General features: G+C 42.4%; 2 protein-coding genes across 2 annotated transcripts; one reads left to right on the forward strand and one right to left on the reverse strand.

The window, feature by feature from the left end:
• Positions 1-10311: 10311 nt before the first annotated feature.
• Positions 10312-54368, forward strand: get4 (guided entry of tail-anchored proteins factor 4). The gene is made up of 9 exons (XM_073060198.1): positions 10312-10482; positions 24238-24316; positions 25245-25326; positions 32235-32384; positions 32908-33046; positions 42590-42730; positions 42823-42898; positions 47970-48042; positions 52956-54368. The coding sequence occupies exons 1-9, from the start codon at positions 10349-10351 to the stop codon at positions 53045-53047; spliced, it is 966 nt and encodes a 321-aa protein (XP_072916299.1). The 5' UTR covers positions 10312-10348; the 3' UTR covers positions 53048-54368.
• Positions 54369-62788: 8420 nt separating this feature from the next.
• On the reverse strand, positions 62789-236713 carry LOC140735308 (arf-GAP with dual PH domain-containing protein 1-like). Its single transcript, XM_073060196.1, has 11 exons — positions 236337-236713; positions 154811-154941; positions 150778-150869; positions 135796-135878; positions 88559-88671; positions 80715-80861; positions 78185-78268; positions 75919-75981; positions 72520-72591; positions 69056-69284; positions 62789-65116 (listed from the first exon to the last, which is right to left on the reverse strand). The coding sequence occupies exons 1-11, from the start codon at positions 236419-236421 to the stop codon at positions 65088-65090; spliced, it is 1128 nt and encodes a 375-aa protein (XP_072916297.1). The 5' UTR covers positions 236422-236713; the 3' UTR covers positions 62789-65087.
• Between the last annotated feature and the right edge of the window lie 327 nt (positions 236714-237040).

The following is a 237040-nucleotide window of genomic DNA, read 5'->3' on the forward strand; positions in this document are numbered from 1 at the left end:
TTCAAATGCATTTTTTTCGAGTAAATTATTCTATATACTGATTACCCTCTTGGTGAAAACATTGCCCCTCAGGTTTCTATTAAATCTTTCCCCTCTCACCTTAAACCATGCCCATTAATTATGGGGAAAAAAAATTGTATTGATCTTATTTATGTCCCTCATGATTTTATACTACTCTATTAGATCATTATCATGTGCTGTGTCGTTTGATGTGGGTGATCATAATCTTTACCATGATTGCTCTTGGCAATTTTTTTCTGCATTTTATTCCTTTGCCATATTTTAACCTCTAATTTATTAAAAATAAGTTAATTATTATATGATTCATCATTCTTTATAATTGAATGTTTTTTTGTTGCATGTTGTACCAACACACCACAGCCAGTTCCTAATACATGGAAATTAAGTTGGTCCTTGTGTTCTATCTATATTTTTTCCTCTTAAGGTTTTATTTTTCCATTTATGTCCAGCATAATCCTTTGTCATTATCTTCTGGATTAAGCTCTAAACTTAAAATCCCACAGGGATGATATTTCTAATATGAAATTTCTGGTAAATCTTAGACACTGTCATTCAGTAGTCAGGGCATTGAATATGAAGTCTTTTACAAGATGGGTGATCCCAGCCATTATCAGTACTCTTCAGAGATTGTCTGCCTGGTGAAGGCAGTGATCACCATCCACCTGCTCCCATGGTTTCGTGTGGTTGATTGGAGGGCTAAGCAAGTGTTACACCTTGTCCTTCAGTGGATTCTTAACAAGCGAGTATTTGCTGTGTTACAGCAAGAATCAATTCCTGACTTCTGAAGACAGTACAGGTACAAATTAATCCAAGACAAGTTTTCCAATGTGCTAACAAGCCTGGCCTGTGTGAGAAGATGATACTACTGGAGTGGGGTGGGGTCTCAATGGTTATCAGAATCATAGCAGTAGAGATTGAGAACAATGAGCAGGTATTGCTAATATCATGTAACCCCTTTTTACTAGGCACCTCTAGAGATGTGGCTCCTTAGTCGCTGGATGCAGTGGTAAGAAAATTGCCTTTCCCAAACTCTATGTGTAGGGTTGGGTCTCGCCAAAGCTGGACGTTGGAGTGCCCTGACTACTGTGTAAATACTGCCCCTGTGTAATTAGTCATCAGCAAAAAATAACAGATCATACACGGCATACAATTATAAAGAAAGTATATTTACAAATGTCAGCTTATCAAAGCAGTTACTAGGAAAAAGAAAGGAAAAATAATTAAAAGTGCCTATTACAGTTAACTCAGTCCAAATGTGCAAATGGAGCTAATCTTGAAACTGTGTTTAACTCCAGCACTGGATCCACAGTCTGCATGAAAGCACACATCACCTTCCAAATGCCACTCGAAATCTACCTCAAATAAACAGGCTCCCCCACAGGAGTATTGGTCCTTACTCCTTGAAGCCATTCACCTGCACAAAGCACCTTGTGCAACAAGGAAGGCATCCTCAGCCACCTTCTCCCAACTCCCACCAAAATATCCTCGACCCACACCAGTGTCCTTCACAAAAACCTTTGCCCAGCGTTCTCTGGAACCGTCTCCCAATTCCACCTTCCTGACTGGCTGACACAACATTCCTAAGTTGAACAACATAGCCCCCTTATCTTTAGCTCAAACACAAACAGGCTAAAAGCAGAGCAGAGTGCTCTTGCAGAACAGCTAAAATGAAATACCTACAGCATAGTAGTGGGGGAAAAAAAATTAACCAGGGTGTTACAATTAGGTCTACTGCCAGAGAAAGAATTGATCCCTTATGTAGAAAATGTGTACATTCCTCAGACTAACCAGAAAAACATTTATTGAGCAACTCCTGGAATTTAAGAATTGTTAGATTGATGCTACTGTAAACAGTGACCTATGATAAAGGTTTATAATAGTGATAAGAGCATTGATAGTACCTGTAAAAGATGTAAGCTGTAAAATATGCTCTAATCAAATGTCATAAAGATTAACTTTATTTGCCATCTACATTGAAACACACACTGAAATGTGTTATAAACAAAACAAAATCTGCAGATGCTGGAAATCAAAGCAATACACAAAATACTGGAGGAACTCAGTAGGTCAGGTAGCATACATGGAAAAGAGTCAACATTTCAGACCAAGACTTTATTAGTGAAATGTGTTTTCATCAAGTCAAATCAGCAAGGATTGTGTTGGACAGGTTACAAGCGTTGGCATGCTTCCATTGCCAACAAAGCATTCCCACAACCCTCTAACCCTAATCATGTGACTGGAATGTGGGAGAAAACTGGAGGAGATGCTGGAAACCCATGCAGTCACAAGGAGAAAGAAAAATAAATTGACATGAGGTACTTCATATGTGGGCTCATAAAACTCTTCTACAGCTATAATAAAAGTTACACGCTCTTGTGTCCCAAGGATACATCTGTTCTTCAAAATGATGTGATGAAACCTTTCAGAATCAGTTTTTTTATCACCGGCATGTGACGTGAAATTTGTTAACTTAGCAGCAGCAGTTCAATGCAACACATAATCCAGCTGAGAAAAAAAAATAAACAAGTAAATCAATTACATATATTGAATAGATTTTAAAATGTGCAAAAATGGAAATACTGTATTTTTTTTAAAAAGTGAGGTAGTCCATTAGATTCGATGTCCATTTAGGAATCAGATGGCAGAAGGGAAAAAGCTGTTCCTGAATCACTGAGTGTGTGCCTTCAGGCTTCTGTACCTCCTACCTGATGGTAATGGTGAGAAAAGGGCATACCCTGGGTGCTGGAGGTCGTTAACAATGGACGCTGCCTTTCTGAGACACTGCTCCCTGAAGATGTCCCAGGTACTTTTTAGGCTAGTACCCAAGATGGAGCTGACTAGATTTACAACTTTCTGAGCTTCTTTTGGTCCTGTGCAGTTGCCTCTTCATACCAGACAATGATGCAGCCTGTCAGAATGCTCTCCATGGTACAACTAGAAGTTTCTGAGTGTATTTGTTGACATGCCAAATCCCTTCAAACTCCTAATAATGTGTAGCCGCTGTCTTGCCTTCTTTATAACTACATTGATATGTTGGGACCAGGTTAGATCCTCAAAGATCTTGACACCAGGAACTTGAAGCTGCTCACTCTCTCCACCTGATCCCTCAATGAGGATTGGTATGTGTTCCTTTGTCTTACCCTTTCTGAAGTCCACAATCATTTCTTCCTTACTGACTTAGTGCCAGATTGTTGCTGAAGCACCATTCCACTAGTTGGCATATCCCACTCCTGTATGCCCTCTCGTCACCACCTGAAATTCTATGAACAGTAGTTGTATTGTCAGCAAATTTATTTGCTGATGGTATTTGAGCTATGCCAAGCCACACAGTTCATCAGGTAGTGAAGCATCGCTGCCATTCATGCTACTGGGTTTCGCTTTGTAGGAGGTAATGTCTTGCTGTCCCTACCGAAGTTGCCGTGCATCCAATGTTATCTCCAACCTCGTTTGAAATTGTCTCTGACCTTGAAATAGCCCTCTGCAAATCATACCTGCTTTTCTGGTACAGGCCTGGGTCGTCGGACTTGAATGTCACAGATCTAGCCTTCAGCAGACAATGTACCTCTTGGTTTATCCACGGCTTTTGGTTTGGGAATGTACAGTAAGTCTTTTTAGGCACGCACACATCCACACAGGTTTTAAAGAAGTCAGTAATAACTGCAGCATACTCATCCAGGTTCAAAGATGAATCCCTGAATACAGTCCAGTCCTCCAATTCAAAGCAATCCTGTAGGTGCTCCTGTGCTTCCTTTGTCCATACCCTCTCGGTCCTCGCTGCTGGTGCTGCAGTCTTCCGTCTCCAGGAGTAGAAGTACAGCCAGGTGATCAGACTTTCCAAAGTGAGGGCGTGAAATAGCATGGTAGATATTCTTGATGGTGGTGTAGCAATGGTCCAGTGTGTTGTTTCCTCTGGTATTGCAAGTGATATGTTGGTGGTGGTTGCTTAGTGATTTTTTTTCAGACTGGCCTGGTTAAAATCTCCCAAAACGATGGTGAAGTTGTTAGGGTGTGTAGTTTTATGCATATTGATCCCATTGCTCAGATCATCTAAAGCCTGCTTGACATTGGCCTGAGGTGGAATGTAAACTGCTACCAGAATGACCTCAGAGAACTCCCATGGTAGGTAAAAAGGATGACACTTTACTGCTAGATATTCCAGGTCTGGTGAGCAGAATTGGGACAGTACTGATGTATTTGTGCACCAAGAAGGGTTGATTGTATTAGTTATGGCCATAGGTCTAATGTTTCATCCAAAACACCATCTATAGAATCTTTCCCTCCCACCCCTCTCCATTCCCTAGCTTTGCAATGGAATATCCACCTGGATTTTTAAATTCATTACCTTCATGATTCTTGGCTTGCTAAGTTCTTCCAATGTGTTTTTTTTTGGTAACCATAAACCAGTGGTTGAAGGTTTGTGGAGTTGAAAACCAGGGGGCATAGATTTTGGGTGTGCAGGTAAGAATTGAATATGGTGAAGGGATGACTTTTTTACGCAGAGGGCGAGGAGTATATGGAACGAGCTGCCCAAGGAAGTGGTTGAGGCAAGTATAATAGTATCACTTAAAGAAGTATAGGATGGGTAAATGGAAGCAGTGGGGTTTGGAGAGAAATTGGCCAAAATCAGGAAATTGGGATTAGCTGGGCCAAAGAGCCAGTATCTGTGTTGTATTGCTCTATGACTCTATGTAATGTGACTTGAACCTGTAATTCTCCATGAGATGAGAGGTCACAGACACCACAACATATTAAGATTGTTTAATATAATTTCCAGTACACAAGTGTAAAGGAGAACAAAATAATTGTTACTCGAAATCTGATGCAGCACAAAAATAGACATAAAGAACACAATTAAAAAAGCAATAAATATAAATACATACGATAGCTTATATACATAGATTTTATGTCCATGAAGTGATGCTAGGCACAGGAGTGTCTGTACATAAGGTGACTGACTGGAAATGATAAAGTAGTGGTGGTGGGGAATGAGTTTAGTTATTGTGATACAGTGTGGAACAGCTTCCCAGCCCTTTGACCCACGGCATCCGGCAAAACCCGATTCAACCCCAACCTAATCCTGGTACAATTTACAATAACCAATTAACCTACCAAGCAGAATGTCTTTGGACTGTGGAAGGAAACTGGATCACCCAGAGAAAATCCATGCAGTCACGGGGAGAATGTACAAGCTCCTTATGGGCAGCAGTGGGAACTGAAACCAGTCACCTGTATTGTAAAGTGCTGTGCTCCCACTATGCTACCGTGCTGCCCCAAGTTAGTGGGTGGAGGTGGTGATCAGCCTTACTGCTTGGGGAAAGTAATTGTTTTTGAAGTTTTTATTTTGATAAATATTAGGTCTATGCTGCTTTGACTCACTGAGTTTCTCCACCAGATTGTTGATCCAGATTCCAGCATCTGCAGTCTCTTGCATCTATAGGAGGCTGAAAGGGCAGCTATGAAATTAATGTGTACCTGTATTCAGTGGCCACTTTATTAGGTACACCTGTTTTTATTAATACAAATATCTAATCAGCCAATCATGTAGTTGCAACTCAATGCATACAAGCATGCAGACGTGGTCAAGAGATTCAGACCAAATATCAGAATGGGGAAGAAACGTCATTTAACTGACTGACCGTGGAATGAATCCTGGTGGTGCAAAACACAAAAAACATCTAGTGAGCAGCAGTTCTGTGGGTGAAAATGCCATATTAATGAGAGAGGTCAGAGGAGAATGGCCAGACAGGTTCAAGGTTACAGGAAGGGAACAATAACTCAAAATAACCGTATGTTACAACAGTGGTGTGCAGAAGAGCATCTGTCACTGCACAACACATTGACACTCGAAGTGGATGGGCTACAGCAGCAGAAGACTACAAACATACTGTTGAATCCCAAGGCTGCATATTTATTTATTTAGAGATAAAGGGCAGAACAGGACCTTCCAGCACTTTGAGCCACACTGCCAGCACCCCCACCAATTTAACCATAGCCTAATCATGGGACAATTTACAATGACCAATTAACTTACTAACTGGTACGTATTTGTACTGTGGGGGGAAACTCGAGCACCCAGAGGAAACCCACCCACCATTCTAGGGGAGGACATATTGTCTGACTTGTTGAGTTCCTCCAGCATTTTAGGCGTGTCGCTCGGATTTCCAACATCTACAGATTTTCTCCTTTGTGATAGGACATATGTGTTATACATACGAGGGGTGCTTGATAAGTTTGTGGCCTAAGGTAGTAGGAGTCAATTTTAGAAAACCTAGCACATTTACTCGTCAACATAGTCCCCTCCTACATTTACACATTTAGTCCAGCAGTCGTGGAGCATACTCATCAGGGGTGATTGATAAGTTCGTGGCCTAAGGTAGAGGGAGATGTTACTACCTTCAAACTTTCTGCATAATTACTCAAATAGTTGAGCTGCATATGCACTTAACGAGAGCTGTATAACTCATCTCCTTCTACCTTAGGCCACAAACTTATCAATCAATCTGTGGACATTCTCTGGAGGTCCAAGATCTGTATGCTCCACGACTGCTGGATGCAGCTTTTTTCCTTGTGTTCATAACTTTTGTCAAGACCACTAGATGGCAGGTTATGTGACATCTCCTGCTGTGGTGCATGGGGAAGAGGCAATTCAGAAGAACAGCATTCTGTGTTGTTGAGGGCTTTAGGGTTTTAGCTTTGTGACTTATCAACCTTGGTGTGGCTAACCATCTTGTGGTCAGAGCATAGGTGCTGGGTAATATATATCATATTCTCCTGCTGGGATGACAGAGAACCAGTTAGCAAATCTGCCGCCAGTTTATCTACTTCTAGAGGCCAAAGGTAACCTGTCTTAACTTCTACCGTCAAGGCAGACAAGACTGAAAAGGTGATTGTGGACTTCAGGAAGGTTCAGGCTGATCACTCCCTAGTGCGTATCAATGGCTCCTTCATGGAGAGAGTCAGCAGAACCAAGCTTCTTGGAGTGCACATCATCAGTGATCTCACCTTTTCCTTCAACACCACGTCTTTGGTCAAGAAAGCATAGCGGCAAGATTCCCCACTCCCAGTCTAACGACATTATACCAGAGCGCCATCAACAGTGTCGTGACTAGCTGCATCACCGTCTAGAAGAAAGTGAGGTGCTGCTTCAGCTGAAAAGGCTGAAAGTTAATAAATCCCCAGGGCCAGACATATATTGAAGGGGACTTAGAGGTCTAATTATATATACAAACCCTAACATGTACTTTTCAAAAGTCATTGAAGACTGGTGAAATCTCTCAGGACTGGAAATGGGCTAATGTTGTCCCAGTATATAAGAATGGTAACTATAGACCAGTAAGCTTAACATATATTGCAGGCAAGGTAATGGAGACAATAATAAATGAGTTGGAAAAGCAGCTGATAAGAACAGGCATGCTAGCAGAGAGCCAGCATGGGTTCAGAAATCATGCTTTACTAATATGCTGGAGTTCTATGAAGAGACAGCTGAAACATATGATAACAATAGACTGGTTAATATCATTTACTTAGACTTTCAGAAGTTTTTGACAAGGTAGCTCATTTGAGATTAATAATCAAATTGCAGGAGGTAGGGATTCAGGGTAAGGTTTGTGAATGGGTGCTGAATTGACTCAAAAATAGAAAACAGTGAGTTAAGGTGAGAGGATCTTTTTAACACTTAGAAGATGTTAAAGGTGGGGTCCACAGGGATCTGTTTTGGGGCCACTGCTGTTTTTAAATTACATTAATGATTTGGATACACATAACAAATAAACTAGTAAAGTTTGCAGATGACACAAAATTAGGGGGACAAACTGTTAACATTCAGGCAGCAGAATAAATACAGTTAGATCTAAACAAAATCCAGATGTGGACAGATAAATGGCAGGTGAAATTTAATGTAAGTAAATGTAAAGTGTTACATACAGGAAGCAGAAATATTAGATATAAATATACAATGGGGGGTGGGTCTTGAGTTAGAAAGTGCACTGCATGAGAAGGATTTGGGTGTCCTGGTAGACTCATCATTATCAACATCTGGACAATGCTTAGAAGTGATTGGGAAAGCTAAAAGAATGTAGGTCTATATAGTGCACTCAGTGGAGTTCAAGTCTCAAGACATTCTCCCTAAGCTGTATAGTGCGCTTGTGAGGCCACACCTTGAGTACTGTGCACAATTTTGGTCTCCATATTTTGGAGACCGTTCAGAGAAGGGTGACGTGACTCATTCAGCTCTGCAGGGTATGAGCTGTGAAGAAAGATCGAAAGAATTCTATACTTTTTAGGCTAAGTAGACGCGGAATGGGAAGGGACATGATAGAAGTGTTCAAAGTCATTTGGGGTATAAGTAAGGTGGATGCCACCTGCTACTTCAAAATTAATTTGTCATCAAGGACATGGGGTTGAGACTGATTATTGGGAGATTTCAGACTAACATCAGGAAGCATCTTTTTATACAGTGAGTTGTGGACACATGGAACAAAATAACTACCTAGTTGAGTAGTTAAGAGAAGTACCTTAGAGCCTTCCAAACCTAAACTCGATGGTTATTTCAACACACTATGTGACTAGGAATTTGGCAAGATTTGTTGGGCCGAATGGCCTGCTTTTGGTCAAAATCTTTCTAACGTTCTAATGGATGGGAATAGCAAAGCATTTGACTGCAATGCCCTGCAACAATTATGAGGACTGCTGAGAGAGTCACTGGGGTATCTCTCCGCCACCACCCAGGACATACACCAGAAGCCCTGAGTTTACAGAGCACTCAACATTGTCCCATCCATCCCACAATCTCTTTGACCTTGTCTGGCAGAGGTATTGCAGTAACATAACAAGGACTGTTAGTCTAGGAACGAGCTTCTTGCCCCAGGCTGCGAGACTTTGAAACACCCTGCTACCACCCAGCACCAGTAATACTTCTGTATATTTAATGATATTTTGCATACGCACTTTATGTTAGCTTGTCCATCTACAGATTTTTTAATTATTCTCTGTTAATATTATTGTGTTCATATTGTTTTATGTGCTGACTGTGGTATATATACTGCGTTTGGCACTTTTGTCCCTGAGGAAGGGACAGAAGTTTTGCTTAGCAGTATACATGTGCATGGTTGCATGACAGTAAGCTCAAACTGGAACTTTACCATCACCCCGGCAGTGCATTCCACAGACCCACCTCTGATTTAAAAAAAACCTTTGACTTTCCCCTATATTTTCCTCTAAGCACTATCCATATACCACCCAACTACCTTTCAAAAATTATTCTACCCTCTTCAACCACTTCCTCTGGCAGTTCATTCTATATATTTTTATAATTTAGAGATACAGCGTGGAACAGGCCTTTCCAGCCCAACCTACTAACCAGTACGTCTTTGGACTATGGGAAGAAAACTATGTGTCAATGTAAAAACCCCTTACAGTGCCAGAATTGAACTCTAATGCCCCTACAGCCACTCTATATACATACCACCCCGTGTATAAAAGTTGCCCCTCAGGTTCCTATTTAACCTCTCCCCTCTCACCTTATACCTATGTCTCTAGTTCTTGATTCCCCAACCCTGGGAAGAACACTGTGTGCATTACCCTATTAGGGGTTCCCAACCTGGGGTCCATGGGCCCCTTGCTTAATGGTATTGGTCCATGGCATAAAAAAGGTTGGGAATCTCTGGATTATCTGTACCCTTTAAGATTTTATACACCTCTACTATGAGGTCACTACTCAGACTCCAGTGCTCGAATGACAAAATCTTTATTGCTGTTAGCAACATAACTAAATCTTTTGCAAGTTTCTACAGTGCAGAGCTTTCTGAGTGGTTGTATCATAGCCTGGTATGGTGCCTTGAATGAACAGGATTGCAAGAGGCTGCAGAGTCTTGTAAACTCAGTTCCATCATGGGCACAACCCTCACCATCACCGAGGCCATCTTCAGGAGGTTGTACCTCAGGAAGGTCTCTGCCATTGGGCAGAAGTTACAAAAGCTGGAAAGCAGCTTCTATCCTGCAGTGATCAGACCTCTGAACTGTCTCCTAGGTCAGTAAAATGAACCCTTGATCTCATAATCTACCTCGTTATAGCCTTGCACCTTATTGTATACCTGTACAATCTTTTCTCTGCAGCTATCACACTTCATTCTGTTACTGCACCGTGTAATGATTCGATCGGCAAGACAAGTCTTTCTCAGCATCTCAATACATGTGACAATAATAAACCAATTCCAATACAGGGAGGGTTTCCAATCCACGGCGCCACACCTTGTGACGCCGTAAGGTGACGTCAGCGCGGCGAGCATAAGCCGCGTGCCCCTTGACCTTTGGCTGAGCGCAGGCAGTGATGGCGGACGCGGAGCTGCCGAAGTGCTGCAGGAACCGGGGCGGCGTCCAGCGGGTGGAGTCCAAGCTCCGCGCCAGCGTGGAGAAGGGCGACTACTACGAGGCCCACCAGATGTACCGGACGCTGTTCTTTCGGTAAGGAGCTGCCATCGGCGGCTACCACACCGAGCAAACGGATCTCGGCGGCTTCCAGATCCTTCTCTCGGTCGCCAGGCCCCGCAACAACCCCCTCTGCCGGCACGCCCCCTGGCTGCTGATTAGTTCTAGTACTCGTGACACCGCCTCCACTTCATTGTGACGCCTATTTTACGATTGGCTGCTTAGTCTGTCAGTCACCACCGCTAGCTATGTAGGTGTGAGCTAGTGTAGGCAACGTGGGCCGAGCAGCCTCTTCCTGTTTCTTATTTCTTGCCTGTTGTCTTCACGTCAATCCAGAAATGGTTTGGCACCAAATTCGTGTATAAACGTTCACTTTTAAAACATTTAAAATATAAATATCCATAGTACCATTTAATTTTAAGAAAGAAAATTAACAAGGGAAAAAGTTAACATTAAAGTGGAATTGCTCCCGATTTCAGCATCTCCTGTGTCTCCATGTTGTTGCTCCTCAATGAAGTCTTTCCAAGGTATGCCTACCTTTGAGAAGTTTTGCTCCTCTCTTGGGATGGGAGTTCTCAGACCGTCTCTCACTGTCTGATATCTACTGTTCTCTGACTCTTCATGTATTAGTCATCTTCCCTCTTTCCAGCCCAGATGAAGGGCTTGGGCTTGAAAAATCAGCTGTACGTTTCTCTCCGCAGAAGCTGCTTGATTTGCTTAGTTCCTGCAACACTTTATGTGTTGCTCCAGACTCCAGTATCTACTGTCTCTTGTGTCAGCGTTGCGGGGAAATTGAGATGGGAAACTCCCCTGAAGAGTATCATGGGACAGTCTATTTTTGTCTTGATGCGGAGTTAATTAGTAAGGATTCTCAGGAGGGAAGGAATCATAATATGACATATTTATATTTTATTCAAAGAAAATACAATCTCTGACAGCGCTTCCAAACCCAGAATCTCGTAATCACCTTGAAATCAAGGGCACTAGGGCCTTTGGGAAACTGAAACCTCCTGCAGGTTCCATTAATCCTGATTTGAGAAATATATCACTGTTTCTTCATTGTTACTAGATATAAATCACTATTGCAAACTGAGTACTGTTACCAGCAGGACATCTGAGTTCTGGGCCATTTGATCTGTAATTGGACATACCACCCGGATTTCAATATGCTCTGAAGAGCGATTGCATCATATTAGTCTGTACTCAGTGCATTTTTGAAGATTGAATTATTTGACTCATTCAGGAGGTGGTTAGACAGGCTAGGAGGCTAGGACTGTTTTCCTTGAAACCGAAGGGTGACCTTATAGGGGTGCATACAGTGGTGAATACGGGTGGGAGAATCAAGAACTGGAGGGCATGCAACAAGCTGAAAGAGGAAAACTTTAGTAGGGGTGGAACTTCTTTTACACAGAAGGTGGTTAATATATGGAATGAGGTGTCATAGGAGGCATTTAAGACCTGTTTAAAAGACAGTTGGATATTTGGAATAACGTATTGAGTGAAGCTTATAAAACAGTTAAAGGTTTTAACGAGTAGCTGCTGCAAAAATGTTTCTCAGTGGCTGCAACTGTGCAAGAAGGTCAACGCATTACATCTTCCAAGGACAATTTATTAGGTCTGTGTGCAGTAAAACCATGTGTACAATCATTCCTGAAGGGCAAATGTCTTTGGTAGCAATGTCATCATACTGTAAATAAATTCTTGGAGAGTCTAGAATTAAGTAATGGATATTGCGTCAGCCATTTAGGAATGATATTAGAAAATTCTTCTTTAAGAGTTGCGAGTCTTTGGTGTTTTGTAACCCAGATCACTATAGAAACTTGATTATCAACTCAAATGATCAACCTCAATGGCCGCTTCATTAGGTACACCTGCTTATTAATACAAATACCTAATCATCCAACCATGTGGCAGGAACTCAGTGCATAAAAGCATGCGGACATGGTCAAGAGGTTCAATTGTTGTTCTGACCAAACATCAGAATGGGGTAGAAATGTGATCTAAGTGACTTTGACTGTGGATTGATTGTTGGTGCCGGACAGGGTGATCAGAAACTGCTGATCTCCTGGGATTTTCACACTAATAGTCTCTACAGCTGCAGTTCCCAACCTGGCATCTATGGACCCCTTGCTTAATGGTTTTGGTCCATGGCATAAAAAAAGGTTGGGAACCCCTGCTCTAGAGTTTGCAGAGAATGGTGTGGAAAAACAAGAAACATCCAGTGAGTGGCAGTTCTGTGGTTAAAAACACCTGGTTAATGACAAGGTCAGAGGAGAATAGCCAGACTGATTGAAGCTGACAGGAAGGGGACAGTAACTCAAACAATCATGTGTTACTACAGTGGTGTGCAGAGAAGCATCTCTGAACACATCAAACCTTGAGGTGGGTGAGCTACAACAGCAGACAACCACACCTGGTTTCACTCCTGTACTTAATAAAATTGCCTCTGATTATTTCTTTAATTCAGACATCCTGTTGGATTCTTGGCATCAAAAAAAAACAAAGGGATCTGGGGAGGTAGTGGATCTGGCACAATCCTTGTAAATGGTGAAGCAGGAATAAAGAGTAGGTCGACCTATTCTCGCTTTTATTTCTTATCACATGTTATATTTTGCAAGTAAATAGCCATTTGACTTAACCAGCCTGGATATGCTGGTGTTTGCACTCCATATGGAAACTCCCAGACTAATACTTCATCTTGCCCATTCTGCTATAGCCTTTTCTTTCATATACTCATTTGAATATGTGCTATTCTCCTTCAGTACATCTTGTCTTGTATCTGCCCTGTTCAATTGAACACCACTCTAGCATTTTCAGTATTTCAAACTTTCAGATGCCCTTTTAGAAACCCTTCTGAATGGGATTAAGCAATAACTGTGGAGTGAAAAACAGTTATTACTACTGGTGTTCGTGGTGCTGGACTGTCACGTGATGTAACATGTATTGCAGGAACTCGCTGAAAGTTCAGATGTGTGGATCTTTTCTCGTTTCACTGTAACATTGTAATGAGAACACAGTAACTGCACTTGGAGGTTAGACACTGTTTACATTAGAGGAAAAGGAGGCCATTGGAAGCTCAGTACCATCTATGGATTTACGTATGAGCAAAAAGGATAAGTGCCACACCAGTTGACAAACAGCATACTATGTGCAGATTGCTAAAGGAAGCATGGTTTCCATTTGGGATGGGATACAGAAATTTCTCCTTCATATAATCATGTGATAGTGTACTTGGTGTTCTGGGAAGAATTTATGTCAGGCAAGAATTTCACTGAACAACGTGTTCATTTCATGTTAATGAGATTGTGGTTCTTTATGGCTTTTTTCAGCTCTTTGAAAAGTGCAGCACTGTATTCTTTGTAATTTGAATCACATGACTTACTGGGTTGTGGGGTTATCTGACCCAAGGAAGAAGCTAGCCAATTTGATGATATTGGTGTCTTGTTTTTTTTAAGCAGACTTCCTACCACACATATCAGTTCATGAAATGTCAAATACTTAACTAATTTAATAGTCTGAAGCTATTAATAAGCCTTTGAACAATTAGATTTACATTAGTAATTCAGTAAATATTTTGCATACTTAACACTAACCAGAACTTCTTGGCTGCCCTTTGCAGTGCTGTGAGATGATATTTTAATCACATTTTAACATTTAAGTGCCTTGGAATTTCAGACCTCTGGATATTTCTTGCATTTTGCATCTTGTGTTTACTTTGAAGGTAGGGTGGGAACAGCATTAATATACTCAGCATTAAATCACAATATAATGACAACCCATTAAATTTTCATGGCTTGGTAAACTTTTATGAGTTGAAGAATTTGAATTGGTACCAGAGGCATTATAAAAGAATATCGAGGAACAAATTTACTGTATCATGTTTCTGTGAGAAACATCCTGTAAACATTGTTAACTGAATATTGACCTTTGTGCGAAAGAACGAAAGTTAACTGAGAAGGGATGGGGAAGTGTGGTGTATCAGTTTAGGAAATAATGGACTAGACGACTACTTCGTGAAGTCACTGAATAGAGAGTAGCAACTGTAACTCTGGGAATAAAGAAGGAATAGTGACATAATGGCTATTACAGAGACATGGTTGTCACAAGAGCAGGAATGGCTGCTGGATGTTTCAGGATTTTGATGTTTCAAACAGGAGAGGGAGCGAGGTAAAAGAGGTGGGAGAGTGACATTGCTAATCAGGGACAGTATCACAAAGGGAGGACATTGAGGAGGGATTGTCTACTGAGTCTGTGTGGGTGGAAGTCAGAAATAGCAAGGGAACAATCACTCTTGCAGGGGTTCCCAATCTTGGGTCTGTGGACACCTTGGTTAATGGTAGGGGTCCATGGGAGTACCCTATAGAATATTCTGAGGAGCAGATCACTAGGCAGGGTTGTTATCATGGGTGTCTTCTACTTTCCTAATATTGATTGATCAGAGACTGACCAGAACTCCCTGAACTTTAGCGAAACTTTGGACAAGGATAGGAACGATGGTATAATAATGTATTTATTTGTGGGAGGATGAATTGTGATGCTATTAAGCAGAATAGATGTTCTCAAATGTGAGGTCAGTGTACAATATTCAGGAACATGCTGTGGCTAATGAAGAGGATGTGGTGGAAGTTTTGAAAAATGTTAGGATAGATAAGTCCTTGGGGCTGAATGTAATATACCTAAGGTTTCTACAGGGAGTGAAGGAGGAGATTGCTGTCCCACTGATGATGATTTTTGTACCCTTACTGGTCACTGAAGTAATAACAGAAGATTGGAGGATGTTAAATATTATTCCTTTGTTAGAAAAGGTAATAGGGATAAGTCTTGGAATTGTACTCCAGTAAGTTTTACATCAATGATGGGCAAACTATTGGAGTAGATTCTTAGAGACAGGATTTACAAGCATTTGAAGAAGAGTAGTGTTATTAGGGATAGTTGGGATGGCTTTGTGAGGAGTAGGTCATGCCTCATGAGTCTGATTGACTTTTGAGGATGTGACAGAACACATCAATGAAGACAGAGTGGTGGATATGGAGATTTGGGTTTTAGTAAGGCATTTAACAGTGCTCCCCATGGTAAGTTCATTCAGAAAGTCAGGAGGCATGCGATCCGGGGAAACTTGGCTACATGGATTGGGAATTGGCTTGCCTGCATGGAAGAGGGTGGAAGTAAGTGGAACATATTCTGCCTGGAGGTACATGGCTAGTGGTACCTGTTCTTCGTATTTTTTCTAAATGACATGGATATTGAAGTGGAAAACGGTTTAGTAAGTTTGTAGATGACATGAAGGTTGGTGGTGGTGTAACCTACGACAACCTGGAAAAGTGTAAATTTATTTATTTTGGAAGGTCAAACAAAGGCATAGGACAAGGTTAATGGCAGAATTCTTAGCAGTGTGGAGAAATAGAGGGATCTTGGGGTCACTGTCCATAGATTCTTCAAGGTTGCCATGCAGGTTGGTAGTATTGTTAAGAAGGTGTATGGTGAGTTGGCCTTCATAGTTGTGGGGATCGAGATCAAAAGCTGCGAGGTAATGTTGCAACTCTACAAAGCTCTGGTTAGGTCACACTTGGAATATTATGTTAAGTTCTGGTTATCTCATTATCCAAAGGATATGGAAGCTTTAGAGAGGGTGCAGAGGAGATTTACCAGGATGTTGTCTGGATTAGCCAGCATGTCTTTTAGACCATAAGATATAGGAGCAGAATCTGGCTGTTCAGCCCATCAAGTCTGCTCCGCCATTCCATCATGGATGATCCCGGGTCCCACTCAACCCCATACACCCGCTGTCTCGCCATATCCTTTGATGCCTTGACCGATCAGGAAATGATCAGCTTCCGCCTTGAATATACCCATGGACTTGGGTCTGCCTGTGGCAGAGCATTCCACAGATTTACTACTCTCTGGCTAAAAAAAATTCCTCCATGCCTCTGTTCTAAAGGGTCACCCCTCAATTTTAGGACTGCCCTCTAGGTTTGGATATACCCACCATAGGAATATCCTCTCCACATCCATGCTATCTAGTCCTTTCTCATTCAGTAGGTTTCAATGAGATCCCCCCCCCCCCCCCACTGCATTCTTCTAAGTTCCAGTGAGTACAGGCCCAAAGCTGCCTAATGCTCCTCATATGTTAACCCTTCATTCCTAAATCATCCTTGTGAACCTCCTCTGGACTCTCCAATGACAGTGCATCCCTCTGAGATAAAGGGCTCAAAACTGTTGACAGTATAAGTGTGGCCTGACCAGCATCTTATATTTATCTCCTTGCTTTTATAATCTATTCCTCTTGAAATAAATGCCAACATTGGATTTGCCTTCTTTACCACAGGCTCAACCTTGTAACTTAACCTTTTCGGAGTCTTGCACGAGGACTTCTCCTCTGCACCTCTGTTGTTTGAACCTTCTTCCCACTATTGCTCCATTTAACAAAATGCATCATCATACATTTCCCAACACTGTATTCCATCTGCCACTTTGTTTTGCCCATTCTTCCAATGTGTCTAAGTCCTGCTACAATTGCATTGCTTCCTCAACATTACCTATCTTTGTATCATCTGCAAACTTTGCCACAAAGGTATTAATTCCATTATCTAAGTCACTGACAAACAATGTGAAAAGTAGCAGTTCCAATACTGACTCCTGAGGAACACCACTAGTCACTGGTATAGGAATAGGCCCCTTTTATTCCTACTTGCTGCCTCCTGCCTGTCAGCCATTTATCTGTCAATGCCAGTATCTTTCCTGTAACACCATAGGATTTTATCTTGGTAAACAGTCTTATGTGTGGCACCTTATCAAACGCCTTCTGAAAATTCAAGGAAATGACATCCATTGCCTCTCCTTTGATCATCCTGCTTGTTACTTCTTTGAAGAACCCTTAACCTTTTTATCAGGCAAGATTTCCATTTACAAAAACCTGTTGACTTTTGCTTATTTTATCATTAGTCTCTCAAGTACCTTGAAACCTCATCCTTAATAATAGACTCCAACACTTTCCCAATCACTGAGGTTAGGCTAACTGGCCTGTAATTTCCTTTCTTTTGCCTGCTTCCCTTCGTAAAGAGTAGACTGACATTTGCAATCTTCCAGTCCTCCAGGACCATGCCCGAAACAAGTGATTCTTGAAAAATCATGACCAATGCATCTGTCATCTCTTCAGCAACCTCTCTCAAGATTCTGTGATATAGTCCATCTGGCCAGGTGACTTATCTACCTTAAGACCTTTGAGTTTGCACTTTTTCCTTTAAAATAGCAAGGGCACTCACTCCTGCTCCCTGACACTTTCGCACCTCTGGCACACTGCTAGTGTCTTCCACAGTGAAGACAGATGCAAAATACCCATTAAATTCATCTGCCATATCTTTGTCTCCCATTACTACCTCACCACTGGTCCAATATCAACTGTCACCTCCCTTTTACTCTTTATATAACTGAAAAAGCTTCTGGTATCCTGCTTAATATTATTGGCCAGTCTGCCCTCATATTTTACTTTTTCCCTTCTTATAGCTTTTTTATTGCCTTTTGTTTGATTTTAAAAACTGTCCCCTCATTTTGCTATCTTGTATAACCTTTTTTTGGCTTTTATGCAGTCCTTAACTTCCTTTGTCAGCCACGTTTGCGCACCCCTGCCATTGAGAACTTTTTCCTCTGTGGGACAAATCTATCCTGCCTCTTGTGAACTATTCCCAGAAACTTCAGCAAACTCAGCTCTGCCATCATCCCCGCCAGTATCCTCTAATCCACCTGGGCAAGCTGCTTCTCATGCCTCTGTAATTCCTTTCATTCCATTGTGATACTGATACATGTGAGTTATGCTTCTCCCTCTCATGCAGTATGAATTCAATCATATTATGATCACTACCTCCTAAGGGTTTCTTTATTTTAAGTACCCTAATAAGATCTGGGTTATTACACAACACCCAATCTAAGATGGCCTTTCCATGAGTAGGTTCAAGCATAAGCTGCTCTAAAAAGCCAACTCATAGGCACTTAACAAATTCCCTCTCGCAATCTGACACCAATCTGATTTTCCCAATCCCCTTGCATATTGAAGTCCCCCATTACAATTGTGTCATTACCCAAAGGAAGCCTTTTCCAGCTTCCTTTGCTATCTCAACCCTACATCTTGGCGACTATTCGCAGGCCGATGTATGATTCCCATAATGGTTTTTTAGATTCAACATTCTTTGTCCCTATGTCACTTCTTTCTAAAGATATAATTCCATCTGTTACTAACAGCCACAACTTTTGAAGAAAGGTTGAGTCAGCTAGGCTTTTTCTCTTTAGAGAGGAAGAGGATGAAAGGCACTTTGATAAGGTATATAAGATGATGAGAGGCATAGCAGAGAGGACAGCCAGTGCCTTTTTCACAGGGTGCTAATGAATAATACGAGAGGACATATTTTTTGAGGTGATTGGATGAAAGTATAGTGTGTGTGTGGGGGGGGGGGGGTGGTATTAGCGATAGGTTTTTTACACAGAGATTGGTAAGTTGATCGAACGCACTGCCAGAGGAGGTGGTAGAGGCAGAGATATTAGGAACATTTAAGGGACTCTTCAATAGGCACATGGAAAAAAAGAATAACAGAAGGCTTGTAGGAGGGAACGGTTAGATTGATGTTCTAGTAGGTTAAAGGGTTGTCACAACAACATGGGCCAAAAGGCCTGTTCTGTTCTATGTTAATTTATCTCAGTTTGTGATTTGTGGAAAAAACAGTTTTCTGTCCTGCTTATTGAAATGTTAAATTCAAAAAATAACTGATGCTGAAAATCTGAATTAAATAAATAATAGCCATTTTTCAGGTCAGACATTATCAGATGCTGTCTGACCTGTTGAGCATTTTCTCTTGCTATGAGACTCCATATAAGTACAAGGATATTTATTGTGGAATATGCCATGGGATTGCTGCAATTTTATGGATAATTTTAAGACATGGGCACATGGAAGAATGTAGTAATGTTTGAGCAAAATTTCTGCCTGTGTTGGCATGTTATTTTACAACGTCACAAATTTGGCATTCATTCAATGCAGTGTTTCATTGCAAATCTTGATAGAGGGGATGCGTCCTTTTAATTACACTCATCCCTTGAGCCAAAACAATTTGACGTTTTAAATCTTATGATAAGCTTTTGTACTCCTTAAATAGGTTTAGATATGTATATATATTTTTCTAATATGAGAAGTGCCAAACTGCAATTCAAGTAAAATGAAAAATAGCTAAAATGTTGGTAATTGGACAGAAATGAAGTGTTGCACCATGCTCTTTTGTAATCATTTATTTTATTAGTTAAAATGTAAACATATAGACTATTATCTAAACAATGGCTAGAGTATTTGATGAATTATTTCCTGTGTTTATTTGGCTTAACTGTTCAGATGGTAAGGAGCACTGCTGCATTGTAGAAATGGATTCTGAGTTGACTGCCTTCCTAAGGAAAAATTAAAATCGCATGATTAATAAATACCCATTAAACCTGGTTTATGCCAATATCTCTGGTACATACTAGGCTGCTCCATGCCTCCACCTTGGATACTGTGACTACTTATCTAATACACCTTATTTTTAAAATATATTTCTGGTAATACTTTGTGTTGTATGCGAATTATGTGCACTGTGTTGTACACCTTGCTCCAGAGGAACGTTGCTTTATTTAACTGTATACATGTACACAATTGAATGACAATAAACTTGAACTTGAATTATTGAACTGTTATGAACTAATTATAATTAATGAATAATGCAAATCAATATTCATACATCAGAGTTAAAATCAAGAAGGAAATTATTGATTAATAATGGTTAATGTTGATCATAATTTCCACATTATGCACCCTGCATGTGTTTGCTGGACTGAGACATTTAAATTTGACTGTACCCATCCCTTTATTAATATTTGTTCTGTATTAATGAGAAAGGAATGCTGAAACACGTCACCACCCTTAAGAATTTTTAATGTGAATTTCTAGACAGCATTGAATTGGGTAAAAGGATGTGCAGTAATTTTAATACATGTGAATAGTATTGGAATGTTACAAGAACTAATTAAGTAATGCTGATAGTTGCCATGGTAACAGGGCTTCAAGATCCATCACGATATCCATGCACAGAAGGAAACTCAGTTTTTCATGCCTAAACCATATGGCAAAGGGGTGCAGTATTTTTAACTTCACTTTTGTTAGAAACTGTAAACGTAAGCCTATAATCAGAAACAAAAATTCTTCTCTTAATTGTAACTCATAATTATACATAGTGGAACAAGATTAAATATTCATGTTGAGCCAAATAAACTACATAGCAAATCAGTAGATTATTGTTTAAGTTGACCATTCCTCTACCTTTTACTCCATATGCTATGTATGGATTGTATATTAGCACAAATGTGTGTTTTAAAAGATGTTTGAACTTTTCAAGGTAGATTTCCTATTTAGTACATCAGTGCTATTGCTTTATATGTCATCTTCTGTTTTGTCGTAAGATTCAATTTTTTTCAGTGGTGTTCAATTCTAGCAGTGGCTAATTGACATTAAGTTCAAAAACTTCTTTTCCAAAGGTGAATTGTGTCTTGATATTTTATCATTTCAAGAGTTTGGAACAATCTATTTATATGGTTGTTTCTGTAAACCTGTTTGATTATTGGTGCCCAGGTTACAGCATGTTCTGTTTGTAATCCACACAGTTCACAAGTCAGAAATGTGATTGAGCTGAGTTCCCAGGTGGCAGAAGATGCCTGCAGCCCCACAGCATCTGGCAAATCCTTCCTGTCAGTCTCCCAAACACTCATTTGTATGTACAGGCGGTACGTATGGCAGGTGTTCGTGAGCCTGGGACAATCTGTGGTGGGAATCCTGCTGAAATTTCATGAAATATATTATTTAGGTAGGCTGTGTTTTCTGAGATAGTGATGACTAATTGGCAAAGAAAAAAATCATATGATTTAGATCACAGAAGTTGCAGTTTCTGTATGTATACTTGTTCTGGTGTTATACAGGAAGACAGTGTTGGAAAGAACTTGTACTGAGAGAGTGACTTTTTTCTGTAACTGATCCTGTACCTTCTAAATAGAACTTGGATCCTGACTGATGTGGTGGAAGTCAAAATCGAAAATTACTGTTTAATTTTCCTTTGAATAATAAATAATAGAACAGATTATGTGCTTCAAACTGCAACATAATTCATTGGCCCACATACCGATAAAATACAATAGTGTAGGCTCTTACCCTCTGTTCTGGCGACATTCTTGTCCAAGTGAGCAGGATTAAAAGTACAAACACAAAGATTAATACTCCCCCTTTGTAGGAACAAGGCTTTCATTTACGTTTCGTTTCCAGATCTTGAAACCTTTCATTTGTTTAATTATGCGCGGATTGCTTAGCCAAGCTTTAGAGTAAAATTTAATACCAACTAGATTTTACATCCTCTTCTGATTACAGTTTTAACCTTGATTCAGAGGTTGATATCTGAAGTGGTTTCTCATGAAAATTCAGATCCCATCACTCCTACTGGGGCATAGGGAGCTAGCAGCAGCTCGCTAGAGGCCTCTGTCCTGGGCCAGTCTTTCAGGTTGTCCACAGGTGTAACTTCATCATTGAAGAATCATTAAAAGAAGCTATGATAAAAGTAAAATATGATAGAAAGCATGAGCATGGCCAAGGTTTAATTCTAACTTTAATTCAACTTTGTTCTGTTAAATTTACCCTAAATGATTCACTCTGTACCTCAAACCTACAGGTGAGTTAATTTGTTCGTGCTTTCATGATCATTCTAAAAATAATTCCTCTCTCTCTCCAGATCATTTCTATTACACTCCATTCCCTGCATCTCTATTAGAATCTTCCTGTGCTCATCAAGGAGAAAGATGTCAGTAATGCTCAGCACTTCAGGAACAGAGCTTTTCTGATGGTAGTAACCTTCAGAACCAGAGTATAACGATCTGTAGTAATATGTGAGGAAAAGCGGTGTATTCAGAAAATAAAGTTGTGAGGTAGTTCATGAAGAGTTGGGTTCAGCTTACTGACAAAAATGACAGCAACTGGAATAGAAGAAAACCGTACTCAATGAAAAGACACAAAGTATTTCCATAATTGCTGTTTTGAAATATTTTGCATTATATAGTTCTGAAAGATACCACTATTAGAGGATAATACAGTTCAGTTTTTAGCCAAAGTCAGCATCAAATGTGTAACCAAGCAGATTAGAACTTGTTTTACATTTTCACCTTGTCCTGATCTCCACTTGGTACTGATCACAATTGCGTGGAATTGAATGTTTGTTGTTTCCAACTCTCAGAAATGTCATATTAAAACTGTAATTGTAAAGTTGTACTGTTAAATTGGAGTGCTATTTGAATCTATAACCAGAAACTTGTAAACATGGAAGTATTTAAAAAAAAATCTTTTCAGAACTGTACCTTACTGGCATGGCTAGCATTTTGTGCACTTTCATAAATAAACTCATTAAGCATTAGTATCTGCCTTCTTGAACTCTAGCAATCATTCTTGTGAAGCAAGTCATTTTGGTGAGATCTGGTAAGGAACAGTGATGTGTTTCTAAGTAATGGTGGTGTGTGACTTCAATTGTCCTGGATTATGTTGAGCTTCTTGATTGTTGCTTGAGCTGCATTCAAACAGGCAAGTGAGATTTATCCATCTTGTACTTTGTTTTGGTGAAAAGACTGCAGTGTTATGAGGTATGTCACCTGCAACAGAAAACCTAGCCTCTGACCTGCTCTTGTAGTCACAGTATTCATGGGTCCTCTGGGGTTTCTGCTCATTGATCCACCAAATGTTAATGTTGGAATTACTATTGCCTAGGCTGTCTCCTGTTGGAGATGGTTATTATCTGACATTTGGGGAGCTACCAGTTCATTTATGAATCTTATCCAAGACTGGCTGCATGGTCTGCTTCATTGCTGAGGAACTGTGAATGGAATTGAACATAGTGCATTCATTCACAAACATCCCGATTTCTGACTTTATATTGGAAGAACCTTTACTTATTTAGAGTTATAGTGCAGAATAGGCACTTCTGGCCCACTGAGCTATGCTGCCCAACAGCCAACATCCCTAGTCTAATTATAGGACAATTGACAATGACCAATTATCTTACTAATTGGTATGTCTTTTGACTGTGTGAGAAAGCTGAAGAACATGGAGGATACAGGCATACAAACTTACTTACAAATGAATTTTGAACGCTGTCATCCTGTGCTGTAATAGCATTGTGCTAACCACTTCACTACCGTGGGCCTCACTGTTGGTGATGTTGGCTTGGAAGAGAATGCTGATGCTGATTCAGAGAATTTGCTGGATGACTGTGGCAGTGGCTTTTTTCCCAGAGCCTTGATCAAGCGCTATCGATCACAAGGGAGCATTATTACATTCTTTTTTTCCCTGAAGTAAAGGTTAAAAGCTGGGTTGCTTTCTTTGGCATTGTGTAGAGTTAAATTAGAGTAAGTTTTTTTTCAATTACTTTTTATTTCCTGCATTAGTGAAAGTGTTAGCTCTGGTGGTGGTGTCCTGGAAAAACTTAGGAGGCCTTTACAGTTCTTGAATATTGCATAACATGATTCTTTATACTTAAAAGCACAAAATGCGGGCAGAACTCAGCAGGCCAGACAGCATCTATGGGAGGAGGTAGTGACGACGTTTCGGGCTGAAACGCGGGTTACCTCCTCCCATAGATGCTGTCTGGCCTGCTGAGTTCTGCCAGCATTTTGTATTTTTATTTATTTCCAGCATCTGCAGATTCACTTGTTTGTCTTCTTTATACTTAAGTAGTGTTTGCTGTTTTGTAGGTATATGTCCCAAAGTAAACATGCTGAAGCTAGAGAACTTATGTATTCTGGGGCATTGCTTTTCTTCAGTTACAGTCAGGTAAGCTGTTTTCAAAAATTGCATTACTTTGATGACCTTGAGTGAGAGAAATGAATGGTTTTATAAATGCTATTGTACAATAACATTTTGAGGCTAGAAATATAGATTTTTTCCCCCTTTGGCTTTGGGAATTGCTGGCTTTTTTTAAAGTTCGAAGTAAATTTATTAATCAAAGTACTTGAGTATATTTGTCACCGTATGCAATCCTGAGATTAATTTTCTTGCAGGCATTCACAGCAAATAGAAAGAACAGGATAGAATCAAAGAGAAACCACAGACAAGATAGACAACCAATGTGCAAAAAAACCCAACAAACTGTACAAACACAAAAAGAAAAAAAATAACCAATAAATATCGAGAACATGAGTTGAAAAGTCCTTGAAAGTGAGTCCCTAGGCTGTGGGAACAGTTCACTATTGGGGTGAGTGAAGTTGAGTGAAGTTATCCCCACTGGTTCAAGAGCCGATAATTAAGGGATAATAACTGTTCCTGAATCTGATGGTGTGGGTCCTGAGGCTCCTGTACTCTCTTCCTGATGGCAGCGGTGAGAAGAGAGCATGGCATGGTTGGTGGGTGTCCTTGATGATGGACAATGCTTTCCTGCAACAGATTTCTCAATGGTGGGGAGTGCTTCACCTGTGATGGTTTTTAAAGATGTCTTTTAAGATTCCAGCGAACTATTTTGCAGAAGAACATTTAGTTATCTTTGTGTTTTAGCTAATATTTATCCTTTACTCAATATTACCATAATGGATTCATTTGCTATTTTCATATTGATGTTTGGTGTGCCCTACAGAATGCATATGAGCTGCCAATAGATACAGTAGTCATTAGATAAGAAATAAACTATAAATTGCTTTGAGCATCTTGATGTTAGAGGGAAGATGACGATAAATGAAATTAATTGCTTCTTTTCTTTTTGGTACAGCTAAACAGTGCTGCTGATTTATCTATGCTAGTGTTAGAGTCATTGGAAAAATCAGAAGCTAAGGTTACAGATGATCTCTTAGGTATGTAAAGTGTTGATTATTTTTGCTGTTCCAATATTTCTGCATAGATTACTAAAGTATCATTAATGTTAATTTCATTCCAGAAAGAAATTTCTAGATTAACATCCAGTGGTCTGTACATTTGATTCTGAAACCCAAATTGGAATCCTACGTGGAATTTAAATTCAGTTAATAATTTTCAAATTAACAAAGAATGACCAGATTGTCATTAAAATCTATCTTTCACCAATATCTTTTAGGGAAGGAAATATGTTGTTCTGTCTGACTCTTAAATTCCCTCTAAAACAGCCTACCAGGCTAGACATTTGAAAGGGGATTAGGGGTGGATATCAAATGCTGGTCTTACTAGCAAAAACAAACTTAAAATCAAAAAGTCAAAAGGCTGTGTACATCCAATTTTGGAGTGTGAAATTTCCAGATTGTATTCAAACCTGAGCTAGTTCCCTGATATCCTTCTGGAAGTCTCTGTCCTTCTATCAGCTCATTCCATGTACCCACCACCAATGTGTAGAAAAAGTTTCCTCTTTTATTTTACCCCCTCTCACTTTAAATCTAGTTTTTGACTCGCCTACTCTGGGGAGGTGGGGTGGGTGGGTGGGAGACTGTGACCCTGTCTATGTTACACACTTCTGTAAGGTCACCCTTAGATTCCTGTGCTCCAGGGTAAAATGCCCCAGCCTATCCATTCTTTGCAATACAGGCAATATCCTTGTGAATCTTTTCTACACTTCTCAAGATTCAATATTGTTAATTATCAATTCTAGTACAAAATTGTGTGGGAAAATGAAATAATTGTTTCTCCAGATCAGATGCAGCCAAAGAAACACAATAAGATAAAAAATATAGTAATAAAAACCACAATAAATATAAACACATAAGATAGCTTATAAATAAGGATTGATTGTATGACTGTAAAGTGATGCTCTGTACATAAAAGTGGTTGACAGGAAAAGATAAAGTAGTGCAATACACACAAAAAGTTGGAAGAACTCAGCAGGCCAGGCAGCATCTATAGAAAAGAGCACAATCGACGTTTCAGTACTGAAACCCTTCGGCAGGACTTACTTTTCCCTAATGCCGCTTTTGGAACACAATATGTGCCAGTCCTGCAGAAGGGTTTCAGCCCGAAACGTCAACTGTGCTTTTTTCCATAGATGCCTGGCCTGCTGAGTTCCACGAGTGTTTTGTATGTGTTGCTCAGATTTCCAGCGTCTGCTGATCTTCTCTTGTTAATGATAAAGTAGTGGTGGGGTGGGCTAGTGGGTGGAGGTGTTGATTGACTTACTGGTTGGGGAAAGTAACTTTTTTCTTGAGTTGATTATCCTGGTGTGGATGCTGTGTAGCCTCCTCCCTGATGGGAGTGGGACAAACAGTCCATGAACAGGTTGGGTGGGATTCTTCATGATGTTACCAGCTCTTTTTTTGACAGTCTTCTGTATATATACAGTGGCATGCAAAAGTTTGGGCACTCCTGGTCAAAATTTCTGTTACTGTAAGTAGTTAAGTGAGTAGAAGATGAACTGATCTCCAAAAGTCATAAAGTTAAAGATGAAACATTCTTTTCAACATTTTAAGCAAGATTAGTGTATTATTTTTGTTTTGTACAGTTTTAGAGTGGGGAAAAAAAAGGAAAGGAGCACCATGCAAAAGTTTGGGCACCCCAAGAGATTTGAGCTCTCAGATAACTTTTACCAAGGTCTCAGACCTTAATTAGCTTGTTAGGGCTATGGCTTGTTCACAGTCATCATTAAGAAAGGCCAGGTGATGCAAATTACAAGGCTTTATAAATACCCTGACTCTTCAAACCTTGTCCCAACAATCAGCAGCCATGGGCTCCTCTAAGCAGTTGCCTAGCACTCTGAAAATTAAAATAAATGATGCCTACAAAGCAGGAGAAGGCTGTAAGAAGATAGCAAAGTGTCTTCAGGTAGCCATTTCCTCAGTTTGTAATGTAATTCAGAAATGGCAGTTAACAGGAACGGTGGAGGTCAAGTTGAGGTCTGGAAGACCAAGAAAACTTTCCAAGAGAACTGCTCATAGGATTGCTAGAAAGGCAAATCAATATCCTCGTTTGACTGCAAAAGACCTTCAGGAAGATTTAGCAGACTCTGGAGTGGTGGTGCACTGTTCTACTGTGCAGCACACCTGCACAAATATGACCTTCATGGAAGAGTCATCAGAAGAAAACCTTTCCTGCGTCCTCACCACAAAATTCAGCATCAGAAGTTTGCAAAGGAACATCTAAACAAGCCTGATGCATTTTGGGAACAAGTCCTGTGGACTGATGAAGTTAAAATAGAACATTTTGGCCGCAATGAGCAAAGGTATGTTTGGAGAAAAAAGGGTGCAAAATTTCATGAAAAGAACAGCTCTCCAACTGTTAAGCACGGGGGTGGATTGATCATGCTTTGGGCTTGTGTTGCAGCCAGTGGCACAGGGAACATTTCACTGGTAGAGGGAAGAATGAATTCAATTAACTACCAACAAATTCTGGAAGCAAACATCACACCGTCTGTGTAAAAAAAAAAGCTGAAGATAAAAAGAGAATGGCTTCTACAACAGGATAATGATCCTAAACACAACTCAAAATCCACAAAGAACTATCTCAAGAGGCACAAGCTGAAGGTTTTGCCATGGCCCTCACAGTCCCCCAACCTAAACATCATTGAATATCTATGGATAGACCTCAAAGGAACAGTGCATGCAAGACAGCCCAAGAATTTCACAGAACTAGAAGCCTTTTGCAAGGAAGAATGGATGAAAATCCCCCAAACAAGAAGTGACAGACTCTTAGCTGGCTACAGAAAGCGTTTACAAACTGTGATACTTGCTGAAGGGGGTGTTACTAAGTACTGACCATGCAAGGTGCCCAAACTTTTGCTTCGGGTTCTTTTCCTTTTTTGTTATTTTGAAACTGTAAAAGATGGAAATAAAAAAATAATCTTGCTTAAAATATTAAAGAAATGTGTCATCTTTAACTTTATGCCGTTTGGAAATCAGGTCATCTTTTACTTGCTTAGCTATTCACAGCAACAGAAATTTTGACCAGGGGTGCCCAAACTTTAGCATGCCACTGTATCTTTTGTGGTGGGTGGGCTGGTCCCGGTGACGAGTTTTGTAGTTCTGTCTACCTGTAGTAAAGTCTTCCTGCTCTTTCCACCTTAATGACACTCTTCCTTTAGTTTGCTGACATTACATTGAAGCTTTCCCCTGATACCTCTTTTGGAACACAATACATGCCAGTCCTGATAGATTCCTTGCAATGAATAAAATAAAACATTGGACTTTTTGACTGGTTCCTGGTAGGTTTGGGTAGGAGCATTTCTCTTGAGGTGACAAGCTCAGGAAGTAATTTAGAGGATGGTAATAAAGGTTAGTAGTTCAGTGGCTTGATCATCAATTCTTCAATGCTGAACCTAAACCTGGCTGGCTCCTTTGTAAAACAGGTTTCAGGAACTTTTTAAATTTAATTAATATTTGGATTGGACACAGTTGTGTTTAGGAAATCAACACACTGGCAAGCTGACACTCTTCCAAGGTAGTTTCTGTAAAATTTTAGCCCAGTGTGGAATTGTAGCCCTGTGAGACTTAAATCACAGCTGGTTTCATTAGAGCATGTAACATTAGCTCCCGAAGCAATGTACTAGAGCACATTTTGCTGAATCTTGGATATATTGAGCCCCTTAACTTGATGTCTGTTGCCTGCTTGTTAAAATTCTGATAGAACTTATGGACTGGAATAATTAGCTTGTTCAGACTTCATTTATTTAAAATTAAAGCAGAAAATGCTGGAAACTCAGCGGGTCAGATATCATCTGTGGAGAGAGAAATGAGTTAATCTATCAGGTTGATGTTTCATCAGCTCTCTCTCGTTCTCTCTCTCTATCTCCATGGATACTTCCACCCTACTGATTCTTTTCAACATTTTCTGTTTCTATTTAGGATTTCCAGCATCTGCAGAATTTTGCTTTTGGTATGTACTCATCAGTCGCAAAACCCAATGATTCATGAGCACGGATTTATCATTATTATAGGCCATAATACTTACTTAAATCTCCCTCTTAAATTTGATTTTTTTTAACTTGCTGTAAATATTCTAATTGGTGCCTTGTATCTTTCTGGGTGATTTTTTTCTAGACCTAAGCTTCTGGAAAAATACAAAGAATTGATCAATACAGTGATGTCGAATATCTATTTCTCTTATTTTTCATTATCCTGTGATTTCACCTCCCCCACCCAATGATTTTAATATGATTCAATGTTCAGGTAACTTGATAACTCATCTAGACCAACAATTGTCCTCTGTAGCTAACTATGAGGAGAGAAACCTCTTCTAACTCTTAGGGTTAAAAGATTTTTGAGGATGTGACTAAACACATTGATGAAGGTAGATGTAGTGTATATGGATTTCAGCAAGGCATTTGATAAGGTACCCCATGCAAGGCTTATTGAGAAAGTGAGGAGACATGGGATCCAAGGGGACATTGCTTTGTGGATCCAGAACTGGCTTGCCCACAGAAGGTAAAGAGTGGTTGTAGATGGGTCATAATCTGCATGGAGGTCGGTCACCAGTAGAGTGCTTCAGGGATCTGTTCTGGGACCCTTACTCTTCGTGATTATTATAACTGACCTGGATGAGGAAGTGGAGGGATGGGTTAGTAAGTTTGCTGATGACACAAAGGTTGGAGGTGTTGTGGATAGTGTGGAGGGCTGTCAGAGGTTATAGCAGGACATTGATAGGAAGCAAAACTGGGCTGAGAAGTGGCAGATGGAGTTCAACCCAGATAAGTGTGAAGTGGTTCATTTTGGTAGGTCAAATACTTGGCAGAAGATAGTATTAATGGTAAGACCCTTGGCAGTGTGGAGGATCAAAGGGATCTTGGGCTCCGAGTCCATAGGATACTCAAAGCAGCTGTGCAGGTTGACTCTGTGGTTAAGAAGGTGTATGGTGTATTGGCCTTCAATCATGGCGTTGAATTTAGGAGCTGAGAGGTAATGTTGCAGCTATATAGGACCCTGGTCAGACCCCACTTGGAGTACTCTGCTCAGTTCTGGTAGCCTTACTACAGGAAATGATGTGGAAGCCATAGATAGGGTGCAGAGGAGATTTACAAGGATGTTGCCTGGATTGGGGAGCATGCCTTATGAGAATAGGTTAAGTGAACTCAGCCTTTTCTCCTTGGATCGAAGGAGGATGAGAGGTGACCCGATAGAGGTGTATAAGATGATGAGAGGCATTGATCATGTGGATAGTCAGAGGCTTTTTCCCAGGGCTGAAATGGTTGCCACAAGAGGACACAGGTTTAAGGTGCTAGGGAGTAGGTACAGAGGAGATGTCAGGGGTAAGTTTTTTTTACTCAGAGAGTGATGAGTGCGTGGAATAGGCTGCTGGCAACGGTGGTGGAGGCAGATACGATAGGGTCCTTTCAGAGATTTTTAGATAGGTACATGGAACTTAGTAAAATAGAGGGCTATAGGTAAGCCTCGTAATTTCTAAGGTAAGGACATGTTCAGCACAACTTTGTGGGCCAAAGGGCCTGTATTGTGCTGTATGTTTTCTATGTTTCTATGATTCATTTTATTAAAGTATGTTTGCAGAATATAACTCTTAAGATGGTTAATGATTCTTTTGTTGACAAAATTTTTAGAATTGTACTGCTTTAGCCAAGTTAGTGTAATTATCAAAATATTGAAAAGATATATTTTTCCAGTAATCAGTACATAAATTACATTCATGATAATTCCTTTGTTCTGCTGGGTTCTCTACGCTAGCTTGCTGGATTGATAGAATTTAAAAAGCTTAGCCGTAGAAGCACTTAACTTGCAGGTTCTTATTTCTTAGTATTTTGAATTATATGTTGTTGATTCCAGTATATATTTAAAATACAGTTAAGTTGAGTATTGTTTGCAGTGGAACTAAGGTTCTGGGCAAAAGGTGGGTTGACCAAATCAATCATGATCTTATTGAATGGTGGAGCAGGTTTGACAGGCCTACTGGCTGACTCCTGCTCCCATTTCTTATATTCTTGTATCATGCAAGGATAATGAAAATGTTGCTTGCCTCTGCTGAAGTTGGAAGCAAATCTTTCTTTACATGTTTCTGTTGTGCTAAACACTTGTTTTTTGAAATGTCTAAATACTGCTAAATTATTATTGTTTTTTAAAAGCCTAAGCTTTGCAGATGGCACTAAAATCGATGGCATTGATTTACCATACTGTTACCAGGACTCAAGGCCTGATATATAGGGAGAAGCAGGTTAGGCTGGAAATTTGTATGTTAGAGCTGGGATTCCCAACCTTTTTTATGCCATGGATCGCTACCATTAACCAAGGGCTTCATGGACCCCAGGTTGGGAACTTCTGATCTAGAGTAAAGGAGTTAAATAGAGATGTATAAAATCATGAGGCATATAGATAGGGTGTTTGCACACAGTCCTAAGGAAAGGCAATCAAAATATCTAGTGCATAAGTTTAAGTTGAGAAGGGAAAGATTAAAAGGGATCTTTGCGTTAACTTTATGCAAAAGGTGGTGTGTATATGGAACAACCTGCCAGAGGAGAAGGTTGAAGCAGGTTCAATAACATTTAAAAGTTATTTGGTCAGCTTCATGGATAGGAAAGGCTAGCAGAGATATGGGCCAACCTTGTATAAATAGGACAGTTTAGATAGGTATCTTAGTTGGCATCAATGAGCTGTGCCAAACATCGTGTTTTTGTGTTCTATTACTCTGATTTACAAATGTAATTTTCTTCTCCATGTCAAAAAGATTTATTTATTCACTTGATGTGTTTTGTACAAGTACAGATATAAAATGCATTACTCTAACTATGTCTTTATTTCAGTTATCCAGCAGAATTTTCTAAAAAAAAAGCACACTGCGAAACCTGTTATCATTTTATGTTTTTCAGAAAGTCTTGGTAAACTTTTTAGTCTAATGGATCCAAACTCCCCCGAAAGAGCAGCGTTTGTATCCAGAGCATTAAAGTGGTCTAGTGGTGGTTCAGCTAAACTTGGTCACCCTAAGCTCCATCAGCTGCTAGCAGTCACACTGTGGAAAGGTACAACTAGAGTGAACAAAATCAGTAATTAAAAAAATTAATTGCTGTAGTTCGGTGTTACTCTGCTAATGGATTTGTAAATAAAATCCAAGCACTGAGGCAGCTTGCATGAAACTAGTGGAAAGGTTCTCCTCATTGGATGGGGAATTGGACTGATCTTGGGTATTTTAGAAAATTTTTGGGGTTAAATTTATTTCAGCGTTTTTGAGAATATTGCTGCTGATTTATCGTACACAACTGGTTTGGTTTCATTAAAATGCTGATATTTGAATAAATGAATAGCTGGAACGGTTGGGAAATTCTTCCCTTGTGTTTAACTTATGAAAAAAAATGTATCAGATGAATGATAAAACTGACTAATGGCTCTTTTGGGTGGGCAGGAACGTTAAAAGTTGAGTTGCTGGATTTAATGATTTGATCAGATTGTAATTGGCAAGTAGGATCAATACATCTGTGTAATTAAACAATCAATAAAACTTGCTTTGCATTATTTTGTAATTATGATTTTGCATTTGCTTTCCAGAACAAAACTACACTGAATCTCGGTATCACTTCCTACACTCAGCAGATGGGGAGGGCTGTGCAAATATGTTAGTAGAATATTCTGCATCAAAGGGCTACCGGAGTGAAGTGGACATGTTTGTGGCTCAGGCAGTCTTACAGTAAGTAAATAAGAAACGTGTATGAAAATGTTGCTTCTAATTTTGTTGCTTTAATACAGTGTTTTATTGACCCTATGTGTTTATGTTTGTAGTGTTAAGGATTCTAGCTCAATCTGACTCCTAAATTTTGATTGAATGTTTTGGGGGTGTGAGTGGTAGGGAAGGTCGCTATGTTTTGTTTTAAGTTTATACAGTACTTCTAGTCTTGGAGCACATCCTTGGTGAAATCCTGGATTTTTTAAATTCAAAGAGAAATGTGAGAGATTCTTTAGCCAGAGGGTGGTGGATATGTGGAATTCATTACCATAGATAGGTGTGGAGGCTGTCATTGGTTATATTTAAGCTGGAGGTTGATAGGTTCTTGATTAGTAAGGGCATTCAAAGGTAATGGGGAAAAAGGTAGGAGAATAAGGCCGAGAGGGAAAACAGCCTTGATGGAATGCTGGAGCAGACTTGATGGGCTGAATGGTGTAATTCTGCTTCTGTGTCTTATGGTCTTATGATTGTGCTGTTGACCAACATGAGATGTAGCCACTAAGCATTTGAAAATTCATCGGGGCAAAGGAAGAATGGATGTGGACCCATGTTGTTATGCAACCAGGGATCTTAAAGCACATGGGGATATTTTGGAATTTAATGAAAGGTTTTGCCTGAATGTGATTAGACAGATTAATACACTGAAAGTTTTTGGTGTTTCTGAGTATGTGTTTACTCTGTTATCATACATCATGTGTAACTTTTTAGTTTCGGCATTTAAAAAAATATTTCAGTAAAGAAAAATATAAGAGCAGTCGAGTGAAGCCACACCACATCTGTTTGTAGTGTTATTAGAATATAATTTATTATTACTGACTTAGATGACAATAAAATGAAGTTTATTGTTTTGTGGCAGAAGTACAGTCCAAAGATAATTTCTGTAAATTACAAAAAAATGAGCAAAACTAAAGGAATAACAATAGTTTCAATGTTCTGAAATCTGATGGTGAAAGGGTTGAAGCTGTTCTTAAAATGTTCAGTGTGGGTCTTCGGGCTCCTGACCCACGTCTCTGAGCTTTTGCCTCTACAGCATGTTATATAATGCACAGCGTCTATAAAAAGTATTCACCTCTTGGAATTTTTCATTTTTTATTGTTATACAACATTGAATCACAGTGGATTTAATTTTGCTTTTTGATACTGATCAACAGAAAAAAGACTTTGTGTTAGTGAAAACAGATCTCTACAAAGTGATCTAAATTCTTTACAAATATAAAACACAAAATAATTGCACAAGTATTCACCCCCTTTAATATAACACACCAAATCATCACTGGTGTAGCCAGTTTGTTTTAGAATTCACATAGTGAAATGGAGATCACCTGTGTACAGTCAAGGTGTTTCATTTGATTGTAGTAAAAATATACCTATATCTGGAGGGTCCAACTGCTGCTGAGTCAGTATCCTGGCAAAAACTACACCATGAAGACAAAAGGACACACCACGCAATTCCACAAAAAGGTTATTGAAAAGCCCAAGTCAGGAGATCGATATGAAAAAATTTCCAAGTCACTGAATATCCTTTGGAATACAGTAAAGTGAATCATCAAGAAATGGAAAGAATATGGCACAGCTGTAAATCTGCCTAGAGCAGGCTGTCCTCAAAAACTGAGTGACCGTGCAAGAAGGGGACTATTGAGGAAGGTCAGCAAGAGACCTACGACAACTCTGGAGGAGTTATGAGCTTCAGTGCCTGAGATGGGAGAGATAGCACGTACAACACCAGTCGCAGCTTTATGGGAGAGTGGCAAAGAGAAAGCCACTGTTGGGGGGGAAACACATGGAATCTTGGCTAGAGTTTGTCAGAAGGCAGGTGGGAAACTCTGAAGTCAGCTGGAAAAAGGTTCTGTGAAACCAAAATTGAGCTTTTTAGCCATCAGACTAAATGCGGTGTTTAGCATAAGCCAAACACCACACATCATCAAAATCATACCTTCCCTACCGTGAAGTATGGTGTTGGCTGCATCATGCAAGTAGGGAAGCTTCATTGTAGCAAGTCCTGGAAGGCTTGTGAAGGTAGAGGGTAAAACAAATGCATCAAAATACAGGGAAGTCCTGGAGGAAAACCTAGCAGTCTGTAAAAAAACTGCAACTTGGGAGAAGATACGTTTTCCAGCAAGACAATGACCCCAAGTATAAAGCCAAAGCTATACAGGAATGGCTTAAAAATAACAAAGTTAATGTCCTGGAGTGGTCAAGTTAGAGTACACACCTCAATCCAATTGAGAATTTGTGACTGGACTTGGAAAAGGGCTGTTCACTCATGATCCCATGCAATCTGACAAGAGCTTGAGCAGTTTTAGACCATAAGACCATAAGATATAGGAGCAGAAGTAGGCCATTTGGCCCATTGAGTCTGCTTCACCATTCAATCATGAGCTAATCCAATTCGTAAAGAAGAATGGGGAAAAATTGCAGTGTCCAAATGTGCAAAGTTGAAAGAGACCTATCCACACAGACTCAAGGCTGTAATTGCTGCTAAAGGTGCATCTACTAAATACTGACTTGAAGAGGGTGAATACTGATGCAATCAATTATTTTGTGTTTTACATCTGTAATTAATTTCAAAGGTTTCAAAGGTACATTTAATGTCAGAAAAATGTATACAATATACATCCTAAGTGCCTTTTCTTCGCAAACATCCATGAAAACAGAGGAGTGCCCCGAAGAATGAATGACAGTTAAATGTTAGAACCCCAAAGTCCCTCCCATGCCTAAGTGGCAGCAAGTAACGATTCCCCCCTCTCCCCACCGGCATCAGCACCCGCCACTGAGCACTCCAAGCATGAACAAAGCAACATCAAAGACTCAGACTTGCAGTACCCCAAAGACCATGCATTCACGCGGTATTCAATATACCACAGGTTCTCTCTCTCCCTAATAAGGGAAAAAGAGGTGTGTCTGTTTCACAGCGAGAGGGGAGACACAACAAACAATTCGCTGGTGCATGATGTTAAAAGTCATGATGATGTTAAAAGTCATGATGTTGCGTTGCTTTTTCCGAGCTCTGTGCCCAAAGATCTCAGGTCTTTGGGCACACAGCCAAAGGTCTTCCATTTCCCACGGCACACCAGCCCGGGACACCTACCTTCGATCCACCCGTCTTTAGAGCCCCGAGATCCTAGGCTTCCAAAGGCGAGCCGAACTCTTAGGCTGCGCCCTTGGCATGTCAGATAACGGCCAGTCGTGACACCCCAAGAGCGGATTCCTGCAAAGAGTCAAAGTCAGCGTGTAACTCCAGGTCAGGGTCTTCAAAAGAACCCTGATAGGGGAAAAACAGATATTAAAGAGGGAAATAGAGCTATTTCTGAAGATGCAAGCAAAGAAGTTGCCATTTAGCGCCATCTTGACTGAGCTCTGCCCTCTAGCTCACTTTGTAGCGATCTGTTTTCACTTTGACACGAAAGAGTCTTTTTCTGTAGATCAGTGTCAATAAAGACAAAAAATTAAATCCATTGTGATTCAATGTTGTTAAACAATAAAACATGAAAACTTCCAATGGGTGTGAATACTTCTTATAGGTACTGTATCAATAAAATGCACTTGGATTCTGGTGACAAGAGGGAAAGGGTTTTAAATTGGTCTGTAGATCAAAGGAATAATTTAATTACTGTTTCTTTTTGTTGCTTTTTGAATAGAATCCTTGTGAGAGTTGGCATGGTACCTAGTGGAGCAGAATGTGATTACTAGGCGTTTCAAATGAACAAGCTTGACAATCCTTTTTTTTTGGAAGGGACATCAAACCATGCAGTAATTAAATTTGCAAAGCCTAAAATAACTGTGGAGGCTAGAAATCTGAAATAAAAACCAAAAATGCTGGAAACACTCAACAGTACAGCGAGTATCTGTGGAAGAGAAACAATTAACATTTTGTTGGAGAGTCTTTTACCTCAGCTGTTAACTGTTTCTCCCTCTACAAATGCTGCTGACCAGCTAAGTATGCTCATGTTTTCTCTAGTGATGCTTCCTTTCTCTTGGAAGACATTTCCACAAAGTGGTGTTAAATAGGGCTATTGTATGACACCAATCCAATTATTTTGCTATGAGACTGATATGTTGGCCATGACCCTGCTTTTCTTGTGTACTCAGTGTTTTGACATACAATTAAAGAACTCTATTGATAATAATTATACAACTTTAGATACTATTGAAGGGGACAACCCACCAGGGGAGCCACAGTGACTGGGTCTTTTGCACTGAGTCTGGTGCTGTGGCACATAAGAGCAGAGAGATGAAGAGGACTGCAGGGTTGATAGAAATTCCTTGGTCAGAGGAACAGAAGTGAGTGAAGTGCTGTGGGCATGATAGAGGCACCCGGATGGTATGTTGCCTCCCTGGTGCCAGGATCAGGGATGTCTCAGATTGGGTCCATGGTATTCTCAAGGGTGAGGATGAGCAGCCAGACATATTAGCACCAATGTCATAGGTAGACAAGGTGAGGTGATCCTGAAGAGAGATTTTAGGGAGCTGGGTAGTAAGCTAAGAACTAGGACCTCCAGGTCCTCTTGTGCCACATGCCAGTGAGGGTAAGAATAGAATGATTTGGCAGGTGAATGTGTAGCTGAGGAACTGGTGCAGGGGGCAAGTGTTCAGATTTATGGATCATTGGAACGGATAACACCTGAACCCGAGGTGGTCCAATGTCCTTGCGGGCAAGTTGAATACAGTGTTCGGGGTGGGTTTAAACTAATTTGGCAGGGGGATGGGAATCGGAGTGTTAGTGCTGAAGATGAACTAGTCGGTTTGCAACACAGGAAATGTGTAGTGAGACTCCTAGGAAGAAGAGGCTGATGATGGGGCAGAATTGCAGTCAACACGATCAATTGCAATGTAAAAGGTGAACAAAATCGAAAAGGTTGAATACATGACTGAAGGTGTATTAAGACATAGACATAGAATATTAAGCATAGTACAGGCCCTTCAGCCCACAATGTTGTGCAAACCTTTTAACCTGCTCTAGGATCAACCTAGCCATTACTTCCTCCATTTTTCTATCTTCCATGTGCCCATCTATGAATTTTTTAAGTATCACTAATATATCTACCTCTACCAGCACCTGTGACAGGGCATTCCACGCACCCACCACTCTCTGTGGAAAAACCCTACCTCTGTCATCCCCCCTATATTTTCCACAATCACCTTAAATTTATGCCCCCTGGTATTAGCCATTTCCGTCCTTGGAAAAACTCTCTGGCTGTCCACTCTGGGTAGGTTGGAGGAGGTGTCCAGAGATGGGAGAGACTGCCTACAGAGAGGAGGTAGAAGAACTTGTCGCTGGTGATATTTGAATGCATGCAGTTTACGGAATAAGGTAGATGAGCTTGTAGCACAGTTACAGATGAGCATGTATGATGTTGTAGGCATCACTGAATTATGGCTGAAAGAAGATTATAGCTGGGAGCTTAATGTCCAAGGATACACATTGTAACAAAAGGGCAGGCAGGAAGGAAGAAGGGGTGGCATTGCTCTGTTGGTAAAAAAAAGATATCAAATCATTAGAAAGGAGTGACATCGGGTTGGAAAGTGTTGAATCATTGTGGATAGAGCTAAGGAACTGCAAGGATAAAAGTACCCTAATAGGAGTTGTATACTGCCCCTCAAACAGTATTATGGATGTGGTATATGAATTACAATGGGAGATAGAAAATGCATACCAAAAGGACAATGTTACAAGATTCATGGGGGATTTCAGTATGCAGGTAAATTGGGAAAATCAGGTTGGTGCTGGATTTCAAAAGGGGAGATTTCTAGAATCCCTATGAGATGGCTTCTTAGAGCAACTTGTAGTTGAGCTCACTTGGGGATTGGCTGTTTTGGAGTGGGTGTTGTGCAATGATCCAGAATTGATTAGAGAGCTTAAGGTAAAAGAACCATTAGGGGAAAATGATCATAGTATGATTGGATTCACTGTGAATTTTGAGAAGGAGAAGCTAAAGTCAGATGCATCAGTATTGCAGTGGAGTAAAGGGAATTATGGGGCTATGTGAGAGGAGTTGGCCAGAATTGATTGGGGGTAAAAAAAAACACTGGCAGTGATGATGGTAGAGCAGCAATGGCTGAAATTTCTGGAAGCAATTCAGAAGACACAAGATATATGTACATCCCAAAGAGGAAGAAATATTTTAAAGGCAAGATGATGTAACTGTGGCTAACAAGATAAGTCAAAAGCCAACATAAAAGCCAAAGAGAAGGCATATAATAGAGAAAAAATTAGTGGGATGTTAGGGGATTGGGAAACTTTCAAATACCAACAGAAGGCAACTAAAGAAAGTCATTTAGAAGGTAAAGATGGAATATGAATGTAAGCTAGCCAGTAATATTAAAAAGGATACATGGAGTGTAAAAGAGAGGTGAGATTGGATACCGGACCGCTGTAAAACAATGCTGGAGAGGTTTTACAGGTTTTTTAGAGGTTTTTAGGGAGCAAGGAAATGGCAGACAAACTGAATAAGCACTTTGCATCAGTCTTCACTGTGGAAGACACTAGCAGTATGGTGGATGCCCATGTCAAGGGGCATGAAGTGTGTGAAGTTGCCATTACTAGAAACTGAATGATCTGATGGTAGATAAATAACCTGGACCAGATGGTGTACACCCCAGAGTTTTCAAAGAATTGGCTGAAGAGATTGTGGAGGCATTAGTAATGAACTTTCAAGAATCACTAGATTCTGGAATAGTTCCAGAAGATTGGAAAATTGCAAATGTCACTGCATTCTACAAGAATTGAAAGAGACAGAAGAAGGGAAATTTTAGGCTCGTTAGTCTGACCTCAGTGGTTGGAAAGATGTTGGAGTTGATTGTTAAGGTTTTGGTTTCGGGTACTTGGAGGCAAAGAATAAAATAGGCCATAGTTTAGGGAAAATCTTGCCTGACAAATCTTTTGGGCCTTTGACAAGGTGCCACACATGAGGTTGCTTAACAAGCTAAGAGCCCATGGTATTACAGGGAGGATGCACAAAAATTGTAAAATTAGTCAGCTCCATCTTGGGTACTAGCCTCTGTAGTATCCAAGACATCTTCAAGGAGTGGTGTCTCAGAAAGGCAGCATCCATTATTAAGGACCCCCATCACCCAGGACATGCCCTCTTCTCATTGTTACAGTCAGGAAGGAGGTATAGAAGCCAGAAGGTACACACTTAGCTATTCAGGAACAACGTTTTCCCCTCTACCATCTGATTCCTAAATGGACATTGAACCCACGAGCACTACCTCACTTTAATTATTTCTGTTTTTGCACCATCTTAATTTAACTATTTAATATGCATCTATATTCTTACTATAATTTTTTTCCCTATATTATCATTGCATTGTACTGTTGCCACTAAGTTAACAAATATCACAACATATGCTGGTGATATTAAACCTGGTTCTGATTCTTAAGATTCTGGCATGGATAAAACAATGGCTTATTGGCAGGATGCTAAGAGTGGGAATAAAGGGAGCCTTTTCTGTTTGGGTGCCTGTTACTAGTCTTGTTCCACACTAGTCTGTGTTGGGACTGATTCTTTTTATGCTATATATTATTGATTTGGATGATGGAATTGATGCAAAGTTTGCTGATGATATGAAGGTAGTTGGATAGTATTGTGGAAGTAGAGAGGCTGCAGAAGGACTTGGACAGATTAGGGGAATTAACAAAGAAGTGCCAGATGGAATACAGTGTTGGGAAGTGTACTTTGGTAGAAGAAATGAAAGGGTTAACTTTTCTAGATGGAGAGAAAATACAAATAACTTGAGATGCAAAGGGACTTGGGAGGGAACTTGTGCAGGATTCCCTAAAGGCTAATTTGCAGGTTGAGTCTGTGGTGAGGAAGGCAAATGGAATATTTGCATTCATTTTAAGAGGGCTAGAATATAAAAGTAAGGATGTAATTATGAGACTTCATAAAGCACTGGTGAGGCCTCACTTGGAATATTGTGAGCAGTTTTGAGCCCCTTAGAAAGGATGTACTGAAACGGGAGAGGGTTCAAAGTCGGTTCACAAAAATGTTTACAGGATTGAACAGCTTATCATATGAAGAATGAGGGTTTACCTAATTGAAACCTATCGTTTGATGAAAGGTCTTGATAGAGTGGATGTGGAGAGGATGTTTCTTGTGGTGGGAGATTATAAGACCAGAGGACATAGCCTCAGACTAGAGGGGCGTCCTTTTAAAACTGAGATAAGAAATCTCTTTAGTCAGAGGGTGGTGAATCTGGAATTCGTTGCCACAGGCAGCTGTGGAGGCCACGTCTGTATGTATATTTAAGGCAGAAGTTGACAGAGTCTTGATTGGTCAGGGCATGAAGGGATGTGGGGAGAACAAACATAGGAGACTAGGGCTGAGAGGAAAAATGGATCAGCCATGATAAAATGGAGCAGACGATGAACCAAATGGCCTAATTCTGCTCCTATGTCATATGATATTGGTATTTAACATCTGTTTTGAAGAAATTAAATGATACGAAGTTTAAAATTTTTACTTAAGGCTTTTTAAATAGAAAGTTATCCCATTGATCCTGTTCAAAGTTCAGAAAGCTAATGATGAATACTAAGCTGAATGGTTTCTTTTTTTTTGACTCCACGAAGATGTAAATTTGACATCTCCTCTTTCAAAATGCTCATTTTATTTGTTCATGACATCATTAAAGGTTTTGAATGTAGAATGTTTTTAAAGTTAGAGTCAGAGCACTACAGCACAGAAACATGCCCTTTGGTGAACTGTTATTCTGTTTAATCCCAGTGACCTGCAACTGCACCATAGCCCTCCATACCCCATACTTATCCAAACTTCTATTAAATGTTGAAGTTCAATTCACATCAGTACTTCCGCTGGCACCTCGTTCCACACTCTCATCACCCCAAGTGAAGTTGTATTAATATTATATTTTAAAAGAAAAAACTCATGAGGTATTGTTGATTATTGCTTCCTGGATTGGAGAGCATGCCTTATGAAATTAGGTTGAATGAACTTGGACATTTTTCCTTGAAGCGATGGAGAATGAGAGGTGTATAAGATGATGAGGGGCATTGATCGTGTGGCTAGCTAGAGGCTTTTCCCAGGGCTGAAATGGCTAACATGAGGGGGCATAGTGTGGAGTGCACTGCCAGTGAAGGTGGTAGAGGCAGATACAATAGGGTCTTTTAAAAGACTCTTAGATAGGTACATGGAACTTAGAAAAATGGAGGGCTATGCGGTAGGGAAATTCTAGGCAGTTTCTAGAGTAGGTTACATGGTCGGCTCAACATCATAGGCCAGAGATCCTGTAATGTGCTGTATATTTCTATGTTCTATTAAAACATGTTTGTTTATACACTTGTTTTGAACTTTTTGATTTATTTAAAATTTTTTCCCCTTTTTCCATTAAAAAAAAATAGGTTGAATACCATTTGAATGGGGTGTGTTGCTTTGTATCCAAATGAACTCTGATAAAGCAATCCATAATGTACCCCTAAGATTTCCTTAACATTGGTACTAATTTGTTACTGCTGATTTTACAGATTTTTTAATTCCATCTTTTTTCCAGATTTCTTTGCTTAAAAAATAAAAACACTGCGTCGCTGGTCTTCACAACTTATACAGAGAAGCATCCTTCTATAGAAAAGGGGCCTCCATTTGTACAGCCTTTGTTAAACTTTATTTGGTTCTTATTACTTGCTGTTGAGGGGTAGGTATTTTCTTTATGGAAAAGAATTTGTAAGTTTGGGCAAGCTGTAAGAATTTTTAAACATATTTGTTGTACTTTATTCTTTGCTAAAGGGGGAAACTTACCGTTTTTACAGTGTTATGTGAACAGTATCAGCCATCTTTAAAGAGAGATCCAATGTACATTGAGGTAGGTAACTAACTTTTATTGGCTTCGTTTATGTTATGAGAGGTCATGGGTTTGACTGGCTTGGTAGATAAAAAGCATCCAAAGGTTGTATGTTTATTTGGATTTTCAAGAAACAAACAAGTTTTAAACAAGAGATAATTACATAAAATTGATGCTGCTAGGCAGCTCTTTGTGTCTGGACTAATCCCTTACTTGAGGGGACTAAGAGTGATGTCAATTGATGAATAACTTGAGAGTAGAACATAAAGTGGGTGCAAAAGGATAATGACATGTTATGTGAGCGAACAAGACATCAAGTTGAAACATTAACATGTACAATATCATTTTTATGTCCCCTTACAAATTACTTTTCACCTCACTGTAATTTAATAAACTTGGACTCAGTAATAATAAAGGCATTTCCAGTATATTGATTTGGTACTTCCACTTCTCTTACTCAGTTCATTGATATAAACCCATTTCTGGAAGTATTCTAGGCTTGATTTCATTGCAGTATAGAAGTATGAAAGATGATTTTACTGCCATATTAAATACTGAAGGGGCATGATTAGGTAGGTATTAGGAGGACTGACTGAAAAGTTTATAACCTGAGATTGTAAACTCAGAATCAGGGTTAACTTCACTGACATGTTTTGAAATCTGTTGTTTTGCTGGAGCTGTACAGTGTAATACCTAAAAAGTTACTATAAATTACACAAATAAATATGTTAAAAAATAAATTAAGTAAGTAGTGCTAAAAGAGAGCTAAAATAGTGAGTGTTCATGGATTGGTTCATTGTCTCTTCAGAAATCTGATGGCAGAGGGGAAGAAGCTGTACCTAAAACACTGAGTGTATGTCTTCAGGCTCCTGTACCTTTTCCTTGATGGTAGTAATAAGAGAGCATGTCTTGGGTCATTGGGGTCCTTAATGATGGATGCTGCCTTTTTGAGGCATCCATTTATGACTGAGGTTCTTCACAAGAAGGATTATACCCACTACTGCACCACACCCATCATCACCAATACTTTTATCATTTCCTGTCAGTCACTTTATGTACAGACTCTCATGTACCAAGTGTCATTTTATGTACATATAATCAATCTATGCATGTAAGCTATGTTATGTAGTGTTTTTTATTATTGTGTTCTTTATATTCATGTGTTTTTTTGCATGCTGTATCAGTTCTGAAGGAAGAATTATTCCGTTTTCCTTTACAATTGTGTACTGGAAATTGCATTAAACCATCATGAATCTTGAATAAACCTTTGTTGCCTGTACCAAAGGGCTGTGATGTTCAGTAAGGAACTTTATTTAAGCCAGGGATTGAAGATAGTGGAGTTGATATAGTAGGCCACCCGTGATCTAATTGAATAGGAAAACTGACTCAAAGGGTAGCGTGGTCCAGTTTTATATGTTCATGTGATTGTGTGTTGTTTGGACTGATGATCTTGTCTCCTTCTCAGGACTCCTTCCTTCACAAATGGAAATTTGCCTCCTGCTGCATGCCTGAAGAGAAAATCAGGCATGAAGTCCTCCTCAATGTAATGCAGGCATAGCAGTATATAATATCCTTTCATTTTTTTCCTAGCCCTTCAACACTCTATGTGATGTAGCTGCTGTTTCAGAATAAGAACATGAGAATTTTAAGTGATGGCAGCAGTTATTTGTTGATCAGAAAAATACTGCCTTTTCATAATATTGTCTTGGTCTGCTCCATCCTGAATTTTGAGAAGTTTAGAATTTCCAAGCAAATGTAGCATATCAGGAGTTGATGAGGTGGACACTTAATGTAGTTTGAATGGCCTTCCTTCAACAAGGCCTTTGCCAAGAGCCATTGAAATCCTAGGGAGATGAGTAATTTGCATTGAAAAGGGCTTTGTTTTAGGAAGCACGAGGTTTTGGAAGCCTGTGCTTGCTTGTGTTCGTGCTACAATCTTAATATTTTCTGTTTATGAACAGTCTGAATGTAAATGTATTGGTTATGATCAGTAAGTCCGCAGATGGTGTTGAGAGTGAGGAGATTAGTCTTTGGCTGCAGTATGACATTGATCAACTGGTAAGATGGGCAGAGGCACGACAGATGGAATTTAATCCTGTAAAATGAGAGGTGATGCTCTTTGGAAGAGCTAATATACAGTATTAAGAACCCTAGGAATTACTAAAAAACAGAAGGCCCTTGGTGCATAGGTCTATGAAAGCAGCAGAATATGTATGGTTAAGAAGCTGTACATACTTTGTTAGTCAGCATATGGACAATAACAGTAAGAGATTAGCGGTACAGCTATGTAGCACATTACACCACAGCTGGAGTATAATGCTTAGTTCAGTGGCCACACTGTAGATGAGATGAGTTTCAGCTACAAGGAGAGAAAATGACTGGGCTGGAGGCTTTCTGGATTTCGGTAAGCTATTGTACAAAATTATGAGTTGCATGGGTAGTAGTTAGGTAGAAACTTTCTCCCTCTGAAGAGATGTCAAGAAACATAGGTTTAAGAGATTGTGTATTTGGAATGGGTTTTGGGATGGATTGTTTTTACCCAGAGGTTGCAATTTAAAATGCACTGCCTGAGGGAGTGATAGAGGCTGACACTGTCATAATAGTGATTTAAGTGACCTGAAACACCGTGTCAGAGAAGGCTATATAGGCTGAGTGCTAGAAACTATGATTATTGTCGATGGGTACTTGATGGTCATCACAAATTCAATGGGTGAAAGAGCCGATTTTCCTGTTTCTCATCATGGAGAAAATTTGCATGCATTATGAATCATCTCGAATATATGCTGCTTTTACTTAATTTTAAATTCTAATCACTTTCCCTACTGTCACTCTGGCTCCAGACACCACCTCTCCCAGAATATTTTGAGATGCAAATGATGTGTGAAGCATAAATGGACAATGACTGTCCTTACCTTTGGCATGAGCTGTTCTGATTCTGGAATAAAGTGAGAGAAAAGAGGTTGGGTAGCATTTTCATGGGGTCTCTTGCCCTCCCTCACATTGTCCTGAATCTTTCAGAAGAAAAAGAGCTATTGAACTAAACCGCCTTTTGCCATAGGTGAAATCTGAGCTGCACCATTTCTATTTGGCATTAGGCAGTAAAGTGGTTACATTTCAAGGTCTGTTATCCCTTGCACTTTGTAATACATTGGATGTAATAGCTGTGGTGCAGCAATTAGTGCAGCTGTTTCGCAATTCCAGGTTTGATCCAACCTTGGATGTTGTCCGTGTGGAGTTTGCATGTTTTCATCATGCCTGCCTAAATCTCCTCTGGGTAATCTGGTTTTCTCCCACTTTCCGAAAACATGCTGGTAGGCTATTGCAAGTTAATGGCAAAAAGTCACAGGAGAGTTGATGAGTGTTTGAGGGCACGTCAAAATGAGGGGAGATGAATAGGGCTGATTTTTTGGAATTACTCCTTGGGATCCAGTATTGATCTAATGGACTGAATGTCCTCATGTTTTATAGGATGGAAAAAGATTTGGATTCATTCCAACTTGTTGTGCTTGTTTTAGGCTAACAGTCCTCTTAACCAAATACCACCTTTAGTGTATTTCTACTCTTCCCTCAATTATTTTGCAAGTTTTACCTCGTGCATTTGTGTTTGTAGATGTGAGAAAAGAGTGTAGAGAGGCCTTTCTTGCTTTGCAGTAAGTTGTTGTGGAATACACTAATTGAAGAAATAGTGGTAGCAGATTTAGGCATATCCATCCTCTCTGTCAAAGGAGATATTTGCAGGGCACTGGGGAAAGGCAAGAGTTTGACTGACTATCTCTTGGCTTTTTCAAAGACCCAGCTCAAACAAGATGGTCTGCATGACCTCTTAAACTGTATGCAGTTGATTGCTCTTATTTTTTGTTGCAAGCTATGTGAATTCCTATAGGTGGTAAACATGAAAATGGGGCCACAATAGAAATGGGGAAGAAACTTGAAGAGGATTAGGAAGCCCTTATTTCCTCTTTTTCCCCTTGACACATTTCAGGCTGCAACAGGAAGCAAATGCCCATTTGCGTTTGGAGGAGTCACTCCATTTGAATGAGGATATTAAGGTAGGTCAGCTTTAATACAACTTGCGCATAGCCATGCACATTTTCTGCTTTAACAATACGTGAGATTTTCAGCATAAACAGAGAAACTTTGAGTCATATTATTGTTTTAATGGTCATGAGTGGTTGTGGAAACCTGTTGGCAAGGTTTTCTGTGAATTTAGGTAATGAAATCATTATAAATCACGTAACGAGGAATTTCCTCAAAAAATACTAACTGAGAGATAAGGCCACTGATGAATCCTGCTGAGCTCTTTTATATTTGTTTACAACAATTGGAAAAGGCATTAAAATTTTTCTTTTAAGCCATTTTTTCATACTCAGTCCTTTTCTCATAATGAATTATGGTTTTGTGAACTTTGATAAATTGAGAGATACAGTAGTTCTGGTAATGTATGATTAAGCAGTGGGAATAATCAAAAACTAATGATGTAACTAACAAGTTAGCCATAAGGCCTTTTTCAGTTTTTTTTAAAGAAGAGTTTGACTAAATATCTCTTGGCTCCTTCAAAGATCCAGCTCAAACAAGATGGAACCTGAAAACAGTTGATTTCACTGCATCTTTCAGTTAAATGGAAATGCTGACAGTGTTTGTGAAAACGCAGGAAAAACACTTTTGCTTTCAAGCATAATATATTTCATTGCCAGATAACAGCAAAGAGATGGAAAAGTAAATTGGCAAAAGTTGTAAAACTGTAATTAACAGTATTATTGAGCTACTATATGGATGTACAGAGGATCCAATATGATTGTGTATTAAACTCTCACAACGTGAAGCATTTTCCATATACCCCCATGAGAAAACTTTGTAGAATCAAAATTATATTTAAAAAAGTTACATTATTTAAAAACAATTAAATTTTAACCATCTGAATAATTCAGTTTAAATTTGTGTAATCATTTTGAATTACTGAGGCACACTATTTCAGACCATGTTGCCACTATGTAGTATCTGCTTACTTACCGATTTACTAATGCTCCTTGTCGTCTTTCATCTAAGTAGATTAAGCTTTCGGATTTTGATGTTTTGCTATTTTTAATTCCAGTATCTAGACCGAATAGGTCAGATTTTCTTTGGAGTTGCACCAAGACAGACTTCCTCATATGGAGGATTATTAGGTAAGCCAATTATGGAGTTATTTATATTGTAAAGTAAGCGATTAGTTTCCTTAAGTGCTATGTAATCCTCTTGCATCTAACATAAATGTGGTATCTTCTATTCAGTTAGTTAATGTGATGTAGATAGAGCATCTAAGGCAGGGGTTTAAGTCATGTTTGCAGAGCTGTCATTAATTATACCTACAATTGGCAGCCTGTTGCAATTAAAACAAAAGGTATACTTTTATTTATGATCATTGCACTCATCAAGGCTATAGGCCTTCACTGTCAGTTTGCATTACAAGTAAACACTATCAACATCAAGCATTGTCAGGATTAGATGCAGCATGATTTGATCTGTCCTAATGAAGGGTCTTGGCCCTAAAAGTTGACTCATTATTCCTTTCCATTGATACTGCTTGAGTTGCTGAGTTCCTCTAGCATGTTGAATTTCCAGCATCTGCAGAATCTGTTATGTTTATCATTTGATTTCCATCCTCTTTCCCCAACAGTTTGTTTCAATCCTCCTGTGGTGTTGCACCAGTGAAATCCAGAACAAGGGAGTACAATGTTAAAATCAGAATCACAGCACTAGTGCTGCATTTGCTGAAACAATTAAAGATTTCAGGACCAGGTTAAATTGGATTTTGTTTGGTAACGTTGTCCCAGGATCTGAGGCAGGCCATGGAAGTGAAACAGTTAACAATTTGTGTCATTCTGACCATTCATCAGATCTTGTTCAATTTTAGACTTCTGTGGAAGTGAGGATTATAGAGAGATCAGAGCAGCAAATAGATCAGTGATGACCTCATTGAAAAGCAAGCAACTGACGCACCGCTTCTAGTGCCTTCAATATTGATAGGTGCAAGGCTGGCAGACCTACGACATATGTGCCCAAGATGGGCACGTGCGAATATTTTGTTGCCATGTGGCATGCAGTATGCAGTGCCACCCCTCAGTTGTTTAAACCCGCCCATAAGTAAAAGGTGTATATGATTATCTTCACTGTCAGGTGAAGCAACAAATGATTTTTTTTATGACCAGAGAGCAGTGAGTTGTTTTCCCAGGAAATGCCTCACTCTGGCAGGACATCATTAGATAGTTGTGCGAACATGTGACGTTGGATGATACGTTTTGAAATCCTGGTGCACACATCTGTATTTGGATTGTAAATGGTTACAATAACAATATTATTTTTAATATTTTTGCCTTTTTAACAGATTAATATTAATAGTTTTGAACATTTTCTAAAATGCTTCATTTATTTCAATTTGTCCGTTACACTTCTATTAATAGTAAAACAATGAAAACATATAAATAAGCAAATAATTTTCCCTTTAAGTCCATAATTGTTACTAATTATTAATCAATGATAATCTTTGCTCAGAATTAACATGGCATGCAAGAGATTTTTTGAAAAGATAGTCCCTAGTTTGGGCACACGTACCCTAAAATGTTCACCACCTGTGGTATGGAGTATAGGTAGCAGAGTTTTGGAGGAACTAGCGTTTTCAGGAATGTAGTGGCTGGGAGATGGGTAACGGTTACAATTAAATATTTGGTCTGGAGGGAAGGTGCCAAAAGCAGTGGAAGCTGAAAGTGAGCAGACTAGGTGGAGATATGGTCTAATTTAATTATAGCTTTGGTGAAGATGGAGGTGTTAGCCTTTGTCATTCTATGCTTAATCAGAGAAAATGTTTACAATTATATCTTGGGTAACCTTTGTGAAGAGCTGAGGCTCTGATCTCAGAATTATCACTTGAAAGATGCAGTATTTGGGAGGGAGGGGATAGAATACTACCAAAGACATTTTCCTCCATTTTCATAGCCTGGATATCTTGGATTTATGACATTGATGGTAGCGGTGTGAAGCAGCTCAGGGTTGTGTAGGTAATAGTGAATGCTTACCACATTGCACTGAGGTGACAAATCAACAATAGTTAAATTTTAATTTAAACCCATTCTGATTCATTCTGCATGCTTATTTGATCAGTAATTATACTACTCAAAGGAAGTTTGTGTTCATTAACTTTAAAAACATGCATGTTGGAGCAAATCAGCAAGATTAGTTGGGCTGATCAAGTTTCTAGAAAGTCCAGTGAACGCGTTGCACAACATGAACCTTGTAGTCCATGCATGTCAGACAGGGGTGATGTGAAGCCAGCTCTTCTGTCTCTGTTTAGTATTTTGGTGCTTGAATTTTGGCAAATGATCCCAATTCTGTGTTCTTCTGCTTAAAATAACCCGCTGCAGTTTGTACATTGCAGAAACAGTTTCTTGTGAATCTGAACAATGAAGTAGACCTTTAGTTGATCAGGGTCAACCATGCAAGCTAGTACATAAGCCATGGCAGTACATAGAACATGGAATAGTACAGCACAGTACAGGCCCTTCGGCCCACAATGTTGTGCCGACCCTTAAACCCTGCTTCTCATATATCCTCCCACCTTAAATTCCTCCATATACCTGTCTAATGGTCTCTTAAACTTCACTAGTGTATCTGCCTCCATCACAGACTCAGGCAGTGCATTCCACGCACCAACCACTATCTGAGTGAAAAACCTTCCTCTAATATCCCCCTTGAACTTCCCACCCCTTACCTTAAAGCCATGTCCTCTTGTATTGAGCAGTGGTGCCCTGGGGAAGAGGTGCTGGCTGTCCACTCTGTCTATTCCTCTTAATATCTTGTACACCTCTATCATGTCTCCTCTCATCCTCCTCCTCTCCAAAGATGTGGAGAGCAAGTTGTTGGCCATGCAGCAGGCTCCCCCTCTCCTCACAGCTGATGAATCCAAAGGAATGGCAGTGACTGATCTAGCTTGGCACCAGTGGCATTGAAGGAGTTGCCAGTCAAAGTTGAACTCTATGTAGGACTGCCTTAGAGACTCTTGCTGCAGATTTTTCCATCGAGTTTAAGCCTTCCGAATGAGTGGGTATAGCCACAAGGCCGTGGGGTTTTGAGATCAGTTTTTCTTCATGGCTGACAAGCCCCAGCTGCCCGAAATGACTGGTTTTAAGTCGCTAGTAACCATCTTTTGTCCCTTCTCCTGTCAGTATAAACTGTTCCGCTGTGCTTAGTAGCTGAGCCAGGAGCTGTAATTGGTTGTCAAAGGCTATTTGAGATACACACCATTGGGAGCATTTACTAGGTAGTAGGGGCTTATCCCCACTATTCCCCCTTAAATTGTTTAGTAAGACTAAATTAATCAGTTTAAGGATAGATGTAAAAGACAGAATTACTTCTGATAGGTGCAGACGGTTGATGGAGGCAAAAACAATTCTTTAAAATGTTGAAAGCTGTCCATAAACATAGAATTCCAACATATTTGGTTATTTTGCTGACTATCTCAAAGATATAGTATCTGTGGAATAAAGAATGATGGGTTAGTAAGCTGCTTAGTTACTACCTTGGGATGTGTAAAAAAAAAACACACATACACACACAAGTTTCAGTCAGAGCGTTGTATGAACACTGGTGCAGACTGAGCAAGTAATGTGTTATTAATTATGACAAGGTGAGTAGGCCTGGTATAGTTTTATCTCACTCTTTCTTTGACTGTCAGAAGCCAATATTTTGCTTGTACAGCTGAAATATCTTGCTAGAAACTACATGTATTTGGGCAGCATTTAAGGATACCCTTTTTTGTTTGTAGTTAGCATTCTGAGGAAGAGTATATGTGCATTGAAACATGCATTTTGAATGGTGATATGTACTTTGATAATAAATTTACTTTGAACTTTTAATTGGAGCAGAGCTGGTCATTATGACAGACTGGTGGGATGGTGTGATCACAGCAAATTTACAGGCACAGATCTCATTTCAAATTTGACTGTAGGAATTTGTACATTAAAAAGTCAAATGTAAAATGCAGTCAGATGCATGATTTTTGATTTGAGGTGAAATCTAGATTTTGAAAGCATTTAGATAGATAGATAGATACTTTATTCATCCCCATGGGGAAATTCAACTTTTTTCCAATGTCCCATACACTTGTTGTAGCAAAACTAATTACATACAATACTTAACTCAGTAAAAAATATGATATGCATCTAAATCACTATCTCAAAAAGCATTAATAATATCTTTTAAAAAGTTCTTAAGTCCTGGCGGTAGAATTGTAAAGCCTAATGGCATTGGGGAGTATTGACCTCTTCATCCTGTCTGAGGAGCATTGCATCGATAGTAACCTGTCGCTGAAACTGCTTCTCTGTCTCTGGATGGTGCTATGTAGAGGATGTTCAGAGTTATCCATAATTGACCGTAGCCTACTCAGCGCCCTTCGCTCAGCTACCGATGTTAAACTCTCCAGTACTTTGCCCACGACAGAGCCCACCTTCCTTACCAGCTTATTAAGAAGTGAGGCGTCCCTCTTCTTAATGCTTCCTCCCCAACACGCCACCACAAAGAAGAGGGCGCTCTCCACAACTGACCTATAGAACATCTTCAGCATCTCACTACAGACATTGAATGACGCCAACCTTCTAAGGAAGTACAGTCGACTCTGTGCCTTCCTGCACAAGGCATCTGTGTTGGCAGTCCAGTCTAGCTTCTCGTCTAACTGTACTCCCAGATACTTGTAGGTCTTAACCTGCTCCACACATTCTCCATTAATGATCACTGGCTCCATATGAGGCCTAGATCTCCTAAAGTCCACCACCATCTCCTTGGTCTTGGTGATATTGAGACGCAGGTAGTTTGAGTTGCACCATATCGCAAAGTCCTGTATCAGTTTCCTATACTCCTCCTCCTGTCCATTCCTGACACACCCCACTATGGCCGTGTCATCAGCGAACTTCTTTTTTAAAATTTAAAATTTTAAAATTTAGAAATTTTTAACATTTATTGAAAGAAATTGGTTGTTACCATAAATTGTAAAACATGATGAATGTTTGCTGCATTAAATCCTGTGACTATATAGTTATTTCTTTTCCAGGAAACCTTTTGAACAGCTTGATGGGTACGGGAGAGGATGATGAGGTTGATGGAGAAGGACCAGAAGATGTCAATCCTATTGATCTTGACTAAGAAGACAATTAACTTTGATATAAAGATCTGAAGACAATATTTCAGTGAGGTGTTTAAAGAACAATCTGTGTGTACCAGAAATAAAACTGCTATACTGTGGGACATTTTACATGATTGTTTCGGTGAGCATTGGCAGAGAGTGCTCTTTCTCTTTTTATGAAGGAAATGCAAATGATGTTTCCTATTTGTCTATATTGGAAATGCTGTATTATTTATGTTCAGTAGACATTTCATGGTTTAAAGAACGGTTCCATTGGCTGTGTGTTCACAGATGTAATAAGTTTTGTCTTTCTAGATTATTTTACATTAAGTTTCAAATACTTTGCAGCTTTGTACTGGGATGCTGATGCCAATGGCACTACACCTGATGGTGTCAGCTGCGTCAAACAAGATGGTCGCTTTTGTTTGATCATTGAGGCATCTCAAATTGATAAAACTAATTCTTGTTTTACGAGGCAGAATAGTTTTCAATAGGAACAAAAGTACAGCTGTAAGGATCAGCAGCACTTTTATACAAGTGGTGAACCAGTTGCACACAGATCACAAAGGATCATGCAGAAAGGTGGTCTTAACTACTTCTGAACCAATAAATCAGATTGAAGCAGATTGTCGCTACCCCTTATTTTATTTGAAATGGTAAATGTTGTGCTAGGAATTGTATCCAGGCGCTGTGAGAATATTGTAAATACTGTGTCAGAGCTGACACAGGGCTGAATCTGCATGTTGAAGATTTGCATGCTAGAAAGATACAATGATTTTTAAGCATCAAATTTCAGGTGCTAAAACTTGTTGAAAGATGTGTATAATGTTTCCATAATCAGGAACTGGAGTTTGTCACGTGGCAAAGTACCAAGATCTGATGAAATTGGATGGAGTTGGTTAACAAATTTTAGAGTAAATGTAATTTATGCTTTGCAGACCTGATAATCGTATATAATTGTCTTCTACACCAAATGCTGTCTGTAATTCTTAACCTTTGAACGCTTCATAGGCCCAGTTTGGAGACGGCGTACAAAACGACTTTCTCTATTTAAGTGATATTTCTGTTGGTAAATTGGAATGTTGTCTTTTTTTAAAAATTTCTGTATTTATCATTAAAGGAAAATAATTAGTTCCTTTGGTACAAAGTCCAGAACTTCTCCGAGCAATGAAACACTTTTAGCACGGTGAACCTCCTCACTACAGTTAAGTTTTCGAAATACTGGTGTGCAGAACACTAAGCATACCTTGGTACATTGTATGTGGAATCAGTAATATTTCTAAAAACACTATTGTATTCCACTTGTCAGATGGTAAATTTAAAATAATTTGTTTCAAAGGATGTGTGATGCATTTGTTAAATTGTTAGAGTGGTGCAGAATTAACATGCAAAAATAATTATGTTTCATTACCACTTGCCCTTTGCTAGCACAGTTGTGAAACTTGGTTGTAATGCAGCAAAGGACACTCATTTGTACATGGCACCTCTGAATGAAGTCGTGCATTCAGCAAAATTTTTCAACTCAACATTCTGATTTTGTAGCTTTGTACTTTTCCCCTCAATTGTTATTGATCCGTATTTTATTACAGATCAGTTTTGACTTTGTTTAAATGAAAAAATAGTAGCTTGTATAGTTTAGAACTGATCAGTATCTTTAAACAAGATCACAATTGCTATGTTGTAGAATATAGAATCAACAGCACCAAGTAAGCATGTCTGGACAACGTAAGTAATCATAAATTCCTATAATTACTGCCTGTTATGACACTAATCTCCATAGAATATTTTTATTACAATTATCAAAATGTATTTAATTCTGGCACAATTTCCAGACTTATTGTGCAAATATTTGCGATATATCTTTTCCATTTCATGCAATAAGGCCCCACAATGTGCTGATTGCAAGATGTATTTAAGATAAATTTATCAACAAGCAAGGCTCTCTCTATTCGAGTATAGCTTACAGAAGTACAAAGTAAGCCTTCCAACTCTGCACCTTTAGATACGCACAGAACTGTTTGTTTAGATTTTTTGTGTTCTTGTTGCTGGGTTGGACTTGAATCCATGAGCAGATGAACCAGACTGTTGATTGTACAAACGTTTGTAAATAAATGACAGTAGCAGGATGCTAAACAGCACCAAATACAATTTGCAAATAGTAATCACAAACATAAGTGTTCCTCATCTAACGAAAATATTTTTTTACTTGTAGAAATTTCCTGAGCATTGACTGATTTAAAAAGAGGGGAAAAGTGAGCAGTTTATTTATTTCCATGGACTCAGATATCTGCTACCTGACCTCCTGAGCATTTTGGTTTTCCTGCCACTGAGGTATTGTTGCTGATGCATTAGGATAAATGATGATGATCATTGGCTTATAACAAATCACAGGACTATGCCTGCACTGCCCATGTCATGTGCTAATAATTTTTCTTTGCCTTATTTGTACAAAGAGGAAACAGCTTGCAAAGTGGTATGCAAATATCTGATAGCTCAGCTTCAGTTAGCTATTTAGGCAATTTGATTTAGATTTATTTGAGAAAGGCAAGAAGATCAATCCAGAAAAGGGTATCTTCAGGGCTGTTAATGATGCCAATAATGACTACAATTTTTAGTATGACCAACAATCAGCAGATACAACTTATAGCAAAAAGAATTGTAGGTGTCTTAAATAATCTGTAAAAATCCCCTTTCCGTTTTAACAGTGGAATAGTCAAAGTGATAGTTCACTATTACTTGACTTTATTCTTTTGAATAACATCTTAGCTTTCAGAATTCTCCTCTTATATTTCTGTGATCTATTTTCTTTTCACACATTCTTCAGCTCCCTCAGTTCTAAAACAGCCCATCGATATTAAGCAGAATTTATAGTGTCCAGCAAGTGGTACAGTGAGTTAGCTTGACTTACTACATTTGAATGAAGCTCATGTTAAAATGTACTGTTGTAAGACTTATTAGAAAATAATAAAAATTACCTTGGGCAAGGTAAGTATTTGGTAAGTTTCTTCTTCTTTCTTAGTACAGTTAGAGCAGTGGGGATGGCTCCAGGGGCTGTGTTATTTTCTCCGTGTGGGATGGGGGAATTCCGGGAGGCCTCTGCACTGAGCTACAGCTTGATGACCTTCAGCATATATGTGAAACTGAGGAAGTGATTGATAGGAGCTACAGGGAGGTAGTCACCCCAAAGTTGCAGAAGCTGGATACCTGGGTGGCTGTCGGGAGAGGGAAAGGAAATGCCAAGCCTGTGCAGGGTATCCTTATGGCCATTCCCCTCAATAATAAGTATACTATTGGGGGAGGGGGTGGCAACAACCTACCAGGGTGGAGCTGTAGCGACTGGGTCTCTGGCACTGAGTCTGGTGCAATGGTTCAGAAAGGAAGAGAAGAGAAGACTGTATATGTGATAGGGCATTCCATAGAGGAGTATATGTGAGATTTTGTGGACGCAGTTGTCTCCCAAGTGTCAGGGATGTCTTGGATTGGGTGCATAGCATTCTAAAGAAGGAGGCTGAGCCACCAGAAGTCTTAGTACATATTGGCACCAATGACCTAAGTAGGAAAAGGGAAGATGTCATGAAGAGAGAATTTAAGGAGCTAGGTAGAAAGATCAAAAGCAGGACATCCAGGGTAGCAATCAACCTCTGGATTGTTGCCTATGGTATGCTTTTGTGAAGGTCATCGTGGCTATCCCTCGAGGTCGAGGATGACAGTCTTCATTCTGTTGATCTATTTATGGGTTCTCAAGTGGCTTATGAGTCCAATCTTGTCTTTGAAAATTCTTCCGCATTCAGCACAGGTAGTTCCAGATGGCAGATCGGGCTTTGGTTGTTGCTGCCTCTCTTTCCATTTCCTTCTCTTTTCTAATTCTGCACATCTGTTGGCTTCGAAAGTTGCTGTTCCTTCTCGGATGATGGCTTGCCAGAGTTTCCTGTCCTTGGCATTGGTTTCCCAGTTCTTGATGTCGATGTTACATTTCTTCATGTTGGCTTTTAAGACGTCTTTGAATCTCTGCTGTTGTCTGCCTCTTTTACTTTTGCCTTCTTTAAGCTGGGAGTAGAAGATTTGTTTCGGCAGATGATCGTCTTTCATCCGAACAACATGACCGCTCCATCTTAGTTGGTTCTTGATGACGTAGGCTTCGATGCTTGTTGTTTTTGCTTCATTTAGCACGCTGACATTGATTCTTCTATCTTCCCAGCTGATATTTAAGATGTTTCGAAGACAGCGTTGATGGAACTTTTCAAGTGCCTTCAGATGTTGTCGGTATGTTGTCCAGGTTTCTGATGCATACAGGAGCGTTGGGATTACCATTGCTTTGTACACTAACATTTTGGTGTCTGTTCGGTTGTCATGATCATGAAAGACTCTTGTTCGGAGTTGTCCAAAAGCTGTTTCAGCGCATTTAAGATGATGTTGGATCTCATCATTAAGGTTGATATTGGAGGAGAGGTGACTCCCAAGATGCGGAAAGTGTTCCACGTTTTCCCAGAGTTATTTTGCCAAGTTGAATTGATGGTTCAATCCAATTTTGAACGTCTCCGAACAAGAGTTACACCAGAACTTTGTGGACAGGTTTGACAATAGGTGCAGAAGTAGACCATTTGGCCCTTCGAGCCTGCACCGCCATTTTGAGATAATGGCTGATCAATTCCTTATCAATACCCGGTTCCTGCCTTGTCCCCATATCCCTTGATTCCCCTATCCATAAGATACCTATCTAGCTCCTTCTTGAAAGCATCCAGAGAATTGGCCTCCACTACTTTCCGAGGCAGTGCATTCCAGACCCCCACAACTCTCTGGGAGAAGAAGTTTTTCCTTAACTCTGTCCTAAATGACCTACCCCTTATTCTCAAACCATGCCCTCTGGTACTGGACTCTTCCAGCATCTGGAACATATTTCCTGCCTCTATCTTGTCCAATCCCTTAATAATCTTATATGTTTCAATCAGATCCCCTCTCAATCTCCTTAATTCCAGCATGTACAAGCCCAGTCTCTCTAACCTCTCTGCGTAAGACAGTTCAGACATCCCAGGAATTAACCTCGTGAATCTACGCTGCACTTCCTCTACAGCCAGGATGTCCTTCCTTAACCCTGGAGACCAAAACTGTACACAATACTCCAGGTGTGGTCTCACCAGGGCCCTGTACAAATGCAAGAGGATTTCCTTGCTCTTGTACTCAATTCCCTTTGTAATAAAGGCCAACATTCCATTAGCCTTCTTCACTGCCTGCTGCACTTGCTCATTCACCTTCAGTGACTGATGAACAAGGACTCCGAGATCTTTTTGTATTACTCCCTTACCCAACTCTATACCGTTCAGATAATAATCTGCCTTCCTGTTCTTACTCCCAAAGTGGATAACCTCACACTTATTCACATTAAACGTCATCTGCCAAGTATCTGCCCACTCACCCAGCCTATCCAAGTCACCCTGAATTCTCCTAACATCCTCATCACATGTCACACTGCCACCCAGCTTAGTATCATCAGCAAATTTGATGTTATTTTCTATGCCTTCATCCAAATCGTTAACATAAATGGTAAACAGCTGTGGTCCCAATACCGAGCCCTGTGGCACCCCACTAGTCACCACCTGCCATTCCGAGAGGTGGTTTAAACTAATTTGGCAGGGGCATATGAACCGAAGTGACGGAGTTGGTATACAAGCAGTTGCAGTGTGTAGTGAGACTGCCAGATAGGACAGGCAAATGATAGGGCAAAATTACAGTCAGTGGGATGAATTGTACTGTAAAAGGGTTACAAAATCAAAAAAAGGTGATGGAGAACTGAAGGTGTTATACTTGAATGCGTGCAGTACATGGAATAAGGTAGATATTGTAGCACAGAAATTGATTGGTATGCTGTTGGCATAACGGAGTCATGGTTGAAAGATTATGATGGTTGGGAGCCTTAACATCCAAGGATGTACATTGTATCAAAGGCTAGGCAGAGGACATGGTGTGGCTCTGTGCTAAAAAATGAAATCAAATCCTTAGAGGTGACATAGGATGAGAAGATGTAGAATCGTGTGTGGAGTTAAGGAAATGCATGTGTATAAAGTCCCTGATTGGAGTTATATACAAACCTCCGAACAGGTGCCAGGATGTGGGCTACAAATTACAACGGGAGATAGAAAATGCATGTCAAAAGGACAATGTTACAGTAGTCATGGGGTTTCAATATGCAGGTAGACTGGAAAAATCAGATTGGTGCTGATTTTGGATTACAGGAGAAAAATTGTAGAATGCCTACTATTTAGTTTTTTTTAGAGCAGTTTGTGGTTGAGCCCACCAGGGGATCAGCAATTCTGGGTTGGGTGTTGTGTACTTGTAAGCTTAAGATACTGAAACCCTTAAGGAGGCAATGATCATCATCCTGCAATTAGAGAGGGAGAAGCTAAAGTCAAATGTGTAAGTATTATAGTGGAGTAGTGTGGATACTAGCATGGATGGCAGCAGAGAAGTAGCGGCTGGAGTTTGTGAAAGCAATTTGGCAGGATGATACAACCGTGGCTGACAAGGTAAGTCAAAGGCAGCATATAAACAAGAGAGAGGGCATATAACAGCAAAAATCAATGGGAAGTTGATGGAGAAATTTGAAAACCAACAGAAGGCAACTTAAAATCCATGATGGAAAAGATGAAATATAATGGTAATCTAGCCAGTAATATCAGAGGATACTTAAAATGTTTTCAGCTATATTAGAAGTAAAAGAAGCCACAGTTGATGCTGAAGAGGTAGTAATAGACAGGAAATGGTGGAAAAACTGAATAAGTACTTTGCGTCAGTCTTCGCTGTGGGAGACACTAGCAATATGCCTGATTTCAAGAGTGTAAGGGGGCTGAAATGAGTGCTGTTGCTATTACTGGGGAGAAGTTTTTGGGGAAGCTGAAAGGCTTGAAGGTAGATGGCATCTGGACCAGATGGACTACACCCCAAGGTTCTGAAAAAGGTAGCTGAAGAGATTGTGGAGACATTAGTAATGATTATTCAAGAATCACTAGATTCTGGCATAGTTCTGAGGGCTAGGAAACTAACTGTCACTCCACTCTAAGAAGGGAGGGAGGCAGAAAGATGGAAATTATGGGCCAGTTAGTCTGACCTCGGTAGTTGAGAAGGTGTTGGAGACGATTGTTAAGAATGAGGTTTTGGGGAACTTGGAGGCACATAGTAAAATGGCCTAAATCTGTATAAATAACAAGCAGGATAGACAAAGGTGAATCAATAGATGTCCACTTAGATTTTCAGAAGGCCTTTCACAAAGTGCTGCACGTGAAGCTGCTTAGAAAGACAGCCCATTCTATTACAGGAACGCTATCGGGGATAGAGCACAGGCTGATTAGCAGGAGGCAGAGTAGGAACAAAGGGAGCCTTCTGATTGGCTGGCAATGACTAGTGTTCCACTGGGGGTCGGTGTTTGGACCATTTTGTTTTAGGTTGTCTGTCAATGATTTGGATGACAGAATTGATGGCTTTGTGGCTTAAGTTTGTAGATGATATGAAGATAGGTGGAGGGGCAAGTTGTATTGAGGAAGCATTGAAGTTGGAGAAGGACTTGTACAGATTAGGAGATGAGTGGTAGATGGCATATGGTGTTGGGAAGTGTATGGTTATATGCTTTGGGAGAAGGAATAAAAGCGCAGACTATTTTCTAAACAGAAAATTCGAAAATCTGAGATGCAGATGTACTTGAGAGCCCTCGTGCAGGATTCCCTAAAGGTTAGTTTGCAAGTTGAGTCAGTGGCGAGGAAGTCAAATACATTGTTACCATTCAGTTTGAGAAGACTGGCATATAAAAACAAACATAACATGCTGATGTCTTACAAGGCACTGAAGAGACCTCACTTGGTATATTGTGAGCAGTTTGGGGCCCCTTATCTAAGAAAGGCTGTGACTGACATTGGAGCAGGTTTAAAGGAGGTTCACAAAAATGACTTGAGAATGAAAGGCTTATCATATGAGGAGTGTTTGATGGCTCTGTGCCTGTACTCACTGGAATTTAGAAGAATGGGGGGGGGGGGGAAATCTGATTGAATGTTTAAAGGCCCAGATAGAATGGAAATGGAGAAGATGTTTCCTATAATGCAGGAGGAGTCTAGGACCAGAGGATGCAGCCTCAGAATAGAAAAGCCCATTTAGAAAAGAGATGAGTAATTTTTTTAGCCAGATGATTGTGTATCTGTGAAATTTATTGCCATAGGAGTCCGTGGAGGCCACATCATTGGGTGTATTTAAGGTGGGGGTTGTTATATTCTTGATTAGTTGGGTTGCCAAAGGTAACAGAAAATGCAGTAGAATGGGGTTGAGAACAAAATGGATCAGCCCTGATTAAATGGCGGAGCAGACTTGGAGCAGAATTCAACCAATGTCTTATGGGCTTATGTACTGTTGTAGGAATTACTAGAAAAAGGGAAAGTTCATCTAATTTACTGCTGACTATTGTAGCTGATAGATAATAATTACAAAGATCAATCTCAATCAGAAAGGGGATAATTAAACAATTTATCTACCTAGGAAAAGTTTTTGAACCAACTTTAAGGGGATTACAACAGACAATATCGTGGCAACTTGTCAGAAGTAACAACCAAAAGATACCTAAAGTCATAGCTCTGACCAGTGAAATCTCCCATCTTTCTCCAGGGGAAATACCAGGAAGGTATGGGAAATAATGCTCTTTTTGAGCAGGAATGTGAAGGCAAATAATGAAGCTTTTAGACATCTCACCCCTGCCATTTCTTACCTGGGAGATTGAAGCTGGCTTGAAATGGGAAATTAACTGAGCAACATTAAGGTCCTCTTATGAAGAATATGTACTAAAATATTTGTCATCTTATAGGAAAACAGTTTCAAACCATGACAGTGTTATTCATTGAATGAATGGTGATAAGTAATCATACTGAAACACGTGCTATTGGGAAGGGAGTAGCATTTGCATCAAAAAACAATCAAGGCTTGGCCAATCAATGGTAGAGTCTATGCCTTAACACTGGTGGTCCAAATATATAAAAGTAGCTCTCCATTCTGTACCCAGCCTGATATGTCTGTGGCTCTGCAATGTTATAATAAGGCACAATATGAGCTTGAGAAACAAAGACCTCATCTTCTGTCTGGTCAACCTATAGCCTTCAGGACTTGGTATCAAATTCTCAACGTATTCTCTCTGCATCAGAACTGGCCAATTCTGTGAGTTAAGCATCCGTAAATGTTGGTTCAGTGTTCTCTCTCTCCATTAACACTGAAGGGTTAATAAGGGGAGTTAGAACGCTCAATCAGATGGCTTCATCAACACCTTATCACCATGGCAATGGAGACCCATCAACCCATCAGAGATATTCCCTATCCCTAACCCAATCCCCCATCTTGTCTCCAATTTACAATTAATTTTCCCACAGTCCCAGTTCTACCGAAGGGTCTTTGACCTGAAATACCAATGCCATAACTCGTAGATGTGGTTTAACCTGCTGTCATTTCCAGCTCATTGTTTTCAGTTTATTTAGAGATACAGTATGGTAAACAGGTCCTTCTGGGCATTCGAGCCCATGCCACCCAATTACTCCTATGTGACTAATTTACCTACTAACCTGTATGTCTTTGGCATCTGAGAGGAAACTGGAGCATCCAAAGGAAACACACATGGTCATGGGCAGCATTACCAAAGGAATAGTCCTTTGAATCATAGTTTGCCTTAACTACAAGCTTTTGTTTCATGCTGAAAGCAAGAGTTAAAATTAGTGAAAAAATGTAGTTACTATAACGTCTCATTTGTGCAACAGACTTTTTTTAAATTATAAGGAATACACATACAAAGTAAAATTTTTAATAAGCATTTCATTTCAGCACTATTTTCTCCATTGTAGGTTGTGCGTTTCCATAGTCAAATGTAAATATTAAAGGAATTAACATGAATACATTTATGTTTCAAATAATCCTATCTTTTGTGTTATTGCAATGATTGGGATTTAATCTCATTCTTTACAATAACTTTCCTGTTCAAGTATTTAGCGCACTAGTTTATGCTCCTCTGCAATTAACCAGCTTACTTTTGTCAGTGTTGTAACATTAAATATCTAAAAAAAAATCCATGCTACAGGTCAATTGGGGGTGGGGAGGGGAGAATCATGGTATCTACAAAGACGAAACAAATAAAAGGAAAATTTAGCTACACAAGAGTTTAGCACATCATCACTTTAAAGAGGGAGGAAAATGTGTGAAATAATGGATTGCACCTGTCTTTAAATATATAAATTAGAATCTGAAAAGTTTACTTTAGATTTGTAATTAAGGAGAGAACAGACTTATTTCAATTAATTGACATTTACTTGATATCTATAAAGAGAAATGATCTAACAAATCCTCTGAGGCTTTCCTGAAGGCTGCTGACATCAACGAGTGCAAATTTGACATCAGCTATCTGATGACACTACTCCCAGTGACTCATGTGGAAGCAATTTTCTTATGCATCAATTGACAATATCTAATTTTCATGCCATCAGGCAGTTAAAAGGACCCCTCAACATTGGCTCATTTTCTCTTCCAAGGTTGAGAACTACATTTCAAGAGGTGTGACCATGGACCAATGCTGCTGGGGCACAAGTCAGAGCCTGATCAACCCCAGCTGGGTCGCCTGGGCCAGAGTGTATGATGTTGCCCCTAAACACCCAATGACGTGTCCCTGCACATCCTGGGATGCATCTCAGCATCACGCCAATCCTTCTACCAACGTCTTTGTATTCATGTTCAAACTCAAGCCCTGCTTGCATGTAACAACCATGTTAACTTATTATACAAGTTCTGTGAAAGAATGCTACTTCTATTTGGAACTTTAGGGATTTTTAATGATTTGGGTTGAGACTATGTCTCACCAAAAAGTACTGGTCCCACTGTTGAGGTACTAAGAATAAGCTTAGTGTAATATTTAATGCAACTGCACTGTCAAAATGGCTGCACTCAAATGAATAAAAATTAACAACTGAATTAATTACAGAAACTTATTCACAACTTAATTTTCAGATTTTCTTTACATCAATTCTAAACAAGAAATGCACACTTAAAAGATGACATTTGGAAGAATGTGAAAAGTTTTTACAATGTTTAGCAAGGTAATTATATATTACACTATAATCTGTCACAGGCTTCACAAAACACGACATATCACTAAAAGCTTTAAACTCAGCAATTTCGAGTAACTAGCATTGTACTGTACTATTTAACGGTAGTCAATGTCTCTTTGAGAACATGCCCTCTGCAAACAGCTAGACACAATTTAATTCAAGCAGTATCATTTTATGGAAGAAAGCAATACCACTGAGACATACTAGCTTTCATCAAGTTACAATATTTCATTTGCACTAACACCAGCTTTTTCTCAACAGCCTGAAGAAAATGTTTATAGAGGAGAATTTTTTTAAAAACAAGTCTTGTAGATGAATGGCCACAAATACAATTAACACAAAATCTCTTTATGGACACTGGAAGCTTGTTTTCCCCCACATAGATTGTTGGTTAAAGGTTACACAGTCCACTTTAATCTTCACTTCAAATACTCAAGTAAAATTGTTTAAAGAGCAATGCCCATTTCTTATTGGTGAATTGTGGAAAATTGACACAATGAGTAGTTACATAGACCAAGAGAATGATTTTTCTTTAAAACAGCTTTTTTATGTTGGATTTATAGTGTCTAATTGTGGCAGGAGCATTCAGGGATTAACTATTAATGATTAGAATTAGTCATGCAGAATGGTGTGTGAATTGTAGCCTGGTTTTGGGAATTCCCCAAAATTCATGCTCTTGGTTAGCGACATGCACATCACTTTCAAACTCACTTCCTGCCACAGTCCAGTTGTCTTCTGATGGACATCTCTGCCCTACCCCTCCCCACTCACTGGAAAGCATGGGGGAGGTGACTGGGGTTTGGGAGGCAAGGCTGAAGTTGGAGGGTTGGAGGGAAAGAGAGAGGAACAGACTGCTGCACAAATACCAAACAATTCATATTCTGGTCCAACCCATGAGGGCCAGGTGATGTTGCCAATGTAGTCACAGCCTCCAAAATCAAGGGTTCTCTTATGGCTTGTGCTTAAAATGTGCTTCCACTGAAAGAGAAAGAAATAAGTGTAACCACCAGTGATTCTAGAATTCCAGAGTAACACACACAAAATGCTGGAGGAACTCGGCAGAACAAGCAGTATCTCTGGACAGGAATAAATTGTCAACATTTCAGGCTATAACCCTTCATCAAGGCAGGAAGGGTAAGGGGCAGGGGAAAGAGCACAAGCTAGGTGGTGATAGGTGAAGAAGGCAGGTGGGTGTGGAAGGGGGGATGAAGTAAGAAGCTAGGAGGTGACAGGTGGAAAAGGTAAAGGGCTGAAGAAGAAAATAATGAGAAAATCTGCAGATGCTGGAAATCCAAAGGAGAACACAAAAAATGCTGGAGGCACTCAACAAGTCAGGCAGCTTCTATGGAAAAGAATAAATAGTTGAGGTTTCGGGCCGAGACCCTTCATCAGGACAGGAAAGGAAGAAGGGATCTGATAGGAGGGGAGAGTGGACCATGGGAGAAAGGGAAGGAGAAGGGACACCAGGGGGAGGTGATGGCCAGGTGAGAAGAGGTAAGTGGGGAGTCAGTGGGGAATGGAAGAAGAGGGAAGGGGGAAGAGAGAAAAGTTACTGGAAGTTAGTGAAATCAGTGTTCATGCCATTAGGTTGGAGGTTACCCAGGTGAAATGTGAGGTGTTGCTTCTCCAACAGGAACATGGCCTTGTCATGGCAGTGGAAGAGGCCAAGGACTGACATGTCAGAATGGGAATGGGGCATGGAATTAGAATGGTTGGCCACCGGGAAGTCCTGTTTATTGTGGATGGAGTGAAGGAAAAAGAAATAAAGTTACATTTGTTTTTGTAAGTCCATCTTTTGACGTTTAGTTTTTAGCTTAAATAGATCCTTTGATCTGGAAACAGGAAATGTCAAGCAGAATTACTGGGGGAAGAAGTAGCAATGAATGTTTCAGATCAGTAAACCTCCTGCAAAGTGGCACATGTTAGAGACAGAATTGGCTTAAGCAAGTGGGTGAGACTGAGACCAAGAAAGGAAGGGGCTGGTGAAAGGCTGCAGAGCAGGAGTAATCAATTCTGAATGAACAGTGATACATTCTGGAACTAGGTAGCAGGTTGACTTTAGAGTGGAACTGGACATGTTTGGGCAGCTTAATTACTCAAAACCAAAGTGTTACTCCATGCAAATAAATTACTTTCATTTCTGGTTGCTCCATTAGAGGATGGGTGTAGAAGCTTTAGAGAGAGTTCAGAGGAGATTTATCTGGATACTGACTGGATTAGAGACCATATTTTATGAGGATGGGTTGAGCGACCTAGGGCTTTTCTCTTTGGAGCAATGGAGGATGAGATGAGACTTGATGGAGGTGTACAAGATGGAAGGAGGCATACAACATTTTACATAGCCTGAAAACTGAGTGGCACTTTCTGTGTTATTTTTTGTAATATGCACATCAAATAAAAACCACAACTCACAACACAAGTAAACAATGTCTGACGGTCAAAACAACTGACAAGAACAATAACCAAAATAAAGTGTTTTGGCTAGATAGATCAGCAGCCTATTGAATGCCGATGCCATTAACAATGTGCTATGACTTCCATTCTGTGTTTATTGTTACAATTTGTAGCAGTGTTGTAACTTGAAACACTGACAATGTAAATATGTTGAAGCTCTAAAATGTTTCGAAGGTTGTGATATATTTATTATTTAGAAAAATTATGAATTATATCATTAATACATTAATTATAGGGTATTTCACAATTATATTAATGTAGATTTCAAAATAATATTAACATAATTTCAAAATTACATTAACATTATATCAAAGAAAATTCCAGCTGTGTGGCCACAAAGGCAATGTATGGAAGACCCTTACAGTCACTGCGGGGCCATGTAGCCATGCAGCTTAGAGGGAACAGTAGAGTCATACATCAAGTGGACAGGGTGGAAATGGCTAATATGAGGGGGTATAATTTCAGGGTAATTGCAGGGAAAAACAGCCATGCTCTCTTCTTCATGCAGCCATATCGATTCTATTGTATTTCTCTGTTTTATGAATGCCCACAAGAAAATGAATCTCAAGATAGTATATAGTGACATATCCACACTTCAATAATAAATTTATTTTGAACTTTGAAAGTATCAGGGCATGTCAGAGCTAAGTTTTTTTTTGCACAGAGTGGTGGGTATGTGGAGTGCTTCAGGGCTGGTGGACGAGGCAGATACATTAGGGACATTTAAGAAACTCTTAGATAGGCACATGGATGATAGAAAAATGGAGGGCTATGTATGAGCGAAGGGGTTAAAAGGTAAGCTCTATCTCTATTTAGTCAGCTCTCATCCTCTTCTGCTCCACAGAGAAAAGTCTGAGCTTCTCAACCTATCCTCACAAGACACGCTTTCTAATACAGGCAGCATCCCGGTAAATTTCCTCTGCACATCTACATCCGTCCTATAATGAGGTGAACAGAGCTGAACACAATATTTGTAGTGTGGTCCAACCAGGGTTTTATCAAGCTGCAACATTACCTTGCAGCTCTTGAACTCGATCCCCTGACCAGTTAAGGTCAGCACACTGTGCACCTTCTTAATCACCTGATCAACTTGCCCGGCAACTTTGAGGGATCTATAGAAGTGAACTTCAAGATCCCTCTGTTCCTCCGCACAGTGGTGAACCATGTCACTAACCCTGCATTCCGTGTTCAAGTTCGACTCTCCAAGGTGAATCACTTCACGATTTTATGGGTTGAACTTCATCTTCTACTTCTCAGCCCAGCTCTGCATCCTTTCATTGTCCTGTTGTAGCCTATGACAATCTTCTGTACAATTGAGGAATATTTTCTCATGTCACCTCTTACCCTAAATTGACACTCAATCCAACAATTTTTACAAAATGTTCAACCTCGTTCCAAATTCATGGCCTTCCTCTGGCATCGCCACTCTTCCCCTGCCCTGCCCTTCAACTCGCTCTCCCCACAAGTGTTTGTAGTTTCAGAGTTGACAGGGACAGGGATAGGAAAGGTTTAGAGGGCTTTGGGGCAAATGCAGGGAAATGGCATAGAATTAAAGAATTACATTTTAAGAATTTAATAAGAATTAAATGGCATTGGTCTGGACAAATGATTTGGGCCACAGGGCCTGTTTCCATCTCTATAACTCTATGACCCTTCATATCCATGCAACATTACTCCAGCTTTGGTGACTGCCCAGATGTTTAATCTCACAGATCATACCCCCTTTTCCTCCCAAAAACAATCCCTCTTTCACTCTGGGCCTTACTTCAAACCTACAGACCAGGCTGAGCTAACTAGTCCCACTATCACCTTGGTTCCATGGTGTTGAATTTTGATTGACAGCTGCCTTGTGAAGAACTGCGTTGGAACATTCCACGTGTTAAAGGCCTGACATAAATGCAAGATTATGTGGTTGGTTTGCACTTTGTGTGCGTCAGCTCAACGTCTGTGCAACACTTTGTATTTTTTATTTACTTGTTTAGACACAGCACATTCTGCCCCAACAAGACTCACCACGGAATTACACCCATGTAGCCTATTACCCCACTAACTTGGGCAGCTTTGGAATGACGGAGGGAATTGGAGCACAGATAACACAAGGGATTCAGCAGATGCTGGAAACTTTGAGCAACACACACAAAATGATGGAGGAACTCAGCAGGTCAGGCAGCATCTATGGAGAGGAATAAACAGTCGGCATTTCCTGATGAAGGGTCTTGGCCCAAACCGTTGACTGTTTATTCACCTCCATAAATGCTGCCTGCCGAGTTCCTCTAGTATTGTGTGTGTGTATATATGTTTTTGCATGTGTTTGAGAGGGTGTGTGTTTATGAGTGTGTGCATATATGTGTATGTGAGTGTGTGTGCACGCGCACACGCGTGTTGCACTGGGAGGAAGCCCACGCGGTGATGGTGAGAACATACAAACTCCTTGCAGACAGTGATAGTGCTACGTAACCGTACCTGCATACTCCTGGGGCAACATTGCCCTGTCGATAACTTTCTGAAAAGCTTCCATCCAAATTCGCCGCTCGTCTTCCGTTTCACATGCAAACAGGAACTTCCTGTCAGGGGTTACTATGGTGATTCCATATTGCCAGTGGTTTCCTTGGATGGTTGGTGGAAGACCGTCTAACACACTGTAGCTGTTCTCCTTGCTCCCAATGAACACTTCACCCCGAGCAAAGGCATCCTACAAGGCAACATGAATTGGTTTTCTTTCTCCAGCTCTTAAGTGAAGCCAAAGCCTTACTATTATCTATTTGTGTTATTATTATTATTTTGTATTTGCACAGTTTGCATTCTTTTGCACATTGGTTGTGTGTCAGTCCTTGTGTGTAGTTTTTCATTGATCCTATTACATTTCTTTGTTCTACTGCATGAAAATGGATTTCAAGTATATGGTGACATAGACACTCAGTGGCCACTTTATTAGGTGCACCTGCTTGTTAATGCAAATATCTAATCAGCCAATCATGTGGCAGCAATTCAATGCACAAAAGCATGCAGACATGGTCAAGAGGTTCAGTTGTTTTTTCAGACCAATCATCAGAATGGGGAAGAAATGCGATCTGAGTGACTGTGGAATGTTTTCTGGTGACAGATGACGTGGTTTGAGTATCTCAGAAACTGCTGATCTCCTGGGATTTTCACACACAATGGTTTCTAGAGTTTATAGTGAATGGTGTGAAAAACAAAAAAAAAACATCCATTGAGCAGCAGTTCTGTGGGTGAAAATGCCTTGTTAATGAGGGAGGTCAGAGGGGAATGGCCAGACTGGTTCAAGCTGACAGGAAGGTGACAGTAACTCAAGTAACTGTTTACAACAGTGATGTGCAGAAGAGCATCTCTGAATGCACAACACATTGAACCTTGAAGTGGATGGGCTACAGCAGCAGAAGCCCATAGGCATACATTCAATGGCCACTTAATTAGGTACAGGAGATACATACGAACACAAGAACGTAAGAAATAGGAGCAGGAGTAGGCCATCCAGCCCGTCAAGCCTGATCTGCCATTCAATAAGATCATGGCTGTTCTGGCCATGGACTCATCTCCAGCTACCTGCCTTTTCCCCATAACCCTTAATCACTCTACTATGCAAAAATCTATTCAACCTTGTCTTAAATATATTTACTAAAGTAGCCTCCACTGCTTCATTGGGCAGAGAATTCCACAGCTTCACCACTCTCTGGGAATAGCAATTCCTCCTCATCTCCATCCTAAATCTACTCCCCCGAACCTTGAGGCTATGTTCCCTAGTTCTAGTCTCACTACCAGTGGAAACAACTTTCCTGCCTCTATCTTATCTATCCCTTTCATAATTTTATATATTTCTATAAGATCTCCTCTCATTCTTCTGAATTCCAGCGAATACAGTCCCAGGTGACTCAATCTCTCCTCATAGTCTAACCCCCTCATCTCTGGAATCAAGCTGGTGAACCTCCTCTGCACTGCCTCCAAAGCCAGTATATCCTTCCTCAAGTAAGGAGACCTGAACTGCACACAGTACTCCAGTTGCTGCATAACCTCCCTGCTCTTAAATTCAATCCCCTGAGCAGTGAAGGTCAACGTCCCATTTGGCTTCTCGATGGCCTGCTGCACCTGCAAACCAACCTTTTGCACAAGCACTCCCAAGTCCCTCCGCACAGCAGCACACTGCAATTTTTTACCATTTAAATAATAATCTGCTCCTCCAATTTTCCTTCCAAAGTGGATGACCGCGCATTTACCGACATTGTACTCCGTCTGCCAGAGCCTTACTCACTCACTTAACCTATCCACATCTCTCCGCAGCTTCCCCATATCTTCTGCACAATTTGCTTTTCCACTCAGTTTAGTATCATCAGCAAACTTAGATTACAAGCGGTCCCCTCTTCCAGATCATGAATGCGTATGTGAACAGTTGTGGACCCAGCAACGACCCCTGCGGCACACCGCTCACCACTGATTGCCAACCAGAGTAACACCCATGTATCCCAACTCTCTGCTTTCTATTGTTTAACCAATCCTCTATCCATGCTAATACATCACACAACTCTGTGCATCCTTATGGATAAGAGTGTCATGTGGCACCTTATCGAATGTACATAATAAAGTGGCTACTGAGTGTACACACTTTGATAACAAATTTACTTTGAACCAAAATAAATATGACCCATAAACACAAGAAATACTGAAAATATTCAGCAATGTGCATAAAGTGCTGGAGGAACTCTGCAGGATTAGAAAAAGTGAGAAGGAAGAAGGGGGAGAAATTACCGGATATTGGAGAAAGTGGCCTCATCCATGAAGGGTTTCTGCCCGAAATGTTGAATCTTTATTCCTCTCCATAGAGGATGCTGACCTGCTGAGCTCCTCCAGCATTTTGTGTGTTACCAGGTAACATTAACTTCGGTGGCACCCACACCGAAAGATTGTTTAAAATAATTTCCAGTACACAAGTGCAAAGGAGAATGAAATAATTGTTACTCCAGATCAGATGCAGCAAAAATTGAAAACACAGTAAGATAAAGAACACAGTGAATATAAATACATAAAATAGCTGATATAGGTAGATTGATTGTATGTCCATAAAGTGCCGCTAGACACAAGTCCATAAGGTGACTGACAGGAAATGATAAAGTAGAGGTAGTCGGGGGTGTGGTGGGGTGGGTTAGTGGGTGGAAGTGTTGATCAGTTTTACTCCTTGGGGAAGTAACTGTTTTTGAGTCTAGTAATCCTGGTGCAGAAGCTGCACAGCCTCCTCCCTGATGAGAGTGGGACAAACGGTCTATGAGCAGGGTGGGTGGGATCCTGGCCCCTTTCTGAATATATGTCATTGATGCTGGGTAGGCTGGTGCCAGTGATGCATTGGGCAGTTTTGACATCCTGCCCACCACAATGCAGTTTCCGTACCATGCAATGTGATGCATCTTGTTGGGATGCTCTTCACAGTGCTTCTGTAGAAGGGTGTATGTGTTGATATGCAAAGCCCAGCTCTCTTCGGGCATTGTTGAGCTTTCTTGATGGTGTAGGATCTGTTCTGGGACCACGAGAGAACACATTCTACACAATCCAGAAGGCTGGTTTGCACTTCAAAATCCATGAAATGTGGTACGGTCACAGAGTGCTACAACACAGAAACAGGCCCTTCAGTCCATCGAGTTTGTGCTAAACTATTATTCTACCCAGTCCTAGCAAGCTGCGCCTGAACCCTAGCCCTCCATACCCCTCCTGTACACGGACTTCTCCAAGTTTCCCTTAAATGTTGAAATCGAACCTACGTCCAACGGTTCCGCTGGCAGCTCGTTCCACACTCTCCCCACCCTCTGAGTGAGACGGAAAAATGCTTTTTTTTTTTGAAGGAAGAACCAAGCACCAGGAATGCCAAAGTGAAACAGCACCCCAGGTTAACGTTATAACGCGACGTGCTTCTGCAAACTTACCAGCGGGTCTTTAAAGTACATCAGCCTCCTGTCATCTAACGTGAACCATCGTTTCTTGAAACCCTCTGTTTGCTGGGGAACAGAGAAGGAGGTTAGAACTACTGGTCTGAGTATGCATAAAAATGGAAATGCAAAGTTATTCAGAATTAGAACAGATTTATTACCATTTACACACGTTATGAAATTTGTTGTTTTGCGACAGCAGTACAAAGAATACACTATGATACACTGTAAGAGATAGGAAATATATAAATCAAATTAAATAAGGTGAGATAGTGCTCATGGGTTCATTATCCAGTCAGAACGCTGATAACGGAGGGGAAGAAGCTGTTCCTAAAATGTTGCGTGTCTTCAGGCTCCTGTACCTCCACTCTAAAGAGAAGAAGGCATGTTTTGGGTGATGGGGGTCCTTAACGATGGATTCTGCCTTTTTGAGGCATCGCTTATGAAGGTGTTCTTGATAGTGGGGAGGCTCGTGCCCATGACGAAGCTGGCCGAGTTTGCGATGCTCTGTAGCTTTTTCCAATGCTGTGCATTGGCCTCTTCACGTATGCAAACATGCTCACCACGGTGCATCTGTAGAAATTTGCTAGTTATTCTGCAGTCCCTAAAATAATTATCAACACCAGAGATTCTGCAGATGCTAGAAATCTTGAGCAGCTCACACAAAATGCTGCAGGAACTCAGCAAGTCAGGCAGCATCTATGGAGAGGAACAAACAGTCGAGGTTTCGGGCCTATCAGATGTGTGTTCCTCCAGCAGATGGGATGTTGCTTACTGAGAACCTGAACAACACTGACCACTAGGTGGAGCCAAGAGTCTGGGTGAGGGAACCAGTACCCTCGGTGCTGAGAGCCAATGATGTTGGAAAAAATATTTGTAAGAAGGTTAGATGATTTTATAACAAAACATAAAATACTCTGTGAACAGCACTATGGTTTCAGAAAAAACAGAACCAGTACAATAGCATTAATAGATTTTGTAGAAGAAATATCAAATGCTATAGAAAGAAATGAATACACAGTGGGAATATTCCTTGATCTAAAAAAAGCATTTGACACCATTGACCATAAATTATTATTAACAAAATTAGAAAGATATGGTATTAGACGGGTGGCACATGACTGGTTAAGTAGTTATTTGGAAGACAGGTATCAGTATGTACATATAAACAACTCGAATTCAAAACTTTTGAGGGTAACTTGTGGGGTTCCACAAGGTTCAGTGCTTGGTCCATTGCTGTTCATTTTGTATATAAACGATATATGTATGGTTTCTCAGACATTAAAATGTATATTATTTGCTGATGATGCAACTATATTTTGTAGTGGGGAACATCTGAAACAACTTTTGGATACAGTGGAGAAAGAACTAAAAATTATAAAGAAATGGTTTGGTACTAACAAATTATCACTGAATCTAAGTGAAACTAAATTCATAATATTTGGAAACCGTGTACCAAACCCATATAGTAAACTTAGAATAAATGATGTTGAAATTGATAAGGTATCTGCAACAAAATTTTTAGGAGTGGTAATAGATAATAAATTAAGCTGGAAACCACATACAAGTTATGTCAAAGCAAAAATGTCAAAATCTATTACAATACTGTACAAAACGCAAGATTTCTTAAATCAAGAATCTTTGTATACTTACTGTTCACTTATAGTCCCATACATGACTTACTGTGTAGAGGTATGGGGAAATACATACTAAGCAGATACAAACTCAACTTTTCTACTCCAAAAGAAAGCCATAACGAATTGTAAATAAGACAAATTATTATGAGCCAACTAATCCACTATTTATTCAACTAAACACTTTAAAATTCAGAGATTTCGTAGATTTTAAAATAATACAAATTATGTATAAAGTAAAAAATGAACAGTTACCACAAAGTATCTAAAGGTCGTTTAAAATGACAGAAAGTCAACATGATCTGAGAGGAACTTGTATATTTCAAAAACAAAGGATAAGAACAAATGTAAAAAATCATTGTATTTCAGTCAGAGGGGTGAATCTATGGAACAGTTGTAGTGAGAATTTAAAAACATGCACTACACTTGACAAGTTTAAAAAATTATTTAAAAATAATTTAATGAACAAATATAAAATACATGATTTAAAATGAATTGGAGTAATGTAAATAAATGATATTTGGAATTGGATTTTGTGATAAAGGATTATGAAATTTTTGTTTTGATGTTATGATTGACGGCAAATATCTTGTTGTATAAGTAAGAGGGGTGGGCATAATAAGCTGTAGCTTCAGCCTACACCCTTTCAGTCTGGTTTAAAGATTTTTATTATTTAATTTTGTCTTATGAAATCATCACTGAAAATGATGTTTTTGTTATGATTGAACTGACCGAAATAAATTAAATTACATAATTTCTTCGTTTCAGATTTACATACTTATCATATGACCATTGAAACAAACAGTGAAATGCATCATTTATGTTACGTTAACACCCAACACAACCTGGGGGCACCCTGCAAGTGGAACCTGTGGAACTCATTGCCACAAATGGTTGTGAAGGCCAAGACATTGAGTATATTTAACGTGGAGGTTGACAAGTTCTTGATTAATAAGGGCATCAAAGATTATGGGGAGAAGGCAGGAGAATGGGGTTGACAGGGATCATAAATCAGCCACGATGGAATGGTGAAGTAATTCTGAATGGCCTAATCCTTTTTATTTTTTTAATTTATTGAGATACGGTGTGGAACAGGCCCGTTGCCCAACAATCCCCCCAATTTAGTTCTAGTCGAATCATGGGACAAATTATAATGACCAGTTACTGCCTGTTACACCACTGGCACTTAGGGCAGCAATGAAGGCCCCCCATCTCTGGCCATCTTCTCTGTTGTGCCCCAGGTGTGGTTCAGGGTCCTCATTTCTGCCTCTACAGAATGGCACCAAGTTGCCTTTGGTCTCTCGCATTTCCTCCGCCCTCCTCGTGCTTCCAGTGAAGAGCTGTCTTGATGATGTTGGCTCCACATTGACAAATACAGTACTGTGCAAAAGTCTCAGCCACCCAGCCTATATATCTGTGCCCGAGGCTTTTGCATAGTACTGTATGTTGTGAAACTTGTTTTGCACTTGTGGTACAGTGTAATACATTAAAAAAAAATCACAAGTTACGAAAGAAATATGAAAATAATTAACTAGGGCAGAGAGTGAGAGAGTGTTCATGGACCGTTCAGAAATGCAATGGGAGGAAGCTGTTCCTAAAATGTTGAGTGAAAAAATACAGAGGCTATTTCCTGATCTGATAATTCACTGCATGGAGACATGCAAACAATAGAGGCTTCAGAAATGTATAATCTAGCTGTGTGCAAACTATTAAACATCCCAAATACATCCCAAGATACAATGGCATGGGAAGTCTCACCAACCTTTGGACCCGTTTTCTCCATATATCCTTCCTTCCCATAATTCCTGGTCAGTTTTGGCACCAGCTGAGATTAAACAAAGAAAATCAGCATTAATATTCTTCCAGGAGATGAAAGGTTGACAGATTTCTGCATCATTCCTCATGTCTTATCGTCCTTTAGTATCAAGAAGCTGCAGGAATGTGAGACTGCTGTAAAAGATCGTGTTGAAATATGAAGTTTCTTTCTCCACAGATACTGACTGACCTCCTGAGTGTTTCCAGAATTTTCTGATTTTATTTTGGATGTCCACTGTAGAGTCATAGAGCACTGCAGCACAGAAATAGACCCATTGGCCCATCCAATCCATGCTGTATCGCTAGATGTATTTTTTTCCGAACATACTACATCAGGTTACGGTTCCTTCAGCCCACAATGTTCTGCCGACCTACATACCTAACCCTTCCCTCCATTTACCTTATATCCATGTGCCTATCTAAAATTCTCTTAGGTGTCCCAATTGTATCTGTCTCTATCACCACTGCCAGCAGGGAATTCTAGACATTTTCCACTCTCTGTGTTTAAAAAAAACCCCACCCCCGACATCTCCCCTAAACTCCACACTTGGACTCTTACAAACTTATGCACCTAACTTTTGGGTATACTTAATGTGGCCATTGATAAGTACTTAACTAGTAAGGGTGTTAAAGGTTATGAGGAAAAGGCAGGAGAATGGGGTTGAGAGATACTCAGTATTTTAGTTTTAATTTCACAATTATTTGAGCTGTTTAATTTATATAATGAGGAGTAGGGTGGAGATGCATCTCTACCAAAGGAGGTGTAAGGCACTTCTTCCCTCTGTTAGCCTGCAGGTCACCCTTGGGCAAGGTGTAACACCTGCCTAGTTCTCCCCTCTGCCCTACACCGACCAGGGGCATGTGAAGCCACGAGAGCAGGTGGTGGACGGTTGTACGAGCAGCTGGTAAATATCACAAGTCCTGGTTATGTGACCACTGACAGCAGGCAGACAATTTCTGAAGAGTATTGATAATGGCTGTGGTCACCAAAATGTAAAGACACTGCCCAGAAGAAGGCAATGGCAAACCACTTCTGTAGAAAAATTTACTACAAAGATTTGCCAAGAACGATCATGGTCATGAGACCATGATCACTCACGTCATACGACACGGCAAATGAGTGGCAGAACTCAAGCTCGGCCAGTTAATTAGGTTTAACTAGTTAAGTGATGACAACACAGTAGAAAATTGGATGAGGGGAGACCTGATAGAGGCATACAAGATGATAAGCAGCATAGATCGGGTGGACAGCCAGAGTCATTTTCCCAGTGCAGAAATGACTAATATGAGAGGACATAACTTTAAGGTGATTGGAGGAAAGGATGGGGGGAATGTTAGGGGTAAGTTCTTTACACAGAGTGGTGGTGTGTAAAGAAGGGCTGCGTGAGAGGGATCTTAGAGTGTGTTTAAAGGTCGGTACAACTATATCCTAGAAAAAATTGCTGGACATCAGATGGTACGGTGAAAACTATACTAGTTTGTCTATCACAGGGGAAAACCAGATGAGGGGAAAACCAGATGAGAGGAAAGCCTTGATGTATGTATGTGTGTTGTATATATATCTATCTACATATATATATATGTATGTGTGTGTGTGTGTGTGTGTATATGTATGTGTGTATATATATATATATATATATATATATACACACACACACACTTGATGTATCAATCTGAGTTCACTGCTCTCTGCAGCTTCTGCACAATCGAATTGCTGTACCAGACCATGATGCAATCTGTCCAGATACTTTCACACCAGGAAAGCTACTGTTGGTACCCTGTCCGGCCTATGTAACTCCACACCTCAGTCCAACCCACTAATCGTGGTAGCAGTTGACTCTTCACGGCTATCGAAAGTGTCAATCAGTTGAAAGACAGTTACGACGAGAATAAATGCCAGATTTAACAAAGATCTCCACATCCTGAAGTCTCACACCACCACGTTCGAGAATGGCCACTTCCCTCCCAACCACTTGGCTCTTGAATCACTCTAATCACTATCTCATTGTAGCAGTATTTTACGACCACTTTGACACTTTTTTGTTCTGTGTATAATTTTGTGCAATTTGTTAATTTGTGCTTTTCTTGGGAATGTTGTCTTTCTGTCCCTGTGAAGCTGCTGCAAGTGAGTTTCTCATCACACTTATGCATACATGTACTTGTGCAGACGACAGTGAACTAGACTTCAGGGAATAAATTTTAAAAAAACTTACATCAGCATCACTGGCTCCTGGGAATGCCACTTGTAAGTAATGGAAGCGTGCCGCTCGGATTGCGTTGAACCAGTCAACAATCTCCTGTCAGGGAAAGAAAGCACAAGCATTTTTAGCCTCATCATAAACAAGGCAGTCAAACAAAAGACCACGAGACATATGAGTAAATTGGGCCATTCAGCCCATTGAGTCTGCTCTGCTATTCTATCATAGGTGATTTATTATCTCTCTCAACCCCTTTCTCCTGACTTCACCCCGTAATCTTTGATGCTCTGGCTAATCAAGAACCTACTAACCTCCACTTCAAATTTACCCAAATGACTGGGCTCTCACATCCGTCTGTGGCAATGGGTTCCACAGACTCACCAACTGCTGGCTGAAAAGATTCCTCTTCATCTCTGTTCTAAAGGGCCATCTCTCTATTCTGATGTTGTGCCCATCGGTCCTAGTTATCTCCAATGAGGGATTAGGATGGCACAGCACATCACTGGGACTTAACTACTGGAGTACTGAATCTACAACTCTCAAAGCCTACGGCACACATAGCATCATCGAAAACCCATCCCATTCCGGACACGGTCTGACCAATCTCCTGCCACCTGGTAGGAGATACAGAAACATCTTAGCCAAGACAGTGAGACTGATAAGCAGCTTCTTCCCGCGGGCTGTTGTACAGCTGAGTAATGCCATGCCGCAGCGTGCCTCTGGCCTTTGAACGCCATGGACTACCAAAGTCACTTGTTGCATGTATATATGGTTTTTAAAAAAATAAGCTGCACCACATGCTTTGTAGAGATCTGGTTTGCATGGATCGAATTAGCACCGCAATCTCATTGTCTCGAGCAATGGCAATAAAGTTCTATTCTACGAGGGGTGATTGATAAGTTCGTGGCCTAAGGCAGAAGGAGTCTGTTTTAGAAAACCCTAGCACATTTATTTTTCAACATAGTCCCCGCCTACATTTACACACTTAGTCCAGCGGTCGTGGAGCATACGGATCTTGGACCTCCAGAAACTGTCCACAGCAGGGGTGATTGATAAGTTTGTGGCCTAAGGTGAAAGGAGATGAGTTATACAGCTCTCGTTACAGGCACGTGCAGTTCAACTCTTTGAGGTGATTACGCAGGAAGTTTGAAGTTAATAACTCATCGGGGTCACTCACCATCCTGACTTGGAAACATAATGCCTTTCCTCCATTGTCGCTGGGTCAAAATCATGGAATTCCCTCCCTAACAGCACTGTGGGTGTAGTTACACCTCAGGGACTGCAGTGGTTCAAGAAGGCAGCTGATCGCCACCTTCTCAAGGGCAACTAGGGATGGGCCATAAATGTTGGCTTAGCTGGCGACGCCCACATCCCATAAATGAATAAATTAAAAAATAAAATAACCTATGTGCAAAGAGAAGAAGAGAAAGTGAGTTGTAGAGTCCTTGAAAGCGAGTCTGTAGGTTGTGGAGTTAGTTCTGAGTTGAGGTGAGTGAAGCTATCCACTCGGAGTCAGGAGTGTAATGGTGGTGTGGTAATGAATGTTCCTGAACTTGGCGGCTCAGAATTGCACAACTCATTTGGACCTTCAAGGTTTTGGAAAATCACAAGTCATTGCTTCAAGGTGCAGAACATTCACAGAGCCCTCAACATCGTCAAGAACCCCTCCCATCTGTCCCACAGTTTCTTTGACCTCCTACCATCAAGGCAGGAGGTATCACTGTATAAGAACAAGGACAGTTTGTCTGGGTAACAGCTTCTCTCCCTGGGCTGTGAAATGTCTGAACACCCTGTTACCTCCCAGCACACATTCTTGACAGTGCTAGTAACAGTAATACTGTCGTATTACTACACTACTGTGCCGTCTCAGATCACACAGCTAGTGGAAACAGCCAATATGAAGTTCAAGTTTACTGTATTGTCATCTGACTGTACATACATACAACCAAACAATGTTCTTCCGGATCACGGTGCTCCCACTAAACATACTCCACCCACAGAACATACAACAAATTATTACCATAAATAAGTTAATAAAATATAATTCAAAATGCATGCAATGTAAACAGCTCACTGTACAGAGATAAAGATTAGTTTTATTTTGTCACGTGCTCATTGAAACATACAGTGAAATGCATTATTTGCATCGGTGAGAGATGCACTAGCAGTAGCCCACAAATGTTGCCACACTTCCGACACCAACGAAACAACTTAAAACTTACTAACCCTAAATGTACGCCTTTGGACTGTGGGAGGAAACCGGAAACACTCACAATTATGAGGAGAACGTAAAAACTCCTCACAGATAAAGGCGGAATTGAACCCAGGTCGCTGGCGCTGTAATAGGGTTACGCTAACCGCTACGCTATCGTGCTGCCCCCGGATCTGTTTTAAAATTACACTGGACAGCAAATTTTTCTGAAGTGTTGCTTCCTCGGAAATTTTTGTGGTTATGAAAGTCCGCTTGAAGCTCAGCATAAATATAATTTCAGACCTCTTGTATCACGATTATAATTATTTTATTTGCAAAATTCCATTAGCCTACCTTTCCATCCTCGTGATAGACAAATATGTTCCTTGTGCTGTTGTCTTTTAAATATGTAATTTGCAACCCATTTGGATTCCCTATCTTTACTGGCTGGAAGGTGGCATTAATCTGTTCGAGCCTTAGAATGGCTTTTGGTTCTTTAGCCTGAAGGACAGATAAAATAAAGAAGTTAAGCACAGGTTCATGGAGCATCTAAAATCGGACACACTGGTGCTAGGGTTGAACAGACTTTCCCATATTCATAAACGCAGGAGATTCTTGCCGATGCTGGAAATCCAGAGCAACACACACAAAATGCTGGAGGAACTCAGCAGGTCAGGCAGCATCTATGGAGAGGAATAAACAGTTGCCATTTCAGACCAAGACCCTTCATTAGGACACAATGCAACAACCCTGATGAAGGGTCTCAGCCCGAAACTTTCCTAGATCCAATTATTTTTAAAATCAAACATTTGCATTCAAAAATAATGCACCACTTCTTTCCAGTTTTCATTGATAGGCCATCAAAAGTGTTTCTACCTGGATGCAGTAAAGTTCAAAGTAAATTTATTATCAAAATATGTATGTATACCGTATATTACCTTGGGACTTACTTTCTTACGGCCATTTACAGGAATTTAAAGAAATACAATGGAGTCCAAGATAAACTCAGGGCTTGGTAGGGCAGATGTTTTGCACATGACTGTGAGAAACTGCAGAGAGTTGTGGACACAGCTCAGCATATCAAGGAAACCAGCTTCCAACCCACAGACTATCCACACTTCCCACTGCAGCCAGAATAATCTGGACCTTCTACCTTCCCCCATTGGGAAAAAGGGTGTAAAAGCCAGCAAGCACGTACTACCAGGGTCAAGGACAGCTTCCTTCCTGCTGTGGTAAGACTATTGGAGCAGTTCCCTAGAATGATAAGGTGTACTCTGAGGGTTATGGATCAAACGTAGGTAAATGGGACTTATATGGGACTAGTTCAACAGACACTTTGGTTGGAATGAATGAGTTTGACCGTAAGGCATAGGAGTATTCAGCCCATCGACTCCGCTCGGTTATTCTTTGGGCCAAAGGGCCAGTTTCTGTGACTACATGCAGTATTTTTGATCCTCGTCTACAAATGAGTGCCTGGCTTCCAGGCTCAATGGCCCAGGTGGGTCCGGTTAGGGCTCGCGGGCAAATGAACTGCTTATCACAGGGAGATGCAAAAATGGAGGAGGAGGAATTTGTGTATCTTGTACATACAACAAATACAGAAATGCTTGCAGCTTGCTATTGTTTACCTTTCAGAAACAGAATTCAGCAATGAAACTGCCCAGTGCATGCAAAACAGGAGGGATTTCTACACCCACTGAGTCTGAGACAGTGGGCACAGATTCAAAATCGTCTCCAATCCTGCCTGCTTGGGAACAGCCACATAACTTTCTGCAAACTCTACTCAAGAGACGGCTTTCTGCTCGAGATAATGATCAGGTATAGAACACAGCAGCATGCTACGGCACAGAAACAGGCCCTTCGGCCCATCTAGTCTGTGCCAAACTATTATGCAGCCTAGTCCCATCCACCTGCACCTGGACCATAGCCCTCCACACCCTCCCATCCAAGTATCTATACTGTCACAGTCATACAGCACTATAGCACTGAAACAGGCCCTTTGGCCCATCTACTCAGTGCTAAACCATAATCCCGCCTAGTCCCATAAAAATGTAATGTGCCCTATTAGGAACTTGAACTTATTTATAAAGTGCATCATTTAAATCCTGGGCCTGGCTCCGGAAGAGATTCCATAGATGCTGGAAATCTTGAGCAGCACACATCCATAATGCTGGAGGAACTCAGCAGGTCTGAGACCATCCGTGGACGGAGATTAATCGTTCACACTTCTGGCCGAGATTCTTAAGAATCAGAATCAGGTTTAATATCACTGGCATACTGCATGTCGTGAATTTTATTTTGCAGCAACAGTACACTATGATACATAATACAAAACCGAGTTTCGCTGCTCTGGAACTCAGTTTCGTGCCAGCATCCACAATAGACCAACAGAATCATTGAAAGACCAACAGCCAATCTACATAAAAGGCAAATTGTGCAATTGCAAGAAAAGAAAGGAATAAGTAAATAAACATGATTTGTGGAGTCCGTAGGTTATGGAATCAGTTCAGTGTTGAGGTGAGTGAAGTTATCCACACTGATTCAGGAGACTGATGGGCGAAGGGTAATAACCTCACTGAAGATTCAATTTCCACTGAACGGCTTGTTGGACAAGCTCAAAAGGTACGTTGGGTCAAACACAGCACCATGGATCTGGAGGTGGATCACAAAGGTAAGGACCAGGTACAAACTTCAAATTTCCTTCTTGAAAGACTGCCAGTGCACCAGATGGATTTATTCTGGGTCACCGTTGCAAAACGTAGCATTTTATTCCAGATTAATCATTTGAAAATAAATTTCACAACTAAACCAAAACACAGAGGAGCAGATTCAGGCCATTCGGCCCATCGAGCCTGCTGTGCCATTCGATCATGGCTGATTTATTTTACCTTTCAACCACCATTCTCCTGCTGTCTTCCTCTTGTGTATTTAATATTTCAGTAATATTTAAGTAATATTGTAAATACATTCTTTGTTGTTTACATAATGCGTTACAGGCTGTAAGTAAAAGTACACATCATGATGCTACCAACTGCCTCTCACTTAAAGTAAAACTAAGACTGCACGAGTTATGCCCAGCTCTGTGTTTTCCTTTCTATTAGTTTTTACGTTTACAAACTTTTGCGTATAACCCACAATGCATTATGTTACCTATCAAAAACCTATCAACTTCTGCTTTAAATATACCCAAATGATTTGGCCTCCACAGACGCCTGTGGCAATGAATTCCACAGATTCACCAACCTCTGTCTTAAAAAATTCCTGCTCGCATCTCTTCTAAAGGGACTTCCTCATTCTCTGAAGCTGCACCTTCTGGTTCTGGAACTGTCCCACGACTAGAAACATCGTCTCTGTGTCCAGTCTATCCCGGCCTTTCAATGTTCACTGGGTTTCAGTGAGCTCATTGGGAGCAGGGTTTTGAACTGCTTCTCAAAACCGCTGGGACCCCGACTGCGGACTCAGGTCGCAAGTGCAGTTCCCCTTTAAGAAAAAGGAAACGAGGGAAGTGTGTTGGCCTGTGAGTGAGATTGAAACATACAGGCTTCAGACCCTCACTCTGACAGTCCTGCTGATGAACGTGCAGTCCCTGGAAAACAAAACTAAACACCGCAGAGCAAGGTTACTGCACCAGAGGGACATCAGGGACTGCGGCTTCAGGAAAGCCTGGGTATCCTCTGCCATCTCGGACACAGTGCTGCAGCTCGATGTGTTCACCATTCACCGTAGAGGCCGGTCAGCTCAGTATGATTTATAATTAACCCATCATGGAACACGGACGTGGCAGCTCTGTCGCAGCCCTGCTCACCCGACACGGAACATCCAGCAGTCAAATGCTGTCCTTTCTATTTGTCGAGGCTGTGTTCTGCCGTCATTCCGGTAGTGGTGTACGTTCTGCCTCAGCACACCATCAGGCGGGACTGGGGGAGCCCAGCGCCGTAATCAGCAGGCAGGAAACAGCTCACCCTGATGCAGGAGATTTCAACCGGACCAACCTGAAGAAGTCTCCGAATAACTACCACCCGTGGAACCAGAGGAGCCAACACACTCGGCCACTGTTACACCACCATCACTGTGCTAGCTCACGCCCGCACTTTGGAAAGTCCGATCACCTGGTTGTACTTCTACACCCGACGTACAGGCAGTGACTAAACATTGCAAGCACCAGTGGTGAGGATCAGGAAGGTATGGTCAAGGGAGGCAGAGGAGTGCTTGCCGGACTGCTTTGAGCCAGTGGACTGGACAATATTCAGGGATTCACCTTCAAATCTGATTGAATCTGTCACAGCTGTCACCAACTTCATTAAGACTTCTGTGGATGAGAGTCTGCCTTAGAGAACATACCGGTCATACCCAAACCAAAAGCCCTGGATAAACCAGGAGATTCGTAATCTGCTGAGGGCAAGATCTGTGGCATTCAAGACCGGTGATCCAGAACTATACAAGAAGTTCAGGTAAAACCTACAGAAGGCTATTTTAAGAGTGAAAAACAATTCCATATTAAGTTAGATGGAACTAGATGCACGTCAGGTTTGCAGGTTACTACTTCCTTCAAAGCGAAACCATGAATAGCTGTGATGCTTCACTCCCAGATGAGCTCAACCCCTTTTCATGCACACTTCAAAAGGGAGAGTAGAACGAGACCTGTGCGAATCCCTGCAGCGTCTGGTAACCCTGCGATCTCTGTCTCAGAGACTGACGTCAGGAAACCTTTCAAAAAGGTGAACCCTTGCAAGGTGACAGGCCCTGATAGTGTACCTGGTAGGGCTCTGAAAACCTGTGCCAACCAGCCAGTGGGGGTGTTCAAGGGCATCTTCAGTCTCTCTCCGCTGTCGTCAGAGATACCCGCTTGCTTCAAAAGGGTAACCAGCATACCAGTGGCCACGAAGAGCAGGGTGAGCTGCCGTCACATTGCACTCACATCTACTGTGATGAAGGGCTTTGAAAGGTTGGCCACGGCCAGAATCAACTCCTGCCTAAGCAAGAAACTGGACCCATTGCAATTTGCCTAACACCACAGTAGGTCTACGGTGGATGCAATCTCACCGGCTCCCCACTCCACCTTGGATCACCTGGACAATAGCATAACATACGCCAGACTGCTGTTCAGTGACTACGGCTCAGTGTTCAACACAATCATACCCTCGGTTCTAATCAACAAGCTCCAAAGCCTGGGCCTCCGTACCTCCCTCTGCAAATGAATCCCTGACTTTCTCACCGGGAGACCACAGTCTGTACGGATCAGAAATAACATCTCCTCCTCACTTATAATCAACACTGGCACGCCTCAAGGATGTGTGCTTAGCCCACAGTCCTACCCTCTCTACACCCATGACTGTGTAGCCGATGACACAACTATAGTTGGCAGTATTTCATATAACCATATAACAGTTACAGCATGGAAACAGGCCAATTCGGCCCTTCTAGTCCATGCCAATGCTTACACTCACCTAGTCCCACCAACCCGCACTCAGCCCATAACCCTCCATTCCTTTCCTATCCATATACCTATCCAATTTTACTTTAAATGACAATACCGAACCTGCCTCTACCACTTCTACTGGAAGCTCGTTCCACACAGCTACCACTCTCTGAGTAAAGAAATTCCCCCTCGTGTTACCCTTAAACTTTTGCCCCCTAACTCTCAAATCATATCCTCTTGTTTGAATCTCCCCTACTCTCAATGAAAAAAGCCTATCCACGTCAACTCTCTCTATCCCCTTCATAATTTTAAATTCCTCTATCAAGTCCCCCCTCAACCTTCTACGCTCCAAAGAATAAAGACCTGACTTGTTCAACCTTTCTCTGTAACTTAGGTGCTGAAACCCAGGTAACTTTCTAGTAAATCTCCTCTGTACTCTCTCTATTTTGTTGACATCTTTCCTATAATTCGGTGACCAGAACTGTACACAATACTCCAAATTCGGCCTTACCAATGCCTTGTACAATTTTAAAATTACATCCCAACTCCTATACTCAATGCTCTGATTTATAAAAGCCAGCATACCAAAAGCTTTCTTCACCACCCCATCCACATGAGATTCCACCTTCAGGGAACTATGCACCATTTCAGGTGGTGACGAAGAGGCGTTCAGGAGCGAGGTAGATCTGCTGGTTGAGTGGTTTTGCAGCAAAAACCTTGCACTTAGCATCAGTAAGACCAAGGAATTGCTTGTAGGCTTCAGAAAGGGGAAGTTGAGCAAACACACACCAGTCCTCATTGAGGGATCAGAAATGGAAAGGGTGAGCAGTTTCAAGTTCCTGGGTGTCAACATCTCTGAAGATCTATCCTGGGCCTAATGTATTGATGTAATTACAGTGAAGGCTAAACTTCATTAGGAGTTTGACCAGACTTGTAATGTCAGCAGATTTCTACAGATTTACGGTACAGAGCATTCTAACTAGTTGCATCACCATCTGGTATGAAGGGGCATTTGGAAAAAGCTGCAGAAAGCTGTAGACTCAGCCAGCTGCATCATAGGCACTAACCTCCCCAGCATCGAGGACATCTCAGTCCTAAAAGACGATGCCTCAAAAAGGTGACATTCATCCTTAAGGACACCATCACCCAGGACATGGCCTCTCCTCATTGCTACCGTCAAGGAGGAGGTTCAGAAGCCTGAAGACACAGGAAAAGCTTCTTCCCTCTGCCATCCAATTTCTGAATGGACAAAGAACCCATGAAAACTATCTCACTACTTTTCTGTAGCTCTATTTTTGCACCACTTATTTAATTTTTAAATTGTTATTTCTTATTATAATTTATAGGTTTATTTTCTTATGATGTATTGCAATGTACTGCTGCCACAAAACACCAAATACCTTGACATAAGCCAGTGATATTAAGCCTGATTCTAATGCTAAATCCAAAAAGTCACCTCTCATCCTCCTTCACTCCAAAGACCAAAGCCCTAACTTTCTCAAACTATCCTCAGAAACTGCCCAGGCAACAACCTGGTAAATGTCCTCTGAAGCAAACACCTCCTTCCTATAATGAGGAACTGAACACAATTGTTCTTTCGTTACTTGTTACGTGCAATGTTTAATGAAATAGAGGTGCTCCATTTTGTTTGACGCAAATTGCTTTGCAATTTCTCCCAGAATCAGATTTTTGATGTTCGGTTATTGAATTTGTAACCTGGTTTAATTTTCACCTGTACTGAGGTAGCGCATACTGTTCATACAGATCGATTCATTACAACAATACATTATCAGGAGTGTGCGAAGGGATCTGCGAATACAGGTCCATAATTAGTTTAAAATGGTGTCACAGGTAGATAGGGTTGTAAAAATGCTTTTGGCGCATTGACTTTTATAAATTGATGTATTAAGTACAGGAGATGGGATGTTATGTTGAATGTAAAAGATTGAGAGGAGATTTGATTGAGGTATACAAAATTATGAGGGGTATAGACAGGGTAGATGGAATTCGTTGTGGAGGCTAATTTCACGTTGTGCCCATATATATTAAACTATTTATTTATTTAGCACAGACCCTTCTGGTCCACCGAGCTGTACTGCCCAGCAACCCACCTATTCAACACTGGCCTAATCACAGGACAACTGACAATGACCAATTAACCGATTTAGGTGCTGGGCGGGTACAGACCGATTCGAGGCAACAGGGGCCAGGCTCCAGAGCGTATCAAAGCGACTCAATCTGATGCTTGAACAATTTAAGATTGGAAAGGTCAGGGTGTCAGGGCCCAAGGTGAGGGACAGGCCGTTTCAGTCCACTGCTCCACTCTGTGCTGAACCAAGGGCCTGGGGACGGACTCTCTTTGTTCAGAATGCTAATTGCTTGCATTTATTGTCTGCACGAATTTTTGTTTCCCTACACATTGAATGTATGATGGTCTTTTTAATGTTTTTTTTGGGTTTTTTTGTTAGGGGACGAATCTCAAAGCTGTATAATGTATACATACTTTGATAATAAATATACTTCGACCGTTGAACTTAGCCTACTAACCAATATATCTTCAGATTGTGGGAGGAAACCGGAGCACCCGGAGGAAACCCACGCGGTCGAGGGGCAAACGTACAAACTCCACACAGACAGTGCTGGAATTGAATTCCAAACTCCGATGGGCCAAGCTGTAACAGTGCCGTGCTCATCACCATGGCACCCCAACTAACAATGTTTCATCACGCTACTGACAAGGGCTTTTCAACCCCCACAGGTGGTCAACTTGAGAACTTACGTCGTGTTTGTTAAAATACTTCAGGACGCCTTCCCGCTCGGTTAAAATGAACTTCCTGCTTAAGAACTGACCGTTGTCACGCCCTCGTTTCCACAGGAAGCCTTCTCTGTAACCTGGAATAAAACATAACGAGGTGATAAATGATGATCCCCAGCAATAACAGCTCTCCACATAATTTCAGATACAAATCCAAATGCTTAAAATCTAAGGTAAAATCAGCAACGCACGTGACTCTGCTGAGTTTATAGGCATCTGTTAGTCTCGAGAGACCATGGATTTGTGCCTTGGAAAGGTTCCAGGGCGCAGGCCTGGGCAGGGTTGTATGGGAGACCGGCAGTTGCCAGGCTGCAAGCCTTCCCCTCTCCACGCCACCGATGTTGTCCAAGAGAAGGGCAAGGGCCGATACAGCTTGGCACCGGTGTTGTCGCAGAGCAATGTGTGGGTAAGTGTCTTGCTTAAGGACACAACACACTGCCTTAGCTAGGCTCGAACTAGCGACCTTCAGATCACTAGACTAACGCCTCAACCACTTGGCCTTAACCACACACCAACATTCCAGAGTAACACACACACAAAATGCTGGAGGAGCTCAGGTCGAGCAGCATCTACAGACTGATAAAGGATCTCGGCGCGGAATGCTGGAATTATTTCTTCCTTCCTCTCACTGGAAAGACACCGGAACATGTTCCATATATATATAGCAAGCTGTGAGAGGAAGTGCTTGATGCAAGTACATTAACAATGTTTAAAAGACACTTAAACAGCTGCACAGACAACAAAAGTTTAGAAGCATATTGGCCAAATGTGGATAAATAGAAACCTTGGTCGGATGGGCTAAAGGGATTTTTTAAGGATTAAGGGTCAGGATCAACTTTATTCATCAAATATACTCATTGGCCACTTTATTAGCTACACCTGTATATTCATGCAAATATCTAATCAGCCAATCATGTGGCAGCAACTCAGTGCATAAAAGCGTGCAGATACGGTTAAGAGGTTCAGTTGCTGTTCAGACCAAACATCGGAATGGAGTAGAAATATGACATTGACCATGGAATGATGGTTGCAGCCAGACGGGGTGGTTTACAGACGGCTGATCTCTTGGGATTTTTCTAGAGTTTATAGAGAATGGTGCAAAAAACAAAAATAACAAAAAAAATTCCAGTGAGCAGCAGTTCCGTGGGCAAAAACGCCACGTTAATGAGAGAGGTCAGAGGAGAATGGTCAGACTAGTTCAAACTGACAGGAAGGTGACAGTAATTCGAATAACCACACGTTATAACAGTGGTTTGCAGAAGAACATCTCTGCATGCACAACATGTTAAACCTTGAAGTGAATGGGCCACCGCAGAAGACCACAAGCATACATTCAGTATCCACTTTGTTAGGCACATCAGGTATCTAATTAAGTGGCTACTGAGTGTACGTTTACATGTATTAGTAATTTGCTGTGGTGTGTTGACACGACATGCAACAAAAACAGCAACATTCAACAATTATAAAGAATTATACAAAAATAAATTTGGAGCTTAAAGTATGGATATGGAATAAAATGTGCATAATTACATAAACAGCAGCATGTATTCACAATATAATAGGCATTATAAAAAGTGGCTTAAAGTGTTTACAGTGCTGTGACTGAGGCAACAGATAGTGGGAGGAGCTAACTAGAAAGGTTGATCAGATTAAGACCATAAGGCATAGCAGCAGATGTTGGCCATTTGTCCAATCAAGTCTGCACTGCTATTACATCATGGCTGATCTATCATCCCTTTCAACCCCATTCCCTTGTCTTCACTTTGTACCCTTTGATACCCTGACTAATCAAGAACCTATCAACCTCTGCTTTAAATATACCCAATGGTCTCCACAGTTGTCTGTGGCAATGAATTCCACAATTCTACGATTCAAATCACCAAGGAAATGGTACTTGATAAATTAATGGGACTGAAGGTGGATAAATCCCCTGGACTGGATGGCTTGCATCCTAGGGTCTTAAGGGAAGTGGCGGTCGGGATTGTGGATGCATTAGTGATAATTTTTCAAAACTCGCTGGACTCGGCAATGGTCCCGGCAGATTGGAAAAATGCTAATGTAACTCCTTTATTTAAAAAGGGCAATAGACAGAAGGCTGGGAATTATAGGCCAGTTAGCCTAACATCTGTGGTTGGCAAAATGTTGGAATCGATAATTAAGGAAACAGTAACAGGGCATTTGGATAAACATAGCTTAATAGGACAAAGTCAGCATGGCTTTACAAAAGGGAAGTCATGTTTGACAAATTTGTTGGAGTGCTTTGAGGACATAACATATAGGGTAGATAAAGGGGAACCAGTGGATGTGGTGTATTTGGACTTCCAAAAGGCATTTGACAAAGTGCCACACCAAAGATTATTACTTAAAGTAAAAAATCATGGGATTGGGGATAATATTCTGGCATGGGTGGAGGATTGGCTTTCTAACAGAAAACAGAGTTGGGATAAATGGTTTATTCTCAGACTGGCAGTTGGTGACTAGTGGTGTTCCGCAGGGGTCGGTGTTGGGACCCCAACTCTTTACAATCTATATTAATGATTTGGAGAAAGGGACTAAGTGCAACATATCGAAGTTTGCTGATGACACAAAGATGGGAGGGAGTGTAATGAGTGCGGAGGACATTGAAACCCTGCAGGGGGACATAGATAGGCTGAGTGATTGGGCAGACATTTGGCAGATGAAATATAATACTGACAAGTGTGAGGTCTTGCACTTTGGCAGGAAAAATAATAGAGCAAGTTATTATCTAAATGGAGAGAAACTGGAAAGTGCTTCTGTGCAAAGGGATCTGGGGGTCCTGGTGCAGGAAACACAAAAAGTTAGTATGCAAGTGCAGCAGGTGGTCAAGAAGGCCAATGGAATGCTGGCTTTTATTGCTAGGGGGATGGAGTATAAGAACAGGGAGGTCTTACTGCAGTTGTACCGGGTATTGGTGAGACCACACCTGGAGTACTGCGTGCAGTTCTGGTGTCCATATTTAAGAAAGGACATACTGGCTCTCGAGGCAGTGCAGAGAAGGTTCACTAGGTTAATTCTGGGGATGGGTGGGTTGATGTATGATGAGAGGTTGAGTAGATTGGGACTCTACTCATTGGAGTTCCGAAGAATGAGAGGCGATCTTATTGAAACATGTAAGATTGTGAAGGGGCTTGATCGGGTGGATGCGGGGAGAATGTTCCCAATGATGGGTGAAACTAGGACTAGGGGGCATAATCTTAAAATAAGGGGATGCCGTTCCAGGACTGAGATGCGGAGAAATTTCTTCACTCAGAGGGTAGTGGGGCTGTGGAATTTGCTGCCCCAGAGAGCTGTGGAAGCTACTACACTCAATAAATTCAAAACGGAGATAGACATTTTCCTGGATAAAAATGGCATTAGGGGATACGGTGAGCGAGCAGGTAAGTGGACATGAGGCTAGGTTTAGATCAGCCATGTGATCTCCTGGACCAGTTTTCGATAGCCTGGATGGGTCGGAGAGGAATTTTCCAGATTTTTTCTCCTCAATTGGCAACTCGTTTTTTTTCCCCCGGGTGATCACATGGGTTTGGGCGGGATGAATAATAAAATAAAATGGGCGGCATGGTGCCCTGTTGGTTGGCACTGTTGCCTTGTGGGATTCGGTGAAAACTAGAGTTAAGATTGGATCAGCCATGATCTTGTTGAATGGCGGAGCAAGCTTGAGGGTCCGATTGGCCTACTCCTGCTCCTATCTCTTATGTTCTTATATTCATCACCCTCTGGCTAAAGAAATTCCTTTTCATTTCTGTTCTAAAGGGATGTTCTTCTATTCTGAGCTGTGCCCTCTGGACCTTAACTCACCCACTATAGGAAATGACCTCTCTACATCCACTCTATCTAGGTCTTTCTATGTTCAATAGGTTTCAATTAGATCCCTCCCCCCCCCCCCCACACAATTCTTCTAAAGTTTAGCAAGCACAGGCCCTGAGCCATCAAGTGCTGCTCATATGTTAACCCTTTCATTGCTGAAATCATTCTCATGAACCTCCTCTGGACTCTCTCCAATGCCAGAACATCTCTTCTTAGAGAAGGGGCCCAAAACTGCTCATAATTCTCTAAGTGTGGTCTGACCAAAGCCTTATAAAGCCTCAACGTTACATCCTTGCTTTTATAGTCTAGTTCTCTCAAAATGAATGCTAACAGTACATTTGCCTTCTTTCGCATTGACTCAATATGCCAGTTAACCTTTAGAGAATCCTGCACGAGGACTCCCAAGTCCCTCTGCCTCTCTGATTTTTGAGTTTTCTCCCTATTTGGAAAATAATCTATGTCATTGTTCTTTCTACCAAAGTGCATGACCCTACACTTCCAATACTATATTCCATCTACCACTTCTTTGCTTATTTTCCTAATCTGTCTAAATCCACCTGCTTCCGATTTGCCTCCTGCCAGTCAGCCAATAAGTGAAAAACTTGAAAGCACACTCTTCATACAGATAAATTCATAGAGTGAAACAACAACAGTGCAAAAATAAAGTGTAACAGTCACAGAGAAAGTGCAGTGCAGACAAACAATAAGGTACAAAGGCATAACGAGGTAGATTGTGAGGTCATCTAATTGTACTAGGAACAGTGATGCACCATCAATAACTCACTCTGAGATGTAAGAAGCGAGATATCAGCTTTTATTGACTGGAAGAATGAACAACACTACATCCTGGAGAATGAGGCTGGGCTCAGGCCTCAATTGCTTTTATACAGGGGTCTGTGGGAGGAGCCACAGGAGCAGTCCAGACAGGTATATGTAGCTAGGAACAGTTGGCCAGAAAGAACTATGGTCAATGAATTTGAATGAATCAAAGACTGTGGAAGTAGACAAACCAATTATCTTGGTTCTTGCCATGTGCTTGAAGGAGATGGAGGCTGCCATTTTGCGAAGCTGCTCTACATCCTCCATTTTGTGAACTGAAGTTGCTTGGCTTGATCACTGTTTTAAAGTAGACACAATGATGTTTTAGGTAATGTGTTGGACTAGAGATCATTTCCAGATAAGATGTTATTTGTAAGGTGTTCTTTGATAATAGTATAACATGCAGGTTTGTGAATGGTGTGATCTCTGTCTGCCCTGAGTGATTCCACCTGGTTACTGGTTTGATCTGGAGTCAAAGAGAACTAAACTACCAGTTGTCACTTGTAGCAGAATGACAATAAATGGTTGCTGACTTGGACCAGGGGCAATAAATTGTTAAATGTCAGTCAGATAATCTGCAGCCAATAGCACTGAAAGGCAACATTTGAACTGGCAAGGAATGAAAATAAAAGCAGATGCTTCGAGTGCTCTAACAGCAATAACTCTCCAGAGGCCCACCATCAGAGATGTGAAGGACCACACAGTCACGTGGAGATCGGAGGAATACATGGCCAGCAGAGGCTCCTTTTACAGGTATTACCTTTTCTATTTTTGGCCATCTGTGGAGGGTCAGAAAAACTGTGCAGACAGGTATTCGGCTGTGTAAATTCATGCGTTCTTCTATTGAGACAATTGAGACAAGTAATTGAGACAATTGAGACAATTTAGATTACTTCTAAAGTAATTGAGACAAATTACTGTGATTTGTCGGTAATCACAGATTCTCTCTTTGCCTCCTGATCATTATACTAAGGGGTAGATCCTTGTAACAGAACCACTCAGTAATCGTAGACCAGTGGGGTAGAGGCTGTCCTTGAGCCCAGTGGTACATGCTCCCAAGATTTTGCACCTTCTGCCCAATTAGAGAAGGGAGAAGAGAGCATGTCTGGGGCAGGTGGGGTTGCTGATGATGTTCTCTACTTTCCTGAAGCAGTGGAAGTGTAGACAGAATCAATGGAGAGGAAACTGATGTACGTGACAGACAGTGCCATATTCACACTCTCCACAGTTTCCTGCAGCCCTAGACAGAGCAGTTGCTGTACGAAAGCACAATGCATCCTGCTAGAACAAATGATGGCAGGAGATGACTATGATAGCACTATGTAATTGAACTAGTGTTCCAGATGCCCAGACAAATAATTTAAAGAGAATTCAAATCCCACAATGGCAGCTGGGGAAATTAACTGCAGTTAATTGCAACTGTGAATTTCAAGATCTGCTTTGGGTAACACTGACCACGACTTGTGACTCAGTTATAGTCCCAAAGGAGGAAATCGACTGAAATTACCCAATCTCACTATCAAACTCAAATAATACTACAAATTAATAATGCTACTTTTACATAAAAAGCAATTAAAACACAAAGTGATTAAATACATTTAATAAAGAAAATTGCTTTCCACTCAAATTACAACTGTTGCTGTGCACTGAAATTAATTGTCACTTTCACTTGCTGTAGACTTGCACAAGTGCTGGGAACCTGGGTAGTTTTCAGATTCCGGTTCATCTATTTATCATATGCACACTCAATGGCTACTTTATTAGGTACACCTGCTCGGTAATGCAAACATCTAATCAGCCAATCATGAGGCAGCAAGTCAATGCATACAAGCATGCAGACATGGTCAAGAGGTTCAGTTGTTGTTCAGACCAAACATCAGAGTGGGGGAAGAAATACGATCATAGGGAATTGACCATGGAATGATTGTTGGTGCCAGATCGGGTGGTTGGAGTATTTCATATATAAACTGCTCACTTCCAGGGATTTTCATGCACAACAGGCTCTAGAGTTTACTGAGAAAGGTACAAAAAAAAAACATCCAGTGGCCTTCAGTCACTTAACGCCATGTTATGAAAGAGATCAGAGGAAAATTGCCAGACTGGTTCAAGTTGACAGGAAGGTGACAGTAACTCACACAACCACATATTATAACAATTGTGTGCAGAGCAGCAACTCTGAACATAACAACACATCGAACCTTGAAGTGAATGGGCTACGGCAGCAGACCACACATATACACTCAATGGCCACTTTACTAGGTATTGGAGGTAACTAATAAAGTGGCCACTGAGTGTATATTGAAACATGCAGTGAAATGTTTTTTTTGTGTGTTAACAGCCAACAGAACCCAACAGTGGACTGGGTGCTGCCCCTATGTGTCACCACACACTCAAACAGCAACGCAGCATGCCCACCTCGTCCTCGAGTTACTAGCTCCCATCCACAGGGTCGGGCGACCTTGGCCGCTGACCAGGTGGAGTGCTGGCCTTTACCCTCGATATACACTCACAGAGATCGCTGGTCTTCGATCAGGGAGCACCCCAACCACCAGCACCTGCCACTGAACTCTTCATTTACTTCCTCCAAGCTTCAACTCCCCTTCTGTCCTAAACCCTGACCTGACCTCCAACTCCCTCTTCTGCTCAGAAAAATCATTCCTACAAATCTAAAAACAATTAAGTCTGAACCACAACCTCATCGGATGTAACCACTGAGAAGTGTTTGATGGCTCTGGGCCTGTACTCGCTGCAGTTTAGAAGAATGGAGGGGGGAATCTCATTGAATCTTGTTGGATATGGAAAGGATGTTTCCTATGGTGGAGGAGTCTAGGACCAGAGGGCACAACCCCAGAATACAAGCAGCAGAGATGAGGAGAAATTTCTTTAGCTAGATGGTGGTGAATCTATGCAATTCATTGCCACAGACAGCTGTGTAGGTCAAGTCATTGGGTATATTTAAAGCTGAGGTTGATTAGTAAGTGTGTCAAAGGTTACTGAAAGAAGGCAGGAGTACGGGGTTGAGAGGGATAATAAGTCAGCCATGATGGAATGGTGGAGCAGACCAAATATCTTAATTCTACATGAAACAACACAAACTACACTAGACTACCTGAAGCAACACAAAACTACACTAGACTATGTGAAACACAAAACTACACTAGACTATGTGAAACAATACAAAACTACACTAGACTACCTGAAACAACACAAACTACACTAGACTATGTGAAACAACACAAAACTACACTAGACTACATGAAACAACACAAAACTACACTAGACTACCTGAAACAACACAAAACTACACTAGACTACCTGAAACGACACGAAACTACACTAGACTATGTGAAACACAAAACTACACTAGACTATGTGAAACAATACAAAACTACACTAGACTACCTGAAACAACACAAAACTACACTAGACTACCTGAAACAACACAAAACTACACTAGACTACATGAAACAACACAAAACTACACTAGACTACATGAAACAACACAAAACTACACTAGACTACATGAAACAACACAAACTACACTAGACTACCTGAAACAACACAAAACTACACTAGACTATGTGAAACACAAAACTACACTAGACTATGTGAAACAATACAAAACTACACTAGACTACCTGAAACAACACAAAACTACACTAGACTACCTGAAACAACACAAAACTACACTAGACTATGTGAAACACAAAACTACACTAGACTATGTGAAACAATACAAAACTACACTAGACTACCTGAAACAACACAAACTACACTAGACTATGTGAAACAACACAAAACTACACTAGACTACATGAAACAACACAAAACTACACTAGACTACCTGAAACAACACAAAACTACACTAGACTACATGAAACAACACAAAACTACATTAGACTTCAGACCTACAAGGGACTACATAAAGTGCACAAAACAGTGCAAGACAGTACAATAATTAATAAACAAGACAATAGACACAGTAAAGGGCAAATTACAATATAATAATAAATGATGTAAATGTAAATGTAAACAATATAAACAATGTTTTAGCAGGAATTGGGAAAGAAATGAGATTACTGTACACATTACTGTTAGCAACACACACACAAAATGCTGGAGGAAGTCCACAGGTCAGACAGCAGCTATGGAAGGGGATAAACAGTCAACATTTCAGGACAAAACCCTTCAGTAAGACTGGAAAGGAAGGGAGCAGAAGCCAGAATAAGAAGGTGAGGGAGGAGTACCCGCTGGCAGAATACAGGCAAGGCGGAAGGTGGGTGGATGAGTTAAGAAGCTGGGAGATGATAGGTGGAAGAGATAAAGAGCTGATGAAGAAGGAATCTGATAGGAGAGGAGATGGACATTGGGAGAAAGGGAAGGAGGAAGAATGCCAGAGGAAGGTGATGGATAGGTGAGGAAAAGGGGTGACAGCGACCCAGAAAGGGGAATGGAAAAAAAGAGAAGAGGGAGGGAAGTTTGGGAAATCAATTTCTATGTCATAAAAGAGCACATTATAGAGGTGGAAGTCCAAGAAAACACCAATATCTCATCTTCTTACACAGGAGCACCTTGCTCTATTTGAGTAAAGATCATCTGACATACAGAGAAAACTTATAAGGATATTGCTGGGACTGGAGGAGCTGAGCTGCAGGGAGATTTGAACAGGTTAGGACCCTACTCCTAGAGCACAGGAGAATCAGGGGAGATCTGACAGAGGTGTACAAAATTATGAGTGGTATCATAATGGTAAATGCAAGCAGGCTTTTATCACTGAGACTACAACTAGAGGCCATGGGCTAAGGGTGAAAGGTGAAATGTTTAAGGGGAACATGAGAGGAAACTTCTTCAGTCGGAGAACTGTGTGAGTGTGGGATGAGCTGCCAGCAGAAATGGTGGACGCGGGTTCAACTGGAATGTTTAAAAGAAGTTTGGATAGGTATGTGGATGCGAGGGGCATGGAGGGCGATGGTCCGAATGCAGGTCATGGTCTCTAGACAGTTTAATTGGCTCAGTATGTATCAGATGGGCCAAAGGGCCTGTGCTGCAGTTTTCTATGGCTCTATATTCTGCTATCTAGTTTCAGGCTTAGACATCCTAATTAAATTAGCTAGCTGCTGATTCTCCATCAGCATGTTATAATACGTTTTCACGCTTTCAGGTTAATTACAGTGGGTGAACCAGGGACTGGCGGAGTATTTAATATTCGCTGAGCAGGGTGAGAGTAGGTCATTATCCATTTCATTACGATGGCCTGCGCAGTCCACCATGCAGGGATGACATGACCGACTTTGTAAGACGCAAAGCCTCTCACACTGCGAGTGGATGGGAACATCTTCGAATAATGTTCTGGGTAAAATGGAATCTCTTAAGACGTGCCCTCCATTCTCTCTGTGGGCTTTTTATTGCAGTTGATTTGCTGCGATTTAAGGCACAATCCAGGGACAAGGACAGGAGGCCTGGAGATGGCCTACTCTGGGGTTGGAGGATTGTTTGTGTATTGGTGGGAGGGAGGAAGTGGGCCTGTTCTGCTGTTGATGTTTGCCTGGTCAACATTTCTGTAAGGACCATCTGTCACCTGACTGTCACACAATCATGACATTGCTTTGAGGCATGTTGAGTTACCTATATTACTTTAGAAACCACCACATCTATTTTGTTGCCCCTCTACAGGAAACATGTCTGAAATGAGGGTAATTATCAGGGGTGGGGAGAACTGAGTGGGGGCACAAAACTGAGACAGGAGGTGGACCATGCCAATCAGAGGAGACGTGTCCGCCCCAAAACTCTCCGGTTTCTTAGGAACAGACTGGCAAAACAACTTCCCTCAGATCTGCTGATGAGAAGCCTAGCAACCACTCAATAACCCTGAGCAATGCCCACCCTGCTTAGACCGGCATATCCGCGCAGCAGTCAGTGTAACGCTTTACAGTGCTAGCGATCGGGGGTTCAATTCCCACCTCAGTCTGTAAGGAGTTCGTACAGTCATCCCACGACAACATGGGCCTCCTCTGCACCAGGTGCTCTGGTTTTCTCCCACATTCCAAAGATGTACGGTTAGGATTAGTAAGTCATGGGCACGCTATGTTGCTGCCGCTAACATGCTGACATTTGCGGGCTGCCCCCAGCACAATTTATTTCCTGATTTGTTTTGCAACACAGCGCAGGACAGGTCTTTCCAAGCCAATGAGCCCCATGGCCCAGAAGCTGAGCAATGTAACCGCTAGCCTAATTGCAGGACTACTGACATTGACCAATTTTCCTACTAACCCGCACGTCTTCAGAATGTGGGAGGAAACCGGAGCACCCGGAAGTAACCCACACAGTCACGGGGAGAAGGTACAAACTCCTTACGGATGGTGTCGGAGCTGACCTCTGAACTCCAATGCCCTGAGCCGTAAGAGTGTCGAACTACCCGCTATGTTACCATGGCGCCCTTGAAGTGTGTTGGTTGCTGATGCAAATGGCGCACCTCACTGCATGTTTTGATGTACGCAAGTCAAATAAAGCTAATTCTTAATCTGTCCAAACCAATTCCTTGTGTAGAGCAATAGCGGGTGAGTGGGAGGGGTACCTGACTCAATTTGCCCCCTCTCAGCTTAAATGCATATCCTGTGGTATTAGACATTTCAACCCTTGGGAAAAGATACCGCCTGTCTCCTCTATCTATGCCTCTCATTATCCTTATCTGATCTCCCAGCCTCTGTCGCTCCACAGAAAACAACCCTCTCTTGCTCTTGCCCTCTGCTAAGCTGAAAAAGATCCACTTTAGGATTGGTATGCATGCAATTCCTCACAGTTTATACAGCTTTCATCCAGTAAATTATAAACGATTCGGACCTGGCATATGCCTGACCCAGGCTTGGAATGTAAAGTCTTTGAACCACATCATGTACAATCTTCAATTTCCTTTCAAGTACAAGACACAGAGGCTGCTGCCTTGTGGAGCCGCTAAAAATAAACCTAGTAAATATTGCATCACCTTCCCCAATGACTGGGCTCTGAGAAGGCTTATTCTTCAATTATGGAAATGCAAACGGAGAGGAGGGGGGGAACAAAGGGCTGCCCACCCAGTGGCTGGGAAATTCTTCACAGAATTCTTACAGTCCTCCCAGTGAACCACAGCCAACGCGGTCTTCCCTGAAGCTTGACCTTTTGAGACTGATGCAGTGTACAAGATGTGTGCAGCCTTCTTTTTTAAAGAGGGTGGTGACAAGACCTGCACTGTGGAGTCACCGAGGGGAGCTATTAAATCACAGAGTCCGTTTTATTATCCGTCATGCGTTGTGAAACGTTTTGTACTGCGGTATCAGTAGAGTGCAATACATAAAAAACGATAAATTACAGTTATAAATATTCACTCAGTGGCCACTTTATTTTTATTTATTGAGGTACAGCGTGGAACAGGCCCTTTTAGCCCTTTGAGCTGGCCACCCAGCAACCCACCGATTTAACCCTAGCCTGATCATGACACAATTTACAATGCCCAATTAACTTACCAGCCTACCATCTTTGGACTCTGGGCGATTAGGCACCGCCTGGCTGAAACAGATTGAATTTTTCAGTGTTATTTATCACATGCGCATCGAAACAGAGTGAACTGTGTCATTTGACAATAGACAATAGGTGCAGAAGTAGACCGTTCGGCCCTTCGAGCCTGCATCGCCATTTTGAGATAATGGCTGATCATCTACTATCAATACCCGGTTCCTGCCTTGTCCCCATATCCCTTGATTCCCCTATCCATAAGATACCCATTAAGCTGCTTCCTGAAAGCATCCAGAGAATTGGCCTCCACTACCTTCCGAGGCAGTGCATTCCAGACCCCCACAACTCTCTGGGAGAAGTAGTTTTTCCTTAACTCTGTCCTAAATGACCTACCCCTTATTCTCAAACCATGCCCTCTGGTACTGGACTCTCCCAGCATCTGGAACATATTTCCTGCCTCTATCTTGTCCAATCCCTTAATAATCTTATATGTTTCAATCAGATCCCCTCTTAATCTCTTTAATTCCAGCGTGTACAAGCCCAGTCTCTCTAACCTCTCTGTGTAAGACAGTCCGGACATCCCAGGAATTAACCTCGTGAATCTATGCTGCACTTCCTCTACAGCCAGGATGTCCTTCCTTAACCCTGGAGACCAAAACTGTACACAATACTCCAGGTGTGGTCTCACCAGGGCCCTGTACAAATGCAAAAGGATTTCCTTGCTCTTGTACTCAATTCCCTTTGTAATAAAGGCCAACATTCCATTAGCCTTCTTCACTGCCTGCTGCACTTGCTCATTCACCTTCAGTGACTGATGAACAAGGACTCCGAGATCTCTTTGTATTTCTCCCTTACCTAACTTTACACCGTTCAGATAATAATCTGCCTTCCTGTTCTTACTCCCAAAGTGGATAACCTCACACTTATTCACATTAAACGTCATCTGCCAAGTATCTGCCCACTCACCCAGCCTATTTGCATTAGCAACCAGCATACCGTACCTAAGCAACACACACAAAACGCCGGGGGAGCTCAGCTGGCCAGGCAGCATCTATGGAGAAGAGGAAATAGTCGACGTTTCAGGCCAAGACCCTTCATCAGGTCTCAGCCTGAAACGCTGGCTGTTTACTCTTTTCCATTGGTGCTGCCCGGCCTGCCGAGCACCCGCAGCATTTTGTGTGTGTCGCTTCGATTTCCAGCATCAGCAGATTTTCTCTTGTTTGAGATCAGGGTTCTCTACCTAAGCACGTGTGTGGGCAGCACAGTCCGACACTAACGTAGCAGGCCCTCAGTGCTCACAGAACAACACTGAACAGGTTTGGAGTCACAGAATCAGCATGGAAAAAGGCCCTTTGACCGACTGACTTTGTGCTATTAACCACCTATTTAACCAGGCGAACAGTTTGATTGCAAGAACAAAATCCAGGAAGTAAATCCTGTGACCCCACAGTGGCAAAAAGCAGAATTTAAGGCATTTAAATAGGAACTGTAATGTTTTCACTCCTAGTGGGAATCAGAAAACACAGTTAATGTTGACAGCCAGGAATATGCTGTCCCTTTGTGTGTAGTTCTGGCCATCCCATTACAGGCCATGCTCTCTCTCACTACTACCACTGGGGCGGAGGGGTAGGAGCCTTCCCTCCCACAGCAGCTGCTTTTGGACCAGTTGTTACCCTACAACCATCAGGCTCCTGGAACCGGTGCAAATAAGATAAAACTTTATTTATCCCGAAGGAAATTATTGTAGATAGATAGATAGATAGATAGATAGATACTTTATTCATCCCCATGGGGAAATTCAACATTTTTTCCAATGTCCCATACACTTGTTGTAGCAAAAACTCATTACATACAATACTTAACTCAGTAATAATATGATATGCATCTAAATCACTAACTCAAAAAGCATTAATAATAGCTTTAAAAAAAAAGTTCTTAGGTCCTGGCAGTTGAATTGTAAAGCCTAATGGCATTGGGGAGTATTGACCTCTTCATCCTGTCTGAGGAGCATTGCATCGACAGTAACCTGTCGCTGAAACTGCTTCTCTGTCTCTGGATGGTGCTATGTAGAGGATGTTCAGGGTTTTCCATAATTGACCGTAGCCTACTCAGCGCCCTTCGCTCAGCTACCGATGTTAAACTCTCCAGTACTTTGCCCACGACAGAGCCCGCCTTCCTTATCAGCTTATTAAGACGTGAGGCGTCCTTCTTCTTAATGCTTCCTCCCCAACACGCCACCACAAAGAAGAGGGCGCTCTCAACAACTGACCTATAGAACATCTTCAGCATCTCACTGCAGACATTGAATGACGCCAACCTTCTAAGGAAGTACAGTCGACTCTGTGCCTTCCTGCACAAGGCATCTGTGTTGGCAGTCCAGTCTAGCTTCTCGTCCAACTGTACTCCCAGATACTTGTAGGTCTTAACCTGCTCCACACATTCTCCATTAATGATCACTGGCTCCATATGAGGCCTAGATCTCCTAAAGTCCACCACCATCTCCTTGGTCTTGGTGACATTGAGACGCAGGTAGTTTGAGTTGCACCATATCACAAAGTCCTGTATCAGTTTCCTATACTCCTCCTCCTGTCCATTCCTGACACACCCCACTATGGCCGTGTCATCAGCCAACTTCTGCACATGGCAGGACTCCGAGTTATATTGGAAGTCAGATGTGTACAGGGTGAACAGGACCGGAGAGAGTACGGTTCCCTGTGGCGCTCCTGTGCTGCTGACCACTGTGTCAGACCTACAGTCTCCCAACCGCACATACTGAGGTCTATCTGTCAAGTAAGGTTGCCCAGTCAGAAATATATACAAAATGTAAGCATTGAGGTACGAAAAGAAATACAAAATGTGCATTAGGAAGTAGTAGTGCAAAATACAGATGTGCAATGAAACCATATATCCTTAACGAGGAGGAGTTGGAGAGTTTTATAGCCACAGGGAGAAAGGACCCCCTGTGGTGTTCAGTGGTGTACCTCAGTGGAATCAGTCTGTTACGAAAGGTGCTCCTCCGTTTGCCCGGGATGTCAGGGAGGGGGGTGAGAGGGATTGTCCATGATGCTCAGCAGCTTCTGCAGCACCCTCCTCTCAGACACAACCGCCAGGGAATCCAGTTCTCTCACTCACCTCCACACTGAACTGATTCCATAACCTGCAGTCTCACTTTCAACTTGTGATCTTAGTATTGTAGATCTACCTGCCTATCTCGGGCAGATTGGGCTTGTCAGCCGAGGCTGGCAGCTCATCCAGAAGGAAAACTCCGGTCTCAGACCGCCGCTGCCTTGTACCTATACCCACTGGCGGGGAAGGCTTCGGGAGTACACCCCGGGGAAAAGTCCGGAGCTGGAGTCCCTAAGGCAGTTCAATGCTGACTGGCGACTCCTGTACTGCTGCGGGTGCCACACTGTATCGGTCTCTGCCGTTTCTTTGGATTCATCGGCTGCGTGGAGAGGGGGAGCTTACTGCATGGGCAACATCAGCTCGCCTTCCGATTATGTACTGCCCTGGCTTGTGTGTCAACTATAAAGGTAACTAAGACACAACATCCATGGTCAACCTTGACCAACAGAGGCTTCACAACCGACCATCTATCTGCACAATTTGTCTTTTGCACAGCGGTTACTTGCCAGCTGCGTTTATGTATAGTTTTTCATAAATTCTGTTGTATTTCTTTATTCCCCTGTAAATGCTGCAAAAAATGGATCTCAAGGTAGTATGTGGTGACATCCACGTACTTTGGTGATAGGTTTACTTCCACGAGTCACAGGAAGGACGTGGAGACTTTGGAGAGGCTGCAGTGGAGGTTCACCAGGATGCCTTCTGGTAGGAGCTGTAAGAAGTTATATTCTCTGGAGTTTCCGAGGCTGAGGGGAGACCTGATAGGAGTTTTTAACAATTATGAGGGGGTATGGATAGGGTAGATGTGTGGTGGGGTAAGGTGCTCCTTCCATCTGCTAGCCTGTGGGTCACCCTTGGGCAAGTTGTAGCACTTGCTTAGCTCCCTGATGGTCGTATGAGCAGCTGGTACATATCACAAGTCCTGGCTATGCAACCACTGACAATCTTTGTCAATGGCTGGGTCACCCGTCTTGGAAAGACACTGCCCAGAAGAAGGCAATGGAAAAGCACTTCTGCAGAAACATTTACCAAAAGCAATCATGGTCGTGGAAAGACCGTGATCGTCCACGTCATACGAGGCGGCACATAATGATGATGAGGAGGAGATAGGGTAGATTGTCATAATCTTTTTTTTTCCAGGCTAAAATGTCACATACAAGGGGACATGTACTTATGGTGAGAGGGGAAAAGTTTAAAAGAGACGTGGGGAGAAGTCAAGTTACTTCCAGACAGAGTGGAAGATAGCTGGAATGGATGGAAGCAGATACAACAGCGGTGTTTCAGGTGGTTTCAGACCCCTGGAATGGGGGGGGGGGGGGGGGGGATGTGATTGTGCGTAAGCACATGAAGTCTAGTTTGATGTACACAAAGTGCTGGCGGATCTCAGCAGGACAGGCAACATTTGTGGAGAGGAATAAAAAGCCACTGTGTTGGGCCGAGACCTTTTCTTTCCAGGTCTAATGAAAAGTCTCGGCAGAAAAATTATCTCCTTATTCCTTTCCACAGATGCTGCTGAGTTTTTATTGATTTAATTATTGAGGAATAGGCCTTCCCGGCCCTGTCGAGCCACGCCGGCCAGAAATGCACCTAACTTATCAAGGGACAATTTGCAATGGCCAATTAACCTATTAACTGGTATCTTTGGACATCGTGCAAACTCCTCACAGGCAGCGGTGGGAATTGAACTCTCATCTTCCTCCAGCAATTCGTGTGTTCCTGTGGATTTCCAACATCTGCAGAATCACTTGTGTTTGAGGTCAGGTTTAATTTGGCATTGTGTTCAGTACAGGGATCATGAGCTGAAAGGCTGTTTCTGTAAGTATCATCACAGGCCAGTCCTATTTAAGCCACAAATACAATCACTATCTACACAGGCCAAAACATCAGCACAGGTCAAGGACCCCTTATCCGAAATTCCAAAATCTGAAAGCCTTCAAAATCTTAATTTTGTTTGAGTGCTGACATGACCTCACAAGTGGAAAATTCCACAAATCTCCCGGAAGGGTCGCAGGTGATACACAAGTCTCTGCTTCATCAGAGACAATGCTGAGAAGTGAGCACACACACAGAAGTCAATGAAAGAAAAACGCTGCACGGAGGGAAGAATGAAGATCTGATCATGTATTGAAAGAATGGATGAATCAGCATCGGTGAGGATATGCTGACCACGAAACAAACGACGACAAACTGAAAACTGAAGGCAATTGTGAATATTCAGCAGGCCGCTTGCACAAATTTGCATTAATTTTTTAAAGATCTGTGGTGATAAAGTGTCTGCTGATCATGAAGTAGCAGAGAAATTATTGATGAGTTTGCCAAGATCATCGCTGATGAAAGTCTGACACACTGAACTGCTGCATCAGTACATCTGTGTGATGAATAAGAGTAAGACAAGGATTGCTGACCGGTAGCAATTCAATTCAGAGTTTGAAATGGTGGCGATCCCAAACTATCCCATTATATGTTTCAAAATCCCAAAAAAAATCCTAGATCTAAAACAGTTCTGGCCCCGAGCATTTCAGATCAGCGGTACTTGCAATAGGCCTCTTGTGTGGAATTAAACTGGGCCATTATTCACTTAATTACTCAGATCCATTTTGACAGCAGGGACTCAAGCTGGTTACTCCATCATAATGTATTTTTAATATATCCTGAAGAAGGTTCTCGGCCTGAAATGTCATCTGTTTATTCCTCTCCATGGACTCTTCCTGACCCGCTGAGTTCCTCCAGCATTTTGTGTGAGTTACTCTGGGTTTCCACTGTAGAATATCTCGCGCTTATTATTTAAAATACTCGCATAGTCCCACAAGAGTTGGCCTTGTTGCATTCTGGTGAAATTGTGATACAACGGTTCTTCACAAGTCAAAACTGAGGCAAAAACTTGATAGTTACAGCCTTCTATTAAGTAAAATAAGAACACAGAAAAAAACAGGAACAAAAACAAGTTGTGGGCGTTCTTACCTAAAACTAGGTCAAACTAGAAAGATAACAAGATATCTTTGTTATTTTTATTACTTTTTAAAATTTTTATCTTTTGTTATTGTTATCTTGTTAAGATATCAACAGCTCTCGGCTCTTCTTCTGTGGATATTTTAAATTTAAACAATTTCCCTCAAAAAATAACGCCGGACAGCAAAGATTTTGCTTCCTGAATACTTCTGGGTGTATCCTATGGATTTTGGGTTGCTGATCATGAAAATCACCATGAAATTTCCCTATCGCACTCCATTTTTTGAAATCGCCTATTATTTGTTATTTCAATTCATAATTCGAACCAGAATAACAGACGCCAAGGTTGTTGGTCCACAAATCAAACAGGGCACCGAAGACAGGCAATTTGAAGAACTTCCAGTGGGACCGGAGTAGGTCACATTGAAGGCATTCAAGAACGTTGCTGAAAATTTTCTTGGCAACTACAGAACACCAAACAACATGCTTCAAGCACACAAAACCCTGAAGTGCAATGTGTCACTAAAGTTCTGTTTCCCGCATTCCCATTTAGACTTCTTCCCAGTGATGCACCATCAATAACTCTCGGAGACGTGAGGCGAGATATAGGCTTTTATTGGCTGGAAGAAAGAACAAGCAGCAAGTGACCACCACACTGCATCCTGGAGACTGAGGCCGGGGCTGTGTCTCCAATCGCCTTTATACCGGGGTCCGTGGGAGGAGCCACGGTCAGTGGGAGGAGCCACAGGAGCAGTCAACGGGGGGGGGGGGGGGGGGGGGCGTGTCCAGACAGATATATGTAGTTCACCACAGCCTGCAAATCTCAGCACTGTCAGCGACAAGCATTGCAAAAGGTTTCACCAGGCCACTGCAGTCATGGAGAAGCAGGCCACTGGAATCCATCAATGCTGGCTGATTAGTGTTGCACACTTAAGCAAAAAGCCTCAGACACCGAGGGAAAGCACAGATGAAAATCACCAACAACACATTTTTTAGCTTAGTTGAACTATTGCAAAGCATCATCACTATTATGCAATTAAACACATTATCTTTAATAAAAGTTAATTTCTTGTTTTTCCAAATTCCTACGTGATACAAAGAGTCTGAAATTATATTCGTATTCAGCTTCAAGCAGTCCATCATAAACAAAAAACCATTCTGAGGAAACAACACTTTTGAGAAGATTTGTTCCCAGTGTAATTGGCAGGTCAGCTTTTTTAACTATGCTCCTAAACCGTGGAATTCAAGACCTACTGTAAAACTATAAGGGATGCAGACTCAGTTTACACTTTTAAACATCAGTTCAAAACCTATTTATTTAATATTGCCCTTGACTAATATCATTGTATCTTTTATTTTCACATTTATTTTTATCTTTTATCACATTGTAAAGCACTTTGAATTGCATCATTTATAAGGAAAGTGCTCTATAAATAAAGTTGTTATTATTATATCCATTCTAACAAATGATGCATGAAATGGCCAGATTCAAGTGATGTGATACCTGGGGCAGAGAAACCAAGTTTCTAGCAAAACACCAATTCAGCTACACTACAATTACTGGAAAATTCTTTGAATAATTACGTGCATAGAGGTGATTATATAAAAAATACAAGCATGGAGAAATCAAACTATGAGAAAAATAATGCATAGTAATTGCTGGAGAAACTCAGGTCAGGCAGCATCTATGGAGAGGACCAAACAGTCGACACTTTGGGCTGAGACCCTTCATCACGACTGGACCAGAATAAGGTGGTGAGAGGGGAAGGACTACAGGCTGGCAGGTGATACGTGAGACTGGGTGAGGGAGCTGAGAGGGGATGGGTGAAGAGTTAAAGGGCAGAAGAAGGAGGAATATGATCAGAGAGGAGAGTGGCCATGGGAGAAAGAGAAGTGGGAGGGCTACCAGAGGGAAGTGATGGGCAGGTGAGAAGAAGAGAGGGGGTAAGAGGGGAGCCAGAATGTGGAACAGGAAAGGAGAGAAGGGGAAGGGAGGGGAAATCAATACTCATAACATCAAGAAAAATAACAATTTTACACTCTAATCTAGGGATTCCCAAACTTTTTTATGCCATGGACAAATTCCATTAAGCAACCCCAGGTCGGAAACCCATGCTCTGTTCCAACAGCCTGTTGGGCTTGCCGAGTTAGAATCACTCCAACACTCCAGGTTAACAGGAAAGTCCAAAATGACACTGTGGTGAACTACATATATCTGTCTGGACACGCCCCCTGCTGACTGCTCCTGTGGCTCCTCCCACTGACTGTGGCTCCTCCCACGGACCCCGGTATAAAGGCGATTGGAGACACCGCCCCGGCCTCAGTCTCCAGGATGCAGTGTGGTGGTCAATTGCTGCTTGTTCTTTCTTCCAGCCAATAAAAGCCGATATCTCGCCTCACGTCTCCAAGAGTTATTGATGGTGCATCAGACACTATAGATGGCTCCTTACGGGTAATGTTGCAGTGGGAAAGACCGAGACAAGGGTGGTACATGGACGTTGAGAGGCATGGAGCCAATCAAGCAGATACAAAGGACAAAGGGAGGAGGGCAACTTTAATAGACCGTCTTTGACAAGGATCCTGCCTCTTCTTTGGACTTTGCCTCCTGAGATGATGAAGCTTTCGTTCAGGCAGGCAGCAGAGTATAGCGGCTAGCGTAGCGCTTTACAACGGCAGCACCCGGGTTGCTACAGCGTCTGTAAGGACTTTGTACGTTCTCCCCGTGACCACGTGAATCTCCTGTGTGTGCTTTGCTTTCCTCCCACTTTCCAAAGACAGACAGTCAGGGTTAGGAAGCTGCAAACATGTTGATGCTGGAAACATTCCACAGAACGTCCTCGGACTGTGTTGGTCATTGAGGCAAATGACACATTTCACTGTACGTTTAAAGCCAGTTTTTCGAGCATTAAATATATTGGCTGAACACCGTGCGCCAAAGGGCCTATTCCTGCATTACTCTCTTCTACGTTTGAGATGTTCTCTTAAAGTACGATAACAAAGCACTACGCTATGTGCTTTCTCATCCGAATACCAGTTTCTTGTAACCAGGAAATTTTATAAAGCCACATTTACAGCAAGATTTACCAGAAAATCACAAACACTGGAACAGAATAATTATGGAATCGTAAAGAAATTTGGGATGGCACAGTAGTGTAGTGGTTAGAGTAACACGTAGCAGCACTGGTGATATCATGTATTTAATACTTCAATAATATGTGAGTAATCTTGTATAGATATATATATATATATATATATATTGTTTGATTAAGCACTCTTGTTCATTTAAATAATTCACTATGGGTTATATGTATAAATAAGTGAACTGCGTGCATCTTCATACCAGCACGTGAAGCGTGCATGCCTCACTTAAAGTAAACTTTAAGTTAGACCCTCATTTTGGGCTCTCGTGTCTTGCTTTCAATTAATTTAATGTTTTGAAGTTGCAGAACGTAACAAGTGATTCAGGTTCAATTGCTGCTGCTGCCTGCAAGGAGGTTGTACGTTCTCTCTGTGACCGTGTGGGGACTGTATTCCTCGCACACTCTAAAGATGTACGCTTTAGTAATCGGTCACATCTGTGTGACCAGGCAGCGCGGGCTCATTAGGCCAGAAGGGCCTGTAACCTCGCTGTATCTCTAAATAAATAGAAGTTTATACCTCCTCCACGTGTCCTGGTTTCTCCTCACAGTCCAAAGACGTATTGGTTGGTAGATGCTGGCAGCAGGGCATCTGATGGTGTCTGTGGCAGATGAATCCAAAAGGCTCAATGGTGCAGTCACCTTGGTGGAATAAGGGGGAACCAGAGTGCTGGTCAATGATGGCATCACCAGACTAGTTAGTTGTCACTGCGGGGCAGCTTCCTTATCCGCTAAGTCTGTTACACTCCTGTGTACCACCTAGCATCAGATTTGGAAGCCCAGAGAGACTGTATGGTGGGGGCACGACACCGTCTGTCTTATTACTGTGCAAGGCGTGTTGGAGTCGTTTCTGGATTGTGTAGCTGACCTTGTGGCCCATAAACATGCCTGCAGAGACTAAACCCTCAGCACAGTCAACATCGAAATCGGTGGACAGCCGAGGAAGAAGGTTGGTAGGTTAATTGGTCACTGTAAATTGTCCTGTGATTAGGCGAGGGTTAAATCGGGGGTTGCTGGGCAGTGTGGCTCGTTGGGCCAGAAGGGCCCATTCCACGCTGTAGCTCTAAATAAATAAATTCAAGTCTCAAATTCCTCTGATTACATTACTCTCCAATTAAGATGCTGGTGTCATTGACCAGGAACTGCGTTCAAAGCGAGGCAAACCTGTCACTTCTGTTCCGTTTGAGTAGTTATGCCAAGCCAGCCGAGAGCAAAGGGAATTCCTTTCCGAAAACTCTGAATTACCTCTTTCCGAAACAACACGAGTTTGTCAGGAATGAGAAAATCTGAGCTCCCTCCTGAGCCCGAATCCAGCTTCCTGCAGCTCATCAATGCGTAATACACCAGCAGCCAGATGCCCCAACACAGGAGCGCATTACATAAACCTACATTTAATTCATTGTTAATACACGGGGACAGCTGGGACCGGATAGGGGGAAGAGGTAGAGGCTGGAGGAGGGGGAATCTGATTGGAGAGGTCAGAGGCCCAGGGAGAAAGGGACGGAGGAGAAGCACCACAGGGAGGTGACGGTCAGGTGAGGAGACGAGACGGGGTGAGAAGGGATCCAGAGTGGGGAATGAAAAAAAAGAGAGAAAGGGAGAGGAAAGAGACATTACCAGAAGTTAGTGAAATTAATTCTTATGTCTTAAGAGAGCACATTATAGACAGAGAAGGGGAGAGCACTGTGTGCTCGTTGTTGCATAGCACAAATGCACCCAAGGTAAGGTTTAATGTTCTCAGGCATTGGGCGGAATGGCACTGGGGAAAAAGACACTTCTATCACTCATTACGGCCACAGAGCCGAGCGGCCCATTCCTGCACTGCACTTCAGGTGACAATCGGTGTTATCCAGCACAGAGAGAGGCCCTTTGGCCTGATTTGTTCATGCCGACTGAGACGTGTAAACGGTTTTGAAAATTGCTCCTCTCTTCACACTGCTCCCCATCTGCAAAAGTCACTGTCACAAGAGGGTGCCAACCACCATTAATGACCCTCACCATCCAGAACATGACCTCTTGACATTACTACCATCAGGGAGGAGAGACAGAAGCCTGAAGACCCACACTCAACATTTTAGCAATAGCTTTATCCTCTGCCGCCATATTTCTGAATGGTCCATGACTGATAAACAACACCTCATTTATTCCTCTCCTGCACTTTTTACCCATTTTAATTTTTATTGTAATTTATAATGATTTTTTTAATCTTACACCATACTGCTGCCACAAACAACATTTCATGATGTGAAATACATCAGTGATAATAAACCTGATTCTAATTCTACTCAGCTGATTAATGAGTGTGGAACCGCTATGCATCAAAATCACTCTTTATTTAGCCATTTATTGCTGGTACTTGTCAAATTTTTCTACAGAAGTGGTTTACCATTGTCTTCTTCTGGGCAGTGTCTTTACAAGATGGGTGACCCCAGCGACCACCAACACTTTCAAAGAGTGTCTGCTTGGGGTCAGTGGTCGCATAACCAGAACTTGTGATATGCACCAGCTGCTTCGGTAGGTACGTTTCTCCAACCCACAGAGCCTTAGGATGATATTGATCAGTTAGTCAGCTGGAATTTAACGCTGATTTGTGTGAGGTGATGTGTGTTTGGATGGGGCTGAGTAAAAGTAGGTACGATATGTATAAAGAAATGTAGGATCCTGGCCAAGGACTAGAGGTGGCCTGTCCTGTGGTTGGGGGGAGTGGGGTGGTGTGTGTGTGTGTGTGTGTGTGTGTGTGTGTGTGTGTGTGTGTGTGTGTGTGTGTGTGTGTGTGTGTGTGTGTGTGTGTGTGTGTGTGTGTGTGTGTGTGTGTGTGTGTGCGTGTGTGTCTGTGTGCGTGTGTGTGCGTGTGTGTGTGTGTGTCTGTGTGTGCGTGTGTGTGTGTGTGTGTGTGTGTGTGTGCGTGTGCGTGTGCGTGTGCGTGTTTGGAAAGGCTTTTGCTTTGCTGTTGACATCTTGCTTTGTTCTGTCATAGCTGCCCGTGTTGTTCTGTGGAGGAGTGGAGGCAGCTGAGGGATACAATATTATGAGTGTATACAGATAGCAGGAAACAACCTTTCCTTGGGTTAGAGGGCATAAGCTTGCATTCAGAGTCAGAGTTTTAGGGGGCATTAAAGGAATACAAGGATACATAAAGATTTACCAGGATGTTACTGGGACTAAAGGACTTGATTTAAAAGAGAAGGCTGGGCAGGAAAGGCTGAGGCTTCTTCCCTTGGTGTTTAGGAAGCTGACAAGTGACTGTAGAAAGATACAGTACATACAATTGAGGGCATAGATATAAGTGGATGGTCACAGGATTTTCAGAATCAGAATCAGGTTTATTATCACCAGCATGTGACATGAAATTTGTTAATTTAGCAGCAGCAGTTCAATGCAATATATGATAGAGAAGAAAAAACTAAAATAATAATAATAAAGTAAATCAATTACAGTATATGTATATTGAATAGATAAAAAATATGCAAAAAACAGAAATAAAATATATTTTAAGAAGTGAGGTAGTGTCCAAGGGTTCAATGTCCATTTAGGAATCGGATTGCAGAGGGGAAGAAGCTGTTCCTGAATCGCTGAGTGTGATTTTCCCCAGGGTAGTGAGTCTGCGTTGGTGGATGTGCTATGCCGGTACCAGAACGTGTGGTGACACTTGTGGGCCGCCCGCAGCACAACCTTGTGTTGTGTTGGTCGCTGACGTAAAATTTCACTGCGTGCCTTGACACACACGTGAGAAGTGATTGTGAACCTGGGTAGCGAGGAACAGAGGCAGTGCCTAAGCATCCCTGAAGGTGGCAGCACACTCCCACAAGATGGCAAAGTGAGCCTTCAGGATTCGGGGACAGAGCATAATAGCATGGAGCGACTACCAACTCAACAGGCTCTGCAGATTCCAGATTCACGATTGTTTAATGTCATTTCCAGTACACATCTGTAAAGGAGAACGAAATAATTGCTGCTCCGGATCTGTCGCAGCACAAACAATTCACAATAAGTTTAATTGTCATTCAACCACACATGAATGCCCTTGAATACGGCCAAATGAAACCGTGTTACTCTGGTGTCAAGATGCGAAACACAGTACCAACAGTTATATAATAAAGAAAACAACAATAAAAAAAACAAATATAAAATAGCTTATATCCATAGATTGATTTTTGTCCATACAGTGATGCTAGGCGCAGAAATGTCTGTGCGTAAGGTGACTCTGACAGGAAATGGTAGAATAGTGGTGGGGGTGGGGTAGTGGGTGGAGGGGTTAATCAGCCTTACTGCGTGGGGAAGGAAACTGTTTTTGAGTCTGGTGGTCCAGGCATGGATGCTATGTAGCCTCCTCCCTGATGGGAGTGGGACAGACAGTCTGGATCCTGGGAACTTAGAGTAACACACACACACAAGATGCTGGAGGAATTCAGCAGGTCAGGCAGCATCTATGCAGGGGAATAGAGGTCCTTGCTACAACTGATGCAGTGTGGCCTCCCCCCCCCACACCCCCCACCAACTGGTCTCACTAATGAACCAGTGAACTGGGCTTGCAGTAGCCTACATTACCAATGTCCAACAGGGCCTTGCAATCACAATAAGTGTCCAAGACGATCACTGGCACCACGCACTATCTACCCACAACAACGGCACACAAGTCCAGGCCACAACACAACAACGATCTGTAGTAAGTCCAGTTCCTTCGCTATCGAGCAGCTCGCTGATTGCATAGTCCATCAGGACTTGACGTTCTTAGTACCCAGCAATGACCCGCGATCATAAAAAAGACATGCAGGACAAACAAATGCACCTCTGATTGGATCTGGAGCGTGCCGCCATCTTACCGCCAGCGGCCACTCTTGTCTCAACCAACCAGGCAATGCTCCTTTCCGATCGACACAAAGTTGGAGTTAATTTGTCACACGGTGAAATGCCTTGTTTGCGTTAACAACCAACACACACAAGTACGTGCTGGGGGCAGCCCGCCAGTTTTGCCATGCGTTCCAGCACCAAAACGGCATGCCCACCATGCTTGGTAGAGCAACACAGGACGTAACAAGCAGCAAAACAAGCCCCATTCCTCCCCCCCGCCCCCCACGCTGCCCTTTGAACTCCGAGACAGGCTGTCTCCTTTGGCCTCGGACACATGGACATTCAGTTTCAACTACCCCAGTGGACAACCCTGCGGAGCTTCAGCTTATGGTTCTATTTGTTTGCTGGAAATTTGAATAACTGTTTTGTGTTCGAAACAAAGGGATTCCACACCAGTCCCTCACACTGGCAGCTCTCAGTCACACAGCAGCTTCATTGTGGCTGCCATTCACGTGACACTCCACCCATCAACAGTGCCCAAACTTGCACCAGAGCTGCTCCAAACGAAGATGATGAAACACGTCTTCTGACTCGTCATGCGCGGCACTCAGAGGGAAAACTCTCCCGGTATTTTATTTCCAGAAAACCCAACAGGGAGTGGAACTGCAAAATGAGCTGGGAGACAATCAAATCACCAGGATTTCAAAACAATCAAGGTCGAAGCTGAATGTTTGGTTGGTGGTGCCCCTTCACTAGTCACATGACAGGTGGAAATAAAGTCACCTTGTTTAAAAATAAGTTCACGATAAACAACAATATCTTCAGATTTCTCTTCAAATCTCTCAGCCTTTCCCCCTCCCCATCTCCGCAATCTCCCCCACTATTAAAAACAATTTGAAATATCTTTGCTACTTCATAACTTCTACAGATACACAGTGGAGAACTTCCTGACATCACGGCCTGGTATGGAGACGCTAATGTCCAGGAACAGAAAAGCCTAGACAAAGCGGTGGATACAGCCCAGTCCATCACAGGCAAAGCCCTCCCCAACACAGAGAACACATCTACAAGGAGCACTGCCACAAGAAAGCAACATCCATCAATCAAGAACCCCGCCATCCAGGCCATGCTCTTGTCTTGCTGCTGTCATTGGGCAGGAGGTACAGGAGCCTTAGACCTCACTCCACCACGTTCAGGAACAGTTATTACTCTGCAGCCATCAGGCTCCTGAACCAGCGTGGATAACTTCACTCATCCTACACCAATTCCAGAACCTATGGACTCTCTTTCAAGGACTCTACAATGTATTATTAATTATTATTATTAATTCTTGTAGTTGCACAATTTTGTCTTCTTTTGTACACTGGTTACTTGTCAGTCTTGTTTGTGTGTAGTTTTTCACTGATTCTATGGTGTTTCTTCACTCTACTCTGAATGCCCGCAAGTAAGTGAATCTCAGGGTTGTATATGATGGCACATATGTACCTTGATAACACATTTACTTTGAACTTCGTTTTCAATCCTGCCATCATGGTCATTGCTCAATTTAATTGTTTCATTACATAATCAGAATCAGGTTTAATATCACTGACATATGTTGTGAAATCTGTTGTTTTGCAGCAGCAACACACTTCAATACATAAAATATACTATCAATCACAATGAGAAAAATACATAATATTGTGCAAATGTCTTATGCACACACACACACACACACACACACACACACATATATATATATATATATATATCCAGGGTGCCCAAGATTTTTGCACAGTACTGTATTTGTCAATGTGGAGCAGACAGGGAGTTTGTAAATCTGGTGGGAGCAAATGATGTTGGAAATGGTGAGGCTGGGGTGCCATGGGAGGGGTGGGGGACAGGTAGCAGAGAAGGAGTGCCAGGGGTGGGGGGTGGCACAGGTGCGGGCACACCCAGCCCTGAGACACCAGGTACAGTCGCTTGATTCCAAACAATTGGTTTATTAATTATTATAGATTGCCTCTCAGGTGCTTCCTGCTCTCTCCCCTCTCCCTTCCCCTTTACCCAACTGTAACTGCCCTCTCTCTGCCCCCTTCCCACTCTCAGTCCACAACGCAGACCCATATCAGAATCAGTGTTATCGTCACTCACATATGAAATTTGTGGTTTTTTTGAACAACGCAATACATAAAATTACTACAGTACTGTGCACTGGTCTTAGCCTCCCTAACTATATATATATGTGCCTAAGACTTTTGTACAGTACTGTGTATAAATTACAATAAGAAACACAGTACAAAAGAAAGCAGCAATCGTGAGGTAGTGTTTACGGGGTGGCCATGTCTCCATTACTAAGACCCTAAGAGCCTGAATTCTTTTCCTGAATCCCTCTTTCCTTTTATTTTAAGGCTCACCACCCTGACTTCCTCAAGATACCAGGAAAGTGGGCGTGTCCCCATTGACCCTCACCAATCTTTAATTGCTATCCAGACGTCTCATGAATTTGTACGGCAACTGCTCTGCCTGTGACTGTAAGAAACTGCAGAGCGCTGTGGACACAGCTCAGCACATCACAGGAACCTGATGAACAAAATGAATTCACTTTGGTGTTACTATATTCAGTTGCTCTGATGGTTAAATTTTCTGGCCTAATAAGCAGCAAGTGCTTGGGATTCCAAAGTACATTGATTATTTATACAGCTCCGTGCCACGAATTCCAAGACCAAAAGAGTATTGCCTCAATTTGTGAGCAAGGAAAGATTTATTTGGGTGGCATTGCTTGCCTTAAGATAGTTCCTTAGCAGTCAATGAACATAACAGCACAGTACAGGCCCTTCAGCCCGCAATGTTGTGCTGACCTTTTTACCTATCTAAGCTCAATCTAACCTTTCCTCCTACATAAACCCTCACACATCTACAGGGGAGCGCAGTCGCAGGGAAGCAGCGTCCATCATCAGTGACCTCCCTACCATCCAGGTCATGCCCTCTTCCCACTGCTGCCATCAGGAAGAAGGTACAGGAAGCTCAGAACAGACACCACCAGGATTAGGAACAATTATACTCCTCAACCATCAAGCTCTGAAATCAGAGGGGATAACTTCACTTGCCCCATCACAGAAGTGTTCCCACAACCTATGAACTCACTTTCAAGGACTCTTCATCTCATGTTTTCAATATTTATTACTTATTTATTATGATTATTATTATTTTTCTTTTTTCACATTGATTGTTTGTCCACCCTGCTGGGGGTGAAGTCTTGTATTGATTCTGTTGTGTTTCTTGGACTTACTGAGTACACCCACAAGAAAATAAATCTCAGAGTTGTATATGCTATTCTCTTCCTTTGTAGCATATTGTTATTGTATGCTTAATTTTGCACTGTATTAATGCTCCTCATTGGGATTTGGGGTTTTTAATTTGTAAAATGTTTTGAAAAACTAATTAAATTTTTTTTTTAAAAAGTTGCATATGCTGATATATATGTAATTTGATAATAAATTCACTTTGAACTTTGATTTTTCTATCATCCTTATGCCTTTCAAAGAGGTACTTAAATGTCCCTCATGTATCTGCCTCTACCACACCCCCCCAAAGGACATTCCACACACCCACCTCTCTGTGTGTAAAGAACATACCTCTGACATCCCCCCTATATTTTGTTCCAATCACCTTTGAATTATACTGCTTTGCATTAGCTGTTGCCACTGTGGGGAAAAAGTCCCTGGCTATCTACTTGATCTATGCCTCTTATTCTCTTGTACATCTCCATCAAGTCCCCTCTCATCCACCTAGGTTGTAATCGCTTTTAATAAAACAAAGAAGAGAACGACCTTGATTTTTAGCTGGGGACTGTGGAGGAATGCAGTAAAACTTAAGAACTTCAACACTAATGTTCGGAATCTGCTAAGGAGATCTGTACTTGCAAAGTTTGCAGTTGGCTTTGTTAATCCCAGGGGAGGGAAAGAGTTGACAGAATTTCTCATTCCTCTCCAATAAGTAAAGAACTACACACATAAATAAGAGTAATTTGTCTGGACAATGGACCCAAGAAGGGTGAAAGCAGGTCCTGATCTTGGGTCTCAGCCTGAAAAATTAACTCTTTATTCCTCTCCATACATGCTGCCTGACCTCCCGAGTTTCTCCAGCATTTTGCATGTGTTGCTCTAGATTTCCAGCTTCTGCAGAATCTCTAGTGTTTGTGAAAGCAAGTAGACTGCTTAAAATAGGTCAGCTTAAGGGGAACCTGAACAGGAACTTTTCCACTTGAGGGTGATGTGGGCATGGAGCAAGAATTTGGGTGTGATTTCAGCTTTTAAAAGAAGTCTGGCTAAGTACGTGGATGGTAAGGGTATGGAGGGCTGTGGTCCAGATGTGGGTCGATGAGATTAGACAGAATAACAGTTTGGCATGAAATGGGCCGAAAGGCTTGTTTCCTTGCTGTAGTGCTCAAATTAGTTTGTACTTTAGCTAATGCTGACTTTGGAGAGGGTTCAAAGAAAGTTCATGAAAACAACTCCGGGATTGAAAGGCTTATTATATGAGGATCACTTGATGGCTCTGGGCTTCTACTAATGGAAGCCAGAAGAATATGAGGGGATCTCATTGAAACCTATTGAATGTTGAAAGGCCTTGTTAGAGCAGATGTGGAGAGAATGTTTCCTGTGGTGGGAGAGTCTAAGACCAAAGGACACAGCCTCAGAATAGAGCAACGTCCATTTAGAACGGATATGAGAAGGAATTTCTTTAGCCAGGGAGTGGTGAATCTGTGTAATTTATAACCACATGTGGCTGTGGAGATCAAGTCACTGGATGTATTTAAGGCAGAGGTTGATGGAGTTTTGCTTAGTCAGGACATGAAGGGATACAAAGAGAAGACAGGAGATTGGGGCTGAGAGAGAAATGGATCAGCCATGGGGGAACAGACTTGATGGTCCAAATGGCCTAATTCTGCCTCTATAGCTTATGGTCTTACAGCGCATAGACTAATTTGCTAGTGTCCATTGCAAATTGATATATTAGTGTCACATGTACCAAGATGCAGAGAAAAGTTTTGTTTGACCTGCCATTTCATGATACAGATCATTTCATTATAACGATTGACTGAGGCAGTACAAGGGAAAACGGTACTGAATACAGAATAAAGTTTTATACTTATAGAGTAAGCGTGGCTCAGGCAGACAATAAAGTGCAGGGCCAAAACGAGACAGAATGTGAGGTCAAGGGTCCACCTCATCGTACTAGGGGATCGTTATGACAGCGAGATAGATGCAGTCCTTACTCCTGGGTGGTATGTACATCCTTTCAAGGTTTTGTATCTTCTGCTTGCAGGGAGAGAGGAGAAGAGATCATGTGTGGGGTGGGTGTGGTTCTTTGATTATGTTGGCTGCTTTACAGAGGCAGTGAGAGGTCGAGACAGACTCCACAGAGGTGAGGCAGGCTCCTGTGGTGTGCTGAGTAAAGGCTGGGGACTTGGAGTAAGCTAATGTTAAAGGTCAAAGTAATCTTATTATAAGCGTACATATATATATGTGTGTGTGTGCATATATATATATACACACACACACACACACACTCACGTACGTATACATATGTACGCTTATAATAAGATTACTTTGACCTTTAACATTAGCTTACTCCAAGTCCCCAGCCTTTACTCATAGAGTAATACAGCGTGGAACAGGCCCTTTGGCCCGACTGGCCCATACTGACTCTGCTGGCCAGCAAGCTAGTCCCACCTGCCCACATTTGATCCTCTACACCTCTCCTCTCTAGATGGTTTTTAAATATTGCTGATGTGCCTGGCTCGACTACTATATTCAACAGCTCACTCCAAACTCTTTGTGTGAAGAAGCTGCCCCTGATATCCTTTTAAAAATTTCTCACCTCTGATCTCAAATCTCTGCACCTGTTTTTAGCACATCACCCCCACCCCCCCCCCCCCCCCCACCACCCCGGGACTATGTGTTGTGTCTCTTTGCTTGCCTTCCCACAATGCACCACCTTGCAGTGCGTGGGATTAAATTCCATTTGCCACTGCACTGCCTTATCCTCCATCTGAACGATATACAGAATGTAGTCCTTAAAGTCACTGTTCATAAAAGCTCATCTAGATACTTACTCAACGTGGGAGAATATTTGTACTCTCTGCCACCTTTTTAGGCAGTCACCTCCACTGTGGTCAGAGCAAGAGACGATTGTAGAAATTTAGCTTACCAACCTGCCAAAAGGCCCTGCAAACCATTCAGCTCAAGGGAAAGCAGGAATGGTCTATAAATTCTGGTTTTTGACAACAACGCCCACGTCCCTATCTATCAATGACCACAAGTCAGAAGTACTCTGCAGGCTGCGCTTTGGGACGGTGCGATTGTGAACCACACTAGGTTCTCAACACTATTATATAAATATCGACTTTCAGGGCCTGCACTGTGTGAAGTATGATTTGACCAAACTGCCCGTGATAAGTTTGACGGTCTTTCCCCCAATTCTATAGTTAGATGCAAATCTAAGAGAGAAAATTGTCAAATCTCTAATAGTAATTAAGCACAACTTAACTGCCCTTTCTCCGTAGCTGTTACACTTTATTCTGCATTCTGTTATTGTGTTACCTTGTTCTACCTCAATATACTGTGCAATGAATAAAGTCTTGTCAGGCTTCCAGCCTGGTACGGGTATTGATTATAACCGATGTTTCAACGACAAACTCTGCCATCTTCATCGAAACACTGGTTATAATCGATGCTTGTACCCGGGTGGAAGCCCGAGAAGAGTTTATTTGTCATGTACGCTGGGAAAGTAATGATCTGATCTGGATGAACAATATGTAGGATAAGCTTTTCACTGTATCTCAGTACATGTGACAATAATTAACCAATTACAACAATGGAAACCAATCTTTTGAACAGAGACAAGTACCTTGTCTTTGAGAGGAAATATGGGGGAGCGAGGTGGGAAGGGTATGATCGAGGAGGGAGTGAGCGGGGAGCGGGTGAGTAGAGAAGAAGGGGAGGTAGGAGTGAGGAAGAAGGTGGGAGGAAGGAAGGAGGGAGTGGAGCGGGGGAGCAAGGAGGGAGGGGGCATTGAAGAGGGAGAGGGGGAGCGAGGAGGGAGAGGAGTGATAGAGGCAGAGTGAGATTGAGGAACAATTACTGCCACAAAGCAGGCGTTAATTAAGCCAAGCTGCGGTTTTAATTAAAAGCGTAGAGACCTGGCTCTGTGCCAAGGGAGATGGGTTGGTCCTACACCTGTCCCACATTGGGAACATCTGCTACCCCCTTCTCCATTACCCTTTTTCCTCCAGCATAGACCGGTGTTCCCAGAGGATGATGCTTACCTCGCCCATCCCCTCAGGCCGGTATCAGAGTGGAGCGGGAGGGGATCAGACAAATGCCAATACTTCCAAGTGGAAAAGCAAAATCCAGGAGCACATTTTCCACCCGACATTCACCCTGAATGCTTTATAGTCTCAAGTAACTCGCAGAAGCATCTGAGCGTTGCTTACATAGAACCAAAGGACTGGCATAATCACTCTTCAGTCCGGTTGCTGTTAGTAACAGTGCATCCTCCTATCCATTAAATTTGCCAATTCTCCAAGGATGCCAATGATCTCTTAAACAGGCTGCAACCCTCTCATTAATACAATAGGGTGCTTATGGATTCAAGCAGAAGAAATTGCATCAGCTGTTCAGTAGAAGCAAGTCTGGTTATAAGTGCACATATTTTCTTTCTTCAATGTCTTGTATAATTTATGTATGATTTATTTTCTGTGTAATATCCATATCCATGTGTTGTCTGTGTCCGTGTGTTGTCTGTGTCCGTGTGTTGTCTGTGTCCGTGTGCTGTCCGTGTCCGTGTGTTGTCCGTGTCCGTGTGTTGTCAGTGTCCGTGTGCTGTCTGTGTCCGTGTGCAGTCCGTGTCCGTGTGTTGACTGTAATCTGTGTGCCTGTGTTGTTGTTACAAGCAGGATTTTCATTGTACCCATACCGCAGTGTTTTCATGCATGTGACATTCCATAAATGGATGCCAAATCATTGGGTATCTTTAAAGTGGAGGTTGATTGATTTGTGATTAATAAGGATGTCAAAGATTATGGGGAGAAGGCAGGAGAATGGGTTTGCGAGGGAAAATAAATCAGCCATGATAGAATGGTGGAGCAGATTCGATGGGCCAAATGGTCTAGTTCTGCTCCTATGTGTTATAGTCTAAGGCAGGAGAATGGGGTGAGAGAGATAATAAAACAGCCCATGCAAATAGTACAGCAGACTTGATGGGCTGAATGGCCTAACTCTGCTCCTGTGTCTCAGTCTTGAGTCTAAGGCAGGAGAATGGAGTTAAGAATAATAAATCAGCCATAACTGAATGGCGGAGTAGACTCAATGGGCTGAATGGCCTAATTGTTCTATGGTTTGACTCAACGTAATTGTAATTCTCTGTATCAGAGTAAATGGGAAATCTTGCTAAACACTTTGGTGCGATCTGGGTCTCGCTATTAAGGCCAGCATTAATTTCCCAAATGTAACTGCGGTTGGACCTGGTGATATTGATCCCGATGAATGAGCTCTGGAAGTGTTTGTTCCTCTCCACAGATGCTGCCTGCCCTGCTGAGTTCTTCCAGCATTTTGTGTTTCTCAAGGTTTCCAGCATCTGCAGAATCTCTTGTGCTCGTTTTTAAGGACTCAACAACTCACATGTTTGATACTTCTTGTTTATTTATTTATTATTATTATTTTTGTGCCCTTTTTGTATTCGCACAGTTTGGCGTCTTTTGCACATTGGTTATTTGTCCATATTTGTGTGTCCTGTCTATCTTTATTGATTTTATTGTATTTATTTGTATTTACTGTGAATGCCCACAAGAAAAAGAATCTCAGGATAGTACATGGCGACATATACGTATTTTGATAATAAATTTACTTTGAACTTTTGAATTGTGCCTGTGATGCTACTGCAAGTTAAGGTTTTCATCACAACTGTGTGGACATAGACTGTACTTACGATAATAAACTTGTCTTTGACTCTAAACTGGTCTGTACAGTACTGCGCCAAGGTGTTAGGCACAAATATATAGCTAGGGTGCCTAAGACCTTTACACGGTACTGTATTTGTCAACGTGATGAGTGAGTTTGTAAATCTGGTAGGAACAAAGGATGTTAGGAATAACGAGGGTGGAGTGTCGAGGGAGGGGTGTGGGACATGTGGCAGAGAAGGAGTGCTGGGGGCGGGGATTGGCGTGGGCGCAGACACAGCCAGCCCAGGGACACCAGGCAAGGTGATTTGATTCCAAACAATTGGTTTATTGATTATTACAGGATGTGTCTCATGGTGCTTCCCTCCCCTCTTCCTTCCCTTTTTCCCCAACCATGATTCCCCTCTCCCTGCCCCCTTCCCACTCTCAGTCCACAATACAGACCCATATCAGAATCAGATTTATCACCACATGTAATGACATCTGTATTTTTTTGTGTGGCAGTACATTGCAATACACAAAATTACTACAGTACTGTGTAAAAGTCTTAGGCACCCTAGCTGTATATATGTGCCTAAGACTTTTACACAGAACTGTGTTTGCCCACGCACAGCCTACATCTCTCTATGTCAGGGGTTTCCAACCTGATGTCCATGGACCCCTTGCTTATTGATATTGGCCAAAGGCATAAAAAAGTTTGGGAATCCCTGCTCTAAACCCTTCTTATCCATGTAGCCGACCAAATATCTTTTTATTCCTGTCATCACCCCTCAGTCTTCAGGTATGTGAATTTGGATAATTAAATAAAATCTGGAATAATACCATTATCAATAACGGCCCAAAAAATCAAAGAAGAGAGGTTATCAATCTGAAACACCCACACAATTTCTCTCACCACAGATGCTGCCTGACCTGCTGAGCATTTCTGGCATTTTGTGTTTTATCTTAGAATTCCAGCATCTGCAATGTAATAACACCCCATCAACTTGTCGTTTGGGGAAAGAATTCTTTCTTTACTGAGCTCCACGGTCAAAAGACACCTCAAGCAGACGATGCAACGGACCTGCTTACCTCAAGTTCCAGATTCTGACCATGTGCTGTGTGAAAGTACAAAGCTTTCCTCGTTTTGCTCTCAAGTTCACCCAACTGCACCCATGAATACAGCCAAACAAAAGTGCTTCTCCAGGGTTGAAGGTATGAAACACAGCACCAAGGGTCACGCACAGTATGTAGGACATATTATTATGATAGCGGATAAACACAGTCACAAATAATAATTAAATGCTTTCTAAAATGGTATAAAAAGTCACTCAGTTTAAGGGTCATAAATAAATCCAGTCAGCATCCCAGGAATGAATAATTAAACAGAACTTGATGAAGTCATTTCCTCGCTGCCTGTGGATAACTATTCTAGGTTCCTGCATTACAATCATGGCAAATAAAATCTTCACAACACAGTCCCCATATTCATTTTCAACATTTAATCTCCGAGCTGCTTAAGATAAGATTTAACACCTGCACAGAACCTCCTACTTGGACAATGTACATTAAAATTTAATAGTTGTAATTACTTTTATGTTTAAGTGATGTCCCTCGGGGACTTTCCTGACATTAGCAAGCCTCATTTTAAATTGACAGATGGGAGTATTTGGAACTTAAGAAAGCTCGTGAAGGGGGAATTGAAAGACTTAACATTCTCTCTGAAGCAAAGAGAGCTTACATTTGTTAAATGCAACGCTTTCACTGACAAGCAGCCTTGTCTCGCAGACGTGGAAGACATTACCACATGAAACCATACGGATAATGGGCGCATTTGTATTTAAAACAGGGGTTCCCAACCCTGGGATCCACTCACCCTTTGGTTAATGGTAGGGGTACATAGCATGAAAAGGGTTTGGAACCCATGATTTAAAAGATTTGACATTCAAAATCCAAGTTTATTTGTCACGTGTACATTGAAACATACAGTGAAATGTGTCGTTTGTGTCAACAACCAACACGCCCGATGGTGTGCTGCGGGCAGCCCGCAAGTGTCATTACACATTCCGGTGCAAACATACTGTGCCAACAACTCTCCTCCACCTGTGTACACGGTTTCTCCTTGGAGGCCACAATGACACCCGTCTCCACCGCACCTCAAGCAGATGACACCACAGACCTGCTCACCCCAAGTTCCAGATTCCAACCACGTGCTGTGTAAAAATACAAAGTTTTCCTCACTTCACACTCAGATCTCTTCCTCTTTCTTTTATCCCTGTGATGTCCAGTCCTCGGCACCTGCAGCAGCAGCAGAGTTCTCCCCCACCCCACTTCTATTCGTTCTTTCCTCAGGCTTTTCTTTCGCACATGAACAACTATAGTTCCTCATTGAGTCACGGAGCACCACAACACAAAAATGGGCCTATTTAGTCCGTTCTGCCTAATCCCATTGGTCCTCACCTGGATCATTTACCTCAACACCCCTCCCATCCACGTAATGCAAACTTCTCTTAAATGCTGCTTTTGAACCCACATCCACCACTTCTGCAGGCAGCTTGTTCCCTCTCAGGTTTATATTTCACCTTTCACCCTTAACCTGTGACCTCTAGTTTTAGTCTCATCCTACCTCAGTGGAGAAACTTACTCTGCTTGCATTTACCCTGTCTATCATCATCATCATCATAAGATCATGAGACTATAAGATATAGGACCAGAATTAGGCCATTTGGCCGATTAAATCTGCTCTGCTATTTTATCATGGCTGATCCATTTCCCCTCTCAGTACTAATTTCCTGTCTTCCCACTATATCCCTTCTGGCCTTACCAATCAAAAATCTATCAATCTCTGCCTTAAATATACATAAAGACTTGGCCTCCTCAGCTGCCTGTGGCAAAGAATTCCACAGATTCTCCACACTTCGGCTAAAGAAATTCCTCCTCATCTGTGCTGTAAAAGGATGCCCCTCTACTCTGAGGTTGAGTCCTTTGGTCCTAGACTCTCTCACCAGAGGAAACACCCACTCCACATCCCTCCACATCATCATCATGTGCCATGTCATGTGATGTGGGCAATCATGGCCTCATGAATGTGATTGTTCTAGGTGGCACGGTAGCATAGTGTTTAGCACAATGCTTTACAGTACAGATGTCAATGTCAATGATTCGGACTCTGGGATTAATGGATCTGTGGCTAAGTTTGCCGATGATACAAAGATAGGTGGAGGAGTGGGTAGTGTTGAGGAAACAGAGAGCCTGCAGAGAGGCTTAGGTAGTTTAGGGAAATGGGCAAAGAAGTGGCAAACGAAATACAATGTGGGAAAGTGTATGGTCATGCACTTTGGTGGATGAAATAAACTATTTTTTAGATAGGGACTATTATTTAGATGGGGAGAGAATTCAAAATGCAGAGATGCAAAGGGACTTGGGAGTCCTTGTGCTGGATACCCTAAAGGTTAACCTCCAGGTTGAGTCAATGGTGAAGAAGGCGAATGCAATGTTAGCATTCATTTCTAGAGGTATAGAATATAAGAGCAGGGATGTGATGTTGAGGCTCTATAAAACACTCGTGAGACCACACTTGGAGTATTGTGTGCTGCTTTGGGCTCCTTATTTTAGAAAGGCTATACTGACATTGGAGAAGGTTCAGAGAAGATTCACAAGAATGATTCCAGGAATGAAAGGGTTACCATATGAGGAACGTCTGGCAGCTCTTGGGCTGTATTCCCTGGAGTTCAGGAGAATGAGGGAGGGATCTCATAAAAACATTCCAAATGTTAAAAGGCCTGAACAGGTTAGATATGGAAAGTTATTTCCCATGGTTGGGGATTCTAGGACAAGAGGGTGTGAATTCAGGATTGAAGGATGTCCATTTAGAACAGAGATGCGGAGAAATTACTTTAGTCAGAGGGTGGTAAATCTATGGAATTTGTTGCCACGAGTGGCTGTGGGGGCCAAGTCATTGGGTGTATTTAAGGCAGAGATAGATAGGGTCTTGATTAGCCAGGGCATCGAAGGATATGGGGAGAAGGCAGGGGAGTGGAGACGACTGGAGGAATTGGATCAGCCCATGATTGAATGGCAGAGCAGACTTGATGGGCTGAATGGCCTACTTCTGCTCCTATATCTTAAGGTCTTATAGGTGACCCGGGTTCAATTCCTGACATTGCCTGTAGGGAGTCCTCCCTGTGACCCTGTAGGTTTTTTCCAGGTGCTTCGTTTTCCTCTCACAGTCCAAAGACGTACCAGTTAGTAGGTTAATTGTCCTATGATTAGGTTAAGATTAAATTGCAGGATTGCTGTGCAGCGTGGCTCGAATGGCTAGACGGACTTATTCCATACTGTATCTCAATTAAAAAAAACAAATAAATAAATTCTTAAATTTAAATCAAATAATTGTTTCAATGTAAGTGGTTTGCCATTGTCTTCTTCTGGGCAGTGTCCTTATAAGACAGCTGACCCCAGCCATAATCAATACTCCTCAGAGATTGCCTGACGTCTTACTTCAGTGGTTGGTAAGTTGATGGAGAAGATCCTGAGAGGCAGGAATTATTAACATTTGCAGAGGCATAATATGATTAGGAATAGTCAGCATGGCTTTGTCAGAGGCAGGTGCTGCCTTACGAGCCTGATTGAATTTTTTGAGGATGTGATTAAACATATTGATGAAGGTAGAACAGTAGATGTACTATATATAGATTTCAGCAAGGCATTTGATAAGGTACCCCATTCAAGGCTTATTGAGAAAGTAAGGAGGCATGGGATCCAAGGGGACATTGCTTTGTGGATCCAGAATTGGCTTGTTCACAGAAGGTAAAGAGTGGTTGTAGGCGGGTCATATTCTGCATGGAGGTCAGTCACCAGTGGTGTTCCTCAAAGATCTGTTCTGGGATTTTCATAAATGACCTGGATGAGAAAGTGGAGGGATATGTTAGTAAATTTGCTGATGACACAAAGGTTGGAGGTGTTGTGGATAGTATGGAGGGCTGTCAGAGTTTACAACAGGACATTGATGGGATGCAAAACTCGGCTGAGAAGTGGCAGCTGGAGTTCAACCCAGATAAGTGAGAGGTGGTTCATTTTGGTAAGTCGAATATGATGGCAGAATATAGCATTAATGTTATGACTCTTGGCAGTGTGGAGGATCAGAGGGATCTTGGGGTCCGAGTCCACAGGACACTCAAAGCAGCTGGACAGGTTGACTGTGTGGTTGAGAAGGCGTACGGTGTATTGGCCTTCATCAACTATGGGATTGAGTTTAAGAGCCGAGAGGTAATGTTGCAGCTATATAGGACCCTGGTCAGACCCCACTTGGAGTACTGTGCTCAGTTCTGGTCGCCTCACTACAGGAAGGACGTGGAAACCATAGAAAGGGTGCAGAGAAGATTTACAAGGATGTTGCCTGGATTGGGGAGCATGCCTTATGAAAATAGGTTGAGTGAACTCCGCCTTTTCACTGTGGAGTGGTGGAGGTTGAGAGCTGGTCTGATAGAGGAGTATAAGATGATCAGAGGCATTGATCGTGTTGATAGTCAGAGGCTTTTTCCCAGGGCTGAACTGGCTAACAGGAGAGGGCACATTTTTTAGGAGCTTGGAAGTAGGCACAGAGGAGATGTCAGGGGTAAGTTTTTTATGCAGAGAGTGGTGAGTGTGTGGAATGGGCTGCCGGTGACAGTGGTGGAGGTGGATACGATAGGGTCTTTTAAGAGACTCCTGGATAGGTACATGGAGCATAGAAAAATAGAGGGCTATGGGTAACCCTAGGTAATTTCTAAGTAAGTACCTTTGTACATACTCAGCTTTGTGGACGGAAGGGCCTGTTGGTTTTCAGTTTCTATAAATATTCTATAACTTCCCATATCATATCACTCTACGCACGTTTACTCCAATTCTTTCATTTCATAAAGTAACCATCCTAACACTAGCTATGATTAAACTAATTCAAAGTCAATTTATTATCAAAGTCCACATATGCTACCAAATACTACCCTCAGTGTCATTTTCTTGTGGGTATTCACGGTAGAACAAAGAAGTGCAATAGAATCAATGAAAAGCTGCACATTAACACAACTGGTGCAAATACAAAAAGAACAAGTAATAATAAATAACTAGATGGCACCGCAAGATGCTTGGTACAGTACCAGAGAGGCAGAATCAGGACGAGAGAGAGAGAGGGAGAGGCGGGGGAAGAGGGGGAGGGGATGGGGGAGAGGGGGAGGGGGGAAGAGAGAGAGGGAGGGGGGGGAAGAGGGGGAGGGGGAGGGAGGGGGGAGAGAGAGAGGGAGGGGGGAGAGAGAGAGGGAGGTGGGGGAAGAGGGGGAGGGGGGAGGGAGGGGGGAGAGAGAGAGGGAGGGGGGAAGAGGGGGAGGGGGGGAAGAGGGGGAGGGGGAGGGAGGGGGGGAGAGAGAGAGACACACACACACACACACACAGACTGTGGTACATCGAATGCCGGGTGAACAATATATTCTTTGCAGTTCTGCAAGTCTGTGTCTTTACTATTGCTTTGCTCATGCCTGAGTGCTCGGTGATTGGTGCTGATGCTTTTTTTTGCCGGTGGGGGGAGGGGGGATCGTGCTTGTTGCTGCTTATGTGTGGGGGGGGAGCTGGGGGTGGGAATTTGGGGTTCTAACATTTAACTGTCGTTCATCCTTTGAGGCACTTCTCTGTTTTCGTGGATGGTTGTGAAGAAAAAGCATTTCAGGATGTATATTGTATACATTTCTCTGACATTAAATGTACCTTTGAAACCTTTGAACTACACCTGGGGCACAACAGACCTACCAACTTGAAGAAACCCACACGGGCACAGGGAGAACTTACTAACTCCTTACAGGCAGCAGTGGGAACTGAACCCTGGTCACCTGTACTATAAACTGCTGTGCTTACCACCACACTACCTGAAATACAATCTCGAAAAATGTTTAAAAAACGCATGGGAGTATTTGCACAGTCAGAATTCTGTAAGTCAGGTCATACGTAACCCTGGGAGCCTCTGTACCATATGATCATAAGCATTATCAATTCTCTCTTTAAAGAGCTTCTACCCTCAATAATATATACTGGCCTACCTTAATTAATTCCATTTTTCTGCATATGACTACCAATTCTGACTCATATGTTTTTGAAGCTTTTTCCCCACCGTGGAGCTGAAAATGACTGGTGTGTAATTGGTGGCTTTACCCATACTCCCATTTTTTTTTGAACAAAGCAGTAACATCTGTTCCTCTCTGTCCCCTGACACCATTCCCCATTCCCAACAAGCATTGATCAGTGGCCACAATTTCCTCCCGCAATTTCCTCAAAGTCTTGGGAGGCATCCCATCCAGTCCCAGTGACTTTGAGTTCAGCCAACTTCTCTAATAGCTCCACACCACTGAATTTAAACCCAACCAGTGACTCACCCGTTTCCTCTTTCATATTACCCCAGTTAGTTAGATCCCACTTGGAGAACTGTGCTCAGTTCTGGTCACCTCACTACAAAAAGGATGTGGATACTATAGAGAGAGTGCAGAGGAGATTTACAAGGATGTTGCCTGGATTGGAGAGTGTGCCTTATGAGAATAGGTTGAGTGAACCTTGGAGCAACAGAGGATGAGAGGTGACCTGATAGAGGAGTATAAGATGATGAAAGACATTGATTGTGTGGATAGCCAGAGGCCTTTTCCCAGGGCTGAAATGGCTAACATGAGGGAGCGTAGTTTTAAGGTGCTTGGAAATAGGTACAAGGGGGATGTCAGAAGTAAGTTTTTCCCACGGAGACTGGTGGGTGCATGGAGTGCACTGCCAGCAATGGTGGCAGAGGTGGATACAAACAGGGTCTTTTAAGATACTCTTAGATAGGTACATGGAGGGCCATGAGGTAGAGAGATTCTGGGCAGTTTCTAGAGTAGGTTACATGGTCGGCACAACATTGTGGGCCGAAGGGCCTGTAATATGCTGTAGACTTCTATGTTCTATGTTTATGTACCTTGGAAGGACAATTTTGTATATGACCATATAGTCATAGGAGCAGAATTAGGCCATTTGGCCCATTGAATCTGCTCCATCATTCCATCATGGCTGATTTATTATTGCTCTCAATCCCATTCTCCTGCCATTTCTCTGTAACCTTTGATGCCCTTACTAATCAAGAACTTGTTAACCTCTGCTTTAAATATACCCGATGGCTTGGCCTCCACAGCCGTCTGTCTCACTCAAACCTAACGAATATTGAAAGACCTAGATATGATGGGTGATTGATAAGTTTGTGGCCTAAGGTAGAAGGAGATGAGTTATTAAATTCAAACTTTTTGCATAATCACTCAATGAGTTGAACTGCATGTGCATGTGACGAGATCTGTATAACTCATCTCCTTCTACCTTAGGCCACGAACTTATCAATCACCCCTGCTGTGGACACTTTCTGGAGGTCCAAGATCCGTACGCTCCACAACCGCTGGACTAAGTGTGTAAATGTAGGAGGGGACTATTTTGAAAAATAAATGTGCTGGGTTTTCTAAAATTGAATCCTTCTACCAGAGGCCACGGACTTATCAATGACCCCTCGCAGAGTGGATATGCAGTGGATGCTTCCAATAGAGGGCAAGTCCAGAACAGAACAGCACAGCCTCATTATAGAAATGACATCTTTTAGGAAAGAGATGAGGAGGAATTTATTTAGCCTTCAGAAGCTTGTTTAAAGATTAATTTATCACACGTACAGAGAAATGCATCGTTTTCATCAATGCGCGGCCTGCAAGAGTTGCCACGCTTCCAACAGCAACATAGCACGCCCACAACTCACTAACCCATGCCCATATGTCTTTGTAATGTGGCAGGAAACGCACAGTGTCATGGGGAGAACATGCTGAGCGGGAATTGAACCCTGCTCAGTGACCGCTGGTACTGTAAAGCGATTGCGCTAATCGCCATGTTACCGCGCTGCCCCACTCTGCCTTATTCAATGTTTCCTCATCACTAGTATGTTCCTTCAACTGAGCCCTCTTGTGCACGTTTCCACAGATCAAAGTTTCAATAGGTCTTGCAGAATAATATTAGCAAAGAAATTTTCAACAGCCAAACGAAAATCCTCCGTCCTAGTTTACAATTTATTACACAGCTACTTTTGAAGAAATTTCCTCAAATGCAAATTAATCTCAAAAGGTAAACCCAATTAATCATTCTGCACCTTGTCAAACTTCTAAAGGATGCCAGTGATAATTCCACAAGATCTAGCACTTAACACAACAGCTGTGAACTATATATTGTACATCATCTCACAGTAATTAAAAAATTAACCAATTATGAAAGTACGCATACACTCGGTGGACACTTCATTAGGTACACCTGCTCGTTAATGCAAATGTCTAATCAGTCAATCATGTGACACCAACACAATGCATAAAACTATGCAGACATGGTCTAGAGGTTCAGTTGTTGTTCAGACCAAACATCAGAATAGGGAAGAAATGTGATCTAAGCGACTATGACTATGGAATAATTGTTGGTGCCAGACGGGGTGGTTTGAGTATCTCAGAAACTATTGATCTCCTGGGATTTTCACAAACAACAGTCTCCAGAGTTTACACAGAATGGTGCAAAAAAACCCCCAAAACAATGAAAAAGCACCCGGTGAGTTGCAGTTCTGTGGGTGAGAACACTTTGTTAATGAGAGACGTCAGAGGGGAATGGCCAGACTGGTTCAAACTGACAGAAAGGTGACAGTAACTCAAATAACCTCACGTTACAGCAGTGGTGGGCAGAAAAGCATCACTGAATGCACAACACATCAAAGTTGATGGGCTACAGCAGCCTCAGGACCCTCACCACCAGGTTCAGGAACAATTACTACCCCTCAACCATCAGGCTCCTGAACCAAAGGGGATAACTTCACTCAACTTCATCTGCCCCATCAATGAAATATTCCCACAACCTGACGACTCACGTTCAAGGACTCTTCATTTCATGGTCTCGATATTTATTGTTTATTTACTTATTATTACTTCTTCCTTTTTGTGTTTGCCCAAGTTGGTGCAGTCCGTCATTGATTCTATTATGGTTATTATTCTATTATGGATTTATTAAGTATGCCCATAAGAAAATAAACCTCAGGGTTGTTTATGTTGACATATAAGCACAGTCGGCCCTCCTTATCCGCGGGCTCTGAATGCGCGGATTCAACCAACCACGGATTGGAAAACTCAGAAGTTGAGCATTGTTCGCCTCGTGTCTCGTTCGTTCGCTACTTGTGAGTGAGAGGAAGGAGATTAAGGCTAGTAAGGGATGGCTGGCTAGCTACGTAAAGCGCTACAGCCTCAAGAACTTAAAGATCACGGAAGAATCGGGATCGACTGCAGCATTCCCAGAAGAGCTACGATGGTTGCGTCTGTACTGAACATGCAGACTTTTTTTCTTTGTCATTGCTCCCTAAACAATACAGTCTAACAACTATTTACATAGCATTTACATTGTATTAGGTATTATAAGGAATCTAGAGATGATTTAATGTATACGGGAGGATGTGCGTAGGTTATATGCAAATACTATATAAGGGACTTGAGTATCCGCGGGTTTTGGTATCTGCGGGGGGGTCTCAGAACCAATCCCCTGCGGATAAGGAGGGCTGACTGCACTTGATAATAAAATTACGTTGAACTTTGAACATATGTACACTCAGTGGCCACTTTATAAGTACTGAGTCTATCTACTGGATATGATCGAACAGTGATATAAAAATTGCTTGGTTGTTATGTCTAGGACCAAAACGGCATGATTCAAAGAGAACTGCTCTAATCCCACTTCACCAGCTGTGTTTTGTTCATTCAGTTACATAAATGAATGTAATAATAATAGTGACCATGAAACTATCAGATCATAAAGAAAAACATCTGCTTCCCAGACGTCCTTAGAGGATGCAAATCCGCCCCTCACTCCTTTGCAGACCCACAGCAAAGAGATTAACTCCCAATTACACTCACACTCCTCCCAGTTCAAAGGATCTGCAGTAACTTGTGGCCGTGACTGCGAATGAGAGATGACGCAGCAGCCCAGCCAATGAAGGAGAGAGCAAGTGCAAAGCCGCGGATGGGCTGGCAATCAGACAGGCTTTCATTGTAACACACAATCTGCTGGAGGAACTCAGCAGGTCGAGCAGCATCTGTTGAGGCAAAGGAACTGACGATTTTTTTGGTCTAAAACCAGTACTGAGACCAATATACCTAAGGGCTTGAGACATCAAAGGCAGATAGATTAGGGACTTCTAAGTGACATTTAGGTAGGTACATGAATGTGCGGAAAATGGAGGGATATGGACATTGTGTAGGTATAAGGGATCAGTTTTGTTGTATTGTTGGATTTAATTGGTTCAGCACAACATTGTGGGCTGAAGGGCCTGTACCTGTGCTGTACCTACCGTTCCATGTTCTCCCCACCCCAACCCCACAGATGCTGCTGGGTCCACAGAGTTCCTTCAACAGATTAGAGACACACAAGACAGCAGATGTAGGAATCTGAGCAATATATAAGGGAGTCAGATGAACTCAATGGGCCAGGCAGTGTCTGTAGAGGGTAATGGGACATCTCAACATTTCGGACCAAGACCCTTCATTTCTGGTATGAGTTGGAAGCAAACAGTGCTGGTCCGGGGTACAACAAAGCTGGACACGTAGGGCAGGTTGAAAAGTCCAAACCAGAAATATCGACTATCCATTTCCCTCCATAGACGTTGGAGATCATAGAAAGATTAGCTTTACTTGTCACATGTGCATCGAAACATTGAGTTAAATGCGTCATTTTCGTCAACGACCAACACAGTCTAAGGATTGTGATACTCACAAGCATCGGCACGCTTCCAGTGCCAACATAGCATGCCCACAACTTACTAACCGTAACCTGAATGCCTTTGGGATGTGGGAGGGAACTGGAGCACGTAGAGGAAACTCACTTGGTCACAGGGAGAACGTGCAGGCTCCTTACAGACAATGACGGGAACTGAACCCAGATCACTGGCGCTGCTAAAAGCTACACCACCATGCTGCCCGTAAAGTGACCTGTTGAGCTCCTCCAGAGCTATGTGTGTTTCTACATCCCCTGATTCCAGCAGTCTCTTGCGTCTCCAGCTTTTCGTGCAACCCGTTTCCCTCAAGAGTGTAAAGAATCCTTCCTACCTGCAGAGTAAGGCTCTTGTTTATCAATGTAGATGAATTCCTTTCTCTCATATTTGGCGCGAATCCACTGTTCCCGAAGCACTCTGGGAGGGAGAAAACAGAGGGAGATTTAGAAAATCCCACAAGGAATGTTCAAGTTTTATTTTAAAGTCATTTGACTGTACAAATATATAACCAAACAGAATGCTTCCCCAGATCACGGTGCACCCACAAAACATATATCACAAAACAAAATATTACCATAAATAAGTTAATAAGATATAATTGGAAGTGTACGTAGTGTGCAATAGAGTTAAACAGTAAACAGCTGGCTGTCCTAGTGATGAGATGGTGGTGGGGGCAGGGTATTCTGGATTAGAGAGTACATCTTATGAGTGAGTTGGGACTTTTGTCTTTGGAGTGAAGGAGGATAAGAGGCAGCTTGATAGAGTGGTACAAGATGATAAGAGGTATAGATAGAGTGGATAGCCAATCACATTTTCCCCTCAGGGTGGCAATGACCAATCTGTTTAAGGTGAGAAGAGGCATGTTTATAGGATATGTTAGAGCAAGGTGTTTTTTAATGCAAAATGTGGGAAGTACTTGGAATGCACTGCTGGTCTGGTGCTAGAGGCTGATGCAAACGGTACATTTAGGAGACTTTTAGATGGGCATTTGGATGTAAGAAATATACAGGGTTACGAACTGCATACAGCTGATCGTAGAGTTGGCTTCTATAGGTTTGGAAAACATTGTGGGCTGAAGGGCCTGTAGTGTTCCGTGTTCTAAAATTTTTGCATTGATATTTTCAAGTAAGATTTCTTGTATAAAAGAAAATTTTTAAATGTAAGCACTGTGACACAAATGCAATTGTCGACCCAGTCTCACCAGTGGCTGTATTACATGGCTTGCCACTGAAATTTTCTTGATGTACTTTGTAATTTTCATGTCAGAGGCAATTTTTTTTTTCACACACAGTGAGTGCTGGGTGCGTAGAACACTCCGCTAGGGGTGGTGGTAGAGGCAGATACACTAGGGGCATTTAACAAACAATTAAACAGGCAAACGAATGCTAGAAAAATGGAGGTCTGAGGAAAGGACTACTGAACATGATATATCAGAAGATCACAAGACAACAGGAGAAGAGTTAGGCCATTTGGCCCATCGTATCTACTCAGCCATTCTATCATGGCTGATTAATTATCCCTCTCAACCCCATTCTCCTGCCTACTTCTCGTAACCTTACTAATCAAGAATCTATCAACTTCTGCTTTAAATATACCCAATGACTTGGCTCCACAGCTGTCTGCAGGAATGAATTCCATAGATTCACCACCCTCTGGCTAAAGAAATTCCTTTTCATCTCCATTTGAAATGGATGTCCCTCTATTCTGAGGCATTTCATCATATGTTTTGTGTCCATGTGACAAATAAAATTAATCTTTAAATCTCTTTATTCAACATTATTGGCACTCAGTTAGTCAATGACTTTCAAACTATGATGCTTTGTGTAAGTACTATTTTGGAACATTTTCTTCCCCTTTGCCAACTGATTTCTGAACCGACAATTAGCCCTCGAACACTACCTCACAATATTTGCTTTCTTTTATTCACTATTTATTTATATTTTATATATAGTTCTTCCTGTAATTTATGTATTGCACTGTACCGCTGCTGCAAAACAACAAATTTCATTACGTACGTCCCTCCCCCCACCTTCTCCCATCCGCATTCCCAGTGGGACGCACACGAGATTCTGCTCCCCCACCCTTCCATTCCCCTCCGTCATTCACAGACCCAGCAGGCAGTACACAAGACCCCTGTCCTAACCAGCAGCAGGATCTTTCAAACCAATCAATTGGGTTGCACAAATAACAGACTCAAAATCAGTGTCCAGGTGTAACCCGGTACTAAAGAGAATCAGTCTAGGGAAGAGGTTCCCAACCTTTTTTATGCCGTGGACCAATGCCATTAAACAAGGGGTCTATGGACCCCAGGTTGGGAACCCCTAGTCTAAAGAGTTGATTATTTTAACTTTAAAATGCTTCCTTGGGATGAAAAAAGATATAAATACATTTCGGGGAGTCACAGTAGTGTAACGGATAGCACAACACTATTACAGCTCAAGGCGTCGGAGTTTGGAGTTCAATTCCAGCGCTGTCTGTAAGGAGTTTGCATGTTCTCCCAGTGACCGCGTGTGTTTCCTCTGGGTGCTCCGGTTTCCTCCCAGATCCCAAAAAATGTATGGGCTAGTAGGTTAATTGGTCATTTTAAATTGCCCTTAATTAGGCTAGGATTAATTAGGTGGGTTGTTAGGTGATGCAGCTCACTGGGCCGAAAGGGTCTTGTGGTAAACTATGTGTATACCTGTCTGTACATGCCCCTCTGCTGACTGCTCCTGTGGCTCCTCCCACAGACCCCTGTATAAAGGCGATTGGAGGCACTCCCCCTCCCTCAGTCTCCAAGATGTTGTGGTCACTTTTGCTGCTAATAAAAGCCTATCGTTCGCCTCCCGTCTCCGAGAGTTATTGATGGTGCATCGGTCTGTTCCATGTTGTATCTCCGAACAGAGTAAATAAATAAAATAAAATAAATAGTAAACCTGATTCTGTTTACTTTCAGTGCAGGTGAGTTTGTGTGACTTGCACCGACCGGATCGTCTAGAAACCGGACTGCATAGTGCCTGGAACTGGATAAGACATTTCCTGCTCTATTTGTTACACTATTCTCCTGCATTATTCATAAGGAAGCCAAACCACTCAATGGAAGATGCTAATTACCAAGGAAACAAGCCCATCAGATCCATCCCCCTTTCCTCATTTCCCTGCAGTCATCACACTTACTCTCTGATGGCGGAGGGGAAGAAGCTGCTCCTAAAATGCTTCAAGCTCCGGTCCCCGCCTCTCCCCCCGCCCCCCCCCCCCCACCCCCGATTGCACACTGGCTGTTTGTCAGTCTTTGTTTATGTATAGTTTTTCATGAAATCTACTGCATCTCGTTACTTTCTCGTAAATGTCTGCAAATGAATCTCAATCTTATATATTAAACCACAAACAAGAGTAAATCTGCAGATGCTGGAAATCCGAGCAACACACACAAAATGCTGGAGGAACTCAGCAGGCCAGGCAGAATCTATGGAGAAAAGTACAGGCAACATTTCAGGCCGAAACCCTTTGTAGGACTGGAGAAAAAAGGCTGAGGTGTAGATTTAAAAGGTGGGGGCGGTGAGAGAGAAACACCAGGTGAAAAGTGAAACCTCATCTCACCAATCAACTTCCCAGCTCACCCTATCACATCAACTTCCCAGCTCACCCTAACTCACCAATCAACTTCCCAGCTCACCCTATCTCACCAATCAACTTCCCAGCTCACCCTAACACATCAACTTCCCAGCTCACCCTAACTCACCAATCAACTTCCCAGCTCACCCTATCACACCAATTAACTTCCCAACTCACCCTAACTCACCAATCAACTTCCCAGCTCACCCTATCTCACCAATCAACTTCCCAGCTCACCCTAACTCACCAATCAACTTCCCAGCTCACCCTATCACATCAACTTCCCAGCTCAGCCCATCTCATCAATCAACTTCCCAGCTCACCCTAACTCACCAATCAACTTCCCAGCTCACCCTATCACATCAACTTCCCAGCTCAGCCCATCTCATCAATCAACTTCCCAGCTCACCCTAACTCACCAATCAACTTCCCAGCTCACCCTAACTCACCAATCAACTTCCCAGCTCACCCTATCACATCAACTTCCCAGCTCACCCTATCACATCAACTTCCCAGCTCAGCCCATCTCATCAATCAACTTCCCAGCTCTTTATTTCATCCCTCCCCCTCCAGGTTTCGCCTATAACCTTGCGTGCACTTCTCTCTCACCACCCCCCCCATCTTTTAAATCTCCTCATCAGCTTTTTTTCTCCAGTTCTGCTGAAGGGTTTCGGCCCGAAACGTCGAATGTACTCTTCTTCATAGATTCTGCCTGGCCTGCTGAGCTCCTCCAGTAGTTTGAGTGTGTTGTTCAGTCTTGTGTATGGTGGCATATGCATACTTTGATAATAAACTTGTTTTGATTTGCCTTTGATTGATGGTAGCAATGAGAGGTGGGCCTCCTCCTCTCCCTCTCTCTGTACATTACTGTCTACTGCCTACTGTCCATTTTCAGGATTCCCCATTTTTATTTCTAATTTCTGTATAAATGTTTTTGCAGGTGACAGAGTGAAAAGCTGGATGCACTGCGACCCGTGAGGGTTAACTGAAATGCTTCAAACCTTTCACTGAAAATGAGTTTAAAATCAGAATCAGACTTAGTATCACTGGCACATGTCGTGAAATTTGCTAACATTGTGGCAGCAGTACAAGGCAAGACATGATAATATAGAAAAAAAATTAAAGTCAATTACAGTAAGTATATATGTATATTAAATAGTTAAATTTAAAATAGTGCAAACCAGAAATAATACAAAAAAAAAGTGAGGCCGTGTCCAAGGGTTCAATGTCCATTTAGGAATCGGATGACAAGAGGGGAAGAAGCTGTTCCTGAAACACTGAGTGTGTGCCTTCAGGTTTCAGCTGTTTCTGAATCACTAAGTGTGTGCACTAGGAGTCTCTTCAAACTCCTAATGAAATCTAGCCGCTGCCTTGCCTTCATTAGAGCTGCATCGATATGTTGGGAGCAAGTGCCACTATAAAAACCACTATAGACAAAGGACTTCTAGAAAATGGACACCTGCATGGAAGTGCCCATCAAAAAGAACAGGAGCCTGAAGACACGCTCAGCATTTTAGTAACAGCTTCTTCCCCTCAGTCATCACATTTCTGAATGGATGATGAACCCATCAACATTATCTCACTATTCTCTTTTGTACAATTTATTTATTTTTATTTTAACTTATAGTAAATAAATTTTATGATATACTGAATGTCAGTGATAATAAATCTTATTCTGACTTTGAGAAACTTCTATAGATCTGTAGTGAAGATTGTATTGACTGGCTGCATCTCAGCTTGGTATGGAAACACCAATGCCTTTCAACAGAAAATCCTACAAAAAGCTAGTCGATTCTGCCCAGTCCATCACAGGGAAAGCCCTCCTAAACATACATGTGAAATGCTTTCGTAGGAAAGTAGCGTCCATCATCAGAGATCCCCACCACCCAGGCCACGCTCACTTCTCACTCTGCTGCCATCAGCTAGAAAGTACAAGAGCCTCAGGACTTTCACCACCAGGTTCAAGAACAGTTACTACCCCTCAGGATCAGGTTCTTGAATAAAAACCAATGATCTCACTTTAAGAACATTGTATCTCATGTTCTTATTATTTATTGCTATTTATTTATATTTGCAATTGCACGGTTTGTTGTCTTCTGCACTCTGGTTGATCTGCCATCAATTATTTTACAGTTACTATTATATAGATTTGCTGAGTATGCCCACAGGAAAATGAATCTCAGGGTTGTATGTAGTGACATATATGTACGTTTTTAATAAAATTTACTTTGAACTTCTCTCACTAGAGGGCTCATTCAAATATGGCTTGTTCATCATTTCCTGTTGTCTAGGGATTTATTCTGTTCCAAACTCTCTCTGCATTTCTTTCTTCCCTTACGATATTTACTAAAATTCTTGCAGGCAAATGTTGGGTCATTTTCCCTGACATTTCCATAAGTGGATCAGTATCAAATTTAGCTTGGCAACTATCCCAAGAACTGTCTTTGGATATTTCACTATCAAAAGCAAAAGGGAGCTTAAGACATTTGTACAGTACTGTAGCAATTTTATGTATTGCACTGTACTGCTGCCACAAAAAAACAACTTTCATGACACATGATGATAAATCTGATTCTGATATGGGTCTCTATTGTGGACTGAGAGTGGGAAGGGGGCAGGGAGAGGGAAATCATGGTTGGGAAAGGGGAAGGGAGATGGGAGGGAGTGGGAAGCACCAGAGAGACATTCTGTAATGATCAACAAACCAATCAAAAGACCCTTGCCTGGTGTCTCAGTGCTGGGTGTATCTGCACCTGTACCACCCGCCCCCCCCCAGCCCTGACATTCCTTCTCTGCCACCTGTCCCACACCCTTCCTGCAGCACTGCACCCTCGCCATTCCCAACATCCTTTGCTCCCACCAGATTTAAAATCTCACTCTCAACTCCACAATGAAAATACAGTATGTGCAAAAGTCTTGGTCACCCTGGATATATATATATACACACACACACACACAGTTTAAATGTGCCTAAGACTCTTGCACAGGACTGTATTTCTGAAGAGAACAGATTTCAGTGTTAAGTTTGTATAGTAAACAGTCATGTCCGGCGAAGCTAAGCCGGTTGAAAGCGCCATACACAATATGTTGAGTCACTGTCGGTCAAAAACATCAGCTTCGCATTAATACTATGAAATCATGACCGGTCCCTGAGAACAACGGGTAATAAACAATCCTGCACCATTTCCTCTTTCAACAGTCCTGCCAGGGTCTTGCAGCATTTGTGTATGCTGTAGAAATCCAACCCCCGTGCTAATCAGACACAGATGGTGTATCACAGAGCACCCATGTTTGGCCCCATTCAATTTAACAGGCCTCACTCGACAATTCCTGTCAGGAAATGCTTTAACACAAGATAAAGCATTTCATATGGATGACTGCATGTTTCAAATAATTAAATAAACATGCTACAAATGAAATACATCTCGGCCTCCACACACAAGCTCTCCACACAGTTAACAAAGTGATTTTTAACCGCATGCACTGGTTTCTCTGCCCATGTCCAAAGAAGATCTCACATCAGTATGATGCGCGAGGACATCCCAAGGCCTCATGCACACAATGAAATGGTTCTTTGAAATTTAGCCACAGATGTACTGAAGGAATTACAGCAGCCAAACTATGCACAGCAACATCCCAGAAAAAGCAGACCAGAAAACGAGCCCATTTTCTGAAGGAACGCCTATCAAGGGGGTAGGTTACCCTTTCATTGGCCAGGTTACCAGGGAGACCGGCCTTCACCTTCCTCAAAATAATGCCTTGGGTTCTCAAGTATCCAACCAGGTGAGCAAACAGGGTATTGGGTTTGAATTGAATTGACTTTATTACTTACATCCTTCACGTTTTAGAGGAGTAAAAATCTTTACATTATGTCTCTATCTAAATGTACAATGTGCAATTTATAGTAATTTGTAATAAATAGTATGTACAACAGGATAGTGAAATAACATAGGAATACAATTGTATCAGCATGAATTAATCAGCCTGATGGCCTGGTGGAAGAAGCTTTCCTGGAGCCTGTTGGTCCTGGCTTTTATGCTGCGGTACTGTTTTCTGGATGGCAGCAGCTGGAACAGTTTGTGGTTGGGGTGACTTAGGTCCCCAATGATTTTTCGGGCCCTTTTTACACACCTGTCTCTGTAAATGTCATGAATAGTGGGAAGTTCACATCTACAGATGCGCTGGGCTGTCCGCACCACTCTCTGCAGAGTCCTGCAATTGAGGGAAGTACAGTTCCCATACCAGACAGTGATGCAGCCAGTCCGGATGCTCTCAATTGTGCCCCTGTGGAAAGTTCTTAGGATCTGGGGGTCCACGCCAAACTTCTTCAACCGTCTGAGGTAAAAGAAGCGCTGTTGTGCCTTTTTCACCACACAGCTGGTATGTACAGACTATCTCACTGGGTCTATCCAAATTGTCATTGTATCTCTTTGACAAGTCATTGTCTATCTATTAGTAGGGAAGCTTGGGCCCATGAAGTCCTGGATGGTGAGAAATTTTGAAGTCTCAGTCTCACCATCAGGGAGGAGGTACAGGAGCCTGAAAGTACACACTCAGTGCTTGAGGAATTGCTTCTTCCGCTCTGCCACCGGACTTCTGAACAGCCCACAAACCCATGAATACTACCTCACTATTCCTCTGCTACACGGTTTATTTTTTTCTTGAAACTTGCAGTGAACTTTTATAACTGGCACTGTACTGCTGCCACAAAACAACAAATTTTCACCATACACAGTCTGTCCGTGATCCTGAAAAACCTCTCTCTCAGAGGGCTCGTTCAAATCTGGCCTGTGGCACAACCCTGATTGGAATTGCCTCACCCTTGGAGGCCATGCATACTTCTAGAGCCTTATTCCACCCCGAACCCTCTCTGCATCACTTTCCTCCTTCAGGACGTTTTCCAAAACACTGGTCTTTCAGCCAAGCTATCGATCACTTTCCCAGACATCAGTAACAAATTTAGTTTGGCAAAGTTTCCGAGAACGGTTCTCAGGTATTTTCCCATAGTAGAGCCACTTGTGTTTTGCAATTAGAGTCATAGAAAAATACAGCATAGTAACAGATCCTTCAGCCCATCTAGTCCAAACTAGAAGTGCCCTCCATAGCCCTACCACCCATGTATCTATCCATGTTCCTTTTAAACTTTAAAATGAAGCTCATATGCACCACTTGTGCTGGCAGCTTGTTCCATACTCTCACTACCAACTGGGTGGAGAAATTTCCCCTCATATTCCCCTTAAAACTTTCACCTTTCACCCTTAACCCATGACCTCTGGTTGTAGTCCCACCCAAACTCAGTGGAAAAAGCTTACTTGCATTTACCCTATTTATACCCCCCCCCCATAATGTTGTATACCTCTATCAAATCTCCTCCCAAACTTCTCTGTTGCAAGGAATAATGTCCTAACGTATTTAATCAATCCTTACAACTCAAGTTCTCCAGGCCTGGCAACATCCTTGTAAATTTTCTCTGAATTCTTTCAACCTTATTTACATCTTTCCCGTAGGTAGGAGACCAAAACTGCACACAATACCCCAAGTTAGGCATCACTGATGTCTTATACAGCTTCAACAAAATGTCCCACCTCCTCTACTCAATACTTTGATTTATGAAAGCCAACATGCCAGAAGTTTTCTTTACGATCCTATCTACCCGTGGTGCCACATTCAATGAACTATGGGCCTGTATTCCCAGGTCCCTTTGCTCTAGCACTGCTTAGTGCCCTACTGTTCCCTGTGTAAGACCTATCCTGGCTGGCTCTGCCAAAATGCAAAACCTCGCACTTGTCTACATTAAATTCCATCTGCCATTTCTCAGCCTATTTTCCCAGCTGGTCCAAATCCCACTGCAAACCATCTCCTACCACTCTCCGGCTTCTCCCACAAAGACAATGTCTAATCCAATTTACTACCTCATCTTGAGTGTCGAGTGACTGAGCCTTCCTGACCAGCCTCCCACGTGGGACCCTGTCAAATACCTTGCTGAAGTCCATGTAGAAAACGTCCACTGCCTTGCCTTCATCCAATTTCCTGGTAAATTCCTCAAAAAACGCTCAAAAAAGATTGATTAGACATAACCTATCATGCATGAAGCAATGATGACTATCCTTAATCGGTCCATGTCTATCCAAATACTTATTTATCCAATCCCATAGAATGCCTTTCAATAACGTTCCCACTACTGATATCTATAACTTCCTGGTTTATTTTTAGAGGCTTTCTTAAACAGTGGAACAACACTGACTATCCTCTAATCCTTTGGCACTTCATCTGTCGCTAAGGGTGATTTAAATACCTCTGCTAGGGCCCCGGCAATTTCTGCACTAGTCTCCTGCAAGATCTGAGGGAACACCTCATCAGGCCCTGGGGATTTAGCCACCCTAATTTGCCTGAGGACTGTGAACACCTCCTGCTCTGTAACCTGTGCAGGGTCCATGAAGCTGATGCCACTTTGCCTCACTTCTATAGACTCTGTGCCCATCTCCTGAGTAAATACAGATGCAAAAAAAATTAAGATCTCCCCCATCTCTTTTGGCTCCAGGCATGGATTACCATTCTGATTTTCCAGAGGACTAATTTTATCCCTTGCAATCCTTTTGCTCTTAACATATCTGTAGAATCCCTTAGGATTCTCCTTCACCTCGTCTGTTAGGGCAACTTCCTGCTGTTTTTCTTTAGCCCTCCCGATTTCTTTCTCTTGCATTTCTTATATTCCATAAGCACCTTATTTGTTCCTACCTCAAGTCAAGTCAAGTCAAATTTTATTGTCATTTCGACCATAACTGCTGGTACAGTGCATAGTAAAAATGAGACCATGTTTTTCAGGACCATGGTTTACATGTCACAGTACAAAAAACTAGACTGAACTACGTAATAAAAAAAACACAGAGAAAGCTATACTAGACTACAGACCTACACTGGACTGCATAAAGTGCACAAAAACAGTGCAGGCATTACAATAAATAATAAACAGGACAGTAGGGCAAGGTGTCAGTCCAGGCTTCGGGTATTGAGGAGTCTGATAGCTTGGGGGAAAGAACTGTTATATAGTCTGGTTGTAAGAGCCCGAATGCTTCGGAGCCTTTTCCCAGACGGCAGGAGGGAGAAGAGATTGTATGAGGGGTGCATGGGGTCCTTCATAATGCTGTTTCCTTTGCGGATGCAGCGTGTAGTGTAAAAGTCCGTGATGGCGGGACGAGAGACCCCGATGATCTTCTCAGCTGACCTCATTATTCGCTGCAGGGTCTTGCGATCCGAGATGGTGCAATTTCCGTACCAGGCAGTGATGCAGTTGCTCAGGACGCTCTCAATACAACCCCTGTAGAATGTGATGAGGATGGGGGGGGGGGGTCGGAGATGGACTTTCTTTAGCCTTCGCAGAAAGTAGAGACGCTGCTGGGCTTTCCTTGCTATGGAGCTGGTGTTGAGGGACCAGGTGAGATTCTCCGTCAGGTGAACACAAGAAATTTGGCGCTCTGAACGATCTCTACCGAGGAGCCGTCGATGTTCAGCGGGGAGTGGTTGCTCCGTGCCCTCCTGAAGTCAACGACCATCTCTTTTGTTTTGTTCACATTCAGAGACAGGTTGTTGGCTCTGCACCAGTCCATTAGCCGCCGCACCTCTCCTCTGTAAGCTGACTTATCGTTCTTGTTGATGAGACCCACCACGGTGGTGTCATCGGCGAACTTGATGATATGGTTCGAGCTGTGACTTCCTGCCTATACTTCCTATGCACCCCCTCTGTTTTCCTTAACCAGGGCCTTAATATCTCTTGAAAACCAAGGTTCTCCACACCTGTTACCTTTACCTTTTATTCTGACAGGCACATACAAGCTTTGCACTCTCAAAATTTCAGGTCCGAAGGCCTTCCACTTACCAAGTCCACCTTTACCAGAAAACAGCCTGTCCCAATTCACTCTTGCCAGATCCTCTCCGGCACCATCAAATTTGGCCTTTCTCCAACTTAGAATCTCAACCCGTGGATCAGACCTATCTTCTTGCATGTTTACTTTGAAGCAGTGCCATTGTGATCACTGGATGCAAAGTGTTCCCCTACACAAACTTCTGTCACCTGCCCTGCCTCATTCCCTAACAGCAAATCAAGTATCGCCCACTCTCTCGCTGGGACTTCTATGTACTGATTATTAATAACAACAATAAGTATTTTAAAGATCCCGAGTGGAAAATTATTTCATTACAGCGGCAACATTTAAAAATAAATATATAAAGTATAAATAAATAATAAAGTACAGAATAATAATACACACAATAATAATTTACCAATGTGCAATACTGTGCTATAAAATGTACAAAATAATAAAGCAGAGGCTATGATGTGTGTTCTCCTGTTGCACAGAGATGAACTGTTGTATATGTTTATTGCATTTGGAAGGACAGATTTTCTGTAACGATGCTTGTGACACCAGAGCTGATTGAGTCTGTTTGAAAGGGTGCTCCATTGCTTATTCAGAAGGTCATAGAGAGGATATGCCAGATTGTCCATAATGGATAACAGTTTGATTAGAGACCTCCTCTCCACCACTAACTCAAAGAGTCCGGATAATAGGCACGGATGGCTCCGGCCTTTATGAGTTTATTTAGTCTTCAATGCAATATCTGCATTGAAGGATCTCAGCTTCCAAAGTGCAATAATGTGCGATAGTAATGTATGAAATAATAAAACAGCGACCATTGTACTGTTGTTCTCCTTAAGGAAACTTTCCTAAAGACATTTGACAAACTCTATCCCATATATTCCTTTTACAGTATCGGAGGCCCAGGCAATACGTGGAAAGATAAAATCACCTACTACAACAATTGTTGAAAATAAGCCTGGTATTAAGTCAAACTAGGCTATTCAGCCCCTCACATCTGTTTCACTATTCAAAGTATAATTGATTATTTACCTCAGCACTGCCTTCCTACACTAACCCCATATCTCGACTACATTTCCACCTTGCTTCCTGCAGAGGCTTCATTCCACCTGTTCCTCCATCTCCTTCACATCTGCTCTGACAATGAATCTTTCCATACAAGAACTCTTGTCTTCCTCTTTCCTCTATAGTTGATAGAGATTTTTTGACTGGATTTAATCTTTCTCACACACTTCTCTCACACCCTCTCCCACAGCTAGAACAAGGATAAGGTCACACAGATTAACAGCTTCCCCTACACCTGTCTCCACATTCCTCCGAACTTCCTTCATAATATCCAACATCTGTAAGCCTACATCGACGTTGCAGCTCTATTAAAAACCTGGTTAGACCACATGTAATATTGTGTTCAATTCTGGTCTCCTCATTACAGGAAGGACATGAAAGCTTTAGAAAAGATGTATAGGTGCACCTTCTCTGCAGCTTTTGCACTTAATACTGCTTTGTTAATATTTTACCTTGTTCTACCTGAATGCACGATGTAATGATTAGCTCTATATGAACAGCTTTTCACTTATCTTGCTGCTGCCATCAGGAGAAAGGTACAGGAGCCTCAGGACTCACACCACCAGCTTCAGAAACATTTATTACCCCTCAACCATCAGGCCCTTGAACCAAAGGGGATAACTTCACTCAACTTCACTTGCCCCTTCACTGAAATGTTCCCACAATCTATCCACTTTCAAGGACTCTCCATCTCATGTTCTTGATATTTAATGTTTATTTGTTTATTATTATTTCTTTCTTTTCGTATTTGCACAGTTTGTCTTATGCACACTTATTCAACACCCAGATGGTGCAGTCTTTCATTGATTCCATTATGGTTATTATTCTATTATGGATTTATTGAGTATGCCTGCAAGAAAATGAATCTCAGGGTTGTATATATGGTGGCATATAGTGGTGCTAGGAAGTTTGAGAACGCTGTAGAATTTTCTCTATTTCTGCATAAATATGTGATCAGATCTTCGTGCAAGTCCCAAAACTAGATAAAGAAAAATCAATTAATTAAATAACACAAAAACATTATACTTGTTAATTTATTTATTGAGAAAAAGGATCCAATATTACAAGTATTGTTGGAAAAAGTATGTGAGCCTCTGGGGTAATGCCTTCTACAAAAGCTATTTGGAGTCAGGGGTTTCAATCAATGGAGTGAGATAGGAGGTGTGGGTTGCAGAGGTGCCCTGTTCTATGAAAAAGACTCACAAAGTCAGGTTTCTGACAGAGCCTGATCTACTCCAGAAAGATCTGTTTTTGTGCACAATGCATCAATCAAAACAACTTTCTGAGGACTTTGTAAGACGAATTATAAGGATGCATGAAGCTGGAAAAGGCTGCAAAAGCATTTCTGGAAGACCAGAGTGTCATCAGTCCACAGTGAGAGAAATTGTCTATGAGTGGAGGAAACTCATTTCTGTTGCTACTCTCCCTTGGAGTGGGTGACCTACAAAGATCACACCAAGAGCACAACATGCAATACTGAAGGAGGTGTTAAGGAACCCAGGGGTAACAGTAAAAGACCTGCAGAAATCTCTAGAACTTGCTGAAGTCTCTGTTCCTGTGTCCACTATAAGAAAAACACTGAACAAGAAGGGTGTTCACAGATGAACACTACGGAGGAAACCTTTACTCTCCAAAACAAAAACATTGCTGCATGTTTCAAGTTTGCAAAAGACCACCTGGATGTTCTACAACACTTCTGGGGCAATGTTCCGTGGACAGAAGAGACAAAAGTTGAACTTTTTTGGCAGAAATGCACTCCACTATGTTTGGAAGTAAAAGGGCACTGTACACCAACACCAAAACCTCATCCCAACTGTGAAGCATGGTGGAATGAGCATCAGCCTTTTCCAGCTTCATGCATCCCTATAATTCTTCTTATAAAGTCCTCAGTCCTCAGGACCTGGACAGCTTGCAATTTTTGAGGGAAAATGAGTTCAAAATTGCATCAAGACATTTTACAGGAGAATGTCAGGGTAGCAGTCCATCACCTGAATCTTAATAGAAGTTGTATAATCCAACAAGACAATGATTTGAAAGATAAGAGTAAATCAATAACAAAATGGTTTAAAAAGAAGAAAGCTCATGTTTTGGAATAGCCGAGTAAAAGTCTTGACCTTAACCCTATAGAAACGTTGTGGAAAGAGCTGAAACAAGCAGTTCGTTCAAGGAAGCCCACCAACACCGTGGAGTTGAAGCAGTTTTGTAAGGAGGAATAGTCTAAAATGCCTCCAAGTCAATGTGCAGGGCTGATCAAGAGTTATTAGAAGCATTTGGTTGAAGTTGTTGCTGTACAAGGGGGTCACACCAGTTACTGAAAACAAAGGTTACATACTTTTTCCTACAAATACCTGTAATATTGGATCATTTTTCTCAATAAATAAATGAACGGGTATAATGTTTTTGTGTTTTTTTGAATTGGGTTCTCTTTATCTAGTTTTACAATCTACGTGAAGATCTGATCACATTTTAGGTCATATTTATGCAGAAAAAGGGAAAATTCTACAGGGTTCAAAAACTTTCTAGCACCACCGTACAAAGTTCCATGGTGTTATCTGGAAGAAAGGCAAAGTATATGCGCTTTGATAATAAATTTACTTTGGACTTTAAACATGTGACAGTAATAAACCAGTATCAAAATCCATCTAACAAGGCAGACAAACCCTAGTTTAATAATTCACAACAAAGAGCAAAAAAATCATTTAATTGCCTGAAGAAATGTTCTACATATGCTATGTAATCAATATAATTAAACATAACTGTTTATTCATTAATTCCTTACTTACTGGCAGTCTGTAAATGTTGGTCTATAATAGAATGGCGGAAACTTTGATTCATATATTGCTTTGGCTTTGCTGTTCCCGTTGGAAGTGATAAACTAAGAGAGAAAAAGTGCAGAGTTTGAATCAACTGGCAATTTTCATTTAGAAAAAAATGTTTTTTTGAAGATAACAACTTATTGACCTGTCATAAATTGATTACCTCACAGTCAAGATGAAGAAAAAAATTTCAGTTTGCTCTTTGAATTGACCCATGGGACTTCGTTTTCTATTGGTCAATACTTGTTGCATGCACTCATAGACGAATCATATGACCTCTTGCTGCAAAGGCCTCCACCCCACATACCAATTGGCCATGCAACATACCAATTTTCATTTCACACTGTGAAATAGAAAGAGTTGATTGGATGATTCTGGACCACCAGGTGAGGTGGTCCAATTCCTTTGTCCAATATTTTCATAATCAACTGACTAAAAGTTTTAAGAAATTTCTTCTGTTGCCTCCACAACTCTTTGACCATTCTCTCAAATTTTGCCACTGAGGGAATAGACTTCAAATTTGCTTTACTTATTGGAATGGTGTTAGGTTTACATATAGGGTGTAATGCTTAGTGACAGAAACAAACTAATATGGGATCTAAGTCCAAACCTTAAAATCTTTACTATTCTAGGTCTTTGAGATATATAGAGTTATATCTGTTCTGCTTGCACTGTGATTCCTGTGTGTTTGACTTGCCTTGGGCATCATTATTCCACTTCTGAAGTATTTCCAAAAACTTACATGGATTGCATTGCTTGGGTCGGTGTTTAAAGATGGAAACATTGTGTATAAAAATGCCCTCCACATGGTATGGATGTGGGTTGCACTAAAGAGCTGATTTATTTTTCTTTCAGAATTACAGAATGACTAATTTCACTTCATAGTATTATTTAAGGATGTTTCAGCTTTGATGGGTACTTTCCCAAAATATCATTGCAATCAGAGAAAGTCCAGAGGAAGTTCACAAGAATGTTGTTTGAACTGGGGAGGGTCCAGAGGAGCTTCATGAGAATGACCTGGGAATGTAAGGGTTAATGTACGAAGAGTATTTAGTGGCTCTGAGGATGTACCCACTGAAGAATGAGGGGGATCTCATTGAAACCTATGAACTACTGAAAGACCTAGACAGAATGGACTTGGAGAGGATGTTTCCTATAGTGGGGGAAGTATAGGACCAGAGAGCAGACTCAGAATTGAGAGATGTCCATTTAGAACGGAGATGAGGAAATTATTTCTTTGGCCAGAAGATGGTGAATCTGTGGAATTCACTGCTGTAGATGGCTGTGGAGACCAAGTCATTGGGTATATTTAATGCGGAGGCTGGTATGTTCTTGATTAGTAAGAGTGCCAACGGTGATGGGGAGAAGGCAGGAGAATGGGGTTGAGAAGGATAATAAATCAGCCAAGATGGAATGATGGAGCAGACTCAATGGGCTATTATACTCCTATGTAATATGGTCTTATGAAATTTGTTGTTTTGTGCTAGTATTTATTGCCATTCCCTCATCATCTTTGAGAAGGTGGTGGTATTCTTTTTTTTTTATTGAGATACAGCACAGAATAGGTCCTTCTGGCCCTTCAAACTGCACCACCCAGCAATAACCTGATATTAACCCCAGCCTAATCACAGGGCAATTTACAACGACCAATTAACCTACCAACCCGTACGTCTTTGGACTGTGAGAGTAAACCCACACGGTCACAGGGAAAACAGACTAACTCCTTACAGGCAGTGGTGGGAATTGAATCCCGGTTGCTGGTTCTGTAAAGCATTAAGCAAACCACTGCACTACTGTGTCTTCCCCTCAACCATCAGGCTCTTGCACCAAGGGATAACCTCACTCAAATTCACTTGCCCCATCACTGAAATGTTCCCACAACTAATGGACTTATTTTCAAGGACTCTTCACCTCACGTTCTCGATAGTTATTGCTTATTTATTTATTATTCTGGGAGAGGTACCTCAATGCTGATTCTGAGAAGGACTTCCGGGATCCAAATATAGCAATGATGAAGTGACTGATCATATATTCCCAGATCTGGGTGACGTGTAACATGGAAGGGAACCTGTCCCAATGCACCTGGTGCTGGAGGTCACAGGTTGGGAGATGCTGTTGTAACAGCCACAAAGTCATAGAATCATTGAACAGAGTAACACAGAAGCAGGCCCTTTGTCCCATCTAGTCTGTGCCTAGCCCCATCGCCCTACACCTGAACCATAGTCCCATACCTATCCAAGTTTCTCTTAAAAATAAGCAAGCCTGGATGAGTAAGTATGGTGCATTTTGTAGATGACCCACACTCTGATCATAATGGAACAGTGGTGAGGCAGGACGGAAATTTAGTGTGGCGCCAGATTTATTTTTAAAATGTTTTAATATTTAAAAACCAGCAGAGTAACAGGCCCTTCTGGCCAAACGAGGCTGCAACACCCAACTACTCCCAGGTGACCAATTCATCTACTAACTGTACATACTTGGAATATGGGAGGAAACCGGAGCACCCGGAACAAAACAACATAGTCACGGGGAGAGCATACGAAATCCTCACAGGCAGCAGCGAGAGCTGAGCCCGGGTCACACGCGCTGTAATTGTGTTACGCTAACCACTACACTAGCCTGCCAGCCCATTTATTTTGTTCAGGGTGTTGAGAATCAACTGCATCAGGGGGAAGATGACAGACAGTGGTTTGAATTTCATCAGGGTTCACCACTCAGGCTTCAGAATGGAGCAGATACAATGTATTATATGCTGCCCAGTTTTTAATATCATTGAACTCAATGGGAAGTAATACTGGCAAGATCCACCCAATCACAAGATACCCGTCCAGTCCTGGCTGGATCGTGCCAAACTAGGAATCCGATATCCCACTGAGTTCCCAATCTCAGTCCCATTTGGACAAGCAGGGCAGCACTGTGAGGATCATGTATGCCTTCAATACCATGCAGCCCTCATTGCCGGGGGAGAAGCTCTGTCCAATGCAGGCTGGCACTTCCCTTGCATCCTGGATGATGGCTCACCTGCCTGGCAGACCACAGACTGTGCGGCTTCAACACTGTGTGTCAGACGTGGCTATCAGCAGCACTGGGGCCCCACGGGGTGACTGTATTTGCCGCCTTCCTGTTTACCTTGGATCTTAGATACAACACTGAATAAGTCACTTGCAGAAATTCTCTGATGACTCAGCAATAGGTGGGTGTATAATGGGAGGATGAATACAGGGCCCCGGTTGTCAAACGGTGCAAGCTGAATCATCTGTAACTCAACACCAGTAAGACAAAGGAGATGGTGATGGACTTTAGGAAGATTAAGCCTGCACTACTCCCTGTTACTATTGTTAGTGAGGATGTGAGTGTGGTGAGAACTTACAAGTACCTGGGTGTGCACCTGGATGACAGACTTGAGTGCAGCACCAACACAGAGGCTGTGTTCAAGAAGGGCCAGAGCCACCTCTATTTTCTAAGGAGACTGAGGTCCTTTGGAGTATGCAGGCCTCTCCTTCACACGTTGTCGCCAGTACAATCTTCCATGCAGTGGTGTGCTGGGGCAATGGCTGATGCCAACAGGCTCAATAAACTGATCTGAAAGGCTGGCTCTGTTATAGGAGTCAAATTGGACACACTGGAGGCTGTGGTAAAATGAAGGACCCTGTGGAAAATCCTGGCAGTTCTGGACTAGCCACATTGGGTGAACAGAGGAGCACTTTTAGTGATAGACTAAGACAACTGCGCTGCTCCAAAGAGCGCTATATGAGGTCATCCTTACCCTTGGCCATAAGGTTCTATAACGAGTCAATCTGTAGCTGGGGAAGTGACGACCACCTCCTGTTAGACTGTTTGACGTAACTTACTTTTTATTCTTTATTACATCTCTTCTAATATTTGTATATTTGTATATCTGTGCACTTGTAATGCTACTGTGGCACTGTAATTTCCTTTGGGATCAATAAGGTATCTATCTATTTACCTTCAGTATAAAGCTTGACGGGAAACGACCTACCTGAACTTCTTCATCCTCCCAGGCGTCTAATCGAACGGATTTCACTTTGCTAACTTGAGGAATATTTCGATGAATTCCTGAGCAATTTAAACAGATAAAAATTCCAAGCGTGTAAGATGCCCAGTCGTTATCTGGGGGAAAAAAGAAAAAGATCAAGACTTTTGTTATGCTAAATGCAATAAATTAGTAGGAAGCATTATTAAAATATAATTTATCTTTCAGCTAATATTTGTTCCATTTCAAAAGGTAATAAATAATTCAGCAGTAACTTGGTGGTTAGCATTATAGCCAGAAGAGGCCATTCAGCCCCTTTACACGATGCCCAATCTGTAACATATTCAGTGCCATATAGCAAGGAAACAGGCTCTTTGGCCCAACTGGTCCATACCCACCAAGGTTCCCACTCAAGCCATCCGAATCTTTCCTATCCATGTACCTGTCCAATTACCTGTGAAATGTTGATAATGTACCTGCCTCTGTGGCAGCTTATTCTATGTTCTGACCACTAGACTAAAAACCACCATAGAATCAATGAAAGACTGCATAAACTTGGGTGTTCAACCAGTGTGCAAAAGAGAACAAACTGTGCAAATACAAAATGAAAAAATAATAATAATAAAGAAAACAATAACTAGAACATCAAATGAAGAGTCCTTGAAAGTGAGTCCATAGGTTGTGGGAACATTTCAATGATGGGGGAAGTGAAGTTGGTTGATGGTTGAGGGGTAATACCTGCTCCTGACCCGACACACCTGCACCTCCTTCTTGATTCTTATTTATTGAGATACAGTGCGAAATAGCCCCTTCTGGCCCTTTGAGCTGTGCTGCCCAGCAATCCCCTGATTTAATCCTAATCATGGGACAGTTTACAATGCCCAGTTAACCTACCAACTGGTTCGTCTTTGGACCGTGGAGGAAACCAGACCACCCGGAGGAAATCAATGTGGTCATGGGGAGAACAACGGCAGCAGGAAGAAGAGAGCGTGGCCTGGGTGCTGGGGGTCCCTTACGACAGATGCTGCTTTCCTGCAACAATGTTTTATGTAGATGTGCTCAACAATGGGGAGGGCTTTACATGCGATGGTATGTCAGGATGCTGTTCGTTGACTATAGCACAGCGTTTAACACCATTGTTCGCACAGTCCTAATCGATAAGCCACCAAACTTGGGCCTCTGTACCTCCCTCTGCAATTGGATCATCGACTTCCTAACCGGAGGACCACAATCTGTGCGGATTGGTAGTAATATCTCCTCCTCGCTGACGATCAACACTGGCGCACCTCAGGGGTGTGTGCTTAGCCCACTGCTCTACACTCTCTATACCCATGACTGTGTGGCTAGACAAAACTCAAATGTCATCTATAAATCTGCTGATCATACAACCATTGTTGGTTGAATCTCAGATGGAGATGAAAGGGCATACAGGAGCAAGATATGCCAACTAGTTGAGTGGTGTTGGACTCAATGTCAGTAAGACGTAAGAGCTGGTTGTGGACCTTAGGAAAGGTAAGACAACGGCATATGAACCAATTCTCACAGAGAGAGTTCAGAAGTGGAGAGTGTGAGCGGTTTCAAGTTCCTGGGTGTCAAGGTTTCGGAGGATCTAACCTGGTCCCACCATATCGATGCAACTATAAAGAAGGCAAGACAGTGGCTATATTTCATTAGGAGACTTGGTTTGTCAACTAGAACACTTGAAAACTTCTATGGATGTACTGTGGAAAGCATTCTGACACTGTCTGGTATGGGGTGGGAGGGCTACGGCAGAGGACCGAAAGAAGCTAAAGAAAGTTGTAAAATCAGTCAGCTCCATATTGGGTACCAGCCTCCTTAGTATCTAAGTCATCTTCAAGGAGCAGTGCCTCAGAAAGGCAGCGTCCATTATTAAGGATCCTATCACCCAGGACTTGTCCTCTTCTCATTGTTACCATCAGGAAGGAGGTACAAAAGCCTGAAGGAACACACTCAGTGATTCAGGAATAGCTTCTTTCCCCTGTCATATGATTTCTAAATGGATATTGAACCCATGAACACTACCTCACTTTTAAAAAATATTATTTCTGTACAATATACATATATATTTACTGTAACTGATTTATTTATTTATTCTATATTATCATGTATTGCTTTAAATTTCTGTGGCTAAGTTAACAAATTTCACGACACATGCTGGTGATAATAAACCTGATTCTGATGTGCTCGTCCACGCCAGGCCCTCCAAAGTAATTGTACTGAGGAATTTAAAGTTACCTCTTACATTCCTATTCAATCTCTCTTCTCTCATCTTAAACCCACGCCAAAAGCGCATAAGATATAGCAGCAGAGTTGGGTTGGAAGGAAAAATAAATTAGGCTATTCAGCCAATCACACCCAATCTCCTGACTGCTTCCCATAACCTTTGACACCCTTACTAATCAAACACCAATTTAATGCCCTCTAGTTCTTGCTTCACCACCACTGAGAAAGAGACTATGCTCCTTCAGCCTATGTCCCACATAATGTTATGAACACCCGTAAAATTAGCTCACATTTTCCTACGCTCCAGCATGAAAACACCCCATACTGTTCAATCTCTCTTAGTAACCTAGTCCCTCGCGTTTTGTCCATATTCTTGTAAATCTTCTTTGCACTCTGTCCAGCTTAATGGCATCTTCAGTGACCAAAACTGAGCACAATATTCCAAATGTGGCCTTTCCTTTTCCTCTGTTTCTTTCCATGGCTCTGCCAGCATTATTAGTGATGAGGAGGCATATAGAAGTGAGATAGATCTGCTGGTTGAGTGATATCACAACAACAACAACCTTGAACTCTACATCAGTAAGACCAAGTAATTGACTGAGGACTTCAGGAAGGGGAAGTCGAGGGAACACACACCAGCTTTTATCAAAGGATCAGCAGTGGAAAGGGTGAGCAGTTTTAAGTTCCTGGGTGTCAAAACCTCTGAAGATTTATCCTGGGCCCAACATACAGATGCAATTACAAAGGCGGCAAATATTTCATTAAGAGTTTGAGGAGATTTGGTAAGTTTAGGATGGTGTATTTTTTGTAGCTTGGGTTTTGATGCTGTGGTATTGGCTGAGTTTGGCAATTAGCTTGCAGGCGTTTTATCACTAGTCGAGGCGACATTCTCAGGGCGCAGTTGTTGGTGTTTCTCTCTGGGAGTGCTCATGTTTATATAGGCCCCCTGTTCAGGACTTGCAGGCTGCTGGCGTAGTGGCATCAGCGCTGGACTTCGGAGCGAAGGCTCCCGAGTTCGAATCCAGCCGACTCCCTTGCACGCTTCCCATCTGTGCTGGGTTGAACGTTGAGCTGGCAACTCGACCTTGTAAAAACAAGAAAGCCTGTTAAAAAAAAACGCCGTCACGATGGCGTTCCGATGACTCTACTCGGAGTTAAGGGCTTTCTTCTGTTCAGGACTGAGGAAAAGCGAATGGGGCCTATAAAAATGTGAGCACTCCTAGAGAGAAACACCAACAACTGCTCACTGAGGTAATCACCTCGTCTGTCAGCTAATTGCCAGGCTCGGCCAACACCTCAATATCAGATTTGATATGTCATCAAAGAATGATCAAATCGTGGCATATGTACCATGGAGAGCATGCTAATAGTGGCACCACTCTCTGGTATGGAGGGACTACTGCACAGGATCGGTACAAGCTGCAGGGTGTTGTAATCTCAGCCACTTACATCATGGGCACTAGCCTCCTCACCATCAAAGATATCTTTAAAAGGCAATGTCACAAAAAGGCAGCGTCTGTCATTAAGGACCCCCATCACTTAGGAGATGCCCTCTTCTCATTGCTACCGTCAGGGAGGAGATACAGGAACCTGAAGACACACACTCAGCGTTTTAGGAACAGCTTCTTCCCCTCCATCGTCAGATTCCTCCGACATCACAAACACTACCTCATCATCTTGCTCTGCTTTTGCACTAACTATTTTATATTTCTATATGCAACTTGCAGTTTTTAATGTTAATGTATTGCACTGTACAGCTGTCACAAAACAAACTTCACGCATTGTCAGTAATAATAAGCCTGATTCTGTCCACAAGTAGAAATTCTTTACAGAGAGTGGTGGGAATTAAACCCCAATCCCTGGCGTTGTAAAGCCTTATGCTGCAGCGCTGTCCTTTTGATGACAAGAACAGGGTCTTGAGGCTACAGTCAGGCCAGCCACAGTCTTATTGAATGAATGGTATTCCTCGTTTAGACACTCAAGACAAAGACAACATCCTCCAACCTGCTCCTGAAGCCCTTGCAGAACTTCATGTCTCAATAATTTCCAAGGCAGACAGACCCAATTCATGGTAGCACAGCAATTAGTGTGACGCAATTACAGCTCAGGGGGTCACAGCTGGCAGTTCAATTCCAGCACCCTCCATAAGAAAGTTCCTACATTCCTTCCTGAGTGCGTGGGTTTCTCTGAGTGTTATGATTTCCTCCCACAGTCCAAAGATGTTACAGTTAATAGGTTAATCAATCATTGTAAATTGTCCTGTGATTAGGCTAGTGTTAAATAGGTGGGTTTCTGGGTGGAATAACTTGAAGGGCCAGAGGGGCCTGTTCCACACTGAGACTCTAAAATAAAAATAATAATTCACCACTTTGCCTTACACATTCAATAACGAGCATTTCCCATTCCAAAGAAATCATTCTTGCCACCTGTGAGTACTCACTGATACTTACCTCTTCTGTTCTAAGAGTTCATCACATACCTCTGGTTCTGAAATATTGATCAGCTGCCTCTTGAATAATTTCTGGCTTGTTCCCACAACACTTTCTCAGTTTAATTTACCCTGCCAGTGTGCTAATACACATGACTCTCTATTGCTGAGTAATTGAGTTTGTTTGTAATGGACTTCCTTGAGCCTGATTAACGTGATATTGTGTGCAATAAGCTCTGGGCCTGTTTAATAATCTACATTATAAATGAAAGCACAATTAATCTTCAGCACTATAACCACTTGCATTTCTACGGTGCCGAGCACAGCCAAGTCCTCCCAAAGAAACAGTCAGGTGCTTTCTGAGTCACTGCTGTCACGCAGAAAGTGTGGCAGCCAATGATGGCCAGCTATTAAGACCATAAGACATGGGAATAAAATCTGGCAATTCAGCCCATCGAGTCTGCTCTGCCATTCCATCATGGCTGATACAACTGGATTGTCTGGGTTGCTTCCAACCTGGTGGCATGAACATTGATTTCTCTAACTTCTGGCAATTTCTTCCGCTCTCCCTCCTCTCTTTTTCCATTCCTCATTATGGATCCCCCATCACCCTTTTCTTCACCTGTCTATCATCTCCCTCTGCCACCCTCCTCATTCCCTTTCTGCCTTGGTCCTCTCCTATCATTTCCTACTTCTTCTGCCCTTTACCTCGATTCTTGATTGGTCAGGGCATGAAGGGACACTGGGAGAAGACAGGAGATTGGGGCTGTGAGGGAAGAATGGATCAACCACGATGAAATGGCAGAGCAGACTCGATGGCTCAAATGACCTAATTCTGCTCCTATATCTATGGTCTTATGATAGAATATGTGAGATATTCAGACATTGATAATAAATTGACCTTGACAATCTCATTCGAAGTTTGGCTTTCTCCAAACTAACTCTATCAGATACTTAGTGTCAGTAATTTTCCTGGCCAGCAGAGGGATACAGTTGGATTAATTTACTATGGGAAAAATGGCATTGCCTGTTGTCTCAGGGCTGGGTGTTGTCTGCACCTGCACTACCCCCACCCCGGCACTCTTTCTCTGCCATCTTCTCTACACCCCTCCTGCGGCGTTCCATCCTCGCCATTCCTTTGCTCCTGCCAGGTTTACAAACTTCCACTCTACATTGGCAAGTACAGTACTGTAGAAAAGTCTTAGGCACCCTAGCTATATATATGTGTGTGTGTGCTTAAGATTTTTGCACAGTACTCTACATATGACAAATATTTTTAGTGGTGGAGATCCTTTCACAGGGATTAAAAGGCATTTGTACAGGTACTTGCACATTTAAAGAGTGGAGGGATACAGGCCTAGTGAAGGCAAATGGGTTACCATAGCAACCCCAGAACTAAGCAGCATCCATCATGAAAGACTCCCACTACCCAGGCCATTCTTTCTTCTTACTATTACCATTGACCAGGAGATACAAGAACCTTAGGTCCCACACCACTAGGTTCAGGAACAATTATTTCTCTTCAACCATTAGACTCTTGAAGGAGTGTGGACAAGATCACTCACTCCAACACTGAACTGATCACCGACTCTACAACCTATGGACTCACTTTCAAGGACTAATTATTCTCAATAAATAAATAATAATGCTTTGTGTTATTTATTTAATTGAGTTGTTTTTATCTAGTTTTAAGACTTCTGTGAAGATCTGATCACATATTTATGCAGAAATAGAGAAAATTCTACAGCATTCACAAACTTTCTAGCACCACTATATGCCACCCTGAGATTCATTTTCTTGCAGGCATACTCAATAAATCCATAATAGAATAATAACCATAATGGAATCAATGAAAGACTGCACCATCTGGGTGTTGAATAAGTGTGCATAAGACAAACTGTGCAAATACAAAAAGAAATAAATAATAACAATAAACAAATAAACATTAAATATCAAGAACATGAGATGGAGAGTCCTTGAAAATGAGTCCATAGATTGTGGGAACATTTCAATGACGGGCAAGTGAAGTTGAGTGAAGTTATCCCCTTTGGCTCAAGGGCCTGATGGTTGAGGGGTAATAAATGTTTCTGAAGCTGGTGGTGTGAGTCCTGAGGCTCCTGTACCTTTCTCCTGATGGCAGCAGCAAGATAAGTGAAAAGCTGTTCATATAGAGCTAATCATTGCATCGTGCATTCAGGTAGAACAAGGTAAAATATTAACAAAGCAGTATTAAGTGCAAAAGCTGCAGAGAAGGTGCACCTATACATCTTTTCTAAAGCTTTCATGTCCTTCCTGTAATGAGGAGACCAGAATTGAACACAATATTACATGTGGTCTAACCAGGTTTTTAATAGAGCTGCAACATCGATGTAGGCTTACAGATGTTGGATATTATGAAGGAAGTTTGGTGGAATGTGGAGACAGGTGTAGGGGAAGCTGTTGATCTGTGTGACCTTATCCTTGTTCGGGCTGCGGGAGAGGGTGTGAGAGAAGTGTGTGAAAAAGATGAAGCACAGTCCAAGTCTCGGTCAACTGGAGTAGAGGAAGCTGCAAAGATAGGGAAAGAGGAAGACATCTCAGAGGTTCTTGTATGGAAAGATTCATTGTCAGAGCAGATGTGAAGGAGATGAGTGAACAAGTGGAATGGGACCTCTGCAGGAAGCAAGGTGAAGTCTGGCTAAGTTACTTGTGAGAGTCTGTTGACTTGTAATACATATGGGGTTAGTGTAGGAAGGCAGTGCTGAGGTAAATAATCAATTATAATTTGAATAGTGAAACAGATGTGAGGAGCTGAATGGCCTATTTTGACATAATATCAGACTTATTTTCAATGATTGCAAATCATAAGTGGTTCTACTGTGGAAAAATACTTGAGGACAGTTCTCAGGAACACCACCAAACTGAATTTGATGCTGACATTAGGGAAAATGGTTGAAAGTTTGGTGAGGCTTAATCTGGGGTAATGCGTGCAGTTTTGGCCACCTATTTACAGCAAAGATGTAAATAAGATTGAAAGAGTATAGAGAAAATTTACAAGGATGTTGCCAGGTTTGGAGGACCTGAGTTATGGGGAAGATTGAATAGGTTAGAACTTTATTCCTTGGAATGTAGAAGACTGAGAGGAGATTTGATAATGGCCTACAAAATTATGAGCGGTATAGACAGGGTAAATGCAAGCAGACTTTTTCCACTGAGATTGGGTGGGGCTACAATCAAAGGTCATGGGTTAAGGGTGAAAGGCCAAAACTTTAAGGGGAACATGAGGGGAAACTTCTTCACTCAGGGGGTTGTGAGAGAGTGGAACGAGCTGCCAGCAAATACAGCTTTATGTAAAAACCTGTGAAAACAATTCCCAGCCAACAAATGGTTAAACTCAGCATTGTACAGGCCCATTATTTAATTTGCCTGTGACTCATCATTTGACTGTGCTGAACTGACTGTTATTAAAAATTCATCAATGTCTTTTCAAGTTTCTTGTGGTGTCATTCGGTGGGTCACAGCGCCTTAATTACACTGCACCTCTGAGCTGATATTACCGGAGGCTCGGCAGATAGATGCATCGAAATTATAGTGTTACCAAATGCCAAGATGAACTGAGTAACTCAACCAATTATAACTCCTTCAGTACTGCACTCAAAGCATCGGCACTTGAGTTAATTTGGGACACTGTGGAGGAACCTTTAATAATATTCTAACCCCACCATTTGCTACTATCACATCAACAGTTAGTTATTTCGGGCTGAGCCTCCCTGAGCACAACACCACATTCCTCTACAAAGTTTTTGCATGGTATCTGTGAATAAACACTGATGAATTTTCTATTAGAACAGAGAACAGCACAGGGAGAGGCCTTTTGGCCTACAACATCCGGCCTGAAACACGATGCCAAGTTAAACTAAAATTTCTTCTGTCAGTACATGACCCGGTTCCTGAATACTCACGCGTCTCTCTAAAAACCTTTTAAATACGACTGTTGTATCTGCTTCTGCCACTACCAGACCTGTACACAAGTGTGGTCTAATCAATACCTTGAACAAATGCAACATGATGTTTCAACTCTTATAAAATCAACCCTACGGTCCACAGAGGTACTGAGTACCCTATCCAGCTATGTCTTTGTTTTAAGACCATGAGACATAGGAGCAGAATTAGGCCATTTGGCCCATCGCATCTGCTCCACCATTCCCATGGCAGATTTTTAGGGAGCTATGACCTTGCAACCCTGAGATCTTCTGTGTATCAATGCTTCTAAGGTTCTAACATTCACTCTAGATATCCAAACCAGAATTCGACTTCCCAAATGCATAACCTCACACTGGTCTAGAATAAATTCTAATCGCCACCACTAAAGTGGGCAAATGGGACATGCTTAGATGGGAATCTGGGTCAGCATGGACCAGATGGGCTGAAGGGACTTTTTCTATGCCGTATAGTTCTGTAGCTCTATGACCAATCACTCTCCGTCTCCTTTACACCGTTCCTTTCTCACTTATATCATGCTGTCTAGCATTTGACATTTAGATTCTACTCTGGCCATCCATTCCAAGTTACTAATATTCAGCATTATTGAGTAGCACCCTGACTTCTGAATCAGAGGCCTGTGGGCTACAGATCTTCTATCCAAAATACATTCCATGCCCATTTTATTAGGTGCCTCCTATACCTGACAAAGTCGCCACTGAGTGTACGCTAGTCTTATTCTGCAGCCGTAGCTCACCTTCCAAGTTTGATGTGTTGTGTGTTCAGAAATAGTCCTCTGCATAGCACAGTTGTAGCGTGTGGTTATCTGAGTTACCATCAGCTTCCTGTCAGCTTGGAACAGTCTGGCCATTCTCTCGGACCTCACCTACGTCTACAGAACTGTCACTCAACTGGGTGTTTTTTTAAAAATTTTTACACCATTTCCTTTATACTTGAGAGACAATTGTGCATGAAAATCCCAGGAGATCAGCAGTTTCTGAGATACTCAAACTACCCCATCTGACACCAACAATCATTCCACAGTCAAAGTCACATGGATCACATTTCTTCCCCATTCTGATGTCTGGTCTGAACAACAACTGAATCTCCTGACTATGTCTGCATGCTTTTATGCATTGAGTTGCTGCCACATGATTGGTTGGTTAGATATTTTCATTAATGAGCAGGTGCACAGGTGTACCTAATAAATTGGCCACTGAATGTAAATTTTATTCAAGGATTTTTGCAAGGCATTTGATAAGGTACCCCATGCAAGGCTTATTGAGAAAGTAAGGAGGCATGGGATCCAATGGGACATTGCTTTGTAGATCCAGAACTGGCTTGCCCACAGAAGGCAAAGAGTGGTTGTAGTCGGGTCATATTCTGCATGGAAGCTGGTGACCAGTGGTGTGCCTCAGGGATCTGTTCTGGGACCCCTACTCTTTGTGTTTCTTATAAATGACCTGGATGAGGAAGTGGAGGGATGGGTTAGTAAGTTTGTTGATGACACAAAGGTTGGGGTTGTTGTGGATAGTGTGGAGGGCTATCAGAGGTTACAGTGGGACATTGATAGGATACAAAACTGGGCAGAGAAGTGGCAGATGGAGATCAACCCAGATAAGTGTGAAGTGGTTCATTTTGGTAGGTCAAATATGATGGCAGAATATAGTATTAATGGCACGACACTTGACAGTGTGGAGGATCAGAGGGATCTTGGGGTCCGAGTCCATAGGACGCTCAAAGCAGCTGCGCAGGTTGGCTCTGTGGTTAAGAAGGCGTACAGTGTATTGGCCTTCATCAATCATGGAATTGAATTTAGGAGCTGAGAGGTAATGTTGCAACTATATAGGGCTCTGGTCAGACCCCACTTGGAGTACTGTGTTCAGTTCTGGTCGCCTCACTACAGGAAAGATGTGGAAGCCATAGAAAGGGTGCAGAGGAGATTTACAAGGATGTTGCCTGGATTGGGGAGCATGCCCTATGAGAACAGGTTAAGTGAACTTGGCCTTTTCTACTTGAAGCAACAGAGAATGAGAGGTGACTTGATAGAGGTGTACAAGAAATTGAGAGGCATTGATCGTGTGGATAGTCAGAGGCTTTTCCCCAGGGCTGAAATGGTTAGCACGAGAGGGCATAGTTTTAAGATGCGTGGAAGTAGGTACAGAGCAGATGTCAGGGGTAAGTTTTTTTATGCAGAGAGTGGCGAGTGCGTGAAATGGGCTGCTGGTGGTGGCAGAGGCAGAAACGATAGGGTTTTTTTAAGAGACTCCTGAATGGCTACATGGAGATTAGCAGAATAGACGGCTATGGGTAAAGCCAAGGGAGTTCTAAGGTAAAGACATGTTCGGCACAGCTTTGTGGGCTGAAGGGCCTGTATTGTGCTGTAGGTTTTCTATGTTTCTAAATAATGCAATGCTTTTTCATTCTTATTTTTATAGTTGTGTTCAGTTGCATTTCTTAAAAATATTAGCACCATTGTCACACATATGGCCTCTGTGGTGGTACATTACTACAGTAATTAAGGGGCGCATCCCTCTCCAGTAACGGAAGAACCCTATACTGTGGTCCTTTCCCACCGAGCCCTTCAGGTGGCTGCATCAAGCTTCAGTGCGTCCCTCAGCACGTACTCCCACAGCCTGGAATGTGCCAGTCGGCAGCAGCATTCCTCCACAGACATCTCGATGGGCTGGCAGACCAAAGGGCACCTTTCACCGAGTTGATGATCTTCCAGCAACGCTTGACGTCTGTCTGTGTCTCTCTGGGAACAGGCCGTAGATCAGAGAGTCCTCTGTCACGGGATGAGCCGTGACACAGGCTCTTATTGACTCAAGGGCAGAATGTAGAATCAGAATCAGGTTTAATCGCCGGCATATGTCGTGAAATTTGTTGTCTTTGCGACAGCAGTACAATGCAATACATAATAATAGAAAAACACATTGAGTTACAGTATGTATATAAATAGTTAAATTAAATAATTAATGCAAAAATAGAAATAAAAAAGTAGTGAGGTAGTGTTCATAGGTTCAATGTCCATCCAGAAGTTGGATGGCAGAGAGGAAGAAGCAGTTCCTGAATCGATAAGCGTGTGCCTGATGGTAGCAATGAGAAGGGGGGCATGTCCTGGGTGATGGGGGTCTTTAATGATGGACGCTCCCTTTTTGAGACATTGCTCTGTGAAGATGTCCTGCATACTATGGAAGCTAGTGCCCAAGATGGAGCGAACTGTGTTTGCAACTTTCTTCAGCTTATTTCTACATTTGTAGAAATTCGCTTGCGTTTCTGGTGACATACCAAATCGATTCTCCAACGAAAAGCATGGGAGTGTTGCTCCCATCCGAGCAGTTATCTTTCTGACAAGATACTGAACCACAGCCTATCTGATAACAATTACTCTTTGAAATACTTTATGGGAAACGTCCCTGTACATTATTTATTTTTTGACTCACATCACCTAAAATAAACTAACCACTCATTATCATATTGCTGTTCTGAGAGCTTGCTGTCTGCAAATTGGCATCTGACACAGACTGCAGTTCAGTGTTTAAACATAGAATAGTACAGGCCATTTGGCCCTTTTTTTAAAATGCCAAATGATAGAAGCCTACTCTATGATCAATATGATTATGTCCTGATAAAGAGTTTTGGCCTGAAACGTTGACTATGTATTCCTCTCCATAAATGCTGCCTGATCTTCTGCGTTCCTCCAGCAACTCAACCTGTCAGTTAACCTATCAGGAATCTTACACTAGGACTCCCAGATTCCTTTGCATCTTGTATTTCTGAATATGCTCTCAGTTTAGGAAATGGTCTGCGCCTGGTGGATCTGCTCTATACCCTTTCCAAGGTGTTACGTCCTTCCTAAAGCATGTTAACCGGACACACCAGGCATGATACACCAAGTCTTGTCCCAAACATTGACCATCCATCAGGTCTCCATAGATGCTGCTTGACTGAGTTTCTCCAGCAAATTGCTTTTTCTTAACTCCAGGTGAATCAGAATCAGATACAACATCCCAGGCATATGCGGTAAAATTTGTTAACTTTACGGCAGCAGTACAATGAAATACATCAGAAATAAATATAGAGAGAAAACTGAGTTATATTAAGTGTAGACATAACTATTAAACAGTTAAGTTAAAATAAGTAATGCAAAATAACAGAAATAAAAAAAGTAGTGAGGTAGTGTTCATGGGTTCAATGTCCATTTAGAAATCGGATGGCAGAGGGGAAGAAGCTGTTCCTGAATCGCTGGGTATGTGCCTTCAGGCTTCGGTACCTCCCTCCTGACGGTAACAGTGTGAAGAGGGCATGTCCTGGATGGTGGGGATCCTTAATGATGGACGCTGCCTTTTTGAGGCACTGCTGCTTGAAGATGTCTTGAATACTATGGAGGCTAGTACCCATGATGGAGCTGACTAATTTTACAAGTTTCTGCAACTTATTTTGATCCTGTGCAGTCGCCCCCGCCTCCCCCATACCAGCCTGTCCGAATGCTCTCCACGGTACATTTGTAGAAGTTTCTGAGTGCTTTAGTTGACAAATCAATTCTCCTCAGACTCCTAATGAAGTATAGTTGCTGTCTTGCCTTCTTTATAGCTACATCAATAAGTTGGGTCTAGGCTGGATCCTCAGAGATATTGACACCCAGGATCTTGAAATCGCTCACTCTCTCCACTTCTGACCCCTCTATGAGGATTGGTTTGCGCTCCCTCGTCTTACCCTTCCTGAAGTCTACAATCAGCTTGTTACAGCATTTGCAGTCTCAGGTCTCCTGTGAAGCCAACAATGTTGAGAGATTGCCAAGTATGACTGATGTATACAGTCGCATTGTTTGTTGTTCAGACAGGCAGGCCCGCATTCATTGGAAGCATTGTGCAATACACTGCAATAGTGCAGAGCTCGCAAAATGATCTGTGCTACATTGCTTAACCTAACTTTGCTGAAATACATCCAGATTTCAAAATGCAAGTTGAAATCCTGAAAGTGAAATCTAAACTGTGGATTTCTAATAAACAAAGTTCAAAGTAAATTTTTCTCAAAATTCATACATATTACCATGCATGAGCCTGAGATTCATTTTCTTGCAGGCATTTACAAGAAAAAACAAATAATCAAATTTTATGAAAAATTATTCATAAACATATACATGGATGAGAGGGGTATGGTTTACGTCTAGGTAGATGGGACTAGACAAAAGACCTGGCTGACATGGACTAGATGGGCTGAAGGGCCTGTTCCTGCGCTGTAGTGTTCTATGTCTCTAACTTGACAAACAACCAATGTACAAGAGATGACAAATCGTTCAAATATACAGTATTATGCAAAGCCTAAAACACATATACAGTATACTGTATAGCTAAGGCACCTAAAACATTTGCACAGAACTGTATTTGTCAATGGGGTGGAGAGCGAGTTTGTAAATCTGGTGGAAACAAAGGACGTTGGGAATAGTGAGGGTGGAGCACTGTGGGAGGGGTGTGGGACAGGTGGCAGAGAAGTGAGGCGGGAGTGGCGCAGGTTCAGACACAACCAGCCCTGAGACACCAGGCAAGGTAATTTGATTCCACAAAATTGGTTTATTGATCATTACAGAATGTCTCTCTGGTGCTTCCCACTCCCTCCCCTTTCCCAACCATGATTCCCCTCTCCCTGCCCACTTCCCACTCTCAGTCCACAACAGAGACCCATATCAGATTCAGGTTTATCCTCACTCATGAATTTTGGTTTTGCAGCAGCAGCATCAGTACAGAGCAATACATAAAATTACTAGGGTGCTGTGCAAAGTCTTAGGCACCCTGACTATATATATCTGTGCCTAAGATTTGCATAGTACTGAACATGGGGAACAAGAGTCATAAAGAATCCTTGACAGTGAGCCTGCAAATGACACATTAAGATCAAATTTCTGCTTTAAGATTAAATCCGAATGGACGGTTTGGTAGCGTAGCACTTAGTGCAACACTTTTCAGTGCCCACTGTAAGCTTGGGGTTTGATTCTCGCTGGGGTCTGTGAGGAGTTTGTACGACCGCCCCATGATCACGTGGGTTTCCTCCAGGTGCTCTGGTTTCCTCCCACAGTCCAAAGACATAAAGGCTAGGGTTAGCGAGTTCTGGGTGTGTTACGTTGTCACCAGAAACGTGACAACCCTTGCTGGCTGCCCAGCACCACCTTCACCGATTTGACTTGAATCAAACGATGCATTTCACTGTACACTTTGATGTACACGTGATAAATAAAATTAATTTTTAATCTGTAGAATACATCGGGAAAAAGTATCAAAAACTTGAGTAATCTGGTTTTAAGCAAATTTGAGCTTTTTCGAGGAGTAGAGTTCAAAGTACACTTGTTATCAAACTGTGCATACAACCTTGAGATTCATTTTCTTGCAGGCAGCCACAAAACAAGGTAACACAACAGAACCCATTTAAAAAATACACACACAGACACACGCATACACACACACACACACGCACGCACAAACCAAAGACCACCAGACACCCAATGTGTGATAAAAATGACCAAATCGTGTAAACAGTAAAAAAAAATGAACAAATAACACACTGAACATAAACCACAGAATCCCTGAAAGTGAATCCACGGCCACTGAGCCAGTTCAGTGCTGAAGCACCCTGATCATATTGCTCAACTAGTTGAAACAAAAACACGTCATGTGACCGGCAGAGCCCCCAAAAGCGAGTTCATTTGCCAAACAGCAATGGTCACTGAAAGCATGAAGGCTAGGAAGAGTCGGCAGAAGTGACACTGCTGCTCCAGAAGAAAGATATTCGCACCCAGCAAGCTTTTACTTTCGTTCCAGAGCTGGCAGCATATCTGGCAATAAAAGATGTGTCAAAATACAGATGCAAATCTCGTTACTCATTACAAAATACAGCTAAACCACCACTTGGTCCAAAGAGGGTCAATTGTTGCATTTCTATCCAGAAATTGGAGGTGTAAAGGACTTCAGAGTCCTAGTTCACGATTCCTTTCAGGCCGCGTCAGTAGCCAAGACGGTAAATCCAATGTCATCATATATTTTTTTTGAAAGAACAAGCATATATAAAAAAAAATGTATTGCCGAGGATTTATAAGGCGTTGCTTTGGGACTATTGTGAGGAATTTTGGGCCCTGTATCTGAGGAAGGATGTTCTGACTCCAGAGGATGTTCACATGAATGATTCCAGTAATGAATGGTTTAATGTACGAGGAATGTTTGATGGCTCTGGACTGTACTCAATGGAGTTTAGAAGGATGAAGACCGCTAGATGTTGAAAGGTCCAGGTAGAGTGAATATAGAGAAGGTATTTCCATTAGTAGTGAGTCAAAAAGTCAAGGGTACGGCCTCAGATTTAAAGGGATACCCCTTCAAAAGAGAGTTGAGGAGGATTTTCTTCAGCCAGACTTCTGTGGAAATCACTGCCAGAGGCAGCCATGGAGGCCAGGTTATTGGGTATATTTAAAGTTGAGTTGGATGGTTTCTTGATGGTAAAGGGTTTAACTCGCAAGAATAGGATTGAAACAAATAAGCCTTAGATGAATAGTAGAGCAGAATTGATGGGCTGAATGGCCTCATTCTGCTCCCATATCTTATGATTTATGGTCTAAGTGCTGTTTGCTTGCTTGTCCTAAATTATTGATTCATCAAAAAAGTTCTACCCCAGTGCATTGAGTCCAAGCCTGTGAGTGTCTAAGGGCTCGTGTGGGTGGGATGCGTCTTTGTGTGCGCAGGTGTGGCTGTGTAGTGGTTTGCAGGTGTGGAAGACTGCCAACAGACGCACATATATTTATAGTTGTGTGCGAGTTCCTGTGTGTCAGCACAAGAGTTAAAAATTGTGCCAGTGCTGTGCACGTGGAAGTAAGAACATTTGATGGCTCTGGGCCCATACTCGCTGGAGTTCAGAACAATGAGGGGGGGATCTCATTGAAACCTAGATGGAGCAGACAGGCAGAGGATGTTTCCAACAGTGGGAATGTGGACCAGAGGGCCCAGCTTCAGAGCATAAGGACATTGCTTTAGACTGGGGCTGTTATACTAAGAGTGATCCTTCAGGTTCGGGGGTTCAGCTCAGGGCTGGCAATCTGACTGGTAAAACAAAACTGCTACAGAAACAGCAATGAAGAATCTTTCTACATCTGAGTGCGACGGTATTCCTGAGTCTCCACACGGGACTTGTGTGGTTGCCCCGACCTGACAGATTTGGAGGCCTTTCATTACTGCCCTAAACACTAGAGGCTGAACGGACAGTAAGACAGTGACGCCCATTTTATTAAGTGCTACAAAACCAAAGAAGAAGGAAGAGATGCATCGGGAAAACAAAGAGGAGACTAAAAGTAGTCATGGTCGGGGTAGACCAGACATGACAAAAATTCCATTGAATTGCAAGAAAATAGCCAATAAAATAACCGGATTCAAGTATTGTGACACCTGACATTGAAAACAAGATGTTTCCAAAAACATACAGAGGCATTTGCACTACAATTATGTGTTGTGTTGTTTGTCTGAGCATATAGGCTATGATAGATCAGGTCCGGATATATATATAGGGTGCCTGCAGAGAGTGAGTTTGTAAATCTGGCAGGAGCAAAGCATGTTGGGAATAGTGAGGGCTTGGTGCCGTGGGACAGGTGACAGGGAAGGGGTGCCAGAGGTGGGGAAGCGGGGGTGGTGGGGTTGTAGACACACCCAGCCCTGAGACACCAGGCAAGGTAATTTGATTCCACACAATTGGTTTATTGATCATTACAGAATGTCTCTCTGGTGCTTCCTGCTCCCTCCCCTCCCCCTGCCCTTTTCCCACTCTCAGTCCACAATAGAGACCCATATCAGAATCAGGTTTATCATCACTCACACATATCTGGCAGCAGAACAGTGCAAGACACAAAATTATTACATTTCTGTGCAAAACTCTTAGACATCCTAGCTAAATACTGCACCTATGAAAAGTATTCACCACCCCCCCCCCCCCGGAACATTTCCTGTTTTATTGTTTCACCATATTGAATCACAGTGGATTTAATTTGGCTTTCTTGACACGGATCAACAGAAAAAGACTTTTTTGTGTCAAAGTGAAAACAGATTTCTACAAAGTGATCTAAATTAATTACAAATATAAAACACAAAATAATTGATTGCATAAGTATTCACCCCCCCCCCTTTAATATGACACATTAGATCATCACTGGTGACTGGTGCAGGTATTGGTTTTAGAAGTTACATAATTAGTTAAATGGGGATCTGTTTTTGGAGACAAGGTGTTTCAATCGATTGTATTAAAAATAAACCTGTATCTGGAAGGCCCATCTGCTAGTGAGTCAGTATCCTGGCAAAAGCTACACCATGAAGACAAAAAAAAGTCCAAGTTATAGAAAAGCACAAGTCAGGAGATGGATACAAGAAAATTTCCAAGTCACTGAATATCCCTTGGAGAACAGTTAAGTCACTCATGAAGAAATAGAAAGAATATGGCACAGCTGTAAGTCTACCTGGAGCAGGCCGTCCTCGAAGACTGAGTGACCGTGCAAGAAGGGGACTAGTGAGGGAGGCCACCAAGAGACCTATGACAACTCTGGAGGAGTTATGAGCTTCAATATCTGAGATGGGAGAGACAGCACATTCAACAATTGTTGCCCGGGTGCTTCACCAGTTGCAGCTTTATGGGAGAGTGGCAAAGAGAAAGCTTCTGTTGAAAAAAATTCATATGAAATCTTGGCTACAGTTTGCCAGAAGACATGAAGAAGACTGAAGTCAGCTGGAGGAAGGTTCTATGGTCTGATGAAACCAAAATTGAGTTTTTAGGCCAACAGACTAAATGCTATGTTTGGCGTAAACCAGCCACTGCACATTATGAGAAACACACCCTCCCTACCATGATCCATTTTCACTTTGACACAAAAAAATGTTTCTCTGTTGATCAGTGTCAAAAAAAGTCAAATTAAATCCACTGTGATTCAATGTTGTAAAACAATAAAATATGAACACTTCCAAGGGGGTGAACATTTTTTTACAGGCATTGTATATGTACCTAAGACTTTTGCACAATGCTGTAAATAGATTATATAAAAAATACAAGTGTAGGAAAGTTAAACTTCAAGAAAAATACAAGTAAAATAACAGAGTACTGAAGCCAACCTACACTGCTGGAGGTGCTGTGTTTCAGATGAGATTTTGAACTGAAGACTAGCTGATCCACAAAGATGTACTTGAGCTCAACAGTAAAAAGCGGGGGGGGGGGGGGGGTGGGTTCCACTTTGTGCCATGATCCACATTTAGCCCTCAACTGATGTCTGCCAATCTGGTTATTACTATGTTACTGCTCGTGGGATTTTGCTGTGCATGTTACGATTGCTACTCTTCAAAAGGGCTTCATTTTAAAGACTGGCTATGTTTATCACGTGTGCATTGAAACATGCAGTGAAATGCATTGTTTACGTCAACGATCAACTTAAGTTACTTAATTCAGGGAAGCTTGTAGACCAGATCAATACTATCACTTAGCACATCAAATAGCAAATCTGTTAATAGCTGGAAGGTTTGTGTGCTCAAAGAGTCAGCTTCTCAGTGGGAATCTGGTAACCGTCTCCAGAAGTGTTTAGGCCATCTGTGTAAAAAGATACCTGAAAAAATACCATGAGTGTGAGGTTAGTCAAGTGGCAGAAAACAGGATGAACATAGAGATAAACGTAGAGAACAGTTGGACTTGAAAGGAATGGTTACGGAATAACAAGGAGTATGACTGAAAGAAAGGGTGACAATTTCTATGACAGATGATTTTTTATTTTGTCTGCAACTCGTTGGTATGCTTTTTTGAATTATAAGAATCCTATCTGTGCTTTGGATATCCTTGTGTTTTAGAAATCTATGAATCAGCTGAGTTCCTCCAGCATTCTGGATTTTCAGCATCTGCAGATTTTCTCATCTGTGTTTAAGCCGCTTTGTTAGCTTGAACTATCTCCTTCTTGGTAGGAAGGAAGGTTCCCTCCACTCAAATAGTCGGTATTGACAGCTAAATTTGTCATGGAGGATCCCAGGGAAGTGAACTAGCTTTTGAAGTGTAGATGGTTACTGTATAACTAATCTCCCTTTAGTACGGCTACCCATATCTGACAGGGCTTAAGGTCTTCATTTGAGTTTAGAACTTCACAGACAGCAAACCCAATATCATCACAGATAAAAGAGATATATTTAAAACTAAACCATAATGCCCATAAACCATAAGACATAGAAGCAGAATCAGGCCATTCAGACCATTAAGTTTGCTCTGCCATTTGATCATGGGTAATTTATTTTTCCCTCTCAACCCCATTCTCCTATAACCTTTGACATCTTTACTAATCAAAAATCTCCACTTTAAATACTGTATACCCAATGATTCGGCCTCCACAGCTGTCTGTGGCAATGAATTCCACAGATTCACCACCGTTTAGCAAAAGAAATTCCTCATCTCTGTTCTAAATGGACACCCCTCTTTTCTGCAGCTGTGCCCTCTTGTCCTAGATTCCCCTACTATAGGAAACACCCTCTCCACATCTACTCTATCAAGGCCATTCAATATTCAATAGGTTTTAATGACCCCTCAACCCCCACTTCAATATGTCATTCTTCTAAACTCCAACGAGTACCAGAGCCATCAAACACTCCTCATACATTAACCCTTTCGTTCCCAGGTTCATTCTAGTGAACCTCCTCTGGACCCTCTCCAATGCCAGTGCGAGATAAGGGGCTCAAAACTGCTCATAATACTCCAAAATGTGGTCTGACCAGTGCTTTATCAAGCAACAGTGTTACATTCTTGCTTCTATATTCCTCTCAAGATCAATGCTAACATTGTACTTGTCTTCCTTATTACTGACTCAACCTGCAAGACAACCTTTAGAGAATCCTGCACTAGGACTTCCAAATCCGTTTGCATCTCAGATTTCTGAATTGTCTCCCCATTCAGAAAATAATCTATGCCTTTATTCCCTCTATAAAAGTACATGCCCATACACTTCCTTATACTGTATTCCATCTGCCATTTCTTTGCCCATTCTCCTAATCTGTCCAAGTCCTTCTGCAGACTCCAAGCAGACATTTTGCCTTTCCCTCCACGGATGCTGTCTGACCTGCCTAGTTTTCCCAGTGTGCTCAGTTTGTATTTGTGTTTTGGTATTAATTAATCATTTCATGCTTTCCTTTCAACACCAACTACCCTGACAGGTTTATTTGCGAACCCGCCCAGCAAGAAACAAAATCCACTCTCCTGAAGCAGTAACAAGGCAGTAAGTTTCCCGAAACAGTAACTCTCCCGAAGTGGGTAGCACGGCAGCGTAGCGCTTTACCGTACAGGCAACTCCCGCTACTGCCTGTAAGGAGATTGCACGATTTCCCTGTGACCACGTGGGTTTCCGCTGGGTGCTCCGGTTTCCTCCCACAGTCCAAAGATGTAACAGTTATTAGGTTAATTGGTCATTGTAAATTGTTCTGTAATTAGACTAGGGTTAAATCGGGGGTTGCTGGGCAAGTGGCTCGAAGGGTTGAAAGGGCCTGTTCCACGATGTATCTCAATAAATAAAGTGACAAATCAGTAACTCTTCTGAGCAGTTACCACACTGCCTTACAGCTGAAAGATCAGGGTTCGATTCCTGCTGCTGCCTATAAGGAGTTTGTACATTCTCTCCATGACTGCATGGTTTCCTCCCACAGTGCAAAGAGCCTACGGTTAGGATTAATGAGATGCGAATATGGTATTTTGCCACCAGTAGCATGGTGACACTAGTGGGCAGCCCAGCACAATCCTCGCTGATTTGATTTGATGCAGGTAACAGAAAGCAAATCAAAGTTTGAAGTAAGTTTATTATCAAAGTACATATATGTCACCACATACAACCCTGGAGGTTTATTTCCTTGCGGGCATACTCAATAAATCAGTAATGGAATACTAACCACAATAGAGTCAATGAAATACCACAGCAACTTGCGTACTCAACCTGTGCACGTAGCCTGAAGAACGTCACCATGCTTCACCGGTGACATCTTGCAAAGTACCTTTATCTTCAAGTTTCTCTCTCAAGCTGCCATATCTGAAGCATTTATAAAATGTTCTCGACACATCAGTCTTTTCCTCTCCTTCTCCGCCCTCCATTTATTTCTCCGTCTCCTTCTGTCCTACCAATCTCCCCCAATCTCTCTCAGACACTCCTCTCTTTTTCCTCACACGTCTGCTCTTCTATGAAAAACCATTTTGCTTCCCTATTCAAGTTTGTAAACAAAACTGAGGGATGTTTGGCTCGAGATGCTGAAATTCACATTTGGTATTGTTTGCTTCCATAAAAGCAGCCCCATCCGTTTATCACATATATACGATGGACAAGTTATCATCTGAAAGTCCAGCTCTGCACGTCGTCTCCTGTCGTCGATCCTTTGTGTAATTATTTATTTACTGAGACACCGCGTGTCCTTCGAGCCGCACTGTCCTGCAGCCCCACGTTTAACCCGAGTCTAATGATGGGACGATTTACAATGACCAATTAACCTACCAGCAGGTATGTCTCTGGACTGTGGGAGGAAACCAGAACATCTGGAGGAACTCATGTGGTCACAGAGAGAACGTGTAAACTCCTTACCATGCTGAGATACATCCTAGGATGTGCTGGGCCACATCATCGGTGATATAACCTAAGGTCGTCAAGTGTTTCGGGCTTTACAACATCAGACACTCCTGGCCAGGCGACCCAGCCAGGGTTGACCAGGTCCTGGCTGGTCCACGGGACACACTTCTTGATCCACAGCTCTCTGGAGGCTCGCTCAGCAGCCTCTGTGACGGCCCTGATGGCTCATTCCTGTTCCACCCCTATAATGTCAAGGACAGAGTAGGCTCTGCACAGTGAGCAGCCAGGAAACCCTCTCCATCTCACCTCTATTGGCTCAGATCACCCCATCTCTGGCACAGCTACGGCAGCTCATTGTATTCTTACACTCAAACACCTCCTCAATCCAGTCTTCCCGAGGAACTGCCATCTGATTTCTAAATGGACACTATGAACACTACCTTACTACTTTTTAAAACATTTCTTTTCTTGCACTCCTTATTTTAACTTAACTATTGAATATATACACACACACACACACACATATACATATATACTTCATTGATCCGAAAGGAAATCCTAGTGTCATAGTAGCATTACAAGTGCACAGATATACAAATATTAGAAGAGAAGTCCGAGGTATACAGAAAGGGGGCCAATACAGTCCCCTGTGGGGCCCCAGTGCTGCTTATAGCCATGTCTGACACACAGCTCTGTAGCTGCACAAACTGTGGTCTGCCAGTCGGATGGTCCATTATCCAGGACACAGTGGAAGTGCCAACCTGCATTGAACGGAGCTTCCCCCCACCCCCCAGCAGTGAGGGCTGTATGGTATTGAAGGCACTTGAGAAATCAAAAACCATGATCCTCACCGTACTGCCCTGCTTATCCAAATGGGAGCAGGCTCTGCTCAGCAGGTAGATGACAGCATCATCGACTCCAACGTGCTCCTGGTAGGCAAACTGCAGGGGATCGAGGGGTCAGAGGTGAGCCAGGACCGGTCTCTCTAGGGAAGACTTGATGTGTGAGGTCAGGACACTGGACAGTAGTCATTCCAGACTTTCAGTTGGTCTTGGTGCAGGAAGATTGTTTCCGATGTTGGGGAAGCCCAGAATGAGGGGTCACAGTTTAAGGATAAAGGGGAAGCCTTTTAGGACAGAGATGAGGAAAAACTTCTTCACACAGAGAGTGGTGAATCTGTGGAATTCTCTGCCACAGGAAACAGTTGAGGCCGGTTCATTGGCTACACTTAAGAGGAAGTTAGATATGGCCCTTGTGGCTAAAGGGATCGGGGGGTATGGAGAGAAAGCAGGTACAGGGTTCTGAGTTGGATGATCAGCCATGATCATACTGAACGGCGGTGCAGGCTCGAAGGGCCGAATGGCCTACTCCTGCACCTATTTTCTATGTTTCTTTCTTGGGTACTGGGGTCACACACGATGTTTTCCACACATCAGACTGTGGCTCAGATTGAAAATGCGCTGGACAACTCCACACGGCTGCTCAGCACACTCCTTCAGGACCCAATGCTTTGCCGTGTCTGAATTCCCCCGGAGCCCTTTGCACCTGCTCAGTGGTGAAGGTGAGTCCGTGATGACTGAGGAGTGGGGACTGGGGGAGGTGAAGATCAGGATGATAGCAGCTGGTATGTGGAGGTGTGAATGGTAGGTGCAGAGCAAGGAGTTGATGTAGACAGTAGTAGCCTGTACTGTTCATCCACATGTTGAATTGGAGTGGGGGGGGGGGGAGGGAGGAGAGTGGAGGGGAGGCGCTGGAGCTGAGGGAGCATTGGGTGCCTCGTCACCTGGGCTGGTGTGTTGAGGGGGATGAGAGCAGGAGGGCAATTGTCAAACTCATTGAGAAATTGGTTTAACTCAATAGCCCATTCACAGCAGTATTCCAAGACTCTATAGCTAGGCTGATCGAAGCCAGTGATATCAAGCAGTAGTGAATCAAGGCAACAGGTCACCATTTTACAGGCAGTGTCCAATTTCATTGAATGTGCTCAGCCGGCCCAATGCACCAGAGGTAAAACACCGCAAGTCCAGTTGCCTTGATTTACTACTGTTTGATTTACAATGACCTGGATGAGTGAGAACCTTCTTGGACATATTGCTAAGAGAGCGATGTTCACGACGTATGCCGGTGATACTAAACTTGTTCCTGATTCAGTCAGTTCTACATGCCCACCCGCTCTGAGACGTCTGACAGAATGACCACGACAGCACCGTGCCTCAGGATACAGACCGTGACGGGACTGAAATGCCACCTTTTTGTATGCTGAAGCCCGAGAACGCCTCAGTATTAGAATTTGGAGCCACAGAATGAGTTCCGGGGTTGTTAATCATACGGTAGGCAATGATTTATGTTGACTAAAGATGGTGAATCAGGCCGGTGATGCAGGAACGGTCTCTTCACCCAGAGCTGGACCAGACCAAATGACTGAAATGCTGGATATCACCCAGCAGTGTACAATCACTCTGGGTATTATAACAAAAGAATAATTTTTAAAATTAAAGCAGCAAAAGCTTTAGTTGCATATTCTCTCGGAGAAATTAGTATCCTTAACTTTGATTTGATAACATGACCGGTGCCTGAGGTGTGGAGAGACGAGACCCTACCTATTCTTTTCAATGACACCCGAAAACAACAAATTGGCTCACACTGGATAACATTCCCCACCATCTCTACGTACATATCACCTAGTGTCACTTTGTGTATACACAGTCAGTCTTCAGTCATTTCTTTAGCCAGAGGGTGGTGAATCTGTGGAATTCATTGTCACAGACGGCTCTGGAGGGCAAGTCATTGGGTATATTTAAAGCGGAGATTGATAGGTTCTTGATTAGTAAGGGCATTAAAGGTGACGGAGAGAAGGCAGGAAAATAGGGTTGACAGGGATAATAAATCAAAAATGATGGAATGGCAGAGAGGATTTGATGTTCTGCATAGTCTAATTCTATTCCGCTGTCTTATGGTTGCAACACAGTGATTGATTATGAGTGAGACAATATACCATAGAAATATTTGGTGACACTGCACTGATGATGTCAGATATGCTCAAAATCATGAAATGATTCATGTGGTTCAGGACAGAAATTACAAATTAATTCTTCAAGGCATTGACACATATCCCACAGAGAGGATGATGATAAAGCAATCAAACAGTTGAGTAATAATTAAAGTTGGAAGAAATTTTGGATTATGATAGTTGAAGACTAAGTAGAGGTAATATTCACTCATGGGCCACAAATATTTAAAGGGGTACTGAAAAAAAAACTTTTAATATTCATTTTTGCCAGTGCAGTGTGGTTTGCCTACTATTTACTGTATGCAACTGAGAAATCATGGAAGTGACAAGGTGACCCAGAAATTCTTTCTTGACAACTTAAGCCAACATTTGTCAGTTCAAAAAATTAAAAAATTGTTTCAGGTCTGTAACATCAAAAATAATGCAAAATGCAGTGATTGTGCTGAAAGAGAATTGATATTTTGAGTTCAAGAGCCGTGAGGTATTAGTGCAGCTCTATAAAACCCTGGTTAGATCACACCTGGAATACTGCGTTCATTTCTGGTTGCCTCATTCTGGGAAGGACGTGAAGCTTTAGAGATATTTACCAGGATGTTGCCTAGATTGGAGAGCATGTCTTGGGCTTTTCTCTTTGTAGTGAAGGAGAATAACAGGTGACTTGATAGAGGTGTTCAAGATGAAAAGAGGCAGGGATCAAATGGACAGCCAGCAACTCATTCTCAGGGAGGAAATGGCTAATAAAAGGGGTGTAACTTTAAGGTGATTGGAGGAAAGTATGGGGGGAATATCAGAGGTTTTTTTTTATTACACAGAGAGTGCTGAATACGTGGAACACCCTGCTAGAGGTGGTGGTAGAGGCAGGTACATCAGGGACATTTAAGCAACTCTTAGATAAGCACATGGCTCATTGAAAATTGGAGGATGGAGGTCTGTTGCATGTAGGAGGGATGGGTTACAATGACCTTGGAGTAGTTTAAAGGGGCGGGACAATACAGTGGGCTGAAGTGCCTGTATTGTTCAATATACAATGACTTAAATTATGATCAAAGCCAATAATTAACTTATATTGGTGTAACAACAGTCTGTCAGAAGGTCAAGCAGCAGGTGTTTTGAGGTGGGAGGAATGGCTGGGAAGACCTTTTGACGTTTCAGATCTGAAACCCTGCAGCAGAAGCTCCCAAGGGCATCTTTATGTTGAAAAATGATTTGTTAATGTTGGGAAAATCCAAAGTGACGAGATGCCCAACTGCTTTGAATTGGATGTCACGGCAGCTGAGCAGTCAGTGTAATGCTATTACAGTGCCTATAATCAATCCTGTTTACTGTTTGTAAGGAGCTTGTACATTCTCCCCATGACTGTGTAGGTTTCCTCCCACACTCCAAAGATGTATAGGTTAGGGGTAGTGAGTTGTGGGCGTGCCATGTTACCAATGGAAGAGTGGTGACACTTGCAGGCCGCCTCCCAGCACCAACCTCGTTGATTTGATTTGACTCAAAAGGACGCATTTCACTGTATGTTTATCTATATACAAGACAAAGCACATCATTTAACAGTACTCGACTCAGAGACTAGGCCCAAATGTGGACACTCCTAGAGTCTGTATGCTTAAAGAATCAACAAGTGTATAGCTCATGCTTAAATAAAATGTACTGCTGATCGCGCCCAACTGTGCAATGTTCAAAGTTCAAATTATTATCCCAGTATGAATATGTTACCATTTACTACTTTGAGATTCATTTTCCTGGAGACATTTACATGAATAAAAAAATACAGTAGAATTTAAGAAAAACTCTACATAAACAAAGACTGACAAACAACCTGAAGAGTCTCGGCCCGAAATGTTGCCTGTTTATTCATTTCCATAGATGCTGCCTGACCTGTTGAGTTCCTCCAGCATTTTGTGTGTGTTGCTTTGGATTTCCAGCATCTGCAGGCTTTCTTGAGTTATTGACAGACAACCTGTGCATAGAAGACAAACTGTGCAAATAAAAATAATACTGAGAACATGAGTTGTAAAGAGTTCTTGAGGGAGAATCTGTAGGTTGTAAAATCAGTTCAGTGCTGAGGTGAGTGAAGTCTTCTGCACCGGTTCAAGAAGCCTGACGAATGTAGGTGGTGTGGGACCAAAGGCTCCTGTACCTCTTGCCTGACGCTAGTAGTGAGATGATTCCAGCAAGTTCAGGAACATTTGTCGCCCTACAACCATCAGGCTCCTGGATCAGCGTGTGAGTGTCTGAGGGCTTGTGTGGGTGGGGATGCATCTTTGAACCAGCGTGGATAGATAGATAGATAGATAGATAGATACTTTATTCATCCCCATGGGGAAATTCAACATTTTTTCCAATGTCCCATACACTTGTTGTAGCAAAAACTCATTACATCTCAGTGCTGAACAGTTTCTACAACCTACACACAGTCTGAAACCCTGCAGCTTATGATCTCAGTATTAATTGCTTGCTTTTTGGTATTTGCCTGATTTGTCCTCTTTTGCACATTGGATGTTTGTCAGTCTTTGTTGTGTATGGATTTTCATGAATTCTATCGTGTTTCTTTATTTTGCTGTTAGTGCCTGCAAGAAAATGAATCTCAAAGTTGTATCCGGTATGCAAACTTCAATAATAAACTTAATTTGATCTTTTTGAACTTTCGAGTTGGCCTGGTGAGAGGAAACAAAGCATTGTAATATCAACCAATTGTTCTGTATGCCGTGGGGATGAAGGAGATGCTGTACATGATGTATGTCATGTTAATGGATGAGAAGTCAAAGTCATTTATAAAAGACTCTCTGAATTTGACAGCTCCTATCCCCCATCTATGTGCTCATAACACTTTGTCTTCATTTCAGTAGTTGCTGTTCCAACACACAATCAACAGTGAGAAATCTTGCAGAATCAGAATCAGGTTTAACATCACTGGCATATGTTGTGAGATTTGTTGACTTTGCGCCAGTGTTCAACGTAATACATAATAATAGAGAAAAAAACTGAATTCCAGTAAATATAATTTATTTTGTTCTCACCCCTTATGGGTGGTGTCTATGTGTATTTTCCCCTCAATCTCTATCAGAGGCCTGGGAGCTTGAGAGTTCGGTGCAGTGTCCTCACTGTTCCTCGTTCTTCTGGACCGAGATCTCAGGTGCTGATTTTGTGGAGTCACCCTCCCAATCCAGGTGTTACGGCTCCAAGTGCTCCTATCACCACCGGGATTACTCTGGCTTTAACCTTCCACATCCTTTCTATCTGCTCTTTCAAACCCTGGTATTTCCCCAGTTTCTCATATTCCTTCTTTCTGATGTAACTGTCATTCAAGCCGAGATGAGTCTATGGTCTTCCCAGCTTTCCACCAGCTAGTTTGCTGACTTCTGCCCTTGTAATTTTCATCTTAACTTCCAATTGCCATCTCTGGGGAGGTGGTGGTGGGGGAGGGGTTATAATTGTACGCTCCACTCTATTTCACTTTGTAGCCCAGCATTTCTAGGACTGCTGCTGCCGATGCATGTATCAGGTAATTGGTCTCAGTTACATTGAAGGCTGCAATTGTGAGTGGTGCTTCACTGGCTGTTTCCAGCATGCTGTCTGATGGAGTTTCATCGTTAAGTCTGTGGAGCCTAGTTCATTGATTGCCAATTTAGCTACAATCTTCTCTCTGAATGCAGCAGGTTACATTGATATGCCCTTAGGTGAGGTTCGAACTTGTATTCCTGTGTACAAGGTGATACTATCTGTGAGTTGTGGAAGTGGGGTTTGAACTCGTATTTCCCAATTGGCTTGGTTCTGTGGTGGTGTTGCTGTTGAGTATCGTGATTGTATGTCTTCCAATTCCAGATGTAATAGCAATCCTCTGTTGATAATGTCTGATCACTGGGTAACTAGTTGAATGTGGACAACGGTCCTCATTGTTGCCTGAGTCCCAACATGTGCTTAACGTATCCTCTTTATGTGGGTTGCTGTTAAAGTAGCATTCCATTAACTCCATGTTGTCCAGTCTCGTCCATTTATGGCTTGTTCCAGTAGCCAACTTCTTGCCAGACGGTCCCGGTGCGTGCAGAAATCCAATATTCTCAGCAGGCCAAAAATGATAACTCAGCACTGGAAACAATTCATTTTCATCTTTATACTTCATCAGATTGGCAGCAGATGCTCTGCCTGGATTCTGTCTAATGGTACTTTGTGATACTCATGAAGTGTGAGTCTTGCATTTATAAAGTGCCTCTCACGATCTCTGGAGGCCTAATATTTGCAAGCAGCTAACGCAGTACTTTGAAGAGAAACCACAACTGCAATAAAGGAAATGCAGGAACCAATTCTTACATGTCAGGAGCCCACATAGATTGGGGGTGTGATTCAAACAATAAAACCAGGCCATGCTATCTTCTCTCAGCTACCATCAGACAGGAAGCACAGAAAGCTGAAGTGTCAAGTCACCAGGTCCAGGAACAGCTACCTCCCTTCAACCATTCGGTTCTTAAACTGAGCCAACACGTCCCTAATCACAACAGTTCAGCAGCACTATGACCATTTCGACCACTCTGCACTAAGACTGACTTTTTCTTTGTTCTAGAACATTGAACATTACTGCAAAGAACAGCTCACACAATGCTTTGCTGACCTTTTAGCCTACGCTAAGATAAATCTAACCCTTCCCTCCTACATAATGGGGAGGAAATCCAGGAATCTGAGATGCAGAGGGACTTGGGAGAACACATTGTGCAGAACACCATGAAGGTTAACTTGCAGGTCAAGTTGGTGATGAGGAAGGCAAATGCCATGTTAGCATTCATTTCAAGAGGTCTAGAATACAGGAGCAAGGATGTGATGCTGAGGCTTTATGAGGCATCGGTCAGGCCTCACCTTGAGTACTGTGAACAGTTTTGGGCCCCTTATCTTAGAAAAGATGTGCTGGCATTGGAGAGTGTCCAGAGGAGGTTCACAAGGATGATTCCAGGAATGAAAGGGTTATTATACGAGGAACATTTGATGGTTCTGGGTCTGTAGTCGCTGGAATTCAGAAGGGTAAGGCGGGGATATCACTGAAACCTTTTGAATGTTGAAAGGCCTAGATAGAGCAGATGTGGTGGGAGAGTCTAGGACAAGAGGGCACTGCCTCAGGATAGCAGGGCGCCCTTTCAAAACAGAGATGTGGAGGGATTTCTTTAGCCATAGGGTGGTGAATTTTTGGAATTTGTTGCCACGTGCAGCTGTGGAGGCCAAGTCGTTGGGCGTATCTAAGGCAGAGATTGATGGGTTCTTGACAGGACATGGCATCAAAGGTTACGGGGAGAAGGCTGGGAACTGAGGTTGAGGAGGAGATAGAAAAAAGGATCAGCCATAATTGAATGACGGAGCAGACCCGATGGGCCAGATGGCCTAACTCTGCTCCTACGTCTTATGGTCTTATACCAGTGTGCCTATGTAAGAGCTTCGTAAATATCTTAACAAATCTGTCTCAACCACCACCCCTGGCAGAGCAGTCCATGTATCAACCACTCTGTGTAAAAAACTGATTACTGATAATCCCCCTATACTTTCCTCCAATCACCTTTGAATTAAAATTATACCATCTTGTATTAGACATTTTCACCCTGTGAAGAAATCTCTGGTTGTCCACTCGATCTATGCCTCTTATCATCTTGTATACCTCTATCAAGTCACCTCTCACCTTCCTTCGCTCCAAAGACGCGAGCTCTAGCTTGCTCAACCTGTTCTCTCGTCCAGGCAGCATCCTGGTAGATCTCCGCACCCTCTCTAAAGCTTTCTGTAATGAGGCGATCAGAACTGAACACAATGCTCCAAATGTTCTTTCTCATAAAAATTGTCTTTAGTTTATGGTTAATTTATGTTTTCATTTTGTGAATTATGCTTATAAGATGCCATGTTCCTGCGTTGATGCTGCAAGTAGCTTTTTTATTGTACCTACATCTATGTGTGCATATTATAATAAACACAACACTGACATGGGGCGCCACAGCAGAGTAGCGATTACTGCGATGTTAAACAGCACGCAGGGCGTCAGAGTTAGGAGTACAGTTTCTGCATCGTCTTTAAGGAGTTTGTATGTTCTTTCCTGTGGAATGTGTGGGTTTCCTCCAGGTTCTCAGGTTTCCTCCCACAGTCCCGTTAGTAGGATAATAGGTCATTGTAAATTGTCCCGTGATTAGGCTAAAGGTTAAATCGGGGTTGCTAGGCGGTGCAGCTTGGTAGGTCGAAAGGGCCTCTCACATGTTGTATCTCTAAACAAAATGAGGCCAAATACAATACAAATTCTAATCTATCTCAAATAGCTAACTTTTTAAAAAAAAATCTGGGGCTTGCTGACTATACCAGCAATGATTGCTGATCCTTATCTGTCCCTTGAGGTGACAGCCAGGTAGCTTGGCAGGCCATTTTAAAACTAAACTTAGGCTTAGGTTTGGAGTCCCAAATGGCAGACTCCCTTCCTGGATGGACATTAATAAATCAGATGGGATTTTTCAGCAATCTAGTAGCATGGCATTATAGATTTCTCATCCAGTTCTTGCGCCCTCTAATATCCTCCAGTGGTTCCCTGACTAACATTCTATTATAAAGGCAATAAGACCAAAAGCCATAGGAGCAGAATTAGGCCATTTGGCCCATCGAGTCTGCTCTGCCAATCCATCATGGCTGACCTATTTTCTTTTCAACCCCATTCTCCTGTCTCCTCCCCATAATATTTCACACCCTGATTAGTCAAGAATCTATCAACCTCTGCCTTAAGTACACCCAATGACTTGGGCTCCACTGGCACTTGTGGCAACAGATTCCACAGATTCACTCCCCGCCAACTAAAGAAATTCCTCATCACCGTTCTAATTGGACGACCCTCTATTCTGAGGTTGTGCCCTTTGGTCCTAGACTCCCCCTGTGTAGGAAACATCCTCTCCACATCCACTCAGTCTAGACCTTTCAATGAGATCCCTCCCCAATTCCTCTAGATTCCAGTGAGTACAGGTCCAGAGCCATCAAACGCTCCTCATACGATAAACCTTTCATTCCCAGAATCATTTTTGTGAACCTCCTGTGCACCGTCTCCAACGTGAGCACATACTTTCTTAATGGGCATAAAACTGCTCACAATACCCCATTCACCCACCAGTGCCTTAGCAAACCTCAGCAGTACGTCCATATTTTCTATATTCTAGTCCTCTTGAAATGAATGCGAAGATTGTGTTTGCCTTCCTCACCACTGACTCAACCTGCAAGTTAATCTTCAGGGAATCCTGCAGCAAGACTCCCAAGTTCCTTTGTACCTCGGATTTGTGATTTTCTCCCTATTTACAAATGGGTTATGCTTTCATTCCTTCTACTAAAATTCATGACCAGACATTTCATGACGCTGCATTCCATCTGCCACTTCTTTGCCCATTCTCCTAATCTGACTATGTCCTTTTGCAGCCTCCCTGCTTCCTCAAGAATTATCTACTCCCCTTAAATTTGTTTACAGATAGCTTCACTCCTCCCCACCTCAGCAGGGTTAGAGATTAATGGCAAATACACTACTGGGCTATCACCTCAGAGACTGGACTTCCCGTCCCCTACGCAGAACAAAGACCAGTACAGGCCCTTTAGTCCACAATGTCTTGCCGATCTTTTAACTTAATCCTACATCAATCTAACCCTTCCCTCCAATTTTTTTCTTTCATCCATGTGCTTATCTAAGAGTCTCTTAAATGCCCCCAATGCATCTGCCTCTATTTCCTCACCTGGCAGTGTGTTCTACATATCCACCACTCTGTGTACAAACTTACCTCTGACATCCCCCCTATACTTTCCCCCAAACATCCTAAACTTATGACCCCTCATATTAGCCATTTCCATAGTGGGAAAAGTCTCTAGCTGTCCACTGCATCTATGGCTTTTAACACTTCTACCAAGTCATCTCTCAAGTTCAAAGTAAATGTATTATTAAAATACGTATATGTCACCATATACGGCCTTGAGATTCATTTTCTTGCAGGCATTCACAATAAAACAAAGAAAAACAATAGTATTAAAGAAAAAATACACGCAGAGTGACAAACAACTAATATGCAAAAAAAACAGGGTCATGCCCCTCCCCCTTCCTTTCTCCCGAGGCCTCCCGTCCCATGATCCTTTCCCATCTCCAGCTCTGTATCCCTTTTGCCAATCAACTTTCCAGCTCTCAGCTTCATCCCTCCCCCTCCTGTCTTCTATCATTTCGGATCTCCCCCTCCCACTTACAAATCTCTTACTACCTCTTCTTTCAATTAGTCCTGACGAAGGGTCTCGGCCCGAAACGTCGACAGCGCTTCTCCCTATAGATGCTGCCTGGCCTGCTGTGTTCCTCCAGCATTTTGTGTGTGTTGCTCGAATTTCCAGCATCTGCAGATGTCCTCGTGCCATGCCCTGTTCTCATTGCTAGCATCAGGAAGGAGGTAGGGAAGGCCGAAGGCACACACTCACCCGATTCAGGAATAGCTTTTCTACTCTGCCATCTAATTTCTGAATTCTTCCTCCTGTATGCTGCTTCATCATCACCATGAACACTACCTCACTACTTTTTTACTTTTCACTACTTTAAATCTAACTATTTAATATACATAATTACTGTAATTCACATTTTTCTCTATTATTATGTATTGCATTGTACTGCTGGTGCAAAGACAACAAATTTCATTACATATGCCAGTGATGTTAAAACTGATTCTGAAATAATACTTGGAACCCGAGTTGTAGAGTCCTTGAAAGTAGTCAAGAGGTAGTGGACTTTCCCTCCTATATGCTGATTCATCACCTCCTTGAATCAGCTAACAACAGTGGTATCGTCATCCTTTGCTTCAAAGGGAAAAGATCTAGCTCGCTCAACTCACCTTCTAATCCAGACAGTATACCAGTAAATCTCCTTTGCACCTTCTCTGAAGATTCCACATCCTTCCTATAATGAGGTGACCAAAGCTGAGCCCAATATTCCAATGTGGTCTAACCAGAATTTTATAGTGCTGCAACCTGATCTTGCAGTTCTTGAACTCAATTCCCTGACTAATGAAGATCAACACACCATATGCCTTCTTAACAAACCAACAAGAGTAGAGACATGACACTCAAAGCTGCTTCATTCAGTAGAATTGTGTTGGAAGTTTGGTATAAAGTGCAGCATCTGGGCATTATGAACTTCCAGCAAACGAATTTGACTCAAAAATGACTTCAAACTGAATTTCAGGAACGGGATAAGGTTTAAATGAGTAAAAGAGGAAACCTAGCACTGTTTTAAGGAAGTGCATCGTAAAGTAAAACTCCCCACTGAGGACATTACAGACTGGGTGGGGTAGAATAAGGACTACACTAGAAAATATTAGCCATTATACAGCTGCTACCATTTGGTGGTGTGTGGAGATATATCTCTACCAAAGGAGGCATAAGTCATTCCTTCCCTCCGCTAGCCTGCAGGTCATCCTTGGGCAAGGTGTAGCACCCGATCAGCATCACATGAAGCCATGGGAGCAGGTGGTGGATGGTTGTATGAGCAGCCGGTGCAGATCACAGGTCCTGGTTACGCGACCACTGATGCCAGGCAGACAACCTCTGAAGAGTATTGATAACGGCTGGGATCAGCTGTCTTGTAAAGACACTGCCCAGAAGGCGGCAATAGCAAATCACTTCTGTAGAAAAATTTGCCAAGAACAATCATGGTCACGGAAAGACCATGATTGCCCATGTCATACTATATGGCATATAAACAAACGATACATTGGCCATTGCTCACGAACTGAGAAACCAATTGACGATCAGTGATATTATTGGGTCTGGAGGAGCACATGGGCCAGACCAGTCAAAGGCAGAAACTATTCCTGAAGGATATTAATACCAGAAGAGGATTGATTTTTTTTTTCCTATGACTGGCCCTTCTTAAAAATCCCAGATTTATTTAATCCTCTGAATTTACGTTGCTCAGTGGCAATGTTAGGATTTGACACCTCAACTGTAGAATCAATGATCAGGTTATGAATATGATTAAGATGGTGCTGAGCTGAGATCACTATTGAGACAATGGTTCAGATTTACGGTAGTTGTTTGTCAGGCATGAGGTGATGGAGCTTGGGATCCTGTTATTGGCTAATCTGGAGGTCGAAGGTTGATCATAAATCCAGAAGTGAAAGCTCGATGTCCGAAGCCTAGAGGCTGGAGACCAGTCCTGGAGCTGGAGGACTGTCCATGTGTGGTGGGTTGGTGGAAAAGTGATTGTTGTGTTCTGTGTTGTTCTGCCAAGTACAGACATGCTATGTTGCAGTCAAAATTTATGGCAACTCTTGCGAGCTGTCCCTAGCATATCCCTGGGTGTGTTGGTCCTTAACGCAAACAACCCATTTCACTGTATGTTTCAATATACATGCCATAAATAAAGCTAAATCTGAAATTTGACTATTATTTCCAGTAAGGTAAACACTACACAGCTGTGCTTTTCAGGGAAATTCAGCTCTTTCGATGATTTAATAAAAGACTTCCAGATTTCACAATGACAGGGACTTTACAAAACTAATGAAGCTCAAAGAAAATGAGCAACTTTTTCCATGACTGTCTTGTAATAAATAACATTAACTACAGAGCAATTTAATTGTAATTGACTCTGCAATCCAAAGCTGTTTCTATTCCAAGAGCGTGCGTTGGGAATGAACCCTTCACTGAGTTCTGCGGCTAACTATCTACATTCCGTGGCTACTTCATTGCGTTCTCCATGTACCTAATAAAGAGGCCACTAAATGTGTGGTCTTCTGCTGCTGTTGCCCATCCACTTCAAGGATCAACATGCTGTGTGTTCACTGTTGTAACATGTAGTTATTTGAGTTTCTGTCACCTTCCTGTCAGCTTAAACCAGTCTGACCATTCTCCCCGGACCTCGCTGATTAACAAGCTGATTTTGCCCAAAGAACTGCTGCTTACTGAATGCTTTTTACTTTTTGCACCATCTAAACGCTAGAGACTGTAGTGTGTGTGAAAATCCCAGGAGACCAGCAGTTTCCGAGATACTCAAGACGCAGTGTCTGGCACCAACAGTCATTCCACGGTCAAAGTCACTTAGATCACATTTCTTTCCCATTCTGATGTTTGGTCTGAACAACAAAGGGAAACTAGATCCCCAGCAACTGGCTGTCTGCATTTTGTCCCTGTTCTGCTTTTTCCTGGGAGTCCCTCCCACTGGACCTTAGAAGTGGAAATATCAGTCATCAAACTGACTTGGACTACTGAGAGCAGTACTGAGCTTCTTATCTAAGAAAGGATGTGCTGGCATTAGGAAGGGTCTGGAGGAGGTTCACGAGATTGTACCCTGGAATGAAAGAGTTAATGTATGAAGAGCATTTGATGTCCCTGGGTCTGTACACACTGGAGTTTAGAAGAATGGGGGTAGGGGGAACTCACTGAATGCTGAAAGGCTGCGAGTGGACAAGAAGAGGATGTTTCCTGAAGTGGGAGAGTCTAGAACCAGTGGGCACAGCCTCAGAATACAGGAACGTCCCTTTCCAACAGAGCAATTTCTTTAGGCAGAGGGTAGTGAACCTGTGGAATTCATTGCCACAGACAGCTGTGGAGGACAAGTCGTTGGGTATATTTAAAGCTGAGGTGGACAGTATGTCAAAGGTTACAGAAGAAAGCAAATGGGGTTGAGAGAGATAATAAATCAGCCACGATGGAATGGTGGAGCAGACTCGATGGGCCAAATGGCCTAATTCAGTTCCTATGTCCTGTGGTCAACAACTGAGTCTCTTGACCATGTCTGCATGGTTTTATAAACTGAATTGCTGGAACACAATTGGCTGATGAGACATTTGCATTAAAGAGCAGATGTACAGGTGTACCTAATAAAGTGGCCACAAGAGAAATTCAAGTCTGTCAAACTATTGCTGCAGTTGAGGAAATGTTCAGTTCATTAGTGCACCGCAAAGTTCTTCCACAATCGCTAATGAATTGAGACCACATTGTGAAGCTACTGAGGGAATGAATGTGGAAAGGGGCAGGAAAAACCATCTTGCCCTTCTTCCAGATAGCAACATGGAAGTTTGTACGTCTGCAAGAAAGCAGACAGATCTTACGTTAATGCTAGACCAAAACATGACACCTCTGACATCACACTGCTCTCTCACTATCCTGGGGTGGAGAGAGAGTAAACTGAGTTTGTGTACGGGCTCTCCCCAGATTAAATGCACTCAACATATTGGTTGATATTGAGTTTAATACTATTAAAACCGAATGCCTACATACACTTATTTGCACAAATGGAACAACTAGTCACCAATTTCCTCTATCTCTCTACATTCAGCAATTGTTCTCATCAGTCATGGTATTTTTGATGTACAAGACGTACTATAAGAGCAGTATTAGGCCATTTGGCCCATTGAGTCTGATCTATCATTCTATCATGGCTGATTTATTATTCCCCCCCAACCCCATAACCTTTGATGTCCTTACAAATCAAGAACCTATCAACCTCTACTTTAAATATACCCAATGACTTGGCCTCTATAGCCATCTGTGGCAATGAATTCCACAGACTCACCACTCTCTGGCTAAAGAAATTCTTCCTCATCTCTGTTTAAGGGGATCTGTCTCTATTCTGAGGCTGTGCCCTGTGGCCCTAGACTCACCCACTGTAGGAAACATCCTCTCCATATCCAGGGTATCTAGGCCATTTGATATTCAGTAGGTTTCAATGAGATCAACCCACTCATCTAAATTCCAGCAAGTACAGGCCCAGAGCCATCAAAAGCTCCTCATTTCAGAATCAGGTTTATTATCACTGGCATGCTACGTGAAATCTGTTAACTTAGCAGCAGCAGTTCAATGCAATACATAATCTAGCTGAGACAGAAAAAATAGTAATAATAAATAAAATATAATAATAAACAAGTAAATCAATTATATATAGAATAGATTTTTTTTAAATATGCAAAAACAGAAATACAAAAAAAAGTGAGTTTCCAAAGCTTCAAAGCCAATTCGGGAATTGGATGTCAGAAGGGAAGAAGCTGTTCCTGAATCGCTGAGTGTGTGCCTTCTGGCTTCTGTATCTCCTACCTGATGGTAACAGTGAGAAAAGGGTATGCCCTGGGTGCTGAAGGTCCTTAATAAAGGACACTGCCTTTCTGAGACACTGCTCCCTAAAGATGTTCTGGGTACTTTGTAGGCTGGTGCCCAAGATGGAGCTGACTAGACTTATAATCTTCTGCAGCTTCTTTTGGTCCTGTGCAGTAGCCCCTCCATACCAGACAGTGATGCAGCCTGTCAGAATGCTCTCCATGGTACAACTATAGAAGTTCCTGAGTGTGTTTGTTGACATGCCAAATCTCTTCAAACTCCTAATGAAGTATAGCTGCTGTCTTGCCTCCTTTATGACTACGTCAATGTGGGAGGACCAGGTTAGATCCTCAGAGATCTTGACACCCAGGAACTTGAAACTGCTCACTCTCTCCACTTCTGATCCCTCTATAAGGATTGGAATGTGTTCCGTCGTATGATAACACTTCCTTTCATGCATTACAATGCTGTGGAGGTGCTGTTACCACAGGGCTCTTTTTATGTATTTTACAAATGAGATAGCCTTACAGACATCTGTGAGAACAGAACCCATCTGTTACACAGGGACAACCTGTACTCTGGTCCCAGTACTGACCCTTCAACCCACAACCACATTCTCAAGTAATACCAGCCCAGCTGGGAACTGTACAATCAGATTCAGGAACAGTTATTACACCTTTAACCATCAGGCCCCCAAACCAGCAAGGACAACTCTATTCACCTCAATTCTGAACTGGTTTTACAAACCACAGACTCACTTTCAAAGACTTTTTACAACTCATGTTCTCAGTATTTTTTTTATTTGCACGATTTGCCTTTTGCACATGGGTTGTTGGACAGTCTTTATATATATATATTTTTAAAAGTTCTATTGCATTTCTTTATTTTCCTGTAAATGCCTCCAAGAAGATGAATTTCAAAGCAGTATAGTGGTTCCAGATAATTGGGAAACATTGGGACCAGAACATTTTGGCTCAAATAAGAGGCTACCCGCTTCATGAAAATTGTTAAAAAGGTAGCAAAAAGTTGAACTAATTTTAAATGAGTCAGAAATTATGTATTTAAATGAAATACAGAACAAATTAGAACACCATCAATACTACTAGAGTAATATAAAACTGTATATTATTTGTTAATAGTTATCGGAGGAATTCATCCAGTGCATGCTGTCATTTTCTCCTGATTGACTGTAAAAGAACAAAATCAGCACAAAATTTACATCTCCAAATCTTCATTTCCTTTGTAATATTCAAGATAATTGTCAAAACCTTCAAATTCTTCATTGTTTCCAACTAGTTGAAGGAGTGAAATCATTTCATTTTCACTTCTGTCTGTTTCTCCAAGCTTAAATGTTCGAAACCACAGTGAGCAAAACAGTTCTGAATTGTCCTACTGCTTATTTCACACCAACTATCAGTGACAAAGGTCACTCATTTTTGAATACAAACACAAGCAGCTGACACTATTTTAAAATTGTTCGCTCTAAGCATGTCGTGTCTAATGGCCACACAAGTGCACGCAACTGATGCTCAATAGAAATCGACCAGAAACAGTCTCCTGTCCCACTTAAGCGGCATAGTGTCCCAAATAAATGAAGGTAGTCCCAGCTATTTTCTCAATTAGTTTTTGTTCTTCAAGAGTTGCCCCAAATAAGTGTCTGCCCTGATTAACTGACGGCTGAATTACCCGGAATCCACTGTATACAGTAACGCATTCAGCTTTCACAATACATATTAATTTGACTTTGACAGTAATGAGATGAAGTTGAAAGGTGTACCAGTTTGCTAATGTCCTTTTGGAAAGGTGGATCTTATGACCAACAGACCGCTATCAGTAAGGATTGTATACAAAGGACTCAAAGCATTGTTGAGGATCCCTACCACCCATCCCACAATCTCTTTGACCCACTATCATCAGGAAGGAGGGACAGGAGCATCAGGACTAGAACTGCCGGAATGCGTAGCAGCTTCTTCCCTCAGGCTGTGAGAGTGATGAATACCCTGCCACTACCAAATCTCTTCCCTAGAACAGTGCGCTGTTTACTGTTTACCTGTGCTGTGCACTTTACATCCATATTGAATTATATTTTATTAACTTATTTGTGGCAATATTTTGTTTTACCATATATGCTGTGTGAGATATATGTATCGTGGGTGCACTGTGGTCCAGAAGAACGTTGTTTTGCTTGGTTGCATATATTTAAAGTCAGATGACAATAAAGTTGAACTTGATGGCAGCAACCTCCACAAGATTATAGTAAACACTGATGCTCCACAAGGTACTGCCCTCAGCTCCCTACACTACTCCCTGTACACTCACAACTGCATGGCCAGACTCTGCTCCAACTCCTACTGCAAGTTTGCTGATGATACCACCATCGGGGCTGCTCCTTAATAACGACGAGTCAAGAGTACGGGAACGAGACCGACGGGCTGAGTTCCTCCAGCATTTTGTGTGTGTTGAAAGAGATCGAGAGCTTAGTGACATGGTGTCATGATAACAACCTTTCCCTCAATGTCAACGAAACAATTGGCAATTGACTTCAGAAAGGAGTAGGGTGGGGGGATGGTTTGTGGAGGTACGTGATTCTGGCTGCAACAATGGTATTGCGATTGAGAAGGCTGAAAGCTTCAAGTTCTTTGGCGTGAACGCCACCAACAGCCTGAACTGGTCCAACCACGTTGGTGTCACAACTGAGAAATCTCATCAGCACCTCTACTTCCTCAGGAGGCTAAAGATCGTCAGCTTGTCCTCCTTGATTTTTACCTCAATTTTAATCAATGAATCATAGCAAGCATTCTGTCTGGATGCACTATGGCCTGGTACGGCAACTACTCTGTACATGACCACAAGGAACTGCAGAGAGTTGTGGACACAGCTTAAACAGGGGTGTCAAACTCATTTTAGGTCACGGGCCGGATTGAGCAAAATGCAGCTTCATGCGGGCCGGATCAGTCGGACACGTGCGAACGCAGCTTTCGTTGCCTCCGTTTTTTCAGCCTGCTCTCATGTGTCTCAGTCTCTGCTATAACTACAAAGTGTTTCACTTTACAAATTCCGTTTCTTATGAAGAAGACTGCCGAGCAAGACTGCCGAATAAACACTAAAAACCCTGAAAACCTGGTACCTGAATAAACTCAGCATTAGCCATATCATACGCCATAGGCGCTTCGATTACTGGGGCCAGCTTTAATAGTAATTAGATATTATCTCGCGGGCCAAAGATAATTCCACCGCAGGCCGGATTTGGCCCGCGGGCCTTGAGTTTGACATATATGGCTCAGCCTTAGCACATCACATCACAGGGACAAGCCTCTCCTCCGTGGGCTCTGTCTACACCTCTCGGTAAGCCAGCCAGCATAATCAAAGACCCCGCCCACCCCAGACATTCTTTCATCTCCCCCCTTCCATCAGGCAGAAGATACAAAAGCCTGAAAGCACGTACCAGCTTCTACCCTGCTGTTATCAGACTGTAGAGCGGACCTCTTCTACAATAGCACTAGAAAATCTGCAGATGCTGGAAATCCAAAGGGTCTCGGCCCGAAACGTTGGCTACTCTTTTCTCACGGATGCTGCCTGACCTGCTGAGTTCTTCCAGCGTTGTGTACGTATTCTTTGATCCACAGCATCTGCAGTTGTATTTTTGTGTTTTAACACACACAAAATGCTGGAGGAACCCAGCACGCCAGGCAGCATCCATGGAAAAGAGTAAACTATCAACATTTTGGGCCGAGACCCATCCGCAGGACTTAAAGATGTATTTTACAAGCGAAAATAATAAACCAATTCCAATTTACAGTCATTTCAAGTCTGGCCTTTACGTTACCCCAGCAATACAGTCCGGCACAGCCCTTAACTACCTTCTGAAATGACCCAGCTTGGTGCTCACTAACCAGAACCAGAAGAGAAGGTCAATAAATTGCCAGTGACACCCACATCCTGTGGAAAAATATGAAAGATCTTAATTTGCTACTAATTTGTTTTCCGAGGGTCAGAGAGACCACACGAGTCAGGTGACCTTGCTAATTTGCATTTCTGGAACGGATGAATGAGGTGCGGGACCAGCACCGACTAGCTCACTCTCCACCTGACAATGCTTTCCCTTGTTACAATCTAAGGTTCCAAACAAAGACCAGGTATCAAGTTTATTCACCATATACATTTATATGTACAGTATCAGGAATTTGCTGTGGTGTTTGGTCAAAAGGAATTTGGTCAGAGTGCGATATGCAACAAAAAAACAACATTCAACAATTACAAAGAACTATATAAAAGTTCGAAGTTAAAGTACAGACATGGAACAAACACAAGCATTATAAAAAAGTGGTTTAGAGTGCTCACAGTGCAGTAATGGGGCAATAGATAGATTTGGGTGGGGATGCCAACTAGAATGGTTGATCCGATTAACTGTCTGCGTGAGAAAAAGCTTTCAAGATGGTGTGAAGATTGTGTTTTAATAGCCCTGTAATGCTTTCCAGAAGGGAGTTTTTTTGGAAAAGTCAGCTTGCAGCGTGGGTAGTGTCCGCAAGGATTTCCTGCCTACTTCTTCGTCCAGGACACAATCAAGTCCAGCAATGGCGGTAGACGGCAGCCAATGACCTTTCCTACTCACCTGATAGCTCACTACAGGTTTTGTGTGTTGTGAAAGGATAGTAATGACTGATGTGAGGATGTGAAGTTGTACATCAAATCCTACTAACGAAACTACTAATTCCCTTTCCAATTCACTGAATTAGAGAATCTGCTGAAAGTTCTCTCCCATCACACAATTTAGTGTACAAAACCATAAGGGGTATAGATAGGTTGAATGCAAGTAGGCTTTTTCCACTGAGGCTGAGCGAGATGACAACTACATGCCGTGGGTTTCAGAATCAGATTTATTATCACTGGCATACAGTAGCCAGCTGGAGTGCCGTAAGAGCTGGCTGGTAATTGGAGAAGGCGGTTCGGCCATCGGGCACCCGTGCTTGGTTGGGGATGGCCTCTCCCATTGGTGCTGCCCCCCAGTGCTGGATCAGTGGACTTACAGGCTGGACGGCTGGGAACCATCAACTTGTGGGTCTTGTCTCTCAGGGTCTTGGACTAAAGGAGTGTTTTCTTTTGTAACTATGTTTTCCTTTTTCTCTCTTGATACTCTGAATGTCCACGTAATTTTTGCACCTCCTAATTTTGTATTTTACTTAAATAGATAACTTGTTACTCATTAAGTAGTTTTAAAAAAATACCTTTTTAACTATTTCCATGAAACTTTGGCTAATTTGGGCAGCTGCTTAATTGGAGCAGCCACTTAATTGGGCCAAAATGGACTGGTCACAATCAACTGCAATTTGAAATTAAAGCAGTGCTAAAAGAGAGCAAAAATAGTGAGGAAATGTTAATGGCTTGTTGTCTATTCAGAAATCTGATGGCAGAGGGGAAGAAACTGTTCCTAAAATGTTGACTGTGTGTCCTCAGTCACCAGTACCTCCTTCCAGTGAGGAGAGAGCACAGCCTGAGTGATGGGGGTCCTTGATGATGGATAAAGGGTCTCGGCCCGAAATGTCAATGCTTTAGTCACTTCCATAGATACTTCCTGCTCTTGCTGAGTTCCTTCAGCGTACTGTGTGTGTTACTCTAGATTTCCAACATCTGCATAATCTCTTGTGTTAATAAGGGTAGGAAATTATTAAACAAGATCTTATGGAAGCATGCAAAATTTTGAGAGCTATAGATGGGGTGAATGCGTATAGGTTTTCTCCCCCTTCAAATTGAATGACGTTAGAAGTAGGGTTCATGGGTTTAGGGTGAAAGGTGAAACGTTTAATGGGAATTTGAGGGGTGGCCTCTTCACTCACAGCATGAAGCTGCCAATGGGGGTGGTAGATGTGGGTTCATTTGTAACACTTAAGAGAAATTTATCTAGGTACATGGATGAGAAGGAAATGGAGGGCTATGGTTCAGGGCAGGTAGATCTGACTAGGCAGAAGGCCAGGTTGGCATGACTAGATGGGCCGAAGGGCCCTTTCCTGTGCTGTCGTGCTCTACGACTGTTTGGCCCTGTCCCTTAGGTGTTCACCTCAACCACAGATTCCACTGAAAAACCAACACCAAGGCTGTTTACAAGAAGGGGATGAGCAGACTCTCTTTTCTAAGGAAGCTGAGATCCTTCAATGTGTGCAGCAGGACGTTGGAGATCTTTTACCAGTTGTGAGTTCAGTCTTTTTTGCAGCTTCAGGTTGGGGGAGCAGCATCGGTGCTGGTGATGCAAAAAGACCAAAACTCATCAAAAAGGCTGGATCCGTCCTTGGCTACAGCCCGGACTCTTCTGAGTTAGTGGTGGAGAGGAGATCACTAAACAAACTGTTATCCATTATGGACAATCTGCACATTCTCTCCATGACCTACTGAGTAAGCAGCGGAGCCCCCTTTCGAACAGACTCATTCAGCTCCGCTGTCACAAAGATCGTTACAGAAAATCTTTCCTACCAAATGCAATAAGCATATACAACAATTCATCTCTGTGTGACAGGAGAACACACATCATAGTACAGTAACGCTATTATTTTGTATGTTATTGCAAATTATGTATATTATTATTCTGTACTTTATTATTCATTAAGTCTGCACACTGCTAAGTGTGTTCTTAAATGTTGCTGCTGTAATGAAAGAATTTCCCGCTCAAGATCAATAAGCACTTATTATTATTATTTAGACACGGAGAATTACACGAAATTGACAGGAAACAGTGGGTATGATCTATATCAGCTTCCTGTGGGATCTCTTGCGGCAATAACTGTTGTAAAAGGGGTAACGTAAGCCTGTCTCTTGCACTGTGGGCACTTCAAACCTGGCTCTGACAGCCAAGGCACCTGTTCCTTTGTAGAGGTTGGCAGGGGTGGCTGGTCATAGATCAATGGGTCAATGCAGGATGTAACCATTCACAAAAGTATTAAAATGCCACCTAAATAAACTGCAGAACTTACAGTACAGGAGGTGAAGATTAGCTTTGTTTGTACATTGAAACATACGGTGAAATGTGCCATTTGCATCAAAGTCTGAGGATGGGAGCAACCTGTGAGTGTCACTATGCTTCTGGCACCAGCGTTGTATGCCCAAACTCGCTAATATTAACCCCCGAAGGAAGCTTGAGCATTCAGAGTAAATCCATATGGTCACAGGGAGAACATACAAACTCCTCACAGGCAATGACAGGAATCGATCTCCAAAAGCTGACTGATGACACTGTAAAGCTTTGCGCTAACCGCTGTGTTACTGTGTGGCCTGGAAGACTGTCCACATCTATGCCAGCCAAACATGAACCTGTTTGCAGACGACACTCACATTAATGTCGGCTGGGTTACAGAAATTCACCTCTATACAGTTCACATGTCACTACCCCAAAACATTTGACCTCAATCTACCTTATTATGATCTTGCACCTTATTGTCTACCTGCACTGCACTTTCTCTGTAGCTGTTACACTTTATTCTGCATTGTTATTCTTTCACCTTGTTCTACCTCAGTGCACAGTTGTAATGATCTGATCGGTATGAAAGTGTGCAAGGAAAATTCCTTTTCATTCTGTTTTAGATTCAAGATTGTTTAATGGCATTTCTAGCGCACAAGTGTCAGGAGAATGAATAATTGTTACTCAGGATCTGATGCAACACAAAAAAACCCACAAAAGACAACGAATACAATAATAATAGAAAACCATATATATATATACATATATATATACTGATTGTATATCCATAAAGTGACACTAGGCTGTACAAGGTGACTGACAGGTGGAATTAGTGGGTGGAAGTGTTGATCACCCTGACTGCTTGCGGAAAGAAGCTGTTTTTGAGTCTGGTGGTCCTGGCGTGGACGCCACGCAGCCTCCTTCCTGATGGGAGTGGGACAAACAGCCCATGGACAGGGTGTGTGGGACCTTTCGTGATGTCACTGTCCCTTTTCCAGCACCTTTCTGTATCTATGTCCTTGATGGTGGGTGGGCTAGTGCCAGTGATGCATTACCTGCTGTAGAACGCTCCTGGCCATTGGAGTGCAGTTTCCGTACCATGCAGTAATGCAACGTATCAGGATGCGCTCTACTGCGCATCTGTAGAATGACTTTCGTATGGATATACATAGTCCAGCTCTCTCCAGCCTCCAATAAAAGTAGAGGCATTGGTAAGCTTTCTTGATTGTGCAGGACATGCTCTGGGACCACGAGGGGTTGTGTGTGATGAGCATTCCCAGGAATTTGAAACTGCTCACAATTTCAACTGCTGTTCCACTGATAAAGACAGGTGTGAATGGTCGGAGTTCCCCTGAAGTCAATAACCATCTACTTTATCTTACTGACATTGAGAAAGAGGTTATTTGCCTGGCACCAGGCCTTGAGCTGTTCCTCCTCCAGTTTGTAGGCCTTCATTGTTGGTGATGAGCCCCAAGCAGCTTTCAAGTTCTAGTTTAATTGTCATTCAACATATGCAGGAATATAGCCAAACAAAACAGCATTCCTCTGGGGCCAAGGTACAGAAGACAGTACCAACAGTCACACACAGCACATACAACTATGAGAGACTAAAAACATAGTTAGAAAAAAAAATAAATGTAAAAGACTTTGAGTATCATGGCTTGTCGATTAATGGTGCAAGGATGTTGCCCGGGAGCCACACTGCTGCAAGAACAAGCCTGCAGCGGTTCCTCATCTCGTGCAAATGCAGTGAGGATGAAGGCAGCTTGTCTTCCACTGAGCGAACAACAGAGGGCAGCACTAACAGGAGAGGCTCACCCCCCAACCCTAAACAGAATCCAGCGGCACACAACCATCTCCGGCACTTCCTTCCTCGGCGGCCGCAACAGGCAACTTCGAGGCGTGAGTGGCTCGCCTGCGTAACACCCAACGCAATGCCATTTCCCCGCTGTCAAGCCAATGAACCAGTGAATCGCAGTATTCTACGTGACCAATTTCCAGGAGGGGCTTGTGATGACAACATCAAAGGCAATTATTTCCACCGTTTGTTGGATTGCGTACCATCCTCTCGCACCGTTTCTGACACCTTCTTCCCTGGATGACTGAAGCAGGCTGAAACATTGTTCACAAGTCCAGCTCTGCTGCTATCCAGCAACTCATAAGTGGGGTAGACCTGTCGAACTTGGTGTTCTTAATATCCAGCAGTGCCTTGTGATCATAAAAAGGACATAAAAGACAAACTGCACCTTTGTTTGGGCCCTGAGAGGCCGCTGCATCTGAGTGTGTCGCCATCTTGGAAAGTACTTGCATTTGTAGGCTGTGCCCTCTGGTCCTAATATCTCCCATCATTGGCAAGATCCTCTGCTTGTCCACTCTGCCCAGGCTTTCAATAGTCAGTAGGCTTCAAAGATATTCCCCCCTCGTTCCCCTCATCTCTTAACTACTCAACTCCAGCGAGTATAGGCCCAGTGCCATCAAGTGTTTCTTATACGTTAACCTCTTTGTTCCTGGGATCATTCTCCTGAACTTTCTCTGGACCCTCTTCAGTTCCAGCACTACCTTTCTCAGATATGGGGCCCAAACAGAAGGAAAAGTGAATCTGGTCCACCCACACCGAACAGGCATGTTCAATGACAGGTGGTGTCCACTAGAGCAGAACAAACATTCTGATTAAAATGGAAGAGTACTTGGCTCACAAGTAACGACGCCACTGTGGAACAGGCTCAAGACTGTTTAATGTCCTTTCCAGTACACAAATGTAAAGTAGAACAAAATAATTGTCCCTCTGGAACCAATGCAGCATATAAAAACACACAGAGATAATAATCACAATAATAAAAAATATAAATATGTAAGATAGCTTATACACATAGATTGATTGTACATCCATAAAGTGTTGCCAGGCACAGTGGTGATGGGAATATTACTGATGGGAAATGATAGTTTCTGTGGAGGGTGTGGAGGGGTGGTTTAGTGGATGGAGGTGTTGATCAGCCTTACAGCTTGGAGAAATGAACTGTTTTTGAGCCTGACATGGATGATACGTAGCCTCCATCCTGACCTTCGTGATCTTGCTGGCCTTTTCCCAGCACCTTGTGAACGAGCTTTCAGTTCACGAACTTGACAGCTTGCCCATTTGACTGAGGTCTCGTGGACAGAGATTTCATCCCTCAGACCCTCCCTCTCCTGGCATTGGAGAGAGACTAGAGGAGGTTCATGAGAATGATTCTGGGAATGCAAGTGTTAATGTATGAGGAGTGTTTGATGGTTTTGGGCCTGTACCCAATGGAATTTAGAAAAGTGAGGTGGTGGTGGTGGTGGGGGGGGTGGAGATTTCACTGAAAGTTGTTGAATATTGAAAGGCCTAGATGAAGTGGATGTAGAGAGGTGGTTTTCTATAGTGGGGGAATGCAGGGCCAGAGGGCAGCCCCTCAGAACAGAGGGACATCCCTTTAGAACAGTGTTGAGAAGAAGCGTCTTTGGCCAGAGGGTGGTGAAATGCCATGGACAGCTGTGGAGGTCAAGTCATTGGAAATATCTAAAGAGGAGATTGATAGGTTCTTGAGTAGTAAGGGCATCAGAGGTGATGGGGAGAAGGCAGGAGAATGGGGTTGAGAGAGAAAATAAATCAGCCATGATGGAATGGCAAAGGAGACTTGATGGGCCAAATGGCCTCATTCTGCTCCTGCCTTGTGGTGTTCCACCTGCTAATCTTCTGCAACTGAACAAGATAACTAGTCAGCAAGATCCCTACCATGAAACTTCCTCCCTCACTACTCCTTTCCTCTTAAGTCAAAACCCTTCCCTTTGGCCAAAGTTTTTGGTCTTCTCACTCAATACTTCCTCTATTCTTCTGTGAAATGCTTGCGAAGGTTGTTTTGTTAGATCTGTTACACAGATGCTGGAGATGGTGAAAGTTGAGAATTTCAGGAGCCCAACAACATTCCTCCTCAAGCCAAGGGTCGGGGGGCCAGTACGCGAGTTGCTCTGAAAGCTGCAGACACCTCCCTCCCTCTCTCTCTCTGTGGTCAGAGGATTCCAAAGACATGCACAACACAAAAGGAATTAATTTCAGTACTGATAAATTACTACCTCAGTGGTAGTTAAAACACCTCGGTGGTGTAGCTGTTAACGCTTTATAGCGCCAGTGATGGTGGTTTGATTCCCGCCGCTGTCTGTAAGGAGTTTGTACGTTCTCCCATTGACTGTGAGGGATTCCTCTGGTTGTCTCCCACATTCCAAAGATACATGGGTTAGTGAGTTGTGGACACACTACGTTGGGGTTGGAAGCTTGGTGACGCCAGCACAATTCTCAAACTGAGATGGCCGTTGATGCAAACGATGCACTTCTTGGTATGTTTTGATGTTTCAATGTACATGTGACAAATAAAGTTAATCTTTCTTTCTATAGATCTGCTCAAATATTTCTACTTCTCAACACTTTACTTAATGGCATTACAAGCTGTGTTGATGCCTTTAGCTCGTGCCTTTTCTACTGCTGGGCAGTGCTATTTAAAGTGAGTTTTTAGGCATAACCTCCAGTCTTAAATAGTTGGATTGCTAACTTTGCTTCCCGTGATGTGATACGAGCTCAACTATTTTAAGCAAGGGCACAGGGAATTGAAGATATTTTAATAGATTGTCTGGAGCCAGCCCTGAAATAAGAGTAATAAACTTTTATTTAGCTCAAGTGCTGCAGACAGCAGGCTCTTCGATTGGGGTGTATTAATCCCAGAACGGAGGCTTCAGTGCTGGCTGAAGAATGGTTTCATAGAGTGGTGCAGACAGAAGTCAAGAATGTTCAAAGTAATCTTGCTATCAAAGTATGAATATGTCACCATATATTACCTGGAGAATCATTTTCTTGTGGGCATTCACAGTGGAACAAAGAAACACAATAGAATCAATGAAAACCTACAAACGGGGACTGAGAAATAGCCAATGTGCAAAAGAAGACAAACTGTGTGAATACAAAGATGTATAAATAAATAATATTGAGAACATGAGTTGTAAAATCCTTGAAAGTGAGTCCACTGATTGTGGAATCAGTTGAGTGTTGGGGTGAGTGAAGTTATCCACACTGGTTCAGGAGCCTGACGGCTGAGGGGTAATAACTGCTCCTAAACCTGGTGGTGCAGGTCTTAAGGCTCCTGTATTTGATGACAGCACTGAGAAGAGAACATGGCCTGGATGGTGAAGGTCCTCGATAATGAACGGTGCTTTCTTGTGGCAGCACTCCTTGTAAAAGTACGTACAAGTCACCAAAGAAAACAAATAACAATAATAATAAATAATATAGAGAACATGGATTGCAGAGTACTTGAAAGTGAGTCCATTGGCTGAGGAATCAGTTCAGTATTAAGGTGAGTGAAGTTTATCCACTTCGGTTCAAGAGCCTGATGGTTGTAGATTAGTAACTGTTCCTGATGCAGGGCAGGGATCAATTGTCTTTATTCAGCTAATCAATCCTAACTTGCAGTGCCATCTGCACGTCACTTTCATTCCCACAAGATCCTTGCAAGGTCCTTTGCTCTCGTCACTGGCTCTTGTCAGAAATGATCCCTGGTTAGAAACTCCTGGGGAGGAGCTAGTGAAGGTTTACGAGAATGGTCCTTGGAATGAAAGTGTGTTTGATGGCTCTGGACATTGTAAGACTGAGAGGGTGGGGGGGGGGGGGATCTCATTAAAACCCATCAAATATTGAAAGGCCTGGACTTGGAGTGGATATTTCCAATTGTGGGAGAGTCTAGGACCAGAGGGCAAGTCGAAGCAAGCATCTTTTAACTACATACATGTATATAACATATATAAACCATATAATGTACATAGAAATGAGACAGCGTTTCTTTGAACCAGGGTGTAAAGCACACTAGTACACGTAACACACACTAACTTATGAAGACACTGCCTCATTATAGAAGGATGTCCCCTTAGAACAGAGATGAGGAGGAGTTTCCTTAGTGAGAGGGTGGTGAATCTGTGAAATTCATTGCAACGGATGGCTGTGGAGGCCAAGTCATTGGGTATATTTAAAGGAGAGTTGAAGTTCTTGATTAGTAAGGGTGTTATGGAGAGAAGGCAGGAGAATGGGTTTGAGAGGGATCATAAATCAGCCATGGTGGAATGGTGGAGCAGACTCGATGGGCCAAATGGTCTGACTCTGCTCCTATGGTCCGATGGAGATGACTAGCTGTAAAAAAGGTGTTTTGTCTCAGTGGGTGAAGGGAAAAGTAAAAGATTTGAAGTAAGTTATAAAATATTAAACAGTTTGGGTTATAAAAGGTTGTCATAATCTGGAGACTTCTAGTATATGCATTTTCTCCCACATACCACAAGGAATAATTACAGAAGTAAGTTTAAATGGGGAATTGCAAAATGGTGTGCAAGAGGCATGGCCACAAAACAGCCATGACTGGGAACTAAAAGGTACCAGCCTCGGTTTCACATTGGGTAGTGGGAGCAAACTGAATAATATTAGTACCCAAGGAGGAAATAACTTCAATCATGAGAAGAAATATTTTCTTTTAATATAAAGAGAATTATGGTGATAATTATGAAAATGAGAAGGGATTAAAAACATCAGGATGAATTGGCCATCAACCTCCTGATGGTAGCTATGAAGCAACAGACCATACAATTGCAGAGAATAACGTAGCAAAGATAAGAACAGAAGACATAGGAACAGAATTAGGCCATTCAGCCCATCCATTCCACCATGGCTGCTTTATTATCCTTCCCAACCCCATTTTTCAGCCTTCATCCCATAATCTTTGAAGCCCTTACTACTCAATAACCTATCAACCTCTGCTTTTAACATACCCAATGACTTGGCTCTACATCTGCCTGTGGCCATGAATTCCAAAGATTCACCGCCCCCAGCTAAAGAAATTCCTCCTCATCTGTTCTGAAGGTACGTCCTTGTATTCTGAGACTGTGCCCTCTGGTTCTAGACTCCTCCACTATAGGAAACAACCTCTCCATGTCCGCTCTTTCTGGGCCTTTCAATTTTCCATAAGTTCCAGTGAGATCCCCCCTCATTCTTCAAAGTGCAGCAAGCCATCAAATGCTCCTCATACCTTAACCTTTGGTAAGAAGTTTCTGCACAGCCACCACTCTCTATGTAAAAAGAAACTTACCTCTGACATCGCCCTATACCTCAAATCACCTTAAAGTTATGCCCCCTGTAAACCATTTCCGCCCTGGGGGAATGTCTCCGGCTATCCAATAATCTATGGCTCTCATCTTCTTACACTCTCATCCTCCTCATCTCCAAACAGAAAAGCCATGACTCGCTCAATCTTTCCTCATAAGACACACTTTCTAATCCAGGCGGCATCCCGATAAATTTCATTCTCAGGATTATTCCTGTGAACCTCCTCTGGACTCTTCCCTAATATCAACACATCCTTTCCCAAAAACTGCTCAAAATACTCCAAGATGGTCTCATTTTAATCTTTACTGGGATAAGTGAGCTCTTATTTCAGTAAGGTACACACCAATTCAGAGTATGCTTGAGATTGTTTGTTGCAGGATCTTGCCTGGTACCAGTAAGAGGGAACATTATATTAATATCATGAACCTTGCACATAAAAGCCAGAGAGGTCATATAATCGACCAAAAATTAGTGGGTGGTTAGAGGATTGGGAAGCTTTTAAAAACCAGCAGAAGGCAACTAAAAATATCATTAAGAAACTAGAGATGGAATACAAAAGTAAGTAATCCAGTAATATTAAAGAAGATACCAAAAGTTTCTTCAGATAAATAAAGTCAAAAAGAGAAGTGAGAGTGGATGTCAGACCGTTGGAAAATGATGTTGGAGAGGAAGTAATGGGGAACAAGGTAACGTCTGACAAACTGAATAAGTATTTTGCATCAGTCTTCACTGTGGAGGACACCAGCAGGATGGTGGAAGTTCGAGGTGTCAGGGGTCATGAAGTATGTGAAGTTACCATTACTAGAGAGAGGTTCTTAGGAAACTGAAAGGTCTGAAGGTAGACAAGTCACCTGAACCAGCTGGTGTGCATGCCAGAGTTCTGAAGGAGGTGGCTGAAAAGATCGTGGAGCCATTAGTAATGATCTTTCGAGAATCACTAGATACTGGAATGGTTCCAGAAGACAAGAAAATTGCAAATGTCACTCCACTCTTCAAAGGGAGGGAGGCAGAAGAAAGGAAGTTACAGGCCAGTTAGCCTGACCTCAGTAGTTGGGAAGATGTTGGAGTTGACAATTATGGATGAGGTTTCAGGGTACTTGAAGGCACGTGATAAATTGGGCTGTAGTCAGCATGGTTGCTTCAAGGGAAAATCTTGCCCGACTAATCTGTTGGAACGCTTTGAAGAAATAACATGCAGGATAGACAAAGGAGAATCAGTTGATGTTGTGTACTTGGATTTTCAGAAGGCCTTTGACAAGGCGCCACACATGAGGCTGCTTAACAAGCTACAAGATCATGGTATTACAGGAAAGATTCTAGCATGGATAAAGCAGTGGCTGACTGGCAGGAGGTAAAGAGTGGGAATAAAGGGAGTCTTCTCTGGTTGGCTGTTGGTGACTAGTGGTGTTCCACAGGGGTCTGTGTTGGGACAGATTCTTTTTACATTTTATGCTGATGATTTAGATGATGGAATTAATGACTTTGTAGCAAACTTTGCAGATGATATGAAGATAGGTTGATGGACTGGTAGTTTTGAGGAAGTAGAGAGGCTACAGAAGGACTCAGATTAGGAGAATGGGCAAAGAAGTGGCAGATGGAATACTGTGTTGGGAAGTGTACGGTCATGCACTTTGGTAGAAGAAATGAAAGGGTTGACTATTTTCTAAATGGAGAGAAAATACAAAAAAAAAAATAACTGAGGCGCAAAGGGACTTCTGAGTCTTTGTGCAGGATCCCCAAAAGGTAAATTTGCAGGTTGAGTCTGTAGTGAGGAAGGCAATGTTAGCATTCATTTCAAAAGCACTAGAACATGAAAACAATGGTGTAATGTTGAGACTTTATAAAGCACTAGTGAGGCCTCACTTGCAGCATTCGGAGTAGTTTTGGGCCCCTTATGTTAGAAAGGATGTGCCGATACTGGAGAGGGTTCAAAGGAGGTTTACGAAAATGATTCCAGGATTGAATGGCTTGTCATATGAAAAGCTTCTGATGGCCACGGGCTTGTATTCACCAGAAATCAGATGAATTACCTCATTGAAACCTATTGAATGGTGAAAGGCCTTGGTAGAGTGGATGTAAAGAGGCTGTTTCCTCTGGTGGGGGTGCCTAAGACCAGAGGACACAGCCTCAGAATAGAGGGGCGTCCTTTTAGAATGGAGCTGAGGAGGAATTTCTTTAGCTAGAAAGTGGTGAATCTGTGGAATGCTTTGTCACAGGCAGTTGTAGAGGCCAAGTCTTTATGTATATTTAAGGCAGAAGTTGATAGATTCTTGATTGGTCTGGGCATGAAGGGATATGGGAAGAAAGCAGGAGATTGGGGCTGAGGGGAAATTTGGATCAGCCATGATGGCACAGTGGAGTAAACTCGATGCAACAAGTGGCCTAATTCTACTCCCATATCTTATGGTCACAGTACAGACCCTTCAATACAGAATGTTTTAATTTCCTCCAAGATCAATCTAACCCTTTCTCCCACATCGCCCGCCATTTTTTTCTTTGATCCATGTACCCATCTAGGAATTTCTTAAATGTTTCTACGACCATCCTTGACAGCAAGGTTCTTTGCACCCACCACACTCTGTGTTAAGGAAACTTACCTCTGACGTTGCCCCTATACTTCCCTGAAATTACTTTAAAACAGAGAAACTTTGAAAACGAGCTTGCATGCACCACTTGTGTTGGCAGCTCATTCCACACTCTCACAACGCTCTGAGCGAAGACGTTTCTCCTCATATTCCACTTGAACTTTTCACCTTTCACTCTTAAATCATCACCTCCAGTTGCAGTCCCATCCAACCTCAATGGAAATTCCCCTATAATTTTGTAAACCTCCTTCAAATCTAAGGGGAAATCAAATTTAAGAAGAATCTGAGGGGCAATTTCATACGGTGTTTTGGCGGGGAGTGGAACGGGTTGCCAGCAGGAATGCTGGAAGATGGGTCAATTGCAACATTTAAGAGAAACTTGTACAGGTAAATGAGTGAGAGAGGTACGGTGGGTGGTGGTCCTGGTGCAGGTAGATGGGACCAGGCTGGCATGAACTAGATGGGTTGAAGGGAATGTTTCTGCACTGTAGTTTCTCTGACTGACAAGATCAGTGGCAGCTGTTCAAAGAACAACTTAATGCTTTACAGAATCAACTGGTACCATTGGTCAGAAAAAAAAAGCCCAAAACTCCCATCACTCAAGGTCAACAAGAAAATTAAAATGCAGAACAAAATGCAAGAAGAATTTTGCAACTAGCAGGAATAAAAGCAAAAGAAAGGCAAACAGATGGCAAGTACCAACAAAAAAAAAAGGGAACTTGAAAAGGGTCATGATATGAACACATGCATTTCATAGTAATGTCATGGCTTTACAAGGAACCACTTACTGCCCCACTACTGACACTTCCTGTGAAGTGGAGGTGGGCAACTTTGATGAAGGAGGAATTTCCAAATTTTAGCTCGGAGGTTCAATGTTAATCTATTTAAACGTTCTGGCCTGGGCACCAGTGAGGGAGCTTGAAATTCTGGCAATCCCCAATTAATTACAGCCAGTCCCAGCACAGGAAACGTTCATTTTGAAATTTTTAATATTATTTCACTGCATTTGAAATATTTAAGTGTATTTCCTTTTTTAAAACTTTAAACATTTAAAAGATTTTTTTTTTTAAAAAAATGCTTTAATAATTCCTGGTATCTGAGACACTGAAAGCAATATATATTTGGATAATGGGGACATGAGAGATTCCAGACATAGGAATCTGGAGCTATAAACAAGGTGGACTATTGAAGGGGAACCCAAGGGTGAACTGAGGAATGGTGTGAGCGTGGATTGAGTGGTGGATGTGGGCTCATTTGCAACTTTTGAGAGAAGGTTGGATAAGTACATGGGTGGGAGAGGTATGGTTGGATATGGTCTGGGTGCAGGTCGATGGGTCAGGCAGAATAACCGTTTGGCATGTACTTGATGGGATGAATGGCCTGGTTCGGTGCTGTAGTGCTCTGTCACTCCAATATTAGTGAGGCAAAGATAAGAAAGTGAAATCATGTCGCAGATCACCCACGATCTCCGTTGTACACCCGAGTCCTTATATTTCTTGTATAAAATTCATTTGACTCACGAATATCAAAAGCAGTCAATATTCAGCTGCTTGAAGCACCATTCGTATAATGTTACTATAATTAACCTCAAGACACAGTGCCTTCAAGTAATGGTGTTAGAACACACTTTTAAACAACAATGTATTGCAGAACAGATTCTCAAAAAGCTCCTGTTCTTGGTCTTCAAACTTGAATTTAATGGTTAGCTTTTGTTTAAAAATCTTGCATAAGGAACTCCCCCCCCCCCCCACCCCCCCAGGTCCTTTTGCAGCTCTGATTTTAGAATTTTCTCCCAGTTTAGAAAATGGTCTTTATCTTTATTCCTTCTTTAAAAAAATGTGCATGACCATACACTTCCCTACAACATGTTCCATGTGCCACTTCTTTGCCTATTCTCCCAATCTGTGTAAGTGATGGGTTCCCAATCTTTTATACCATTAACCGAGGGGTTTGCGGACCCCAAATTGGGAACCCCTGATCTATGTTCTTCTGCAGACTTCCTGCTTTTCTTTATACTACTTGTTCCTCCTTTCTTTGTATCGCCTGCAAACTTGGCCAGAAAGCCACCAATTTTGATACCCAAAACATTGACATATAATGTGAAAAAAGGCAGTCCCAACACTGACCCTTGCAGAACATCACTAGTCACCAGAAATCAACTAGAAAAGGCAGGCCTTCTTTATTCCCATTCTTTGCCTCCTGACAGTCAGCCAATCTTCTATCCATTTTGGTATCTTTCCTGTTAATAGCATGGGCTTCATCTTATTAAGCAGCCTCATGTGTAATACCTTGTCAAACAAACACCATCCGCTGACTCGCCTTTGTCTATCCTTCCTGTTATATCCTCCAAGAATTCCAACTGATTTGTCAGCTAAGATTTCCCTTTAAGAAAATCATGCTGACTTAGGCTTATTTTTTTCATATGCCTCCAAGCACCCAGAAACCTCATCCTTAATAATAGACTCCAACATCTTCCCAATCACTGAAGTCCAGCATTTGGCCCATAATTTCCTTTCTTCTGCTTCTCTCCTTTCTTAAAGAGCAGGGTAACATTTGCAATTTTTCTGTTGCCCAGAACCATTCCAGAATCTAGTGATTCTTGAATGATCATTGCTAATGCCTCCACAATCTCTTCAGCCACCTCTTTCAGAACCCTGGGGTGTAATCTATCCAGTCCAGGTGGACTTATCGACCTGCAGACTTTTCAGCTTCCCAAGCACCTTCTCCTTAGTTATAGCAATTACACTCTTGCCACCAGACCCTCTCGAATATCTGACACACTGTTAGTGTTTTCCAGTGAAGACTGATGCAAAATACTTAATAAATTTGTCCACCATTCCTTTGACCTCAATACTACCTCTCATTTTCCAGCAGTCCAATCTCCACTCTTGCCTTTTACTCTTTATACATCTGAAAAAAAAATGTTTTGGCTTCCTCTTATTTTATTGGCTAGCTTACCTTCACATTCCATCTCTTCTCTCCTGGCTTTTTTAATCTGCCTTCTATTGGTTTTTAAAAAGCTTCCCAATGCTCCAACTTCCCACTAATTTTTGCCATTTTATCTGCCCTCGCTTTTCCTTTTATGGTGTCTTTGACTTCCCTTGTCAGCCACGGTTGCCTCATCCTACCTTTAGAGTATTTCTTCACCTTTAGGATGTATCTATCCTGCGCTTTCCGAATTGCTCCCAGAAACTCCAGCCGTTCTTGTGGCAGCTTTCCTTGTAAATGGGCTCATTGGTAGGGAAGGCTTTGCCAGCGATGGACTTGCAAACTCCTTTTTTGGAAACAGTTATAAATCCAACAGAAGAATGTTTCATCACCTCTTCCCGATGTTCAATGGAAATATTAATGTCAAATCCTCCACCTTCAATCTCTTGGGTTTGGGGAGTTGGGGTGGAACTTGACAAGTTACCGCACCAACCGGTCACAAAAGCTGATCAACTAGTGGCAAGTTATTCATCTCCTGATTACCTGAAGCCATTCTACCATCTGCAAGGCAGGTCTGCACAAGCGAGGAATGTGATGAAATGCTCCCCATCTGACTGCAAGAGTGGATTTAGAACAGGAGGCTCGCACAGTTCAAGACAAAGCACTTTGCCTTCGTTCACTCCCTTTGACACTGGTACATTATAACTTCCCCAGCAGGGAAAATGAACTGAAAAAAGTATCAGATGGAATTTAATACAGGCGAGTGTGAAATGTTGCACTTTGGCAGGACAAACCAAGTTAGGACTTGACAGTGAATGCATGAGGGTATTGAGGAGTGCAGGAGAACGAGGGATCTGGGAATACAGATCCAGAATTCCTTAAGTGTGCCCTCACAAGTAGTTGTGGTGTTAAAGAGAGCTTTTGGCACATTGGCCTTCATAAATCAGGGATCTACATACAGGAGCTGAGATATTATGCTGAAGTTATATACAAATTTGTTGAGGCAGGATTTGGAGTATTGTGTGTCTTCTGGTCACCTGCCTACAGGAAAGATATCAATAAGCTTAAAGAGTGCAGCAAAAATTTATTCACATGTTGTTGAGACTTGACGATCTGAGTTACAGAGAAAGGTTGAATAGGTTAGGAGAATGGGGGAGATCTTATAGAGGTACAGCACATAAAGTAGTGAATATATAGGATAAATACATGTAGGCATTTTTCCTGAGGTTTGCTGACACTAGAACTAGAGGTCATAGACTTAGGGAGGAAGGTAAAATATTTAAGGGGAAACTGAGGGGGAATTTCTCCACTTAGAGGGTGGTGTGAGTGAGAAAGGAGCTGCCAGTGGTAGTGATAAAGATTAGCTTTATTTGTCACATCTACATCAAAACACTCAGTGAAATGCATAATGTTGCCTTGAGGATTATGCTAAGGGAAGACAAAAGTGTTGTCATGCTTAGAGCTGATATATAGCGTGTCCACAACTCACTAATCCCAACTATACATCCTTGGAATGTGGGAGGAAATGGGAACACTTGGAGGAAACCCATGCAGTCAAGGGAAGAATGTAAAAACTCCTCACAGATAGTGGTGGGAATTGAACTAGGGTTGCTGGTGCTGTAATGGCATGATGCCAACCACCTACACTACCATGCCCAGACAGCGTGGACATGGAGAGGATGTTTCCTATAGTGTGATAGTCTAGGACCAGAGGGCATAACCTCAGAATTTAAGGACATCCCTTTGGAACAGAGATGGGGAGGAAATTCTTAAGACAGAGGGTGGCGAATCTGTGGAATTCATTACCACAGGTGGATGTGGAGGCCAAGTCACTGAAGATTGAAATGAAGATTGATAGGTTCTTGATTAGTAATGGTGTCAAAGGTTACAGGGAGAAAACAGGAGAATAGGATCGAGAAGGTAATAAATCAGCCATGATAAAACGTGGCCATGCAACTTGAAGGGCTGCATGGCCAAATTTTGCTCCAATGTCTGATGGTCAAGGTCAAAGCAAATTTATTATTGAAGTATGTGTATGTATCAGTATTACAGTGGAGTAAAAGGAACTACAGAGGCATGAGAGAGGAGTTGGCCAGGATTGTTTGGAAAAAAAAAACACTGGCAGGGATGATGGCAGAGCAGCAAAGCCAGGAATTTCTGGAAGCAATTCGGAAGGCATAGAATATATACATCCCAAGCCTCTGCACCTCTGATTGGAAAACATATTGGACCAAGGAAGGACCATGCTGCTCAGCGGAAGCATGAAAGTGACAAAAGTACTGGTCCGACGACAACAGCGTTCATAGGCATCATATCTGAGAAAGCTTCAGACGTGTTGATACTAATCAAATGTGGCCTGGTTTGATGTTGGAAGAGAGTTCAAGGAACTTCAAGAAAGTTGCAAGCATTCGGCTTTTGTGAGTATAAAGAACCAGAATCTACTCTACACACATTAAGATTATTGCATGAACTTCAAGTGGGAGACTAAAAGCTGCTTGTAAAGTAGATGCAAAGACCAAAGCCCAGCTGGATGAATGGAAGGTCAAAAATAAATGAGTCAATGGAGATACAAAAACTCCATTCATCAGATGATGTTGTGGATGAGGAAACCAAGAGGGGAGATCAGATTGTAAAGGGAGGAATAGAAGTAATAGTAAGAGAATACTCCATTGAACTAAATCCACCTTCCCAAGATGAAGATGCACAAGCTAGAAGATAAAGGAAGAGGAAAGGTGGCTACCATTGTCAGAACAGCTTCATGCAGTCTCTGATTCAACTCATACAACCACCACGAAGGAGGTCCCAGAGCTCGAGACTGTTTTCACAGCCACAAGTCTCGCTGGACACAGAGTGACCTCTCTTGATCGCAAAGAGTTTCTCCCACAAGAGTAAGAAATCTTTAGGCCTGAATGAGATCATGATGTTGCATTATATAGTATACTGTGTATATAGTTGAGATGCATTCTATATGGAATTGCAGCTTATACCCAAGTAAGGAGGAGTGTTGTGTATTTGATATTTCAATAATATTTAGCAATCTTGTACATATATTGTTTGATAAAGTATTGTATGTTTACATAATTATAGGTTATATGATAAATAGGAGAATTGCACACGTCATATTACCACGTGAAGCATGAGAGTTTTGTTTAAAGTAAACTATGCGAGAGCATAGCGAAGTGGCAGCGCCTGGGTCTGAGGGTGAGAACTGACCCAGCGTTTGGACAATTTAAGGTCAGGGTGTCAGGACCAGAGGCGAGGGACGGGTTGGTTCAGCTTGCTGCTCTGCAAGGCTTACTTGTCTGCCCTGACCCAAGGCCGTGGCCTGCAAGTGCCCGGCTCCTGAATCGGGTGTAGTGACGACTGGCTTCGCAGCTGTGGGCTCACTTTCATGAACTCGCTTTTATTGATTACATGATTATGTTTCTGTACATTGTTTTTTAAAAATTGGCTCTCTTGGGGTTTCATTGTTTTGGGGCTGCCTGTAAGGAGATGAATCTCAGGGCTGTACATGGTATACACTGATAATAAATGTACTTTGAACTTGCTCTCTAATGAGAGAACGTGCAGATAGGTGGTGAATATATTCCACGGCATTTAGGGTTTGCCTGTTGTCTCAAGTGCAGTGGGGTGATACAACACCAATATGAAGATCTAGCAATTTCTAGTAAATCTGACTCAGTAGAAATCTTCCTTTTTTTTTTGAAACCTCACAGATTTGCACAGATCTTTATCTCTGGGAAATTGATGACATTTTAGATTACAGCAGCAAAAGAAAGCATCTCTCTGCTTGCCTGTGTGACTAAGAATCGGTTTGTGTGTCAGGGTGGAGGAGGGGGCTGAAAATGAGAGGGAGGGAGAGGGACTTATGGGCTGAGAGGAAAAGATCAAAATACTACCAGTGCTGCTCTTCTTGCACCAGTAATTCAAGATTGTTTAATTTCATTTCCAGCACACGTGTGTAAAGGAGAAGGAAATAATTGTTACTCTGGGTCCAATGCAGATACAGCACCAAAAAAAAACACACAAAGAGAACACAATAATGAAAAATACAATAAATTATTGTCAGAATTTCAGAAAGGGCTGTAATATAAGAGAGCTGATTTATTGAAAATTGCCTTCGCTGTCAGTGGTACTGTCTCCATTATCTAGCACTGTACTATGACATATTACGTGAATACCCAATAATGTAGGCACTTTATGTGTGGTCACTGCCTTATTAATTGCCAATCCTCAACTGGCTCCAAATATAGCTGTGGTTCTGGTGTTGGAGACACAGTAGGTTAAAGACCCCCTTCTCTAAAAAGAAATTGGTAAAACAAATGACCTCTTATAACAGGAAGGATCAATATTACTGACAGCAGAACCCAGCCCTGGACGGCCCCAAGCCCAGCTGAGAAAGGCGGAAGGTTGGGTATGAGGCAACCTCATCCCATTAAAAACCCAGGCTACAGAAGCTCCAAGGACCTCTCCTCTGGGAGAGGAACTATCTTTGATGGGCTACACCAGGAGACGACTGGAAAGTCTGGTCCAGGACCAAGGTCTCTGTTGAGCTGCTGTTGGCAGCCTATTCCCCAGTAGGATTGATGGAGGTCTAATTAATGAACAAACCAACTGACAGCATGCCTTTTCGGCCAAAATTCCAAAAGTTTGAACAATGTCAAAATCCTGGAACTTCTGATACAAGAAGTCAGAATCAGATTTAGTATCACCGATGCATGTCATGAAATTTGTTTTGCAGCAGCAGGGTACAATGCAATAAGAAGTTATAAATTACATTAAGATACCTCCTGTACCGAATAAAGAGGTCACTTGAGTGTATGTTCATGGCCTTCCGTAACCCATCCACTTCAAGGTTCAACAAGGTTTGCTCTACACCGATGGCTGTGTGGCTAAGTACAGCTCCAGCACCATTTTCAAGTTTGCTGGTGACACCACTGTTGTGGGCCGTATGAAAGGTGGTGATGAATCAGCACACAGGAGGGAAGTTGAACACTTGGCTGTGTGGTGTCATAACAACAACCTCTCACTCAATGTGAATAAGACCAAGGAAGTGATTGTAGACTTCAGGAGAGGGAAACCATGAGCCAGTAATTAGAGGATTGGAGGTGGAGAGGATCAGTAACTTTACATTCCTGGGTGTCACTATCTCAGAGGACCTGTCCTGGACCCATCATACAAATATAATTGCAAAGAAAGCACGACAGTGCCTTTACTTCCTCAGGTGCCTACAGAGATTCAGCATGTCATCAAAACCCTTGGCAAACTTCTATAGATATGCGGTGGAATGTGTACTGACTGCGTGCACTGCAGCCTGGTATGGGAACACCAATGCCTTTGAGTGGAAAATCCTACAAAAGGTAGTGGATTTAGCCCAGTACATCATGGGGAAACCCTCCAAACTATTAAACATGAAACGTTGCCATAGAAAAGCAAAATCCATCATCAGAGATCCTCAGTACTGAGGCCATGCTCTTTTCTCACTGCTGCCATCACATAAAAAGTACAGAAGCCTCAGAACTCATACCACCAGGTTCAGGAACAGTTACTACCCCTCACTCATCTGACTTTTGAACAAAAGGGGATAACTACAATCATTCTATTTCTCTTGTTCCCACAACTGATGGTCTCAATTTAAGGACTCTTTATCTTGTTATTAATTGCTATTTATTTATATTTGCTTTTGTACAGTTTAAAAACGCAAACACAAGGAAACCTGCAGGTGCTGGATATTCAAGCAACACACACACACACACACAAAATGCTGGTGGAACGCAGCGGGCCAGGTAGCGTCTGTGACTGTTTGTTTCCACGGATGCTGTCCGACCTGCTGAGTTCTCCCAGCTTGTTGTACGCGTTGCTTTGACCACAGCATCTGCAGTGTACTTTGTGCTTAGCTTCTATAGGAAGAAGCACTGTCGACGTTTCCAGCCGAGACCCTTCGTCAGGATCTCAGGACCACTATGAAGGGTCTCGGCCCAAAACGCCGACAGTGCTTCTTCCTATAGATGCTGCCTGGCCTGCTGCGTTCCACCAGCATTTTGTGTGTTTAGCACAGTTTGTTGCTTATTGATCCTGTTTACAGTTGCTGTGCTATAGATTTGCTAAGTAAGCCCACAGGAAAAACAGTCTCAGGGTTGTATGTTGTGACATATATATACTCTGATAAATTTTACCTTGAGCTTTTGACGTCGTGTTCAACTTCTGCACACCACCGTTCTAATGTGTGGTTACTTGCGTTACTGTTGCCGTCCTGCCAGTTTGAACCACTCTGGCCATTCTCCTCTGACCTCTCTCATGAATAAAATGTTTTCGCTCACAGAACTGCTGCTCACTGGAAGTTTCTTTCTGCTTCTTGCACCATTCTGTATAAACTCTAGCGACTGTTGTAAGTGAAAATGGCAGGAGATCTTCAGTTTCTGAGATAGTCAAATCACACCATCTGGCACCAACAGTCATTCCACAGTCAAAGTCACTAAGAGCACATTTCTTCCCTATTCTGATGTTCTGTTTGAAGAAGAACTGAACCTCTTATGCACCGAGTTGTTGCCATATGATTGGCTGATTAGATATTTGTATTAACGAGGTGTACCAATTAAATTGGCCACTGAGTATATGCACAAAGTAAGTTAAATAAGTAGTGCAAAAAGAGAATAAAAATAGTGAGGCGGACGTCATTGGTTCATTGTCCATTCAGAAATCTGTTAATGAAAGGGAAGAAGCTGTTCCTAAAATGTTGAGTGTGTCTTCAGGCTCCTGCACTAAAAGGTGTTTCGGGAACAACCCTACAGGAAGCATCTCACCACCTCCTCTTGAGTGGTTAGGGATGGGCAATCGGTACTGGAATGTGCAACAAACGGGCAGCACAGTAACATCGTGATTGGTGTTAATCTTCACAGCTCAATTCCCGCCACTGTCTGTAAGGAATTTCTACGTTCTCCCTGTAGGCACTTGAGCTTTTTCTGGGAGCTCTGATTTCCTCCCACATTCCTAAGATGGGCAGGTTAGGGTTAGTGATTGTGGGCATGCAATGTTGGCACCGGAAGCGTAGCGACGCTTGTGGGCTGCCCCAAACACATCCTCACTGATTTGATACAACACAGATGTATTTCACTGTGTATTTTAATGTTACAATGTGCATGTGTCCAATACAGCTAATCTCTTTAAACTCCATTTTTGAATAACATCAGTCTAACATCTCCGCTGTTTTCAGACTCCAAACTTCAATACATTTCTATAGATAGATAGATAGATACTTTATTCATCCCCATGGGGAAATTCAACTTTTTTTCCAATGTCCCATACACTTGTTGTAGTAAAACTAATTACATACAATACTTAACTCAGTAAAAAAAAATATGATATGCATCTAAATCACCGTCTCAAAAAGCATTAATAATAGTTTTTAAAAAGTTCTTAAGTCCTGGCGGTAGAATTGTAAAGCCTAATGGCATTGGGGAGTATTGACCTCTTCATCCTGTCTGAGGAGCATTGCATCGATAGTAACCTGTCACTGAAACTGCTTCTCTGTCTCTGGATGGTGCTATGTAGAGGATGTTCAGAGTAGATGAGTGGTGGAGAGTATATTGACTGGGTGCATCACAACCAGCTACGGAAACAGCAATGCCCTTGAGTGGAAACTCATACAAAAAATACTGGATACAGCCCAGTCCATCGGGGTAAAGCCCTCCTCACCTCTGAGCACATCTACATGAAATGCTGTTGCCGGAAAGCAGTGTCCATCAAGGACCCCCACCATCTAGGACATGCTCTCTTCTCACTGCCGCCATCAAGATGAAGGCACAGAAGCCCTAGGACTCACACCACCAAGTTCAGGAATAGTTATTATCCCTCAGCCATCAGGCTTTGAACCAAAGGGGATAACCTCACTTGCCCCATCATTGAAAAGTTGCTACAACCTCTGGACTCACTTTCAAGGACTCTTCATCTCATGTTCTCAATATTTATTGCTTATTTATTATTTCTTTTTATTTGTATTTGTACAATTTGTTGTTTTCTGCACACTGGTTGAACACCCAAGTTGGGTGGTCTTTCATTGATTCAGTTATGGTCATTATTCTATAGATTTATTGAGTATGACTACAAGAAAATGAATTTCAGGGTGGTATATGACGACATGTACTTTGATGATAAATTTACTTTGAACTTTGTTCCAGAAATGTTCAACGAAAGATGCCCGTATGATGAAATAGTCCCAGCTGCCTTAAAGTCCTTCAAAATGAATATTACATGAGAAATGATGCAATAAAGGGAAGTCACTCACCAGGAAGTGAAAAAGTATGCTGTAAATGTTCAGCTGGTCAGTCAGCGCCCATTGGGTGAGGAATAGAGACAACATTTCAAACGAATGAACTTTGATCAGGACTGGGAGGAAGCACATGCTGGCTGTTCCCCAGCACATCCTTGGGTATGTTGGTTGTTAATGCAAATGATATATACCACTGTATGTTTTGATATACACATTCTAGTGTCAACATAACATACCCACCATGTTTGGCAGGACACAACAAAACAGAATATACCAAGCACAAAGCAACAACAGCAAAACAAGGTCTGTTCTTCCCTTGTACACCTGCTTGTTAATGCAAATAATCTAATGAGCCAATCATGAGGCAGCAACTCATTGCATAAAAGCCTGCAGACATGGTCAAGAGGTTCAGTTGTTGTTTAGACCAAACATCAGAATGGCGGAAAAATGTGATCTAAGTGACTTTGATCATGGAATGATTGTCGGTGCCAGATGGGGTGACTTGAATATCTCAGAGACTGCAGATCTCCTGGGTTTTTCCAAATACAACAATCTCTAGAGTTCACAGAGAGCAGTGCTGAATATTTTATAACCATAAGCATTCTTGAATCAGATTCCTTCTTCTGCAGTCCTTTACCTTTTACACCTATCACATCCCAGCTTCTTACTTCATCCCCTGCCTTTCCCCTCAACTGGTCTCATCTATCAGCTGCCAATTTGTACTCCTTCCCCTCCCCCTTCCTTTCCAGTGCTGATGAAGGGTCTCAACCTGAATCCTTGGCGGTTTAATCCTAAAATGGGACAGTACCTGCCATGCTCAATCAGGAAGTTCCTCCAGCATTGTGTGTGTGTGTGTGTGTGTGCGCGCGCGCGTGCGTGTTGCTATGGATTTGCAGCATCTGCAAAATCCCTTGTGGTTTTTTAATTTTTTTGAAGTCTTGTAGCTTGAACGTCAAACTGAACTCAACTTTATTCTCCGTCCCACTTCTGGTATTACTCTCACCAAGGTCAAGAGCACAGTAAAATACCTGAGGGTATTTGGGACAAAGTTACTGGTGTTGGATAGGTTCAGAGGAAATTCACAAGAAAGTGCTTGCATCGGAAAGGGTCCAGAGGAGGCTCTTGAGAATGATCCTTTGAATGTAAGGGTTAACATACGAGGAGCATTTGATAGCTCCGGGTATGTACACACTGGAGTTTAGAAGAATGGGGGGGGGGGGGGATCTCACTGAAATCTATTGAATATTGAAAAAGCCTAGATAAGAGAGGATGTGGATATTCCCTATAAGGAGGAGTCTGGGATCAGAGGGTACAGTCTCAGAATCAAAGGATGACCCTTTAGAACAGAGATGAGGAATTTCTTTGGCCAAAGGATGGTGAATCTGTGCAATTCATTGCCACAGACAGCTGTGGGAGCCAAATCATTGCATATATTTACAGTGAAGGTTGATAGCTTCATGATTAGTAAGGGCATCAAATGGTTACAGGGAGAAAGGAGGAGAATGGGGTTGAGAAGGATAATAAATCAGCCATGATGGAATGACAGAGTAGACAGATGAGCTGAATGGCCAAATTCTGCTCCTATGTCTTATGGCTTTAATGAGTCACATAAAATGGTAGTCTGGGTAATGTGGGACCAAAGGTACTTGTTTAATTTCTTTAACTATTGGGAAATGTAATTGTTATGCAGACTGTATTGAAATATGGACTTTGCTCCTTGGTAGGCTTGGTGAAAACAATCAAGAGGGAATTGGGTAGACATCTGAGAGAGAATAATTTCATGGGGAGAAAGCAGAGGAAAGAGAGTCCAGCATAGACTAGACAGGCCAAACAACCTTGGCAATTTATCACTCCCGGACACACTGGAGATAGGTTGTTAAGGAGGAGGGTGTTGGGGACGTGGACAAGGGGAATTCCTTCACTGACGGCCTTGGCAACACTGAACTGATTCTACAACCTGCACGCTCACTTTCATGCACTCTTTACAACTGATGTTCTCCGAATCATTGATTTTTTATGCACAATTTGTCTTCTTTTGCAGATTGTTTCTTTGTCAGCCTTTGTTAACTTTTTATTTTATTGATACAGCAGGCTAACAGGCCCTTCCAGCCCAATGAGTTCACACCACCTGATTATAGCCATGTGACCAATTGACCCATTCAGCCCGTACGCTTTTGCGATGAGGGAGGGAACCTGAGCACTCGGAGGAAGTGCACACAGTCACAGGCGGAATACACAAATCCCTTGCAGACAGTGGCGGGAATTGAAGTCCGATCACAATCGCTGGCACTGGAAAGCATTATGCTAACTGCTGCATTACTGTGCTACCTTTGATATACTGTACATCATCAATCTGACAGACTGATCCTGTGCTGTCTGAGGTTATGACTGTTCTCAGAAAGGGAGCATGGCGGGCAATCCCACCAATTATTGCTCATTTCTAGTAGCCATAGGGAGCCAGTGGGACTTCTTAAGCAGCTTAAGCGTGCTGATTGGAATTAGGGAGACCAACTGTTCAAAAAACACAAGACCAGGACAATATCTGTAGAAATGTCATTTATCCCAAAATCTTCACCACCAACAATGTGTGGAGCATTTGGTTTGCTCTGGGCCTGTACTCGCTAGAGCTTATAAGAATGAAGATGGAATCTCTTTGAAACCTACTGAATATTAAAAGGTGTAGATAGAGTGGACATTGAGAGGATGTTTCCAATAATGGGAGAGTCTACGACCAGAGGGCACAACCTGAGAATACAAAAACGTCTATTCAGAGCAGAGATGAGGAGGAATTTCTTTAGCCAGAGGGTGGTGAATCGGTGGAGGGCAAGTCATTGGGTATATTTAAGGTGGAGGTTGATAGGTTCTTGATTAGTAATGATTCCAATGGTTATGGGGAGAAGGCAAGGGAACAGGGTTGAAAGAGATAATAAATCAGCCATGATCAAATGGTGGGAATAGCCTAATTTTGCTCCTATGTCTTATGGTCTCATGAAAATCCACACAGGCAACTTAGTTGATTATATGGGATATTCAGCCATGGAGGGCTACTTTACCCACAATGCACAACAGCAATGAAACTCTCCCATCTTTTGACACACAGCCACGCCTCCACAATGGGAAAATAAATGTCATTCAAGGATATCTCACCCACCACCTTCCCACATACCAACCTTGTTCTTTCATCAGTTAATATAGAGAATATTTACAGAAGATAAAGCCTCATTTCCTTTTTATCAAGCTATTTTATCTAAAACATAAAGCAGGTACGGTTGGCATATGGTGTCCTACAAACAAGGGACTATCCCTACCTTCCCACCCACCTAAAACACTAACAATGCAACGTTTTCCCTGCTCCATGGCACTGATTAAGCACAGGCAGTCAGCATATACACATTCTATAGGTTACTCTACCCACAGGGAGAGGACGTACAAAAGGTGAGGGTGGAGGTGGTGGCACACAGGAAAGGAAATGATGGTCTTCTCAACATCCTTGTGCCAATCTCTCTAAAAATGAACTTGGAGTCAAGTTACCAAGACAATTCGTCTTGTCTTGTCATTCTGATGAGTATTTTCAACCCTGGTAGTGCTCTTCATAATGACCTTTTGCCCTTTGATAAACACAGGAGATAAAAGATGTCAAAGAAATTGGAAGAGGACAGAGAAAATTTACAAGGATATTTGGGCCCTGAATTATAGGGAGAGGTTGATCAGGTTAGGACTTCGTTCCCTGGAAGATAGAAGAATGAGGGGAGATTTGATGGGGTCTACAAAATTATGAGGGCTATAATTTTGGTAAAATAGGGTAAATGCAAGCAGGTTCTTCCCACTGAGGATGAGTAAGGCTAGAACTAGAGGTCATGGGTTAAAGGTGAAAGGTGAAATATTTAACAGGACCATGAGAGGGAATTGCTTCACTCAGAGGGTGGTGAGAGTGTGGAACGAGCTGCCAGTGGAAGTGGTGGATGTGGGTTTGATTTCAATATTTAAGAGAAATTTGGATAGGTATGTGGATGGGAGTCCCAAGGCAGCAAAAGGAGGATGGGTGAGCATGGGGCTAGGAACCCTAACCTGCAAAAAAAAAGAGCTACAGAAACGACCACATAAGTTTCAAAGACCTCATTCCTGTGAAAGGAAGGATCGTTGCCTAAAAGACTTACGAAGTTACGTGGTGAAAGTGGGAGCCACAAGGCGGTTCAACCTTCTACTAGCCCAGGACAGGGGATCCTAATGAGCTGCTGTTGGTAGCCTACCACAGTAGACTGATGTGCTTAAGTAAATACACAGCTGGAAGGGGTATGGATGACTACGGTCCAGCTGCAGGTCAATAAGGCTAGGCAGCATAATAGTTTGGCATAATAGATGGGCCAAAGGGTCTGCTTTAATGCTATGACTCTATTCTGCAGATGCTGGAGGATCTCGGCCTGAAACACTGACTGATCTCAGGGTTGTATACCATGACATTTGTGTACTGATAACAAATTTACTTTGAACCTTGATTATTCCCCTCAGTTCCATGGCAATAGAGAGGGCTTTATGCCGGAGAGCAGCTGCTGGCAATGTCAATGTCAAAACTAGAAACATGGATAGCTCCTCATATTTTTTATCCAGTGGACAAGCTGTAGCTCCAATGGACCAGTTCAGGGCTAAACACTTCATTGAACACTAATATACAAGTCTTTCAGTTATTGACTTGTCAAACTGTTCATGATTCACACACATGGCAGTAACACTGACATATTCCCGTAAAAGCACTGCATATACCGGCCCATAAAGCTCAACAAGCCAATTTGTGCTCATTCCTGGGCACCGTGCTCAACACTCCTGACCTTGGAGATTTATCGGCATCCCTCACCGACTAGTGCTTCTGGGCAAGGTTGAGTCAGCAGTAAGGAAAGCAAATGCAACGTTAGCATTCATTTCAAGGGGACTAGAATATAAAAGCAAGGATGTACTGCTGAGGCTTTGCAAGGTGTTGTGGTCAGACCCTACTTGGAACTTCGTGAGCAGCTTTGGGCCTCTTAGGTAAAAGTTATGTGCTGGCATTGTAAGGGCTCACAGGAGGTTCACAAGAATGATTCTGGGAATGAAACAACATGCTTCAATGACTATTGTCCAGCAGCACTTACATCCACTGTGATGAACTGCTTTGAGAGATTGGTGATCAAACACATCAACTCTTGCCTGAGATGTGATTTGGATTCTACTCCAACTTGCCTACCATCACAACAGGTCAACAGCAGATGCCATGTCCTTGGGTCTTCACTCAATCCTGGAACCTCTCCAGAGTAAAGATGCCTTCATTAGGATGCTCTTCATTGACTACAGGTCAGCATTCAACACTATCATCCCCTCAAAACTAATCAATAATTTTCAAGTCCCAGACCTTGATACCTCCTTGCGTAAGTGGATTCTGTTTCCTTACTTGCCAACCCCAGTCAATTTTAGACTGACAACAACATCTCTTCCACAATCTCCATCAGCACAAGTGCACCGCAAGGCTGTGTGCTTAGCCTCTGCTCTGCTCACTTTATGCTTAGGACTTGAAGATAAGCACAGCTCCAATGCCATATTTAAGTTTGCTGACGATGCCACTATCATTGGCCAAATCAAAGGTGGTGATGAATCAGCAGAGAGGAGGGAAATTGAAAGTCTGGCTGAGTGCTGTTACAACAACAACAACCTCCCACTCAGTGTTAGCAAGACCAAGGAAATGATTATTGACTCTAGGAGGAGGAAACCGGAGGACTGTGAGCCATTTCTTACTGGGGGATCAGAGGTGAAGAGGGCCAACAACGTTAAATTCCTCAAGGGATAATAAATCAGCCGTGATGGAATGGCAAGCAGACTGTAAAGGCCAAATGGTCTGATTCTGCTGCTATGTCTTGTGGTCATCTGGCTAAAGCAAAGGACAAGCAGCTGAAATGCAAAAGAACAACTGCTGGAGGATCTCCTGTCGTTATCTCCCACCCCACGACTCTCTGTATCCAGCAAGTCATTCTCCATAACTTCTACCACCTCCAACGGAATGCAAACACCAAGTGCACTTTTCCCTCCTGCACCCCACCCCACCCTCCACAGAATCACTCCACACACACAACCCCCTTGTCCGCTCATCCCTCCCCTTTAATCTCCTTCCTGGCACTTATCCCTGGTACACCTGCCTATTCATCTCCTACTTCACTACCACCATTCAGGGCCCGAAAACATCCTTAAAGGTGAGGCAACAATTCTCCTATGGAACTGTCAGAGCTTTCTATTGTATCCGGGGCTCCCAGTGCAGCCTGATGCCAATTGGAGGACCCATTTCAATTCAACTTCTCATGACCATACTTCAATGTTTGCCCACGACTTCCTCTAATTGTGTGGCGGGGTGGAGATACATCTCTACCCAAGGAGGTATAAAGTGCTCCTTCCCCCCCCCCCACCCCCGCTAACCTACAAGTCACCCTTGGGCAAGGTGCAACACCTGCTTAGCGCCCCCTCCCCAGATCATGGTCACGTGACCGCCATGGGAGCAGTTGGTGGATGGTTGTATGAGCAGTTGGTACATATCACAAGTCTTGGTTATGCAACCATTGATGCCAGGCAGACAATCTCTGAAGAGTATTGATAATGGCTGGGATCACCTGCCTTGTAAAGACACTGCCCAGAAGAAGGCAATGGCAAACCACTTCTGTAGTAAAAAAATTCAGCATGGCCTTGGAAAGACCATGATCACCTACGTCATAATGACACAGCACATAATAGATAGATAGATAGATACTTTATTCATCCCCATGGGGAAATTCAACTTTTTTCCAATGTCCCATACACTTGTTGTAGCAAAACTAATTACATACAATACTTAACTCAGTAAAAAAAAATATGATATGCATCTAAATCACTATCTCAAAAAGCATTAATAATAGCTTTAAAAAGTTCTTAAGTCCTGGCGGTAGAATTGTAAAGCCTAATGGCATTGGGGAGTATTGACCTCTTCATCCTGTCTGAGGAGCATTGCATCGATAGTAACCTGTCGCTGAGACTGCTTCTCTGTCTCTGGATGGTGGATAATGAAAAAAACAACTCCTCCACTGCCACGAGGCTTTACTCTGTTTGGAGGAACACCTCATATTCCAAATGGCCAGTCCCCAACCTGATGGTGTGAACACTAATATCTCGTCCCAACCATCTCTGGCCGCCCTCTCTACCAGAATTGCCTGCACCATTTACAACATGCACTCAGTGGCCACTTTATTAGGTACACCTGCTCATTAAAGCAAGTATCTAATCAGACAATCAAGTGGCAGCAACTTCGTGCATAAGAGCATGCAGGCACGGTCAAGAGGTTCAGGTGTTTTCCAGACCAAACGTCAGAATGGGGAAGAAATGTGATCTGAGTGACTTTGACCGTGGAATGATTGTTGGTGCCAGACGGGGTGGTTTGATTTGTGTCTGGAACAGCGGATCTCCTGGAATTTTCACGCACAGCAGTTTCTGGAGTTTACAGAGAATGTTGCAAAAACCAAAAACCATCCAACAAGCGGCAGTTGTGTGGGTGAAAATGCCTTGTCAATGAGGTCACAGGAGATCGGCCGGACTGGTTCAAGCTGACAGGAAGGTGACAGTAACTCAAATAACCAGACGTTATAACACTGGTGTGGAGAGGAGCATCTCTGAACACACAATACATTGACCTTTGAAGAGGATGGGCTACAACAGCAACAGGGAGTTTGCCAACCAACCACATACACAACAATTTCAGGATCTGCTATCCCCTTCCCCAGTTGGGTCCATCTGACATCAACTCACCTCATCTAGTTCCAGCATCCACAGTCTACTGTGTTTCCAATGATCACTCTGCAGCCTCCGTCTCTACCTCCACCATCCCATCTCCCTGCCTGACTCCCTCTGTCCCAAGTCGTTTTCTCTCCTTTATTTGCCTCTACCTACCACCCACTGCCTCCCAGCTGCAGATGCATCTTTTCAACCCGGAACGTACGACAATTCCTCCAATAGATTGCATTGCTCCATCCTCTCCCTCCCCACCTAGCCTCAGAATAGAGGGACATCCACTTAGAACAGATGAGGAGGAATTTTGTTAGCCAGAGGACTGTGAATCTGTGGAATTTGTTGCCACAGGCGCGGCCATGAAGTGTATGTAGGGCAGAGGTTGACAGATTCTTGATTGGTCAGAGCATGAAGGGATATGGGGAGAAGGCAGGAGATTTGGGGCTGAGAGGAAAATAGAACATCCATTATGAAATGGTGGAACAGACTCAATAGGCCAAATGGCCTAATTCTGCTCCTATATCTGATTGTCTTATCTCCCTTCTCACCTGGGCCTACCAAACGGGATTAGTGTGGACAGGAAATCCTGGTCAGCATGGACAGGAAGGGCTAAAGAGCCTGCATCTGTGGCCCATTTTCTGACATCAGATATCCAGCTGGGAAAACCTTGGCAATAAATGAGCTCCCCCACTAGACTTTACTTAGAACTGGTTTATTATGGTCAAATGTACCGAGATACAGTGAAAACTTGTCTTGCATACTGTTCATTCAGATCAGACCATTACACAGTGCTAGAACAACAAGGTAAAGCAATAACAGAATGCAGAATAAAGTGTAACAACTGCAGAGAAAGGGCAGTGCAGGCAGACAATAAGGTGCAAGATCATAATGAGGTAGATTGCGAGGTCATGAGTCCAATTTATCGTTCTAGGAAACCAATCAATAGTCTTTTAACAGTGGAGATATGTCTCTACCAAAGGAGGTGTAAGGCGCTTCTTCCTTCCGCTAGCCTGCAGGTCACCCTTGGGCAGGGTGTAGTACCTGCTTAGCCCTTCCCTTCCCACCCTCCGCACAATGGGAGCAGGTGGTGGATGGTCGTATGAGGAGCTGGTGCACATCACATGTCCTGGCTACGCGACCACTGACGCCTGGAATACAATCTCTGAAGAATTTTGAATAATGGCTGGCATCACTCATCTCGTGAGGAAATGGCCCAGAAGAAAGCAATGGCAAGCCACTTCTGTAGAAACATTTTGCCAAGAACAATCATGGTCATGGAAAGACCATGATCACCGGTGACATAAAACAAGGCACTTACTGATGATGTCATGTGACATGGCACATAATGATGACGACCACAACAAAGTTGCCCTAGCCTGGTGGTATGTGCTTTTGAGAGGTTGCATCTTCCACCCAACGGGAGAGTGGAGAAGACAGAATGTTCAGGATGGGGTCTTTATGGTGTGGTAAGAAGCACAGATTGTCCATAGAGGGGAAGGCTCATTCGGCGATGCGCCAAGTTGTGTCTAGAATTCTCTGCAGCTTCTCGCAGTCACTTAGTTATATTGTTTATTTAGCAATGCAACATGGAGTAGGCTCTTCAAGCCACACCTCCCTAGCAACTCTGATTATCCCTAAGCTAACAGTGAGACAATTTACAATGGTCAATTAATCTAACCACTGATTGGACAGTGGGAGGAAACTGGAGGAACAGGGAAAGCCAGAGGACGTACAGAGGCTCCTTACAGATGGCAGTGGAATTGAACTCTGAACTCTGACACCCTGAGCTGTAACAGTGTGTCACTGACAATGGCGTTACCATGGAACTTGTAGAGTGGTTGCTATTATCAAGTTGTTATGCATCAACAAGAACGCTTTCTATTGAGTATTAATAAAAACTGGTAAAGAGTCCAAGGGAACAGACAAAATGTCTTTAGCCTCCCGAGGCAGAAGAGGTGTTGGCGAGCTTTCTTGGCCGTGAAGTCTACATGGTTGGACCACCACAGTCTAATGATGCTGTTCACTTCTAGGGACTTGAAGTTCTTAACCTCAGCGTGATTGACGTCAACGGGAGCATCTGCACTGCCTCTTGGAACCCAGCAGAAGAGATGACAGTTCAACGTTCTGAATCTGCTGGTCACTACAGGACTTCTGCATCTGACTACGCATGCATGGGAGTCTCAAAATTGATTCCATTTTAAATGCCCAACTACACACAAGGACTGACAAACAATCAATATGCAAAAGAAGACAGTCTGTGCAAACTGAAGAAAAAAAAAATACTGAGAACATGAGTTGTTGAGTCCTTGAGTGTGAGTCCATCCATAGGTTGGAGAGTCAGTTCAGCATTAAGTTGAGAGAAGTTATCTACATTGGTTCAGGAGACTGATGGTTGAAGGGTAATAAGTGTTCCTGAACCTGGAGGTGTGGGCCTAAGGCTTCTGTACCTCCTTCCCAATGGTTGCAGTGAGAGGACAGCCTGGCCTGGATGGTGGGGTCTTGGTGATCAATGCTGTTTTCCTGTGACAGCACTCCTTAGAGATCAATGGTCCGGAGGGCTTAGATAAGACAGATACAAGATAAAATGCCAAAAAAAAATAGGATAAGGAAATTTTCTCTAAATAAACATTAGTTGTAGTGAATTACGTTTTTTTTTTGTTATTTGTTCAGAGGACGTGAATGCCTTGGCCCACCCCAATGTTTATAAGGTAAGGTAGGTCGCATCTGGAATTATTTCCAGCAGGCGGACGATTTCCTTCCACGCCGCTCTGACGTATTGGGAAGTCGTGTACTAGGCAAGTTACAGCAGTGGTTTGCCATTGACTTCTGCCTTCGGTGAGTTTCTTTTAAAGAGATCACCAACTCTTAACCGGAGCCGGCTGGATTCGAACTCGGGACCTCTCGCCCTGAAATCCAGCGCTGATGCCACTACGCCACGAATGCTTATAGCCTGTCTCTGGACTAAAATGTTGATTAAGAGTCAACCCCATATTGAGAATCAGAGTCAGATTGGTCAGGATGTATATGTGACAAATAAAGCTCATCTTTAATCTTTATCTCAGGAATGTGACATGTTCCGTCAGGGAACCCCACCATCTGGGCCATGCCCTCTTCTCAATGCTGCCATTGGCCAGATAGGCCAGGAGCCTGAAGACCCACACGTCAAGGTTCAGGAATACCTTCTTCCCCACTGCCATCAGGTTCTCAAACCAACCCGAGACACCTAATGCTACGTTGGCCTATAATTTTCATTCAGTTATAGAGAAACAGTGCGGAACAGGCTCTCCTGGGCCAACCACTTGTGCTGCACCAGCAACCCATTAGCCTAATCACAGGACAATTTACAATGATCTATTAATCTACTAACCCACGTGTCTTTAGACGGCAGGAGGAAACTGGAGCACCTGAAGGGAACCCTGATGCTCAAAGGAAGGACATATAAACACCACTGGAATTCAGCTTCGAACTCTGACACGCTGAGTTGTAATAACGTCATGCTAACCACTATACTACCAAGGCGCCCCTTTCTTTCACTCAATTTTGTACCAGTGTGTCTATGTCTATTTAGTACACATGCCAGTTGTGTATAACTTAATTTATATTTACTTAGCAACACACACGAATTGCTGGAGGAACTCAGCGGATTAGGCAGCAGAGTAAATAGTCGACGTTTCAGACCGAGACCCTTCTTTAGGGGTGGGGGGGGGGGTATGGAGAAGATGCCTGAATTAAAATGTGGGGGGGGGAGGGGAAAGAATCTAACTGGAAGGTGATAGGTGAACCCAGGTGGGTGGGAAAAGTCAAGGGCTAGAGAAGAAAGAATCTGATAGGAGAGGAGAATGGACAATGGGAGAAAGAGAAGGAGGATGGGACCCAGGGTTACATATGTTTGTAACATACTGTGCTGTTGCCACAAAAAGCTCTTGTTACAGGAATAATGCAAGTAAGTGCTGTCACAATGAAGGCACGGGAGTGCATCTTCTTTAAACTTTGACGAACTTCTGTGGACGCACAGTAAAGAGTATCCTAATTGGTATGAAAACATCCATGTCCAGGACCAGAAAGATCACAGGCCAAGCCCTCCCCACCATTGAACACACTCACAAGAACAATGCCACAGGAAAGCAGCATCCATCACCAAGGACCTCCACCATCCAGGACATGCTCACTTCTCACTACTACCATTGAGAAGGAGGTACAAGGGCCTGAGGTTCCACACCACCAGGTTCAGGAACAATTATTACTCCACAACCATCAGACAACCCCAAATGTCGGCTCATTATGGATACTGGCTGACCTGCCGGGTTCCTCCAGCATTTTGTGTATGTCATTCTGGATTTCTAGCATCTGCAGAATCTCTTGCGTTTATCTTCATATTGAACAGTGATTCCACCTGAACAGACATGGGCCAATTCTGCTCCTTATACTCAAATGAACATACTTTCTTACTGACATCAAAGGGAACACCTCAAGCAAGCAGCACTGCAGGGTAATCCAACACTAAATTTGAATTATACTTGCCAAACAAGGTGTTGATACTTGGAATTTAAAGATCACAATAAACGTCAGGTTTACTTTGTCCATAATTGTAGCTGGGCCTCAACATGACATTTTCAAAAACAAGTAACTTTTTTTCAGTGTCAGTAATGCACTAAAATCACATTGAAATTAGCTTTACGTCATAAACAGTTCAGAATTTAATTATCTCTATTGTATTTCTTTGTTCTACTGTGAATGCCTGTAAGAAAATGAATCTCAGTGTACTATATGGTGACATATACACTCTTTGATACTAAATTTACTTTGAATTTGATACACATACAAAATGCTGGAGGAACTCTGCAGGTCAGGCAGCATCAAAGGAGATGAATAAAGAGTCAGTGTTTTGGACTGAGATCCTTCATTAGATCTGGCCCTGATAAACGGTCTCAGCCTGAAATGTCGTTTCTTTATTTCCCTCCACGGATGGGCCTGACCTGCTGAGTCCCTCCACCATTGTGTGCATGTTGCGCTAGATTTCCAGTATCTGCAGAATCTCTTGTGGTCGCAAAATTGATAAATTTTTGGGCACTTGGGGATGTGGGACAAATTGAGGGTGATTTAAAAAAATGTATTCATAAACTACAGGCACCATTGGCAAGGCAGGAAAGTGTTCTCCATCAATAATTGCCCCTCCTCAAGTTCACCAGTCCATTTCACGGGGGGGGGGGGGGTACGGAACCAACTGCCTTGGCAGGTCTGGAGGAGCAGATAGGCCAACAACTCTGACAGAACGGGGCCATGATGAGGCCGGACACAAGCTCGAGATGCAACACTTCGTCTGACAACATCGATTTCATCAACTTCTGCTGACCACTGTGCTCCATCTTCCTCTCCCCTTCCCTTAGTTTTCCTCCCATTCCTGTGCCCCACCTCACACTTTCTCATCCACTCCCCTTTATTCCCCTATCAGATTCCTCCTTCTTCAGCCATTTGCCTCTCCCACCACTCAGCTCCCAGCTTCTCATATCACTTTCTATCACCCACCCTCCCCAACCAATTACCTCCCCCCTCACCTGGATTCACCCTGTGCTCCTCCCCCTTCCCGTTTATTCTGGCTTTAGCTCCCCTTCCTTTCCAAACTTGATGAAGGGTTTCAGCCTTCATTTCCCCCCTTGGATGCGGCCTGACCCTCGAGTTCCTCTGTCATTTTGTGTGTGTTGCTCAAGATCTCCAGCATCGGCAGAATCTCGTGTCAAGATGCATGGACAGATTAGGTAGGGACCGCCGAACTTATTCCCTGGAAGAACGTTAGTGAACTTGCTCTGCATGAATTTGGCTCTTGTTACGGGAATACGGCAAGTAAGTGCCGTCACAACGAAGGCATGGGAGCGCCTCGACTTGTTTAAACTTTGACGAACTTCTGTAGACACACAGTAAAGGCCATCCTAATTGGTTGCATCATGGTCTGGTACAGAAACACCCATCTGCAGGAACAGAAATATCTATAGAAAGTGGTGGACACAGCCCAGTCCATCATAGGCCAAGCCCCACCCCCACCACTGAGCACATTTACCAGGAGCACTGCCACAAAAAGGCAGTGGCCATCACCAAGGGCATGTCCATCATGGACATGCTCTCTTCTAGCTACCACCATTGAAAAGGAGCTACAGGATCCTTGAGTCCCACACCACCCGGTTCAGGAACAATTATTACTCCACAACCATCAGACAACCCGAAATGTCGACTCTTTATTCCTCTTTATAGATGCTGCCTGGCCTGCTGAGTTCCTCCAGCATCTTGTGTGTGTTGCCGTGGATTTCCAGCGTCTGCAGAATGACTGGTGTTCATCTTTTTATTCAACAGTGATTCCGCCTGAAGAAGCGACACGGCCTAATTCTGCTCCTCATGTTTAATTGAGCATCCTATTTTACCGGCATCAAAGGGAACACCTCAAGCAAGCAGCACTGCAGGGTAATCCAACACTAAATTTTAAATACACTTGTCAAACAGGGAGTTTTAAAATCGCAATAAAAATCAGGTTTAGCCTGCTCGTGATCGTATCTGGGCCTCGATATGACATTCTCAGAAACAAAATTACTGTTCTTTCAGTACCAATAATGTATTAAAATCACATTCAAATTAGCTTTACGTCATTGTGATAAACAGTTCAGAATTTAATTACCTCTCGAATTTCAATGTATGAAAACACTCCAAATTCGACGAGAGGGGGAAAACAAGATCACTGGCGTTCCGCCTGCACATCGCACCACCCCACGAACACACCCCGAAACAAAAAGAAAATCAGGATATTTTACCCCCCCCCCCCCACACACACACACACACACACTTTTAAGTATTGACGTCGCTGGATGTAACGTTGACCGACAGCTCTACACCCTTCTCTCTCTCTGGCCAGGATTCATGCTCAAGGGCAAAAATAACCCACATCACCCACCCACCAAAAAAAAACCAGATGCATATTTACTCTACGTTGGAGGTGACCAGGGAGGGTTATTTTTAGAACCTTCTCCCCCCTCCACCCCCACCCTAGAGAGTCTCCTGTTGCAAAACACGCTTTTTGTTTTACGAAAGGGAGCCGTGTGCTGTAATTTCCCACCCGTCACAATACAATGTCCCTTGGCCAGGGGTCCAGCGGTCGTCCCGAAGGAACACCTGTAATGTGGTTCACGCCTGCCGCTCACTCCAGCAATTTGAGAAATATATACACACCCCACCCCACCCCTGGGCTCGCCTTGTTAAAACGTGAACACACACCCCACACCACACCACACATGATCTCGGCTGCTTTGCGAGGAAAGGTCGCTCCAGCGATTCCCGAGAAATGATCAAATCAGTGACATGACCCAGTGCAACACACACACACATTCAGAGTCCCTGCTGCCTTTGCAAGGGAAGGTCGCACGAGCGGCTCCCGAGAAACGTTCAGATCACTATCATGAACACACATGCACAATTAAAAATGCTAACGTGACCCTCCTTCCCGCACACAGGTGTTTGACAGGAGACGGGGTTGGGGGAAGGAAGGAGAATCCCCATACAAGACTCTCCCTGACCCCTCCTTGCAAGCCTCCGAACCTGTTTTCCAATATTCCGGCACTTACCGTCCGCTCCGCAATCTGCACACGTCTGGTTGCTCGGATTTGCCTGAAAATCCTGCAAAATCCTTCTGTTCCTCTCGACCGCCATGCTACCGAGATAGCTGGAGCAGTGCTCGCTCTCCTCTTCCTCTCGGTCAAGACCCGGCGAGCTCCAATTCCTTATTTTTAAGTAAAATTTAACAACGGCGAATTTCCCGCCCCCCCAAAAAAATTGCCACACCTCCTAAAATTGCATCATCGTTCACTTTTCCGATTTTTTTTCTCTCTGTGCACAGACAGTCTAAGGACAGAGTGGTAGGGGAACCCCTGCCAATGAGCGGGTCTACGCTGCAAACTTGCTCTCTCGTTCTAAATCGTAACTTGTTCCGCATTCTTGCGCCGGTGAGGAAAGTGGGCTGATCCTCCCTCGCCGGAGATCCGCCCCAAGCGCTCCAGCCCGACCCCTGGTGGCGGCCCATAAGCGCCCCTCCAGCCACCCGCTTGAGATGAAATCATTCTCCTGTGCTCCTTTGTGTTGTAGCCTGCGCTGGGCACCGGCCTTCCTTCTCCCGGGTCGTTGTTTCCTGGGATGGGAGAGATCATCCTCTGAGAAAAGGATAGGCAGGCTGGAACTATACTCTCCAGAGGGGAGGAGAAATGAGTGCTATTCACATTCCAATATTCAAAATTTATTTCAAACAGGGGGCAATCTGCAGATGCTGGAAATC

This window comes from Hemitrygon akajei, chromosome 11, assembly GCF_048418815.1.
Source record: "Hemitrygon akajei chromosome 11, sHemAka1.3, whole genome shotgun sequence".
NCBI classification, from domain to species: domain Eukaryota; kingdom Metazoa; phylum Chordata; class Chondrichthyes; order Myliobatiformes; family Dasyatidae; genus Hemitrygon; species Hemitrygon akajei.

Coding starts and splice junctions, on each gene's coding strand:
- get4 (XM_073060198.1), top strand. CDS start 10,349: ATGGCGGACGCGGAGCTGCCGAAGTGCTGCAGGAACCGGGGCGGCGTC. Junction 10,483..24,237: donor TACCGGACGCTGTTCTTTCG/GTAAGGAGCTGC, acceptor GCTGTTTTGTAG/GTATATGTCCCAAAGTAAAC. Junction 32,385..32,907: donor AGCAGTCACACTGTGGAAAG/GTACAACTAGAG, acceptor TTTGCTTTCCAG/AACAAAACTACACTGAATCT.
- LOC140735308 (XM_073060196.1), bottom strand. CDS start 236,421: ATGGCGGTCGAGAGGAACAGAAGGATTTTGCAGGATTTTCAGGCAAAT. Junction 75,982..78,184: donor CAGGAGCCAGTGATGCTGAT/GTAAGTTTTTTT, acceptor GTTTAATCTCAG/CTGGTGCCAAAACTGACCAG. Junction 72,592..75,918: donor TGGAGAAAACGGGTCCAAAG/GTTGGTGAGACT, acceptor TCTGTTCCCCAG/CAAACAGAGGGTTTCAAGAA.